The 203837-nt window shown below is 45.7% G+C and overlaps 5 protein-coding genes and 1 pseudogene across 11 annotated transcripts; 3 read left to right on the top strand and 3 right to left on the bottom strand.

The window, feature by feature from the left end:
* The first annotated feature begins 7876 nt into the window (after positions 1-7876).
* On the top strand, positions 7877-51797 carry TDRD5 (tudor domain containing 5). Of its 3 annotated transcripts, XM_045838819.1 has the most exons (19): positions 7877-8246; positions 8487-8724; positions 9313-9377; positions 9546-9720; positions 11360-11556; positions 21903-21986; positions 25964-26020; positions 30626-30779; positions 31834-32045; positions 33098-33318; positions 38676-38888; positions 39409-39475; positions 40420-40620; positions 41117-41275; positions 42878-43036; positions 44960-45142; positions 45953-46093; positions 47295-47508; positions 49346-51797. In XM_045838819.1, the coding sequence occupies exons 2-19, from the start codon at positions 8493-8495 to the stop codon at positions 49591-49593; spliced, it is 2982 nt and encodes a 993-aa protein (XP_045694775.1). In that variant the 5' UTR covers positions 7877-8246; positions 8487-8492; the 3' UTR covers positions 49594-51797. The 3 variants fall into 3 exon arrangements, with proteins under 3 accessions (XP_045694775.1, XP_045694773.1, XP_045694774.1); XM_045838817.1 differs by having other exon boundaries at positions 9313-9720; XM_045838818.1 differs by lacking the exon at positions 42878-43036 and having other exon boundaries at positions 9313-9720.
* Positions 51798-76685: 24888 nt separating this feature from the next.
* Positions 76686-125705, top strand: FAM163A (family with sequence similarity 163 member A). 2 transcript variants are annotated; one of them, XM_045838598.1, is made up of 4 exons: positions 76686-76716; positions 117546-117637; positions 122214-122328; positions 122863-125705. In XM_045838598.1, the coding sequence occupies exons 3-4, from the start codon at positions 122236-122238 to the stop codon at positions 123268-123270; spliced, it is 501 nt and encodes a 166-aa protein (XP_045694554.1). In that variant the 5' UTR covers positions 76686-76716; positions 117546-117637; positions 122214-122235; the 3' UTR covers positions 123271-125705. The 2 variants fall into 2 exon arrangements, with proteins under 2 accessions (XP_045694554.1, XP_045694553.1); XM_045838597.1 differs by lacking the exon at positions 76686-76716 and adding an exon at positions 117326-117434.
* A 4377-nt stretch (positions 125706-130082) lies between these two features.
* On the bottom strand, positions 130083-161038 carry TOR1AIP2 (torsin 1A interacting protein 2). Of its 2 annotated transcripts, none has more exons than XM_045838354.1 (5): positions 160906-161038; positions 141320-141498; positions 138614-139132; positions 135979-136116; positions 130083-135286 (listed from the first exon to the last, which is right to left on the bottom strand). In XM_045838354.1, the coding sequence occupies exons 2-5, from the start codon at positions 141351-141353 to the stop codon at positions 134529-134531; spliced, it is 1449 nt and encodes a 482-aa protein (XP_045694310.1). In that variant the 5' UTR covers positions 141354-141498; positions 160906-161038; the 3' UTR covers positions 130083-134528. The 2 variants fall into 2 exon arrangements, with proteins under 2 accessions (XP_045694310.1, XP_045694309.1); XM_045838353.1 differs by lacking the exon at positions 160906-161038 and adding an exon at positions 150979-151104.
* On the bottom strand, positions 148579-150981 carry LOC123818290 (torsin-1A-interacting protein 2). The gene has a single exon (XM_045838355.1). The coding sequence runs from the start codon at positions 150513-150515 to the stop codon at positions 150120-150122; it is 396 nt and encodes a 131-aa protein (XP_045694311.1). The 5' UTR covers positions 150516-150981; the 3' UTR covers positions 148579-150119.
* A 3190-nt stretch (positions 161039-164228) lies between the features above and the next one.
* On the top strand, positions 164229-197938 carry TOR1AIP1 (torsin 1A interacting protein 1). 3 transcript variants are annotated; one of them, XM_045838449.1, is made up of 12 exons: positions 164236-164956; positions 167659-167736; positions 171200-171259; positions 171991-172035; positions 180440-180481; positions 181511-181597; positions 183059-183112; positions 183806-183907; positions 186385-186426; positions 187013-187081; positions 193469-193525; positions 195481-197938. In XM_045838449.1, the coding sequence occupies exons 1-12, from the start codon at positions 164482-164484 to the stop codon at positions 196275-196277; spliced, it is 1908 nt and encodes a 635-aa protein (XP_045694405.1). In that variant the 5' UTR covers positions 164236-164481; the 3' UTR covers positions 196278-197938. The 3 variants fall into 3 exon arrangements, with proteins under 3 accessions (XP_045694406.1, XP_045694405.1, XP_045694407.1); XM_045838450.1 differs by lacking the exon at positions 180440-180481 and having other exon boundaries at positions 164229-164956; XM_045838451.1 differs by lacking the exon at positions 183806-183907 and having other exon boundaries at positions 164241-164956.
* On the bottom strand, positions 184333-186172 carry LOC123818291 (annotated as a pseudogene).
* Positions 197939-203837: the final 5899 nt, after the last annotated feature.

The following is a 203837-nucleotide window of genomic DNA, read 5'->3' on the forward strand; positions in this document are numbered from 1 at the left end:
TATTCACTTGGATAAACAGAGGAATAAATATGTATGAATTATTTAATGAAAACTCTGAAATTCATTGTCATGAGATGAAATTGCAAATCTTACTGTAGAGCTTTAAGAAACTATGGGGATTTAAATTTGACTGTTTCAATTTGACTTTCTTAAATTTGACTTTCTCAACTTGTAGCTGGCAGACCCCAACCAGGAGGACACAGCAGTGGACCGGGGATGCGAGGCTGATGAAAGCTGGATCCGAGGCTTTGGCCGTGGGGACAGCCCAGATTCAGGAGATACTTCTGAGGTGGAGAATATTCAGAACTCGGCGACTGCATGGGGTTATGGTGGGGTGGTGAGGACTTGAGAAAGGTGGAGGCTTTCACCTTCACAGGCTGGGGAGTCTTTTGCAGCTGCAGGCTGCTCTGGCAGAGCCGCTTCCCCAGCTGCGCTGACCCCAGGCAGCTGTGCTGACCCCAGGCACCTGCGCTGCCCAGTTGCTGAGAGAGACCGGAAAAGTCCTCATTACAGGAAAAAAATTTGATAATTGTGGGGGTACATGTTAACTAGATTTGTGTGGTGATCGTTGGCAACATACGCGAATATCATTATGTCGTGCACCTGAAACTAATGTTATATAGGTCAAGTACATCTCAATTACAAAAATTAAAGTACCCTTTAAATGAGAAAAAAAAGGAATCTTGAGCTTCCACGAAAATAAATTTTATGTTTGAAATGGCAACATGAAATTCCTTATCAAGGCTTCTTACTGATAAGCTCTTTAAATTTTTGCTACATGATAAACATGTTTACACAATTAAAAAAGTGTTTGTGTCTTTATCTTCCAGCTTTCTTCAGGGATAATTGACAAATAAAAGTTGTATATATTTAAGGTGTACAACATGATGATTTGATATACACAGTGAAATGACTTAAAAAATTTTAAAACCATTTTTACAACCACTTAAACTTTTCCGACAGTTGAACTTAAAGAATTGGCTATCTTTTCTATCATCAACAAATGCAATTTGGTACTTCTTGGGATGATGCAAATGGATTCCAAATCCAACTGAACTCTTTTTATAATGAGTAGTCCAAAATAATGACGGAACCTTTGGGAGCCCAGCCTGGGCATCACAGAGAGCAGACCTGGTGCGGCTAGAAGGGAGTGGGGGCTCCCTTCTGCCAGGGGACACGCACTAACCTCACCCTGCCCTCTGCCCCCTTCGCTGCCTGGCACCCCCACCACCCCTCTTGGTGCTAAGTTTGCTCCTTGCTCAGCCCGATGGTGAACTTCTGAGGATGCACAAGGGAGGCCCCGAGGCAGAAGTAGGTCCTTGGCAGAGCCTAGCTTCTTCTTTCTCTTTTTTCTTTTTTATTGAATTGATTGTGGTGACATGGGTTAATAAAGGTTTCAGGCATACAATTATGTAATACATCATCTATACATTGTATGGTGTGTTCACCACCTCAAGTCAAACCTTCCATCACCATTCATCCCCCCCATGTCTTCTTCTCCCTCCCCCACCCCCCTTCCCCTCTGGTAATCACCATACTGTTGTCTGTGCCTATGAGCTTTTTGTGTTTTTTTTGCATGATCCCCTCACCTTTTTCACCCAGCTGTGCAACTCTCCTCCCGTCTGACAGCTGTGAGTCTGTTCTCTGTGAGTCTGTTTCTACTTTGTTAGATATTTTGTTACTTAGATCCCACACAGTGAGTGAAATCATATGGCACTTGTCTTTCTTTGACTGGCTTATTTCACTGAGCACCACAATGCTCTCCAGGTCCATCCATGCTGTCAAAAAGGGTAAGATTTCCTTCTTTTTTACAGCCAAGTAGTGTTCCATTATATAAATGTACCACAGCTCTTTATCCACTCATCTACTGATGGGCACTTGAGCTGCTTCCAAATCTTGGCTACTGTGAATGATGCTGCAATGAACATAGGAGTGTACGTACAAGGAGGACTAAAAAAATCGGAATGTATTTATAAAAAATCGTGTATCTATCCTTACATGTTTAAACTTCAGTCACCTTCAAAGTACTCTCCATTTTATGCCATTCACCTATTGAGACAATTTTTCCACTGCTCAAAACAATTTTTGAACTTGTCAATTCTGATGCCTTTTAGTGCTTCTGCCATTTTTGTTTCACCTCTTCCACGTCAGCAAAATGTTTCCCTTTGAGGACTTCTTTCATCCACTAAATAATCAGTGCATTGTGGGCAGGTGTACTCATAAATCACCCATTGTGAAATGGGCAAATGCGTTGGTCTTCAAAAAAAAAATGCACCAAAGCTGAAGGCAGCCTCTCACAACACCACCAGCTGGTACCCTGATATCGATGAGCTCCCAGAACACTCATCTAGTGGGGAAAGCCTGTACTACAAGGGGCTCGGCCTGCAGAAGATAATTCCGTTTGTTTTTCTTGGGGGGGGGTCCCACCTCATGTTCTTTCGAATTAGTGTTTCAGTTTTCTTTGGATATAGTCCCAGAAGTGGAATCACTGGGTCATAAGGCAGTCCTATTTCAATTTTCGAGGTAACTCCTTGTTGCTTTTCACAGCGGCTGCACCAGTCTGCATTCCCACCAGCAATGCACAAGGGATCCCCGCTCTCCACATCCTCGCCAGCACTTGTTTGTTGATTTATTGGTGACAGCCAATCTGACAGGTGTGAGGTGATATCTCGTTGTGGTTTTAATTTGAGTTTCTCTGATGATTACTGATGTTGGGCATTTTTTTGTATGTCTACTGGCCGTCTGTATGTACTCTTTGGAAAAGTTCCTATTCAGGTCCTTTGCCCATTTTTTCATTGGATTGTTTGTGGGTGGGGGGTTGGTGTTGAGTTGTGTAAGTGATTTATAAGTTTTGGATATTAACCCCTTATCAGATGTATCATTGGGGAACATGTTCTCCCATTCAGTGGGTCGTCTCTTCATTTTGTTGATGGTTTCCTTTGTATGCAAACAACTTTTTAGTTTGATGTAGTCCGTTTATTTTTTTTCATTTCCCTTGCCCAAGAAGATATATCAGAAAAAAATATTGCTACAAGAAATGTCTGAGATTTTGCAGCTTATATTTTCTTATAGGATTTTCAGGGTTTCGTGCCTAACATGTATGTCTTTGATCTATTTTGAGTTTATTGTTGTGTATGGTGTAAGAAGTGTGGTCTAGTTTCACTTTTTTGTGCATGTCTGTCCAATTTTCCCAACACCATTTATTGAATACACTATCTTTGTCCCATTGAATGTTCTTGCCTCCTTTGCCAAGTATTAAGTTACCAGAAAGGCCTGGGTTTATTTCTGGCTCCTGCTTTTTGAACGTATCAGTGAGTGTTGATTGGCTCTTACCTTGCTACCTGCAGGCCTGTGGGCAAGCCTGCTAATCCCACTTCTGAAAAGTCTGGGTGGATGTTACCTTGGGCTGGAGGGCTCCCAGCCACACCCTTCCCCAGCCTTCACGCTGCCGGGTGGGCTGAGACTGTTGGTACTACACTGCCTGCAGGCCTGCAATCTATTCAAGGCGTGTCCAGCGGGAACCTGCTCCAGACCGGTGGTCCTCACCGTAGCACACGCCAGAGACACCTGCAGGGCTGATTAAAACACATTGCTGCACCCCACCCCCTCGCCTTCTGATTCAGCAGGTCTGGGGTGGGGCCTGAGAATGGGCATTTCTAACAAATGTCCAGGCTATGCTGCTGTTCTGGAACAATGTGTTGAGAAGCCAATGTCACAGAGGTTAAACAAAAGTGATTTTTACATCCTTCGCTTAAAGCAGCCCCTTCTCACTCCCTTACCCTGGGTTATTTTTCGTAAGAGCATTTACCCTTAATTGACATTATGCATGACATATTTATCTGCTTTGTTTTGCTCCCTGATGTAGTTCTGTGTTCTAGAACAGTGCCTGGCATGTACTTGGAGCTGAAGGATGTTTGCTACTTGAATGAACATGCCTTCTGGAAGGTGTTGGCCAAAGCTGAAATTAAGAGAGTGAAAAAGGTTGCCCAGGAAGAGGGGAAACATTGAAAAGGAGATTGGCCGAGGAAAACCCTGGGGCGCGTTGGAATAACAGTAATAAGTGACAGAGCGTCAGGCTGGGAGCCCGGGCAGCCGTATCACGGAAGCCCACAGAGGAGAGATTTTCAGAGAGGGAGAGGACACCAAGAATGAACGTCGGAGATCATCTAAGACGAAAAGGTTGAGAAGCCCTTAAGGTTTGTCCGCTGGAAGATTTGTCACTGATTTTGATAAAAGTAAAGTAAGAACCATGTTCAGAGCAGCAGGTTCATTGCTTTGGAGGGAGTATTGAACAGTGGATGTAAAACCGGGGGTAAGATACGCACAGACTGTTTATTCAAGGGTTCGGCCATGAGGGAATGGGTAGAGGGGTGTAGGTCAGAACAGTTTGTTCTCTGTCCCTTTCCCTCCCTGTGTGTCTGTGTTGTGTGTGTACAATAAAAAAAATTCAAGCATAGTTTTATGTTATTGGAAAGGAGTTTATAAAAAGACGTTGGATATACAGAACTGTGTAATAGTAACCAAAGGTCAAGGTCTTGGTCCTAAAGGAGTTGGGGGGATAGACTCGAGAGCAAAATGGGTAGGGAGAATGGATGGCTCCTTACCCTCCAAGACCGGGAGGAATGATGTGAGGGAGCTAGGCTGGAGCCTGGCGTGGAAGCTGAGGGGTTTCATGTATGAGAGCCTCCATTTTCTCTGGAAGCCGGAGCACACTCATTTCCTAGAGGTGAGGCAGGAGTGGGTAGGAGACGTGAAAGGGAAGGCCACGGCTCGGAGTCATTGCCATGGGGAGCAGAACTGGACAGTGGCATCAAATGCCCCTCCCCCCCAACCATGGGTCATGATGTTAAAAAAACTTTTTGAGAGACAAGAATGCTGTATTGGTTCTATCATGAGCTTCTAACTCACCCATCCCTAAATATTCTTCAAAAGATTCATTCTTGTCACGAGGCATATCTTAAAGCTTCAGAAGCTCAAAATACACACACACACACACACACACACACACACACACACACATTCCTTACTGGCTGTTTTCTAAGGCAAGAATGCTGGTAGGAGCAGATGCAATTAAAATACACTCCCAGATGCAAGCAGGGCTGGGAGGAGACCAGGTGGAGACTGGTAATTACCAGCAGGAAAAGGACCCTGGTCATCATAATAAGCAGCAGGGTGGAAAATACTTGGTCTTGACTCACAGAGCCCTCTGGTTGTGCTTAATTCATTGTAGGATCCGGGGAATGAACGCAACAACCCCAGTAAGTCTTTTTGATTTTTGTAACAACAAAAAGCAAAAGAACCGAGGAAACGCAATTCGAGGCCTGGGGAGATAGCTCATGAGTGAAGAGACCTGACTTGTCACCCTGTCCCCAGAACTGAATCAGATCCCAGACCCAGAATGAGCCCCAGATATCCTTAAAGCAGGCTGCTGTGAGACACTGGCCCTATGCACTGCAACCTTCACCCCAGCGTCTCCCCAAAGGCCTTGTGATCGCTTAAGGCTCTGGAGAAGAGAAACTACCCAAAATGTTCAGGGGCCATCACTAATTTCCGGGACTCAGAATGTCATGGTTTGCTGTCAACATTCTGAGCTTATGGAGGGGTTAGGTGATACATGAACTGAATTTTCACTCAAGTTCACCTTTGGCCAGGGCCGGGACTGACTGCATCGTATGGTTGCATACCCAACTTGCCAAGTGAATAGGGGAATAGGTCATCTTAGCAACCGACAGAATTTCTTCATTGGTGTGTTCACTCATTGAGTAAGGGCGATTCTGGTAGCAAATGCCAACTGGAATGTCGGAGTAGTACATGGAGAGCATTGCCAGGTATCTGGAGGACCGCAGAGGCGAATGTCTCCATGAAAAGTGTGAAAGAGGCAGGTGTGATCCTCCTCGTTCCCATGCATTTCCCAGGTGAGCTGCCACAGAAGACAGCCAGTCTGGGAGGATGACCGTGCATATTGTAACCTGAGCAAGTGAGGAGTCCAATCGTAGAGGCTCTTCTGAATGGGGTCTCCTTCCTGAAGCAGCCCAAACAGCCCCTGACACTTGGTTTATGGTTATTGATCTGGAATGTAGCTCCAGAATATCTTTTTACAAATCTTTTTTTTTACATTATATGCCAGTAACTTTCTAGATTTAATCAGAACTTTCATATTTTTATTGCCTATGACTTTTTAAATATCTTTGTCTATGTCTGTATATCAGTCTCTTCGCTTTCAAATGAGGATAATAATTGTAGCTTTCTCTGTGGAAAAGGAACGAAAATTAGATAATCTGTGTTATGATCATGTAGTAAATGCTCAACATGTGTTACCCATTAACTCAGATAACTGGGGATGAGAATCTGGGATAATGGGGCTTTCTTTATCTTTTTCCAATTCACTTTGCAAGAGTTGTTCCCCCGTGAGATGATAAACTTTCCGAATCCTTGCATGTCTGAAAATGTCTTTTTTCCTGCTTAAATGTTGAATTGGCTGCGTAAAGGATTTCACTTTGAGCTTGGAAAATATTGCTCCGCTGAGAAATCCAATGGCAATCTAATTTCCATTGCTTTATAGGTAACCTATTTCATCAGTTATTCTAAGGACTCAGGGGACCCTTGTAATCTAAGAGTTTGTGTTTTTCTTCAAATCCGGAACGGCTTCTTCTTTTTAAACCCCCAACCCTGACCACCATCCTTTGTGGTTTCCATAACACCTGTCACTCAGAGGCTGCAGTGTCTGTATCCATTCTTCACATCCAGTTTTCCTTTTTGTTGATTGGCTGTTTAGCCCTACCCATTCTGCTACATACCAGCTCATGTATTTCCCCCCCTTTTTTTTGTCATTAAGGGATTTAAAGGATTCCTCAACATTCCTGGCTCATTCGTGGAGCATTCTGTTCTCTAGGGGTCCCACCCCTCCCCCCAGAATTTTGGAATTTTAGATAGAAGGTAAAGTAGATGTGTGTGGTCAGGTCTCCTTCTTGATTCAAATTCCTTTGTTATCTTCTGGTTTGTCTTGCTCCTTTAAGTAGATTGTACATTTTAAGGTAATATATTATGCTTTGCTGGTCTACCTCTTAAACCACTGCTTTATGGTTTTATGATCTTATAGGATCTTATAAATCTGGCTCATTCCAGCCATTCAGTAAATACATCCTCGTCTTTAGCTTCCCGGCTTATTTTCCTCCAGTTGGCACCTGGAATGGTCTCCACTCGGACGCCTTCCTCACCCCCTGCATTCCTCTCTCCACAGTGATTCTCCCCAGGCACCAGAACTGCCTGTGCTTACCCCTAACAGACCTAGACCTACTGAATCAGAAATTCTTGCTGATCAGAGATTAACCCGGGCATTCTCCCCCGACCCCGTGTCCCTCTCAAATAAGCTCCACAGGCGATTCTGAGGCACACGCAGGTTAAGAATTTCTTGACCTCTTGGAGGGTCGTCCCTAGGGCAGGACGGCCCACCTGCCCACTTGCGAGAGGTGGTCGGAGAGAAACCAGGGGGAAGCCCCAACTCTCATCTTTCAACCCCGTCGAAGGAGGTAGGCCTCCTCCGACCCCTGTAGGCGGCCAGTGCGGCCTGAGAGCCCGTCCCAGGGGCCCTGCCCCTGGGATAGCGCCCAGATCAGACCCGGGCGGTCAGCCTGGCTCAACCGTCCCACGGGCCGCGCGCCCTCGGGCTCGAACGCGGCGCCGGGCCGCGGTGCGCAGGCGCGCTGGCCGCCCCTGCGCACTCTTCCGTAGTCGCCCTTCCCTGCGGGGCTCCGCTGACTCTCCCGGGCCCCGCAACGGCAGCGCCGCTGGCGTCGGGGCGACGTGGCTGAGGGGCGGCCGCCCGGGGCCGGGTGCAGAAGGGTGCCCCCCTCCCCCCTCCCGCCGGCTTCTACCAGGCCCGGTTGAGCGCAGACCCCGGGGGCAGGTGGAAGGCCCACTCCCCACGCCGCCGGGGTGGGGAGAGACGTTGGGGGCGGGGAAGGGGCCGCCTCCCCCGGGTGAATGGGGACGGGGCGGGCGTAGAGGCCCGAATTCAGTACGAGGACGCCGGCGGCCGCTCCTCGGCCCGGGCCGGAGGCCGTGTGCTGGGGCGAGCGTCCTTGCTGGGACGGAAGGCCGCGTTGGGTTCGCTTCCTTCCCAGCCCTGGTTCCCGGAGTCGATTGTGAGGAGGCAGACGAGTACGGCCCGGCCCGGTCCCGACCTAACGCTGCAGAACGTGGACGCCGCGCACCATCGCCCGTGGCGGCGATTTTTTGAGACACACGTAGGTTATCAACTCAGGCTGAGATTTAGAGTTGCGTGCGTGGGGGCTTTGCGAAACCCACGTTTCCGAGGATTCTTGTATGTTGCTTCGGCCTTTAACGCTTTTAAAACTCGCATCTCAGTTGTTTATATTTCACTATTGATCGTTTTAAATGTTGTTCTTTTTCTTTTTTTTTCCCTCGTCCATCTTGGGTTTGCTTGCTTCTCGTTATGGGCCGTGTTCCTGTCTTACATCCCGTAGGGCGCGATGTCTGATCAAGAGCGCATCCAGGAATGCCTGCGGAAAGAAATAAGGTCCCTCCTCATTTCCGCCAAAGATGGCTTGACCCCGCAGCAGTTGGAAAAGGAGTACCTTCTGATGGTTGGGAGCCATTTACCGCTCCGGATCCTTGGGTATCGGTCCACCATGGAGTTGGTGCTGGACATGCCTGATGTTGTCAGTATCTGCCCCGGTGGGGATGGAACTGTCATACTGAAAGGTAAGCTTTGCACTAATCACCACTTCGTAAGGGTTTAGCAGTTATCCTGCATCTTAGGCAGGGAATTTTAATTTTTTTTTTAAGGGGGGAGGAGGCAATACCTACCTTTGAAGTTGTGGGCTAAGTTACAGCTTTAGCAAAATGAAGGCCCCTTTCCCCCCAGAAAAAATGTGCATTTACAGAAACTGCATTTTGCATATGATTTCAGAGTATGGCACCTTAATTTGGGAGAAACATGACAATGCGACCTTTTAATTATAAAATCATTTTTAATTCCACAAAGTGCATCCACACAAAATCATAAGGAAGTTTTTTGTTCGTCTTGAGTTTCAAGTCTTTCAGGAGTCAATTAGCAGTAGTGATGAGATATTGGATTTTAACTTTCTTTGTCCTCTGGTGGAGGAGCTAATAGGCTGTTGTTCAAAATGCAAAAAAAAATGAGAGAACCAAGGCTTTATATTTTCATGCTACCTAGATACACAGCTCTTTGGAGAGTCAAAAAATGTCTCTATAGCTGCAGGTACAGAGGACAAAGAAGGGAGTAAGTTCTCACCTACATATGCTCTCTCTTTTTGCTCTTCTCTTCAGCCATTCCAGATGAATCCACCAAAGGAATAGCAAGTTTAGTTGCAAAACAGAGGAGCAGTCATAAGGTTCGGAGCTCCATGCAGAAGGGAAGGACCGGTGTTTGCTTGGGGCCAAGCTTTCATCGGCAAGTACCTTACCGAGGAAGGGTGCCCCCTATTCTTCCAGCTGTCGTGAAGAGTGAGTTGAAGGACCTCCTGGCGTTATCTCCTGTTCTCCTTTCTGATTTTGACAAGGCATTTGCCAAGCGATTCGGACGCTCATTCCAGTACATGCAGTATGGGTTCCTGTCTATGTTTGAAGTGCTGAATGCCGCTTCGGATGTCATTTCTGTAGAGCAGACCAGAGCAGGCTCCTTGCTGATGCTAAAGAAGAGCACGTCAGAGGAAAAGCCGAGAGGGTGGCCAGTGGGTAAGCACGTTAGCATTGGTGACTGTGTTGTGGGTGAGCCCATTTTGGAGCCCTTGTGACACGTGGAGGTATGTCATGGCTAAGCTCCGAAAGTTTGTTGAAGTTAAATGTCGGCTCTCCCACTTGCTGGCTGAGTGATGTCAGGCAATTTACTTAACCATGTCTAAGCATTAGCTTCCTCATCTCTAGATGGAAATAATAATACTTGCTTCCTGGAATTGTGCTAAGAATGCAATGAGATGAGGTCTGTAATGTGTCTGGCATTTAGTAAGCTCATAATAAATAGTATCTACTATAAGAACACGAGATCAGCTCTCTCTAGAGCACTGTAAATGAACGTAAGTTCTGTATGTTCCATGTAAAGGAGATTAAATGTGGAAAGTGAAGTTTTAAACCTGATCTTCATCATCGCTGATCTTTGGTGTGGCAGGTAGCAGGCACTGCATTAATTTATGTACTGAAATGATAAGCACCTTATTATTGTACAACATTTTACCTTGGGTTCTCATTGACATACCCTAGACAAATAGGATGAGTAACCCCATCTTATAGATAAGGGTACCAAAACTCAGGAGAGCTAAATGACTCTCCCAGAGTCCCTTGGTTGGAAACGTGGTACAGCCAGGATTAGACACCCAGCTCTTAATACTGCTGACCCATCCTTCCCAATCACTGTCCTCAAAGGCTCAGAAAGCCAGTATGATCATTTGTACTGTATAGTGTTTCTCTAGATCCTCAACAGTATAGAATCTGTATATGTACATTTTGGGGGATTCTATGCCTATTTCAGTGGTGTTTCTTTTTCTCAGAAACCTGTATTTAGATTACTCTAGGTGAACCATGAGAATACCATGCGTTTACAAGCCAGTATTTAAACAGGGGTGGGCAATGTAATTGGACGAGGACATGCCAGGGGGTTCGTGTGCTCTGGTCAGGGAAGTCTGTGGGGGCCACTGAGTGTTGAGTCCAGCCCTCAACTGGATCAGTTTTCTTGAGGTGCTCAAGCTTAGGGAGGCTAACTCATGCTTATTAAACTTACAAGAGGTAAGTTCCCAATCCATGGCTTTTCTTTTTATCATCAGGATATGTTGAAAGTAATTTTTTTTAACTTGATCTTAGGGTAAAGAGGTGAGGTCCAGGGCTGGATCATTTGTGCTGTACAACAGAAAACACCCCTCCAGTGCTATTTCTTGTCCTACCAGTCCTGAAGGAAGAAATCTATATTCTAGAATAGTATCCTTGTTCTGCAGCTGTTCCTTCCTCCCATCCCCCCACCTCCCTGCTGCATACCGAGTTTGAGGAGCATAATTCTAAGCAGACTCCTTGCTTGGAGACTTTTTGGTCTCCTAAAGAAGATGCAGCGTTTGGGTTTTGACTTACTGAATCCGATCTCTCTGTAATTATATTCAGAGCATGGAGTTTTAGATAGTCTCAACTTTTTCAGTAACACACTTACGATCTTGATTTTCTCCTGTAGATGATTAGTCACTTTCACCATATATAAATTTTATTGACTTAATATTGAAAATGTTGGCTTACTTTCCTTAATTTTTATTTCCAAGCTCTCAGTAGCCTTTGTAGATAACCTAAAATAAACTAGACGCTTCCAGTGACAACTTTTCTCCCCTTTTATTCGCAGAAGGTAAAATTTTCACCCAGCCTTTCAGGATGAAACAAGAAGGGTCAACCCCCCCAGGCTTCCCAGGAGCAAAGGCACGCTTTTCCCGACCCAGTGTAAACATGGAACCAGCGAAGCAAGTGCTGAACGTGAGGAAGACTCCTGAGGCCAGTGGCGCGGAGATGTCGAGGCTGAATGACACAGAAAAACTAAACCAGGTGAGATGTCCGAGTTTGGAGATAAAAATACACTGAAAATGTGTTTAGATTCAGTCGTTACTGCCCGATGGAAAAAGCTGATCTTTTAAAATTCAGGTCATTCACCAATTGGAGATTTAACTCCAGTGCTTCCTGTGGTTCTGTGGATTAGAAAGGAGTGAGAGGTGGCAGTGAGAAGAGGACGATTTTGTCAACTCCCTGGTTTCTACTGTTTTCCACAGATGGTTCCCAAATCTGTATCTCTAGTTCCAGCGTGTCACCAACGTCAGAGAAGCATGCTTGTGTTTGCAACTGACCTCGTGACTGTCTTCACCTGACTGGCTGGCCCTGAGCACTACCACCCTGGCCTTTTTCTGTGACTGTCATGGTGAAGGACTTTTAGGACATAACCAGCAAAGGCCTGGCTAACTTAGAAAAGTAACTTAAGCTGAGCCCAGAATAAGCACATGGAAACTTAAATTCAAGACGTAAAAGTGCCTTATTTCTCTAACTTAAAAGAATTAACTTATCACTTCTTGGCCTTTTAGCTGTGATCAAGTATAAAAACAAATAGCTTTAGTAACATAGTTCACACATCATAAAATTTACCCATTTTAGATGGACAGAGTTTTGACAAATGTATCTAATTATGGAATAACCATCTAAGTAAAAAAGAAAAATCAGGGGAATACTTCCATCAATCCCCAAAACGTTCCTTCATGCCACTTTGTAGTCCGTCTCTGTCCCCACCTGCAGCCACCGGCAACCACTGCTTTCTGTAATTTTCACTTGCCAAGAGTTCCATATAAATGGAATTAGATAACGTCTAGCCTTTTGTGTCTAGCTTCTTTAACTTAGCATGATGCTTTTGAGATTCGTCCAGCGTGTATCAGTAGTTTGTTCCTTTTTCTTGTCGAGTATTAGTCCACTGTATTGATATACTTCAGTTTGTTATCCATTCCCCGGTAGATGGTATTTGGGTTGTTTTTTGCTTGGGGCATCATCAGGAGTAAATGTGCTGTGAACATTGGTACACACTTTGTGTGAACATAGGCTTCATTTCTTTTGGGTAAATATCTAGGCATAGGATCGTTGGGTCACACACTAAATGCATGTTTAACTTTATCAGAAATTGCCAAACTGTTTTAGCAATTGACTGTACAATTTTACTCTCCCTAAAGCTATGTTACATCTTTGTTAATGTTTGATGATGTCCGTTTTTAAAATATTAGCCATTTTCATTGGGTGTATAGTGATATCTCATTATGCTTTTAGTTGAAATTTCTACAATGATAAATAATGTTGGGCATTTTTTTATACCCACATCTTCCATTTGCATATCTTCTTTAATGTGTCTATTCGTATCTTTGGCTCATTCATTCTTTAAAAATTGAGTTGTCTTTGTATTTGGTTAGAAGAATTATTTATACATTCTGGACACAAATCTTTCATCAGAAATACTTTCTCCTGATCTATACTTGTCTCTTCATTTCATTCATCTGTTTTTTTTTTTTTAATGTGGAGCAGAAGTCTTTACTTTTGATGAAATCTAATTTACATTTTCATTTTGATTCTTGCCTACGTAATAGATCAGTGACTCTTCTCCCTTAGATTGTCAAATTAAAAAAAAATGACAACAGCCAACACAACAATAGCTGTCTAGTGTGAATGAATCAAAATTATACCTATTTTTTTGTCAGATTGGCAAAAAGTATAACACATTTTTGGTGTGCTATAGAATTTTAGTAGTTTTTGGGTGCCATGAGATAAAAATAGAAGGTTGAAAGTCACTGTACTAGATCTTTACTTAACCCAGAGTTCCAAAGTGTTTTCCTATGTCTTCTTTTGGAAGTTTTTGATTTGTAGTTCTTAGGTCTTTGCTCCATTTCAGGTTAATTTTTATATAAGGTGCCTGGTATGGATCCAGTTTTAATCTAGCTGGGTTATAACTTGGGGGGTGAGTATGTATTTCTGTGTCAGGTCTGTTTTAATACTTTTTAAATTCACCATGTTGGTTAGGGCATAGAACTGCCCTGCCTGGTTTCAGAGGCTGTAACCCCCACCAAGGCTAAGGCTGAGGGAGTGACCTTGAACCGTAAGCCACCAAGGAGACAAAAGCTTATCTCCCTGGCAGAAGCACCGCCTCTGCTCCTTTTACTTCATCCATAACTGGCCCCCAATGCTTGGTCGGTTGGCCAATGATGAGTAAGATTCCCCAAGGGGGAAATGACCTAAGACAAGCCACGATCACATGGGTGGCCCCCAAGGAAGGACTTTGGGGGCTAGAGCAAAAGGGGGTGATGGACCCTCGCCCCTAGGCTTTGACAAAGCCTGAGTCCTGATTCTGTCTGAGAGAAGTCTCCTAATCTCTTGGCTACCTTACTTCCCTTGCTCCACCTAAGCCTGAAACAATGGCAGAGGGTGGTGCAGCCCTGTGCTGGAAAGGGCGAGTTCCCTAGGCAATCAGGCCTAAGAAAGAATATGTCAAATCCTGTGAAACCTGCTTTGTTTAGAATGCTCTCAATGAAATGATAAGGGTCCAAGGAAGAAGTAAGTTTGTTCCTCAAAGTTTTACAGCTCTTTAGCTATCTGACCTGACTCAAAATAGGCCCTCAGAGTTCTTTGTTATCTATTGTTTGATCCTTACTTCCTGGCAATGATTAATGAGCTTTACCTGAATTCTTGTGTAAATGAACCCAGTAAAAGCCCATTGAGGAACAGGGTCCTGGCCCTTCTCCTTTGAGAGACTGGCCACCTTTCCTCCCCAAGCAGATCATGTCTTGGTAGACTTACTCTCATCTGTGGTAGCCGGGGTGCGGGGGGGGCCTGCAGGAGGAGCCCCCCACCCCACAATTTTTGGTGTGCTGTAGAATTTTAGTAGTTTTTGTGTGCCATGAGATAAAAATAGAAGGTTGAAAGTCATTGTACTAGATCTTTACTTAACCCAGAGTTCCAAAGTGTTTTCCTGTGTCTTCTTTTAGAAGTTTTTGATTTGTAGTTCTTAGGTCTTTGCTCCATTTCAGGTTAATTTTTGTATAAGGTGCCTGGTATGGATCCAGTTTTAATCTAGCTGGGTTATAACTTAGGGGGTGAGTGTATATTTCTGTGTCAGGTCTGTTTTAATACTTTTTAAATTCACTTTCATGTTGGTTAGGGCATGTCTCCCCTAATTAGTCTGTTTTCAGACATTTTCCTATTATGTTTTTTCCTGGAAGTTTAGAATTATTTTTGTAAGTTATAAAATCTCAGTGAGATTTCTCTTAGAATTACATTTTTAAAAATTTTAAGACCTCACACATTACATTAAATATATTTATTCAATAACATATGCAGCTTTCTCTTTCTTCAGTGTTAAATACTGTTCAGGGCAGATGGATAGTTTTCTTTGTTAGAGTTTGGCAGGTCTCTTGTAAGTGTGGTCTTCAGTACTGTACCGTATGCTGCCTTTGTTGTGACTGAGAAGGGCGTTCTAACTGCTTATGGCTTATGAGGAAAGAAGTTGATTTTTTAAAATACTATTTTGAAACTGGCCACCTTACTGAACTTTGAACTTGTTTAACATTTTCTCATAGGTTTTCCAAATAGACCACAGTAATATTTATAAATAATTTTCCTTTGTCTTTTTCAATATGTAAAGTTGTCATTTCCATTTGCTAAATTTAGTGTACTCACTACAAATTCCAGAAAAATTAGACAGTAGAAGTGCACGTTTCCTTCTCAGAGACTTTAAACTCTAGAATCGTGAGGGAAGACGCTGCCTTTGACAGTCAGCACCGGGCTGCGGCAAATGCGAACTTCAGGACCTTGCCTCCCACACGGCTCCAAAGGGGGGTGAGGAGATGCAGATACACCATTTCTTCGATATGTTTATTTTTCTTTCGGTTTCATCCTGTGTTTTGGAAGCCCTAAGAATTCCTCAACCTAATAATAACTACATTTTACTCCCAGTTTTGAAGTATTTGCCATCAGAACTATCTAAATCTTGTTCTAAGGAGTGGGCTCTAATTCCTAAATTATATATTTTAATTCCCTAGCAGGACAGACTCTATAATCAGCAGATCCTACATAACTAACTCTATTTATAGAAAGTACAGCTTTCCTGGCCTGAGCGAAGGTGGTGGGGGGCAAGGGCTAGGTAGAGGCGGTCACAGGGGGAAAGGAAAAATGGGGCTATCTGTGATAATGTAAACAATAAATATAAAGCTACAAAAAAGTGCAACTTTCCATTTCTTCAAAATTGTAGATCTGTCAGTTTGCTAGATGTTTCCTCAAAACTCTGTGAGTATGCATGTGGTTTTTTTTTCATCTTCACCTGAGGATATGTTTATTGATTTTAGAGAGGGGGGAAGGGAAAGAAAAAGAGAGGGAGAAAGGTCTGTGTGAGAAACTTCAATCAGCTGCCTCTCCTACATGTCCCAACCAGGATCAAACCCATGTCCTAGGCATGTGCCCTGACCAGGAATCGAACCTGCAGCCTTTTGGTATACAGGATGGCGCTCCCATCAACTGAGCCTTCTGGCCAGGGCACAAGTATGTGTTTTTTTATGTGCATAGAAAAGGAATAAATATATAACCATATTACATTTAAATTGTAAATATAGACAGAACATTTTTTTATCTGTGTTTTATGTTTTACACAGTGAACATACGTTATTTGTCATTAGAAAAACATGTCATTAAAAAGAAAAAAATCAGTTCCTTCTTTGTAAAATGAGGATTAATGTTTCATCTTCTTACTTGCAAGAGGAACAGTCAGGATTGATCTTTAGTATCCTACCCTTGCCCGTCACCAGGCTTTGTTTCTCCTAGCAAATGGCCTAGAACAATTTAAAGCGTGTTTCACAAGACATGAATAATCTTTCTTTTAAACCACATTCTGTTCACTTCCCCTTATTTTGACCTCTTGAGAGGAAGTTTAGATAAGGAATGAAGATGTGAGTGGGCGAACATCGCTTAGCCGTCTTTTCTAGTGGATGCGCCTCAGACGCCCTGTCCGGCCCAGCCCAGCAGCCTTCTCTGCGTTAGTTAGTGCACGTGGTCCCAGAGCACAGCCGACAGTGGCATCACTGTGCTTCCCGTTGGTGGGTCCTCACCCACAGGAGTGTTTGGTCAGGGACGGGAGCCTGGCGTTTCTAGTGTCTCTAGCCCTAATAGCATCTTGTACCCCTTCCAGCCCTACCCCCATCTTACACATTAGATGTAAACTTGACTGTCACATTCAGCATGAGATTTTATGTAGGCAAACCGGGAACCATGAAAGAAAGAAGATCTGATCTTGAATGAATGAAAAATTAGGGCCAGGTCTTAGTTTGCACCTGACTTCTCATTTGTGCCCAAACAATTACGGTTTTTACGCGGATTAGATGCTTTGCTTTGTGTTACGTATGAGAAAAGAAGCTTTTGTATTTCACGTAATGACCTGGCTCCACTGTCTTTTGGGAGTGTTCTGGACACGCAGCTGGGTGTGTTGCACGGTCACTGTCAGCGGGAGTGATTCAGTGGGGTCATCATTAGTGCAGTTCTCCGGGAGCTGTGTTCTCTGGCCGGCTTGGAGTAGCTGTTCCCTCCCTGCTTCCCGGGGTTCAGTAGAATTTTTAGTACGGCAAGTCAAACTCCACGATGCCTAGCTTTTAGTTAAATGAGCTGCCTAGCAAGTACTACTTCTGCATGTGTGTCTGTGCCAGTTTTGTGATCTGCACCAGAAATCCATTACTGTTTCTACTGCATGGCCAAAGGTCTGTAGTACGGGCTTCTAAGATGTAGCTTCTGCTCCTTTCTGCTTTTAGCTTCATGCATCTTCCTTCCAAAAAACACCGAGGTGTGTGTCTGTTATTAAAGCCTTTTTCTTATCACAAAAGTAACACAGATTGATTGCAGATTTTTTTATTGCAGAAGTTTTAAAATACAGAAAAGCACAGCATAAAAAAATCACCTATAATTTTTTTGCCCAGAAAATTTGACATTTTCTTTTTCTGAAAAAAAAATTAAAATAATTCTGTTCCAGGTTTGTGACCTGCTTTTTTTAAATTGTACTTTGGCACTGTGACCAATCCCACATTGTTAAATATTGTTAATGCAACATATTTTTAATGGCAGTGTGGAGGTGCCGGAGTTTATTTTACTTGTGACCTAGGTGAGGCATTTAGGCAATTTCTAGTTTTTGCTATTAACAATAATAACCTTATGATGAAAATCGTGCTCAGATTTGCACATATTTCCATTACTCCACAGGATGAATTTCTGGAGAAGCAATCACAGCACCACAAGGAGTGCGTGCTCGTATGGCTCTCACATATGTATTAGGTGGCCCTCCCTAAAAGTCGTTTCAGGCAGCACTCTCATGGGTGTGTGACAGTGTGTTCTTCCCTTGCACGTTTGCCAATACTCGGGGTCAGTAGGCCCCGACCTTTTCTCCTGGCTAACCTCAGGCCGAGCTAAGTCTCTGTGGCTTCCCTAACACCTTCAGGCACATCGTCCCTTCATCACCCTCGGTGGGTTTTTCATTGATTGTGACTGTGAGCATATACTTATCCATAGGATTGTTTTGTGTCTGTGTCCCCACACTAGGCTGCAGGGTCCATGGGGGCAGGACCATATCCAGGCCGTGTGTCCTGTACATCCTGCTCTTTGCACCGTGTGAAGCACGTAGTGTGTGGTCAGTGCATGTTTGTTGAATGAATGAATGGATATTTTTCTAAAAATAATTTTCTAATTTGATTGACAAATAACTACTGCCGGCTTAACTCAGTTATTAGAGCTTAAACTTTATGCTTTTATTGGCTATTTAGTGTTAATTTTTATCAATCATCTGTGTGTTTTGTCCATTTTTCTGTATAGCTCTTTGATTCAGAGTTCTCTCTTCTCTGGTCCTATTGGCTCCTATCTGAATATGACTTTTTTGGGAGGGGAGGGACAATTTTCATCTTTATTTATGCCCTTACAATATTTTTAGAAAAGATTTATTTACTTATTTTTAGAGAGAGGGAAAAGGAGGGAGAAAGACAGGGAGAGAGACGTCATTGTGAGAGAGAAACATTGATTGGTTGCCTGCTATACGTGCCCTGGCCAGGGACTGAACCCACAACTCAGGCATGTGCCTTGACTGGGAATCAAACCGACGACCCTTCACTTTGTGGGATGATGCTCCAACTAACTGAGCCACACCAATCAGGGCCATGTTATAAACTTTTGTCCACTTGATTTATTGCCCATTCGTTGTATTTGGTATAAGGACATTTGAGACTAAAGCGTTGTTGAAATCAGGGACCTTCCTGATTACTTTCCTCGTGTCAGTCACTAATGGCTTCCTGCTCTTCCTTTTCCCCACCTTGTCACTTTTACCTTCTAATTATGGATATCCCTACGATTACCTGGACTTTAAAATAATCTCCCTCACCCCATTCAGTTTAAAGTCCACTTAATTTAGTCAGTTAACTTCAGGCAATCACCTTTTTCTTTCATCTTCTTGAGAAGCGTTCTTTTCCTATTCAGAACCCGTCATTTCGACATTGTAAGCCCAGACGTGGGAGATGTTCTCTCTGAGAGGCCACACCCACAGGACATAGCCAAGGCTTCGGGGGCCACGTGACCCCTGTTGTAATTACTCAGCTCTGCCCTCGTCATGCTAAAGCAAACCTGGGCAGTACGTGAATGGGTGAGGGTGGCTGCATTCCAATAAAACTCTATCAGTAGAGACTGAAATTTGAATTTTGCACCATTTTCATGTGTTGTAAAATAGTATTCTTTTTATTTTTCCCTCAACCATTTAAGAATGTTAACACCATTCTTAGGTTAGAAGACTGTGCAGGGACAGAGGGAAGGCCAGGTTTGACCCGGGGCCACAGTTTGCTGACCCTGCTTCATGCCGTTCTTCACAGAAATGGATCACATTTGCGTTCACCATCCTGCTGCTTACTTCCCAGCTTCCCAAACTCTTGGGATCCAGTGGAAGCCAGCAAAAACCTACATAAACCTACCCTAGACATAAACCTACCTTTATGCCTAAGGGCCGCTAGCTTTCTGCATAAAACGTGAGGTCTCTGAGTCTGTTTCCTTGGTCTCTTATTGTTGATCCTTATAGAACCAGCAGTTCCTCTTCTCCACTGTATTCTTTCCTGGTTTCTGTGGAGCCCACCCTTGTGTTATCTTTGGTTCCTGTTTGTACTCTCTTAGCACCCTAGTTAAAACTCTCTCCCAGAGCTGCACTGGTCTCCTAACTGGTGGTCCATCCCTCCAAATCAAATTTTCTGCCAGGCTAACATTCTGATAATGCCTCTCCCTAGCTAAGAATCTCTAGTGTCAGTTCTTGTTTGCATAACCAGGGAAAATGCCTGAGATTGGCATGTAAGGTATTCTGTAGCAGGACTTCAGCCTGCCTTTTCCAGTTTTCTCCTTCACTGCTCTCCTGATGCCTTCAGGCAAGTTACACTTTTTTCTTTATTTATGAAATTCCTTCTGCCTTCATTGCCCGCTTTACCATCCCCCTCTGCACTATTCTCCCCATCCTTTACGACCCTTCTAGAAGGAAGCCTCCCATGTACACGGACCTTAATGTGATGTATCCATCTGCACTTTTATGCTTGAATGGTGCTTAGAGGCAGCTTTAGGTTGTAGCTGTTCATGCAATTATCTCATTTGCCTACTTAATTGTCAGTGGGTTGAGAGAAATAGTACTTTCAAAAGTGACTACTTTTTTGTCGGCTGGAACACCTAGCACAGTGATAATTTAATAAATTGTTGTATCGAATCTTCAGATGGTGATAGCCTGTTGAGATGTGAAAAATCAGTTACTTTAGATTCTCTTAGGATTCACTGGGAGAGCTTTAGGGAATTATTTCATGACAGATACATAGAAATATAAAGAACAAGAGGCAAAAGCCTTTCGTGAAAGCTAGTGATACAGGCATAGGAATCTGATCTCCCCTCCCAGGTCCCACTTTCATGTCGACCTTATGAAATACTGAGATTGTCTTCATTTTTCAGATGAAGAAACAGACCTAAAAGGTCACAGTTTATAAGCAATGACAGGCCAAGTGACAATAAGAAGAAAGATCACAAGATAAAAATTTAGAAGGAAAAAATATTGATAGTGATTGTGTCTGTGTGGTGGCATCTTAGGTAATTTGTGTTTTTCTATATATCTTTGTAGCTTTTTTAATATATTGTATATTTTTATACAGTCAAACCTCGGTTGTCGAACATTTTGGTTCTTGAACAATATGGTTCTTGACCAAGTTCCCAGAAAAAATTTCTCAGTTGTCCAACAAAATTTTGGTTCTCAACTCTCAACCTGACAGCCCTTTCACGCTGATAACCTGTGTGATCAGTCACACATCTCTCGGTCAACAAACAAAGGAGAGTTGGTTTTCAAACAAATCGCCTCTCAAACAGTTTTCCAGAATGGGGTAAGTTTGAGGACCGAGGTTCCGCTGCATTTACTTGCACCTTTAAACAACTCCACCCTCTCTCAGCTACTTCAGGTCTCCCCTGTCCTGGCTGTTCCCTGGACCTTGGCTGTGTGCACATGCTCCATGCTGTTCTCCGGTCGTAATCTGTGCTTCCAGCTTGTATTTTCAGCTCATCCCATGCCCACCTTTTACCTTACTGGGGTCTCCGTTTGCCACTGGCTTCTCCCTTCCAAAATACTCAGACCCCTGCTACCGTAACTTGGGCCTCTCCCATCTTTACTCCCTACCTGTTGAATTCAGATAATTATCCGTAACTTCCTTATTTTTCCACTTCCTCAACTGGGTGAGCTCCCTCTCTTTTCCCTCTTTTCTTAGGAGTGGGCCTTGCGTCTGAACTCAGAATACTTCAGATAGTAACTGTCTCTACCTGCTGGCCCCACATTCGCAGAGCCTTCCTGCATCCTTGTGGTTCTTTCCTCCTTCATTTCCATTTCAGCAGAGGAGCTCTTCCTTTGGCCCCTTAGCACCAGTGGTTCCCGCAGTGCCCTGGCTCACACCAATCCGGCCCCCCAGGGGCCTCACACCATCCCGTCTCTTCCCTGCATTAGGTGTGCACTAAGTATGTGTGCAGTAAACCTCAAAAAGTTATAAAGAGAAGTAAATGAGTAACACAGTTTCTTTCTGGGTAGGAGTATGAGGTTGAGGAATTGAAGACTCAAGAATCTAATTGTTACAGAGAATATTAATTATCCTCGGAAATTTCAGTATTTAGTTTTATAAAGATTTTATCTGAATGTGTTTTATATGTATGAAATGTTACAGTGTCTTTTGAGAACAATTTTTTATCCATTTGATTTGAAATACATTTCCTTTGATAGATATTTCCTTTGCATAGAATTCAGATTTACCCTTGAGTTTTTTTTTTTTACTATAACTCAAACATTTTTTTCCTTTTCATAGTTGGAGAACACCTTCAAATCAGTTATTGCACAGATTGGACCTGGTGGCACTATCAATCCAGAACTAAAACATAAGATAAAATTTGTAAGTATTTTCTGTTTCTGGGAAATGGATAAGAATAATTGATTATACATGTAGATATCATTTGTGGTTGAGTTTAAGTTGCCTATGAGCATTTATTAGTTTTATATTTATGCCTGATCTTTTAAAATATATTGCAAATGGCATGACTGTTCCTTTAAGATCAGAAAAAAAACAGTATATAAATTACATACTCTTAAAGTTTTTTGAAAAAAATTTATAAAATGTAAGTTCCTTCATAAATGTGCTCACTTCCTTTTTTCCCCCTCTCACCCCAATAGATCATTGTCAAGATCTTTCTAGTACTGCTTTTATATATAGTATGTCAAATATTATTCTGAATTGTGTATGGTATCCCACAGTGTGGAGGTACAATATTTCACTTATGAGATTTGTTTTTGATTAACATTTGGGTTATTTCTAGCCTTGACTATTAAAAAATTCTGCAGTTAATATCCCTTAACATTTATCTAGAAGGGAAGTTTACAGAGGCATTGATTGAGATTTGATTAAATATTACTGCATTGCCCTCTAAAAGGTTTGAACAAATTTTCACTCTCATTGACAGTGAAATGTTACTATTTAGTTATGTTTTAATTTATACCTCTTGATTTTTATATTGAGCATCTTTTCATATGCAGAGTAGCCATTTATATTTCAGACATGAATTACTTTTGTCCTTGGCTTAATTTATTTTTTCTCATTAATTTGTACAGCGCTTTTGGCTATTATGTATAGGGCCAAAGGATGTGTACACTTAAAAAATTTTTAATATATTTTATTGATTATGCTATTACAGTTGTCCCATTATCCCCCTTCATTCCCCTCCACCCTGCACACCCTCTCCCACCCACATTCCCCCCTTTAGTTCATGTCCATGTGTCATAAGTTCTTTAGCTTCTACATTTCCCATACTATTCTTGCCCTCCTCCTGTCTATTTTCTACCTACTGTCTGTGCTACTTATTCTCCATAGCTTTTTCCCCCTCTCTCCTCCTCCCACTCCCCTGTTGCTAACCCTCCATGTGATCTCCATTTCTGTGGTTCTGTTCCTGTTCTAGTTGTTTGCTTAGTTTCTTTTTGTTTTGCTTTAGGTGTGGTTGTTAATAATTGTGAGTTTGCTGTCATTTTTCTATACATGTTTTTTATCTTCTTTTTCTTAGATAAGTCTCATTAACATTGCACAAAATAAGGGGTTGGTGATGATGAACTCCTTTAACTTGACCTTATCTGAGAAGTACTTGATCTGCCCTTCCATTCTAAATGAAAGCTTTGCTGGATAGAGCAGTCTGGGATGTAGGTCCTTGCCTTTCTGACTTGGAATACTTTCCAGCCCCTTGCCTGTAACATCTCTTTTGAGAAATCAGCTGACAATCTGATGGGAACTCCTTTTTACGTTACTGTCTCCTTATCTCTTGCTGCTTCTAGGATTCTCTCCTTCATTTTAATCTTGGCTAATGTAATTATGATGTGCCTTGGTGTGTTCCTCCTTGGATTCAACTTCTTTGGGACTCTGAGCTTCCTGGACTTCCTGGAAGTCTATTTCCTTTGCCAGATTGTGGAAGTTCTCCTTTATTATTTGTTCAAATAAGTTTTCAACTTGTTGCTCTTCTTCTTCTCCTTCTGGTACCCCTATGATTCAGATGTTGGAACGTTTAAAGATGTCCTGGAGGTTCCTAAGCCTCTCCTCATTTTTTTGAATTCTTATTTCTTCATTCTTTCCTGATTGGATGTTTCTTTCTTCCTTTTGGTCCACTCCATTGATTTGAGTCCCCATTTTCTTCCCATCACTATTGGTTCCCTGTGTACTTTCCTTCATTTCACTTAGCATAGCCTTCATTTTTTCATCTAATGTGCAACCAAATTCAACCAATTCTGTGAGCATCCTGATCACCGGTGCTTTGAACTGTGCATCTGATAGGTTGGCTGTCTCTTGGTCGCTTAAAAGTACTGATTGTGGAGCTTTCATTTGTTCTTCTGTTTGAGCCATCTTTATTTTTTCCTTTGATCCGGTCGCGCCCGTTCCGTATGAGGGGCGGAGCCTTAGATGTTCACCAGGGCGGGCCCCCCAGTCGCTGGGTTGTGATGCTATATGTGGGGGCGGGGTCTGAGAGGGAACAGTGGCGCTTGCTCCACTCTCCATTGGACCTCCGTCCCTTCCGCCACTGCCCCCAAGCAAACTCGACCCCTTTGGTGCCAATTCCCTTGTGGGTGGGCTTGTGCACACGGTGGGACTTTCCAAAGACCTCTCCTGTGAGGCTGGGACTCTCTCTCTGCGCCTCAACCCCCACAGGTGTTTTCAATCAGTGTCCCGAGGCTCTGTTTCCCAGCGCTGGGATCCTGGGCTGCACGCAGTGCCTTGCTTCGCAATCACTGCCTCGCTGGGTCTGCGGTTGCCACCCCTCAGCCGGGGTCTGCCAGCTGCCACTTGCGCACCCTGGATGCCTTATGCGCCCGGTCCCAACGCTCTCTGCTCTCTGTGCCTCGACCCGCACCCAGCTGCCCGACTCCACCCCTCCTACCTGTCTGGATGAACATATCTATTTTAACTCCTTGGTTGTCCGACTTCCACACAGTTCAATTTCCTGTCAGTTATGGTTGTTACTCTGTTTCTAAATTGTTGTCCCTATCTTGGTTGTTCGAGGAGGCACAGTGTGTCTCCCTATGCCTCCATCTTGGCCGGAAGTACACACTGAAAATTTTGGAGAGAGCTGTGAGTTGAAATTTGAGTAATCAGAGTGCCATTTTGACACTTACTGCCTTGTGTTACTCCAGCTGAGCCGCTGTGGTTTACGTGGGAGGAATGCGAAAACCTGTGTGCATTCAGGCCCGTGTTCGTGTTTGGGCATTTGTTCAATGTGACTTTTTGTGGTAACAGAATATTAGAGGGATATTAAGCATTCATTGATAAAGGATTGGTTAAATTATTTACCCAAACTAGGGAATATCGATGCATGTGGCTCATAAGAAAGTTTATGTATATTTCAGTTAATTTACATGGAGGAACTCCTTAACATATTGTTGAACTTTAAAAGCAGATTTTATACAATGACACGTTTAGTGTTATCCTTTCACATAAAACTATGAATAATGTGAGTATGTGTGTGCATAAATTGGTTTCTGAAAGGGTGTTTTCCAAAATGTGGCAACAACTCTATCTGGGGTATAGGATTTTGGAATATGTTTTACTTTATATTTTTCTGAAACTTGAATTAAAATTTTAAATACAATACATACTACCTTGAAAAAATGAGAAAAACACCAAGCTTTTTAAACTTTATTGGGGTAGACTGAATCCACTTCTGGGAATTTATCCTAAATGAGCAGCTGACAGGTGTCAGCTGTGCACGATGCAGGTGTGAGGATGATCACCGCAGTGTCTCTGGGTTTGAATGTGGTGAAAGCTCAGGCCGGTCAACGTGCTGCTCCATACTCATCGACACAACCGAGGTCTATGGTTTGATATTTAAAAACTGGTTGTAGAAATAAGGACCGTTTTTATATTAAATACAGGTACCTTTACATGCACTTGGACAACCATGGCTACTAGCTGGATATTTTCTCTTTGCTTAACTGGATTTTGCAGTTTTCTGTAATGTCCATTGGACTTTTCTACCACTTAAAATTGTTGAAATTATGCTATAGAATTTTTTTTAGGTTTTTCTCCTGTAGTGTGTGCTAAAGCTAAATGTGTTGGCTGAGCTAAAGAACTATAGGGATTCCTGGAGAGTTGCGTCATTCCAGTGTTGTGCAAGAATAATTTCTCAACTCTGGAAGTGTTGGAAGTCATAGAGGTCACTGCTTTTTTATTTTTTTTTTAAACTTGAAACTGATTTAAAAATATTGCCACTCTATTTCATTCACTCAGTAATGTATTTTTTATCTTTGTTACTATTTAAATTTATGCTGTCTTATTTTGACATTTTATCACATAGCATTCCAATGGTATCTATTTATATTGTTTCATTTTCTGTTTATTAGGTTGTGTCCAAGTTTCCAGAGGGATTGCTTATTTCTAAACTGCTTAGAGAGTTTGAGGTGAGTGTTTCCTTTTTCACCAACCTTGGTTTTTTATGGCTTATGTTTTTCTTGATAGATAGAAATGTTGTCGCTACTCCTGGACCCTCCAAGTCTGTGCTCTAGAACTGAAACATCTTATTTTGAATTTTGAAGTCCTTTGCTTTACTAAAAGAGTTCAGAATATTGTTCTTAATAAATACTTCATGATAAATAGGAAGGATATTTTTACCACTTATTATTCTGATATTGTTAGAGTAAGTTATTTTTAATGTCTGATAATACCAAGTGGCAGAGGGGAAGTGGAGAAACACGGTACCTCTCCCTGCTTACGGGACAAGACCCCTGTGGAGAGTGCTGTGGCGGGACAGCAGGGCTGAAGATATGCACCCCCTGGCCCAGCAGCTCCAAGTCCACACATGCGCTTCAGAGAAGCTCTTACGTACGTGCACATGGGGACATACGTAAGACGTGTGCACATTGCAGCATAGTGAGAAACTGGAAACAGATTACGTGGCCATCAGTAGGAGAGTGGATAAATGAATTGGGATTGACACTTAGGCAATGGAATGATACGTAGTAGATAAAATAAAGGATCTAGATTTGTTCCAGAACATGAAACATTTTGGGAACCATTGTGATTAGTGAAAAAAACATCAAATTGCTGAATGATAATTCAGATACTGCCATACAACCAATTTTTAAAAATGGTTAAGTCCTATACCTGCGTTAGCTGTGGGCCACACTGCGTTCTGAGTGGCTTTCGTATAGTGAGTATTCATTAGGTTTCAGGACACACTGAGGCACAGAGACCTTGCCTAAGGGTCGGATAGCTGGCGTGGGAGGAGTGGGGACTGGAGCCCCGGGCAGCCGGTCTTTTCAGAGTCCTGCCTTTAACCGCTGTGCCATAGAAGCCGTCGTGTATTTGCAGATATGAACACAGACATTGGGAGATACTGTAGCATAATGGTTAAGGTGCCTCGCTTCTGTACAACCATCTTACGGATGATATGTAAATCAGGATAATATTACCTAATTTTATAGAGTTTTGTGGAGTTTAGATGACTTAAACATAAAGCACTTAGAGCAGTGCCTGCCACATAGTAATTGTTCAATAAATGCTAAAAGAAGAAAACTTACAGAAAATACACGTCATCCCTCAGATAGTGATGAAGAAAATTTAAATTCACCTCTTTTAAAAGAAGTGTATCTTTTAGAGCCACAGTGTTTTTTAAGTAGGCACGTGGGAGAAGCTATAACAAAGGCTTTTGGTGTTTTTGTTTTTATTAATAAGTAAAGTTACTACTTATCTAATGAAATTACAGAATCATATTAAATAATTAAATCATTAAATTAATCTAACTAAATCTTATTAAATCACATAATTAAATCATATCACAAAATTTATGGGTAAAATCAACCTCCTGTGCCAGACTCACAGCTCAGAGTGAGCAGTTTTCTATCACAAATATTTCACCAAATGTAGCTTCCTATAATAAAAATTTAGGGTATTAAGGTTCCAAGTCAACAATCCTGGAGAAGTTAAAACAAACCTTTTAATGTTACAGGAAAGATCTTTGCCTCTCTTGGTAACCAGATGGGCAGATACTTAATTTCATGGTTATAAATGTCTACTAGGTTTAGATTTAATTTAACCTTTATTGTAACTTGTAGAAACACCTGCTAACCCTTTTTATTGAACAGGATATATAGCTACTTGTATGATTTGTCCTCTTGAAATATCTGGTCAACAGTCTGCCATTTTTCAAAATCCCTTATTAAATTGCTAACTGAAGGGAAGATAGTACATTAGCGGTATAGTTTTGGGGTCTTCCTGAAGCTCCCCATAAAGATGGGGAGAGGAACCGGGTAGCAAAACCAGAAATCCACAGACAGTGTTTACAGTGGAATTGGGACACGAGCCGCAGAAGAAACTGGCCAACGGGCACCTCCCGGGAGGCAGTCTCTTGGGTGACCGACAGGTCAGAGTGCGACAGAGCCTGTGTTTGCTGTGTACCTGTTTGAGACTTTTGAATATCACATTCAAAAATTAATAAATTATGTTTAAAATCCTTTCCAAAGTAGCCTTTGTTCAACTGAATTGATGTTCATAGTGCTTAAGGAGAAAGTAGAGAAACCACTGAAGTAACTAATGGGCATAAAAGGGAAAGAAACCGTCATGCACACGTCATGTACAAAGAAGCAGAGATACTGAGCCTAATTCACCAGCACCCTTCCCGTGTCCTCTGCCCAGTCTTTATCTCTCGGGATATTCCTGAATGGCTCTAGGTGTAGGATGTGAGTGACCCCTTTAAACCATGCCCCGACTGATGCTGGGCTCCCCTGGGAGAAGTCATCAGGAGTTGAGTGGGATCTCAGACCATCACACGAGCAGCGAGTACGCGTTGTATTAGAGTGCTTGCCTTCTGTGTTCTGTCCATAGTCCGCAAGGTAATAACGTGGGAGCGTGGATTTCCTACTAACACCTAGTCAGAGGAAGAGAGCAATAATTATGTAAACATGTATGTTTAGCTCATCTGCTTTAACCTCGGTCAGGGAGACGGAAGTTTCATTAAGAGTTTGAATTTTTAATGGGAGGGTTTATGAACAAGGTCCGAGTTAACAGTTCACCGTGCAGCTTAAACCCAGCCGGTGTATTGCCGTGAACGCCCCGCCCGCGGGCCTAGCCGTGACGCGCGCGCTCAGAGGCGTCACAAAGGTAGGTGGTCCAGCTTCAAGATTCCAAAAGGCAGCAACGTCTAGGAACGCGGTCGCCCTTGACTACGCGGACCCCGCTTCACTGCGATAATGGGTAGCTACCTGAGCAGCTACCTGGGCAGGTACCTGGGCAGGTGCGGAAGCACAGCCAATGCCACACTACAGCCCCCCACCCGAGCGCGCCGGACCCTCGAGTCCATGCCGTCCCTTCGCCAGCGGCGCCCGGACCAGATCCGAGACCCCTGCATCCACCCGAAGCGGCGGCGGCTCTGCTGCTGCTGCCGCGTCCCGGTCCAGCCGCAGCCCCAGCCCCAGGCCGCGCTGTCTAGCCGAGACTGCGCCGAAAGGCGGAGGGCGAGGATGTATGCGGTTTGGAGGCACTTTCCCGGCCACCCACCCGGCCTGACCCCCGTGGGGCTGGATATTTCCGGCACTCCGAAGAGTATGATGGGGCAGCTGCTCTGGTATCCTCGCCGCCCCCGACGCGTCCAGAGCCCGGTGACCATCAAAATTACTCCTCCTGGGAGCAAACCGAACTTCTACGTTTGTCCACCCCCGGAAGAGCCCCCGGACCCCTGTGCCAAGGAGACGGTGCTGAAGGCTCTCAGCCAGTGCAATAAGGGGAAAAGGAAGTTCGACGAGCCGCTCTGGTTTGAGGTCCCGGACCACAAGGGAAACCGGCCATCTGCCTTCAGGCCCGTAGCAAGGGACGGAGCGGCCCTTCCCCTTGTGCCCAGGCCCAGGCCTCTGCGCCCCGGGCCCTTGGTGTAGAGAGAGAGACACTGACCCCCCCACCCCCACCCCCACCCCCACCCCCACCCCAGCCCTCCTTGTCTGCCGCCCACCGCCTGCAAGGACACCACCAGCCCAGGCCACCCAGTCACAGCCTCGGTCCGAGTGCTGGCAGCCTCTGGTCGCCCTTGTGTCCTGTTAGTCAAGGCCTTGCGACCACCACCGCCTGCTGAGACGCGAACCCACAGTTCTTTTACCACGGTGAGCCCGGCCTTCCCCTTGAAGGAGTCATAGACGCCATGTTGCCTCCCACCACCCCGTCTGACAGGTCTGCCAGGCCCACCAGGCCCCAGACCCCGCCCCCCTTAACTGTCAGCACCCACATGCAGAATCACTGCTGTCTCCAACCTTGGCCTTCCTCCCTCGGCCTTCCTCCCGCCCACCCACCCCTCCTGGCTTTTCCCAGGAAGGCATCTTTCTTCCCTGTGTGCCCAGTTCGTACAGTGAAAATGTTGTGCTTGTTCTAAAAAACCATTGCAGGCAGCATTATTATCATGAAGGAAAGAACATGTATAGCATCTGTCCTGTCTATATTCTTTTCTGCTTATAATATACTTAATATAATTTTTCTCCCTTTCCACGGCAAGAAAATCAAACAGTGTAATGTAGGAAATGCACTGACACCTGGTTGTTTATCCCAGCTTCCAGGGTGAAACAGACACGGTTTTAGGGAAATATTTTTAAAATACTTTATTGCGTGTTGAAAGTGGTGTGGTAGTGAATACTCTTTTTCTGCAAATAAGCTGTCAACAGCTTTATTATGATTTTTATATCTTGTGCATTCCCCTCATTAGAAAAAAGATGTCTGCTTTATAGTCAGCCATTGTTAAAAATGAGAGGTAAAAGGGTCTCCTGATTTTCACTTCAGTTTACCACATGCCCTGAAGGGATTTGACGTTGGCTTACAAGTTCTAAAGTAAGGGACGATCGGTCTCTCGGTTTGTACTACACACGCACGGAAGCAAGCCTTTACTGCAGCACCTGAGTTACTGGTCCTACAGGTCTAGCTGGGCCAAGTCCAGATTAAAGCACTGTCCAAGCGTGTCTGTACAGATTATATTTCTGTTATCCAACATTGCTGTTCCATGTTGTTCCTTTTTCCTTTTTTTGTGACAGGTAGTTTTTAAAGAGCAACTTTCACCAAAAAAACTGGGCTTCCTAAATGTGATAGAGCTCGTTGGGGCTCTTAGTGACATTCTCTACGTGGAGTTCAGGGAAGCAGAGCAGGACTTACTGCTGTTCGATGCCGATCTGAGGCCTCTGCCACGGGGTGAGTTGAATTACGACGTGCAGCAAACCTGGTTTTTAGTTTTCCCTGTAAGGACAGGGAAGAAGAAAGCACTGGTTATGTGGGATTACTGGTTATGTTATAACCGACCAGGTCACACATTAGCCTGGAAAATGTTAAAATTTTTATATAGCCTTCCAGACTTTTTTCATTGTATGTGTAAGCATAGCTAGGTTTTTAAAAGTAGTATTTGCTTGTTTAAACAATTCTAGCAATGCAGAGGTGGCAACTAAAGATAGTAGTTTTAGTGGGTCTCTTCATGGACCTTTTCTGTGTATTATAGTTTTATAACATATGCAAACTTTCCTTACACAAAACTGTATTATACAAATATTGTATACATCCTTGCTTTCTATACTTCATACATGTGCATGTTTTTCCATATCAGCACATACAGGTCAACTTCATTCTTTTTAACTACATATAATTCTTCTACGTGACTACATAATAATTCACTGAACTTCCCATTGATGGACATGTGGACCGTACCCATTTTTCTTCATTACAAAAAAAATACAGTGATATTGTATCTGCCTCTTCGTGCACTTACTAGTTTACTTTTCAGGAGCCATTGGTTTTGGATGTATCTGGGTTGGTTTTAATGTGCCAAATTCTTGTACTCATATATGTATAAATTTAAACAAAATATGAGATTGATTTGGGAATTCCCTAAAAAATGAAGGCATCGTATTATGGACTGCTAAGTAGTCGCATATGCGCTACATTACACAACCGTGAATGGTCACTGCTAAATCTGGAGAATAAATAAATTGCTGTCAGAAGGTTGAAAAATAAACAACCGATCACCAAAGTTGAAGAAGCCTTCCTAGACTCTCCCTGTCCCCCCAGGGTAATTAATTTAAGATCTGTTCCCACCTGGAACTTCCCTTGTGCGTCTCCATACTGAAAGGCCCTGCAGAGACGGGTTTGTGTCTCTCATTTATCGCTGACTACTCAGTGCCTGGCACGGAGGCTGTGCTTATAAAGATACTTGAACCGATACATTGTACTTAGGCTGCTCTCTTGGTCATTTCAGATGGAGCGGTTTCTTCAGTGAGAAATACATGTTTAGTTCAGTCAGATAAGAAAATAGAAGCCAAAGCCTGTGTCTCTAGTCCCCCTAGAAATGCATCATCGTCTGCTGCTGCTCAGAGGGAGAACACGTGGGCCTGGTCCTTTAAACATCACAAAGAGCCGGAACAGAAGAGTTACAAGAAGCCTAACCTGGTGGTGAAGCCTTTACAGCTGGTGAGTAAGGTTGACGGGCGTGTGCGCTGGAGACCCAGCGCTATGGGGAGCAACCGAACGCATGGCTCCTGAAACCAAAATTCTGTCTCAGAAGAGTCTTGTTCCCGGGTGTTTGATTTCTTGGAAGAGACCAGAGCTTTGGTCTGAAGTCGCTGTATGTAGCATTTGTTCTGGCTTTCAATCTTTTTTCCCTCGAGTCTTGTTTTAAAGTTCCCACGTGGTTTTGAGAATAGACTTCTCCCAAGGTGACATCGCTGACTCTCTGTGCACGTTTTTTCAAAATGCAGGCTTGAAAACGCCGCACTGCTCAGAGGGAGGGATGGGGGGGCAGCGTTGTGTCAGCTGCGGGCCCAGCTGCGGCTGCAGGTTGCCCCGCCCTCTCCTCCAGCGTGGGAGCTTTGATTTTCCTCCAGTGTGACATCTCTGCACAAAGTCTCCCTCTCTGTATGTTCTCTGTTACTCACCTGGTTGTTCCTGAGGAATGAGTTGCTCACCCTCCTTCCCTCCTGCCCTCTGTACCTGCTTCTTTCGTGGAAGGAAAACATTTTGTTAGGAGAGGGCCTGCTGTGTTTTCTGGACAATTGGAAGGCCTAAAGGAAAATAATTTAGAGTGAGTGTTGAGAAACCCTATTTTTGATCATAAGACTAGTCTGAAATTTAATCCATTCTTTCCAGTTACCTTTTTCGGTAAGGTTGGGTATATTGAGAATCTGCCTTAGTTCAACCTGTTTGAAGGACTGTGTGATTAGTTTTGTGTGTGGCAGTTGTGCGACACATTTTTAACTCTTCACCTGTCTCAAGGTAGTAGTTTTCATATTTTGACCTAGTTAAGGATCACCTCGGGAATTTTCAAGTGCATTCTTATGGGCCCCGTTCCCAGGAGTTCTGAATTAGTAAGTGTGGGCTGAAGCCCAAGACTCCCCACATTTATAATTTCCTAGGTGATTCTGATACAGGGGACTCGTGAAATATACTCTGAGAAATGTCATAGAGTTTGAGACATCCACCCAAAGATTTATGGGGGCTTCTTGGATTGCTTTTTTAACTTACAGCAACTAGAAATGGACAAATCACAGCTCAACATGGCAGCGGCCAGTCACGACATCCCACCAGATTCTGTGCGGGACAGGAAGTTGTGCAGACTGCCACCGTTAGATACCAGCACCCTGGTGGGAGTCTTCGTGGAGTACGTCATCTCTCCCAGTCAGTTCTACATCCGCATCTACAGCAGGGACTCGTCGGAGTTACTTGAGGACATGATGATTGAAATGCGGTAGGAGTCTGCTGTTGTCGATGTATTTTTCACGCACTTCATTCTAAATCAGTAGTTCTCAAACATTTGGGCCTCTGGACTCTTAAAAATTAAGGGCCCTAGAGAGCTTTCATTTATTCATATTTATCATATAGAAATAAAACTGCAAAAATTTAAAAATATCTTCTGTTTAGCCCTGGCTGGTGTGGCTCAGTGGGTTGAGTGCTGGCCTGTGAACCAAAGGGTCACTGGTTCAATTCCCAGTCAGGGACATGCCCGGGTTGTGGGCCTGGTCCCCATTTGGGGATGTGTGAGAGGCAACCACACACTGTTTCTCTCCCTCTGTCTCCCTCCCATCCCCTCTCTCTAAAAATAAAATAAATAAAATCTTAAAAACAAATATCTTTTGCTTAAAAATAATGGTAAGTACATTTGAATATGAATAACATTTTTATGAAAATAACTTTTTTATAAATTAGAAGAGTGGCATTGGTTTACTTTTTGCAGATCTCTTTCTGATATCTGAATTAATAGAAGAAAGTTGGATTTCTTAATGTCTGCTTCTGTCTTTAGTATCTTGAGAATGTTGTTTTGTTTGAAGTATATGAATACACCGACCTCACCCAGACACATAGTTGGGAAAAGGAGTATTTTAATAACCTTTTCAAAACACTATGAATATTCTTTGATAATATACCAAAACTGGACAGGTAGGAGTTTCTCGAAGATTGGCTGCAGTATGGAACTTGAACTTTTCATACTCGGCTGTGGTCTGCCCTTGCATTTTGAATGGGTCCAGGACTGGCTGTGTGGTTACAGGCTCCAGTGCAAAATCACGCAAGGCTCCGTGTTTAAAAGTTACTAAGAAGTTCAAGACAGCAATAGCCGAGTACTGCAGCAGTCACAGGGCCCTTGTCAGTGTGGACTCAGTGAAACCGATCCTGAGTGGACCTTTGACCCCCATCTCTGATTCAAAACATCATGCCTTGGTCATTTGGGAAGTAACGGTTCGCTGAGTTATGTCCATCTTCCAAATGTTGACACGCTTTATCACATAATATTTTTAAAAATCACCTTCGTTAATATGTCATTGATCTCATCAGAAAAGTATTAGAAGCTGTTAAGCTGATGGTGGTGAATGCAACATTTCCAAAATTCTAATTTTCATTCATTCGAAAGCTTTGTATTTGACCACTGACAAAGATACCGTGGACGTTTTCCTTGAAGTGACAGGCTCACTTCATTTTTGAGAAAAATGTGTGAAATCCCCAGGTCCGAATAAGCATAGTTGGTTAGCGGTCCTTTCAAGTAAAAATGGTGTTCCATGAAAACAATGTCTAGTTTATCTTCCGAGTAAAGATAATGCTCCATTTTTGTCACGGAGAATATTGACAAGACAGCCACTCAATGGTTGAGATTTAGTAACTTTGACAATTTTTGTTGCTTTATCAAGGGCATTTTTAAGTGAAATGAGCCTCTTTTTTCTTTTTTTATTTAATGTGACGAATAAATGACCAGTAGGAAAGTGACAGATAAATGACCACCAGTAAAGTTTGGTGCCACTGCCTTGGCTCAGCTAAGCCACCTGGCGCGTACCCACCGCACCATTGATGCAAACCTTAGCTCAGAGCTTCTTAAAAAGGTATTATGGGGGCTTCAGGGGTTTGCGAACTACACTTGGAGAACCACTGCTCTAAATTATCCCTTTTCTCTACTGAAAAAATGGTGTCCTTTGTTAATAAACACCAGGTAAAATGTGTGCATTTTCAATAACTTTATATTTATTCATGAACAACATGTCTGATTTTTACACTGGTGTCCCATGTGGGAATATTTTTATTATTTATTTTGTGTCTTTCTAAAAGCCTTTCGTGGGTTTTTTTTTTTTTCTGTTTAAAACTTTACCACATTCTGTACTCAGCTCCCACCCGAGAACACCTGGCATGACGTTAGTCACATAATAATCATTCAGAAGAGTCTCAGATGTAAAAACATCTTGCATGTCCCACCCACCTCAGTATGCCTCTAAGGCTTGGTGTATGTCTCAAAGCTCACTTGCTGGCTCAGTGACCTCGACGTGACTTGACTTCTCTGGGCCTGGTCTTCTAATTTCCAAAACGGGGATGATGGAAATGTGCCTTTTTCATAGCGTTGTGAACGTGTAAGTGCTTAGGACAGAGTCTTGCGGAAATGCTGACCACTGTTACTATGAGCACTAGACTGCTGCTGCTTACTGTTGGGATGCGGAGGCGCTGGCAGTGTCGGGAGGAGGCGGGCACGCTCTTTGCCTCTGTGAACACTCTGATTGGCTGGGGAGATAGATGGGCGAGTGGTAATGCAGTCGTTTTGCACGGCAAGGCGGAGCAGAGCTTCACAAAGGAGATTCTTGAGCTGGGCCTCAAAAACAAGTGGCAGTTTGCCAGCCGAGGAGGTCTGAGTGGGTGTGCGCAGGTCTAATCAGGGGGATGGAGGCCAATGGTAACAAAGGCGTGAGCCGCACGCTCGGGGAACAGGAGGTAGGGAAGCAAGGTCATGGCTGGGTGAGGTTGTGGGGAAAGTCATGATGTGAAGCAGGGAGGGAGGGGAGAGCTAGAGTGTGAGCACTACAGGAGGGAATTTCAACTCACTCTGTAGACCAGCAGTCCCCAACCTTCATGGCATCAGGGGCCAGCCCTGTGGAAGACAGTTTTTCCACGGACCAGGGTAGGGAAATGGTTTCAGGATGATTCAGGCGCATTACGTTCAAGCTCACCTCCTGCTGTGAGGCCTGGTTCCTCGCAGGCTCAGACCGCTACCAGTCCATGGCCTGGAGGTTGGGGACCCCTGCTGTAGGCAGTTTTAAGAAAGAAAGAACATCCACAGGTTTGTATTTCAGAAGGAGAACTCTAGCGGCGATGTGGAGGATGGATGGAGTGAAGGGGAGGAGGGTCATTAATAGGCAGTGTTGGTGAGAGAGAGAGGAAAGGAAGAGAGAAATTAGGAAAGTATCCTTGTCAAGTACGAATGGCGTTGTGGTGGATAAGAGAGAAAAGGGGCATCTGAAAGCTGTGCTGATTTTGGAGATTAGGTAGGCTTGAGCTGAGGTTGGGGCTGAGCTGATTTACATGTAGCGCATCTAGGTGACCGTGACATAGCGAACTGGCGATGCTGAGTGGATAATATTAGGATTAGGTGCAGCCACTGTTACAGACACAAAACATAGCCATAGGAGCATGCAGATAAATGCTTATTCCTTCTTCCCACAGTAGTTCATGTGTAAGCAATGTAGTCTGATAGCGTAGCTCCAGCTGTTTGCTGTCTCACTGCCCCGGACAATGTATTGGCCCATCCATACGGTCCAGGGTGTAGCTCACCAGCAGGTCCACTTGGACTTCTTCATTCCAGCCAGTGGGAAAGGGGAAAAGGGGGAGGGGCAGGGCTTGGAGGCATCCCCCTTTTCTTTGAAAGACACAAAGTATATTTCCACACTTCACTTTTTTAAACAGGTGAATAAATAAAGATAATTTATTTATTTTTAGAGAGCGGGCAAAGGGTGGAGAAAGTGAGGGAGAGAAGCACAGATGTGTGAGAGAAACATCAATGTGTGGTTGCCTCTCATTCGCCCCCAACGGGGAACCTGGCCCGCATCCCAGGTGTGTGCCCTGACCGGGGATCGAACCAGCGACCCACAGTTCTCAGGTTGGGGCTCAATCCACTGAGCCACACCAGCCAGGGCTCTGCGCTTCACTGTTTAAAACATCGTGGAGAAATACACATTAATTCACCATCTTAATCATGCACACTTTACTTTTTCTTGCATCCTATTGGCCAGAATGTAGTATTTACCCAGCCACATCTATCAGATATAAGGGAGCTGGGGAATCTGAATGGCCACACTCTCAGTTAAAAATAGGGATTCTGTTACTACAGACGAAAGAGAGAAGAATGAAAATCGAGGGACAACTAGCATCTTTTCCATACAGTTGGAATTAAAGCCTTAAAGCACAGGAGGGATGCAGGGTCTAAATTAGAGATGATCCCACTTACATGTGGAATCTAAAGAAGTGAATACACAAACACACAAAATGGAAACGGACTCACAGATAACGGAGAACAGACTGACAGCTGCCAGAGGGGAGGAGGTTTGGTGGGCTTGGTGAAGAAGGTGAGGGGACTAAGAAGTAGGTACCAAATACTCATGGGGTTGTAAAGTACAGCGTGGGGAATGAAATCAACAATAGTAACTGTGTATGGTGCTACGTGTGCACTTAAAATATTGGGGGGGTCACTTTGTAACGTATATCACTGTTTAACCTCCAAGCTGTTCACCTGAAACTAAGAGTAAATAATATTAATTGTAAAAAAAAAAAAAAATCCTCCCACCCCCGCAAAAAAAAGAAGAAAGGGGAGAAATTTCAGACTGTCAGTGAGATTTGGGAAAATATGATGGGGCAGCTGATAGCAATTGGGAGAACTGTGTGAGGTCCCAAGGTGCCTGCTTTGAAAGGGACTGAGGTGTCACTGTCCTATATACAATGTTTCTTGTATCCTGTTCAATTAATGTTTGTTTTTCTTAACAAAAAAAGAGAATCATCAGTTTGACAGTAGCAATATAAGATAGAAAAATGGATGAGGGTGTACAGCAAGGGTAATAAGAAGCAGTTAACATTTGAGCGTTTACTATATTGGACTGTGTGCTAAACATGCACATACTGTAACTAAGGACTGGTTACCACAGCCTCCACCTTCAGCAAGGAAGCCGAAGCACAGAAGGACCAAGTCACAGCCAGTAAACGACGGAGTCGGGACGTGAGGCCAGGTTCCTGGTTTTACAGCCTGAGCTCCTCGCTTGTTGTGCCTCCTGAAGACGAGACCCCAGAGAACCAGACTTTTGAGGTGGTTACAGAGCCAGTAGAGGCATAGTTATGGGCAGGCAGTAATAGGAGAAAAGAGTGTCTTGGGATCCGAGGAGGACGGAATGGGAAAGAGGACAGGGCCTCCCCGGGGTCATCCTGCAGAGGGGGCGAGTGTACTGACAGCCGAGGAGACGGGCTGTTGGATTCGGGAATCAACAAACCATTGGCGTCTTTAAGTAAAACGTCCACTTCAGGAAGTTCTGGGGAATGAAGCCGGACTGCAGAGAATTTGAGATAAAATGAGTATGTAAGTGTCTATTTTAAAACAATTGTTGATGAAGAGAAGGGACTTGGATAAGAAAAGGGAAAATAAAATTAATTGGTACTAATAAGCATTAACAAATCAGAAAAAGTGAGGATTTTATTTTATTTATTTATTTATTTTTTTGCTTTTTGCCCAGACTTTCTTGCTTTTGATACATCAATAAAAACGATCTTTAATTTTTCCTCCCCTATGGCTTTCCATATTATGGAATCCCACAGGCGCTGCTACTCTAACCAGCTGGTGTCCGACCGCTACGTCATGCCAGAGCACTTCATCCGCCCCGGGCACCTCTGTTGTGTGAGGATCTCTGAGGACAAGTGGTGGTATCGGGTCGTTATCCATCGCGTCCTCGGGAAGCAGGAAGTGGAAGTGTTCTACCCCGACTTCGGCAACATTGGAACTGTCCAGAAGTCCTCCCTGAGGTTCCTCAAGTGAGTTCACAGAGTTAAGAAGGACAGCTTATGTCTTGAAGGATAATGCCGAAGCTCCGTGGGGTTAGGATCTCGTCCTCTCCTCTTGCCTGCCTCCCTCTGTCCTGCCCCCCTCACCACCCCTTGTTGTTCTCGGTGCAGACTCGGCGGACGGTCCTTGAGTTTCGCACGTGGGTTGTAATCGCTTCTGTCTCCTTTCACGTGACTGTGAGTCTGAAACGGACTGTGAGACTAAACTTCAGCCTCCCATTAAGAAAAGGTTTCTTTGGGTTATGCTACGAGTTGCATTGATATAGCATGAAGCTTACAGTCTTCCTGCCTATATTTTAACAGCATGGTTTTCAAAAACTACTCATTTTCTCTTTAGATGGCTTAAAGTGTTGAGACATTAATTTAAAATACATGACCAAAATATTCTGAAATGGTGTGAGTAGCTAAAATCAAGAAATGAGTTAGAAACTCCATAACATGCAGTTTAAAAATATGGCTGAATGTTCATGTATTCAATGATCTGTTGCAGGTGCTGCTACACAAAGCTTCCAGCTCAGGCTATCCCTTGCTCTTTGGCTTGGGTGAGACCAACAGAGGTGTGTGTGCTTCTTTTCCCTTAACCAGAAAACGCTCGATGCCCGGAACAGTTCAGGGTCCTCAGGGTACGAAAGTAGAACATGGGGTGGACCCTCCCAGAAATCACGGTAGACAACAGGGAGGGCAGACACGCAGACACTCGGACAGACGTGGTTGTGCCGTGGCGTACTTGTCTGGGTTGTGACACTGTGTGTGGTGGAGGTGAGCAAGAAAGAGCACTCCTCTCCGTTCGAGGTAATCACGGAAGGCCCCGTAGTGGAGGTGGTGTGTGAACGGAGCTTTGAGGGAAAATGATCACAACAACAGGGCACAAACGAGAAGACACTCTGGGCAAAAGGAGAGCAGCATGAGACACCTCCAGCCTGAGGAGCCTGAAGCGGCTCCGTTTGGCTCCGTGACATAAGATGAGCTGGAGCAGGACGGATGTCACCAGAGGGATAGACGGGAACCTGAGGGGGGATCCATGTTCGTGCTCAGGATGAAGGAAAATTTATTGAAAATGTGGTTGTAGAAAAAATTTATATTTTTACGTGGTGAAAAACTTGCATTTTCGGATAGGATTCAGTAGGATTACTAGACTAGTTCTCTTTCAGGAATAACTAAGAATTCTTGATAAAATATTTTTAAAGTGTGTCCAAAGGTATCAAAAAAACAATGAAGAGAGGAACAAATTACCAAGCCAGAATTAAAGGGAAAGGGGGAACTGTTTCTGCTCTGCAGGTGTCTGCTTGTCAGGGCAGATTTGAGCCTTGGCTCTGATGCCCTCCCAGATCAAAAAGAACAGAGATCATGAGTGTCCCCCAGTGTGGTGGTCTAGTATTTTTATGGTTTTGTTTTCCCACCACTATTTCCTCTAGTTCATCAGGAATTCATTTTTGCACATAGTTACTGTAGTTCATGTTTCAGTTCATCACGTGGCTCTCCTGTCTTGGTTATACTTCAGGGATATTGGACGTCCACCGCTGTTCTGCAGTTCCAGAAGTTGTGTGGTTTGAAGCCGTTGGTGGGGGTCGTGGACGAATACATCGATGGGATCCTGAACATCTTCCTGTGCGACACGTCCTCAAACGAAGACGTCTATTTCCACCATGTCCTGAGAGCAGAGGGCCATGCTATTGTGTGCCGAGAAAACGTCCCTTCTAAGGTGGGGCAGTCTGGGGGTCTTCTGCAATATGTTTTATTTAATCTCAGCTCTTCAGGAAGAGAACTGAACGCAGAATGTTATCCGATTCATTCTTTGATCCTAGAGGTACCTGCGAGAGTCCTGCCATCTTAACACTGAGCACTCCCCTCATTTTTAGTGACCTTAAAAAACTGTTTGGCTTACTGTCCTTTAGACCGTGAATACTTCTATTTTAAAGAATTGGTTGAGAATTCACCCCAAAGTATCGAATTCTCTCGGGTATTCTTAGAAAAGAAGACGACTCTCTTATTTTGCAATTATTGATAGCAGTGGCTGCATCACTGTTAATATTGATGCTGATAATTTTTGTGACTAGAAAGAACTTTTCAGTATCAAAATTTTTTTACTGTTAAATTTTAGAAGATAATACATTTCTTCAACATTTAAAAATTATGAAGTGCTAACTTTTTCACCTTTCTCTGAGAAATTAAACCCTCCCTTCTTTATTTTCTCCTAGGGTTTCAGCGAACTCAACCCTTTGGCTTTGTACACGAAGTCCAGCGGGGGGCCGGAGGATGCAGTCTTGACAGAACGGGTCTGCCCTTCCCAGCACCACTACTTTAAGGAAGTCCAGGAGATAAGTCCGCAGTCAAAAGAGAGCGATTTATACACTCTGGTAATAGGTTTTTGCAAATATGATTAGAATTCTTTTTATGGTTAACATTTAATTAGGGGTTACTATATGCCAAACACTGTAAATAGAACTTAAAGTATGATATATTATTTAATCTTCATAAAATCCCTGTGACATAGTTACCATAATTATCTTCATCTTATAGATGAGGAAACTGAGGCTTTCCCAACCTAGGAAGTGATTTTTGTAGTTACCGAGCTCTCCCGTTAACTGCTGGTTGGAACCTCCCTAGTCACGCTCCCTGCTGTACGAATTCCCATGCACCCAAGTCCATGGCCGCCTCTGTGCCGTTGTGACTTCCCCTGCGCCAGCCTAAATGCTCCCACTTGCAGCAATAAACACATCACCATCATCATTATTATTATCCCAGCAGCAATAATAAAAATAGATTCATGCTGTGTGGCAGGCACTGTCATAAGCACTCACATGTCCTACTTCATTTATCTGCACAGTCACTTTACCAGGTCGGTGCTTTCCTACCCCCACCTTAGGTGGAGCACATAGTAAGAAGTGGGTGATGTTGCTAACCAGTGACCGGATAATCATGTCCTTTGAATCTTATATTCCTTCGCGACAGCGAGTACTGGGCCGAGAACATAGGGCGTGTTCAGTAGGAGAGCCAAAAAAGTGGTTTCTTTGGACACGATAAGGATACAAAATATTATTTTGTTTAAGTGTGTTTTATGTGTGTGACTTTAAAAATTATTGATACGATTGCACTGTGTTAGTAGACGCTTACTAGTTATTAGAGAAGGAGAAGGAAGGCCATACTGACTGCTGGGAGACCACTGCAGCACGTTCAAAGCGGTGTAAGGGTTTTCGATGTCCCGTTTAGGTTACAATGGATTGGGCCTTGTTTGGCTTTCTGAAGCCTGATTTCCTCTTAGTCATTATCACTTGATTAGAACAGTTATATTTCCTGATTCGTAAACAGTGAATTGAATTCAACCTTTAAAATTTTTAGAATATCCTGTTGTCACTCTGTTGATGTCTTCAAACAACCATGGTTCAATCCTAGAAATGAAATAAGGCCATCTTTTTGCCAAAGAGACACATCTTAACACTCCCCTATTTTATGCAGCCTGCATTTTAACAACACACGAAGACTCGCATACGCTATACGCACACCCCGGCCTCTGCCCACCTCATTCCCTGGGCTTCCTGCTCTTCTTTTAAGCATCCCAGCCGTTGGCGTTAAATCCTCCATTGCGTCTTCTCAGAACGCCCCTCTCCCCTGGCGCTAGTTTGGTGCTGCTCTGTGAGGGCCCTGCACTGACGGTTGTGCTATGGTTACCTGGAGGTGTGTCTTCCTGCTACTCGTGTGAGTTCTGGAGCTGGGACCCGTTGCACTCGTATTTAAACTCCCAGCGCCACCCTGCACACCTTGCACAATATGTGCTCAGTAGATGCTTGTTGGTCTGAACTAGCCTAGCAGGAGAAGAAGACTGAGGGTCATGGATAAAGTTAGGAAATAAGGTAGCAATTGTCAAAAATCCACCCCCCCCCCCCAAATATTGGCTTATAGAGTTTGGCAACATCATTAGTATAAAAATACAATAACTTATTTTTCGTATCTACTGGCAGGATATTAATGATGAAAAGGCTGTCATTGACCTTAAGTATGAGTCAGAGAAGCCATTAAAGGACTCGGAATTCAGCTCTTTGAAAGCCCAAGATAAGAGCTGGAAGGAAGGTGCCAAGCGCTCCGTCCCAGAGCTAAAGGGTCTGAAGGGAGAGACTGAGGTGAGAGGAGGAAAGACGGTTCTTTAAAAATGTAATCAACACGGTCCAAATACTCTGTACGTGAAGGGGGCAGGGGTGGACGAGCCCGGTAACCGCTGCTGCCTTCAGTGCGGTCGGAGCACCGCCCGCAGGCGAGGCAGCGAGCAGGGGCAGCAGAGCCTCCGTCACAAAACACCGAGGGCGCCCTCTGGCCTTGGAGCGTTGGTCGCTGTCCCATCGCTCTGGGCCGTCTTCGAGAATCATGCAGTGATCAGAAGCTAGTTTTGAGAGACAGTGTGAGGAAAGTCCATCGGGAAAAATATTGACCACTTTTCTAGAGGACACGTTTTTATTTTAATTAAATGCTTATGTGCACGTAGCCTAGGACCCCCCATAACTCCTTCCCCTGCGTTTCCTGTCTCACAGAGCAGTCGTTTCCGTCTCTCTTAGCTACTACTGCTTTTGGAATTGACTTCTGTTTCTTTCATTAAAATAACAGCTTATGTTGCGACTTCTTCATTTTTCAGTTTTAAGTATGTATGTATGGACTCCCCCCCACCACACACAAACATCCTTTTTGTCACCCCCCCGACCCTGTCACCAGTTTGGTTTTTGGACTTCCCATTAGCTCACTGTTCAGTGTCGGTGTTATCGGGACTCTGAGTGCCCTTCACAGCGAAGCAGTATGTTACCGCGGCTTTTCCTTCCCTGCCTAACTTTTATTTCTTTAGTGTTAATGTTTCTTTTTAACTCAGCATACAGTATAGGTGACTTCCTTCTGGTGTACTGTCCTGTCAGCGGTAGCACATGGATCGTTTTGTGCTCCCCCTCGATTTTACCTCAAGAAGACCCCCTGGTCTTTCAAGAGAAGGAGGATGTACAGTTTCCTGGGTCCTTGCGATGGGGCAGCAGGGTGGGGAATCTGGTGATCTAGCTGCTGCTGCTGTTTTTTGTTTTTGTTTTGGGGGGTTTTTTTTGCATTTTTAATTTTTATTTTTCTTTTTACAAAGATTTTATTTATTCTATACAGAGGGGAAGCCAGGGAGAAAGAGAGGGAAAGAAACATCAATATGAGCCTCTCGCACGCCCCCTACTGGGGACCTGGCCCACAACCCAGGCATGTGCCCTGACTGGGAATCGAACCAGCAACCCTTTGGTTCACAGGCCGGCACTTAATCCACTGAGCCACACCAGCCAGGGCATTATTTTTCAATTACAGTTTACTTTCATTATTATTTTTTATTGATTTCAGGTGTAGAGCATAGTGATCAGGCAGTCATGCACTTTACAGTGTTTCCCCGGATACTTCCAGTACCCACCTGGCACCGCACATATTTACTGCCATAGCATTGCCTCTGTTCCCTACGCTGCCCTTGACATCTCCGTGACTGTTCTGTAACTTCCAGTCCATACGTCTTAATCCCTTCAGCTTTTCCACCCAGTTCACCCCATGCCCACCCCCTCTGGCAACCACTTGTCCACTCTGTGTCTGTGAGTCCATTTCAGTTTTGTTTGGATCTAACGGCTTCCTACTCAGACTTTCAATCAGTGCTTTTGTCTCAATTTCCACCTGACCCCTCATTCCAGAAACCTTGTGTACCAGTTTCTGCACTTCTGTGGTATCAGCGGTGTATATTTGGGTTCTTCTCATTTTTCCCACCACAAGCTTAGGATCCCACTTTCTCAGGACTGCTTGACCAGCCATCCCTTCTGCTTCCTGTGTCCAAAATGCAGATGGTGTTTTCTTATCCTCTGTTCTCTTTGACCACGAGTTTATACCTTAAATCTTTCTATTTTATTTTGGCGATCTTTCAGGAGAGGGGGAGTAAGAAATTGTGCATTCAAACTGCCATCTTTGCCTGGAGTCAAGAGAAAATGACAACCCTGAATTGTAAAATGTGCTCATTACAGGAACTAGAATGCTTGTGCTCTGATACCTTCTAGGACGAGATCCCCACCGGAATGCCGTGCTTGGAGTCGGTGACCATAGGCGATGATGTCTGGGATGAGAACTGGCTGCCCGTGCACGCTAAAATGGGACCAGGAGGTGACGCTGCCCCCCACTTACTTACCTCCAGCCGCGGTGGAGAGAAGCCATACCGGTCACGTGAAGAAACGCCAGAGAAGGTTAGATCCTGAGAAACAGAATGCAAATAAATCACTGCTAAAAAAAAGAAATGTAAACGAAATTGTCCACACCTCAAGAAAGCTACATATTCTGGAATTCCAAGTCATTTATCAGAAGATAATTCAGAAAAATGCATGTTTTCTTCCTGAGATAGTAGTGGCAGGGAGGGACAGGGTGAAGCAGGGATGAAGAAGTCGTGGGCTCTTGGTGCCCCTCCGACCCGCTCAGTCCGGTCATTACGGTTTGTGTTGCATCTTCAGTAGTTACTGTGTTGCATCTTCGGCACCTGGTCTGGGCCTCAGGGTCTATAGACAAACTGTTTTCCCTGATTGCATTTCTGTTGCTTTCATCTTGCAATATAACCTCTGGATCTCTGCAGTGAGGACATTTGCTAATATTGGTCCTAACTACATGAGTATATGTAAATTTTAATTAAGTAATATAAATTTTTTTAATAATCCCAGTGGTTATGAAAAAGACATGTCTGCAGTTAAGGTGCTCCTTATAATTTATGCCATTTCAATACTAGATGAGCAGGAAAATCATCTAGCCATGAAAACACTATTGAAGAAAATACTGCAAATAAGTCATATTTGTTTTTATGGGATGTGTTGTGTTCACAGGAATTTGGGGTGCCTCGGGAACGAGGGTATGGCTCGGGAACGTAAGGAGGAAGAGTCACACTGATACAGAAGGTTAATGAATACCTTTTCTGGTCTCACGTGCATCTCCTCCTTGCCTTCCCTTGCCCAGGTTATCCTCTGTGTGGCACTCTGTCTCCGCTTATTGTTGCCATGTTCTGTCTGTAGGATTGGTGTTTTTCTACACAAGATGTATGGGATGATTCATGTCAGCCTTTAGGCCTTGAGAATGGAACGCAAGTCAAAGTCCAAGAGCCGGAAGGACGGGGTGCTCAGGAAAAAAGTGCCGGGGCGCCCAGGGTTCCAAAGGTAAGTGCCGAAGGGATGTTATTTTCACAGATATGCGCGAGGAAGCGCTTTCATTGTTTCTAAAGTAAAAGTCTGGTTAAGACCTCTCCCTTGCCATTTCGTAGAATGCATGGACGTACAATGTATGTTGGTTTTAAAATTTCAGTGAACCTTATACAGTCATTCATCTCTTCAGAAGAAAATCTTGAGCCTAAAATGGAAAGATTGATTACACATCTGTGTTAGGGATAAACAGGTGTTTTGTATACCTTGGCTCTAAGTTTTAAGCTCTGCATCTGTCCCATCATCGAGGCCTGTTTTCTTCTCTTCTGTTGGTGGCGGCAGACGCACTAACTGGAACAGAATGCGTTTGTTCCTTGCTTCTCAGCTGCATCGTGAGCGACCTGCAAACAGCAGGACAGTTTGTGTGAACCGTGACACCTGACTGCCAGGCTCCTGCCCGTCCTTCCATGTGTTAAATTTGGCGCTCCTTTCGCTTCGCCCAGATTCAGCCTCTGTTTGGGACATTTGTCTTTTTCTCTCACGCCATGGCCTTTAATACTCCGTTGTGTCACCTCTGAGGAGCCTTCGTTCGCTCCTTTGTGTTGCAGCTAAGGCCTGGCCCAGTGGCCAGCTGCAGCGTGTCCCCTGCCTCCCTAACCGAGGCCTGTGAGCTCCTTAGGGACCCAGATCCTGTCTTCCTGGGGGGCCGAGAGCATAGGCTGGACCGAGTCCATATCTCTGCCTTGTCACTTATTGATTGACATTGAATGGCTTGCTCCATCTCTCTGTAAAAAGCACTTACTAAGGGAAAGAAGCAGTAATACAAAACCAGAACGCCTAACCAAAAAGTGGTCGTTCTGATGTCGAAATGCAGAAACACATGCAAGCAAGCTAGCCGTGAGCCTGAGGGAGTGCTGGGGGCAGGGGGTGGGCTCTCCTTCCCTGCCAGCCTCCCTTAGTCTGCCCGGCAACGCGTGGTAGGTACCGTGTTTGCCCGGGGTGTGTGTTCAGTAAGTGTTTTATGCATTGAATTGATCGTCACTAGATTAGTGGACTTGGTTATCTAGAGATTATTTCAGTTCCTAAAAGTGAGATTTATTTATGATATAAAAATATTTGTCTTTTGTTTCTAAGTAAGGGCAGGAAAAACAAGCTTCATTCTTCCGTTATAGTAACAGTTACTTTTCATGCTTTTGCCTCATTTTCCCCCGTTCTGCAGCAGTCACACTTGGAAGGTTCTTCCGATCCCTCCGCGTTGCCCGAGCTGGAGGAGTTCTACGTGTCTCTCGTCCAGTCCCAGCAGCCGGCCGCCGCCGGGAGCCAGGGCGAGCCTCCCGGGGCCCAGAGGCAGCCGGGGCCGGTTCCGCGCTCCGCAGCGGCCCTGGATGCAGCTCCCCCCGCGGTCGGTCCCCCAGAAAGGCGCTCCGGTTCAGGTAGGCTTTCATACAGGGGACACGCCCGGTGGCTCGCCGCCTGGCCGGAAACCTCCTCTCCTTCAGGACGCACTTCGGGAAATGCCGACTCAGGCGTTTGCCTCCAGTCCTAGGGGTCCGTGCTCCCTCTCACTCCGCCGCTCTTCTTTCTTTCCTGCAGTTTGGGCAGGTACCGGGCTTAAGAAGTCTGGCGAGTCTGGCAAGTCTGGCGAGAAGTCTGGCGAGTCTGGCAAGTCTGGCGAGTGCAGAAGAACTCGCCAGACTTGAGTGCACAGTGTTCCGCGAGTGCTGACAAACGCACGCGGGGCGCATAACCACCCCGCACGCACGGTGCACGGTGCAGGCCCGGTGCACGGTGCAGGCCGTTTCCGTCCCTCGCGCAGTCTTGTCGCGTTCCTGCGCGGTGGTCCCTCCGCCCGCTCGCTGGCCTCCGCGTGTTACTCTTCCTTTCCAGACTTGCGCATCGAGGGAGTCATGGAGTGTGTCGTTTTTATGTGTGAAGAAGACAGCGAAGTGTCTCACTTAGCACAATTATTTTAGAGATTCGTTCAAGTTGTAGCCAGTACCGAAAGTGCGTTCCCGTTCACCCCTGCCTGGTACCCAGGTGTGCGGAGACCCCGCAGTCGGTTTGATCCCCAGACGAGGGCCACCTGCGTGGTTTCGGGATTTCTGCCCTTATGAGTAAGCTGCTGTGAACATGCATTCACATACAGCTCTCTGAGTAGACATAATGTTTTTTATTTCTTTCCCATATATATTTAGGATAGAATTGGAGGGCCATAGGGTCGCTGCAAGTTTAACATTTTAAGAACTGCCCAGACGTTTTCCGAAGTGGCCGTACCATTTTGTGTTTATACCGGCAGCCAGTCGCCCCACACCCTTGCCAGCGCGTGATGTGGACCGTCTTTTTTTACATTTCTGGTGGGTGTTAGTGGTGTCTCACTGTGGTTTTAATTCACATTTCCCTATTCGCCAGTGATGTTGACCATCTTTTCATGTGCTGTCTCTGTATCTGCTGTAGTGAATCACCTGTTCAAGTACTGGCTCACTTCTATTGGACCGCCTTCTTTTTAGTGATTTGTAAAAAACTATGGACACAAATCCTTTGACAGATGCAATATTGCAAATATTTTACCCCAGTTCATGGCTTGCCTTTTCATTTCCTCATTAGCATCTTTTGGAGAGCAAACATGTTCATTTGGATGAAGTAGGATTTGTTGAATTTATTTTTTCTTTACAGTTTTGAGCTTTTTGTGTCCTGTGTTGAAATCTTCCCTAACCCAAGTAAGATTTGTCCTTACCTTTCTTAGAAAAGTTCTACAGTTTTAGGTCTTACATTTGGGTCTGTGATCCAGTTCGTTGCTTTTTGTAATATAGTGTGATATAAGGATCAATGTTTATTCAGCCTGCTTATAAATATTCATTTATTACACCTCCATTTGTTGAAAAGAATATCCTTTTTCCATGAAACTTCCTGTATCTGTGTCAGAATCAGTAGGCCACGTATGTGAGGACTGATCTCTGGGCGTTCAGCTCTGTTCTGCTGGCCTGCGTGTCTTCATCACACCACCGTGTCGGTCCCTGTGGCTGTGGGAGAAATCTTGAAATCATACCACTTGGTTCTTTTTTCACATTCTAGGTCATTTTCGTATGAATTTTAGATTTAACCTAACTTCTACACAAAGCCTGCTAAAATTTTTACTGGGGTTTTTAACAGTCCTCTGATCTATGAGTATGACCCGTCTCCCCATGCATTTTAGTCTTCTTCAGTTTCCGCAGTGTTGTAGTTTTCGTGTAGTTTCGAGCAACAGGCCTGTGCTCGCTCTCTCTCTTTCAGTGGAAAGCTCCCCCGAGAGCCTGAAGAACGAAGACCTCTCTAGCAGCCACGCCCTCACGGTGTTCACGGATAAGAGCCGTGGAGCCATGGACCAGCTCTCTCTGATTTTGTCTCCCGAGCACCAGATTCCTCAGAGGTTCTACATCCCTCGCAGCACGGCCACGGCCGCCTTAGGGGCGGCTGCCCGCCTGGCCACGTCCAGGAGCTTCCTGCACTGGTACCCCAGCGTGAAGGGGATGGAGGCCTGAGGGCGGGAAGCGGGGGCCTTCTCTCGCTGTGTGGCTGTGTGTCACCTTTGTTGTGCAAGTGCTGGGTTTTCTTGTTCATCTAAACTTTTTATTGACAGTGATTCTTATTCTGTATAGTTTTGTTCACCTTTAATGTAGTTAACAGAGCTCTTTTTGTTTTTTATGTTGCTATACATGTTTGTCTTGTGCCTATCATGACTGATAAATGAGAACTTAAAAAACCTATGTTTTGTGATCCATACTGAGTAAGATAAAAATGACCTCATATCCCTATTTCCAGAAAAAGGATGTCTGAATTTTTAAAGCTGCGTTTTCTATTTGAGATCTTGTATCTCAGAGAAAGAATTCAGGGCTTGAATTCTCACCATGATTATTTCTTGGAAGTTCTGGGATCAGCCAGGAAATCTACACCTGAAGTTTTGGGCATATACATACTTTTACAGTAAAAATAATAAAGCTGTCTCTCAGTATCAGGCAATTCCCGGGAGAATTTTTATTACTAAACAAAATAGAGACGGGTTGTTGAAACCCAGCTGCGCCGTCTCTGCGGTCCTCACCGGTCCCGGGAGCCTTCGCGCAGCCGCAGTTCGGCCGCACGTGTAAGCGTTTCTGTAACGTCCTGTTCTCTGCAGTCCAGTTGGGTGACATCTTATGTGACATTCTGTTCAGCTCATGGTGCAAACCATGTAGAGAAAAGAAAAACCTGCAAGGTGAAATTAAACAATGTAAGTGATATTAATTTATCTGTGGTAAAGTCCCAGACTTGCCCCCCAAATTTAAAAACCTAACACAGAAGCGCTTCTTAGGCACAGAGGCGGAGAAGGAAGTGCAAATTGCTGGCCGCCGCGTGTAACCAGGGCCTGGCCTTTCCTGCCGCTCTGCTGCGGCCGCCCGCTTCCGAGCTGAACGGGGGGCTGCCCCGAGCTCGTTCTCTCCTTCTACAGCGGGGAGTCTCGCTTCTTCCCTTCTCAACTACGTAACCAGCACAATGTCCATGAGGAAGGGAGCGAGATGAGAGTGGCCATCAGAGTGCATTTAAATTTCAAATCTTACTGGTGAGACATCTGTCTTAGAAGTAATCATGAAACAAAGTTAAACCCGGAGTCTAAATACTGATAGTTTTTGGTTTAAAACCCTTAGAGAAAACATGTAATGCAATAAAATTTAAAAATCTAGATTGACTTCTAATTCCAATTATCTCTAAGAATGATGATCTACCAACTGACCAAAAAAAAAATGTATCTAGAAACATCACTGATCGTTGACCCAAAAGAAAGGACAGGTTCTCATTTGGAGTTTTTGGTGATTTTATATCAGGTATTTTTACTGGAGAGGACATTGGATGAGTTCCATGGAGGGTCAATAAACGGTCAATTCTGACAGTTAAATAGTGCATGCGACACAGTGGACGAAGCTGGTAGAAGCAGTTTTATATATTTAGCAGGTCAAGTTGTGATCCGCCCGGTAATAGCGCTCAGCTGCCCATGGGCACTCTGCCGGTGTCCGGTCCCCTGACAGCGACGGAGTTCCCACCTTGCCAGTGAGAGGGCTTATGGGATCCCTGTGTGAGGCTCTGTCGTAGAGTCCTAGCCATTTGCAAAAGGCCCGATAGAGGAGACTCACTCAGGGAGTCAGACAGAGCCACCTCACGCTGAATATCTGTTAACACACTACTTAGTGATTGATAGTTAACCCCCCGTTTGAGTTAGCAGAGTAAGAACGGGCCTTTGGGAGATGTGTGTGCAGTTGACCACCTGGCTGCGACTAGGAGAGCCGGCCTGCCCATCTGTTTGCTCACCTTCCCCCCAAAGGCGGGCTTTGTGTGGTAGTTACAGCATCAAACGAATTCAGTAGGTTATTTGAAAACGAGTGATTAGATCTTTGTATATGGGCTGGAACAGCAAAAAGAAATGTTCAAAAGATAGGTAGATGCTGTGTGGTTTAGAGTTAAATTACACTTTATTCTTAGAAGATGGGCCGACATCTGCTGAACCTAGAACGCCCCCCTTCCTACACTTCCGGTGCTGAGACCCTGCTAGGAGTAACCGAGGTCCCCGGGAAGTGGTGGCTGGGAGCCGGAGCCTGAGGTGCGGCACAGGGAAGGGGGCTGAGAACACACAGGCAGTTCCTGGTTGTAAGCTCTCTTTTTTTTTTCATTGTTTTATTGTTGTTCAAGTACAGTTACTTGCATTTACCCCCCCACCCCAGCCATCCCTACCTCCTTCCCCTGATTCCACCCCGCCCTGGTTTTGTCCAGAGTCCTGAAACCCCCTCCCCTCCCCCACATCAGCCCCTCCCCCCTCCCCTCTGGTGACTGTCAGTTTGTTCTTAATTTCAGTGTCTGGATCTACTTTTCTTGCTTATTTGTTTGGGTGATTAGGTTCCACTTACAGGTGAGATCCGTGGTATTTGCTCTTCAGGGGTGGGAGAGGGAGTGGCTTGGAGCCAGCGCCCCCCTTCCTTCTGAACCCACCACGGGCTGTCCAAAGAGGGGCCGTCCCAGCTGCAGCCGCCACGCCACGGGCCTCCCCCAGCTCCCACACATTCGAGGCGCCCCTTGCGCACCCCAAGCCTGGGGATGAAAGAGGCTTCGGCTTCAGTCGGACTATGTCTAACCTAGAGACTTAGAATTACAGAGATTTGATCCAGAAGGGACCTTAGTCGAGGAAATGTGGAGCCTAGAAAGACTGACTTGCTTCCTGTCACACAGCTTAAATCCCCGTGTCTGCTGACTTCGAGCTCCCTGCCCTTTCCACGGGAAAGTACTGCAGCTGTCTCAGGGAGCTGAAATGGTGGGAAGCCAGAAGACATAGTGTGCGGTAGGCAGGTACGTGGAGAAGAAAAAGGTTCTGTTAGCAGAGCACACCCCTGGCTCTGCAGGGGGACTGAGTCACAGAGCTCGTCGTGTTGCACCTGGGTGGTTTAAATCACAGTGGGCCAGTTCCACTGAAGAACCCGAAAGGGGGGATTGTCAGGGATGAGGAACCAGCATCTTACAGAGCCATCTTCCCGAGGCTTCCTGTTAACATTCGTACTCTGTAGCAAGGCTTTTCCAGCAAACTTCCCATGTCTTTTCAGACTTAAATTCATCTCATTTATAGAGACGGCGCCACAGACTGCGTTATTCATAATCTGTGAAGCCATTACTAAGACATTTAAAAGATTTCATTTCTTATAGCCCATTCGGATCCTGTGTCCGATGTGGTTAGCCAGTCACCTGCCGACCCCCGAAGTTTCGGCTGTCACTGGCCTGTTGGAGCCGGGACCCGTAAACTCCGCTGGTTGTGCGCACGTGGACAGAAGTTGCTCTGACTCCTCGGTCAGGCACTGCTCCGACCCTTAGCCCCGTGACCGGCCTGTGTGCCGCTCTTCCCGGGGAATTCTTTGATCCACCCTAAACTGAGTAGAGGATTGATTCAGAGCTGATTTTTCTGGATATAAACATAGTTTTCAGGAAATGCTTTCAGCTTTCTGTTTTATTTTAAATTTTGTTTTATATTTCTGTCAATCTTTTTTATTTTTATTTTTTAGCCCTGGCTGATGTGGCTCAGTTGGTTGGAAGGCCATCCCAAAAGTTTCAGGTTCGCTCCCCAGTCGGGGCACGTACCTAGGGTGCGGGTTTGATCCCCAGTCCGGGCGTGTGCGGGAAGCAACCGATTGGTGCTTCTCTCTCGCATCCAAGTTTCTCTCTCTCCCTTCCTCTCTCTCTAAGAAAAGCAATGAAAAAAATGTCTTCAGCTGAGGATTAAAAAAAGTTTTTTTAATTTATGGAAAATGGTATGAGAGTGTTTACTTGACTCTTCTTGGTGCAATTTAGATAAGTAATTTGATGAGAAAGCCAAATTTGTGAATCACTACTCTGTCCTTTCGTTACAGCACTAATGGGTGGTTACTCAGACCAAGGGATTGTGATTAGCCTTGTTTTTGGAGTCTGTAACAGCATTTTGCTTAATGTATTTAAATATTTATGAAGATGGAATTTGCTTTGTCAAAAGTGTCTAGTTTTTTTTCATAATTAGTTTTTGTTGCAATGATTCTTTAGGAATGAAAATTTCACTTAAATATGTGACTAGAGTAAAAGAACTAGAGTAAAATACAAGATTTCCTAGTGTCGTTATAAAAACAAATTTGATGTTCCTCTTGACTAAAGTATTTGTCTTTGTTTTTGGCACAATCTCCTTATTCTTAAAGTACTGTGGCCTTTGTAAACCCTTGTTGTATTGTAGATAAACACATTTATTCTATGCAATTGGAAATTAATTTGCACTGGAGCTATTTCTTAAGTATCTGACAACACATTTCAAAGACTTGTTTTCTTTCTCGTGTCTATAGAAACATATCGAACCCTTATCAGCCACCTTCCAGTTTCTTAAACTCTCTGCCCCGCCTGCCCCCCACACTGAATACCACGCTAGTCCTGTCTTGTGGCTGCACTGGCCGGACTTCTGAAGCCACGTTCAGAGCCTGTGCTGCACTAGTTCTGCCCACAGCCCACTGTCTCCAGGGGGTTCTCAAACTCCTCTTGGGTGATGTTTGGTGCCAACTTTTCCTTCACCTGTCATTCCCCTGGGCTCTAAACCAAAGACAGCTCAGGTCATTTCTTGCTAGAGAAATGACTTCTGGACAAGGCATCCTGTTCATGTGGTGTCGTTCCTCGTGTTCGGAGGGACACCCTTTCCTTATACTGCACGTGTGGAAATGCCTGTCTGTTGAATAAGACTGTGTACCATTTGGGATACTCTTAGGCGAAGTATACCCCCCAGGAAGTTCCCTATTCCCTTCTCACGACACCTTCCTCTTAGTGGACGCCTGTTTCCGCTTTGCTGAGGAGGAGGAAACTCAAGCGAATGTACGTGATATGGGCCAGAGCCAAAGGTTTATCCTTCCTCTTCTGAGTTTTGAAAGTCACAGCGTTCCCGTACTGATCTGGACTAGGGCGGTGAAACAAACCGAGAGTGGAAGGGTGGAACATTTGGCTGTAATTACGCGGTAACATCCTTTTACCTCTCACGTGGTAGGCCGTGGATCAAGTAGACAGAATGGGTTTTTCACAACTTTTCCTGCAATTTGTGCAGATTTATATTTGCTAAACTTTTTAGATTCAGAAACATAAGTCCACCAAAACTTTTTGTTTTTTAATCTAGTTTCTACTTGGAATTGGTCCTACAGTTGACTTGACCAGGATTCATGAGGCTCAGTCAAGTTGCCTCAAAATCTTGATTTAAGAGAAAAATGGTGAATTTACAGTAAGAGCAAAATCAGTTGTAGCAAATGTCACACATGTATCAGTAAGCCTGCATTCTGTCCTGGCTTTGCTTAGCATCTTTTCAGACTTACAGAGCCATTCAGCATTTTGTAGAAATCAGTTTATGGTGTCCAACCTAGAGCTCTGTGGAGTTTTTATTAAGCCTCTCAGCTAGGTTGAAGGAAATTCACGCTCTCTGGTACTAACTACCTTGACCTTGGAGCAGATCATAAACACGGGCTACTCTGGAGACAGCCCCGTTAAAGACCGTGTGCTTGAGCAACGTGGCAGAACCATCTGTTTGACATGAATGGAATGTTTAAGGACTTCCAAGTTCTCTATGAATAAGTGATCCCTAACCTTTTGGGTGGTCACAATCTATTTTAAATAAATGTCAAACATTCATACAAATTGTTCCCTGATTTTAGGAGTCCTTGACTCCTGAAACCCACCCAGCACTTTCTTGAACAAAGATAGAAAAACCTCCCTCTTTCCCTCCCCCACCTTCACCTGCTGTGTTCCCTGCCCCGCCCACTGGTTGCCTCGGATACAAACCCAGGGTCAGAGTCATCCTTGGCTGCTCCCCACGTTCAAGGCCGGTCAGGTTCTGCTTCCTAAGTAGCTCATTAGTCCACCTACTTTTCTGTAGGCAGGCTGCCACCACCCTAGGCCAAGCCACCTTCATGTCTTTTTTGGCACGTGGTGGAACTTCAGTGAGTTTTATTGAGTGAATGCATGAGTACACAGGACAAAGAATAAGATACAATAAGGTCCATGGAATTCTCGATCTCTTTTCTGTAATGCTACATTCTGCATGTCTATAAAACAGAAGGCTTTATTGGGAAGAGTCTAGTCACACACAAGCAAACATACTGTTTAAACTTAGCATTTAGAATGAAATAAAGAATGTGTGCTCCAGATTAGCATTGAGTAGAAAGACTGGAAATATTTTGTCTAGGTTATTCTTCTGCACAAACCATATTTGGTTATTTTTCTGGTTTTGTTTGTAAAGAAAGTGCAAAAAAAAAAAAAAAGAAAAGCATTTGACATTTACAAGTTCTCAGTACCCAGCCTCTCAGCCTCCTTTCAGAAAAGTTGGATTTACCAGATTTGCTCCTTTTAGTTTATCCTGCTTTATTTGTGGAGGCACACTCCAGTTTATTTTCCAGAAAAATCCTTTCAGCACCACAGACCCCAGTTATGTGGACAAACAGAAGAAATTCATGGCAGAAAGGACTTCTCTATCATTTATACTTAACAAAAATGTAAATTCACTTTAAAGATTCATGTTGTGAGGTTTTTGTTCTGTTTTGAATTCAGTGTGGTGTGAGAAAAATGTAGTGTGTGTGTGTGTGTGTGTGTGTGTTTTAACCACTAATGTAACTGAAGGAGTGAGCAGGGAAACCACCAGCAGGTTTACATTTGTTAGACAGCAAAGGATGCGCTGCGGATTCGCACTGAAAAACGGAGCTGCTGACAGGCCGTTACCAGGCATTACTGCGGCAGCAGGTGGGGCAGCAGGTGGGGCAGTCGCTTGCGAGCCGGGCCTTGCATTTGAATCACCTGGACCAGCATTCAGACGCTTGGGCCACATCCTCCTCCAAGGCTTCTGCTGTAATTGGCCCCACGTGCTTCAACAAGCAGGGAGGGCCGAGAACCGTAGTGCGGGAGGAGCACCCCAACTGGGATACGTGCAGCCCCCACCCCCCACACACGTCCAGGCCCTTCTCCCTGTAAACTTCCAACGTCAGAGCGGTGATTCTCGGGGCAGGGCTTGGAGGAATGTACTGCCGGGCGAGCGGAGCGTGTTCAAAGTGCCCCCGCTGGCCCCTCGGGCCTGCCGGTTCCGAAAGAGCAGGCAGCCCAGGCCACCCTCCCATCTGCGCCGCCGCCAACATGAAACAGGCTTGTAATAGGCTATTGAAACTGATTTTTAAATTTTTATTTAATTGTGGTAAAATTTAACAAGAGATCTACCCTCTAAACATTTTCAAGTACACAATACAGTGTTGACTACAGGCGTACTGCTGTACTGTGGAGCTCTAGAACTCACGCATCCTGCATTATTTCCCCCAAACTGATCTTAATTTGATTAGTATCTAAATCACATGTTCTTTTCTCTCCTCTCATGGTGGCATTTTCCCACCAAACACTGTAAAGATTTATTGTGGGCGGTATCGTAGGCTTGAATCGTGCCCGCCCCCCCCCCATAATGACCGAATATTATGGCAACGACCTTCCCGCCGGGGAGTCAGTGCTAAGGCACTCTCTTCTTTGGCTGTTTATTTTAACCCCAGCAGTAACCAGTGTATCCTGATTTGGCACGGTACATTTGAAACCTTAATGCAAAACCTTAACAAAATTGAATTTCCGGAGCCTCGGGAGGGAGCCCGTAGGCCTGTCAGAGCGGTCGGTGTCCCAAAGGCGTCCGCTGAGGGTTCGCTGGCAACGCTCCCCAGGTTTCCCTGCGACACCCGAGCTTTCAGGAGCGCAAGAGCAGAAGCAGTGTGCGCAAACCTCGTGAGAGTTTCAGCTTGGGCTTTACAAACCCAGGATTTTCTCTACCTGAATTACTCCTTAGAATAGGTTTGGTGAGGGAAATATTTCACCAAAGCTGGGGTGGGGGGGGTGGGGGGGTGTGTTTTCTAAAAGTCAAATGAAAAGTCCTTTCTCTTTGGCGATTAGGTGTTGCCCTCTCCTCCCTGCTAGGGGGCGCTCCAGGACCGGAGTTCTGGTGCCAAGCCCTGGGCTAAAATTCCTTTCCTTGAAATACTTGGTTTCCTGGCCCTGTAGTTTCAGAGCTGAACATGGAGCTTGGAACTCACTTCATCCAACCTCCCTGCAAAAACAAGTTACATGACGTAAGTGAATTTTCTGGGAAGAAAGAGCCTCAGAGCAGTTCTCACAGGACGAGTATTGAATGTTTCTCCTGATTTGACCCTCCGGGAAGCTGCCACAGAGCTCTGGGTCTTTGCAGAACTTCGACTCTAGCACTGGGCGTCTGTCTGTATTACGGACGGCGGCGGGGAAGCGCCCGCAAGCCCCAATCACGTTGGGAAGCTACAGCGCTCCAACACTGTCTGGCTCCACTGAAAACGTTAGGAGAAAAAAGCCACGTTTCCTTCTGCCTTTTGGGCTCTCCAAGTAGCTATGTTTTTGCCTCCTTTATACATTTCTGCTGTGTACAAATTCACAATTCTTACAGTTTACACACATTTCGAGTCTTTAGAAGGATTTTCTTATCCCAAGGTGTTAAACTCCATGTGGTGGTATGTTCTCTGGAGGAAGTTCCTTAGCTTCCTCGGATTCTCAGAAACAATTAAGAATGCCCACAGGAGTTCTGCATCCTGAGTTAATAAAACCGTAAGCTCTCCAGGTTCTCCTGGGGGATGGAAAACAACCTCTAACCTTTGTGACTTCACCTTCAAGCGAAGACAAGCAGCTTCTGTGGTTTGGAGAGGGGGCTCTGCTGCCAACAAGACCTCGAGTCAGTTACAATAATCATCACCTGTGCGGGGGTGTTGACACATCGCGAAGCAGCAGAGACGCTGCCACCGAAAGTTGATGAGTTTACATCACAGTAACACGAGGACGGTATCTAAGACGGGAAGCTGTTTTGTAAGTTCAGCGCCCTGCTCATGTCTGGGCAGCACTGCATTCACAAAAGGGACTGCCTAGCATTTCCAAGAGACTTGCTTGGATAATAAGTACTTTAATGAGTTCAAATAATGTGCCACATGTGACTTGTTGCGAGTGCTTTCAGGTTATTTCATTTACTCTTCACAACAACACCATGGGGGAGGGGGAGTTCCTGTTATTACTCCCATTTTACAGCTAAGGAAACTGAGGCACAGCAAGGTTAAGTATCGTGCCCACACGGTGACAAATTCATATTGTGTCAATATTGTTAATAGTATCCACTTACTAAGTACTTATTACATGCCATACCCTTTACATATTTTACTTAATTCTCACAGCATCCCTATTACTCTTCCTTTTTTACAAGAGGAGGAACTTGAGGCTGAAAAGATTAAGTGATCTACCCAAAGCCACATCTAGTACGTGGCAGAAACTAAATGTGCCTGATTCCTTCAGAGGGTTTATATTTCCTCCCATTATGCTCCTGTTCCCTCTTAAAACCACCCCAATGTCACCGACTCCACTCCACCAAAGGCGCTCCCGTGGAGGCCTCTGATGACCTCCGTGTCGCCGAATCCAACGGTCAGCTCTCAGCCCTCATCCCCGCTGGCCTATGAGTCGCGTTTGACACCCTTTCTCTCCGTCAGGGACACGCCTCCTCCAGGGTTCCCTCCTACTAGTCGGTCAGCCCTTCCCATCTCCTTTTCTGGCTCCTCCCCTTTCCCCGCCCTCTTCGTGCTGGAGGGCGGCGGGTCTCTTGGCTTCGGCTGCGGTCGCTACGCTGAAGACGCCCACGTTTCCGTCGCCAGCGCAGACCTCGCTCCTGAACTCCACACTCAAATGCCTCTTTGCCCTCTTCACTCAGATGTCCGAATGCCATTTCAAACCGAGCAGGTCCAAAATGGAATTCGTTGTTCTCATCCCATCTGCACCCCCAAACGACACCGCCTCCAGAGTCTTCAGTCACCTTGTTGATTGCGACACCCTCCCTCTAACCACACAGCCAGGATCCCCAAGTCATCACCGACTCTTATTCTCCTGCCCCGCACCCCATCTGTCAAGCACCCCATCGGTCAAGAGAGCCTAGCCCTGTGAAGGAGAGCCTTCACAGTGGGTCTGGGACCTGCCCCCTTGCTACCACCCGCAACCCTGCCGCGTGGTCGGAATCCTCATATGTAGCCTGGGTGACCTCAACACCCTCATGCAGCTTTCCTGCTTCCTGCCTGCAAAGCGCCCAGCCCAGAGAGCCTGTCAATCCACGTGTCGGATGGAATGCCTCCTCTGCTCAAGACCCTCCCAGGGCTCCTGGTTTTACCCAGGTGGTGCTACCAGGAAAAATGCAAGATGCCCAGTAACGTTTGCATCTCAGATAAACAGCAAATAGTTTCTTTAGTATGTTTCACGCAACATTTGGGGTGTAGTTATACTTTCAAAACAGTCATTACCTGAAATTCACATTTAACTGGGAATTCCCATTTTCATTGGATACATCTGCTAGCCCTCCCCACGGGCCCTGCGCACTGTGTGCCCCCATTATCTGTCTGATCTCCCCTCCCCCGGCCTCCGCCCCTCCCCCCCCCTCAGTTCACGCCCACCTTGACCGTGGTTTTTTGGAGTCCAAACAGGCAGCTCCCGCCTTAGGGCTTTGCCTTGACGGTTCTCCCCCGTTTCTGCATCTTTTCAAAGATGTCATTTCGAAAATTACTACTCACCCTGATCCCTCTTACCCTCCCCCGCCATATTCCACAGCACCTACTTTCGAAGATACAATATAACTTTGTACTGTTTATGGCCTGACTCCAACCACCAGAATATAAATTCCACATGGCAGGTATTTTTGTTGAGTTATTGGTGAAGGAACAAGTGATTTCAAAAGCCTATGCTCGTTTTTCACTGCATCATATCCCCTCGGCTTTAACTTGTCTGATGACAAATACGTGAAGAACCTCAGGGCGTGTGGCCGGGAGAGAAGATTATTGGCTGCGGTGGGCAGTGCTCACTTACTGCCCGCTGTTACGGTCCTTCTGTCCTGGGACCTTCTGGGTCAAGGCACAGGACTGGCTGCCCACGTCTCCACTCTCTCAGCATTGCCCTCTAGCAAAACAACCTGTTTATTTTCTGTGTGCCAGGCCCTGAGCAAAACTCCAAGGACATGAGAATAAACAAGGTAATGCCCACCTCCCAGTGAGGTCGAGGTTCCTGCCCGTGTGACAGAATGAAAGGGAACTGCATCTCACTCAGCACATTCGCCCCCTTTCAGAGCAAGCACTACCGCTTCCAAGCCCCCTTTGTGTCCTGTCCTTTCCTCGAGGTTCTTCTCCCACCCTGGTAACCCCCAAGGGAAAAAACAAAGTGAATATTAGGCTGGAGCAGTGAGAAGACATCTGCTCTGACCTCCCCGTGACCCCGCTGCAGGAGCTCCGCAGAGATAAATTAAAGCGAGCCCAGGAAGCTTGGTGGCGTCAGTCTCGGATGATGACGCCAACAGGAAGGTGGAGCGGGAGAGGCAGGGTGCGTGTGTGCGTGCGTGCGCGCGTGCGCGTGCGCGCACGGGGAAGCAGGCCTGCTGCTGAACATCCTTCCCCGCCACCGTGGCCCAGGAGGGAAAAAAAGAAAAGTTATGCCTGGGCTAATAATGCGTGCTCTGTATCTTTGTGTCAATGTTCGACCCGCCTTATTTCTGCACTACGATGTTCCTGAATTCCTGACTGGAGAGATGACCATCTTCATATGCAAGTGCGAAGTAGAAGAATCTAGGGCAGGTGACAGAGGTGTAGAAGTGACGTGGCTAAAATGCAGAAACTGGAAGATGGAGAGAGAAGTATCTTTGGTGGTAGATGGCTTTCTCTTCTTCCTCTCCTCCTTCATCTAGATGGGCCTTCAGGTTGTACTAGTCGCTAAGTGAGAGGGCTGTCATCTTCTAATTCAGTGGACATTTACTACGGGGCTGTTTGACGCAGGTCGTGTAACTTCCTGTTGCCACGGTGTTAAATCTACTGAGAGCTCATCCTCACTGAAAGCAGACAGGGCCTGCTGCAACTGACTGGGCACAGAGGGGTAGAAAGTAGGCCTTGGGATCAACTCAGTGCCAGGAGCAAGAACTCGTTCTTTCGTCTTATAAGAACGACAAGATGCCTCAGGATGCCTTCGATCACAGCCCAGGGTCCCACAAAGAAGTCCTAGGCCTGGGAGACCTTGTAAGGGAGGGCTGGCCCGGCAAAACTGGGAGCGAGCCACGTCCATCCTCAGCATTCTCTGACTTTCATGTTCAGCTCTTCTCCCTCTGACCTGCGTTCACGGAACCCTGTGCCCGGCCACAACGTTCCCTGGGCCCGCATCTATGAGTTTATTTTGGTTTTGTTTGTTCGTTTGTTGCTTTCTTGTTTTCTATTCCATGAGTGAAATCACGGTTTTTGTCCTTTTCCATGTGTCTTATCCCACTTAGTGTAACACCCCCAAGATCTGTCTATGTTGTCGCAAATGGCAATTATTTCATCTTCTTTATGGCTGAGTAGTGTTTCTCATCTTCTTACTCATTCTTCCATTGATGAACACCTAGATTGTTTATATACTTTGGCCATTATAGATAATGCTTCAGAGAACATAGGGATACATATAGCTTTTCAAATTGTTACCATATTCTTTGGATAAATACCCAGAGGAGGAATTACTGGATTATGTAGTAGCTCTGAACGTTCTGAGGAAACTCCATACCGTTTTTCATAGTGGCTGTGCCCATTTAAATCCCACCAACAGGGTACAAGGGTTCTCTTTTCTCCACATCCTCCCTAGCACTTGTTATTTATTTTTTTTTATAATAGCCGTTTTGGCAGGTGTTGGTGATAGCTCATTGTGCTTTTGATTTGCATTTCCCTAATAATTAGTGATCCTGACCATTTTCCCATGTGCCTGTTGACTAAGTTTTCCTTAAAAATATTTATTCAGATCCCCTGACAATTTTTAAGTAGGTTTGTTTGATCTTTTGTTGTTGAACTGTATGAGTTCTTTATACATGTTGGTTATTAGCCCCTTTATCAGAAATACCATGTGCAAATATTACAGAGCAACAAGGACGGGCCTGGGATGATATACTGTTACCAAAAGGACTCCCCCAGGTTCATTATGTCCACCGCTTTATAAGAAAGACATCTCTCAATGCCAGAGATTCGTGAAAAGGAAAGGAAATGTTTATTTAATTCTATACAAACTTAAAGTAGTGACCTAATGTCTTCATCAAAATCCCAAAGTCCCTTAAAACACCCACAAACACATACAGTCCTTCCTTCCCCCTTTGCCCAGTCTGGGGTACCATATCTCAGGAAAAGATATAGAAGTCTGTGGCTCAGGCAGCCCCCAGTTCTTCCCAGTAATCAGTCTCAGCTGGTAGGCCTCCCTCAGTTCCCAGCACCATCAGCTGTGTCACTGGGATCTCTGCTAAAGCCGGGTGGTGGTTCCCCTTTCTAAGGCTGCAGGGGTCCCCACTCTGGCAAAGCTGCGTGGCTCTCCTTTCTATTGCTACAGCTGAGTGGTGCTGTGAGAGTCCCCACTCTGGCAAAGCTGCGTGGTTCTCCCCTGCACTGGCTGTGATCCTCTCTCTGGCAAAGCGGCATGGTTCTCTGCTCCAATGGCTGCCAAGTCTGGGTTTAAATCCCCACTCCAATCATCCTCTGCAGCCCCATTTCCGACTCCTCCCATAATTAGCTACACCTGCCAGCACTCTCCAACCCTTCCAGCTTTACTGGCTGCCATCCTGACTCTGGGCAGGTGTGGCCCCAGGTCATGGAGCCAATCTTCTCCAAGCTCCCACGCAGGCGCTGTAACTTGGGGACCTGCCCCCCAGTTACATCTTGGTTAGGAAGTTACTTCCATTCCCCTGGCTCTGAGCATGGCCACAGCTATTTAACATACCTATGTAACCAGTTAAAAGTTATAGATATGTTAAATGACCACACCAGGGGTTAGCTGCAAAGCCGTTGCTATGCAAAACGGCTCTCAATGGCCCTGCTCCATGTGTCCCTTCCCCCAACCCACACCTGTGGGGGTGGTGGTGAGGACATCTTAATATTTCCTGAACACCTTGAGTTCTGGGGCCCGTTCCAAATCCATATTTGGGGCCCCCCTCTTGGCTGCACCCTGTTACACAAATATCTTCTCCCGTTTGGTTGGTTGCCTTTTCATTTTGTTGATGGTTTCCTTTGCTGTGCAAAGCTTCATGTAGTCCCACTTGTTTATTTTTGTTTTTGTTTAACTTGCCTTTGGAGTCAAATTCACACACACACACACACACACAAAATACCGCTAAAACCAATGTGAAAAGACCCATCTTGGCCTGAGGAATAGGCTCTAACAGGAATATTTGTAGAATTAATGGCCAAAAACTTCCCATAGTTGATACAAAACAAAAACCAAATGGACTCTTATATAATAAACTCGAACATATCCACACCTAGACCCATGATAATCAAACCACCCAAAGACAAATAATATTGAAAGCAACAAGAGAGATGCAACCCATTATACACAAGGAACCCTCAAAAAGCTTATTTCTCATCAGAAACTATTGGGACCGGAAGGCAGTGAGATGATACATGGAGAGTGCCAAAAGAAAAAGACTTTCAACCAAAAAGTCTAGAGGTCGCAAAAATACCCTTCAAAAATGAGTGAGAAATTATGACATTCCAAAATAAATTAAAAACGAATTAAAAGACTTGCGCCGTAAGAAATGATACAGTGAGTGGTTGGTGCTGAAATGACAACAGGCAGTCATCACTCAAACCCCCATGAAGAAATCAAAACCACCAGTAATGGTATCTACATAGGTAAATGCATAAGAGTGTGAAATACACTTTTGTTTGTAAGTATTTTTCTTCTATCTGATTTAAAAGACAAATATATAAGGTAATAATTATAAATTTTTATGGATGGACAGAAAATGTATAAAAATGTCATTTATACAAAAACAGTAACACCAAGGGTGACACCACTGAGGAGCAGAGTTTGTATATACTGTTTATATTTGGTTTCTGCAGAGAAACCGAGCCAGTGGGATATCCATTCATTCACCCATCCATTCGTTATGAGTTGGTTTATGTGATTACGGAGTCTGACACATCCCAAGATCTGCAGAGTTAGTCAGCAAGCTGAAGACCCACGAGAGCCAATGGTATGATTTAAGACCAAAGGCCAGCAGGCTCAAGACCCAGGAAAAGCCAATGTTTCAGCTCGTCTGAAGGTAAGAAAAAGTCCATATCCCAGTTTAAAGACAGTTAGGCAAGAAGAACTCCCTGTTACTCAAGAGAGTCACTTCCTTTGTTCAATTTAGGCCTTCAACTGATTAAATGAGGCCCACCTACACCTAGAAGGGCAGTCTGCTTTATTCAGTCCACCGATTTAAATGTGAATCTCACCTTGAAAACACCCTTTAAGAGATACCCACCCAGAATAATGTTCGACCGAATTTCTAGGTACCACATGACCCAGTGAAGTTGATACACAAAATTAACCCTCCCATGATTGAAATTGAATTGAAAGTTGATATTAATCTGAAGTATTTGTTATATTTAAGATGTTAATCAAAATTCCTATACCAACCACGAAGACAATAACTCTAAATATGTAAAGAAACTACATGATCATCTCAATAGATGCAGAAAAGCATTTGACAAATCGAATACCCTTTCATTATTAAAACATTCAACAAACTAGGAATAGAAAGGAACGTTTTCAGCTTCTGGAGGGCCTTGATGAAAACCCACTGGTAACATTGTACTCAGTGGTGCAAGACCAAAAGCTTCCCCCAAAAGATCAGGAATGAGATGATGATGTGCGCTTGTGACACTTCTATTCAACATTATACTGGAGTTCAAGTGCAGACAATCAGGCATCTGAAACTAATGAAAGGCATTCAGATTGGAAAAGAGGAAGAAAATCTATCTCTAGTTGTAAATAACATGATCTCATGTAAATGAAAATCCTAATAAACACACACGCACACACATGTAACCTATTGGAGCTAAGAAACAAATTCAGCAAGGTCTCAGGATATAAAGTCCATATACAAAAATCAGTTGTCCTTCACACCAGGAATGAACAATCTGAAAATGAAATTAAGATAACAATTTCATTTACAATAGTGAAGAATACCTAGAAATAAATGTAGAAGAAGTCCAAAACTTCTAAAAACCATAAAGTGTTGCTGAAAGAAATTAAAGAAGACTTGAATAAGTGAAAAAATAGTCCATGTTCATGTATTGGAAGACTTAATATAGTTAAGATGTCAATAATCCTAAACTAATCAATGCAATCCTTATCAAAATCCCAGCTGGCTTTTTGTAGAAATTGATAAGCTGATCCTAAAATTCATATATTCAGGGGACTCAGAATAGCCAAAATAACTTGGTGGGGGGAGAAAACAAAGTTAGAGGGTTTACACTTTCAGATTTCAAAGCTCACTGTAAAGCTACAATAATCAAAACGGTGTGGTACTTGCATAAAGATAGACGTAAATCAATGGGATAGAATTTGATAGATAATAAACATACATTGTGGTCTGTTGATTTTGGGCAAGGTGCCAAGATAATTCACGGGAAAAGGATTATGTTCAACAGATGGTGCTGAGACAAATGGATAGCCACATGATAAGGAATGAAATTGGACCATAGCTTGCATCAAACACAAAGTTAACAAAAAATGTGTCAAACACCTAATTTAAGAGCTGCAACTGTAAAACTCGTAAAAGAAAATATAAGCATAAATCTTAGTGATCTTAAATTTAACAATGGTTTTGTGGCTATAGCACCAAAAACACAGGCAACAAAAGAAAAATAGATAAATTAGATTTCATCAAAATGAATAATTTTTATGCTTCAAAGGATACATCAGGGAATTGAAAAGGCAGCCCAACGAATGGGAGAGAATTTTTGCAAATATATATATGATAAGGCACTTACATCTAGAATATATAAAGAACTCTTACAGCTCAATAATAAAAAGACAGCCCAATTAAAGTGGGTAAAGAATCTTAAAATGTGATTTAAATTTTTTAAATTATAGTCAACACATTCATTTCAGGTACACAACACAGTGATTAGACATTTATATAACTTATGAAGTGATCACCCCAGTAAGTCCACTACCCTCTGAAACCATACAGTTATCACAATATTGTTGACTGTACTCCCTATGCTGTACTTTACACCCTCATCACTATCTTTATAACTGCCGATTCATACTTCTTCATCCCTTCACACTTTTATCCATTGAAAGGGGCAAAGGAGCCTCATAGGCATTTCTCCAAAGAAGAGAAATGACCAATAAACACCTTAAAAGGTGCTAAACATCATTAACAATCAAGGAAATGCAAAGAGAAACCATAACGTAACACTTGACACTCACTACCTTGACTATTAATAAAAAGACAGATAATAGCAATTACCGGTGAGAATGGGGAGCAACTGGAAACCTCATGTGCCCCAGCAATTCCACTCCCAACTTTCCCCATGAGGAATGAAAAGTTATATCCCCACAAACACTTGGACGTGAATGTTGATGAAGCATGATTCATAATAGCCAAAAAAAAGTGAAAACAACCCAAATGCTCCATGACTGGCGATGGACGGATAAACGGAATCTGGTATATTTATAAATGAAATATTCAGCCATTCGAGGGAATGGAGTACTGGCGATCCTTGACGACATTGTGGTAAGTGAGAAGCCAGACTCAAAAGGCTACATATTGTATGATTCCGTTCATATGAGATCTCTAGAATAGGCGAGTCCCTAGAGACAGGAAGTAGGTTAGTGGTTGCCAGGGACAGGGAGGAACCGCTAATGGGTATGGAGTTTCTTTCTGGATTGATGAAAATATTCTGGAGTTAGATCATGGCGGTGGTTTTGCAACTTGGTGAGCAAACTTAAATGAACTGAATGGTACACTTTAAGAGGATGAATTTTATGACATAAGTTGATTTTTCAAAAACAGCCTCCTGTCAGGAGCAACGCTTCTGTCTAACCGAGCAAGGTGCTGCAGGCCTCACAGACGCCAGGAGGGGGCGCAGGGCAAAGACAGCGCTACACTGGGCGGGTCTGCCCCGGAGGCAGGGGCTATTACAGCGCACAGAAAACAGGCCCCCTAGTGAGATTTCGATTTCGCGGGTCTGTGGTGGGAACATGCGTGTCCAGCCCCACCCTGTCCCTAAAGTGGGATTTTCCATATTCCTGGCTTAGATGGTGAAGACTGCCCAGTGCCGAGAGAACCGCGTCCGCGATCAGAACCAGGAAACCCCGGGGCCTCGCACTGTGAGTCCTTTGGTTCTACCCCGAGGTGTCTGTTCTGTGCTCTGAGAGCGATTGCTCTCCACCCCTCGTGTTTCATGAAGAATATTTACAAAACCTATCGGTCACTGATACTTCTTTTCCAAATTCATGCCAGTTCAGGCGTGTCAGAGATGCTCAGTAAGTGGCATTTATTTTCCCGTGTTTATGTCAACTTATCCCTGAGCTCCTAAATCTTTAGGAGTGAATACTTTCCCTCGTGGGATGTGGAATAGCAGCGTCTGTAGTAACACTTGGAGCATCTTTTGCATAAGGATTACTTTAGTTTCAAATAAATGTGAGTTCTAGGGGAAATTTGAGATCTCTATCACTGAGTGGCATTATGTATGTAAGTCTGTTGTTGCTCACAACCTCAGTCTTGGCAAGAGTCAGAAGCCAAATGCTCTGGGGTTGTCCCGAACACAGTGGGTCCCAGAAAAAGAAGAATGACCCATGCCAAGAGCCCTGCAGAGCGCCCCAATCTGTTTGCATGATTTATGACCCCGCGGTTTGGTCCAGACCTACGGGGGCCGCATCTGACATTTTGGCAGAGACAAGGGCATATACCACCTTGAATCTATCTTGGGCTCACAAATCACCTTTCTTCCCTGCAAAGGTATCGTCTGCCTAAATATAGATGAGAAGTTTGCATCTGTGGCCAGAAACCAGGGCCAGGTGGGATGAGCCCTGAACTGGCTCCCAGTTTCCAAGGACAATCAGCATCACGGAATCCCGAGACAAACTTTCCCAGGACGACGGGGTTGATGGGAAAAAATGCCAGTCTTCCCAAGTATAACGTTTTCTCAGCTTCGTAAATGGCTACTAACACTGGCTAATAAAACAAGCGCTAATGCAGCTGTGTTTGAGGGAGGTGACCAGGAAACCAAAATGACCTACAAAAAAATCACTCCCCATCTGTCTTCATTCCTCTTCCTCTGCAACAGTATATAGGGCAGCTTGGCAAGGCCCGGTGAAAGGTAGGGGAGAGGGGTGAACGGGTTCTCAAGATTCTTCACCTACCCCTAGTGTAAAAACCAGTGTTTGGGAAATTTTGTGCAGCTACTGTTTTGATAGCTATGAACACATACATTGTATAAAACTGAAAAGATTAGAAAGTATCTACCCAAAAATGTCCCCCTCCCATCCATGTCCCTTAATCCTCCTTTGTCTTACCCCAGGGCCATGTGCCACCTGCGATTCTAGGTCCTGGGTGGAAAGCAGCAACACAACAGAGTCCCTGTCCTCAGAGAGTGTACCTTGCAGGATGGAGAGACACAAAAGAGCTTCTGGTACTGATACATCCTGTAAGAAAGATTGAATAGTCTGAGAGGGACCAGCCTCTGAGGCTCTCGGGGAGACCACGGTCAGCTCTGTTAAATGCTGCCAAAAGGTTAAGTACGGGGTAAGATGTAGCGATGTGTCTACCAGGTTTCCCACATGAAGGTGGTTGCTACCCTGGGCAGTGGAGGGCAGGGAAAGGAGCTTGATTATAATGGGCAGAAGACAATAGGAAGTGAGGCAGTGGAGGCCGAGTTAGATCACTCACACCAGAGGTGTGCTGGGGTGCGCAGAGAAAAGGGGCCGCGGTTGGAAGGTCATTGCCCAGGTTAAAGGGAAGGGCCCGGGAAGCGCTGAGCCCAGAGGAGGCACTCGGCTATTCTTACTACTATGTCTCCAACCCCTGGTCCTTTCTATGTCCATGCAAAGTTCTTTTTTATTTCCTAAGAAGTGTTTCCCATCTGTGATTGTCTTATTTGAGTCCCGGGAATGCACGGTGGCTCCGAGAGTCATCCGGGGTTATGAATGACCGGATCTCTGGCCACTGCAGACAAAAGGTATTTTTCCAGACACTGTAAATGGAAGGCCTCAGTGTTTTAAGGGGCCTGCCGGAGCGCGTTTGATGCTGATAGGATGGGGGCGGCTTGAAATAGGGCCTTTGGAGGGTGCCGTGTAGTCCCAGCGATCTCTTCTCTCTCTGCTGCTCTGTCCCGCCATCAGCTCGACCACGGACAGATGCGAGAGCACCCGGGGAACTCATTGTCTCCAGACGGGTTTTTTGGCTTTTCCATATTCTCCTGTGACAGATTTCGGGGAGGGGTGTTGGCAGTTTGTGGTTTGATTTCGGTCTTTCATTTGCTAAATGCCTGCCAAGTAGACGTATTTCCTGGTTGTCACTATTTACGGTCACTTAAATGGCCAGCGACTGTCCTCAGGGATAATAAGACAAGGCAGCTTGCAGAAGGGGAAGAGGGCGACCAGAGCGCCTCTGTAAGCCACTGCAGCGCCGTCCTCCAAGGCGCCAGCTCACTTCCCAAGCAGCAGATCCAGATTTGTTTCAAAACCCAGGCCTCTGAGCACCATGTGAGTCCTGCTGAGGAATCACTTAATCCCAGATTCTCAATAATTGCGTCTATTTGCACCCAGCTGGGTGACTATTGTTCTGGGAAGAGAAGGACGTTCCCTCTCATCTTCCTGGTTGACAGGGTCAGAAGAGAGCCTTCCGTTTCTCCTCCTACCAGCGGAAAGGCAGCACCCTGAAGCTTCTCCTCTTGGAGGTGTTGCTTCTTAAAGCCCCGCCCCCCTGCTGTCTCTCCAACCCAGTCTCCGTCTCCCAAAGCAATATGGTGAATGTGCATTTTATCACCCCGAGTAGTTGTGACTTCAGCCAACCATCGCCTTGCATTGACATGTAGTTGTTTCGTGTGTGTCCTGTTTTTCCAGCTGTAACAGTGAGCTCCTTAAGCGTGTTAGAATTCCCTTCAGCTGAGTACAGAGTACGGACATTCCACAAATATCCTTGCATTGGTTTCAATGCATTGCTTTACCCTCAAGGATCTTAGAATTTCACCGTGGAGGCAAGGAATACCCGGATGAAATAGTTCAATAACGGGGCAAGGCAACAATTCCATGCCCGAGTAGAAGTGTGGACCCAGGAGGTTCCGGGCTGAGGATTTTGGGGGAGAAAAAGGCAAGAGGCTGGGCCAGTCTGAGGGGGTTCTTACTTGCCTGTAAGAGTGGTTGCTTCACCCCGAGAGAAGCAGCCAGCAGCTGCTTTCAGAGCTGGCCTGGTCTGACAAATGACTCTCGCAAGCATGACAGCATCGCCGCCACTGTCATGCCGCCCTCCGCACACCGGGCACCCTGCTTCCCAAAAGGAGTTTGTCCTACAATAGTTTCAGCTCCTGGCCCCCTGAAATCTCACAGCAAAGTTTACTTCTGTCCTCTTTTCCCACTAGCCAAAGCTCTTTCATCACTATCCTTTTTTTTTTTAAACCTCTGTTTCTATGAAAAGATTTATCTCATGGTTCAGCTGTCTAAAAGAAAGGGCCAGTAGCGGGAGAATGGGGGCAGGGTGGGTGCGTGTGCTTCCCTGCACTGCTTTCTGGGCGCTGCACTGGTGCTTTCAACCCTGCTGCTGTCAAGCTCCATTAGGGGATCTGGGCATCAGCCTCCTACCTTTGGGGCCCGGCCTCCCGCCAGCCCTGGCAGAAATGAGGACGGTGTTGGAGATTGGTAATCAGGAAGAAAGACGGGCGGGGCATCGCAAAGGGCCCTTTCCCACCAGCCTAACAGCCCAGACACCTTTCCTATTACACGGGGGCATTTATCTTCCCACCCGCCAGCACCGACTGCCTTGGGGAAGCCATCCAGCGGCTGGCCAGGCGCTGGCATCCATCAGATGATTTGAAAACAGTCATAGAGAAGCAAGGCGGAGCCTCTGCAGCCCTCGCACGCCTTTGAAAGGAATGCCTTTCCTCTTCTGGGGAACGGGGATCAGCGCTGAGGGAGCGCCCCCACTCCCTCCAGAGCAGGCAGAGTCACTCCAGAGGAGCCCGCTGATCACGGGTGACAGACGTCACGGCCAGACAGCCCTCACACCTGGTCTCTGGTGTGGCTTTGGTGGGTCAAAGCCACACGTGGGCTCTTACCTCAGAGGCCCGGCGGCGAGCTCCTGGGAAGGAAGAGGCCCCCAGGCATTCCCTTTCTCGGCTTTGATATAAAGTACGAACCAGTGCAATGAAAAGAAACTGACTTTTGGAGGTTTTTAAATTTCCAGTTGTGGAAAAGGGAGTGTAGGCCTGCAGAAGGAAATCCCACCGACCCAGACTTCGTAATCCGGTCCCTCCCTAGAGAAGTCTGCAGTCTTAATCACTGGCCGAACGGTACCTGACATCTTTAAAAAGGAAGACTTCCGTCCTCGCTCTGACTTAATACATGGCTTGAATGGCAGATGGCAGAGCTGGCCATGTGGAAGAAATTAAACTGCGTTCCTTTTTGACGTCTCAGGAAGCTTCCACCAGAAGAACCTGTCTTTAGATTGATCCCCCCCCTCTCCAATTATACAACAACACCCACCAAAACGGCTTTGGAAACCGAGGCACAGCCTCGTCAGATAAGGAAGGAGGAGACGCTGCCACCGGCCCAGGGGACTAGACTGAGGTCTGAGTATTATGTCACTCCTGTTAAGCGATGTGGCGCCTGTCTCAGTGGTCCTTTGGTTTTATAATGAAAGTCAACAGACAAATAGTATTGACTTGACAAGTTACTTTACTAGAATGCACCCAAGAGAGCGAGGGATTGTGGGTAATCCCTTTTTTCTTGCTGTAGTCCTGCACGTCTTTAGCAAAAGGCAGTTTTCACTCAGAATAAGTCCTCCCAGGTGAAAACAGCAACCCGTGACCACGCGGCTGGGGGACTTCTGCTTCTGACAGGGGCAGGTTAAGGGATTCACACCCATCCTCCTGAAGCATAAACTGAAGAGAACTAAAAGGTTGGCTAAAGTTGTTGTTGTTTTTAAACTAAAATAGGTTTAACCTCTTCTTAAAAACATCAAAGAGCTCACAAGTTAATCAAGAATTACTGGCTTTAAGCCCCAAGAGAAGATGGAAGTACGAAGAGATGAGCCTTCCTAGGGGGCCACTGGGGGGCATTTGTTGACCCTGGTTGGAGGTCTACAGTGGGGTCCATGGCTCCCCAAAGTGTGGGTGCTGCTACACCACCCCCTGCTCTGGGTTGGGATCCCCTACTCCAGGGTAGGGAGAATGGGAAGGGGAACTGCCCTTGTATTGTACCTGTAAACATCAGTCTCAAAAAGTAAGAAAGCGCCCTGGCTGGTGTGGCCCAGTTGGTCGGGCCTCGTCCACAACCTAAAAGGTCACGGATTTGATTCCCAGTCAGGGCGCATGCCTGGGTTGCGAGTTCAGTCCCTGGTCCAGGTCTGCACAGGAGTCAACCAGTCGTTTCTCTCTCGTATTGATGCTTCTCTCTCTTTGTTCCTCCCTTCTCCTCTCCCTCTCTCTCTCTCTCTCTAAAAAAAAAAAGAAGAAAAAGAAAGCTCTCAAATAAATTACCTAAAATTCCATCATAGAAAACTAGAAAAAAAGAACAAACTAAACCCAAAGCAAGAAGAAGGAAAGAAATAATAAAGATTATAGTGAAAATAAATACGACAGAAAATAGAAACCCAATAGACAATCAGTGAAACCAAAACTGCCTCTTGGAGAAGATCAACAAAATTGACAAACTTTTAGCTAGACCGACCGAGGAAATCAGAGAGGATTCAAATTACTAAACCCAAGTCCGAAAGAGGGGCAATCCCTGCCACTGTACAGAAGTAAAATGGATGATAAAAGAATACGTAAACAACTGCACACCGACAAATTAGACAGCCTGGATAAAAAGAACCAATTCTTACAAAGATGCAAACTACTGAAACTGACTCAAGAAGAAATAAAAAATCTGAATACACTTGTAGCAAGGGATTGACTTGATCATTTAAAAACTACTCACAAAGAAAAACCCAGTCCCAAATACCTAAGGAATTACACTGTTTAAAGATAAATCAACCCCAGTCCCTTGAAAATCCTTCCATCAATAGAAGAGAAGGGAACACTTCCCAATTCATTTTCTGTTGGTGTTACCCTGGTACCAGCACCAGACAAAAAGAAAACTCCAGACCAATGTGTCTCAGGAATACAAATGCAAAAAAAATTGCTTAAAAATATATTAGCAAATAATTCAAGCAATATGTAAAAATAATTATACACCGTGACCAAATAGGCTTTATTCCAGGAATGCAAGACTGGTTCAGTTTTCAATCGACATACCATATTAACGGGCTAAAAAAAAAATTACGTGACGCCCTGGCTGGTGTGGCTCGGTGGATTGAGCGCGGGCCTGTGAACCAAAGAGTCACGGTTTGATTCCCAGTCAGGGCACATGCCTGGATTGCAGGTTGGATCCCCAGTGCAGGGGGAACAGGAGAGGCAACTACACATGGATGTTTCTCTCCCTCTCTCCTTCCCTTCCCCTCTAAAAATAAATAAATAAAATCTAAAAAAAAAATTACATGATTATATAATCTAAAATAAAAGAATTCAACAAAATTTAACACCCATGTATGACAAAGACTTTCACAAAAATAGGAATAGAAGGAAAAATTTTTAACTTGATACCTATAGCTAAGTCTTTGGGATTTAGGCCAGGCTGAGAGTTCTTAGACTTGCACCAACAGCATGATTCAGTTTAGGAAAAAGTGAAAATTTGGACTATATTAAAATTAAAAACTTTCTCTGCAAAATCCATGTAAAAGGGATAAAAAGGCAAGTACAGACTGGGAGAAAATATTTTCAAACCACATATCTACAAAAGGATGAGGATCTGGAATAAAGAACTCTCAAAATTCAACAGTTAAAAAAAAACAAAAACAATCCAAAGCCCTGGCTAGTGTAGCTCAGTGGAGTGAGCGTGGGCTGCGAATCAAAGAGCCACCAGTTCGATTCCCAGTCAGGGCACATGCCTGGGTTGCAGGCCATGTCCCCAGTGGGGGCCATGTGAGAGGCAACCACAAATTGATGTTTCTCTCCTTCTCTTTCTCCCACTCTTCCCCTCTCTCTAAAAATAAGTAAGTAAAATTTAAAAAAAAACCTAGGGCAATAATTAAAAAAAATCCAATTAGAAAATATCCAAAAGCATAAACAGATCGTTCACCAAAGAGAACACATTGCATGGAAATATAGATGCCAGATAAGTAAGGGGAAAGGTGTTCAACATCATTAGCCTTTGGGGGAATGGAAACTAAAACCACAAGGAGGGACCACTGTACACCCATCAACATGGCTAACGCTTACAAAATAGTGACAACATCAAATGCTGGCGAGGATGTGGGGAAACTGGGTCACTTAGACATTGCTAGTGGGAATGCAAAATGGTCCAGCTACCTTGGAGAACAGGTTGGCAGTCCCTTTAAAAAAATCAAACAACTACCACATGATCCAGCAATTTTACTCCTGGGCATTCATCCCAGGGATATGAAACTCAGGTTTACACAAAAACTTGTACATGAGTGTTTATAACAGGTTTAGTAGTAATAGCTCAAAACTGGGGGGAGAAAACAACCAAGTGTCTTTTAATGGGTGAGTGAATGGTTAAACAAGCCATGAGATGTCCGTGCCATCATCCGAGAAATAAACCTGGATGAATCTCCAAAACATTGCACTGCGTGGGAAAAAATCAAAAAGGTTACATACTGCACATTCCAATTTTAGAAATGGCATACAGAGAGGTGGTTTCTAGGGGGGAGGGGGGGGAGGGGCATCACAGGGAAGTGGGTGGGAAGGCTTATTTCCCTAGCGCGGGATTCTGGTGGTGATGGAGATGCTCCGTATCTTGAGCGGATCAGTGTCGGTATCCTGGCTGCGATACTGGACTAAAGTTTTGCCCGATGTTAATGATGGGAGAAACTGGGCAAAGGGTACCCGGGATCTGCCTGTCCGATTTCTTCCCACGGCGTACGCATCTACAGCTCTCTCCAAATGGACATTTCGATGGAAAAAATTATCCTTGATCAAGTGATCGAGATTCACAAGGAGCAGCAGACACTCGCTGCCTATAGCTGATAAAGGCAAAGAGCCAGAATGTACCAAGAGCTTTTCTGAACCAAGAAAAAGTCAGACAACTCAGTGGAAAAATAGGTGAAGATTTGAACAGGCACTTCACGAAACAAAATCCAAGTAGTCTATACCCACATGTCACAGGGCACAACCTTATTAGAAATTGGGGACATGAAATGAGGATCACAATTTGATAACCGTTATACATCTTCAGACTGATAAAAAATGAAGAAGTCTAAAAATATTACATTTTGGCAAGGATGTGGAGCAACTGGAACTACCGCCTATCTTCGGTGGGACTGTAAATTTTGGCAGACAATTTGGTATTATCTAATAAAGTTATATAAGCATACCCTATAGCCCAGCAATTCTACTACCAGATACACACCCTAAAAAATTTGCACTTGCACACTGGGAGATAGATACAAGAACCTTATTAGCAGTGCTATTTGTAATGGCCCCAACTGTAGCTGCGTGCAACAAAATCGGATGACGTCACAGACATAACCGAGTGAAAGAAGAGGCCAGGAACACACACACACATACACACACACACACACACACACACTCGTACTAGATAGAAAGTGAAACTAAACTGTCCTGCTTAGGGATGCTCACCAATTTTATAAAACAACTGTAAGAGTGGTGATTACTATCAAGTGAGGAGAGCTGTTGCTTTAGAGGGAAGGGAAGGGCTGTTCAAGGAAATGGGGGGCAGGGGAGGCCCCGGGGTGGTGGCGATGACCTGGGTGCTGGTTGCACAGTTTTGGTCCCTGACGACTGACGAGGCGGGCTGTACAGGTCCCTTGTCTTCACTCTCTGTGCTTGACTGGTTATAACCAAATAACACACCTCTTCGCGTTTCAGTTTTGCCTTTGAGGAGAAATGAGGTGAAGGAGGAATTAGGTGTGAAGTCGGACTGTGTGAAGAAAGGCAGCACATGCAAATCCGAGGTCGCAGTTAAAAACCTGTGAGGACGGGGAGGAAAGAAGTGGAGCGTTGGAGCCGCGGTGAACCTGCTGCAGTGGCGATGAGGTGGGTACCTGGCCTTTCGGTGGTGGTTTTTTATAAACAAACAAACATACAAGCAAATCGTGCCTTAGGAATAATGCAGGTTGCTCCCAGTACTACATTTCTGACTTCCTCTACTTCACCAGTTGGGCCTGGGCTGAGGGACCACGGTTTGGTTTTGCTTTGTGTTGTTTTGTATTTATTGGCACACCATGCACCATTGACTTGCCTCCTCCCGACTCTCGGGGTATGCGGAGGTGTGCGCACAACCCTCTCTGTCTGGGCAGCAGCCGGGACACCCCGGTTCTCCCTCCCCTGCCCTCAGTCCAGCCGGGATCGGAGGGCAGCGCCGCCCGAGGAGGATGGGCCGGGCCGGGGAAGGTCCCACCTGGAGACGCCGGGGAAGTGCTGAACGGCGACGGCTCCCTTCCCCCTCGTCCGGTCCTGTTCCCGGAGCAGACTGAGGTCAGACATTGTCGTTAGGGGCGTAGAACAGACGCAACTGGTGGACTTTTGGAACATCATGAAAGGTGGGCTTTAGAGAAGCAACCTGAGCGCCGTTACCTGGCGGTGGGGGCGGGGGAGGGCTCCGATCGTCCTTTCCTGCCAGACCTCGCACCCCAGCGCTGACGACACACGGTCGGCCTCGCCACGAGGACGGGGTGCCCCTCCACGGCGGGGACAGCAGGTGTCATGGGGCTTCCAGGGACCCGCGCGGGCCGGAAACAGGAGAATATACGAGCCTTCGTAGACAAAGTCCAGGGGACGGCGACGCACCCCGGCCCTTCAGCCTCGTGCTCTCGGGGCTTCCCGTGCTGCACCCGACCCCCGTCCCAGGCGTTCGCGGGGAGCCTGACTCCGGAGTTGACATTTCTTGGGCAAAACGGCAGCGGAGCCAAAGGAAGGCTCTTTGGAAGGCACCGGCCCGCGCCGCTGTTCTCTCTCTCCTTCCGCCCTCATGCGAACAGCGTCTCTCGCGGGCAATTCTCCGAGGACCCGGGCCAGCGCCAATCAGGGCGCTCGGCCCTTGCCCCCCGCGCCGGCCACCTGGAGCGGCGATGCGGTTCTGGGGCCGCGCGCGGCCGGGACGGAGAGCGCCACCCCAGCCCCGGGCGCCCGGAAGGACGCGAGCGCGGACCCCGCGGGAGCCGCCGCCGGCGCAGTGCCGCTCAGCCTCGGTAACGGGTCGCGGGGCTCCTAGGCGCCCGGGTTCCGCAAAGGAAGCAAAGGAGGGAGGGGCGGGCCGAGGATGCCGTGGGGCATCGGGGTCCGCGCGCGCGTGGATGTGCCTGGCCAGGGCGTACTTTTGAGGGCGACTCTGCACCGGGTAAGCGCCTCCCGTGCCGCCTCCCACCGCGCGTTTTGATCCGGACCTCAGCGCCGGCGGGCTGGGGCGCTTCCGCGGTCGGCTGTCCCACTTCGCACCGGCAAGAGGTGGGCGACTCTGGCCTGGTGGCCAGGCTGCTGGTGGCGATGTCCCCGCCTCCTGGCCGGACTCTCTGGGTCCCTGCCCAGGAGCGCACGGTAATCCTTTGCCTTCACCCCGCCTCGCCGATCTGCTCCGCGGCACCTTCCTCTCGCCGGGCCCCACGCGGACGTGGCTGCTGCGCCTCGGTGCCCACGACCACCCGAGGACAATGCAGTGGCCGGAGCGCGATCTCCGGGCGCGCGTGAGTGAGGGGTGCGGGGACCCCCTTCAGTCTGGGCGGCCAGGTTGGTCCGAGCGTGTGGTTACTTCTGGGCCCACCTGGCCACCCCAACTCGATTTGCTGGTGATTTTCCTAAAGTTGTACAAAATAGGGAGGGAGGCGGTGCATTGGCGGGGTGAGGGTCAACATCCCTGCCTGTGTGTGTGGGTCCGGAGCAGAGACACCGGCACGTCCTCCTGAGGCTTCAGAGCTGGCGGCGCGCAACCCCATCCCGCGGGGCCGATTTGGTCAGCGGGGCTCGAGGCGCCGACCACAGCGAAGCCGCCGCTCAGTGGCCTTGGAGGAGGATTTGGCTCACTAGAGAGCCCAGGGAGCGAGCAGAAAGCATTGGGATCCGCCCCGCGTTCTGCTGCTCGCATCCCCTTCGCCCCGAGTCTGGCCCCGATGGGGCGAACTTAGTGAGGGGCTCTCGCGGGGTGGCTTCCCGCGTCCCCAAAGCGCGAGAGAGGCAGGGGTGGAGCTGTCTTCTCCACCAGCGCCCTTGGGCTGCACACACCACCGATGTTTCTCTGCCACATTCGGACCTTCCTTTTCCCTGGGTGGATTTGTGGGGACCTGGAAGTTTGCTTTTCTAGCAACTTCGGAGTACTGGGGCAGGTATCCAGCCCAGAGTCCGGGCCCGCCGGCTGGCAGTCAGCTGAGGCGCTTTCTTCGGCCCCCAGCCCTGGCCCACGCTCAGGGCCTGGCTGGGGAGCAGGGTCTGGAAGGAGCAGGGCCTCATCCGCAGGGCTCGGGGCTCGCGAAGAGGCAGCCAGCCGCAATGGGCAGGGGCTGACTTCGATGCAGTCAGATCCCTGTGCCCCGCTACCTCCCCCAGCGTCAAAACCAGACTCGCGGTTTGTACTGTGTGAGAGACACAGTGATGGGGGCCTTGAGACCCCACAGGTTCACGCTGCCGGAGATTCGCTGGGATTCGGTCTTCCGCGGGAAAGGTGCCTCCTTTGTGTGCTGGTCAAGTTCTCCCAAGTGCATTCAGATGCTGCCCCTTTCCTCCAAGGGGAACAGAGCAATGAGTATTCTCTGAAAACGGTTGTACGTTCTCAGATCTCTCTCCGGGTTCCAGCTCTCATCCCTGAGAGGACCTAACCCAGCATGTAGAGGCGGGGGTCACGTTGACACCCAGGCAGGAACTAAAATGTGATCCCCAAGGTTCAGCCGGGACCTGGGCCGGGTCAGCAGCATGGCTTCCTCACACCATTCGTACATCCTGGGGGAGGAAATGAGACAGGACCAGGTGTGAGTGGGAAAAGCCTCTGAAGTCCTTTGGGGTGGGGGTGGGGTGGGGGTGGGGGGGGCTACACGCATGCATCAAAACCTTAGTTTTGGGCATCACTGGCATTCCTGCCAGACTTAGAAATCTGCGTTTTGTGACCTCGTGGAAAATTGTGCTTGGGAAAGGCTCCAATGCTGGGGCTAATGAGAGCAAGTCCCTCTTGTTTTGCTCAAGGATCTCTGTTTTGTCTCCAGCTCGCCCAGCTGTAATTGCACATGAGCTCTGCTCAGTGCGGAGAGCGCCTCTGTCTGAGTCCAGCATCACCTGGTAACGGGAGAGCCTGGCACCGGCTCAGCCCGCACCCCAGGCACAGGGAGGGGTTTCCGTGAGAGCCCCTGCTAACTTGGGAAGGGTGCTGGGGCGGATCAAAGGAGGAGCTGGGAGTCCTCTGGGTAGCTTCTTACAAGAGAATGATTTGGCCCTGGCTTGGTCCCCCCCCAGGTCTTGCCTGTTGTGAAAAGTGCCCCGAGGTTTAGGGTCTGGCCTGATGGTTATTTACACCGAGGACAGGTGCTGCCACGTATGGTGTGCCTTCTGTGTGCCAGGCACAAGGCTTTGCGAGGTCAGCATTCTTATCCCCGTATGTCACACGAGGAGACTGAGTTTGGGGGAGGTTAAATAACTTGCTAAGATCGTGAAGCTGAGCTCGGAACGCAGGCCTCTCCGCTTCCGAAGTCCCAGCTCCTTCCACAGAGCCGCTCTCCTCCCATGAAAACAGACACACGTGTAGCAGCTGAAAACCCGGAGCCATTGTGAACGGGGGCTGGGACTCGTGGTCACAAGACGTCTCTGTGACCCCGGTCGACTTCAGGGATCGTGCTGGCCTGGGAAATGCACGCTCTTCATTCCCCTCGGACACAGGGGTTTAACCCACACACAGCGCTCAGCTCCCTCACGTGGAAAATGCAACGTGCAATGACGTCCTACTTCCTTAACACCCATTTGCCAAACTTTCCTATACTGGTGGTGGGAGAACAAATCGGTACAGCTTCTTTGGAGGGCATCGTGGGGACATCTCTCAAAATTTGAAATGCCTGTGCCATTGACACAGGGGTTCCGTTTCCAGGAATTTAACTTGCTGTTATGCTTGCCTCTGGGCACAGAGACATACGTACAGTCTAGCATTGTTTGAGCTGTGGAAGAACAACGGGCATGCTCAGCACAGGGGGCTGGCCAAATAGCTGGTGGTGCTTCCAGATAGTCACACACTGTCCTATTCACCCATAAAAAAAAAAAAAAAAAGAAGCAGGAGAAACTTACTCTGAAACTGGCATGGAACAATTTCCAAGATACATGGCTAAGTGGAAAACACGCTTAGAGCGTTTATAATATGCTCCTGTTCGTGGAGGAGGAAGGAGAGTTCCAGGCTATTTGCTTGTCAGTGCGAGTAGCTATATGCACAAAAACACAAAACCGAATAGTAGCTGTTGCCTCCAGGGAGAGTGGACCTGTAAACCCTTTGTATCTTTCCAATTTCAAGCCACGTGATTACATTAACTAGTTTAAAAAATCCTGTCCTTGCTCTGTGCCTGGCGGTTCTCTTGAGCTCCTCTCCAGCTGGGTGGTGTGGACTACCCCCACCCCAGATTGCTTGAGAGGCTGCCACTGGAATAAAAGCCAAATCGCTGTGCGACCACACTGGGCCCATAGTGTCTGGCCATCCAAAATTCCTTTCAATATGCAGGCTGCGCTTGGAAAGCTGGGGTGGAAGAGGTGTTCTTAGACCTCTCTGAGCTGGGTAGGCAAGATCTGTTCCTCCAGCTTTGAAAGCAAGATGGAGAAATAGAAACTGCCCCTGTTTTTACTACCCTAATGTTCCCTATGCAGGCTAAGCATCAGGGACTGGAGGGCGTTAGTGAGGGCACGGGAGGAGCACCGCGGTTGAGCATCTGACAGGGTGTCAGAAGGTTTATTTCTAGTGTCGTGTTTGGGGAGAAAGAGAGATACACTAGAAAGAAACGGTTTGGAAATTATTCTGGGGTTGAGGGCTCTATTGCCTCAGCAGAGGGGTGAAGGTTATTTATGTGAGTTGTCCTGCCATCAATCAGTGTGTCCCTGAATGCCCCTTTGGGTGCTTTTTATGAGCACAGATGCTGGGCTCAGCTGTCCGCACCCCCCACCCTGCCCCTCCTCAAGGATTCCCTTCTGTTGATCATTCACCCTGGAGGCCAGGGGGATGCACCAGGGGATGGAAGCAGGTATCGGGCACTGCCGTCCCGCCTTCAGGTAGGACAGGCTGTTGCAGAGCAGAAGCAGTGGAGGAAAGGCTTGCTTCCAGCCGTGGGACATGGGGCTCTCCCGCACCGTTAGGTGTTTAGCCTTTTTGGGGAATGTTCTGTGTTGCCCTTACTCTGCTAAGCGCTCTGCCCTACATTATGTCATTTAATCTCTAGATCAGGTAGGTGGGGGAGCCCAGGCTCATTGCCATCGAGCGCCAACGCCTTTCTGCTCTCCCTTCAGTGACTTTTCTGTTCCCTGCACAGTAACCTGCAGCAAGGCACGGTGGCATCACACAGGCGCTCACAGACTCGGGCTGGGGTATAACAGCAGGTGGCCGAGCATCCCGTGCTTTGGGGGATGATCTGGAACCTTGGCACTCCGGATAGGTTTGCACAAGGCACGGTTCGGGGACAGAGCAGTCAGCCTCCTTGGTTTGGATTTCTGTCTCTCTCCGTTTCTATCTCTGGGTGTGTGTTGAGGGCCGGGCTGAGCGGCCTGTGCGTGTGGGGATCCCCGGGGACGGAGGGAGGGAAGGAGCAGTTGCCTCTGTGCTGATGAGGCCCCGTGTCTGCACCCAAGGAGCAGGGTGAGCAGGGTGGTCCCCGAGCCCCCCGTCCGCGCTGGGAGTCACTCTGCTGTTTGGGAAAAACTGCCTGAGAGCTGAGCTCACTGCAAACCTTTCTCCTCCCACGCAGCTCCCCTGCTGGGGTTCACCTCTGACTCCCATTCCGCTTCAAAAAGAAACAACTTGGATTTCTCCCCAAATAAATTCTGGAGCACGCAAGACAGCCGCTTGTTCTGCTGCTGCTGCTGCTGCTGCTGTTGCCCACAGCAGTGAGAGCAAGACGCCGGGCCTGGCTCTCAGCTCCAGCTGCCAGAACCAGCCAGGAGGCCAGATGCCCCAACTATTTTTTGTTAAAGTCCCCTTATAACACAGAAAGTGTTTACATACCATACTAGTAGGGCGTGATCCGTGTAACCACTTCCATTTAGAAAATAATCTGTTGTTCAAAGCACTGGGTGGGCAGAAAGAAGTGCCCAGCACGGCCCCTGGGAGCGAGTTGCCCAGAGGCAGAGCAGGAGCGGACCCTTCCCGTTGCCCGCAGGGCTCTGCGGAGCTCAGGACACGCTGGGTGGAGGCACGAGCCACGTGCTGGCTCATGCGGAGGGGCTAAGACGAATCAAAGGCTGGCCCAGGTGGATTAGCAAGGTCCTTCTGGAGGAGGTGAGTTTGTTAATTGGGCCTTGAAAGCTAAGTAGGATTTTGATAGACAAACTCAGTAGAAGTGGCTAAGAGAACAGCTTGCGCAAAGGCACAGGATTGCAATAGAATAGAGAGTATTATACCAGAGTAATATAAAAGTAAATGAACATCAGTAATGTCATTCCTTACCCAGCTTCTGCCACAGACATAATACATGGTAATTTTTAGGTCCCGTGTTTTGCCATGTATAATGTGCTTCTGTGTAGAGTGCATACCCACGTTCTTGGCCCAGTCTTTCAGGAAAAAAAGTCTTTTAATTTTTAACTCAGTTTTTTAATCTATTTATATTTAGAAACAAAACCAATTATTGTATTCCAGGCAGGGTATTATTTTGCATATAGATATCGCTGTTGCTTTCTAGAGTTACACTTTTAATGCATAAGCATAAATAAAAGAATTAAAAACATTTATATAGACACAGAATTAGTACTACCCATGTATAATGCCCATCCTTATTTTTCCCTCAGAAATGTGGGCAAAGAGTGCACATTATACATGGCAAAATACGGTACTTACAGAATGAAACTTTATATCCCCATAGAATAGCCAATCACGATGATTGTTTGGGGCAATCATCAGGGCTTCCTCATAGACGAGATATTAGAAGCGAGGCCCACAAGTGTAAGACCCACAACTATAAGTTTATTGCAGATTCATTTTGCTTTAAAAAAAAACACAACAGATGGTATTTGCCAGATGTAAAATCAAGCATTGCTGTGTATGAAACCACTGTGTCACCGTGAGTGTTTCAGTGGGGCGGCAGCAGGGCACTGGGGACGGGGACTCAGTTCGCCTCACCACTCTATTCACGGTTGTTCACCCGTTCGTTCCTTCGTGCATTCAACACACATGACCCAAGCATCTGGGCCTAGTGCTGGGCTGCTCAGGGAGAGATGAAAGGAAAAGCCACGCCCCCTGCACCCTCCAGGACCTCGGGCGGACCTCGGAGACAGGGCAGGCTCCGTTCCAGACCACCGCAAAAAGTGAATGTTGCAATAAAGCCAGTCACGTACAAAAGTTATGTTTACACTGTAATGTAGTCTATTAAATGTGCAATACCATGCTATCTAAAAAGTTTACATACTTTAAGTAAAAACTAATGCTGCTGGAAAACTGGTGCCAATAGCCTCACTCAGCTCAGAGTTGTCACAAACCTTCCATTTGTAAAAGTCGCAGTATCTGTGAAGGCCCAGAAAACCGGTGTGCCTGCACCTGGAAGAGCTCATGAAGGGTGACAAATGCCACAGTGGAAACAGGGACAAAGGGCTGTGGGAAAATGTAGTACGTGTTCAATAAATGCTGGTTGCTAAAATAAAGAATCAATATGACAAACAGCACCAGGTACCCCCAAGAGAACAAAAAATTATTTCTTTGGGTCTGGCCAGTGAGTATTAACTACTTTTGTTCATGTCCCGAAATCCATGGAAATTGTGGCATTCTCTGGAAAACGCCATGAAATATTTACATATTAAAATGGATGAATACATGATGATTTTGAAATCAGAGAGCACCTTATGCTAGAGTCCAACCCAGGCACCAAGTTTCAAGAAAGAAAACTGTATGGAACAAAAGCTTTCAAGTGAGAACATTGTGTCGGCCCATTTTTCTATGAACTGGGGGAAGTCCGCCAAGATTCTGTTTTGGGGCAGGACACCCTCAGCCCAGCGGGGAGGCACCCGGGCTCCCCAGGAGGACGGTGCCGGCGGTCTGCAGGTGGCGATGATTCGGGCAAGGACGACTTCAGAGGAGCGAGGAGGCCAGAAGCAGCTAGCGTTGGGCTGAAACATGAGGGACACATTTTCAAGATGTCAACACATATTTATTGGGTGTCACGGGGGACACAAGGTTGAGGCGGGGGAAAACAAAACAGCCAAAGCCCCCGTTCTCATGGGGCTTGAAGTCATTCAGGGGAAAGGAATTTGTCACAAAGTAAATGCAAAGTGACACTGTGGGAGAAGCTATGACACAGAGGTGCACGGCATGGTAAGGGTAGGTAAGGAGAGGTCCGAGCGGTTTGGGAGGACTCGGGAAGCCGTCCTGAAGACCCGCCCGCTGAGCTGAAACCTGGGGAATGAGTGGGCGCTAAGGAGGCGAGGGGAGCTGGGAGCTGGGAGAGGAGAGTCCAGGCAAAGACCATGCTTAGAGAGAACGTGGCATGGTGAGGTACCCAAAGGCCAGTGGACTGGGGTGCAGAGAGAGAGAAAGGAGGAAATATCAGATGAGCGGGAAAGGTGGGCGGGAGTTAGAGCCTGCGACCTGATCAGCCACAGTAAGGATGAGGGTGCTGATTGTAAAGCCATATGGGGAGTCACGGAAGTGCAAAGCAGGAGCGTGAGGGTCAGATTTTCCCATTTCAGGAGGATCGCCCTGATTATACAGTGTGGACATTATATTTGAGGTGGTCAAGGGTACACCCAGGGAGACCTAGTAGGAGACTCCTGAAGTGGTCCATGTGACAGGTGACGGTGGTTTAGACAGGGATGTTTGTAGTGCACATAGAAAGAAGTAGATTTGACTGACAGGTTTAGAGTATAAAATGGACAGGAAGCGATGGTTTGGATGTGAGAGTTGAGTGTGAAAGTTTAAAAAAATTTTTTTTAATTTATTGATTTGAAAGAGAGAAACATCAATTTTGTTGTTCCACTTATTGACGCATTCATTGATTAATTCTCGTATGTGCCCTGACCAAGGATCAAACCTGCAACTTTGGTGTATTGGGACAACACTCTAACCGACTGAACTACTCAGCCAGGGCCTTGGGTGGGAGTTTTGAGGATGGGTCTAGGCTTCCAGCTTTGTAGCAGTGAGTGGCGGTACCGTTCCCTGAGACAGGAAGCAGTGAGAGAGGACCGGGCTCTGGGGTAAGCATCGCAAGTTTGACCTCAGCCGAGCTGTGCTTGAGGGGCCTTTGCACCATCGGAGTTGGGAGCTCAGCGGGCCAGGTGGACGGCTAAGCAGGGGTTTGGAGGAGAGGACTGGCAGAGGCAGGCCTCAGTAAGTCACCGACACCAGGCATGACGGAACCCACGGGAGGGATGGCGCTGCCCAGGGAGGAGCAGGGAGGGAGGCTTAGAAGAGAAGGCCTGGACAGACTTGCAGTAGGTGAGGATAGGCCTGAAAAGGGCACAGAGAAGGGCAGTCCTGAGAGAGAAAAAAAGACACACAGGAGGTAGAAATAGCGTGAAAACCAAGGGCGGAGTATTTCCTGAAAAGAAGAGAAAACATGGCTTCTGCTGAGAAGTCAGTTAAATGAGGATGGCTAGAAGCCCCTGGACTTCGGAAACGTGGAAGACAGGGGTGGTGCAGGCCAGCGCCTCGGTGATGCGGCGGGCACGGTCAGACTGCAGTTGGTGGGGCAGAGAGGGAAGTAGGAAGTGGATCTTGCACGTGTGAGTAAGCCCTGCTGAGGTTTGGCTGTGATGGTTGTAGTTAGGGTGGCTTCATTATGCTGCTTTTCTTTCTAATCCTCATCCGAGGACATTTTTTTCATTGCTTTTGGGGTTGGGGGAGAGAGAGAGAGGGAGGGAGAAATATCGATGTGAGAGAGAGTCATCGATCGGTTGCCTTCTCATACACACCCTGACTGGGGATCGAACCCGCAGCCAGGGTATATGCCCTGACTGGGAATTGAACCTGTGACCCCTTAGTCTACAGGATAATGCTCCCACCAACTGAGCCACAATGGCCAGGGCTGGTTTCATTATGTTTTAACGGGAAACGATTGAGCACACGTAAATACCAGTGGAAAAGATCCAGTTGAATGGAAAAGTTATAGGTTAAAGGAAGGATAATTCATCATGTAAGATGCCTAAGAAGATGTGTGAATAGCATGTAATGTGCAGGTGGAGGGGCTGGCTTCAAGACGGGGGGGAACCAGTCTTTGGGCCAGCTGGGGAGACGGAGGAGAGGACACGGCCAGGTGTCAGTGTGTTTGTATGGGGTGGTGGGAAGATGAGGGTGTTGCCATTGAAGGAAGGGCGGATGGCCGGGAGACAGGATGGAGGAAGGAGTTTGTTTGATAGGGGTGATGAGCACAGTGAGGAGAAAGAGTGAAGAAAGTGGAGAAAGGTGATGATATTGGACCACTTATTGGCTATGTGACACTGAGCCCATTTTCTTACCTGTAAAATGGGAGAAGTGACAACGTCGGTTACTCCCCAGAGTTGTGCCTGGCCCGTAGCGAGTGATCAGCAAACGCGGGCTGCCGTTTCATCTCCGTCCTCGCCGAGGGCGCAGCGCTACACGCAGAGTGGGTCTCAGTGTAACACAGTCGCCCGACCTCCCAGACTGCTAGTACCGACGAAGTAGATGGACATCGCCCCACCCACACTGGTCTCGCTTCCCATCACCGAAGCACCAATCTCTTTCTTCTCTAAGCGCTTGGAAGCTTTTCCGCTACTTAATGCTGAGGGATTTGTACGTGGTGCTTAGCCAGGGCGGATTCTATTAAGGAATTTAATCATACGGGCAGGGCACTGGGCCAGGGTGAAGAGAGAAGAGGTTCAATTAATTCAAGAGCCCAATCTCTTCTGACCTCATTCATATACAGGGGACATTCATGCCTTTATTCCTTTTGGTTGGAGCCATCTTCGGGCCAGGCCTGCCCGCAGGCTGAGACACAGCGATGAAGAGGAGTGGTTCCTGCCCTCCCCTCATACATTAATCTGATCGTATAAAAGTTGTAACGACTGTACCATGTGCTGGGAGCACAGGAGAAGGAGGCCCTAGGGTGCACAGACTAGGCAGGGAAGGCTCTCCAGAGCAGGTCGTGTTTGAGCTGGGCTATGAGGATGAACTTCTTTGCAGACAAGGGAAGCTTCCTGGGCATTCTAGGCAGGGGGAGGCCAGAGAGCTCAAGAGTTGGCGGGGGAACTGAAACTACACACAATCCAGTAATGTCAGAACGGGAAGTGTCCGGTTATGCAGACGAGACGAGAGGCTAGACCGCAGAGTGGAGGGCGAAGGACCTGGACTTGACCCCGTAGGAGATGTGGAGCCGCCGCAGAGTTTTGAAGAGAGCAGAGGGACTGGTCAGGAGACAGTGGTGCTAGCGCAGGTGAGGGCTGACCGGAGACCATTTCCAGCGATGTGGGTCCAAGGTGTGGCCGTGGGAGCGGGTGAGCGAAGGGAAACTGAAGCCACTGGCACTGAGGAGGGCATGGACATCGGAGGCTGCGGTGATAGAGAAGCCACCTTTGTGCGTATTGGAACTTTCTAGGGCGATGGCAGAACCTTAGGTGCAGGGGAGGTGATTGCTCGAGTCCTCGGTGAGGAAGAGAGAGTCAGCGATGGGGCAAAGGATAGAAAGAAGAATAATCAAGTAGCAAGGACTTCAAAGGAATAAGGATTTTCACAAGATAATGGAAATAAAACACCCCACCTCTGATTCTGGAAAGCAGAATAGATTCATGAAAGATTTGAACAGTTGCTTCTTATTGCCAAGGTCAGGCAGACACCACAAAACAGGTAGGACAGATTTCCAAGATTCCAGACCATCAGGTACTGCTTGAGGACACCATATGGCAGATGGATGCCACCAGATTCAAGAGCCCAGACATCAGCTGAGTCCCCGTGGTGACTCCACAATCCCTGGTGTTGTCCTGGGCGTAGTCCCTTCCCCAGGCCCCTCAGAGAACCACTTCCAACCTCTTTGCCAAGGTCTCAATGTTACTGAGCACGCCCTCTCGCCATGGCAAAGGAGTCAGACAAACGGCCCCTTCATCGCTCAGAGAGCTGCTGGTTCAGCACCACTCTTCTCTGAGCAGGCGGGTTTCTGCGTGGACCCACTCCTTTGTGGGGCATCTACTCTATACTCGGTGCTGTGCTGGGCACACTGGAGGATTCAGAAAAATACCGGACATGGCCATGCCCTCCAAGATCTCCTAGTCTGATTAGAAGAGCTAGAATAGAATACCTGGAACAGTCAGAGTGAGTAAATACCTTCCATAGTTTAAGGTAGGTGGTTGGGTACGGTCAGGGAAGCAGGTAAGTGCAGTGCCACGTCTGGACAGGAGTTAAGGGGGGTGGGAAAGAGAGAGTGAAGAGTCTAAGGCGACCTGCAGGGTTTTGGATGGGGGGAGGAGGCCCGAGAAGGGGCGGTGCCCTTGGGAGGGCCGGGGAGCACGTGGAGGAGAGTGTTGGGGCAGAGGCGCAGAGCTCAGAGTGGGAAATGGGCACTGGGGGAGAGTCTGCAGGCCTCTTCGGGTGGAGGTGGGCGTGGAGCTCGTCTGCTATGCTGAGATAAAGGGAAGTGCTGGGAGTGTGTTAAAGACACGTTTTCACGAAGGGAAAACAAGAGTTAACTAGGAGCCAAATGGAGACAGTGCGGGTACCAGGATGGAGAGGGCCATGCTCCAGAAATTGAAGACTGGGCGAGACTGGCGGTTGATTGGATATGAGGGGACACACAGAGGGAGACGACGGGGATGACTCACAGGTCACAGGGCATGGGGACTGGGTGGGTGGCGGTGCTGTCCATAAGGAGGAGGACGACTACAGCAGGAAAAGCACTCTGAGGGAAGAGCAGGTAAAACGATGCTTCCTGTCTGGGACCATTCGAATTGTAGAGTCCTGCAGGATAGCTTAGTATCCCGTGTCTGGGGCCACTGGGGAGTATAATCCTGAAACCCAGCGAGAGTTTGGCCCAGATATACAGCTCCAGGAATCATCCATAAGCAGGGGAATGCCTAAGGCAGGCGCGCTGGGCAAGGGTGGAGTCTTGGGAAGGACTTGGGTTTGTTAGGGGAGTGGCCTTGAAGAGACAAAGAGGGAAGAGTCAGGGTGGCCTGAGCCAGACCAGGACAAGCTTCACATAGGAGTGAATGGTCGACAGTAGATTGTTCCAGACAGGCAATCTGGGGTCATTGAAGACCCCGTTTGTCTCAGTTACAGAGTAATGGGTGGGAGTTGGAAATGAGATTTCAGTGAGCTACGAATGAATAAGCTGCGAAGGAATAGAGAAGCAAGTATACACAAACGTTCGAGAGGCTTTGCTGCCAAGGGGCCGAGAAATGCCGCCGTGGCCGGATGATTGTTGCGAGGGTGTGTGGACAGCAAGTGTGGACTTCTGGTCCTAGCAGCCTCGCTGGGAGAGAGGAGAGGGGCGGTGGAGTGGTAGCTACAGGGGCATGTGAGGAGAGATGGTGTGCAGAGAGATGTAAGATTTTTTTAAGGTTTTATTTATTTATTTTTACAGAGAGGGGAGGGAGGGAGAAAGAGATGGAGAGAAGCATGGATGTGTGAGAGAAACACTGACTGGTTGTCTCTTGCACGCCCCCAGCTGGGAGCCTGGCCCGCATCCGAGGCAAGTGCCCTGACCAGGAATTGAACCAGCGACGTTTCAGTTCATAGGCCGGCGCTCAGTCCACTCACCCACACCAGCCAGGCCAATAGGTTGTTTTTAGGAGTGGAAGAAACTTGATTGTGTCTGTGGGCTGATGGGGTAGAGCCACCAGCGGGAGGCACGGGCCGAGTGGAGCCTGGACCGGAAGCAGAAGGAGCAGGTGGGATCTAGGCCACAGGCTGGACTGACCAGGAGGAGGACTCTTTCTTTAGCCTTTAGACCCGGAGGGAAGAAGGTGAAGTTTGGGGTCATCCTAGATAAGATTTGGGGTTAGGCTAGGGATGGGGGCAAGAAGATCAAGTCATTCACCCCTGACTCCAGGGGTTGCCCCAGCCTCTCCCTTAGGGCACCCACAGTCCGTCACCCAAAGGTGTAATTATTGGTTCCAAGGGGCCTCCTCTCCCTAGCTGCAGTGCTGTGGTGGGCTTAGTTCCCATCGTCATGATGTGCCCGACCGGTTCTTCAACAGCTGCAAGCACACCCCTGCATCCGTCTACCTGTTTTTCCATGCAGCTACATATAAGGCTTACTGAGGGGTCCGACACTGGGCCGGGTGCTGAGACACGGCGGCGGAAAGGCAGGCCAGTGTTCCTCAGTCCAGTCCCTGCTGACATCCTGGGCCTGGTCATTCTTTGTTGTGGGGGGCCGTGCTGTATTTTCTAGAATGTTCCGCAACATCCCTGGCCTCTCTATTCATGAGATGCTAGCAGCAGCACCACCCCCGCCCCGATTGTGACAACCACAGATATGTCCCGTCATGGCCAAATGTCCCCTTGGTGGACAAAATCACCCCTCCCCAGGGAGAGGATTCAAAGTATTACCAAACAAGTGATCACGGAAATAAAAATAAAGTTCCCCAGTATAAAGATGCTCTGAATAAAAACAAGCAGGTCCCGTGATGGAGAATGGAAGGGGCCTGCCTTTGGGTTTGATCATGAAGCAAGGCCTCATGGGTAAAGGAACAGTAAAACTAAGGCCCGAGGTACGAGAAGGAACCAGTCCCAGGAGGAGCGCGGCGCTGAACCTCCTGGCCAGAGAAGTTCCCAGGGCCAGAAGGGGGGTCTGCAGTTGGAGGATCAGAAAGGAGGGCCGTTGGCTGGGGCCGAAGGGAAGAGTGGTGTAAGGTGAGATGGGAGAGGTAGGCGTTCTAAGGGTCGTCCAAATATTTGCGCCGTGCTCTCTGTAGGATCGAGATGTGCGTGGGTTGTGTGAAGAAGATCGTCCTCTGCGGAGAGGCGGCCGGTGGGGAAATGACTGTGGTGGTTCGGGCAAGAGACGGAGGGTGGCCCGCAGCGCGGCAGGGAAGCTGGAGGGATGCGGATGGACCGGGGCTTGCCTCCGTGTTCCTGAGGCCTCGCGTGTTTTGGTCATACCCGAGGGCTGGCAGTACTGACTCTGGGACCGCTCCTACTTTATTCAGTAGCATTTGTGGAGCTCCCAGTGTGTGCCTGGCATGGAAGGCACTGCCCCACGCAGCTCCAAGTCTGGGAGGGAGAGAGACCCGAACGGCATCGTGCGAAGGTGCGTGATTCTCCGAGCGAGAGATGTTGCGGAAGCCTGTGTGGAAGGGGCGCTGACCGGCCTGGGGGAAGGAGGAGAGTCCGTGAAGAGTGGAGGAGGTGGCACCTAGACTGAGTTATCACAAACTCAGTTAACCAGTGACGTGCAGCAGAATGGGCGTGCCAGGCCCGCCCATCCCCGTACAGACCCGGCGAGGGCCAACAGCACAGCAGGGCAGAAGCCTACCACCCGGGACAGGGGCAGGTGAGAGGGGGTCAGAGGGGCTGGCAAGGGCCAGAGGGGCTGGCAAGGGCCAGATCATGACAGCAGATGCAACCTTTGGGTCTCAAGGGGCAAGTGACAGTGTGGCAGAAACAGGGGCAGATGAGAAGTGTGGGGTCTCCAAGCTCCTAGTCCATTCTCTGCCAGTGCATCCTCCTCTGGCTACCACAGACTCTCTCTGAAGTCTGGGACTGCTCAGGACCTCTGAGTGTCCCCACAGTGGCTCCTGAGGGCCCTCACCCCATCCCACCCCTGGCGCACCAAGCATTTGCGATCACAAGCCTGGCCCTCGCTGCCCTGCGCTGTGCTGGGCTCTCGCTCGTGCTGCTCCCTAAGCCCTGAAAGGAAATCCCCAAAAGAGAAACCCCAAGACTGTTCTCACAGTCAAAATAACTACTCCCCACTGAAGTGCTGAGAAATAGGGGGTTTCTTTAGTCAACCAGCAGCTACTTCCAATGGTGTAGAAACACATTTCATGTGAAAAGATATTCGTGATCTGTTGTTAAATTATGAAGCAGCGTGTACACAGTATAACCCCTCTAAGTACGTGAATATATCTCAGAGTAAAACAAAATGTTAACAGTGCTCATCGGCAAGTGGACAGAGTTATGGGGGATTTTCATTTTATCCTCTGACTTCTGTACGTTCACAATTTTCTAATGCACAATCATTACTTCTACGACAAGAAACAAGCAGCAAACAAAGCCGCACTGGGCATCTATCTGGTTTCCCCGCCCCCCCCGCCCCCCCTCCCCAGTGACTGACCTCGGGCTCCTTGTAGACACAGCAGCGTTTCCTCCAGGACTGCAAGCGAGACTAATTCATTAAGTGCTTTCAGCCCCGAAGATGACAGGAGCCAGGAAGGCATCAAGTCTGGTTACTACGACAGCCGGTAGCCTTGATGTCTGTGTGTTTATTTATTAGCGGGACTTGGTGTACCATCCTCCCCCAGCTCCCGAACCTTCCCCGCGGACTTGGATAGAGATCACATTCTCAACCTGGCACAGCCCATCGGTCAGAATCAAGTCAGGGCCGGCTCACCGGGGGATGCAGACAACAGGAACTCTGGCCGAGGACGCAGAATGAGCTTGGGGTGGGCGAGGTGTTGGGTGAACAGAGGGCTCAGGGGCAAACTGGATTCTAGGGTCCCTTTCTTTAAGCTAACAATGATTGAATGCTTTTCCTGCCAAGCATTGAATATTGCTCTTTACACGCTTTTTCTCCATCTAAACTTCACAACAGTTCTGTCAGGGATTATTCCCATTGTAGAGCTGTGGAAACTGAGGCTCAGAGAGTGTGCATAACTAGTTAGTAGCAGTGCTTAGGTTTTCACTTGGCTGTTCCTTCACTGAACACCCCCTTCCCCACCCTACTGCCACCTCCCTATTTAATGGATACTGCTTTAAGTCGGGATTTTATTGGAGAATATTCTATTGATTTTGGCTTGGAAGTTGCACAGCATGGAGAAGATGCCATATGCCATTGTTAAGTGGGTGGATGGATGGGTGGATGGATGGGAATGAGTGGATGAATGAATGAACAAAATGATGACTTTTAAAGGGTCCCATAATCATATAAAGGCAGAGAGGTAATCGCATTAGTGACTGATCTCATAGGTAATTGCTATAGATGGATGTGACCAGGACTCAATAGCTCTGTCTGTTCCCCACCCAAGGTTAACAAGTATATGCCTTTAGTGGAAGTCAATACCAGGCGAATCATTTTCTTTAAATATTTTATTTGTTTTTAGAGAGAGGGGAAGAAAGGGAGAAAGAGAGGGAGAAAAACATCAGAGTGTGATCGGTTGACTCTTATGTGCCCCCTGCTGGGGGCCTGGCCTGCAACCCAGGCATGTGCCCTGACTGGGAATTGAACCAATGACCTTTTGGTTCACAGGCCAGTGCTCAATCCAATGAGCCACACCAGCCAGGGCTAGAGAGGCATGTTTTGAGTGCTGGAGAGAACTGGGACCATGTAGGTATGTGGCTCAGTCAGTCCTTGCAGATCAGATGGAGAAGCGGTATCAGTCCTTCCCATGCACAAAGCGAGATGGGTGTTCTTTTCATTTGCAAACTGGTTACCTCATGTCCTAGCACTTTGCCTGTAGGGCTCCATCCTCTGGGTCTAGGGACACAGAGCAGCAGGGACGCCCAAACAGTGTGCTTTCCTGGGCCATTTGTGAGGGAAATGCTTTGTTAATTTTTTTTTTTAAGTTTGTATCAAACCAGCAGCCATTTCTTGGCTCAAAAGAAGAGACGCTTTTCTCCATGTGTGCGCTGTCCGCTTTAGGAATGCTCAAGGTTGGTTATGGGGCCAGCAAGTACAAAGGGAGGGATGCTTTGGTGCTCATTTCTTACCGCCTTACCCACCTTCCTGGCTGAGCTTAGAGCTCACGTCATTCCTTTCCCCAGCTCTGAATTAGTCAGCCAGCAACAGGAATGAAGGCCGCTGCGTCAAGGCTGCCGAGGGAGCCTGGGAGAGAAATATCTGGGCCAGCATGCCGGCGCTCGTCCCCCAGGAGCTCACAGCTGCCTTGGAGAGAGACTGGGCATCAGTGTTAGATTACAGGGCAGTGCCGTGGCCATGACCGTGAAAAACTGAGGAGCAAAGGGGCCGCGGGACACTGGCCTGGCCAGTTTCTTCTTCTGAAAAATGAAGGCCGTTGGGTTGGTCTCTGCCTTTTCCTATTCGTCTTCTCCTCTAAGGACATGTAGTTCTTCCATCACTAGTCTAATGAAGTTCATGAGGGAAGGCTGGAAGGGCCTGATGTCTTCTGAGAAAGGGCACGGGACCCTTGGGAGAACTGCATCTCTGCCTGAGAGCAGATTCGTGGTCCCTGGCGGTAGGCTGTAGCAAGTCCCATTTTACAGATGTGGAAACCGAGGGCCAGGCCCCTCTCCCCGAATGGCAGGGGAATCCTAATGCGGCCTTCACTGCCTGAGAAGAGGTGCTTTCCTGGGGGGCCCTCAGCCAGGTGTGTGGAGGAGGCAGGCTCCCTCTCCTTGACCTTCCCCCAGACTTCGCCCTTGGTGCTTCCTTTGCCAGCCCATCCAATTTGGTTTGGGAAACTTCTTTTAAAAATTATTTCTAAGAGCCTTGGCCAGTAGCTCAGTTGGTTGGAGTGTCGTCCCCATACGCCAAGGTTGTGGGTTCAGTTCCCGGTCAGGACACATACGAGAACCAACCAATGAATGCATCAGTAAATGGAACAACAAATTGATGTTTCTTTCTTTCTCTTTTCTTTCCTCCCTCTCTAACACCAATAAATAAAGTTAAAAAATTATTTCTAAGAGATCACATGCATACACACTGAGTAAGCTCTTTGTATTTTATTTGGGAGATCATAAATGGCTCTCAGGCTAAATGAAACCTGAACCAATAGGAGAACTTCCCAAGGACCTCATAGGAAACAAGAGTCACAGAGCTGGTGGGAAACTGAGCTGATGCAAACGCCGTGTGGGTGCAGGGTAACCTTGACGAGGGAAACACTGGCCAGTGTTTTATCTGCCTCTGTGTGTGTTAGGACGTCGATGCTGTCGTGTGCACCATCCACAGGTTCCTGATTGTTCTCATAACATAAGGGCAGAAGGGGGAGAAGAGAGTTCGCACTGGAGGCGTAGGGGAACGCAGCCACACACGGAGAACGAGCATTATTGGTTTAAGTCCTGTGGACAGGCTCTGCGCTCCTCAAATAGAAGCAGTTGCCCACACTCTGATTCAGTCCTCCGACAGCTCAACTTCTATAAGCACAAAGACTCCCTGTTACATTTCATTCCCTTCCTTTCTGTTTCTCTTCTGTGCAAAGCAAGGTGTCAGGTATTGGTAGGGCAACAGACTGGCCCAAGATTCCCCCCAGCTCCAGCACCAAAAGTCACACCCAGGGAGCCCTCCGAGTTCTGGGCGGCCCAGGATGGTTGGTGACCCCGAAGGCATGCCATAGCTTCAAAAGAAACCCCTGTCGGGGGAGAGCGTTCCCTTCGGAGGTGGTCTCACATGGTAGTTGAGAGCGTGGGCTCCAGGTACCTGCCCAGGGTGCACGCAGATCCTGGCTCCGGTCCACATCCATGCCAGACCCCGGGGCAAGTCAGTTGGGCCTCTGGGCCTCAGTTGCGTCATCTGTACAATGGGGATAATGTTAATCTCTACCTCAAGAGCTTTCTATGTGAAATCATATGAATCAACACATGTAAAGCACTTTTATTTAGAACAGTGCCTGTCTCTTAGTGAGAGCTCAGTAAATGTTAGGTACAATTGTTATTTTGTCAGCATATGCCTGTTACAAGATCATAGACTTTCGGAATTGATGGGACGTCTTCATAGATGACATCTCAGTGCCCCCAGATTTAAAGCCCTTCACACGTCACAGTGACACCTCCTTCCGTGTCCGCCTCCTGCCCTCTTTTGGTTCCCCCAATGGTGGTAACTGTTGCAGCTGGTGGAGGTTTGTTGGAACAGCCTCAGAGGGGACGCCACTTCACCTGGCGGCAGGACAGGTCGGGTGTGATGTCTAAGTACCTCTCAGACTTGAATGCGCCCACAAATCACCTGGAGATCTTGTTCAATGTGGGACCTGATTCAGCAGGTCTGGGTGGGGCCCAGGATTCTGCATTTCTGACAAGCTCCTGGGTGGCATCGTGCTGCCGCTCCCGGGACTGCACATGCTCTGAGAGCAAGGCCACGCTGGGGATCAGCCTGTGTGAGTCTGAGCGAAGGCTCTGAAACCCACGTCCAGCTGGAGTTCCTCAGATGAGAGTGTCTGCCCTGGAGGCAGGGGCGGGAGCTACTCGGAGAGCTGGAGGGGAGCAGCCAGACCTGGACGCTGGGCAGAGCTGAGACCTTGCTGAGGCGTGTCACGGCTCGTTCCAGCGACCAGGGCTGGTCCAGGGCGAGTGCTTCTGACGTCCACTTCTCTCCCGCCTGGGTCCATGGATTTGCTCTCTTGCATGGTAGGCAGAGGAGCTAGTGCTCCCTCCACCAGGGCCCAGGGGTCACACACGGTGAGTGCAGGGCCCAGCAGGTGACTGCAGAAAGGTTCAGAACTGCTGGCCCGAAGAGGCAGAAGCCCTAGGGCTGGGCCCCCAGTCTCCCCACCCCAAACAGCCCCAGAGTGACCTGGCCTGGGAGAGATTACTTCCTCAGACACTCAGAACTCGGACTGTCTCCGCTTTGGGTGGATGGACCCAACTCTCCCAAACTGACAACCTGAGCCCCAAAATAAGCATAAACAGCGGAGCCCTCACACTCAAGGCGTCTTCAGTCCTCCGTAGAAGCCTTGGACTGTAGAGTCCTCTTGCCGCCCCTCACCCCGGCAGCAGAGTGATGCTACCCTCGGGCGCAGCCAGTGTGCTCTCCGCGCTCGGCCCGTACGAGTGCTGGAGAAGGCTTCCCGGGAGAGGTCAGACACGGAGCCGGACCACCGATTCTGCCCGCTGCTGCCTGCGTTCCCTCCCGCCAGGCTTGTGCTAATTCGAAAAACGGCTTTATGGTAAGGAGTGCCGAGAGCCCTCTGTGGACCCCGGCGCGGCCCGGGAAGAGCTCCGCGCACGCCGCCTCTCCAGTCGGCGCGCCTGCACATCCGCGCTCCGCAGCCGTACACTTCCAAGCCCCCACACGTCTGCGCGGCGCTCTGCACATTTGTAGCTGTCACTTCGGATTGCCCCCGCATGGCTGCTCCCCGCCAACTGGGCCTTCTCCTTTCTTCCCAGGACGTTCCCCAAGGACAGCCCGGCAGTGATAAAGCCTTCCACGTTCTTTTGTTCCTCTTACTTGGTGAACCCCAGCCCCAGCCCCCAACCCCTACCTTGCAGAGCCTGCCCAGGCCCCTGGCATCCCCCTCCCTGCGGCAGCCGCCCGGGACGCAGCCTCATGCTTCCCAGTGGATTCGGCAGACGCTGAGGTTCCAAATACAGCTGCCATCCCACCCCATTCCCCTGAAGGAAAGTAATGGCGTTCTGATGTGCCTCCCAGCAAGAATCAGAGTAGCTGCACCCCAGAACTGTGCCATGTCCCTGCCATTCCTACAGCCAGCATGGACCTCGGAGGCTGTTTGTCATTTATCTGATTGTGATGAAGAACAACGTAGCTACCATTAGCATACAGTTCAGTAGTTTTTGGCATATTCCCATTGCTGTGCCATAGCTCTCTTGAACTGTTCATCCCGCAGCAGTGAAGTTCCCACCCACTCACTATCATTTCCCCTCCCTCCCCCCGGCCCTTGGCAACAACCTTTCTGCTTTCCCCTTCTGTGATTTTGACTACTTTAGATACTTCGTCTGGGTGTTACCGTTCACTGTTTGTCCTTTAGCGGCTGGCCTATTGTGCCTGGCATATGTGATGTCCTCGAGGTCCCGTCATGTCATGGTACGTGACAAGATTCCCTTTTAAGGGCCGCGTAATATTCCACTGTGTGTGTATACCACCTTTTCTGTATTTGTTCATCTCTTGATGGGCATCTGGGTTGCTTCCTCAGTTTTTTTAACCCCTTATGTCGCAGCGGGTCACCCACTTTAACACAGTGGCTGGCCCCAGACCACAGAGCCAAGCACACCCCTGCTTGTTCAGGATTTTTACTGTTGTCACCTGGGCTCCAGCAGGAGCATTTTGGGGGCTCTGGTCTGACCTGAGGGCACTGGGATGGGCCCGCCGAGATTTCTGCTGGCGGAGAGGCGGGGCTGGCATCCAGGCAGGTACTGAGGACCGTCTGCCCGTGAAAACATCCCACTCCGGGTCGGGTGTGGTCGGGTGTCCTATGTGGATGCACACTGGATTTCTTATATTAGGGAATCATCGTTAGTTTGGGGTGTTTTTTTTGAGGCGTGCCAGTGGTATTATGTTATATGTTTTAAAAGGAACCGCTTTTAGAAATGCATACCAAAATGTTCATGAATTACATGTGTGACATCTAGAACGTGCTTCCAAGTCATCGCTAGAAAGCGTGGATGAAACGTGGCAGGAGGCTCATTATTGCATCGCCTCTACATCCTGTGTTTTATGTTTTCCGTAATAAAGGAGCTTTAACTAAAAAAACTTTCAAGCTTACATCTGGATAGGGCCACACTTTGTTTAGTTGGGATTAGGGTCAGTGGGATATAACAACTTTTAACAAGTGGCTTAAACAAGACAGAGATCTGTTTCTCTGTCACGTAAAAGAAGTCTGGCCGTGGGCAGTGCAGGGCAGTGCAGCAGCTCTGTGGCGTCGTCGGGAGCCCAAGGTTCCAGATTTCTGTTTTGACCCCTAGAGCACGGCTGTCTCAGTCATTGAGTTCACCTCGTGGTCCAGGATGGCTGCTGGAGCTCTAGCCATCACATCCTAATAGACCAGGAAGAAAAGCAGAGAAGCCAACGGGGACTCTTCCTTCTGAGTCAGCTCACTTTCAGCAGCCTTCCCAAGAGACCAAATGCTACTTCCACTTAAATCGAGTTGGTCAGAATTTGGTCACATGGCTACGTGAGATTTGAGGAAATCTGAGAAATAATAGGTTTTTTTTTTTGTTTGGGGTGGCAAAATGCCCAGCTAAAAACTGAGGTTCTCTCAAAACATCCCATCCCATATGATTCAATTTATGTAACATTCTTGAAGTGGCGGAATTAGAGAAATGGGTAACAGATGACTGGGTGCTGGGGTTGGTGGCGGGAGTGGGGGGGACAGCGGTGACAGTGGCTATCAGAGGGTAGCCCCAGGGTCCTCGGGAAGGGGCTGTTCTGTGTCTTGACTGGGGTGGTGCTCACGCAAGTCTCCCCCTGTGATACAGTTGCACAGAACTAATTACACGTATGCAAACATGCAGGTGCTCCTGTAAGACTGGTGAGTACTGAGCGTCACTGGATGCTGGGTCCTGGTGGGCTACTTCGGGGTAGTGCCACATGTTACCACTGGGGGAACCCAGGGGAAGGGTATGATGGGACTCTCTGTTGTTTCTTACGATCTGCATGTTAATCTACTGTCTCCTCAAAGGATTGAAGAGACAAAAACGAAACAGGGTCCTATCTCACTAATGAGGAAGGGGAGATGTTATAAGCAATCTGTGCCATAAACCTAACTCTCTGCTGTCAACCATCCAAGCCTGTCAGCATAAGCCAGACTCCAGCCTAGCAGTAAGGCGCCTCCCAGGCAGCCCATGCTTGCCCATGGAGGGGAGGAAAAACATCCTCCCGGAACTCCCAGGTCCGAGAGCCGGCTCTGTGAGATAAACTGTCAACAGGCAGATAAAGCCAGAGAAAAGGGATGCGCATTTATTCATTTTTCATATTATGGGCACCAGAGGGGGGAAGTAAATACCCCAAAAGACGGTGACATGTAAGAGTTTATATGTCATTTTAATAAGGGAAGGGGAGGAGGAATGCAGGAACTTAGGGGAAAGTGAGTGATTTTTAGGAACGAGGAATGGGCCCTTCAAGAGCAGTCAGGAGGTGTGATCGTTTGTGACAACGTTTGGCTGCATGTGACATCGACTTCCAGTCTCTCCTGCGATGGAATCGATCCTCCCTAGGTGATGGATGACGTTCTCGAGAAGGGACTTGTGACCCACTGAGTTCCCTCTGGCCCACAAGGGGAGTTCTGAGACAGCCCCTCCACGCATGTGCCGTCTTCAAGTGCCTTCAGCTCTAAGTAGTAAATATGCCAAAATGACATGTCTTGGGGGGACGTGTCCTGAACTCCTTCACCTGGATGACGGTGTCCCCATGAAAGCATAAGCCTCCAGAGGGCCTGGCCCCAAGGTGTGTCCTGCATTTAGGAAGCGTTTACGTCCTCACCTATATGGTCCTGAATGGAGCCAACAAAACGGATCATATTCCACCCCCCAGAAGCTTCAGTTCCGAGAAAGCGCCAACATCCTTAGCAGTGTTGTCAAACCACCAGAGAATGAAAACGGTCTTTGCCCAGTTGGAAGGGGCAGTGAGCACAAAGGGACTTTTTGGATCTGTAGAGAGCTGCAGTGACTACTCGAGAGGCAGAAGGACTGGAGCGCACTTTAAACCGACTGCTAAGGAATCTGGCCGTGTTCGGGTGCCCTTTCCTCCAGGCATTACCCAGCAGCAGCTGCTGTCTCTCAGCCCGGGGCTGCTTTGCTGAGAACTTGACTGTGCCCCCTCGGGGAGGAAGTGGCCTGCCTGAACAGAAGTTTCTGCTCCAGGAATCCTCCCAGAGGCTCTTCCCTGCGGCAGCGGCAGCGCAGCGTTCTGAGCGGCCCCAGGGACCCCAGAGCCCCCGGGCAAAGGCCCCTCAGTGGCAGAAAGACTCTGAAGAGAGAGAGGGGCAGGGAGAGGAAGAACAAGGGGTTCATGCTCAGACCTGGGAGAGTGAGCAGTGGCCCGGAGTCACAGAGAGCCAGCATAAAAGGGCCTGGAAAGAGAACGTGGGAGCCCCCTGGCAGGGGGCCACCAGCCAGGCCCACTGGACTGGGAGCAGCCTTCTGGGCTGCCGGTCAGGGCTCTCACCTCTGAGTCCGTGAACTCCCAGGGGTGTCCGGCATGGGCCCTGGGGGGTTCCATGACTCCCTGAACCACGGGCAGATTCGGTAAGGATGGGTTTATTTTTCAGGGAGAGTGTTCATGGCTTACATCTCAACAGGGTCCACAAACCCCTAAAAGCTGAGAATGATGCCTGATGATACAGAAAGGGGGCTCGGGGGAGGAGTGGGGAGGGACTCACAGGCAAAGGGCCAGAGCAGAAAAGCCTGTGGGAACGGACTTAGCTGTGGCTCATGGGCTGAGCTGGTACCAGTAGCACTGACTGTCCCAGTTCCCTGTGGGGTTGGATGTCCTGACCTGCCCACAGTCAGAGCAGAGGTCAAGGTGGAGGTCCAGGGTAGCCAGGGCAGCCCGTTTCCACTCCCAGGTCCTGGAGGAGCCCTGCTCCACACTGGCCCCTACTGATGTAATCCTTTACCTCATTTCCATGAATCCCTCAGGCTCAGAGCCCCCAGGCCTGTCTGCTCCATCGGCAGGGGCCTATGGAAAATACTCCCACAGGCCCCTGCACATCCCCATCAAAACAATGACATCAATGACAAGCCCCAGCACACTTGTCACTGTGGCTGAGGCTTCACACACTTCCCTCTTCAGGGACTCCTGCCTGGCTTTGCCACAGTTGCAGCCCCAGTAGAGGCTCACCCAGTGCTGGGCGCATGAGGGACACTTGATATTCAATAAATATCAACTGGATGGATGGATGGATGGATGGATGAATTGATGGAGGGATGGATGGATGAATTGATGGAGGGATGGATAGATGGATTAATTGATGGAGGGATGGAGGGATGGATGGGTAAGTGGGTGGGTAGGTGGGTGGGTAGACGGGGGGATGGATGGATGGATGGATGGATGGATAGATGCATGAATGGATGGGTGGGTGGATGGAGGGATGGATGGATGGATGGGTGGGTGGATGGAGGGATGGATGGATGGATGGATGGATGGATAGATGGATGGATGGAAGGAAATATGAAAGAGCATGTTGTCTTATGGGTGAGCACGTGACACCCAGGGAATATTTTGAGGCCCCTCAGAAAAGCAGCTGAGGCTGACCTTTAATCTAGCAGGAAGGAACAGGAGAAAGGGGAGTCTGACTTTGTATCTCCGTTGAGGTTAAGCCTAATTCCACCCACAAGATACATTCTGTGGGGTCCTTGGCAGGAAAGATGTATTCTCATTAATTCTTTGCTATAAATTCAAAAGCGGATGAGGCCCAGTGAATGGATGGGAATGAAGGGCAGTAGGAAAATAATTACACACGCAGGACAGTTAAAAAGGTGAGTCACAGACTGAAAATTACAGGCCCACACCACACGCATCTGGGGTCGAGTCGGCCAGTCAGCATTCCCAGAGTACTTACTGCGGGCCCGGCGCTGGAGGGAAGGGCAGTGTGGGTCCCAGGCAGGAACCACATGCGACGGAAGCAACCTGCCCCTTCCCTCCCGACATTCCCTTGTGGCCGCAGACCCCGAGCTGTGCCCCGTAAGGAGGAATGTGTGTGTCGGTGCAGACGGAGCTCCGTCGTTTTCAGGAGGGTGTCAGCTCTACCCTCTGCTCGGCTGACTGTCACACGGCGACATGGCCCGTGATCGACAGCATTGGTGATTTGCCCGCCAAGCGTTTCCGTTTAATGTATTGAACTGAAATAACATAAAATAACCATTTTAAAGTGTTCAGTTCGGCAGCATTTGGTATGTTCGCAGCGTGGTGCAATCTCTACCTCTCTCTAGTTCCACATTTCCGTCACTCCCAACAAAACCCCACGCCCGTTCCGTAGTTTCTCCCCAGTCTGCGTTCCGTCCCTGTGAAGTGGCCTGTTTCAGAGGTTTCACACAAATGGCATCGTGTAATACGTGAACTTTTGTGTCTCGCTTCTTTCACTTAACATAATGTTGTTGAAGTTCCTCCCTGGTGTAGCATGTTCCAGAATGTCATTCCTGTTTATGGTTGAAGAATATTCCAATGTGTGTATATGCCACAGTTTTCCATCCATTCATCCACGGATGAACGTTCGGTCTGTGTCCGCCTTCGGCTGTTGCGAACGGGACTTCCACGAACGCGTCTGCACGCGCACCTGTTTAAGGCCCTGTTTTCAGTTCCTCTGCGCGTGTTCTCAGTAGTGGAAACCTTCTCAGTTTTTGCCCCAAAATTTAAACACGAACTTAAATTCGGCTGGCAAATGCTTGTCAAAAGGTCAGTCAAGAGAAATATTACTCATGACAGGTTGTTAAGCTTCAGTTTTTTGATGGAAAACCCTTTTGTCACACAGCTGACCCCAAACCCTGATACGTGAAATGGAAAAGCAGAGACGCTCTGGGCGAGGTGCAGGAGGAGGCTCGACACCTGGGAAGTCAGCCCCCCCTCCCCCTCCCACCGCTCCACTCTGCCACGCCCTCCCCAGACTCGTCCACCCAGGAGCTGTGGGTGTGGACCCTCTGACCCTCTGGCACATGCCCCGTCGGAGAGTTGTACTTGGCCGTTAACTCCTCGGGCTGCCCAGGAGATACAATGAGAAGCTGCCTTTTTGTGTTGGTGACAACGCAGTAGCTAACAACCTTCCTCTGTAGATCTCAGCCTCTCTTTGAAGAGGGTCCTCAGGAGAATCCTCACGAGGCTTAGTAAAAAGCACACTGGAGCTCCTCCTAAACTGCAATTCGTTATAACGGACCGTACTCCCTGTTTGCCTTGGCTGCTGCGAAGCCCAGAGTTAGAGTTGGAGCCCAGGTGCTGCCATTCCATACCCCAACATTACGGCTGGCCCCCACTGCCGTGCTGCCCTCCTTGCCATCTTTGTCTATTTAATGTTTATTCTACCGAATGTTACATATTTCGGAAGCACCTAAAACCCTCTGTGGGTCGAGGTGACATACAAAGAACCATTTTCTCACCCTGGCAGCCGTGACTATACATGTCTGGACACCATGAACTCTGAGCACAGAACCCCAGCTGGCCCCTGGAAGGTCATGGGTGGCCAGGGCAGCTGCCTCATAGCTCACAGGCCGTGGCTACAAGAAGGAGATTCCCCCCAGGACAGGTCAGGTGGAGGGGGGTGGGCCCAAGGCCTTATATATCCATTATTAATGTCAGTGGAACCGACCCCAAGCACCTACTTGTGAACAGCACTTTATAAAAGTAAAAGGCAGAGTAAAGATGACCTCAGGCCTCCCGGAATTCTAGAGAGCGAGACAGCATGTGCCTAAAGTGGAGTGGATTGTCACGTGCCCCAGGAAGATGTTTCTCATACCATGAAATCTGAAAAAAAAAAAATGAGGACTTCATCCATGTTTTCTATCCAACCAGAAGGATGGTAGCATTCCAAAGAGGGTTGTACAGTTAACATAAAGTCATGTGTGTGTGTGTGTATGTGTGTGAGAGGTAGTAGGTACCAAGGGTCTTGTAGTAGAGTCTGGTACCACCCACCCCACCTGGTAGCACTGTCCTTTCAGACTCCGCAGGGACTAACAGACCAGCCAGCCAGACACACAGACACACGCTAGATGCCTGTGTGTCTCAGGCTCCACGCTAGAATTACAGAGCTCAGGAAAGAGATTCCTAGGCAGAGATAAGACTGAGCCAGGGAGGCAAGGAATGTTTAGTTTTCGTCTTTATCTCCGAGATAAAACCTAAATGTTTCCATAGAGACTCTTGTGTTGAAAAATGATAGAAAATATTAACAGTGACTATCCTGGAGTATGAATCTGGGTGGTTTTTCATTTCCTTAGACTTTTAAAGAAATCTTTATTAATGTTTATGTTATTAGAAATGAAGTCAATAAAAGTTATCTCAAAATAAACATTTAAAATATTTTATACTGTCGAGAGTCTGCCAGGGGTCCCTAGGCCCTGCCCCAGGTACTGGCGGCAGAAGGAGAAAGAAGAGGTTGGATCGGAGCCTTTTAGAGGAGGGAGCCAGGGGGATAGAGCAGCCCCAGGAGGGCCCAGGCGCCCCTGGCCTGACCACGTGCTGACCTCCCAGGGCTTTAATGAGAATGAGAGAACTTGGTTGACGGGGGGGAGGGGGGGCTCTTAGCTGACACAGGGAGCTGCTTCCTCCTGAGGCCTCAAAAGCCCCGGTGGGACCTGGTTAGTGGGTCTCACAGAGCAGGAGCCCAGGCGGTGACGAGATGATGTTTCGGCTAAATGAATAGACTGAAATGTTCCAGGGAACATGGTTTTGCGTTTTGGCAGTTGAGACTAAAAATGGAGTAGTAATAAGCATTCACATTTCCTGCTTATCTGCTCCGTTGGTTTTTGCTCTCCCGCTGTGGATGAACTGACAGATTTATGTTGTTTTCAAGCAGAGGTCCCAAGGCCTCCAAGGGGACCCATGTGAATGATAAAGTGGTGATGTGTGGCCGTGGCCTTGGTCAGAGGCCCGGCTTCCACCGGCTGGGGGACCTTGGGAGAATCGCCTCAATAAACGGAGCCTCAGCTGATGTATGTGTTAAATAGAATAACAGTACCGTCCCACCTCGAGTCACATCACAGCATTGCTTTGAACTTTATATTAGATGACATGAAAACACTGTATAAATGATAAAGGGGGTGTGTGTGTGGAGTTGCTGTGGTAAATATGATCGGTTCTTTTCAGAAGAGATATGGTTGTTTTTGCAAAGCGTGTGTGTCCTGAGGATTGCCTGGCCATGACCTCCAGTCTGGCCTTGGCTCCAACCCCCACACAGGTTCATGTGGATGTTATGAGACAAGCCAGGACATACATTTATTCAAAAGAGAGCCCTACAGATGATGGGCCAAAATGGCCAGGACTACGCAAACGCATTTTTATGTTATAGGCCAGGACCTCAAAGGCGACCGTAACTAGCAAGAGAATGTAATCTGTTAAACTTATAGTCACAGCTCTCTTCAGAATGAGAATTACTTACAATTTGATTATACCCTCTGCAAGCACATGAAGGAGTTGCTGAGCTTGACTGCCTCAAGCGAAATGGAAAATTTTGAATGTAAAACATACTAATGAAAATACAAGCAATGTTATTTACCAGTGACTATAATCAATTAGCTTGAAGGAGTGACGCATGAACAGAGCCAGATGCGTGAGATGGTGATTATTCTTGCGTGCGGTGGCCGTCAGCTGAGGCAGGGGCGGGAACCGTGCATGCACTGGTGGGTCTGCACTTCTTCACATGTGTGGTGCTGGGCCAGCAGCACGAATACCACCTGGGCCCCTGTTAGAAACCCACATTCCCCTGCCCACCCCAGACCTGCTGAATCCGAAATCCGGGGGCTGGGGCCAGCAGTGCATTGACACGAGCCCTCTGGGGGATTCTGAGGCTCCCTGAAGATTTCGTGATTCTTGTCCCACTACCTGCCCCAAAACAGTTTGCAGTGACTGTCTTTGTGGTTTCTCATGTTTGCTTAAAAGGCTTTATTCTTCATGCCAAAATAACTGAGGATTGAAGTTCTTCACCCTGGTTAAACGTCTGACAGCATCTGGTTGTATAAGCTAGACTAGAGCTGAGTTCCCAGATGTAAACCAAAGAACCGGGAGTGTGCTTCTGAGCATCGTGGTGATGCTGGGACAGAGGGCACCTGTCACTCACAATGAGTGGCGAGAAGCGGGGAACCTGTAGTTTTTAAGTGCTCTGAGATCTCGGAAGTAAACGCATCCAGTGTGCTTCATGCAAACGTCTCTCGGTACCGAGTTAGGGAAAGAGTGTAGAGATTGAAAGGGGGAAGCAGGTATACAGATGACCCTTAACCCCTGTGATTTCATAGAGACAGAAGGAAGGTTCATGGTTGCCCCGGGGGTGTGGGGTGGGGGGGAGGGAATGGGAAAATGGAGAGTAACTGCCTAATGAATACAGGGTTTCTTTGGAGGTGATGAAAATATTTTGTAATTAGGTGGTGATGGTACTAAAGTACCACTGAATTATACTTTTAAATGCTTAAAACTTGAATGGTATGTGAATTTCATCTCAACGAGTTTTTTAAAATGGTGTTTTGATGAGGAGGAGTGACTGGACGCCTGTGTTCCCGCTCCCACCTCCGGCCACAGGGCGTCCTGTCCAGGTCCGGTCCCAGAACAGCTGCTCAAGGAGCTCTCTGTTGGCTGGCCGGCTACCCTGAGGCCCGGGAAAGGGACTCAAGTGAGCAGGCACCCGGGAACTAGGACACGGTTGGACCGGGGTCCCTCGGGGTGGCTCCCTGAGGCAAGTGCACCTTTTGTGGGTGTAAACCGCCCCCCCCCCCAGTTCAAGATTCCACTGGGATTGTGGAGGGGCAGGTGAGAGAAAAAAAGACTGTGGCTGTGAGAGCGAGTTGGTTCCGGTCCCCTGTGATGAGCACAAATTGGTTTATGCTGTGAGAGGCAAAGCCTTGCGAGGCCAGCCGCTGCCCCTCGGGGTGGAGAAGGCGCCTCCCCGGGCCGACTCCCGCGGCCGCAGACAGCCCCAGGGGGCCAGTGGGTGATCTCACGGGCCCGCGGGGGGCATGCAAGCCTGGCCGAGGACCAGACCCCTCTGCTCACAGATGTAATCAGCGGTGATGGGCAGAGGTTGAGGCTGTTTTTCCAATTAGGGCTGTTAGAGGATTCTGGCAGGGCAGCAGTGGGCTTAATTTAACAGACCCGGGACTCATTGAATTAGCAGATGCAGAGGGGATGAGAAGGGCGCTAACGTGAGGAGGGGTGCTGGGGCAGAGAAGGGCGGGCCAAGGGGGCCCGGGAGGCATCTGTCAGCAGGGACGCAGTGAGGCCAGGCCACGTGGTGGGGGGGGCGGCTGCCTTTGACGGTCTTCTCATTGGTCGGAGGAGCTGCGCAAGTGGTCGCGGGGCAGAGCCCCGGCCCACCCTGTATGGCTGCCTGGGGGGCGTTGCTCACCAAGACCTGGATTCCTACGGGCCATTGCCCAGCTGCCGCACAGCGTCTCGTGTCCATCCGCCTCCCCGGGGAGGCTGCAGCTACTTCCACCTCCTCCCCTTCCTAGAACCCACCGTTCCAGGCCCCACCCCACCAGGCAGTGGGGGAGGGGGTCAGAGTGGGGAGCCCAGAGCCGTGTTGCTTCCGAGTGACCTGGGTAAGTCGCTTGAGTTTCTCTTGGCTGGTCCGAAAAACACGGACAGTTCTGTGCTGTGGACTTCGTTGTGAGGATGAACTAAGTGCGTGGTTAAGGCAGTGCCTGGCACGTGGTGGGGGGTGGGGGGGCACTCTTCTGCCGTGACCTCCTGCACTTCTCCTCCGACTGTGCCTCCGGCATCGGCCTAAGTACCGTCGGCACTGGAACAGCACGGGGGTTGGAAGCGCCACCCCCGCACGGTCAAAAATCCACGTATAACCTTTGATTCCCCCCCAAGACTTAAATTCTAGTAATCTGCTGTGGACCAGAAGCCTTAACAATAACGAAAAGTTGATTAGCACACAATTTGTATGTTATATGTCTTAGATACTGTATTCTAAGAATAGAGCAAGCTGGAGAAGAGAAAATGTTTTTAAGGAAATAAAGAAGAGAAAAATACAGCCCTGGCGGGTGTACCTCAGTGGATTGAGCACTGGCCTGTGAACCAAAGGGTCAGCTGTTCAATTCCCAGTCAGGGCACCTGCCTGGTTTGTGGGCCTGGTCCCCAGTCGGGGGTGTGAGACAACAGCCACACATTGATGTTTTTCTCCCTCTTTCTCCTTCCCTTCCCCTCTGGCTAAAAATAAATAAATAAAATATTTTAAAAAGAAGAAGAGAAAATACATTGGCAGTACTGTACGCATGCATTGAAAACCACCTGCGTAGGAGTGGACCTGCGCAGTTCACACTGTGCCGTTTGGGGGTCCACTGTGCCGACGTGGCCGAGCCCGGAGAAAATACCTCATGGCATCGGCCTTAGAGGGGCTGATCTTGTGAAGGCGAAAACCCCACGCTTGTGAAGCACAGGGTTAGAAGGACAAATAGACTAACGTTTGCTGGATTCCTCTTATGTGCCCGAGAAAGAAAGGAAGATGCTCCATCTCGGGGCTTTTACGTAGGAGGTGGCCCAGAACGGAGCCACGTGGCGGTGACAAAAGCTGGCTGCTGGGGGCCAGGGCATTCCTTCCACTCCCCTGCCTGTGATCCCTTTCTTTCTCTGACTTAACAAGTGACTTGCATCCGCCCCATCCCTGTCCCTTCAATGCTGCCAGGCAAGCTGGCCTCTTCTGTTGCCTGGCTACCGAGCAGGTGGTCCCCAAATATGGAAGAAAAAAGCTGCCTAACCTTCGAGATTGGCCACAGACGTCACTGCAGGAGGAGAAGTAAATATAGAACATCAAGGGGTCATTCGCTCAGAGCCCAGGCTCTCCGGCCCGTCCTTGCTGTGATTCACCAGATCAATTAAAGGCGCCGTAATTCAGCGTGTCAGGGAGGCTGTGAAGAGAACAGGTCCAACCTCTCCTGCTAGCTCCTGACCCCTGCCCCCAATCCCACCCCCAGCCCCGGTCCACCTGCCCTCCCCGTCCACCCCCAAGCCTCACCCAGGCCTCGCATGGATTTGCTCCTCCCTCGCCTGGGACATAAGTCACCACCGCCTGTTTCAAGAAAACCAATTAAGAAACCATAAATTGCTGTTGACTAGAAAGGTCGCTGCACAGGCTATAAATACAGGCGTTTCTAAAGCATGTGTGGGAGTCGGTAGCACATTCCCTCCCTCACGCCCTCGTCTTCCAGCTGAGGTTTTCCTCTCCGACACAATGAGAGGACGCCCCGTTGGGGACCCAGAAAGGCTCATCTTGCAGCCTGCTGTCCGTCCGGCCGTCCGGGGTGCTCCTGGGGACCCTGGGCCTCTGGTGGGACCGCAGGCTTTGGTTTGTTTCTCTTCACAGCAAGTGTTTCTTCACAATGTATCAAAGGTATGTGAGTTCAAGGTAAAAACTTGGAAAGCATTGAAAAGCGAAATGGAGAAATAATAACATACAGCCCGCCTTTTAAAAAACCAGTGAGCCTTCTTGGATGTATTATTCCCACCCCCAAGCTGTATGGATACAGAAATGTTTTTCTTTACAGAAACATGCGTGAAGAGCGTTAGTTAGTGATGCCGTTCTGCTTGCTCAGCAGTATTTATGTTAATGTGATTTTCCCAGGATACTCCACACGGACCTAACGTATTTAACTTTTCCCTTGCTGTGAAGTGTTTAGATTCCTTCCAGACTGTCACTCCTATATAAAGCTGCAGTGAATGGTATTGACTGACAGTTTGCAGATAGCCATAACTACTACTTTTTTAAAAAGAGTTTATTTATTTCTAGAGAGAGGGAAAGGGGGGAAGAAGGAAGAGAGAAACATCGATGTGTGAGAGATCCATCAATCAGCTGGCCTTGGCCTCTCTCATGCCTCCAGCTGGGGACCTGGCCCGCAACCCAGGCATGTGCCCTGACAGGGAATCGAACTGGCAACCCCTTGGTTTGTGGACCTGTGCTCAGTCTACGGAGCCACACCAGCCAGGGCAAGATGTCATGTTGTTTTAACCTAAAACTCCAATTAGCACCTTTTCACATGTCACGGAAGGCTCCAGAACAACCAGGAGCCTAATCTGGAGTGGATGCTCCTTCCCCCACCCTCAGCTAGGTCCTTCTGAGATCCTCCCCTTCAGATGGGTGCCAGAGACAGCACTGGGTCCCAGGTAGATCCAGAGCCAGGCACAGGGTGGCTGGAGGGTCCCGGTCCAGGGCTCTCTCTCCAGGGCCCAGTGGGTGGGCTGGCGGGGAGAGTGGGGTGCCTGCGCTCACCACTGGCACCCGGCCTCCAGCTCTGCCTGCACAGTGGCCACATGAGGCTGCTGCCAGGAAAAGGGAGCGAGGCCTCCCTAACCATCAGGAATATGGGAGGATGAATTAGATCAAGTCCATTAGGCGAACTTGACGTCCTTTGACTTACAAAACAGTCTTATTAATAATGTGGGAAATGAGATTATTTCAGAAACATCAAGTGGCCATGAAATAAGTGGTATCAAACCCAAAGCAGAGTCGTCCAGCTCCTAGCAATCTCTTTAGCCTCATTAGGCTCCTCTTAATTTGTGGTCAATAAAGTGAACTCTGCAGCTGCTCTCTGAGGCCTTGAAGCAAGGTGTGCTCGCCCTAAACACATCTGTTCTGGAGACTCGCTTGATCTGAAGTGGACATAAATGACAGCTCGCAAGGAACCTGCATACATGTGTCTATGCACTCATTCATTCACTCATTCATTCATTCGGTGTTTATAGAGCTCCTAGCACATGCTGGCCCCTGACCAGTCACGTGGGATACTGAAATGAACAAGACGCAGCCCCATGCCGGAGGGCTCCCTTCCCCACATTCTTTTGCAGTTGAATGGATCTGTAATCAAATAACTACAAACTCGGAGAGCAGTGCTAGTGGAAGACACACAGCACCTATTCCAGGCGGGGCGGGGGGGATGAAATGAGGAAACAGTTCCTTCCCAGAGGAGCTTTGCCCAGGGAGTGGGGTGGGGTAAGAGTGAGGGCTAAGTATTTCACTCTACAGAGCCCCCAAAGTGCCAGACTTTATCCTGGGGGAACCGGAGAGGCGGGCAGGGGAGACACCTGATGAGATGTGCTTTAGGGAACTTAGTCTGGTGGCAGGCTGAAGGGACAGGGCGGAGAAGGACTGGAGACCGGAGGGCACTGCAGGGGCCGGGAGAGAGCCCCCTGGAGGCCGTGCTTGCTGGCGCAGCTGAGACCAGCTGTGCCCAAACCCAGCTCCTGGTGGGAAGCCCGTGCGAGCACAGAGCTTCCTGCCTGCAGAGATTCTGACCCTCCCCCCTTCAGTCTGGATGGAATCTGGGCACCTGGGTGGTAACAAAATTCCCCAGGAGACACTGGTGCCAGCTTGGGACACCCTGGTCCAAGTGTCCTCCCTCCAGATCAGAGGTTCTAGAAGACAGTGAGTTAATCTATAGGCTTTGTAAATGGTAAAATGCTGTGCAAATGTGAGTGATGCGCTTCTCAGGATTCTCCCCTGTGATTTTGTCAGCTAGCACCCGATCGCTTCTCTTGATGGGTGTCCTCAGCGGCAGGTTTGACCTTCACTCTTTGACACTCCCGGGTCTGCTTCCCTGGTCCCCCGGCAAAGCGGAATTCTCCTCCAGCCAAGAGCAACAGAAGGGAGCCACCGTGAAACTGAGCAATCGCCCCTCCTTCCCGCTACCCACTCACTGGTTCCTCTAGTAGCAAACCCAAGGGATAGCCCTCCTGTTTTAAATGAGACAGTTACCCCCACGCTGCTGCTCTCTGGGCAGCATGTCCAGGGCTCAGCCCTTGCTGCGCTCCGAGATCCCTAAAGCAGCCTCCTCAGTTAACACGTGCCAGCCTCTGGCCCCATGCAGACACGGCACATTCTCCTTGTGCACGTGTCTGTCACCAGACCCCCTTCTGCGACCCCAACGATGGCTCTGGTTGGGCATCAGATCCATTACAATAAGGGGAACCATCTGGCCCCTCCCTCTGCATCTTCGAATGCATTCTCAGGAAAGAGGAGCACATTCTTTCCTCTCCTCCTCCACGGTCCTCTTTCTTCTTTCTCCCCCTTTTGCCCCTTTCAGAACATTGTCGAGTCCTCGATCTGACTATCCAACCGGAAAGAAGTTTGCCTCGAGGTGCCCCTTGAAAGGGAACGACAGAGGATGTCCTGGGCCAGCGCTGCTGTGACTGTGAACTCAATATTTGCAGGACTGAAGTCTACAAAGTGCTGCCGGCACATTACCTTGGTTGGTCCACCCACACAGCCACCTCAGGAGGGAGGTCAAGTCGTTCAGTGACGAAGTAGCATCACCGCCTGCATGTTGCAGGATGAGAACACACACTCAAAAAGCGATGAGGAGCCCTGCCCAGGGTCACACGACTCATCAATGGGAGTTTGAACAGACTGGGTTTGAGCCCAGGACGTTGGACTGCCGGGATCCACACAGAGACCAGTCTGTCCTGAATGGAAGGCTCGTATTTTGGATGGCGGGAAATAATGGTGCACAGATGGTAGCAACAGGCACAGACAGGAAGAAACAGATGATTAAGAAAATTCAGGAGACAAGGAAAAGGTGTCAAAGTTAACGCCAAGGTTCCAAGCCTTGGGGCAGAAGGAGCACCATCCACAGAGGGAGGAAGTGTTCGTGACTACAGCTGACGTGTTTTTGAGGGGCTGTTACGTGCTAGCCATTGCAAAATTAAGAGCTTTTTGTGGATTTTCTCAGTAGGCCCTCTTAATTGGTCCTATGACATAATTACTGTTATCCCCATTGTAGAGATGTTTGAGATGGAAAATTGAGGCCAAAGTGGTTGTGTGGTTTGTCCAAGGCTACAAAGCTGATAAGCAGTCAGTGGAGCCAGTAGTTCAGCTCCGGTCTGGCTGACAGTCTGCAGCATCCACACTCGTAACCCAGTTCCGAACAGCCCTTCTGGCCCACCTGCACGGATAAACTGGGGCGAAGGGCGAGTTAGTTGGGTGGGCAAGGCAGAGCTGGCCCCTGGGAAGATGGTGGCCTTTGGAACGCCAGAGAAGGAAGAGACAGAAGAGATAACGTGGACGAAAGTGGTGGAATACAAGAGGAAAATTCCCCAAAGCCCAGAAGAGGCATAAATCAGGGATGTTGTGTAGGCAGGCAGCCAGGGAGAAACGAGCAGAAAACAAAGCGAAACGAATTAGAATCCCCGCCAGTTATTTTGTCTGTCTGTCTTCCTTTTAAGGCCACTGCTCCCTAAATCGAACAGCCCAGCAAGGCTCCCCTAATGCCCCGCTCAGCCTGGATGTCTCTGTCCCAGACAGAGGATTTTGGTCTTTAAACCGGGGAATATATTATCTCTTGATGAGATGAACACCCAAAGAAAGGAAGACCCAAGGAACTTAACATCCTGGAACGTGCACATTGCAAGTAGCCCCTGGACCCCTGCCCGCAGGCTCCTCACTCAGGCCACGTCGTCACAGGGACCGCGAGTCTGCGCCCTCCCTTCTAGATTACACGCTTGCCCCGTGCGAACAGTCCTGAGCTGCTTCCAGGCCTGCGCAGCCGTCTTTCCCCGGTCTGTCCTTCCTCGGGGACGCCCACCCCTGCGCCTGGAGGGTGGCCGAGAGGCAGTCCCCTGGGGACAGGGAATGGAGCCTGGACATTCAGGGTGGAGCGGTCACTCTCAGATGCAGAAGGTCACGTTCATTGGACTCCTCAGCGTTGCATCCCAGACGCTCCACGTGATCATTCGTCATTAGTCTGTGCGAGTCCCCTCTCTCGTTTTATTTATTTCTTCTTCTATCCTCATTCTCGTTCTCCTCCTTTCACAGTCAGCCTTTCTAACACATTTAATGCGCATCCACTTTTTGGTCTTTGTGTTTGTTTTGCTTTATTCATTGAGGGCCATTGAGCACACAACATTATGTTAGTTTCAGGTGTGCAACCTGTTGACTTGCTGTGTGTCTGCTTTGTGAAGTGGTCGCCACGGTGAGTCTAGTTAGCATCCGGCACCTTATATAGTTACAAAAAATTTACTTTTCTTGTGATGAGAACTTTCAAAATCTCTCATAGCAACTTTCATATATATAATACAGTATTATTAACTGTGGTCACCAACTATGAGGGGGTATCCCCCCAAAAAATAGGAATAATCTTCTGGAGGGCGGGCTCCTTGTAGTACAGGCTTCCCCCACTAGATGAGCGTTCTAGAAACCCATCTGCATCACTGTGCCAACTGGCATCGTTGTGAGAGGCTGCCTTCAGCTTCAGTGAGTTTTTTTTTGAAGACTCTTTCAACATGCTTGCCCATTTCATGATGGGTGATTTACTAGTGCACCTGCCCACACCACGCTGAGTGTTCAGCAGTTTTTGACCAAAAAGACATGACCCCCCACTCCTTGCCCTCCCTATCCACTTTGCCCCAAGCAACTTTTTAATTGTTCCCCTGGATGAAAAAAGTCCTCAAAGGGAAACATTTTTCTGATGTGGAAGAGGTGAAACAGAAAACAACAGAAGAACTAAAATGCATCAAAATAGATGAGTTCAAGAACTGTTTTGAGTGGTGGAAAAAAATGTCCCAATAGGTATATTGCATTAAATAGAGAGTACTTTGTAGGTGACTAAAGTTTAAACATGTAAGAATAAATACACAATTTTTTATAAACAAATTCGGGTTTTTTCCAGTTCCCCTTCATATACATTACTTCCCCATGAATTATTTATACATGAAAGTTTGTAACTTTAGTCCCCCTTCACTTATTTCTCCCACCCCCACTCCCTGCCTCTGGCAACCAAAAATCTATTCTCTGTACCTATGAGCTTGGGGCTTTGTTTGGTTTTGCTTTTAGTATGTGTTCTTGAAAATATGAATTGATCTCTACGCTTATATATTTTTGAAGATTTTATTTATTTGTAGAGAGGGGGAAAGGGAGGGAGAAAGAGAGGGAGAGAAACATCAATGTGTGGTTGCCTCTCGCACGCCCCCTACTAGAGACCTGGTCTGCAACCCAGGCTTGTGCCCTGACTGGGAATCAAAGCAGCGACCCTTTGATTCTCAGCCTGCACTCAGTCCACTGAACCACACCAACCAGGACTGTATGCTTATATCTTAAGTTTATGTAAGCAGTATTACACCTCTCATTCTATTTTGCTGCTGTTGTTGTCATTTGTTTTTGTCTTTTTCACTGAGCACTGTGCTAAAGCTATGCTTGTTGCTGTGTGTCGCTGTGGCCCATCTGGTTCATCGCTTTAATCAGTTGTGGTCTCCTCCGAGGTGTGCACCTCCCTGGTGTTCCTCCTCCCTCCCAGTGAGGATCACTGAGCTTGCCTTCAGTCCCCTGCCCGCCCCTGGAAACACAGTGGTGAACGTCTCATGGATGACCCCTCATGGGTGCGTTGAAAAATTCGGGAGACAAAGGCGCTGCGCCTCAGACCTGCTGAACTCACAGGACCACCCGTCCTTGGGGCATGCTACCTCCTGTCCTCAGCTCTGTCCCCACAGAAGGTGGCTTTGCCGGTCCTGTTAATGGTTGGGCTCCTTCCCTGATCAGACACACGCCCAGTGGGGCCACCTTCCATATGATAGATGAGCTGGGGGAGTGTCAGCACCAGAGGGCACCCCTGTGCTCCCAACTCCCCAGTCCCAGTGTGAGGCTTACATGCGCCTCAATAATGTTGAGTGCATATTTAAAGGATTTTGGTCTGTAGGGACCCCACTAACTAGTCCACCCTGGGCTTCTGCATGGTTTGGTTGGGTCCTGCCTCCCCATTGCCACAAGCAGGTCAGCAGGATGATCTCGTCATCCCATAATGATCTTGTCAAACTTGTTCAACCGCCGTCCAGTGGCCTTGCTGGCCTGAGGGGGCTTGGGGTATAGGGGAAGGAGCGTGCAGCTCGGGGCACTGGGAATGGACAGGCCCAGGGGGAGCAGGGAAGGGAATGGGAAGGAGGGGTGCAGGGCCGCTGAGAGAGGTGTCAGCCATGCAGGTAACAAGGGCACGTCTCCAGAGGAAGGGTCAGAGTTCTCCAGTGGAGCACGAGAGAGGCAGCCGCCTCCCTCCCCCACTGCACCTCCCTTCCCAGAACAGACAGCAGCTCTTGCCCAGCCCCTTGCTGCTGCTCTGGGCCCAGGGTTCTGCACAGTGGCACCGAGAGAAGGGAACCAGGATGAGACAGGCTGTGGCCTCAGAGCCTGTCCTCGGGTTCTTGGGCGGGGGACCTCAGAAACCCAGGCAGCTGTGGAGGTCAGGAAAGAAGCCCTTCTGGGTATGTCTGCTCCAGAGGCTAGGGGCCACCACCTGGTGCCAACGTGAGCCTGTCTGTCCTCCCAGCCTCCCCTCCAGCTCTCTCTGACCTTCCCCTCTCTTCTCCCGGCAGGGACTGATGCCCTTGGCCATGACGCACCCCCAACTGCTGTCTGCTCAGGCTCGGCCTGTGTGACTGAGTCATTGCTGCCCCAGCTGTTTCACGTAAGTCATGTGAGGCTCAGGCCAGGCCCCTCTCCGCACAAAGGAAGGTGAGGGGTGTGGGCGGGGAGGGAGCTCCAGAGAGTCCTGGTCGCCGAGGGCAGGCCCTGGGAGTGCTTAGTGGGCAGCAGCTTTGTCCTCCTCAGCTACCATCAGTCCATGAGTTGGCCACCACCGAGTCCATTCTGCCCAGCTGTGCTCGGCCGTGGGAGGGCACACAGGGCCTCTTTCTCCTGTCCTCGGGGAGCTACTCAGGAGGAGGCTGCTGTGACGGGAACCCCACAGCAGCGGGCCCTGCGTCCTCACTCAGACTCTTGCTGTGCGGGACCAGGCAAGCCACCTAAGGGTCGGGCTTCCCGCCCCCCTGCCCCCCACCCCGTGTGTGGGGTTTTTGTACAGTGCAAAGAAGGTGTTAGTTCTCTTTTGCTGCATAACAAACTACCACAAACTGGGCAGCTTAAACGGTACACACTGATGATCTCACAGTCCCTGTGGGTCAGGACTCCAGGTGTGGCCAGCTGGGTCCACCACTCCAGGGTCTGACATGAGGCTGCAATCAGGGTGTCCCCTGGGCTTGCATTTGCACTTGAAAGCTTCACTGGGGAAGAATCCACTCCCACTCTCGCCTATGTGATTGTTCAGTTCCTTTTGGGCCATTCGATTAGAGGGGCTCCACCCCTGCTGTCCCGTGGACTGCAGGACGGGGGCCACCTTCAGTTCCTTGTCACATGGGCCTCCCCAACATGGCAACTGGCTGCATCAAGACCAGCGAAGGAGAACGTGGACCAGCAAGAGAGAAGCCAGACTCTTCTGTAATCCTATTCGCAGCGGTGACATGCCCTCACCTTTGCCGTGTTCTGGTGGGTGGTCGCAGGTCCCAGGCCCCATCCGGCCCTGAGGGGAGGGGAGTGCACAAGCCTGATCGCCCGGGCTCACCTGGGGCCGTCTTACAGCCGGCCCGTCGTAGGAGGGGATGCAGATGAAAGCATGCTGGAAACTGGAGAGTTATGTTTACGTGCTCTGAGCTACTGTTATCACATGCATCTCGTTGCAACGAGAACACGAGCCTACGTGAAATACTGGAGAGCCACGTAGGATGTGGGAATTCCAAGGCTAAATTGAGCCCTTGGCTCCGGGCCCTCAGGGACACGGGCGGGGGCCTGGCCAGCTCGCTGCAGGCCTCTGCCCGCACCTTCTTGGTTTCTGGTTGTAAGGCCAGACGTCAGCAGCCATAGAATGGCTGGGTCTGCCTTTTCCCCTCAAATAACTGTGTGTGAAGGACCTTTTAGCTTACAAGGGGCCCTTGCACGCATGAGTCTCACTTTTCACTCACAGCCGTACCTGTAAACTCAGTTTCTGGCTAATCTCTCTTACAAATGAGAAAGGTGGCCAGTTTCCAAGCTCGGGTGGCTGGTAAGTGGTACCACTGGGCCTCAAATGGGCCTCCAGACCCACGACTGCTGGCCTGCCCTGCCCCACCCCCACCCCCTGCCATTTCCAGGCTATTTCTGCTCTGCAGCCTCCAAGGTGCTGAAAGAGGGGAGGCTGGGCACCGAGGGCAGAAAGAGGGAGAGCACGGTTCCCACATGGCTTCATAGTTCCCTGTCTCCTAAACTGGCTGGGCACAGCCCGGGGGGCCAGACCAGGACTTCTAGCAGAGCGGGTCCCTGCTGCCTCCCCCACTTCCGGTCACTCCATGGGCTCTCATCAGTGAGCAGGGGAAGGTGGAGTAGTGTTTTAGTGAAGGTACACAGATCCTCCCAAGGCCACGCTTTACCCCCCACACCAAATGTTCAGCAAACCCCTGAAGTCTGGCCCACCACGTACCTGGGCAAAGTCTGCTCTTCAAGGATGGTGCTCCAGTCTGCAGAGAGGATGTGAGCTGAGACGTACAACTTGCTGCCCCCTGGTGGTGGGTCAGGGTCACAACCGCCAGGCCTATGGAAGCAATAGTGTACCGGCAGATGATTACCAAACTTGTGTCAAGTACCCGCTGCTGTGTGTCAGGCACTGTGTATAGCGCAGCAGGGAGATGAGTATAAAACAGAGCCCCTAATCCCAGAGGACTCATAGTTTAGCGGAGGAGTCAAGATGTTCGCACGTGAGTGTTGATAAGCGTCCTTCCAAGTCAGGGTTGGAAAAGTGGCACGTGGAAAGGCATTGCAGGAGGAGCAGAGAGAGGCAGAGACAGAGACAGAGACAGAGACAGAGACAGAAACAGAGACACCCTCCTAAAAGCCCTTCTGGAGCCCCCAGCGTCTCCAAGAGAGTTAAATCCCTTGCCTGGCTTGCAGCCTCTCTAGCGTCGTCCCTCCCTGACCTTGTCTGGGCCTTTCCAAACCCCTTACGGGCCCGGGACCCCCATGTCCTTTCACCCTCCTGCCCTGCCCACCCTGTCTACTGGACAAGCTCTGACCAGCTTTTAGGACTCTGCTCCCGCACAGCGTCCTTGCTGGTCTGTGTGTCTCTGGTTATGTGTCCTACGCCAGAGCTAAGGTGTGTTCAGTGTCTTTGCATCATGAGGCTATAAGCTCCTTGGGAACCGGGCCTACCTGAGGGGCAGAGGGTTCATGGGGCGGGGGGGCAGACAACAGAGGCTGAGGAGGGGAAACATGAACAGGGGTGAGCCTGCAGGGGAGTGGGGCGGGGCAAAGCTTTCGACGTTTGCTGTGCAAGTGCGCGCCCAGATCAACGTGTCCTGCAGGCAGTGTGATGCCAGGGAGGCTCTGGAGGAAGAGAGGGGCGTTGGGGACGATGAGAGGCTAAATGGTGGGTGGGGGGTGGTGCCCAGAGAGAAACCAGTGAGATCAATTCGGGAACCACTGCGAGGGGGCAGGCATGACACGCAAAGTGTCGTCGCTGATGCGTGGGGAACAGAATGCAGGGGGAGCCGGAGAAGAATCTGAGGATTTGAACTCCTGGGCAGTTAGAGGAACATCCTGTGGCCTTGTGAAACTCTGCTATGCAAACGAATCTTCTGGGACCTTGCTAAAATGCAGATTCTGACTCCTTAGGCCTGCGGTGGGGCCTGAGATGCTGCATTTCTAACCCACCCCCGGGGGCTGCCCGGGCTGTGGTGTGAAGCCCGCTCTGTGAGCAGGTCGAGCGCATTAGCAGCAGGGCCGGGGTGCATGCTGTGCTCTGGGACGCACGGTGAGGAGCAGGTGGTGCCTTTGGGTGAAGAGAAAGCGCCCCCTCTGCCAGGCGAACACAGCAGGGTGTGTGGCTCTGTGAGCAGAGTGCAGCCTGTGGTCCTGCGCCCACTTGCCCTTTAAGTAATGAACAACCTGCACAGCCCTTCACAGCAGCTCAGACGGAACCGCTAACAGAGGCTGGGGGTGGGGAGCCTGTGTGGAGTGTGGGCGATGACCTCACCTGAGTTTGAGCTGCCTGCCTGCCCACTAGCAGCCGGAGACAGAGCCGGAGCCCCAGCTCATGGGGGGCTTGTGGGCTTATTGCCGACGAAGCTTGCAGTGCGGGAAGCACAGTAGGTGAGGTGGAGCTCAGGGACCCATCGGACACGCGGGGCCTTTCCCAGGGGTAACACCCTTCTCCCAACGTCTCCGCCCCTTCTGTTGTCTTGCAGGGCACCAGTTCCCTGCTGAACGTAAGTGCTCATGGTCTTTCTTCCATCCTCAAGATGCCGAGGCCCCTCCCACCCTCCTGCTCTGTTGGCACCACCATCCCTGGTCCCCATGAGCCTGGGCCCCTGGGAGAGCCCTTTCGGTGGCCCGCAAAGGGAGTCAGCCTGAGGCCAGGCCGCCTGGCACCCAGAGCCGCCCTCTGTCCCGTTAGCCCACATTAGCCAGGACATGGGTCCCCAGACCCCCACAGCCTTCCCGGAGCCAGAATGCCACCTTCCTGCTCCCTGGGTGCTCACCTGGCCCCTGTTTTCCACAAGAGTTGGAAAGAGAAGAGACACCCCACCCCCACCCCCAAAGGAGTACGAGTTTGAGCCGGGGCAGAATTAGGTAGAACTTCTGAATTCAGACCATGTCCCCTCGCCTGGGTCAAGGTCAGGGACCCTGGTGTTTGCACTCTGGAGGGCAGTGATCGAGGGCATGGCGTCGGGGTGACCCAGGCTGGGTGGGATCGCAGCCAAGTCAATCAGAGGCGCATTCGGCTCGTGCCAAATGGGGGTGATTAAGAGCCAGCCCAGGGGTTGTTCGGAGGATTAACGGAGATAACCAGGGGCCTGCTTGGGGCGCGGCTTCACTCTGACTAAGCCGTCCAGAAGCAGAAGCCATTTTTCCTTGTGTCTTGGAGCCTCGGGGTGGTGGAAGGGGTGCAGTCTAAGCAGGGTGTGAGGAGAGGGGACAAGCAAGGGAGAGGAGAATTAAAGGAGAGAGAGAGAGAGCAAGAAGCCTTGAAGCTGGGCAGACACAGGAAGCAGAATTATGCCTTCAGCTAGCATCCTGCCTGCTTCCCATGCCCTCTGTGCCATGAGCCCCTGCGGGAGGCTGGCCCTGGCCACAGCCACCCCTGGTGTCCCAGTGCCCGGGACCCTCCAGGCCTCCAGCGGCGCGGACAGCTCCAGGAGGGCCTCCTGCCCCCGCCCAGTCCCTGCATCTCTCCGCAGAGTTGGATGGGGCATCGGGCGGATGACAGCGGGAACGGTTGTGATCACGGGCGGAATCCTGGCTGCGGTCATCCTCCTCTGCATCATCGCTGTCCTGTGCTACTGTAGGCTCCAGGTCAGTCCGGGGCCTCGGCCAGCAGCCACCAGCACAGGGCGTCCCCCTTGTGGGGACGGACGCTGCAGGCCATTTTGGGTGACAAAGTCCAAAGCCAGGGAGCGGGGGAGGTTTTGGTCAAGGGTGCTGGGGTGGGGGGCGGTCACAAGGGAACTCCGCAGACCCCACACAGCACACTCAGGGCACCCAGTGAGAGCTCACGGTGCTGTGTCTCCTGCGAGGCTGAGATTTCAGGGGTGCTGGGAAGGGCCCCATTCTGGGGAGACTCCGAAAGCTGCTCCCAGCTGCCCCTCACCCCAGCCCTGTGCTCAGTATGGTTGTCTGACCCTTCCTCCTGGCCTCCCGGCCTCCTTGCCTCACCCAGCCACCGCTGAGTGAGCACACTGGGAAGCAGGGAGAGAAAGAGGGAAAGTCTTGCGAGGCTGGGAATCCCTGTTCGTGGAGTGTGGCCTCTGGTGCTGAGTTTGCTCAGTGAGGGAGCAGGGTGGCGGGTGCGGTGCCACTGAAAGGGGGCCCTGTGCACTCTCCCCTCAGTATTACTGCTGCAAGAAGAGCAGAGAGGAGGATGCAGATGCGGAGGAGGAGGACCACGACCGGCCCACCTCCCCCGGGGCGCCCCCCTGCAATGCCTGCAGCTCCCAAGCCCTGGACGGCAGAGGCAGCCTGGCGCCTCTCCCCAGCGAGCCCTGCGGCCAGCCGTGCGGGGTGGCAGCCCGCCACTGCGCCACCTGCTCCCCGTACAGCTCCCCCTTTTACATACGGACAGCGGACATGGTGCCCAATGGGGGTGGAAGCGAGAGGCTGTCCTTCGCTCCCATGTACTACAAGGAGGGGGGTCCCTCGTCCCTCCAACTGGCAGCACCCCAGAGTTACCCGGTGACATGGCCGGGCTCTGGGCGTGAGGCCTTCACCAATCCAAGGGCTATTAGTACAGACGTGTGACCCTCTTCCCCTGACCCCCCACACCCACCAACGCTGACACCCCAGCCGGAGGCCTGGGGCCAGCGGCCCACCCCTCCGGCACGCCACAAGGACTGTCTCTGTTCCCTTGGCTTTCCTTGCCCTGCACGGGAAGGCTCACCAGGACTGAAGCCATCGAGTGCATTGAGAGCCAGGGCAGGGCCTGGTCCCCTGGCCCAGAGGCGGGCCTGACAGGTTTCTCTGTTGGGACGTTCCTCCGGCCAGCTCCAGCACCCCCGGCCTCCCGTGCTTCCCTCACGGCCCCGGCTTCTCCAGACGGCGAGAAGAGGGGAGGCTCTGCAGAGGTCTGGAGGCCCCCAGAGTCCTTAGGGGGTGAGAGGGGCCAGGTGACCACTAGCACACCGCAGAATTTGAGAAGGGAGAGGAGAGTGTTGAAGGGACCTCTCCAGGACTTGCGCGCTAACGTGAACCCAAAAGCCCGTTCACAATCTCGTTTTGTATATTTTGGTTGTCATAGAGACCGCAGAGCCCAAAGCTGCTCAAACCAGATGTAGATTCCTGAGCCCATCCCAGCTCTGCCCCTTCCTTGGTGGCGTGCGCTGGGTTGGCTTTAAAAGCATGAGGCGATTGCGCGGAATGCACCAAAAAGTGACTGTCTGGCCCTGTCTCCCCCCAGATCCTTGCTTTGCTATGGGAACCAGCTGCCCAGCTGAGAACCTTTATCAAGTTATGTTGCCAGGGTTCAAGTAGCTTCACGAGTGAGGTCCCGCTGATGGCCTCCAGGGCCAAGGTCCCCCACACCGAGTGACATGCATGGCTGCAATCCTGCGAGGGTGTGTGCGTTCTCAGGTGTGTGCACACACACCGGTCACCACCCGAACACGGGCTTTGTTGCCTTCGGGAACTGCAGAGAGGGAGTCTCGAATGTAGCAACTAGAAACCCACCACCCCCAGCCACCAGGAGCAAAAGGTGATTGAGGGGACCGACCCCCCACAGCACTCAGGTGGCTGGTACAGGATGGTGCTGCCATGTCAGCCCCTGTGGGCTGTGACACAGGAGAGCCAGACCAGCCCTCCCACCAGGGACAGCTGCCCTCACTCCTGAGGACAAGAGGGATCTGACTTAGCAATTGGATTCGGCTTGCCGCCCTCTCTCAACTCTCAACGGGCCCCCGCCCCGCCCCCCTCCCTCTCCCAGCAAGGGCCTGCTCATCGCTGTCCCTTCCTAGCCCCAAGTCCAGCTCCTTCTTCCACTGATATCTCAGCCACAGCTTTCTGCCTTTTGAGTGAATGCGCCCGATGAGTTTCCAGTTGCCTCTGCAGTAAGGGGTGGCAGCACCCCCTCTTAAGGCATAACTAACCCCCACCCACTCCTGAGTCACTGAACGCTGCAGAGGGCAGGGCGGGTTAGCAGCTGGCCCCTCTGCTGAAATCTCCGCTTTGCGCCTGAGAAAGCGCAGGGCGCAGTGGGGCAGGGGAAGGGAATCCGCCAGGCCTCTGCGCCACCCTGCCGCTCCGTCTGTAGTGAAGGCGTGCCGGGTTGAGACTCAAAGGACCGCGGTCTGGTCACTCTTGGGTCATCAGCTCTCGGACCAATCTTATCTTTTCTGAGACCCCGTTTTCTCCAGGGAGCTGAGACCGGGCCCGATGGACTCCGACGGCCGGAGAGTGCGCCGGGAAGCCAGGGCTAACTGGACCGGTCTGCCGGGTCCGGCCGACTGCCCAACCCTGGGTGCAGGCATGCGTGCTGGGGACGGAGGACCACACACACAGGATTAGCAGGCAAAAACCCCATTCTAACTGTCCGTGAAAAGCACACGTTTGTCTGACTCTCCTGTGAGTGGCCTCAAAGGGTAGCATTTCTCTTATCCCGGGAGGCAGCCCCAGGTGGGGGTGATGAGACCCATCCCCGAGTCCAGAGGGACCAGCCAAGGACAGCAGCTGTACCGTGCCCCTGCCACCACCTGCCCCCTGGCTGGGCCGAGTGCGCCCCAGCAGCCCTCGCCGCTGCTTCCTGACCACCCACCCCGGTGCCTTGCTGCCCTGGAGTCCCACGGCCGGTCCCCTCCAGCAAGGGCTGTCCCTCCTCCCCCTAAAACCACAGTGTCACGGTACCTCCTGCCTTTGCAGAAACCAAGACAACCTGGCCAAGTCACCCGCTTCTCACCCCTGACCTCTTGGGGGTCCCCACGTGAAAAGCACTTTGTGTGGCCCGGTCTCCTTAGCTTTCCCAGCCTAGCACCCCGTCCACCCACACATGAAAATCTGTCTGGGGGCAGCCAAGAAGTGGTGGGCCCTGGCTCTCCCGCACACAGGCCCATGTTGCTCAGGGCCTGGGCTGGAGATCGCCCGTCCCCCTCCCTGGAGCCGCGAGGGCTGCACCTGTGCAAGAGCCAGCTCACCCCACTCACCCGCGCCGTGCTTTCCAGCCGTGGGACACTGGACACTTTGCGAACTTCGCCCCCCACGGGAAGAGGGGAGGCTGGTCCCAGCCGGTCCCCCCCGCCCCCGCCAGCCTGTCCCCACCGGCCCTCCCCTGCTCCTGCCTCGGACTTCTCCTCCTGCATCTTTGATAGCTGGGAGTCACAACCAAGTCGACGCCAATAAATGAGGAGTTTGAAATAGAAATCCCACCGGGTCTTCCGTTCTTCACCTGGGGGGGCGGGGCAACTGGGCACAGATGTAGGCGTGGGAACTCTTTCTCGTCACCCAGAGTATCCATTTCCAACACCAAAGCTGTCTACCAGCCTCCTCTCCCTTCCTGCGTCCACACCAACTGAGTCCCTCCACCGTGCCGCCTGCTCTCCCCGTCCCCATCGCCTGGGTCTGAGCGCCCACCCAGGGGGGACGTGTGGTCCGTGGGAAAGGGCTCCTGGAGGTAGCAGTGGCCCTGCCAACAATGGGGCGGGCGCCTTGAGGGGGAGCAACTCAGGCATCAGCCCCTCCCTGCCCCCACTCCACCCTGGCTGTCCAGGCCTGTGGTGTCCCCACCTGCAGCTCTGGGTCCAGTCACCCAGTCTGAGGAGACCCAGAGTGTCACGTGACCAGCCCCTGCGTGTTGGGAAGGGAGGGAAGAGACTTTGGGGATGGATCCTCAGCCCTGATCCCCTGCAGAGACCACGGAAGCGGGAGCAGCGGGGGAGGACCGGGAACCAGGAATCAGCTTAGTGTGGAGAGGGAGGGGGAGTGGGCAGAGGGGGAGAGGCAGCATGGATCTGTGTGGGTGCCCGGGAGTGTGTGTGTGTGTGTGTGTGTGTGTGTGAGAGAGAGAGAGAGAAGGGGGGAGAGAAAGGGAGAGAGAGACGCTCTCCTTCTACCTCAAAGCCACCTGGAGCCCTGCCTACAGCTGGCCGGGCAGCAGGCAGCCCGGCCTCAGCAGTCCAGCACCCCTCTCTCCAGAGGACCGCCCCCCACAATCGCAGGTGAGCTACTTCCCCAGAAGGTCCTTTCCTAAGGGTGGCTGGTTCCTCAGGGAAGACTGGCCCAGGCCTCAAGGGGAGCATGTGGCTCCCATACTTCCTGTCTATCCTGTCATCTACTTTACCTACCCCTTACTCTGTTCACACTCACACACACACACACACACACACCACCACCACCACCACCAGCAAGGGACCCCAGCCACAGCTGGGAGCTAGGGCGTAGGTGATGCCCCCCTCTCCCCCAGACCCACGGCTCCCAGGCCGGCTCCACCCAGCAGGCAGGACAATCTGGGTCTTCGCCGGCGTCATCATCCAAAGGCTTGGTGGCTGGCTCACGCTGGGCATCGATCACCTTCCCTCCAGGTCTCCTCGGAAGATCACAGGCTCATCGGCCCTGGCCACAGACACCTGGTCACCAGGAGGAACCCAGGGCTCTGGTGCCGGCCTGCAGGTACAAGCCCGGTGCTGGCTCCACTGCATCCCACCCTGATACCAATGGATCCTCCCGGGCTGGGTGTTGCCTTGGGCCAGAGGTTTCCTGCCTTTGGGAATCACACCCTTTTCCCTAATGAAGCACCGCTCCCGAGAGGGGGTGGGTCCTGGGTCTAATTCAACGTCCCAAAGTGGAAGCAGAGGCCCGACCCTCCCCACAGCGTCCTCTGAATTCTGTCTCCAAACACAAAGGCCCCGACCAAAGGGATCCAGAGTGACTAGGAGACTCCAAACCCCAGGCCCCTGCGTCCTGAGGGTCTCACCAGCCCCTCCCCCTTCCCTCCTTTGCTTTGGCCTCCCTCCCCCCACCCAGCCCCCTGGGCCCCATCTGATGGGGAGTCATGAGCTGGTGACAATGAATGACGAGGAACCCAAAGGAGAAAAATTAAGGATTGAGAATTTTAATTAAGGGGAAAGGGGGTCATATAAAATATGTCTGAGATAGACATTGGAAGAATACACACAAAACTGACAAAAATGGCTTCCTCTTGGGAGGAAGTGGGCAGTCGATGAGATGGGAGCAGGAACAAAGCCTTTTGATGTCTCCCTTGTTATATTATTTTCAACCTCTAACTTTCAAAAGGGCACTTTTTTTCCTGAGTTAAATAACACCAAAAATGTGCCTGAGGACAGGGCGCATTCCAGACGGTCACAAGGCCACAAGGCGTCCAGGTGTCCGCCCGGGAGCAGGCCCTGGGGGGGATGCCTGCAGAGGCCTCCGCCCTGACCTGTGACTGTGAGTGGCGCCGCGTTGCTGGAGAAGCAGCCGGCTGGGCGTGTCGTGACCCCCTAACGTGCTGCCACATTTGAGTCCTTGTGGCTCTGAGGCTGGGACGCGGCTGCCAGGGGGCCCCTCCGGGGGCGCTCCGCAGGCGCAGGGTCCTCTAGGACACAAGCGCAGCGCGGGCTTTCTCCCCGAAACGCAGAAGTCTAGAGGGAAAGACAGTAATAATTTTTTGTTGTGGTAAGACATGGATAACGTAAAGTAACCACTAGGTTACTATTGTAACCACTTGGAGTTGGCATTACATGCCCAATGTCATGCAAACATCACTGCTGTTTCCAAAGCTTTTTCGTCACCCCAAACAGAAACTCTGTAAACACTTACGTTTGGATTCTTTTTCACAGCTCTATTTTAGTTTTATATTAAAACAGAGTTATAAGGGAGGCTGCTCCTGCCAGTCCTGCAGGAAGGAGGGGGCTCCTCCGTAGCGAGGTGGGGTGATAAGGAGTCCTCTCTTCCCCCCTCCCACGATGAAAGGCCTAAAGCACAAACTGGCTTCCGGGAAACTCCAAAAATAACAGCGTTGGAATGTAGCTTTGCAGCTTATTCTGAGGGAAAGGTGAGGGGAGGCCTGGGCAGGCAGCATCTTTTAAGGTGAAAAGGAACAGGATTTGGACCGCAGAGAGAATGAACCAGCCGGGAGGAGCAAGGCCCTCTGGGCGGGCAGCGCAGAGGCCAGGCCTCCTTGCGCCACAGCTGGCAGCACTCGCAGGGGCTAGGCCCTGCCAGTCGACAGGCCCGAGGTCTCAGGCCGACACTCACGCATCCCCAGGCAGAAGCCGTCCACCAGGGCAGCCCCGGGATTCATCTCTGCAGCAGGCCTCACTGCACTGGGCGTGCTTGCTCCACGGGGCAGCCACCTGTCCCCTCACGGTCCCTGGCTGCCACAGTGGTGGAGCACTGGCCACAGAGAAGGAAGTGGAAGGGAAAGGGGAAGGAGAGCCAACCAGTTGCACCCCAGATTCTGCACAGGAACTTCAACCAAACTGATGTTCTAACATACACAGGGTCTGCGAACCCAGCCCTCGGGGTTTGAGTATGAATGCCTGTGCATCAGGTGTCCAGAAAGGGTCCATGCCTGCCCCTAAAAAATAAAAAACCTAAAGAAAAAACAAACAGGAATTTTCCCAGTTCTGTTCACCCCACCTGGGATGACTTTTCAATTACAACTCTGACCCCACACACCAACCCAAAGTTGACATGTTCTTCACACCTTTTCCCTGATTTAGTAATGACTTCCTCCTGGGCCACCCCTAGAAGGTGGTACTCCCTCTTCTGGCCTCTCTGTGGCGTTGGAGGGTGGAACACTGGTATTTGGTGTACCCCTTATCTCCCGGGGTAGACAGGCTGTCCGTGGAGGGTGGTTTCACTGCTGGCTCCCACCAGCCCCCTGCACAGCGCTCTCTGCAGTTTGCGGTCAGCCTGTCTACAAAGGAAGGAGGCGGCCACCGCTGCAGCAACCGGAGGTGGGTGCTTGGAAAATCCTTTGTTCTTCATTCTCAGGTTCCTCTTATCCTTGGACTTGAGCTTATTCCACTGAAAGCTCATATTTTAAGATACGCAAGCTCCTGGAAATTCCTACTTTTCTAAACCAAAAAAAATCAGATTTTCAAAATTGAATTCAGGTCTGATAGAAAACTATTCTATGAGCTATATCAATCAGTTTGCTGTTTTGAGTTGAGCAGGGAATAGCAGGGACGGAAAGCCAAGGGAAGGGGGAAGAGGCTGAGACAGGTGTTCAGGCACTGCTGCTCGGATTCTTGTCTGGCGACATTCTATGGCAGAAACCGTTGACACACAACTGAGTGACAACCACCTTAGGAACACATTTCCTGTCAGCACACCCCAGGCTAGGAGCAGTTCCCAAGGCTTTACTCACAACCCCACTCTCCCTCTGACCCAAAAAGCCTCATGAAGTAGGACTAGTGCCCGAAGAACGTGCAAGAACAGCAGGTTCTAGGCTCAGCCTCTGCACTGTATGGCGTTACTTAGGGCCCCGAAGATGCCTGACCTATATACACAGCATTCCTAGGCTCCTGCATTTGCCAGACGAGGGCAGTTTTCTTTACCACAATAGATGACCACAGGCCCAACTCTATAAACTTGCCATTTTTGGAAATAGAACAAAGAATCAGTCGACGGAGAAAATTTAACATTTATTTTCGGTAAAACCAAACAACTGATTTGAATAAGGCACATTCTTCAACATCCATAAGAAACAAATGCAAAAGCAACCCCAGTTGGACAGCTGAGAACACCAAGAACTTGGACCCGGATACTGGCAAAAGTCCACTCATTTTTGTTCAATAGAGAAAAAAATGCAGTTGTATTTCAAAGTCAATATGCTGCTTCTTCCTCTGATGGCAGGGATGGCAAATAGATTTGCACTTCGAGTAATCTGATCAGCTGCAAGGAGCTGTGAGGAGCTTCCTGCTGCTGAGGCTGGGCGTGAGGGAAGGCAGGCTGGGCCTAACATCCTACCTACTCTGCCCCACCTTGGTGGTGTTCCTCAGCCTGCGGCTTCCCGAGTCCACAATGTCCCTTTTAATTCAGGTAAGTGCTCTTAGCCAAGGGCAAATTTCGTTTATGAGCCCCGATGAGAAAACAGGGGGGGAATCATTTCCCAAGGCAGGAACCAATCTCTGGATTTTTAAAGACATCGAAACAAGCTGAGATACAGACTATAGGTAATACTGGCTGGGAAGGCACCAAAGTCTCATTTATCTTTACAGATTGTTTGCAGGTTAGGGCATGCGGCTTGTGTTCTCAGGCCATTTGGGTAAGGCCAGTGCTCCTTCTTAGTCTACACATATATTTTTAAAGCCAGGTAGAGAAGCAAGTGGTGATAGGGCAGTTTATTAGTTAGAAATGAGTTTCAGTAGTCCAACCTCAGTCTCGGTGAGGCAAATTTAGGCCACAACCTAACACCGAAACTGTCAATAAGTAGGAAGAAGGTGTATTTTAAAGTCCTCTGGGAAAACTGTTTTACATGGATATCTTAGTTTAGTTCTCCCTAGGATTGGTAACATCTTTTCTGCAAACTTGTTATTTATTCATAAGTGTGTGGCTCTTAAGGCTCAGTATGTGATCATCGCATAGAAGCCTTTAGAAACAAATTTAAATAATAATTTTGTAGTTTCTTGGGTTGTGATTAAGGGCTTTGTAATCAATGGTATTCTACATTCTTATATAAAGATAAATATGAACAGTGGTACACAGTGTTGAAGGTGCTTTAATTTTGAAAAAAAACAACAAGAAAACCACTATAGCTTTTCAACAAATTTAAAAGTGAAATATAGTATGCTCAGACTGGCAAACAAAATATTAAAATGAACACTGATATTGACTACATATTTGACTTGAAAAACAGATTTAAAAACTGCTTTTATGAAATAATATATTGAGCACTTTACAAATATGTAATGGCTTATTTTTATAATTGTTTTATTTTACAAATGATAAAAAGTTTTCATGTTGCTATTTGAAAGTACTTCTTCACAAATAAGCTACATGGGTATAAAGTCATTCCCATTAAATGATAACCCTAATCAGATACAAAAATTACATTTCCTATTTAACATGAGTTTTGAAGTCCTAGATGCCTGCATATGCTGTGTAAACATTTTGGTCGGAGATATGCCAATACAGTCCTGGTGAAGATCACGTTGCTGAATCATCACATTCATGTGTTGTATTTGTTATTTTTTAATGTCAGTGCTCATTACACCACCTGTCTTTAGCAGATAAAAGTATAATTCAAACAATTAAAAACTGAAAATGTCAAAACCACCTCAGCATCTACCCCTGTTCACAGGGGTCCTCAGTTGGGTAGGGGCAGAGACCACAGCATGCTGAGCTTTACCACCGTAAGCTGGGAGGCTTTCAAATGAAATTCATTCAAATTATTTGATTAAAAAAATAGAGAAAATATCATTACTACCTCTAGTGATATGAATCCCCTGGAACTTCTTTGCCAACCCTTAGAAACTAAGTGGAAAACCTAAAATTTATCCCACAGGGGCAAAATTCAAGTCCAGAGACAATTTCTTATTCCACCAGTTGCTTCTAGGATACTGGTGTCAATCAAAAAGTGTTTATGTTAATATATGATGTAATGAGAGCTATTCTGTGATAGTAACTAAACAGTGGTGTCTGGGTGTCATATGCCCACAGGTTCTTGTTCTAAAGTCAAATAAAACAAAACCTGTATTATAGGAATGAAAGATGAACTACTGGACACACAAAAGAAAATTTGGAAACTTGAAAAATGTGAAAAATAGAATCAAGTAGAAATTAACCTAAGAGTCTATTAGATAATACATTTTATTTGTTCCTTTAAAAAATATAAAGTTTTATGCTTTAAAAATAATTTTTTTTTCATAAGAAGACCCAGAGCTAATATACTGCTTCTTTTCAGTGATTTCTGAAGTAGTTGACAGAGAACTGACAACGGTTTCAGATGACTGCCCTTATCCACGGAAGGAAAAAAGGTTTATCAAGAAAGACCGAATGGTAAAAAAGTTGTAATTTTTTTGGAAATTTCCTTTTCTAGATCATGTTTAAAGGAAATAATGAAAAACCATATTCCACTGAATGAAGAAAGAAGAGCCTCTGTTTCAACCCTGACCCGAGTCACTGACATTAGACACACACAGATCACATGGTTCCTGCGAGGTCCGAGGCAGCCAGGGCAGCTGGCCCACGAAACAGTTCTGCAAGGCACCGTCGGTTTGAGAGCAATGCTAGCATCTGAGAGCTAGAAGTACAGGAAAAAACTCGACTATGGTATATAGATCTTTCTTCAGTTTATTTCCTCTGAGAGTATATTGGACTGATATTCTATTTGCCATGCTTTAACTTTTTATTCAGGTAGGCCTTTCCTCAATTCTGTTAGAAGGTTCCTTCATAAAATCCCAAATGAAAATAGTTCCTTTAGGTGTGCCTCTACTTCCTGCAACAGATATTTTCAAACAGATTCTTCAATAAAGATACTGATATCTTCTGTTTCCAAAATTCCTTCCATTCTTTAATCACATGACTTCTCTGTTCTCATACAGCAGAGAGGCCAAAACCTAGTTGAAACATTCCAGGAGTAGTTGAAATGGCCCAGGAGCATGGTGGTAGTTCCCAGGACTGCCATGGAATGGGACAGACCCTTCATCAGGTCAAGATCATTTCCTGGAGTTCTGCTTTCAGAGTTGAAATTAAACAAACAAGAAAATCTACTGTCTTTGTAAACACTGTCTCAACCTAACAGTCACAGAACATAGGTCCAACAATTAATATTGACCATTAGAACCTCTTTGAAATTATCTACCATTTTTGCTTTCTCTCACTAAGTATACTTCTCTTGCATTTCTTTGTTAGCTGAATAGTACTTCTAACTAGCAGATAAATAAATGAGGTGCACTACATAATGTTCTATTACACCTTAACAAGCAAACAGTACAGTAAAGGTATGCTAATGTACCTATATAAATTTTACTATTCATTTGGTTATTAAATTTTGTTCCTCTTAAAGGACACTCACACTCTCATCCTAGACAATTATAAAATTCCATTCAAGGGAGAGAGAACTGATGACTAATAGAAATTAACAAAAGCATCAGAAATATCCTAGCAGATACAACTTTAAACATTCTGCTATTCATCTATAGGTCTTTGACTTCTATAAAAAACGTGTCTGTGCAATAAACATATATTGTATCTTCTTGTATCTACTATTGTATCTACTCATAATTTTAATACATTCATTTTTTTCCTACCCATTTCCTGTCTTCTAAGATGGTTTCTCGCTCAATCAGGGGTTTTCAAACTCCCTTATCAGTGGAACTCTCTGTTCCAGCGGAATCTTATGAAGAATCCCCGTGAAAGAGCTGAAGAACAGTTTGGATACAAAGGGGTGGGGGGCTGGTTGAACAGTAGACACAGCGTGAAAATCACTGCCCTGGACAATTCAGAAGAGCTGAGGTAACGGTGCAGCCAATTAGCATTCCTTCATTCCCAGTGATTATAAACAATCCCCCACCATTTCCCATTTAAAAAAAAAATTTTTTTTTGAGTACAGCTGCTTTTATCTCAGCTCATGAACAGAAGAAAAAGCACAGTGACTTACATACAGTATTTAGCTATTTGAATACAAATTTCCTTTTTTCATACCATTCAAAAAGTGCAAATTAGTATAAAATGTAATCCCAGCACTAGGCTATTAATATGAGCTTTTGAAACATTTCCCATACGATACAAAAATCACTCTGTAGTTACTCTGAGAAGATTGTTTTCCTGTGCAATAATTCTGCTGCTGTATTTTTAGATTAAAAAAAACCCCACAGTTATATATATCATGCTGTATTTCAAACCCGATTTGCTTGAAAGGCAAGGAAACAAAGTCAGGTCAGCTTTCAGCTTGGCCATGCTTAGCTTAGAAAAAACTGCAAGAAGTGAAAAATAAAAGATTTGTTTCCCTCAAAGCGGCTCCCCTGTGGCGATGTCCTCGCGTCCAACCCTCTCCTCCCGCGGCCACGCAAGGCCTCGGGGCCGCGGGTGCCGGGCCCACGGCCTCCCGCGCAGGCGCGCCGGGCTCACAGCCCGCAGCCCTGCTCCTCGATGAGCCGCACGGGCTGCACCGGCAGCACCAGGTGGGAGATGCGGCTCCACAGCCCGCTCAGCTTGTCCGAGTCCATGCGGTTGAAGGAGTGGGGCGTGTTCGAGTTGGTGAACCGGGCCCAGAGAAGATCCCTCACTTTTTCTTCCGTTTCCCTCGGGCCCACACTCGCTTCTAACGTCTCCTCCTCGAGGAGAACCGTCAGCACCAGGGCCACATCCTTGAAGGCGGCGTTCTCGTGGTCGCAGTACTTGTAGAAGATCAGGGTGGAGCCCGCGGGCAGGGACTCGAAGCGGTGCACCACGGCGGCCTTCCGGCCGTCCTCGAAGCCGGAGCTCAGCTCCATGTCCACCAGCAGCTTGACCGTGTCGCTGTCCTGCGAGGTCCGCCCGGCCCCGTCGATCTGGATGGCGGAGACTTTCTGGGAGGAGGTGTAGGCGTCGGCGACGCGATGGCTGAGGCACTTCAGAGTCTCTCTTCCCTCCCGAGCTGCCGTGAAGATGATGGTGGCCGGCTCCGTGGGGTTTGAGGCGTTGAGGTGCTTCTGGAGGAACTTCCGGCCCCGCTGCCACAGGAAGGAACTCTGGCCCGGAAACGTTTCCTTCAGCTGCCCGAACTGGGCCAGGAAGGCCTCCAGGGCCGGGTTCCGGGGCGCGTGCTGGGCCGGGGAGAAGTAGCTGTGAGCGGAGCTCAAGATCAGAGCCCCAGCCACCAGGACGCCAAGAATGTAGGGGCCTGCCAGGGAATGGACAGGATAGACAGAGAGAGAGATCGTGAGTCGGAAATCAAGCCCGCGCTGCGCTGACACGAGGTGCCTCCTGTCAGGTTCACTGGCCGTGGTGAGTGTCTTTGGCCGAAATCCTTTGAACTTTCTGCTCTTAGAACCTACCGGATATAGCTCCCCCCGCCCCCCATTTCTTATCTTTAATTATCTGAAGATACAACGTCTTGGTTCCAAAGTAAAAGCTAAGTTTAAGTATTTGTGGCTCTGAGATCTTTGTTGCTGCAATGCTGTATAGAGATATGATTCAGAAATGAACTATCCGGATCGTCTCCCTTCTCAAAGCGCCTAGACTACCTGCAACAGGACGTTTTTTGTTAAATGGTCGAGGTGTAACAACGGCGCTGGAGAGGTTCACTCGCACTGAACAGGCAGTTTGGGTTCTTGTTTACCCACCGCCTTTCCTCCCCCGTGGCACATGCCCATTTGGCTCAGGGTGGCGAACTACCGCCAGGACCCCCAAAGGGAAGCCCCCTAAAAAGCTCTACTGCTCTCTTATTGCCACCTACTTTCTAACTTAAACAAACAAACAAACAAACAAACAAACAACATGATTAAGCTGTTTAACTCTGCAGGTCGTCTAGTATGTTTTCTGAGGATTTCTGAGTGTGAATCAACACCATACTAAGACCAGCTTGGTTCTCACCATAGCTCAAAAACTCCTTGTTATTCATCTTCCTGATGGTGCCCTGTGCATTCTCTTTGTTTTCTTCTAATGTTTGTGTTTCTTCCAATGTTTGTGTTTCTTCCAATGTTTGTGTTTCTCGTTGATGACTTTCAGCTTCTGAGGGGAAAAAAAGAACATTATTTTTAGACAGTACACCAATGAGAGTGTGTATACCTTTACACTTCTTACCAAACCAAAGAATTATTCGACTGAGAGGATTTCTATCCTTCGTAAAATGTTCTTTTATACATGGCTAACTTTTTTCCTGTCTTTTCCTTAAAGTTCACTATTATTTTTATTCTACCTAGAAGAATAAAAGGCAGTGCTATAAAATTCCTTTAAGGATACTGTTGCTACTTTCATAATTCCTCACAGGCCCTTACTTCAGGGACAAAGAAGCAAGGATCCTAATATTGCAGCCAAACCTATCTATGTAAGTCAACCAAACATGTACAAAATTAAGAAGTGATTTAAGAACTTCCAGCTGTACACAACACTCAGCATTACACGACAGTGACGCTCGAATTCTGGTGCTCAAGTCTCACATGGCTCCTCGGGGCCCCAAGTACACAAAGGACAGAGGCACTAAGTTTAGAGCCAGGAGAGATTACTGTACAGTTGCAAAATAGCTCACAAAATCAAGTCTGAAACTCTTAGTGAAGGAGGTAGACAAAGCAAGGGCTACAAGGTTAAGAACGTTTATCAACTATATAAAACTGTAGTTTGGGTGAGACACCAATCTTAAAATGTGGGGTACAAAGGAGCACAGGATTTTGTAACACTCGAAGGTATTTCACTCTAGGGCAGGGGTGTCAGACTCATTTTCACCCGGGGCCACATCAGCCTCATAGTTGCCTTCAAAGGGCTGAATGTAATTTCAACTCCTTAACTGTTAGGGAGTAGTTACATTTATACAGTCCTGAAATTATTTTGGCCCTTTGAAGGCAACCTCGAGGCTGACGTGGCCCCTGGAGAAAATGAATTTGACACCCCTGCTCTAGAGTGTAGAGGTAGGTGTGCTTGACCCCAGCAAGGTACCTCACTCAACAGTGAAAGCTGAGTATTGCCCATAAACGTCCTGGAAAAATAACTCAAATATCATACTGTATTAAGAAAAGAAATAGAATCACCTTCACTTGCAAAGGATAGTTCATTTAGTCATATCACACCACAAAAAGTAGATTTTTAAAATATCCTATCACAGAATTTAAGGACTGAAAGGATCTTTTTTTTATATATATTTTCTTTCACATTTAAAAAAAAATGTTGTTCAACTACAGTTGTCTCCATTTCCCCCCCATCACTCCCCCAGCCTGAAAGGATCTTTAATGATCGTCCACTCTGGCCTCCCACCTTACCATTTATGGCCAAAGGTCCAAGGAGGTTAAGGGTTTTGCCCAAGGCCATATAGAGAAATGTGGCTGAGATTAGAACAAGGTTTCTCATCTCCTAGATTAGCTCATTCTATTATATTAAGTTGCTTCCCACAAATAAACTACATTTTAAAACAATATTTTCTTCCTCTACTCAGTGAACCTGCACACTGGTGAAATTCTGATGGCATTAATGGTCCATATAGCTCTCATTCATTTCTTCAATTAACAAATATTCACAGACTTGCTTCTCTGTGCCAGGTGCCACGAAACACAATGAATGAGAGAGACATAATCCTTGCCTTCGCTGAAGTTACAGACCATCCTAATGATTAATGAATGAAACATATATTTGAGATCAGTCATGGATTTATAGTGAAAGATGAATTTCTAGCCCTTAAGTCCCTGAGGAACAGAGTGTCTTATATTTTATACTCCTTTGCACTGGTAAATAGGCATTTCAGGCTGAGCTCTTCAGAGTACTTGGAAAATACAAACCCATACATACAATCACAGAAGGTGAGAGCTGCAAGAGACCAGCTGGATACCAACTTGTTCAACTTCTTCATTCTATAAATAGGAAACTCAAGTAACAGGAAGTGAAGAGATTTGCCGAAGGTCACCCAAGGGGGAAGGCCACAACTAGAATCCATGGCCCTTGACTTCCAGTAAGGACTTAGCACACTGCAACTATTATCTTCATAAGGGAAGATATGATGCTTGTTCTTAATATACAAGCTGGGGAGGGGACTAGGAATCAGATAGAGAGAAATTAACTGATTTGCTCAAAGTCCTATAAAACTGAAATGACTGCATTAATGGTACTTGCACCATAGATGTTGGTTTTTAAATTTCTCATCTCTTGATTTTTGTAGCATTGTTTCCCAAAACAAAAGATTTTAAAAATTGTAAGTGAAAACATGCTCATGAGAGATAAAGAAAAAGTCAGAGGTGAATTTTTTTAAAGTCATGCCCTTTTTTTTCCATCATACTACACTAATACAATTAGTAAATAAATGAAACCATTGTTTAAAAATGCAGTTTATTTAATGGAGTGGAATGAGCTAGTCTAGGAGAGAAGAAACCTCATTCTAATTCCAACTCAGCCATATCTTTTTATGTGACCTTGGACGAGGCCCAAGGAAAGAGATGTTCTCTGGAAAGGACCCTGACCTACGCTGTGTTGTCGGTAACAGAGCAATCAATACAACACGGGACAGAAGGTCAGTGGGGACTCTCACCTGGCTCCACCAGTCGCCTCCTCAGTGTCCCCTGGCTCTCCAGCCCTGCACTGGAAGGACCAAGACTCTGGGCTCCCAGGGAGTCTACAGCAGGTGGCCTCTGGGAAGCTCCAGGTCTGCTGCTCACTTCCTCAGGGAGGTCCAAGGAGCTGCTCCCTATTGGTGCACCTGCTCTTTCTGCCTCGTCACCTGGAGAACAGTTGGGTTCTGGATGCAAGGGTTCTTCACCCAGACTTTCTGAAGAGAGTTGATGCTCTTGTTCACCATCCTGAAAACTCTGGTTGGTCTCATGTTCTGTTTCATCCTTTGGGTATTGCCCACAATTTATTTCATCGGGACTTTCTGATGGATCAGCTGTACCTGTACTTCCTGAACCTATTGTTTCAACCTCTTGGGGGTCTTTGTTGAGGCCGGAGGCAGGGCTCAGGGCCTGAGCTTCTTCGGCAGTACTTGCTATGACTGTTGTTTCCTGTGCCTGAGAATTTATGGATGGGTCATTTTCCAAATCTGTTTGAGAGTCTATGGAGATAAAAATGTATCATTTTTTAAAGATTCCTTTTTTGTATTTTAACAAGGTCCCCAAATAATAAGTAATATTTATATAGACTTTTATGGTTTACAAGGCATTCTTCCTAAACATTGTTTCTCTTGACATCCACTAAAGGAGATTAAGACAAAACAAACAAATTTATTATGTTAATGAATTTAAGAAATAATACTAATGTAAAACTATTCTGAATAACAGAACCAATGTTTGGTTGCATTAAAATATCCTCTTCCCTAATGAAATAATGGATCTAGGCAATTATCATCAACAGCAACTAAAACCATTCCACAAAAAGCTAATGAGAAGTTTTGTAATGGATGACCAGAGTGACAACTGCTGAACCACCTAATCAATCTTATCACACAAAGAGGGAAAACCAGCCACCATTAGCCTCCTGATTCAGTGCAACAGGAAGTATACCACCTAGGAAGTCTTCCTGTACAACAGCTGAACCTGACTCTGATCATGCTTCTAGAGCTAACTACCAGGCTCCAAGAAGTACAGGGATAGAGGAATGCATTAAATTATGCCTTAGGAATGCAATCAGTAAAACCCAGAATGTGGGACATTCCAAGGAACAAAAGACTCTGTTTAGTAACAGCAAGAAATAAAAATAAATGTCAAGAAAAGGAAAAAAAGGATGGGTGGCCTGCTGATTAAGAGAGACATCAGAGACACATCAACCAAATGCAGTGTGGACACACTGTTCAGACCCAGTGTCAAAGAAATCAATTGTTAAAGGAATATTTATGAGACAATCAGGAAAATCCGAATGCCAGAAATTTGATGGTATTAAGAAATTTTTGTTCACCTTTCACAACAACAAAGGTATTGTGATGGTATTTTTTAAAAAGCATCCTTATCTTTTAGAGATAAGGATGCAAGTATTTATGGCTAAAATGACAGGTCTAGATAGAATTTGCGCCAGTTAAATGGTATGGGGGAAAGGAGAAGTGAGGGAGGCTAGATGAAACAGTATCAGCCATATGTTGACAGCAGATGAAGCCGTTTGATGGCTCCATGGGATTCATTTCATCCCTCTCTCTACTTTTATGTTTGAAATTTTCTATAATAAAACTTTAAAAAATTAAGCAATCTAAAAGATACATCAATTAAATGCAGTGTGTGACCCTACTGCAAAAAGAGGAAAAAATACAACCCAACTGTGATTGAGACAAGTGGGTAGAGGTGAGTAACTCACTGGATATGTGACGAGTTAAGGAATAACTATTAATTTTTTTATGTGTGATAATTCTATTTTGGTTATATATTTTTTTAAATATTTTTTTAAAGATTTTATTTATTTTAGAGAGGGAAGGGAGGGAGATAGAGAGAGAGAGAAAGAGAGAGAAACATCAATGTGTGGTTGCTAGGGGTTATGGCCTGCAACCCAGGCATGTGCCCTGGCTGGGAATCGAACCTGGGACACTTTGGTTCGCAGCCCGCGCTCAATCCACTGAGCTACGCCAGCCAGGGCTTTGGTTATATTTTTAAAAATATACTTTCAAGAGAAGAAAACTGTTCCCCAATAAAATAATGTAATGTCTAGGATTCACACTTAAATATTCCAAGGCAGGCCACAAGTTCCATATTATGTAGGTAATAATTGAAGTTAGATGTTGAATACATGGGGGTTCATGATACTGTTCTTTTATGTTTTTAAAAAACATCCTTAGCAAAAGATTTAAATAAATATGACATTCTTCTCTTCTGAAAATCTACTTTATATTTTGCCTATTTTGTATATATCCTCTGTATACACATAAGTCAGATGAATTTAAATTTCATCTTTCCCTATAACTGAAAAATCCCCTCTAAATATATAACACATCACTGTTTTCTTAATTTTTAAAACCATCTTGATTTTTTAGATAAATAAAGATTTGTCTACAATCTTTTTCTGAGTCATTGCATTTTTCCAATACTGTATAGGTCCCTACTAATGGGAGTTTCTGAAACATTAATTTTACTTACAATTAAGGTCTGGTATTATGGTAAATTCAATAAATGTGAAAGAATAACCATAACAAATTAATGAATTAAGTTAATTTCTGTTTTACTTCCAAGCTTCAGGCTTCAGTCAGTTGTCAGAGATTTTCTCTCAGCACAGCCCTAGTTTCCTACAGCACCAACCTCAGAGCTGCACAAACTCATCTTACCCTCTGCAGGATCCCCAAGTCCTCTGTCTGCCATGTTTGTCTTCTGTCTCTTCAGGCTTCGCGATATTTTTCGTTACTGTCTGGTTTTCCTTGTGAAGATGTCTTGTTTTCTCCTTGTCCCAAGTCCCAACAGACTCATGCTTCCCGTGGACCCAGGAAACAAGGCATATATACAGTCACTAAAATAAAATGAAACAAAAGAAAGTAAATGACTTTTTATTCATACATAGGAGAAATGCCAATTTCAACTTATCTTTTTAGTATGAGTAGTGTTTCCTGTCTCAAACGATTTCTAGTGAAGAAAAAATGTTTTCTGCCTTTCTTGAGGATCCCATTCCACATTCTAGACTACATACAGAAAAAAGCTTCATATAATTAACTTTGAATGCCATAATCTCCTAATATATTCCTGTGTGGCTGAAAGGATAAGACCAAGTGACCAGAATCTTACAAAGGACATCTATGAAACTGAAGTAAAAAGTAATTCTAAGAATAGAAATTTAAGTCACTGCTGAGTTACTCATTGCAGATGTCCTTTATGTCTTCAGTTTCTGTCCCATATAAATTCCTCAGACTTTGCCTGTCCAGAGTTTATCCTTAACAGGTAACCCTGCACAGGGGCCACCTGCAAACTAAGATAATTGCCTGGTATTTGGAGTAGGAAATACACATTTGGAGTTCCATTACTGCCTTCTTAGTGGTATTCTTTTGGAAAATATAGAGAAGTAACCCTTTATACAATGTCTTTTTAGGCAGTACTCAAAGAAGACTGATATATAAATTATGAGCTACATATAAGAGGAATCAAAAGCAGAGGAAATTTATAAGCAATAAAAATTATATCACTTTATAGTCAAAATCTTTTTTGTTAAAAACAGTATCTGAAGTTACCTAGCCTTCAATATCTGTAAAAATGATTAAAGACTGCCATGAGGATTAAATACAAAAATGTATGTTATCCTAAAAAAAATTAATAACCATCATATGATCCAGCAATTCCACTTCTGGGTGTTTGTCCAAAGAATATGAAAACACTAATTTGAAATGATGCACCCCTCTGTTCATTACAGAATTATTTACAATAGACAAGATATGGAAACAACCTATGTGTCCATCAATGGATGATTGGATAAAGATGTGGTACATATACACAATGGAATCCTACCCAGCCATAAAAAAGAATGAAATCCTGCCATTTGTGACAACATGGCTAGACCTAAGTGAAATAAGTCAGATAGGGAAAGACAAATACTGTATCATTTGACTCATATGTGGAATCTAAAAAAAATGAACAAATGAAAAACAAAACAAACATGCAAAGAACAGACTGGTGGTTACCAGAGGGTCATGGAGGCAACTGTAGGGTGAAGGATGGTAACAAGACTGTTAGTGGTGATCACTGTCGTGTATGCAGATGTTGAATCATAATGTATGTCTGGAGCTTATATAATGTTATACACCAAGTTTAACGCAATAAAAAATAAATATATGTGAAAGAGCTTTGTAAAGTGTTACATTTTGACAGGCTAGCCTTCTTTGTCTCTTTCTCAGCACAATTTTGTAAAATGTAATCTTAAAAATTAAAATATTGATCCCAAATGCCTAGCACAGTGCCTGGTATAGAGTAAGAACTCCACAGTTTAATTGAAAATAATATGAATAAGCGAGTGCATGAAGAGCAGTGCCAATTATCAATGGGAAGGCAAGGGAGGAGTTAGGGACAGGCCTCCTTTCTGCGAGTGTAGACCTATGGACTATGTGACAAAAATTGGATCAGTTTGTTCCTGGGGGAAGAACTGACTGGAAAAGGGCATGAGAAAACATTCTAAGGTCAAGAAAGTGTTTCGTATGTTTATTGAGGTGGTGGTTACAATTGTCATCAAATTTAAAATCTGCATTTTGTTGCATGTAGAATATCCTCAATAAGCTTTATAATGGAATGTTTTCAAAATATATTAATTGGCAACAAAATGTATCACTATAGGCTGCAGCCAATAAATAATCTGCAGGCTTCTGGCCATATCTAGATAGATATGCTTTACCTCCTCGCACAACCAAAAGGATAACAACCAATTTAAAAACAAGAAACAACCAGAACTGCTAGAAAATCTAACTGTATGGAAGTCTGACAGCCAAGGAGTTAAAGAAGAAATATTCATCCAGACTGGTAGGAAGGGCAGAGATGGGAAGCCAGGGGGAGAGAAACAAAGCAAGGCGGTGGCTGGTGGACTGGGAAGTCCACCATTCACGTGCAGATAAAAACTGGGAGGAGCAACTGGGGAGCCAGACAGGTGGCACAACCAAGGGTTCCAGCGCCAGGGAAATAAGGCATCAAAACCTCTGGCTATAAAAACCTGTGGAGGGTTGCCATAGTGGGAGAAACTGTCAGTCTCTCAGGAGAGTCTGTTGGAGGGTCCTATAGGGTCCTAGAATGTACATAAGCCCACCCACCCAGGAATCAGCCCCAAGGAAGCACCTGGAAGGGCCCCATTTCCTTGTGGGAAGTAGGGAAGTGACTGAAAGCAGGGCAAGAGCCATGCGAGCAGCACTGTTCTTTCTCTGACCCCTCCCCCACATACAGCGCCACAACGTGGTGAGGTGGGTTGCCCTGCCCTAGTGAATACCTAAGACTCTACCCCTTACAACATAACAGGTGAGCCAAGACAAAGAGATTTGGCCCAAATAAAAGGACAGATCAAAATTCTGGAAAAATTACTAAGCGATGAGGAGATAGCCAATCTATCAGATGCAGTGTTCAAAACACTGGTAATCAGGATACTCAGAGAAATGACTGAGTATGACTGCAAATAAAGGAAGAAGTGAAGGCTATACAAAATGAAATAAAGAAAAATATTCAGGGAACCGACAATGAAGGGAAGGTAACTGGGACTCAAATCAACTTGGAATAAAAGGAATAAACATTGAACTGGAACAAAATGAAGAAACAGGAATTCAAAAAAACAAGGGGAAGCTTAGGAACCTCTGGGACAACTTTAAATGTACAACATCCCAATCATAGGGGTGCCAGGAGGAGAAGAGGAAGAGCAAGAAATTGAAAACTTATTTGAAAAAATAATGAGAAAACTTCCGCAATCTGGCAAAGGAAATAGACATACAAGTCCAGGAAGTTCAGAGTCCCAAACAAGTTAGACCCAAAGAGAGCCACACCAAAACACATCAGAATTAAAACACCAAAGATGAAGGATAGAGAATCTTAAAAGCAGCAAGGCAGTTACCTACAAAGGAGTTTTCATAAGACTATCAACTGATTTCTCTAAAGAAAACTTGCAGGCAAGAAGGGGCTGGAAAGAAGTATTCCAAGTCATGAAAAGCAAGGATCTGCATCCAAGAGCAAAACTCGCATTTAGAATGGAAGGGAAGATAAAGGGTTTCCCAGATAAGGTCAAATTAAAGGAGTTCATCATCACCAAACCCTTATTATATGAAATGTTAAAGGGACTTATCCAAGAAAAAGATCAAAATTGTGAACAGTAAAATGACAACAAATTCAGCTATCAACAACAACCTAAAAAAAACCCTTAACAAACAACTAGAACAAAAACAGAATCACAGAAATAGAGATCACATGAAGGGTTATCAGTGGGGAGAGGGAAGGGGGAGAATGGGGGAAAAGGTACAGGGAATAAGGAGTATAACTGGTACGTACAAGATAGATGGGGGGGGGCGGGCGGCGGGTACAAATAGTATAGGGAGAAGCCAAAGAACTCTTATGTACTACCCACGGACATGAACTAAGTAGGGAGGAATGTTGGAGGGAATGAGGGTACTGGGCAGAGGGGGATACAGGGGAGAAAAACATGGGACAACTGTAATAGCATAATAAAATGTACTTAAAAAAACAATCTGCAAAGGAACTGCCACAGGTATTCCTATAATCTTGCAAATGCTTGAGATAACACCTCCCTCGCCTCAAGGCACAGGCCATTCCTGTAGCTCCTTGCATTCAGGCCCTTTGTAACATGTCACGTGTCATGCTGTGGTATCTGGGAGATCTGGAGGCCACTACTCCTGAAACACGTCAATCTTTTGAACATGTCCAATCCATACCAGGAAGCGTGCGCATTCAGAGCCTCCAAGCTGCGTAATGGAAGCGAGGAGGAGCCTCGTCCTAATGGAAATGGGGATGTCAGAGACTTTCTGCTGTGGTAGGAAAAACCACTCTATACTATGTCCATCAACAGATACCTTGGAAGGCATCTTTTGTAAAAATGAACTGATGAAGACGACCCTGTGTGCTTCTCGTGGCAGAAAAACATTTACGTTTAGGGAAATCCTTTCACGGTCAATGGTGAAATGTTGGTTTCCAGTAGGTGGAGGTGATGATTCATTTTTCTACTAGGGAATCTTAGGCTCATCACTGGCAGTCATCTCCACTTCCCCGTGACTCTGAACACTTATCGTTTTGCTTTAACTATCTCCAGGAGGGCCTGAGACAGGTCAGAGCCGTGAGGTTTCGATATCCTGGGACTGCCCTAAAGAGCTACGCATATTTGCCTCACTGCTTCCTCTGTAGATGCGGCTACGGTTTGTGCTCCATCTCCTCGGACCAATGGTGCCGTTGTGACAACCTGGCAGGTGTTCACTGTCGGGGGCAGACTGACTGGCCTTTGTACTGCAGGGATTCAAGCAAGTCTAGTGGGCTCCAACCTACATGTTGTAAGGGTGCTCTACAAACTGATGCGTATTACATATTGCTATACATATAAAAATGTTATGAATAAAAACTTGAAAGTATCCAATTCTCTTTATTGCCCTGTACAGTTTAATATATATATAAAATTAAACATGAATAGAAAGGATGACATAAACTTCCACTTAGTGCTTGCTTCAAGGATGGGATTCAACTACATCTATAAAGTATCTTAAAAGAAAGAACTGGTAAATGTGGCAAAATGTTCACGTGACCTGGATACATAGGTGAATGTTATTTTATGCCTTTTTCTATATGTTGGGTATAGTTATTTTTTTAAATGAGTAAAATAAAATATATTGGCTTCTGAGGGGAAAAGAATTGATAGAAAAGGCCTGCAATGGTCACTCTAGGAGCCCAAATGCAATGAACTTACATTCCTGAGTCACCATCCAACCACAGTCCCCCCTACATTTTGTCACAACCAGCCGCGGGGAGACAGGAAAAGAAAAGCTGCTGGGAAATGGCAGGACCTCCCCAACCTCTGCTCCATCCTGGCCAGGGGGAGCAGGCAGCAGGAGGGGAGGGGATGGAGAGCTGGAGGGGACCTGGAGAAGAGGGAAGAGGCAGGTATCAGGACGCAGTGGTACCCGCAACACTGAGATGCAAATATTTCTTTTGAAAAGGAGAGGGAAATGAGAAGTTCAGCAGCTGAGAAGAACGTGCGAGAATCGGTCCATCCAGGATGGTAGTTTAGACATAAATGCCATCAGGACAAAAAAACGTGTGGCAGTCCGGGTCCAACAAGCATATGTCTTTTCTTCTAGCTTTAAAAGTTTATTTTAATGAACAATGCCATTTTAGGCTCTAGAGCTAAAAAGCTGCAGATTACCTTGGCCCTCAAACAATTTACAATCCTGCTGTGGAAACAACCCCCATAAAACGTACACGACGACAATAACTGCTAATGTTTATTGAGCGCCCTCAAAGCACTGTATGTATTAACTCAGTTCCTCTTCACGAATATGACATATGGGCTGTGATGATGCCTTCTCTCTTCCGGATGAAGAAAGTGGATACAGAGGTTAACTCGCCCATGGTCATTCAACAGTCAGCACTCGAAGGTCAGCGGGCTGCAGGGCCACTGCGGTTCCTCTACAGCAAGCTGTTTTCAGGTGGTATGCCCGACAGTCCACGGAGAGCCAAGGGCTGCTACGGGAGACTGCAGAGCCGGAGGGGATATGACTCATCTCGCTTTACGGATAACTGCGACGTGCTGATGGCCACGTACTCTTTAGGTGCCACAGAGTGCTTTGTTTGCCTGGGCCTGCCTGCTCGCCTGGGATTCCTTCTCCTATGACTAAGAGATGAATCTTCCCACAGTCACCCACAACCCAGGACAGCTTTCCCTTGAGGAGACATTTTCTTCCCCGTCTGCCCCAGCATGTTTCCATTAACCTTCCACTCCCAGGTCTGCAATAAAGTATCACGAAGTAGTTATGAAAGTCATCTTGTAAATGTCCACCATCATGTGTAAGTGGTGTATCAACTCCTCCACAGTATGGAGGCACTGAGTGATGTGGCTCACATCATCCAAAAGAGTGGATAACCCTCCAGAGCATTGCCGTAAAAATTAATTTTAAGAACATTCTTATACTTTAAAACTCATTATTCATTAACTTGAGTATCCTAGAATAATCTACAATATTTTAAACCAAGTGTTGTCTTAACTGAAATGACTGCCACTAAAAAGCTGCAAAGCTTTCTAAATTTCCTCCCTTGCTCAATTTTATGAACTCTCTCACATGTTGTGTCTGGGAGCAAACCATATAGCAGGTATGTGGTAATTATATCTGAGGGCAAAGTACCCCTTTCAATGTAATTTTAAAATTATTTTTTTATTCTTTTGTGTATATACTCACATGGCATATACATACCTTCCAGAACTAGAACTGTGTGTAACGAGAGCTACATTAGTGCAATCATTTTAATTAATGAGAAAAAGTGTGACTGAGTTGTAACCTGAAATATCAAGTGACCCTCAGTCTGATGGGGAATCTGTCTGTGTCACCAGCAAGGCACAGTGACAGTCACCACCTCACAGCTTTATGAGCACTCAATTCCCATGCTTTTAAACCAGTGACGAAACGCCATGCCTATGCTGCTGCCATATGGCTCCAAGTAGGTGCCTGCAGAGCACCTACACAGGTCTCCTAAGGTGCTGTTTGTAAATGCAGATTCCTGGGCCCTGTGAGCAACCTAAGGATGTGTAATTTCTGTAAGGTCAAGAAACTCCCCATTTCTGACAAGCTCATCCAAGTACTGATTTGAAAATCAATGGCATAAATCTACTTATCTTTAGTACTAAAAGGAGAGACTGGTTGAAACAAAGACTTTTTCTCTATTTTGCTAATAACTATAATTCAACATACATGGAGTGTTTCTCAGCATATATCTGAAAATATTTAGGGGACAATCATGTTCAACTTCATACCATCCTCAAAAGCAATACCTCAAAGAACATGCTCACTTTTCAGAGCAAGCTTCAGGATAGTGAAGGAGTTCTTAACCAAGGGTTGGTGATAAACTACTAGTCTTCACTCGGTTCAGCAGTCCACACAGTTTATTCAGCAACATAGCAGGAGAGAACTTGCACCAGGACAGACATAGGGCAAACAGATACAGGTGGATCTCCAGGGTACATTCTTTATACAGACTAACAAATCACCTCAGGTTTCGCAACAGGTGGCAGGCAGAATTTCTTACATAGAAACGGCCATTCATTCTTCACCTCTTCGTCCCTCAAAGAGTGCTCATTTTCTTAGGGGAGACAGTGGGCCTTTATCCAGGCACTGCCAGCCCCATTCCCCTCTGCCTGGCTTCCCAGGCCCCTTTGTGAACCAGTACCTTCTAATGAGATGTATGAAGAAATCGGTGAGAGGCTTTTGAGAAAGATTTTCTTACCAAATAAGACAGGGTCTTGAAAGGAGGATCCTTTTTGCTCCCTAATTCCAGCCTCCGGGACTGAAATGCCTGAAGCGGCAACATGCCACATTCCAATCACAGAAGATACCAGGAGGACAAAAGCCAATGTGATAAGGATCCCAGAGGGGTAAACAGAAAGAACCTGGGACCTTGAGAACATTGCTGAGTTGCTACACAAGCACTGGGTTATCTAGCATCTTAAGTAGAATTTTAAACTTGCTCAGTGGCCTCGGAGATGTTTTCAACCATTTCTTCCTAAGTTTCTTAACCCGAACTCTGGTTCCGTGGTTCTCACAAACAAGTAAAGGCCAGAATGTGGCTGACGTCTAGCAAGACCGTCTTAGTTTTAAGAAAGATGCCTCCCTTAGACTGCGCCTAATGTATATGGAGCCAAGCTCAATAATTCCTTTAGTTACCTATCTCCTACAGACACTTTTCCGTTTCCTGGGTAGGACACTTGAAGTTCAGTCACCACAAAGACAGGACAGACTTTGTTTATGCAGAGCCAAGTCGGTGTACATAGTGGCACTTCTGTATGTCTTTGTGTGTCCCTGTGAGGTGCTGCCTGATAGAATGTGACTACTCTAAGTGACCAGGTATCGATAATGTCAACGTCACACTAAGGCCAAACTGAGGCAATGATGAATACATGGTTATATATGAATAAATTATATATATATACACACACATAAAATTGCTGATTAATATATAAGAGGCAGGGTTTAGAATAATGTAGTGTCTTACTAAAACGTATAGTTCTGTTATCAAAATAATCTAGAATCCAGCTACAATGAAGATGCTCTGCCACAGAAGTCATCATTAGAAATACCGTTCTGGTGGACATAATTAGGGGCATCTCCTCCAGAACTACCTTGTCATATGTCAGCAATTAGGCTGTGGAGCTTTTTAGGAAGGGTCAGCTAATTCCAAAACACAGGGAACATGAAACAATCTGGTTCTAGATGAACAGTCTGGCTGCAACACTGATTAAACTCAAGCTGAACAAAATAGGTGTAGACCATGGTAACAGACCCAACGATTTAAGCAGTTCCCCAAAGTAGTGACCATCTGGACCAGATTTAAAAGGACTAATTTTTTTCATCTTCCTTGGGTTACTAGTACAAAATCCTCTAGACTTGCCATGATTTTAACTGGTTTAAGAAGTTACTTGCTTTGGCCAAGTTTCTTGTTTAAGGTCGTGTCTGTTCTGGTCAAAATCAACTGTAATGCAGGGTTAAAACCAGCAATTCTAGAGTCATGTATCCTTTTTCTAACCAGCGGAGGACCCAGAAGAAATGGGTGGCAAGCTTTTTCAAAGGTCCACCTGGTAAGATTCTGGGGAGCCCACTCAAGTGGGAAAGACCAAGGAAGAACCAGGCTTCTATTAGCAGGATTATCGGGATAACACTCAGGGCAATAATCAGCCCTGTTAATACGGTCCAAGAATACCTGGTAACATTCATTTTCAATAAGCTCAGTTTGGTACAACCAATGGCCCAGTTCTAAACTAGGGAACCACTGTTGTCCACAGTCAGGGCAATGGGAGTTATCGGAGAACATCTCGGGCTCCAGTTGTAACAGAAAGTAATACAACACTAAGAGAAAACAGTGACAAAGACCCCCACACAACCAGTCCTATCACACGTGTGGTTTAGCAATTTCTCAGTCCAACTAATACTACTTGGAGAGAGTTAAATTTGGCTTGCACCTCCGTGCAATTCTTCAAGACTTCGTTGTCTATTTTTCACTCAATTGCCACTCAGTTTCTCAGCTCAGCGACTGATCCAGCCTCTAACGTTATCAGTCACTTGCTAGGAGCACAGATCTCAAAATAGCTCCTTCTAATCCCAGCTAAATTAGTAACTTTTTCTTGTGTGTTAATCAGCTGATGATCGCAGGCAGAGGCACTTGGCCCACGCTGCTTTGCCGGTCAGCTATTAGGTCTGCTTGGTCAGAGAGAGGAGCTGACGGGTCCAACGGATCTTTGTGGGCGCCGGCACTCCTGCCGCTGGGATACACGTACCCAAGTGTTAAGGTCTTGGCACTTTACAGTGATGTAGGGGGGTCAGGAAAAGCTGGGAGAGTCCTCTTGAGCGTGGATCCAGTGAAGTCTTTCTTGGGAGGACCTTACTCAGGACCCCGTCAGAGAAGGAGCTGACGCTGAGTTGGTTGGAGGGTCTGGGAGTGCTTCACACACCTGTAAATGATAACACTTCAGACGACTCATAATGGGTTTTGAGTTGCTCACAATATTATTACAAACATGCACTTGGAACGCATTTGGGTTCAAACCAGTTTATCTGTTGGGGGTTATTCTCGTGCTTATTTGGGCACACGAAAGGGTTTTGGTCATTTAAGATTTGTACTAGTGTAATTTTTTTTAAGGACTGTTTTCTTTTTCTACTCCTTTGTACTTCAGGAATAATCAGGTCTGTATAATCATGTTTAACCTGGTAGAACTCTGAGATTTCTTGTACACGTCTTTTGTGAAGTGGGTGCTAGCTCTGGTTCTCCTACCATGTAGGAGAACGGTAACAATGGTGACAGCCTTTCTATAAGAGACTTCCATCCACCCAGGAAAAAGCTTACAAAATTATCAAATAATATTCTTACTAAGCAACAACAGGAAATTAGATGGAATCCTTTTGAAGGCTGAAAAAGAAACGAGCAGGGGCCAGTCTCCTTGCCCACATCTATTCTAACAGGGCTGTGCACTTCGTAGGTTTCAGAGGGCAGGTAAAGGCACAGTCCCGAGCAATTCTCAGAAAACACGGAAAATCAGTTGGAATTTGCAGATGTTATCATCACCTTTGCAGTCCTTCATGGAATGGATGCAACAAGCAAACAAGGCGGGGTAGGGCGACCCATGGAACAACCAGAGAGCCACCTAGGGGTCCCACAGATCATCAGAGTACATGGCATACCTTGACTTTCTCCGATGTTGTTCTATGAATTTTGAGGCTTGACGCTGCGAGAGTGCTAAGGAACACAGGGAAGGCACGAGCGTTAAAACGGTACGAAGACGCGGCCTGTGTAGCAGAGGGAGTTACAGCCTTAGTTGTGGTAGTCAAAGCATTTTCCTTACAGGTTATCAACAGTAGCTGTGCCTCTCAGATTTTCCAACGGCAGGTTTAAACTGAAGGGCAGCCTCCGACAGGGCGGCAGCAGGGGGTCAGTATTCTGACAGAAGCCCCAGCTAAGGGGCAGACAGGGACGGTGCAGGGGTGCTGGTGTGTTTTCTGAGGTTAGGTAACAACGCATGGGTGAGAGCTACAGATTCACCTCCCCAGGCAGAATAACCGGATGGCGGGGTCCCTGACTCAAAGACCTCTGGGCTGACCAGAGGGCATATGGCTTTCCCTGAGGGTCTACTGGTAAGAGCCACCAGCAGCAGTTTTAGCTGTATTGGGAAATCTCGGCTGTCCAGTGCATGGAACTTGTACACGACGAATACACCCACATGATCATGGGGTTTAACTTAGAAATGAGCAGTAAAGTTACATGACTGAGTCTGACATTGAAGAGATGCAGAATTTTGGATTTTTAGAGTGAAAAAAAAAGGGGCAATTCAATTTAATACCACAAGATACTATTCACATTCACCAGACTGGCAATAATGAACAAGTGTGACAAGAGGGGCTCCATAGACTCTAGACAAAAGCACCCCTCCCCCCAGACATCTCCATTAGCAGGGTCAAGTGGAAACCCTAAATTTAGCCCCAAATGCTCAGAATAGATCCACCCTTACCCCAACCTTCATTTCTCCAGCTTCAAGAGTCAAGCGGGCACTAGAGCTCCAAGTGTTCCTTTATCAAGAGAACACTAGCATTCCATAGGCTCCAGACAAGACCGCCCGCTCCTGGTTCTTTAAGTCATTACCTCTGGGCAGGAGTCAAAGAGGGCCCGAAAGCACTAAGGGCTCAGAGTAAAAGCCCCAATGACCAGCCCCCTCACTCATTCCTTAGCCTTACCACTGCTGGATGAGTGAAGAGGGCCTCTAAAAATGCTCTTGGCAAGATTCACAAATTCCACACGTCCTCCCGCCCCAACAGGTCCACTACCAATACCTGCTTGAAAGCATCAGGACCAACCATCTCACCATACCTGTGTCTTTTTATGTCCTTATGACACGAAGCCCAGAGCTTCCTAGTCACAGTTCAGCTGTTTTTCCAATCTCCATAACTCTAACAGCAGTGAGATAACATCCCCTCCCCTTGTTTTGATAAATTTTTCCCGTAAAACATGCCCCATTGTGATGTATTAACTATTTCAGTTATTAGCCCCTACTAAAATATTAACTCCCTAAGATGAGCACTTTTGTCTATTTATTGCTGTGCATGCCCAATAAACATTTCCTGATTGAATAAATAGCATCCTGAATCCTCAAACCCTAACAACGAGAGCATAAACTGGTGTACCTACTTTGGAATTAATTTGATGTTAATCTAGCAAAGCCAAAGATGTCATTTCTTAGAATTCAGTAATTCTACTCTAGGCTTTTATACTCTAGAGAAATTTGCATATGTGCACTGAAAAACATGAATAAAAACATTTATTCATGGAAGTACTATGTATAAGCCCAAATGTCCATGAACAGCAGGATGGATAAATAAATGGAAGCACCACCATACAGTGGAATACTGTACACAGAGACATAGGTGAGACTCAAGAATATAATACCACGCTGAAAGATAGAAAGCAAGAATCCATACACATACATTTCATTTACGTAAAGTTTCAATACATTGTTTAGGAATAAAGTTAAAAAGAAAGAGATAAGCACAAGGATAATTATTACCTTTAATTGGAGAGGACAAATTTTGTTTCTCCACTGAATCATAAATCCTAATAGCTTACATAACCCCTATTCAATCTTTTACAATTTAAAAAGAAAGGGTAGAGTGAGAATAGCAAAGGGCTGGAAAAAGAGGTTAACAGGCAAACCAAACTCTCACCATGCGGACAAGGAGAGCAGCAGCAGTCCTCTGCCCTGAGGACAAGGGCGTGGTGGGGGAGTGACACAGTGAGGCAAAGAGGAGCCTTATGGGAGGATCTGGATCTTTGTTTTTCTCATAAAATTGTGAGCAACTGTCTTCATAGGAGTAAAGTAAAACAGGCCTACCCAAAGCTGTTATGGGAAAGACAGTTTATCTTGGCATCCTCCACTGAGGCAGAGAGGCACACGTCTGTTTGAAGAGGGGATGTTATCTCACAGGGGACCATCCAGGATGAGAACCTCACCTGGCCAGGTACCCAACAGTAATCCTGCCTGTGGCATAATACTTACTGACAACAGCTAACACTCACATGGAGTGCCACTATCTGTTCAAAACACGTTACAGGCATTACCTCACGTAATCCTTACAATATGAAGAAACAGAGAGGTTGAGCAACTTGCCCAAGATCACACAGGACATAAAGAAATCAGTATTTGACTCCAGGTAGATGCTTCTGGGGCCTGTACTCTAAGCCACTACACAAAATACCACCTTTCTGAAGCAGTGACTACTGAGCTTAGAAAGCCTTCCTAAACTCTTTGCAAAGTTAAAAGAATACTCTTCAATTGTGTATCTATACTGATTGAGGTGGATGTGGGGGAAATGATCTCTCCTAATTTTTCACTTCCACACAAAAAGGTTGAGGATAGATTTCAGGGAGTCCTGAACCTCCTGAAATTATGTATAACTTTTTTATGTACACATATGCATTTTCCCCCCCAGGAAAGAGAGTACTATGTACTTGTAGACTCCCAAAGGAATCTGAAATGGCTCAGAACCATCAGGTGGTGCTTCCTTCCTCAACTCTATTACCTTAGGTGGCAAGTATATGATTATGATCAGACTTGTAGAAATGCTGAAAACATCTTTAACTGCCATTACTCTACTGATTATTAAACACAATTGTTTAAATTATTAAAGAAACCACCATGTACCAGGCCTAATGTCACGTTCTATGGCTATAGAGAGAAAAATCTTACATGACTTTTAGATGACCAGGGAATCCAGACAAGCAGCAATTTTTGGTAAAAGCTGAGGGTTTTTACGTGGATATAAGAAGACTGGAGAGATCTTAGGAAATTCAGGAAGGCCCACACAAGCAGCTATGGGATGCCTTTATTTTCGAGCAAACCTAACCAACAACAGTGGGCAAAAATCAAAGTTTAAAGAGTTTCCCCACTGCACAAATACTACACAAAAGAAAAACTCAAATCAGATTTTTGTATGTGTGAGAACTAACGTAAATTTAAGATTCTTCCTGAAACTTTATTAGAAGATTAGAAAATAGTACTTTAATACCAAAATAGAAAATGTAGTTTTATTTAATCCATTGAAATTTACATACACTAACAATGGCAGCTTAATACATATTAAATAATTTACCTTCTCTAATATCCTGATTTTATTTCATTCTCTGCTACTTCTTGAATAGACAGTAAGCAAATTAAAATCTACCCTTGATAGACAAACACTAATCCCTTATTCTTTTTGGTGGTAGGGGAATGTAAGTTTTGGAATGAGTCAGGATTGGTGATTTTTCCAGGCAAATATATCCCTTACACTTCAGTTCAGCCCACTCCTCCTAAGCTATATAAAATCAAAGATAGGCACACAGAAAGAATTTAAGTGCTTTAAACATTCTTCAGTTCCCATTTTAAATATTTTCTTCGACAGGAAGGCTAATCAATAATCAAAACTTGATTTTTTTTGGGTACAAGACAGTTTCTTTAAGATTCAAAACATCTTAAGTGAAGCCTTTCAAGTTTCATATTTCACAACTAGTTTGGAAGTTAGATGATGGGGGATTAAGGAGTATGAAAAAAGGAATCACTCATCTTTTAAAATTCATATAAACTAAATTCTGTGTCAAAATGTATTATGAAAATGAATGCCCCTGAAAAGAAGCCTAAGTTTTGTGCAGCACCACTTCTAATCTGGCTGCGTCTTGCGGGTGGGAGAGGGCCCCAGATGACAATCTTCAGCAGCATCTAGTACACACACTGTTCCCTCTTACAAAAGGACAGATAAGCCAAACGAAAAATACGATCCTGGCTTAGGCAACAGCTGCAGAATGTTCTCCCCTCACCCCAAGAACTGACCAAACAGGTGTGTGCGCGCATTGCTAGCATACCATAAAGGGGAATGCTGGCTTCGAAATGCGTTCGTGCACTGCCATCTGCCTTGCCCTAAAGGACTAACAGTCCAGGGTTCAAATTCTGTCTACAGCTCCGATTTAAAACACGGGCTGCTAAACCTTGTGTTAATATGCAGTTTTACATAGGGAGACCTCGTGCCAAGTTTAGGTTTTTCTGTACATGTACCAGCTCTTTGTGTCTGTGTTTAAAACTAGTTTCTAAGTCTTGCCCGCTTCCTCTCACCATACCCACTGTTACACTATGCCAGTAGTATTATTTTCACAATTTTCCAGACACTGTACATATTTCCCGAGCACAGAAAGTCTTCTTTCCCTTCCTTCCCTTCTTACTCTCTCCCAGCTCCCCTGACTCGGATCTCAGGTCTAGGTCGACCAGCAGAGGCAAAAAGCAGCACACAAGGGATCAAAGAGTCTGCTAAGATTTTCCACAGTGGGAAGCCTAACTGATGCCCAGTTTCAGCTCAGCTCCCCCAACCACCTTTAGTGTCCACATCACGCCAACACACTTTTATTAAACGTTTTAGTTTGAACTACAGCCATGTGCCACGTGATGAGGTCAACGACGGACTGTGCATAGGACCACATATAGGCCTGTGGTCCCATAAGGCTGTAATAGAGCTGAAAAATCCCTATCACCCACTGGCCCTGTAGACACTGCAGCCCAAAACATTAGTCCTGTGTCTGTGGTGATGCTGGTGTAAACCGACTGCACTGCCACTTGTATAAAAGCAAAGCACAGAGTTATGTACAGTACATAATACTATGTTACTGGTTTGTGTTTACTATACTACCCTTTTGTATCTTCTTCTCAGAGTGCACTCTTTCTACTTATAAAGAAATGTTTGCTGTAAAACATCTCGTCTTTATCAAGACTCTTGACTGCATCATGATTTATTGTGTTTGATTTAATCTCAGGCTGTTTAGTGCAGAAACATGCTACACAGGCTTGCAGCCTAGAAGTAACAGGCTGTATACACCATGCAGCCTGGGTGTGCTGTGGGCTGCATCGTGTAAGTGTGCTCTGTGATGTCTGCACGACACAATCACCTAATGGCGTAACTGCTCAGAACATGTCCCTGTCGTTAAGTGGCACATGACTGTGATTTCAAAAGCTGCAAAAATATGCAGAGTTCCCCTATACCTTTATCCAGTTTCTCCTAAAGTCAACATTTCATTAAATTTCAGTACAATTATAAAAACACAAGAAAGTAACATTGATAGAATGGTACAACTAACTAAACTACAGACTGTTCAAATTTTACCTATTTCTCCACTAATGTCCCACTTTTGTTCCAGGGTCCAACCCCGCATTCCATTTAGTTGTTAATTCTCCTGAATCTGCAATGTGAGTTTCTCCAATTTTACTGTCTTTGGTGGCCTTCCCTGGGGTGTGTGACCTGGACACGTTTGAAAGCACTGGCCAGTTATTTTGTAGAACATCCCTCACTCTGGGTTTGTACAATGTTTCCTCATGTTCAGAAACAAGGTTATGCATTTTTGACAAGAATAACACCACAGAAATGATGACACGTCCTTCTAGCTGCATCTTCTCGCTGGGTTCCTGGCGCTCACTGGTGATGTGAGCCTCAATAGGTTGCTAACATGGTATCTCCAACTGTTAAGTTACATTTTTCCTTTCTACCTAATAATTATCTTGGGGGACATACTTTTGAGACTAAGCAAATATCCTGATTGTCCTCAAACTTTGACCCACTAGTCTCACAGGCATATTTGTCCCACAGTAATTACTACAGTATTGTTTGCCTAATGGTGAGTTTCTATTTCCTGCTTTCCATGTTTATTCATTGGGATTCTTTTGTAAGAAAGTGTTGTGCCTTCTCCGTTTAATCCACTATGTTAGCCTGGACTCATGGATACTTATTTTACTTTATTCTATGCATTAAAATCCCCCACTATCATTTTCATCTTGTCACTCAAATTGTTCCAGCAAGCCCCAAACTTTTTGTGAGCATTTTCTTAATTTCAAGCACCACAAGGTGCTCCAGTCTGATCTTGTGTTTTCTCTGCCTCAAGCCCTGGAATCAACTACTCCAGAAAACTCCTGCCTCCTTTCGTGGGAAGGTCGAGTTTAAAAACTACGAACACTGTGCTGTGTTCTTACCCTCGGGCCCAGAGCTTGGACAGCCACCACCAATATTTGCTTCCTTATTAAATCATTGGCTAGAAATCATGAGCATTACTTGGGAGCTGGTTAGAAATATAAGTTCTTGGGCCCCACCCCAGATCCACTAGACCAGAATCTCTGAAGGTCTGGTACAGGAGTTTGCATTTTAGCAGGTTAACAGACTCACCAGATGGTTTATGATGCGCTGTTTTAACGAGGGAAAGCTAGTTTTCCTTCACTATAAACCCTGTATTCACTTTGCTATGTATATCCCTCATAAAAAAGGGAAAAATTAGTCTTCATGACTTGGGTATAAATCATATTTTTACTGCCACAACTAATAAAACTATAGGTGAATGCCTCATTTGTTAAGATACTAAACACTTACCTGTTCTTATTTTCCTATTATGTTTTTAAATGTGGTGGCCACATGGTAGTTACAAAGTACAAATCCTGTCACTTTCACACGAAGGTTGTAAGTCAGTGCCCATCAACTCCTGCCTATACACGTGTGACCTAACAGCCACATGGTGGCTGCACACATCCAGCCCCTTGCAGCACTGGCCTCTGAAGTCGGGCTGCCTGGGCCGGACCGGCCTGCTCCAGCACGCGGCCTGCCGAGCTCTTCTCTCTGCCTCGGTTTTCTCCCTCCTCCCCGAGATGGAATGGCTGCCCGGGTGGGAGAGGCACTGTGAAGGTTACAGAAAGCGTGTGCAGGACTCACAGCTATGGGGCACAAAAGAAGTCCTCAGAAGCCTTATTATTGTTTGAATTATTAAATAAAAGTGCATCTAGAGGTTTTGTTTTTTGGAATGGGGAAAGCAGGGAAAATTGTGCCAAAGGAAAGTCCCACTCTATCTTCTCTGGCAGGTTAGAATAAAGTACAGGACCAGAGAGCTCTATTTATATAAATAGGACAAAACCCTCAGAAGTTAACAAACCAATGTTTTAAATTCCACTTTTTGTAAAATTGTTTTAAAAAAATGTTATGAGATTGATATCAGGTATTCCTATGGTCAAGGGCTAAGGAAAATATAAAAAATTAAAACAATTTGATCTGTTGAGGTAGTGGAATTATGGGTGCATTTTCTTCCATTCTGTTTTATCAAAATCATGCACCAACAACTCCTTTAATATAATAGTAGTAAAGAGCAAAGTAGCCCAATTAGTAATAATATCATCCATTTATTGAGTCTATGCTATCCCACTTAGTATTCCAAACAACCCTGCCTATCTCCACTTTACAGATGAGGAAATGGACTCAGTGATAAAGCAGCCTGCCCAGGTCACACAGTTGATAGAACAGGAATTCAACTCAGCTCTGACTCCAAAGTCTAAGCTCAGAAGCATGTTGGGGACATGCTTCTTTGTTTGCAAATGCTGGATTGGCTGTGCCAAAGTGAGGGTAAAGTATAATCACTATATGGAATTATCTCTTGTGGGACACAGCAGCAGTCATAAGATCTGGAATAGTAATAAAATTTTAATACAGTTACAATTCTACCTGAAAAATGAAAGACAGCATAAAGCAAACAAGACTTCTCTGAGCACACTTTCCTCCCAAAAACTCAGGTGGCTCAGAGAAATGTGAATTTCCAAAGAATACCATTTAAAATAACCTCTTAGGCAAAAAATAAATTTTATATACAAGACACATTATTAAAACATCCTGTAATCCTCAAATAATTACCTAAATTCTTACGTTACTTTATTTGTGAATTATAGAAACTCTTGGCCTAGTATTACCGTCTCTATGCTAGGAGGGAAACTAAGTGAAATAGAACTAGAATGAGTCACTCATGGTTTCGTGATATGCTATCAGCAAAACTGGTTATCAAGTTACGGACTCTGCATTCAGCGTAATAAACACTGCTGGGAAGAGGCGTTCAAAGTTTTCACAGCAAGTCAATTTCTAATCCACACAAGGTTTTTCAAGAACATTTTTAGTTCTACCATGAAGTTCTTCCACCATAAAGTTCTTTTTTAAATTAAACGATTTTCTAAATAAAATGTTTTAAAAACCTAAAGACAGTCAAAACGGAAAGCAAAACCAGTAGGTTGCATCAGGGTGAGATAACTCATTTCGGCGTTTCAGTGTGAAGTCTAGCAGTTACGCACTACTGATAGAATAGGAGGTGCTAAACACTTTCCTGAGGGAGAGAAAAAGAGGGTAAACTTTTTCATCGGCTATGAAAGACAAGTGGGAAGACAAATATGTAAACAAAATGGTAATTATAGGGTCTCACTAAAACGTCAAACTTTGCCCTTTTTAGTGCCATTAAGATTACAAAAAGTGAGTGGGGGTTACTATCTAACAGGAATTAAGACAAAAGATGGGCTCTTGTTAGGTACGAAAGTAAAGGGAGTAGCCGCCCGGCACAGGTAAATTTCCCGTTTACACTTTCAGCCTCATAGGAATTCTGCTCCTCGTCTCAAAGTCCAAACCAAACATTTAACCCCACCTTACCCTATGTAATATTTACACGATTCTTTCTCTTTCTTTGCTTCTCTCTTTTTACTCCAAAACAAAAATACCCCCTACCTGCTTCGTTTTAAGGTTTTTGCAGTAGGCAGGTGGGGGTGGGGAGAGATCGTTTCCGAAAGATTTTTCAAAAATATATCAGATCAAATATTAAAACATGGAAAAGTTGTATACAGATTTCATGTACTTACAAATTCCAGCAGAGTTTTAGATCAACCACGGTGAATGTCAGGGGAACACTTCCAGCGCTCTGGACCACGAAAGCAGGCAGTACCCCCTCGTACGCCGGCCGAAGAGAATGTCGCCTGTCCACGTGACGATGACCTCTGCGGGTAGGGGAGGCGCCCGCGGAATGCTGGGACTGGTAGTCGCTCTGCCCCGCCCCCTCAGTTTACCCCCCGCCCCCCCCCCGCCCCCCCCGCCCCCCCCGCCCCCCGCCCCCTCTTCTCCACTGCCCAGCGAGCCGCCAGCGCCAGGCTGTGGTGAGTGCGCGCAACAGAAGTACAGACGTCCCTGCCTTCTCGTGCTGCTGTATGACAGACAGGCAAGGCGGGCATCTCTGCAAGAGGACCCTAACTCTTGCAATGACCCCCTAATTCATAGGCTGCAAGAACCCATGGAACCAACACACTGAGAGGCTCCACCCAATGATAGGGGCCAGCACCAGTCAGAGGACTTGAACCTGGCCTCTACCGTTTCGAGGTGCGTGTGGCCAAGCTCGGTTTGCTCCCGTCCAGTGGGGTTGTTGTAAAAGAGCTTATGTAGTAACGGTGTCTGCTAAATGATAGTAGCAAATGATGAATAAAAACAGCTACTATATGGATCTATTAATTTTATAAATGTGAAACCTGAAAAATGGGAAGAACATATTAATGTGGTCATTTAATCTGAATTATAATTTTTGTATACCTGTCTTCCCTAATACCCTACGGATAAAGAATACACTCATTAATTTAATTAATGTTTAATAACTATATGAATTAATGAGTACAGGGGTGGGCAAGAGTAGGTTTGAATTCAACCACCCCAGGAGGCAGTAGGGCTAACCCCACTGAGCAGGTTTTGTCTACTGATTTTCAAAGACTACAAGAATATGTAAATAATGAGGGTGAGCAATTTGAGCACTCACAAGGTTGTACCTAAGTGCAGTGTGCCAGCATGACATTCTTTTGAGTTAATAAAGCTGTTGTAATAATCACAACCTAAATGTCTTCCCATACAAACAACAGAAAACCTACTTTTGCACACCCCTGTATATTGTTATAATCATTCTTTCCTTACCTGTCTTCTTCGATTCAGTGAATTACTCTACATATTTCAAATTCCCAAAGCAATTGCCCAACATCCAGAGCTCATGTCTCCTGTTGGTGGCCCAGCAATCCCCTTACAATATTGGCGATGAATCTACTGTCTCTGTGATGCCACCTGTTTTGGACACACCTGTAGTTTGGGAAACATCCCTGGCAGAATATGTGATTTGCCTAGCTTTCTCTCACAGTTACAATGAAAGGTAGTATTTGTAGGGGTTGCTAGGTGAGAGGGGCAGGTATGGCAGAGCTAGGGTTATGTATTCTTATTACTGAAGATGAAATGGGGAAAATCCTAAGCAAATATGTGTTAAAGTTACCATGCCTCTGATTTTACTTTTGATTCCCATGATTCGTTTCTTTGGGAAGCCATTCCTAAGCTTTACAAGCATTTTTTTTAATAAAGAACTTTTTTTTAAAGATTTTATTTATTTACTTATTTTTTAGAGAGGGAAGGGAGGAAGAAAGAGAGAGAGAAACATCAATGTGCGGTTGCTGGGGTCATGGCCTGAAACCGACTGGGAATCGAACCTGCGATAGTTTGGTTCGAAGCCCAAGCTCAATCCACTGAGCTATGCCAGCCAGGGCTTTTACAAGCATTTTTAATGATGAAATAACACATGTACTGATTAGTCGATAATATGTAGAACCTCTTGTCCCTTCTCTTTTCGATATTTCCCCAGACCTAAGTTTTATAAGCCTATACCCAGAAGTCACTGTCCTGGTAAATGTATTCAAGAGGTGTTTAATATATGCATTGATGTTCATAAAAGAATGTTGTATATTAACACCATAGTTTTATATCCTTTAATAGTTATATTACAGTGCTTATACTATATCATAATGAGTAATATAATAGGCACCTTATAGAGCATTACTTAAATAAAAAACAGGTATTAACTAAGTACCAACACTTTTCAGCATTTGTCAGAAAAAAAGCCCTACAAATTTTCCAAACATACTATCTAACCCAGCCTGAAGAGACTATGCTTTTAATTTTCCATTAAAAGGTTTCTTTTCCTCTTTTTTTTAAGTAGCCTTTCCGTGTGACTGTTCCTCCAGTTTCTTTGGCTATATTGTACACAGTAAACTAAACAAACAAAAACCTAGGTGACTCTGTAAAGCATGTAATTCCTTGTGTATGTGGCCAAATATATGGCCTATCAGTGAAAACACAAAACCTGTTAAGATTTCATTAAATTGAAATTTGTGCTGTTTGAACAAATGAGTTGCTTAGAAGCATTCTACAATGATTTAAAATACTTGAAATAACCAATACCTTCAAAACTTTGAAATCATTGTAATTTGTATCCTAATTACAATTTTAAAAATATCTTCATAAAAATCAATTACAAGACTAAGTGTATATTTTGAAGGTAACAATCTTTCAGTATTCAGACTTGACACTAAATTCCCCTTCCTTCAGTGTCTGTAAGCTATGTTAGATATTTGCAGGTTCTCTGCATCAGTAAGTATGGTGTACGGATATGAAACAAATCCATGCCTTCCTATTCAGCAAACTAAACGCAGGAAACCCTAACATCAAATGCAGCACATTAAGTCATGCCCAGAATCAAAGTAAAAATAACGGATCACAACGTAAAATTATGTCTTTAATTACGTATTTGTTCATTTCTCCTTGTCCATAATACAGCAATAATAAGGTTCCGGAAGAGTGACGATGGAATACAGCTTTCATACAAAAGCCAGGAAGGACCACTTTTGCTGTGCGTACGTTTCCCGAGTGTGAAGCCACCCGAGTGTGCCTGCAGTTTCGACTGTGTGCACTCTCAACAGGTGACTTGGAATTTAACTGCTCTCATGAGCAGCCTGAAACCCAAGTGTTCTCAAGAAAAGATGACACCTGCAAAAATACTGTTGTCAACATCGCTCTTGCTGGGAACATTTCCAGCCTTGGCTAAGGGAGCAGCCGGTCAAAAAGGTTTCAGGGAAACTGCGCCACAGTCTAGGGATGGAAACGTCTCCATCCCCGCCGCCCTCCGCCCTTCCAGACACTCGGCACTGGGAGCCGGGCACGGGCGTCTCCGGCGTGCGGGCAACAGTTGCCACGAGCAGCTGGGTTCAGGACACGCAATTTGCCCAGCCAGCTGTCCCTTCTCCGCCGTCCCCTCCCTCCCTCTCCCAAAGCCGAAGACAGCGACGCCTTCCTCCCTCTTCTCCTCCTCTTTGGTGCCTTCAGCCAGGAGGCGGGAGTGACCCTCAGCAGCTGACCCAGCGCAGACACAGCCTCTCCTACAGCCCTCGGACACACCATGGGCCCAGAGGCGGGTTTGCAGCACAGCAGCGACGACGGAGGCGGCAGCCCCAGCGACTCTCAACTGCCCCCCTGACCACCGCGACCACCGCCCAGAACCCCGAAAAGCCATCGCTACCAACGGTTAGTGACTCTAGGACCCTCCCAAATCACCTTCGTGATAAACTCAAGCTACGACAACAACTATGGCGGGCGAGGGGCGGAGGGCGGAGCCGGTGATAAGTTGGGCCGCGTACGTCACACCCAGGCCCCCCCTGCGGGAGGGAAGGCGCCGGCTCGCCCCTCAAAATGGCGGCGGCAGTGACGCGCCTGCGTACGAAATTACTTCGCCGTGGCGCCACGGCCGGCGGGAAGTGAGGTTTTCGGAAGAGCCGCCGGAAGTGTACGGTGGCTCGGAGCCCCAAGTGGCCAAAGTAAAGTCCCCGATGGGAAAACGAGTCCCGATGGAAGAGTTCCGGCCCCATTCTGTAAAAGAGGAAGTGAGAGAAAGCGCCTACAATCTTCGGTCTCGGCAGCGGAGGCAGTCGCGGCTCCAGGAAGCGGGTGAGATGAAGACGCGAAGAGCTGCTCTCCTTGAGCAGCAGTCCTCACAGCAACCTCTGCAACAGCCATCGCCGGTCATGGCCCGGAGAGGGTTACGGGACTCTCATTCCTCAGAAGGTGAGAATAACGGAGGTAACGCTCCCGCAATCCCCGTAGCGACCACATCATCCCTGCCGGGGTTCGGGTGGCTCCTACGCCCGGACAGTAGTACGACCCTTGGTCGGGTCCACCTGGACCGCAGGTGGGAGAGAGGCACAGGCGGGAGGACTGGAAAGGCAGCCGTGCGGAGCAATGAGCAGAGCCCGGGGGCTACGGGGGCTCTGCGCATCCCCGGGCTTCCGTTTAGGGGGTGTCAGGATTGCCTCTTCCTGCAGGGACGGCGAGTTAGGCGGCAGGCGGTTTCATTTCGGCTTCCTCTGTCCTGTAACACTTGCTGCTAAAGCCGCTTCCATTTCCTCCTTTGAGTCTCAGGCCAACGTTCCCCAGCTGTGAATTATGATCCTAATCCAGCCTTCCAGCCTTTTTCCATCACTATCCCACGTGGGGAGAGAGGGAGGAAATTTGTGAGTGGGTGTTTTGCGGGATAATGTAATTGGTGAACTGACTTGAGACTCCACCCAAATACATAACACTGAAATGAGGCGTCGGTTATCCTGAACTTGAAGCCCCCAGTGCCTGATAGACTTGGGCTGATTGATCTTTCTCAACTGTGGTGGTCTGTGCCAAGAATTCGCCACGTTGGGGGCCCGCGGTGTAATCCCAGGGGTTAAGTAGCCCTACAAAGCAAAATTCTTAATTAGTTTTCATCTAAATGGGCCAAAAGTATACTGACAAAGTGGGTGTATAGTTTTACGGGAGTCACAGGTGAATCAACTCCCTTAATCCGTCCTCTCCCACCTTGCACCCCCGAGTCCCCACCTAACCGTCACAGTGATGTTTCCCGTCAGCTGCCTGTAAAGCACCTATGAGGTAAGAACCAGGGGATTTGAATCACAATGGGATTGCAAAAACCATTGATGGATATGAACAGGACACGGATTTTCGGCTTAGAGCTGAGTAATACACTGCACATTTGCTGACACATTTGAAGATGCATTGACTTTGGAAACTTTATATTAAAGATATGTAAGTTACTATAGAGTGTAGTCACCCAAGACAGTTATTTGTGTGGAGAACAATACAGTAACTAATACATAATACAAGAATGAACTCTGGGTTTTGCATACTCACAACTGTAAATCTACTCTTGCCCCACCCTGTTTTTTAACATTATATTTTGTTGATTATGCTATTACAGTTGTCCTCATTTCCCCCCCCCCTTTGCCCCCCCCCCTTTCCCCCTGCACTTTCCCCCCACTCTTTCAGGAAATACCCCACCATTTTTCACATCTGTGGGTCATGGGTGTAGGTTACCACTTCCTCTACTGTACTTGACATCCCCCTGGCTATTCTCTAACTACCAATTTGTACTCCTTAATCCCCTCGCCTCTTCACCAGTTCCCCCCCCCCCCCTCCCATCTGGCAGCCATCAAAACGCTCTCTGCATCCATGATTCTGACTCTCTTTTTGTTTTCTTTAGTTTGCTTTTTAGATTCAGTTGTTGACAGATTTGTATTTTCTGCCATTGTTGTTCATAGTTTGATCTTCTTTTTCTTAAATAAGTCCAACATTTCATATAATAATGGTTTGGTGATGATGAACTCCTTTAGTTGTGGGGGGGTTTTTTTGTTTTGTTTTGTTTTGTTTGTCTGGGAAGGTCTTTATCTGCCCCTCGATTCTAAATGATAGTTTTGCTGGTTAGACCATTCTTAGTGGTAGGTCCCTGCTCTTCAGGGCTTTTAATATTTCTTGCCTATCCCTTCTAGCCTGCAACATTTCTTTTCAGAAATCAGCTGACAAGCTTATGGGAACTCCCCTGTAGGTAACTAACTGCTTTTCTCTTGCTGCTTTTAAGGTTCTTTCTTTAACCTTTGGCATTTTAATTATGATGTGTCTTGGAGACCCCACTCTGTAGTTTTATTTCTTAAGATTATAACATTTCTGACCTGTCATATGTATTTGAAGGAACATGTTATACTTGAGTACTTATGTTCTGTGTCTCCTTCAATATCTGGAAGAATGCTTTGCACATATTTTTAACAGTAAATATGTTAAATTGTACAGACTCTTTCACAGAGCCTACTGTAGTTCATGTAAGTTAATTTTTTATCACATAAAGGCTTTACTTCTATTTTAATATATCTAGAAGGATCTAAACATTTTTTACTCTTCTGCTTTCTTCCACATCATTTGTGACACTCTAGCCCAGTGATTTTCAACCTTTTTGATCTCATGGCACACATAAACTAATTACCAAAATTCTGCAGCACACCAAATAATAATATATTTTTTTGCCAGTCTGACAAAAAAATAGGTATAACTTTGATTCATTCACATCAGATGGCTGTTATTGTGTTGGCTGTTGTCATTTTTTATTTGACAATTTAAGGGAAAAGAGGTCAGTGCCCCTAATTAAATAGTCAGGTATTGCGTGTTTCAAAAATTCTTGTGGCACACCAGTTGAAAATTGCTGCTTTAGCCCATATTTTAAATTTTCTAAAGTAATATACCTTTGCTATAAAGCATGAGTGAGGAATAGTTTATTTTTTTTGTCTTAAGAGTAGTTCTGACTAGTTAAATTTGTAAGTTTGATAAACCTAATTTCACATTTCTAAAGAAATTAATTACTTGCATTTCTGCTCATGTATTGCTGTTAATGTGTGTAATCTTTACCCAGATCATGTATCTGAATTTTAACAACTGTCGTATCTATTCTATAGAGAATGAACCATCTCCGCAAACCATTCTAAGCCAAACAGTCTTAAAGAATAATGTGATGAGAACACGAGAGGCTACAGGTGAGATGAGTGATTTCATTTTTTTTTCCTTACCTGCCAGCTTTTTTTATGTACAGATATGGTATGATCTGGGACTCATCAGGAGTCCCAGATCATACCATAGTCAGAGTTTTAGTGAATGTTCATAATAAGTATTTTATTGAACTAAGCAGTGTGTCAAGAAAAGATAGTATGTATTTAAGTACCTAAGTATTAGCCCCTTCATATATGTTAAATCAGTCACAACTGTCACAAAGCCCTTTTCTTGTCCCCAAGTACCTCACTGTCACTCCCCCATGTAGTAATTAGCTACCCAGTGATTCGGTGGGGTAGACTACCTCATCTGCCTTTCCCATGGAGTGGATTAGATGGTCTCCGTGGTAAAATCATGACACGGTATGGTCAGTTTTGTGAGCTCGGTCCTGCATTCGTCGGATCTAAGATATCATCTTAAGACACACCGTCATTTGTTTTATGCACCACCGGGAAGGAAGGGATGCTGCCAGACTGTAACATACCATCGACTGTGCTACATCCCAGTGTCAGAGCTGTGAACGTGTTACCGAAAGTGTTTGCATCTCCTGGTATCAGTGTAACGCGGAAGTAGGCTGCATTTGATAGTCTAAGCTTTAAACACTCAACTGCTTGTAAAAGCAGGGGAAAGAATTCACTTCAGTTATTAATGCTTAGTATCTTTTGTTTTAGTTCCATTTATTTTGTTGGCTTTTTTTTGTTGTTGTTGATATTAGGACACTCCCATAACAAATGATTATAGCTTTTGAAAGTGATCATTCTAGGATTTTTTTTTAACCCAGATCCTGACTTATTTTCTTGCCCATTGCATCTAAGATTACACTTTAGAGTTTCAACTGTTCTGCTCTCAATTTAGAACAAAACCTATCTGGTTCAAGTTCGGTTCCCTTTATGTTTAATTCCTTGAATAGCCTAGACTGTGTTAGGATTATAAACTGTCACAGAAAATGCTTTGAGTAATCACTGCTGTACCCAGAGTTTCCAGACCATTTGGAAAAAATAGATTCTTGAAATTGTATTTACAGTAGATTTAATTGCATGTCCTTTATTCCCGGAGAAGCAATAATTTCTCGTTTGTTAAACTTATAAAAATGGTGGAGTTAAGTGAACTGATGTACCAAAGACCATTGAGCACCAGCCTATAGACCATTTAAAAAATACTATATAGTAGAATGCCTTGAATGGTCTTTTCAAGTTCACATTAGGCCTGTATTTAAGGATTGATACTGAGGTACATGGCTGCGTAATCTGTGGAAAGACCCCTGGATCTTGGTTGATTTGCCCACCCTTAGCCTCAGGCTTTATCTATGGAACTACTGTGCCTTACTCACAAGGCCACTGCAGCAATGATACAGTACATGCAGAATCACTTTGTGCACAATAAGACATAGAGATACAAGGGTTTGTTTGTTTTTTCCTTTTCATAGCACTTTACAAAAGATGTGAAGTTAATAAAATTTTGCTTAAACATATCTTTTCCTCGAGAAGCAAACATTTCTCAGTGTAGATGACACTTCGGTGGAACCCAAGCATAGATTCGCGGGACTATGTTGCTAGCACGCTGTGCGTACAATATAACTAGAAATCAGGTTAGTGCGTCTTTGGTAGATTGGAGGTACTCAGGGTTCTCTTACTCTAAAAGGTGCTTTACAATTTTTTTCTCCATCTAGCACTTGGCATGCTCCCATCTCATGCCTCTTCATGAAAGGAGAAAGAGTTTAAGGAATTGTTAAGTAAAGGCTTGTAAAGTCTGTCTAGCAGAGGAGTTACTAAACAGGAGCCACTCTTTGATAGAGGACTGTTTCAAGTACGAGATTAAGGATAGGCCCTTTCCCTTCCTTACAGAACCATAGACTTTCAGTGCAACTTAGTATTTGGAATACTGTATATTCTGATTGTATATGGGGCCACTGGGGTGCTCTGAGAGAAAGTTATCCAAAGATGCCCTTAAGAGTGAAGACCTAAACCAAGAGGACAGTTTCTAAAACAACCTAGTAAAACAGCGACATCATTGGTCTTCTGATACCTCCTGGTACTATCTTTTTCAAGTATCTTACATAAGGCTGTGTGTGCAGCAGCGTATACAGGAAATGCTTCTTAAATGAAAAGGATGGGGACTGAAATAGTAATTGATGACTATAGATAAGATTGAGTTTTAGCTTCCGATTAAACCCGAAAAGGGTGGGAATACAGAGCAGAAAAAGAGGATGGTAGTTGTAGTAGTGGGAATAACAGATTTCTTTTTAAGGCTAATTATTTATGTCCTAAATACCTGATGTATGAAGTGACAGCAACTGAGATGTTTCATAGAATCTTAGAGCTGGAAGATTGAGGGAAGTCATCCCTAAATCTTCAAAGCTTCTGTCAGTGTGGGTGTCCCTTTGTCCACACCCATTCAGGGACTGATCACCTTCAAGATATGGGAATTACTCCCTCACTGTCTGTTGTGTTTTGGAGATAAGACTGATAGTTTTATTTTTAATATTGAAATAAAAGGTGCTTTGCTGTAACTTTTTCTTTTTGGTATTAGTTCTGCCTTTTTTGAGCTACACAAAATCAATTCAGATGTTTTTCTGCATCTCTGTCTTTAAGATGTACAAAGACATGCTCAATGAGTGTTTTTTGAACAAATTGATGACGGTCCTTTCAGGACTTCTAGATGCTGTAAAGGGGAAATTGCACTAAATCGGTTTTGTAAAAACGTGGGCAGTCAGTGTAATGGAGGGGCCATGATAGCCAGGTCTGTGTGCTTTTTGCATTTCTCATGCAGAGCCAAACATAATGCTTTTTCATAGAGACAGCTGAAATCAACCCAAGTTTAGGTATATATTGGGGTTGAGATTGTTGTGTGAGGCTCTTTGACAAGGCACACCTTGGATTTCTAGGCTAACATTAGCATTCCATTTACTGAAATTGGCTTCCCCATTAACCCTGTGACATTGAACCATAGTCTGAAACAGGCCCTGGGCAACGTCAATGTCTTACCCTAAAATGAGAATTTACATTCTTGGAGGGAATGTATTAACTCTCAGGGAGTTAACCCTGAAATAAAGTATGGCGTAAATAGTCCACAATAAGGGTATACCTCAAATGGAATTGGTTCTTTTTTAATTAAAAAAAAATGTTCAATTACAATTGACATTCAGTATATTAATTTGAAGTGAGCAGTGTCAGATTTTCATTTTTAATTGAGAAATTTAGGGGAGTTTTGTTTGGTGTTCCTTTCCTTTTATACAAATATGGTCTGCCGAGAAAAACTACTAATTTTTCCCTCAAGTCAATACATTTTTTATGGCAGGAAACTTGTCTCTAGTTCACAAGTGTATCCTTATACTTAACATAATGGAAAGCTCAGAGAAACCTTTTTTTAATTAATAGATGATTGTATAATAAATCTAGTATATTGAGTATCTTATTTTATATGTTCTTGAATGTTTCCCCCCCACATTAGTGATGAGTGAAGATATTTCAATCAGCCTGCGCAGACCCTCTCTGAGAAGTGCAAGATCTGGTAAGAAGTTACTTTGTTGGTGGGTTTCATGTTGTTATAAATACAGTTTTGTTCTTCTGTACAGTAGTCCCTGTATTCCGGTAGTTCAGAATTCACCATGAAATGTACCATGAAAAGGCTCCCTGCGCCCTCTCTTCAATAATTTGTCAAAACCAGCCCTCTCTTCTGATGAGACCCAGCCTGTCTCATCAGAGGTGACATTTTCATATAAGTATAGAAAGGGCTGGCTTCCTCATCCTTTTTAAGAGGTGTTTCTTTGTTCGCATGATAATTTTAAACTAGGGTCAGGGACTTTTTATTCTTCCCAGTATAAGGCTAATAAAAAATTCAGTACTGAGGCTTTGTGGCTCAGCACATGAAATTTCTCTGCCTCAGTTACATTTGTTCTTGTCTAAAACCTTGAAAGGGTGTTACCCTTAAACTCATTTCATGACTACAAAAGAAAACTAGTAAAGTCATTCCAAATAGTCTACTTCTACTTCCCTTGCAGAGCTTTTTGGCCCCTAAGTATGCTTTATTATGGGAACTAACAAGGAAGCTTCTTTACCTCCACATTAGATTTCTACCTCTTAGTCATATTCTGTAAGAAAAAATTAGGTGATTTTTTTTATAACTATCAAGTATTATAATGATAAAGATCTGCTAAGGTTTTGATGATGAGCCTGTGGTAAAGAACCATATGATGCATTTCCTTTCAAGCTCTAATCTCTTTCTCACTATCTCTCTTGCAGATTCAGCATACAAAACAAATGGAAATACTGAAATGAGCGAATTAGGTTTGTTAATTTCTCATTTTTCTAGGTTCTTTCTGAGGATTCTGATAATCAGAATACAGGAGGACACGCTTTCGGTCACTGGTTTGAGAATGGCACTTTGTTCATTGTCTGGGCAGTGGAGCACTGTCCCAGCGACCCAGGCCTTATTTTGTAACGCTGGTGTTAAAATGCACGCAAGAACAAGCATATTTTAGTTTTATTTAGCCTTTGTTAAATTTACACTGTTGAGAGAAAGGAGATAACAACTTCCCAATTAAGGTTTTTCTTGAAATATGAAGTGAATTTGGGATGTTTTTCATAGTAAGTTGGGTGTCCTTTGTCTTGTTTGTTGACCTGGTTTAAATTCTTTTCAGTGGTGGGCGAGGTTTGTTTTGTTGTTTTTGTTTTTGTATAGGACATGAAATACCAAGATCTGTGGCTTTAAGTGAATCTACATTGATTGTGGTTGGACTAGGTTTTAAGTTAAAGTTCTTTTCTAAATTTGGAAATGGATCAGAAGGAGGGAAGCTTCATTTTTCTTTATAAATAGTTGCAGCTCTTTTTAAATTTATCTTTCACTTAAGCTCAGGCTAATTTCTATAGAGACTTCAGGATTTACAGTGTCTGGGTCCTGAAAGTGATTCGTGCAGCACGTAGCTACCCAGTGTACTTCTATCATCCCCAGGGTTTCTCAAGTGCTGTGTTTGCAAACTGGAAAAAAAGAGCTTATAAGTCAGACTCTTTTTTTAAGCTTTTATTTCTTTAACTAGAGATTTGTGGGGTGTGTTGGTATGAGGAATTTTTTTTCTTTTATGAATTTATTGGGATGATCAAGTCAGGCTCTTAATTGGAAGAGAACTTGGAGATAAAATAATTCTGCACTTTCACTTTCTATGCCAGAGTTAGAAATCATTTTTATTAGGATTTTAGAATAAAAGCTAACTTTAAGTCAAGCGTTTTCCAGTTTAAAGGAAATTTCTGTGAGATTAGTATAGAGAATAGAATATGTCAAAGGGCTGTTTGCGATGTTTGAGTACTAGTAATATCCCCCAAACTATTCTTTAATCTCTTCTGCCTGCTGTCTCACTCTGACTTTTCAGAAGCGTGGTTGGCATTAAATAATCTTGCAGGTACCATTCTTAAAGGTGTCAGTACCAGGAGTCAGCAAACTATTGATTCTGAGTAAAATCTGACCTGCAATCCTGTTTTTTTATACAGCCTATGAGCTAAAAAAAAAAAATCATTACATTTTGTGAAATATCTATTTCTCATATATATATATTTATAAAAACTGAAAAAAAGAGTTGTTATTTTTTTTTAATACAGAGAACTTACATGGCTCAGGAACCTAAAATATTTGCTGTGTGGCACTATATGGAAAAAGATTACCAACCCTTGACTGACGCCAATGGCAGGACTAAAAACAGCATATCACCCAAATTGTCATTTGTTTGTTCTAAGAGTAAATTCCGAGAGGTACATACTGGACATGGATTTACTGTGATACTCCACAGTAGGTTGTACTGGTGGCACAAGCAGACAGGAGGCACGGTGGCTCCTGTGTTCTACCTAGTCTCCTCCTTGAGAAAGGGTGACAACCTCGTTTACGAAATCTTGTATCTTTGCCCCCTAGAGAAAACACGTGGTAAGCAAAGTTTTATTTGCTCAGGTACCCTCCACTCCTCACATGAACACATCCCACAAATCTCTAGGAATAGGGAAGTTTATATAGTAGTAGAAATGTACCTGGAACTTTGTGTTTTCCTTAAAGACTGGGATCATACAAAAGAAGATGAACAAAGGGTTACAATTGGTGGTTTCACCAGAGGAGATGGTTGTAACTGATCTCTTCCAAAACCTTTTCCTGACTGGTTGAGGAGGTCGGAAAAGTGACAGCTTAGCAGCACATTTCGTTATTGCCCTGTGTCTACAGATTTGTCAAAGCCACAACTTTTATATTTCCTAAAATAAGGTTTTAAAATTAAGGCTATTACTGCCCCAGATGGGATTTTAATTTATCAAAGCTTCTGTATGAACACAGGGAAGAGTAATAATATCTATCTAACACACACACACACACACACAACGTGTGAGGCAAAAGTAGCTTTACAATAGTGAATGCATGAAATACAGATTTTATTCTTGTATTATTATTGTAGTATTTTCCATATGAGCAACCATGAAGCTACTTTTGCCCCACCCTGCATATATTTAGTGTGTGTGCATATATATTTTTTATTTAATGTTTTAAACTTGTGTACGTAACAGCCAAGAAGTTTAAAATAAAGGAAGTTGAATAACAAAAGAGGGAAATGAAATTAAAACTTAAGTAGTCATAGATGCTGCTGATTCATTATCAGATTGCATGGAAATATTTTGCAGCTTAGGTTAAAAAGGTGAAAACATGGAATTTTTAAAACTTTGTATGAAATCTAATTATTAAGCACTGATTTCAGATGATTTTTCTTAAGTTACTAAGTAATTTTTTTATTAGAGTCTGGGAAATATGACCTAAAGCCTTAACTTAAAAGCTTTTATTCACTGATCCTAAAATCTATTCATTCATTAAAACAAACTTTTTTTTTTAAGAGAGAGATGAAAGAGGAGAAAGAGAAACATCGATTGTTATTTCACTTATTTATGCATTCGTTGATTGATTTTTGTATGTGCCCGGACCAGGGATTGCAACCTTGGTGTATTGGGATGATGCTCTAGCCAACTGAGCCATCCAGCCAGGGCAATGTTTATTTTTAACCACCTGCTATGTCAGTGTCTGGCCCAAATGCTAGAACTAGAAATACTGAACCCAAAAGAAGTACAAAAATTATTAAAAATTAATTAATGTAATTAATCAACATCAGCAAGCTAAAGAAAAATTATATGGGTAATGGACAAATGCAGGGAAAGCATTTGACAGACTCCAACACCTGTCCATTATAAAAACTCTCAGTAAACTAGAAATAGAAGGGAATTCTCTCAGCTTGATTAAAACCACAAAAAAACCCTACCGCTAACAGACTTAGTGGTGAGAAACTGAAAGCTTTGTAACATCAGGTACAAGGCAAGGATGCCCTAACCACCCCTTTTCAGCATTGTGCTGGAAGTTCAAGCTAATGCAATAAGACATGAAAAGGAAATAGAAGGTATACAGATTGAGAAGGAAGAAGTAGTAAAACTGTCTCTATTCAGAGTCCATTTTTCTGGTGATCATCTATGTAGCAAATCCAAAAGAATGAACAAGGAACTGCTGAAACTAATAAGCAGTTATAGTAGGGTTGTAGAATAACAAGGTTAATATACAAAAGTAAATCATTTTTCCTATATACCAATAATGAGCAAAGGGAGTTTTTTAAATTTAATCTTTATTATATTTTTTCATTACCATTTAGTTCCCTTATACCTTTCTCCCCGCAGCAATCACTACATTGTTGTCTGTGTCCATGAGTCCTATTACCTTTTTGCTCAATCCCTCCACTCCCTCACCTTCCCGGCACTAGCTGTCAGCCTGCTCTCCACCTATGAGTCTGTCCCCATTTTCCTTGTTAGTTCAGTTTATTCATTAGATGCCACGTATGAGTGAAATCTTACGGTATTTGTCTTTCTCTGACTGGCTTCTTTCACTTAGCATAATGTTCTCCAGGTCCATCTACGCTGTCACAAAGGGTAAAGTTGTGTGTTTTTTGTGTGTGTGTTTTTTTTTGTTTTTTGTTGTTTTTTACTGCTGAGTAGTAGTCTATTGTGTAAATGTCCCATAGCTGCTTTATCCACTCATCTACTGATGGACACTTGGGCTGCTTCCATATCTTGGTGATAGTAAATAACCCTGCAAATGAACATGGGGTGCTTACGTTCTTTCAAATTAGTGTTTTGGATTCCTTCTGATATAGCCCCAGAAGGGGGATTGCTGAGTCAAAAGGCAGATCCATTTTTAATTTTTTGAGGTATCTCCATACTGCTTTCCACAGTGGCTACACCAGTATGCATTCCCACCAGTAGTGCAAAAGGGTACCCCTTTCTCCACATCCTCTCCAGCACTTGTTTGCCGATTTATTGATAGCCTTTCTGACAGGTGTGGGATGATATCTCTTCGTGGTTTTAATCTGCATTTCTCTGATGATTAGAGACATTGAGCATCTTTTCGTATGTCTGTTGACCATCTGTATGACCTCTTTGGTAAAGTGTCTATGTCCTTTGCCCATTTTTAATTGGGTTATTTGGTGTTGAGTTTTGTTAAGCTCTTTATAAATTTTGGATATTAACCCTTATCATATGTATTGGTGAATATGTTCTTCCATTCTGTACATTGTCTTTTCATTTTGTTGATGGCTTCCTTTGCTATGCAAAAACTTATGTAGTTGTTGTTTTTAAGATTTTATTTTATTCTTAGAGGGGAAGGGAGGGAGGAAGAGGGAGAGAAATACCTATGTGTGAGAGAGACACTGGTTACATCTCGCATGCCCCCAACTGGTGACCTAGCCTGCAACCTAGGCATATGCCCTGCCTGGAAATCGAACAGGTGATCTTTTGGTTCACAGACTGGCACTCAATCCACTGAGCCACACCAGCCAGGGCCAAAAACTTTTTAGTTCGATGTAGCCCATTTGTTAATTTTTTTCTCCCCTTGCCTGGGGAGACATATCTGATGAAATGTTGCTGCAAGCATTGTCCGAGATATTGCTGCCTGTGTCTTCCAGGATTTTTATGGTTTCAGGTCTGACATTAAGTCTTGATCCATTTTGAACTTATTCTTGTGTGTGGTATAAGAGTTGGTCTGGTTTCATTTTCCTGCACGTATCTCTCCAATTTTCCCCACACCATTTATTGAATAAAATATTTTTAGCCCATTTTATGTGCTTGTTTCCTCTTTTGTTTGTCACGGGTTTTTGTTACTGCTTCAATTTCACCATGTGTAATCTCTCTATTCTGCTTCTCTGAATCTTCCTGATTTGGTTTTGAAAGATTGTATGTTTTTAGGAATTTATCCTTTTGTCCAAGTTGTCCAGTTTGTTGGCATATAGTTATTCATAATATTTTCTTACAATCCTTTGTATTTCTTTGGTGTGAGTTGTTATTTCTCCTCTTTCATTTCTGGTTTTGTTTTTATCCTTTTTTCTTTTCTTGGTGAGTTTGGTTAAAGGTCTGTCCATCTTGTTTATTTTTCAAAGAATTAGCTCTTGGATTCATTGATCTTTTGTATTTTTTTAGACTCTATTTCATTTATTTCTGCTCCGATCTTTATTATGTCCTTCCTTTAACTCACTTTGGGTTTGTTTGTTGCTCTTTTTCAGGTTCCTTTTGAGTGTGAAGTGAGATTGTTTATTTGATCTTTTCTTGTTTTTTGAGATAGGCCCATAATCTGAATTTTCCTTTGAGGATTGCTTTCCTTGTGTCCCACAGATTTTAGATCTCTGTGTCCTCATTTTCATTTGTTTCAGCATCTTTTTATTTCTTCCTTGATCTTTTTGTTGACCCACTCGTTTAACAACATGTTAGTTTCCATGTCTCTGCATGTTTTTTCAGTGTTCTTGTGATTGATTTGTAGTTTCATAGCATTGCGATCAGAGAAAATAGTTGATATAATTTCAGTCTTCTTAAATTTATTGAGACTAGTTTTATGTCCTAACATGTGGTCTATCCTAGAAAATGTTCCATGTGCACTTGAAAAGTACGTATATTTTGCTGCTTCAGGGTGAAGTGCTCTGGAGATATCAATTAAATCCACTTGATCTAGTATGTCGTTTAAGGCCACTGTGGCAGCCCAGCCAGACCTCTTGTGCCTTCTCCACATGCTCTGCCAGTCTCCTTGCGGTGAAGTGGGTTTTTTTGTCTGTCCTTGGTTATAAGGCTTCTCTCCAGCTAGCATTCATTTGGTTATTCAGGATGATTTCTCTACAATTTAGTTGTAAGTCCAGGTTGGTCCTGGGAGGAGGTTAGTATAGCTTCCATGTACTCCTCCGCCATCTTGACTAATCCTCAAGAGAAATTTGAAATTGCAAACAAAATACAATTACTATCAGCATTCCCCTAATTGAAATATTTACATAAATCTAATAAAAGGTGTTCAAGATTTGAGAAAAACTACAGAACCAATTAATGAAATCAAAGAACTACTAAATAAATGGAGGAGATATTCCCTTTTCTTGGATAGAAAGACTCAATATTGTCAAGATGTCATTTCTTTCCAACTGAATCTATAGGCTCAATGCAATTCCATCAAAATCCTGGCAAGTTATTTTGTGACTGTTGACAATCTCATTCTGAAGTTTATGTGGAGAGACAAAAGACCTGAAACAGCCAGCACAATGTCGAATGTGAAGAGCAGAGTGGACGGACACTACTCAAGACTTACTGGGAAGCTACAGTGATCGAGACGGTGCGGTGTTGTCAAAAGAACAGACACAGAGATCAGTGGAGCAGAATAACGCGCCCATAAATAGACCCGCATGTAGTCAGCTGATTTTTTTGACAGAGGACTACAGACAATGTAATAGAGCAAGGAGTCCTTTTGACAAATGGTGCTGGCACAACAGGACATCCACATGCCGAAAGAATGAATCTAGACACAGACCTTACCCCCTTCACAGAAATTATCTCAGTGTGGGGAGGAGGGGTGGGAGAGGCAGCTAACTACTTGAACAATAAAAAAACAAATAAATAAAAATTAGATGACAGGCCTAAATGTAAGCCCAAAACTATAAAACTACAAGTTAACATAGGAAAAAACCTAGATGACCTTGGATATAATGGTGACTTCATTCTATAAACCAAAGGTACAAGTCATAAAAGAAACCATTGATAAGGTAAACTTTGTCAAAAACTCCTGCTCTGTAAAAGACATCTGATAAAGGACTATTATCGCAATATACAAAGACCTCTTACAGCTCAACAGTAGGAAAACACTTTGATTTTAAAGTGGGCCTAAGATCCTAGCCAGACACCTCACCAAAAAGATATACAGATGGCAAAAACCCATGTGAATATATGCATGTGAAAAGCTACTTCACATGACGTCAGGAAAATGCAATTTAAAACAAGAATTAGATACCACAATGCACGTGTTCAAGTGCCCGGGATGCAGAGCACTGACAAGGCTAAACCCCGGTGAGAATGTGGAAGAGCAAGCTCGTATTTATTGCTGGTGGGAGTGCCACCTGGTGCAACCACACTGAAGGAGGCTTTCCAGTTTCTTAGAAAACTAAGCGTATTCTTACTATATGGTCCAGCAGTCACATCCCCTGATACGTACCCAGAGAAGTTGAAAAGATGCCCTCACAAAAATCTGCACACAGATATTTATAGCAGCACAATTCATAATTGCCAAAACTTGGAAGTAGCCAAGATGTCCTTCAGCGGATGAATGGATAAACAAATCGCTGTGTCCACACAATGGCATATTATTCGATGCTGAAAAGAAATGAGCCATGAAAGGACTTGGAGGACCCTTAAATGCACATTACTAAGTAGAAGAAACTAATCTGGAAGGGATATAAACTTTTGATTTCAACTACATGATATTCCAGGAAAGGCTAAACTATTGAGATAGTATTTGAAAGATCAGTGGTTGCCAAAGGTTTCGGGCGTGGGGGAGGATGAAGAAGTGAAGTGCAGGATTTTCAGGGCAGTGGAAATAATGTGTGGTATCATAGTGAGGGAAACCTGTACTCACACATTTGTCTAAGTGCATACATAGATCAACACCAGCAAGAGTGAACCTGTGTAAATTCCGTTCTTTGGGAGACAGTGATTTGTTAATGTGTGTTCATAAGTTTTAACAAATGTGCCATTCTGGTGGGGACGTTGATAGTAGGGAGATCGCAGGTGTGGGAGCAGGGAGCGTATGGGACATCTCCACTCCATATTGCTGTGAACCTTAAATTGCTCTAAAAAATAGCCTTAATTAAAAAAATTTTTTTGAGTGCTTACAATGTGCAGCTATGAACAGGATGAATGGAGTAGTAAAAGGGTGGTAGACCAGAAATCAGAAGAGCCAGTATTTAAGTCCATCCTTATCACTTGTTAGTCCAGACACCCTTAGCCAATTCGTATGGTTGAGCCGTAATCTAAAAAGTATGTTTATTCTTGTACCAGTCTGGGAAGCAGATAACAGACGTGAAGCTTTCAGGGTTTTTTTAAACTAGCACCTGTAGGGACTGATATAGTTATCAGCATAGAACTCAGTGTTGCGCACACAGGTTACTTTGTAGAGTACAGATAGACCTGTGGTTGGAGGAAAAACCAACCTTCAGATTGTAGTGCCTATCAGCCTTATTTCCTAGAGTGTGGAGGGAAATATTAGACTCTTTTTGATTTAACTAAAATACAGTTTAGTGTGTCTTTATCTTCATGTTCCCTAATTTAGATGCTCTTAATTTATACCTAAGCTTTAGCGTTTGACGCCACATCCATGTATGCTTTTCTCTTCTAGAAGCCACTAGTGTCCAACAGAAGTCCAGTTTCTCTGAAGAAGGTATTTTCTTTTAAAATGTCATTCAGTACATTCTACTTTTTTGTTAATGTTATAAGCAATCTTGATGGATACTTAAGAGAACAGAAAATAGTGTCTTTTTTCTTCAGGGAAAAATATTCATGCTTATCTGAACTGTCACATGGACAGAGGAAATAGTATAGGATGAGCATTGATAGGCTTTATGTGCATTTTAAGTGTCTGTTGTCTGAGCTAATAATTTTAAGCAAAGCGAGTGTTTTCAGTTTCTGACGTGTGCTGGCTTTTGATTATTTTTATTAAACGTTTTCCAAATTCTCATAATGAGTCTGTGTTTGAATAGTACAGTACAATTTAGTCCGTTTTTAGGCCTACCGTAATCTGAAATTGGTCATTTGCAGGCTGAAATGTTTGTGTTTGGGCATCTGTATAACCTTCACAAACACACGCATGCGCAAATACAGACATGTATGCGTACATGCACTAATTTTTGAGTTTATGCACTAATAAGGTAAAATCAATAAAGATTTTTCACTACTTGATACTCATTTTTTTTTACTTTATTTCAAAGCCACAGAATATAATCTTATAAACCAAACAAATCTTATATAATTTGTTTGGAATATAATTATATGCCTTAGAAAACATAAAATAAATGAGCTTAATTTAGCTTATTTAAAACTTTATGACACAGAATGGTAAACATAATAAAGCACAATTGTATATATGATAATTAAAAGGATTGATTTTAGCCCTGGCTGGTGTGGCTTAGTGGATTGAGCACTGGCCTGGGAACCAAAGGGTTGCTGGTTTGATTCCTAGTCAGGGCACGTGCCTGGGTTGCAGGCCAGGTTCCCCAGTATGGGGTGCATGAGAGGCAGTGACACATTGATGTTTCTCTCCCTCTCTCCTCCTCTTTCCCAAAATAAATAATAAATACATTTTTTAAGATTTATTTTAATGTTGAATTGCTTGTTTTTCTTTTTTAATCCAGATCTTTAGAGCATTAGAATAAAGAGTTTACCGGCATATCCTTAATTGATTTCTTTTCAGGGGACACTGAAGAAAATGATCAAGACAGCTGTGACAGCACCCACACTACTGTTAAGGTCAGCTCCACGGACTCTGTTGCCTCTGGAGGTAATATTGCTTTATACACATGCAATGTTTGTCTTAGGAGCTGTCTTTTTAGTCGCAATATAAAGGTATTCTGTGAATTTGCTGCTTATTTTTTTAATGTTTCTTTTAATTCTTTTTTTTTTTTTTAGATTTTATTTATTTTTAGAGAGGGAAGGGAGGGAAAAAGAGAGATAGAGAGAGGGAGAGAGAGAAAGAAACATCAATGCGCGCTTGCTGGGGGCCGTGGCCTACAACGCAGGCATGTGCCCTGACTGGGAATCGAACCTGCAATGCTTTGGTTTGCAGCCCGAGTTCATTCCACTGAGCTACGCCAGCCAGGGCTTGAATTTGCTTCTTTAAAAAATTTTATTAAAACTTTTAAAGTTGTATACTTTTATTCTTTTCTTTTTTTTTTTTTTAAGATTTTATTTATTTATTTTTAGAGAGAGGGGAAGGGAAGGAGAAAGAGAGGGAGAGAAACATCAATGTGTGGTTGTTGTCTCGCACTCCTAACTGGGGACCAGGCCCACAAACCAGGCAGGTGCCCTGACTGGGATTCGAACTGGCCACCCTTTGGTTTGCAAGCCAGCACTCAATCCACTGAGCTACACCAGCCAAGGCTAAAGTTGTACACTTTTAAATATTTATTAAAATTACTGATTTCATTTGTATATCTGATTAGTAATATAATGTAATGTAATGCCTAAACAAATAAGTCACTTTTTAGCCTGATTTGATGTTTATGGGATACAATGTTTTTGTGCTCACAAGAAGAGTTCTTTTTAATTTTTTTTTTAAATTTGGAAATTGGCCTGTCCTTTTTTTTTTTTTTTTTTAAGATTTTATTTATTTATTTATTCATTTTTAGAGAGGGTAAGGGAGGGAGAAAGAGAGAGAAACATCAGTGTGTGGTTGCCTCTCACGTGGCTCCCACTGGGGATGTGGCCAGCAATGCAGGCATGTGCCCTGACTGGGAATCGAACCTGCGATGCTGTGGTTGGCAGCCCGCACTCAATCCACTGAGCTATGCCAGCCAGGGCTTCTTTGTAATTTTTAAAAATTTTGATAGGGAAACTGATCACATTGGCATTATTAGTACTCACTATACTATCAGGAGTGTTACTTAGATTTTTGGAATTTTTTTTTAAATTTTATTTTAATCATTGTTCAAGTACAGTTTTCTGTCCTTTACTCCCATTCCAGCCCACCCACCCATCCCTCCCCACCTCACCCTCAGAGGGGGTGAAATTTTTCCACCAGATTTTTGGAAATTTTAATATACTTAGATATTTTTACCTCTGGATTCAAGTTTTCAGTTAGAGTTTATCTGAATATTTTTACTCTTTTGATTACTCCTTTTTCTCTGGGAAAATGTGTATTTTTTAAACTTTTTTATTGTTGTTCAAGTACAGTTTTCTAAAATGTGTATTTAAAAGGTCAAATGTGCTCTGTATCACACTCCATGTATTTTTTATTTTTTAGATCAAACCAGCAGATCCGGTCAACATTCTGAATCGTTGTGGCAGCCACCACAGAGTAAGGCCATATTTTACACTCACTGAAGCCTGCCTGTGGGCTTGGTCGATGCGGTTCTCATTTTTAAAGATTCTGTTTTGCAAGTTTAATGTAAAATGTTGAAAAAGAGGTATGGTGAATGTTTTAAAAGCCTCATTCTGCATCTTAAATTTGCTTCTTGAGTTAATCATCTCTATATTCAATATTGAATTTGAATTTTAAAAAATTTAAAAAACTTTCAATGATTTGTTGAATATTCTTCCTTGCAATATAAATTTGTTGATTTTTTTAATTAACTAATGTAATAGTTTGAGTCTACTTATATAGATATATTCTAATAAGCATAAACAGTATAACTCTTGCAAAAGTTTGGAATGATGAATAAAGAAGGTATAAATAAGGTATAGTAAAAAGTTAGTGGTAAGCTACATAGTAGGTATATAAAAGTTTTATAGACTTGCTTACAACTTTGTAAATTTTCGTAATAAAATCAAGTACTGGGAAGTAATATGCTAAAAAGCTAATAATGATTTGTTTAGGATAGTAGAATCATTAGCGACATTTTTCTTTTGGTTTTTTTTCTGTGTTTTGCAGATTATCTGCAATTAATATGTATTTCCTTTAGGTTAAGCAAAAATGATACTGTCTTTTCACAATTTTATCCTTGATTTAATTTTTTATCCTCACCCATGGACATGTTTTCATTGCTTTTAGAGAGAGAGGAAGGGGGAGAGAAAAACATCGATGCAAGAGAGAAGCATCGATTGGTTGTACCCACACCTGGACTGGGGATCGGGGATCGAACCCGCAACCTATGTATGTGCCCTGGCCAGGAATCAAACCTGCAACCCTTCGGTTATAGAATGACACTCCAACCAGCTGAGCCACACCAGCCAGGGTCTTTTTTCACAGTTTTAAATCTAGTCCCAGAATTTGAGTTATTAATAGATAAAAAATATCCTTGTATATATAAAATCTTCAAAGACTGTTTTTCTTTTCACATCACCTTTTTAAAACTATGAGATATTTTAAGAGAAAAAGTGTTGAGAAATCTGTTCTCTTTTTTGTTTCATTTTGTTTGTTTATTGCTTTACTAATTTTATTAACATGACATAAAGCCCCTACACTTGATAGAATTGTTATGCTAAATACATAAATGAATCCTCTGTTCTTTTAATAATATAAAATAAATAAGCAAGACATGAAAATTTATTTATTTTTAGAGAGAGGGGAAAGGGATGAGAAAGAGCGATACATCCATCAGTTGCCTCTCATACACACCCCGCCACTGGGGTTGTGGCCAGCACCCCAGGCATGTGCCCTGGCTGGGAACTGAACCAGTGACCCTTTGGTTCACAGGCTGGCACTCAATCCACTGAGCCACACTAGCCAGGGCTAAATGGAAAAATTTTTTTTAAAGAAATTTTTGCTCTCCATATCACTTCAAGGGAAATTATCATTTGACCAATAGTCAGGTTTATTAAACAAATTTTAAATATTATAAAATATTTCACTTTTATCAGCTTCAAGGTTTATTTTGTCCCAAATTTTGTGTATAGCTCGACTTTCAAATCTGGTAACGCCTGTTGAATTGATTCCACTCTGAATCCTAAGGTGTCAGTTTCTTCTTAGAAATTTTTCTTTGCTTCTCCTAACATTGCTTGTGTTGCTTCTTGATCATGACTAATGAAGGCATCACCAATTTGGTAAGGTGTCATTAAGCCATCATCATCTGCAGGCATGGTGTCCTCGCAAGCATCTTTTAAAGTTTGGAGTTGTTTCTGTTTTATATCTGTTTCTTCCTTCAGCTCTGTGATTCTACTTGTATTCTGTGCAAATGCATTTATCATGTGTTGATTTTCGAAGTAACATTGACGTCTTCTGTAGCCACCTTCTTCGTGGTGGCTGCCAGCTGGGGGACTGTGGGAAATGTTTTATAATCACTGTGTTCATGGAATTCCACTTGATACGTACATTTCTGTCAGTTTTGAGTAGGCTCTGGGTTCCTGACTTAAAAACTTGAGAGGTAACAAAATGAATAAGCTGATGAAACAAAAATCATTTGTGAAAAAGATACTGTGAATCAACTTAAATATTTGCCCTTTGTTATTCTAAATCTTTGATTTTGGAAGTTGTTCAATGTATCTTCCTATTTAAATCATGCTACAGTCATGCATTGGAATACTGTTTAGCTATGAAAATGAATTAATTCTGTATACTAATGAACGTAGGTGATCAATGTGTATTTCCTTGAATCTAAGATACCACTGATTTTGTGCATCATGGAGCAAGAAAAAGCATCCAGTGAAATGGTGACATTTTGTTGATTACGTAGCCCTAAATCTGAGGTGCTTTTTTTAGAAAGAACTTTTTAGCACATTGTTTGCGGGTAGTTTTTATCACGCGCTCTGCTACCAGTCAACGTAAAACGTATAAATACGTTTCCTGCATACAATGGGTTAGAATCAATGAAAGGAAATATAAAAAGTTATGTGTCTTTTTTTTTTGAAAAAGCATTTTGTTAGTATAGACTGAAGATAAATGTGGAACAAATTATGTCTTTTGTTCACCATGATATTTATACATATAATGTTTTGCACAGAGTAAACACTTAATGGGATATTTATGAATTTTTAAGTTACGCCTTTCTTGAAAGGTACATTTCTTTTACAGCTAACATATATTGCATTTGTGTTCAGAAAAAAATTAACTTGAAAATAAACTTATATCCACAGATAGAAGTAACTCCTTTCTTCAGGACAGATTTGGAAATCTACCTGTTAGAACTGTAATTCCATTTTCTAGTTCCATTGTATCACTTTACAGTTGTCCTTAAAACCACCCCAGAACGTGTGTCTTTTATTTCATAACTCTGTAGTGTCCACAAATCTGCCTCTGTGGATTTCTACACAGTGTTACACATAGACGCCAAGGTTTATGTATCAGCATGCTACTTTGAGATGTATAATTTAAGTTTCCTTATTTGTACAATAGGAATAATAGTGGTATTCACCACATAAAGTGAGAGAATTAAGTAAAATTGCACTGACCTGGTAAACATTCGGCATAGTCCATCATCATTTTGATGGTATTGACCCTAAAGCTGACTTCTGCTTACTCAATTCTAAAAGTGTGAAGTTTAGAAAAAGGGGAACAATTATGTATTGTATATGTTTGGGACTGACGAAAGAAAGGGTTTTGGTTTCGTTTCTTTGATTTATAATATCCATACTAAACAAGCAAAGCATCTAGTTCCAAGTATTCTCTGACCTTATCTTGGTTTTCTGTTTCAGGTCGAGACTTCACAGCTCTGGATAAGCAATATTCAGTGCTAAGTAAGTGGTTGGTGGGTGGTTCTTTAACAGTCACCCAATTCAAACTTGTCTTACTCTGCCAACAAAAAGTACCAACAGGATTTTAATCATTTTATTCCCTTTTTGCCTTTTAACTCACCACACATTGGTACTGCATGTGGTAGTTAGCAATGTGGAAATATGTTCAGAACTATTTTACTGAAATTAATTTATTTGCAAGAGTAAATGGTCAATTTTTTCATCTTAAATAACATTGAAATCAAGTTCAAGTGTTCCTGAAGGCAGTCATTCTCACAGACCAGAGCAAAGGACTTGTACAGATTTGTTTCTCAGGTGATTTTACAGGGGTCGGTAAAAGTAGGTTTACAGTTGTGAGTACATGAAATAATTTATTCTTGTGTTATTAATTACTATTGTATTATTTACTATTATTATTACTAACCTACTTTTGCTCACCCTTGTATATTTGTTTGCTACCTATTTTGCTGGGAAATCTTTAATCCTCACAGATGTAAAGATTTAGTCCTTTGACATTATTTAACACTGGAGTGTGGTATACATTTTTAAAATATGTTAAATTATATTTTGATATATGTATTTCCTTCAGGCCCGAGATCTCACAAATTATCTCTGGAATGGGTTGAACCAACTCCCCACATAAGGTCAAGGATACAAAGTAAGTTGCTAAATCTCTGCTCATTATTAAAATAATTTTATTTGCTGTTTTTCTTGATTATTTAACATATAAAACGTGGAGTTCTTCAGATAAGCATATAGATTGTGATTTCATGAATAACAGGAAGCTGTGATCCCTAGTTCAGCTGTTTCTGTCCGCTTGGACTGGCAGGGGAGGAAGTAGGCGTGCAGTGCGGGAGCCGTGTGATCGAGGCATTGGGGGCGGGTCCAGGCCCGACAGGCTGTCCGTCCTCTGCACCAGCCTCACGGTCTGTGTATGCTGGTGAGCGTCTACTCTTCCAACAGTGCCAGGTTTTTATTTTTACTGGACTTTGTTTACTTTTATATAGGTAAACTTGGAACAGCTTTACATACCCATTATTTTAAGTAATAAAGGCTGAAATCCACAGATTGTATTTTCATGTTTAGGTTTAGGATGGATTAGAAGTCAACAAAATTTAAGAAATACCATAAATAGATGTGATAAAACAATCATACTTTGCATTCAGTGTCCATCATAATTTCTGTACCAGTGGGTTTATGTTAAACCTTGACTGTAAAAAAAAAAAAAAAAACACGCCTCAAGTGACTCTTAAGGTCTGTCCCTTCTTTACTCGTCTGATCACAGTAGGTCTCAAGGCATCAGGTATCCCTTTGTATTTATTTATTGATTTTTAGAGAGAGGGAAACATTGATTTGTTCTTCCACTCACTTTTGCATTCATTGGTTGACTCTTGTACTTGATCAGATCCGCAACCTTGGCATACTGGGGTGGCATTCCACCCAACCGAGCCACCCAGCCTGGGCCTCCCCTTTTATTTAGGTGATGTGAAAATCCCCATCGTGTATCTCTTCCTCATGAGACCGACTATAATTGGACAAGATAAGCTCTGTGGCTTTGCTCTCCATCAGTAAAGGAGTACTGGTCTCACTTCACTTTTCCCAGCAGTCAGATTTTACCCCCCTACACCTCAGTTCTTCAGCTGTCGAAGCTGGCTTAGCTTTTGCCCTTGCCTTATTGTCGGCTGTCATTTCTTACTGCTTTGTGTACCTGCTGCCAGAAGACCATTTTCTCTTATAATTTGCTCATTCTGTCCTACTAGAATCTAGAAAACAAATACTAATTATTCATCTTACCAGGATTATAAGAAGATAAAAAAATTAAAAGTAACTTTGAAGATCTGACAGATGCCCTTGGAAATAAAAATGCATGAGCTTGAGTGTATGCTCTATGAAAAGCTCAAAGACACATGTTATTTCTTAATAATTAACTATATATTCTGGGTAATTAACCCAGATTATTAATCTAGATTATTAACAGATAAGTGAAGTATAGTATACAGTATTATCAAAAATGTGTAAAGTTTTTTAAATAAAAAAAGTAAAACTAGGAGACTTTATAAAGTGGACATGTTGCTCAAAAGAAAGGTCTGTATAATTTTTATTTTGTCCAATAAAATACTGCAGATGCAGTGTAGAAGGGAGAAATAATTACATTGAAGATCTGATTGGAATGTAGAAATAGATCTTTTAGTTGCTAAATTGTTTTTAAATAGCTTTGTTTTGTATTTATCTGTTTATATTCTTCCTTTGTTTTAAGTTAGTATATTTATTATGGTTTAAGTTGTGTACTGATTGATAGCTATATATTTTATGTATGTATATATGGCTTTTGAGAGTTACGTGGAAATTATATGCCATTGTAAGCTTGCACATAGAGGTGCAGATAGCACCCTGGCCAGGTGGCTCAGTGGATTAGAGTGTCGTCCCAGTGCGCCAAGGCTGCAGGTTCAGTCCCCAGTGGAGGCACATGCAGATATCAGCCCATGGGTGCATGGATTGGTGGGACAGCAGGTCAATGCCCGCCCCCCTCTCTCTCTGTCTAAAATCAATTTTAAAAAATAATGCAGATGACAGAATATTTTAGCCCTTAACCACACGAGGACTCGAAGATCGCTGAAGAGGAAAACCATTCTTCAGTGATAGTAGAAGACTACTGTGATTTTTGAACAGCCTTATAGATTCCTCTTCAATCCGATACCATTTTTTAAACATTTTTCTTAGCATTCCAAATTTCATGTCTCATTGTCTTCGCTATACATTTTTGCCTATTTCACTGAGAAAAAAATTCATTATCAGATTAGGGTTCAAGAACCTGGGACTTCAGATCCTTATTGTCACCTCATGTTAGCACAGTTCCCCAGACAGACCGGTCCTAGGTCAGGTTTCAACCTGCATCCCAGCTTTGGGAAGAATAGAGCTGCTGTCTTGATTTTCCCTTTCTCCCAGGTGATAAAGCAGTGAGAACAGGGAAGGATGTCTGTGGAGAGGTCAGAATTCCGAGGCTTTGTCTCATTAATATGCGTGCTTCGTAACCTGCTAAAAAAACCTGCCTCTAAAAGCACTATAGAGAAACGAGGAAAGTTTGGGGTTAGAGCTCTTGAGTTCTAGTCCCAGCTGTCCTACAAGCTAATTGAATGATCCTGGTAAAGTCAATTAACTTTTGTAAACTTCAGTTTTCCTACCTTTTAAGTAGGGGCAATAGTGCCTATAACCAGTTTATTCTAATGGGCTTACCAAATATGTGAACACAATTTTTCAATTCTATATACCACATAAATAATTACTGTTTATTTATTGTTAAAAATATATTGTGTAATGATAATAATTATGAAAGATTTGTGCCCTCTGCTTTTTTGTAGAATGATTGATAGTTACCATACTCTTCAGACTGAAAAAGCTTGAGCTTTATCTTTTAAAAAGTTGTTTGGGATTTTGGGGGGAGTTTTGTGGGGTTTTTGGTTTTTTTTAGGAATTTTTGTGACTGTCCCTAATAATATTTTTAATAAGCAGGATAGAGATTGCCTTTTACACACTGCCCTGCCTCAGCAGTATATAGCTCGCTAAGTTTGTGTTCTAGGAATTATGTATTTACAGCTTACATAATATTTCATCTTACATAACTGTTATTTAGCTATTCTTCATTAAAATGATCACAGAGGAGCACTTAACAGCATTTTCATCTGTTCCTGATTTCATCTTTGCAGCCATGGAGTAAGGTAGTCAAGATAAACATTATCTTGATGGATATTTTCTTAATAAAAAAAATAAGACAATTATATTTTACTTAACGTGCTCTTTCATTATTGGTTCCTCTACTTATTCTCAAATTTTTTAACCATTTATTGCAGTATGATTGACATACACTTAATGCATACACCTTCATGAGTTTGGAAATTAAATATGTATACATCTGTGAAACAATTACCATAATCTATGCCATTAACATCTATCACTTCTAAAAGTTTCTTCCCAACTTCATTATTTTTTGTGTGTGATAAGAACAGACATAGTATCAACCCTCTTAAAAAAAAAAAAAAAGATCAACCCTCTTAGCAAATTTTTACATATCGAATACATTATTGTTAACTGTGCTGTACAGTAGATTTCCAGGAATTACTCATCTAGTGTAACTGAAACTTTGCAACCCAGATGACTAATACCCCTCCATTTCCTCCTTCCCCGGTCCCCAGAAACCACCTTTCTACTCTCTGCTTCTATGAATTAGATTGTATTTTAGATTCCTCATAGAAGGGGTATCCTGAAGTATTTGTCCGTGTGTCTGGCTTGTTTCACTTAGCCGAGTGTCCTCCATATTGTTGCAGGTGACAGCATTTCCTTTGTAAAGGTTGAATAGTGTTTCATTGTGTGTGTTTACTCTGTTCATCCATCTTGGCTATTGTGAATATTACTGCAGTGAACATGAGTGTGCAGTTACCGGTTCAAGATCTCGATTTCCTGTACCAAAAGTGGAATTGCTAGACCATATGAAGTTCCATTTTAAATTTTTGAGGGGCCTCCACACTAGTTTTCCTAATGGCTGCACTGATTTATATTCCCCCTAACAGTGTACAGAGTTTTCTTTTCTCCAGATCCTCTTCACATACCTCACTCTTGTGTTTTGTTGGTAAGAGCCATCCTAACAGGTGCGAGGTGACTTTGATCATGTAGCTGTGCTTTTTAGTTTGATGTAACCTCACGTTCCATCTCTGCTTTTGTTGCCTGTGCTTTTGGTGTCATATCCAAGAAATCATTGTCAAGGTCAGTAGCAGGAAGCTCTTTCTCTGTGTTTCTTCCGGGAGTTTTATGGTTTGGGTTCTTAAGTTTTTAACCCATTTTGAGTTGATTTTTGTGGACAGCATATGATAAGGGTCCAGTTTCACTCTTTTAACACGTGGGTATCCAGTTCTGTAAACACCGCTTATTAAGACCTTGCTTTGTCTGGCACCCTTGTCTAAGATCAGTTGGCCATGTCTGTGTGGGCTTATTTCTGGGCTCTCTTCTCCTCCATTGGTCTGTGTGTCTGTTTTTATGTCTGTACCATCCTGTTTTGATCACTTTAGCTTTGTGATATATTTTGAAATCAGGAAATGTGATGCCTCCAGCTTTGTCATTTTTACTCAAAATTGCTTTGGCTAGTTGGAGTCTTGATGGCACCATACGAATTTTAGAATTGTTTCTTATTTCTGTAAAAAAAAATGCCATTGGAATTCTTATAAGGACTGCACTGAATCTGTAGATTGCTTTGGGTAGTATGGACATTTTAAGAATATTCTTCAATTAGCCCTAAATGGTTTGGCTCAGTGGATTGAGTCCCAGCCTGCAAACTGAAGGGTCACCAGTTTGATTCCCAGTCAGGGCACACGCCTGGGTTGTGTTCCAGGTTTCCAGTAGGGGGCGCACGAGATACAACTACCCACTGATGTTTCCCTCTCTCCTTCTTTTCCCCTCTCTCTAAAAATAAATAAATAAAATCTTTCTTTAAAAAAAGAGTATTCTTCAATTTATGAACATGGGATGTATTTCCATTTACTTCTGTCTACTTTAAATTTCTTTCATTGGTGTTTTATAGTTTCCAGTATACAAGCTATCTCATTTGATCTTTGTAAACATGGTGTGAGATGTTCAAGCTAAACATCATCTGTTGGATTTTTTTAGTGCACTTTTAAGTTCGGTAACCTAATTTAGAAATGTCTAAAAGATGTAGCTTACTAGACTCAACTAATAATTGTAAAACAGTATGCCAATAGAGTTAAAGTTGATGTCATTTTGATACATTTGAGGTTTTTTTGTCATACGACCGAAAAGAAGGCTGTTTCTGAACCTCGGCAGTGCTGATTTTATTCACCCAGTTCTGTTCAGCATTTCCCAGATGAAGGCTGTTCAGAAACACCAGGAAGATTCACCAGAAAGATCATTCATCGGTGTAACAGTTGTAACTCCAGACAAGTGGTAGATGTTAGCATTGGTTAGTGCGGGTTATTCAAATGAGTGACTTCACCTGTCTGCCTTCTGAGCTGTCTCTCTTCTATGTTAAAACCTGTGGCACAGCCAAGAAGGATGGAGGGAGAAAGAAAAGAGCTATGATAGTTTTTAATTAGTTTCCTAAAGTAATGGTCAAAGCAGAGATTTGATGAAATTGTGAGAAAATTATTTTTGAAACCTATTGTTTAATCACAAACCTAAAATGGATTTACTTGCCTATTAACAGAAATGATGAAACATTTTTTAATGTAGTTTTTATTTTTGTCTTTTTTTTCCAGTTATAGGTAACATTTAATATTTTATTAGTTTCAGATCTACGAGCTAGTGGTTAGATGTCCATATAACTTACAAAGTGATCCCTCATGCGTTCAGTGCCCACCTGACACCACACACAGTTACTACAGCGTTACTGCTTATACTTCCTCAGCCGAACTTCACGTCCCCGACGGCGGGGCTGTCGTGTACCTGCCAACCTGCCCTTCTCAGTCCCTGCACTGTTTCCGCCCAGCCCCCACCAGTGTGATTTTTTAAAATTACTCATATTTGAAGTGGCCAGAAGCACCGGGAAACCTTCGAATCGGTCTTGAGGTAGAAAACAGGGTTGGGATGGAGCTTTCCAGCAGAGCCCCTCCCCTGGGCAGCTCCACGTCCACAGCCCGTGAGCCCTCTGTTCCCTCCCGGCAGCGTCGGCGCCAGGCAGGCGTCGTGCGTGTCGCTGTTTCAGAAAGTGTGCGTTTCCCATCATCACAGTTGTGCGTATTCCTTTGAGTTTGTTAATTTCACGACTCCCGTGCGGTAATTTGGGGCAGGCACTTCAAGGCGTCCCCACAACGCGGATGTGTTCGGTGTACTCGGTGCTGGACGGCTGCACGCAGTCGGGGGTTGTCAGGGAAACAGGGCTCTGTCTCAGGGAGCTGCCATCCTAACAGGAGCTTCTGCTTCTCTCTGTTTCCAGCTGAGCTGCACCTTTTTTTCTCTTGGTGGAATTTGTATTTTCTTTCTTTGTTGGAAATAACTTCAAGTCGTGAAACATACTGACAGTCTGTATCACTCTTATTCTTAGATAACAGCATTCAGAAATCAAAGCCTGCAAACCAGCCCCCATCACCCTTCAGCCAACGTAAGTTTGTTTACTTTTTATTGAGTCTCTAAAACTGGTGATGCATGATTGTTTTCCATTTTTTTTGGACAGCAAAATAACTTAATGCTGTTTGAAGAATTATATTTTAAGCACTTCAGCAGAACAAGTATATATGTATATATTTTACTAGCGGTGAAATTCTTTAAGGATAAACTATATGAAATGACATCTGGTTTTCCCCTTCATTTTATTGTCCATGAGACTGAAAGTAAAAGTTAATAACTAAAGTTACTAATACTATTAACTGAGTGGACTTCGCTGAGTCAAAAAAAAAAAAAAAGTCCTCACAGAGCATACGTAATGGAATTACCTTCAGTTTTAAAGTGCACAGCACTGTATTTGAATTAGATTGCACCACTTATCTTCTTTATAGCATTGGGGGAAAGTGTTACTTTCCAAGCCTGTTTATTACCCTGAGTGAGTACTAAGAAAATAATGTAACAGTGATTCTCAGACTTTTCGGTCTCAGTAACACTTTCCACTAGTGAAATTAATCTTGTTTAGAAAAAGTAATATGGAGTTATACATATCCATATTTACCTAAAATTAAAATTGAAACTTGAAAAAAGTTTTTGTAATACTTTATTTTTAAATAATTTAGTAAGAAAATTGATGGATCATTTTATATTTTTTCTAATCTCTTTAATGCCTGGCTTAATAAAATGGAGCTAGATTCTCATAACTGCTTCTGTATTTAGTCTGTTATAATACATTATTTTGATATAACTCCTTCTACAGGAAATACAGCTTTATAAAGAAACTTAGAATTTTAATAGTTTCAGATAATTGTGGATATTCTTATTTTGATACTCTCCCAAACTCAACAAGTGTCAGTTTCTAAATGTTGTTAGAAATTTGAAATCTGAAGCCACGTCAATGAACTTTTTGTGTTCTCTAAAATCCACTGGTCATCGTCATGCTTTGGATAGAGTATCATGCACTGGTCACTTGGAAAATACTGATTCACTAAGTTACGTAGTTCTTCCAAATGTTGAGACATTTGTAATAGAGTATAAAAAAGATTACATTTGTTAGTACCACCACCAAGCTCAAGACAAAAGTCTCTAAGAACTGGGAGCTTCCAAACTGATAGTGGCAGATTTCCACAACCCTGGGTTATTTCCACAACCCTGATTTTCACCGGAAACCTTGAATTTCATATTTGGCAACAAATGTTGTCAGTTGTCAGGATCACTTTATTTTCAAGAAAATGTCTATCAAATATGCAAGTCTGGCTAACCGTAGTTTGTCACTTGTTTCAATGAAAAACCTCACGAAAAGGCACTAGCTCGGCCCACGGCTCAGTCTCAGAGCGTTCTTCTCCTGAGACACCATCGTGCCGTGCTCTGCGTCAGAGGTGCTTCGCGTGCACTTCCCGTTTCTTCACACAGAGTGTTAAGATTTGTGCTCAAGGGTCGAGTTTTAATAAGTAATTTCAACTGCTTTATGAAGGACATGCTTAAGTGGAACTGATAACCTTGACTGCATGGCCGTAAAGGGCACAGGGACCATACCAGCACAGTGTGGCGCCCCTGCCCTGAGATTCCTTCTGAGGCATCACTGGTTTTTTCCACGGTGGTTTTTTCACTTTTCCCTCTAAGACCTTTTCAGCATTGAAGAGACATATGCATGTTTATACACGGAACTTAAAAACTGTAGGTATGAGATTTTTGAAAAAGCATAATAAATTGTTTTTTTCATTTTTTAATTTAAATGTTTTTATTTTTTAATTACAGTTAATACACAGTGTTATTAGTTTCAGGTGTTCCAAATAATTAGTTCCAAAATTATTTAAGAAAGTAAATTATCAGGTCCCTTCCTTAAATTCCTTTTTTGTCTAATGGTTATAAAGCTTACTATTGGTTTTACAAGTTACTTGCCCTTGAATCTAAGAAACTTATATTTGTATCTGTCATTTCTTTTTGCCCGAGCAGATGTGACTAGACAACCCAAAAATGCATCTGTCTGCGGGATGAAGTGGTGGTGGTGGCTGATACCACCTCTGGTTGTTCTTGCCCTTGTGGTGGGTCAGCAGTGGTACTCTGTCCCTCCTGAGGTAGAAACCGCTGCTGTTCAAGAGTTCCAGAACCAGATGAAACAACTTATGAGTAAGTACCAAGGTCAAGACGAGAAGCTGTGGAAGAGGAGCCTGACATTCCTGGAGAAGCATCTCAACAGCTCCCAGCCGCGGCCTCAGCCTGCCATCTTGCTGCTCACCGCTGCCCGCGATGCTGAAGAAGCGCTCAAGTGTCTGAGCGAGCAAATTGCTGACGCCTATTCATCCTACCGCAGTGTCCCTGCCATCCGGTTCGACGGGACAGGCAGAGCTGCCCAGGACAGCGATGCCGTGAAGCTGGAGATGGACAGGGAACTGAGCGACGGGTTCCAGAACGGCCACAAGGCCGCGGTGGTGCACCGCCTCGAGTCCCTGCCCGCGGGCTCCACACTGATCTTCTACAAGTACTGCGACCACGAGAACGCCGCCTTCAAGGACGTAGCCTTAGTCCTGACTGTCTTGTTGGAGGAGGAGACACTTAAAACCAGTCTAAGCCTAAAGGAAATTGAAGAAAAAGTGAGGGACTTCCTGAAAGTCAAGTTCACCAACTCGAACACACCCAATTCCTACAAACATATGGACCTAGACAAACTGAGTGGGCTCTGGAGCCGTATTTCCCACTTAGTCCTGCCTGTACAACCTGAAAATGACCTGAGAAGGGGCATCTGCTTTTAACGGTGACAGAGGAGAGATCGTGTCTCAAGTCCTGGGAGTTTTTCAGACTTTTTAACTGGAGACAGAATTCAGAGCTCTTCTTAAAAGAACTAGTTTCTTTTTAAAGGAAGTTAAGTTCTTATGTAAACATGGAACATCTAAATCATTTATCCAATCTATTACCTGTCATTTGAAAGAAACATTTCCCTAATTCCATTGACATTTGTATTACTGGTGTTTGAGAACTCTAAGTTATATGCAGTCTCTTAGAAGATTGATTTAGGTTCTAGGTTGAATCATCATTGCTATCGTATGCCCAGTAAGAAAGACTAGACAGTTCTTCCTGCATATCCTACCAGTTTTTAATCGACTTGATACAGTTCGTTGAGTTATTGTAAGGCAGTTCCCTAAATGCAACTGGGGGTTTTCCCATTTTTGCTTTCTTTTATGTCATTTAGGTGGGAGTTCCTTAGTTTCTGCTTATAGAAACAAAAGGAATGAAAGGTCATCTGAGTGTGTGTTCTGGGTTTTTTTTTCCCCCTTTGTTTTTGGAGGGTGGGGAGAAGGAAGCAAAGGAAAAGAGAATTTGTGGAATGGGGAAGGAAAGGGGGGAAAATAAGTCTTTAAGATGAAATGTTAAAATAAGCCTTGGAGACTTAGATTAGTCAAACACAGTTATCTGACCTCCACTCTCAGTGACTTCTGTTGGGATTTGTTTTTCACGTGTTCTTTTTTAACCTTTTAAGAAATGTTGGGGCCTCCCAAAGATTTCGAAGCATGTATTTCACAAGGTTAAGCATGCTTGTTCATTGAGTGTTAAGGGCAGATAAACGCAAAGCAGTTTATTTTGGATATGTTTTGAAGCTCTGTTTTGAATTAAGACATGTAGTTTCTGGGGAAGGGAGGTAGGGGAGGCATATAATTTCAGGAATTGGTAAACTGTTTGTTAACCAGCTTTCCTGGGCTATTGAAGGATTTAATCTTCCATGTGTCCATGTGTTGCCATCTAAACCCTTCAGTGACACCCTTGAACAAATACTGTGTAAAGGTTTTTCTATGCACTTGATATATTAAGAGTGCCTCAGCCAAAAAAGAAAGTGAACTTTACCATGTATGAAGAATGTTAAAATGTACTGTTGTATATTGCTGTGCTGTGGAATTTCAGTTGTAACTTTGCATCTGTAACAGCTTTCTCATCTAGCAACTGCTTTGGTTTTCTTAGAATCTTAAAATTCTAGAGTCACCTTTTTTCATTGATAATTTTTTTTTAATTATCAACAAACCCTTTAAATGCACATTGTTTTAGAAATCTAGAGCTAGTCATTGGCTTCACCATTTACTTTCTGAGCATCTCATGACTGTGGCAGTAGAGTATGGTCTAATTTCTTCCCGCTAGGACCACCTGTATTCATAAACTTACACCCCTTACTATAGTTTGTTCCGGTCAGAAGTCAGATCACCTGATTTCTAGAGGATTTGAAAATAGTTTTTGGAAAGGCTTATTTTATACCTATATATTATATGGAGAAACAAATGTTTTTAATAAATGTTTCACTGACCAAAATAATTTTAAAGTAATTAGTTTTACTTACCTTTCAGGAAAAATAATTAAGCAGCTGATCTGTAAATGACTTTAAAAGCTATTTTAGTAATTTAAATAAATTTACTTTTCTTAGTTTGTACTTTCTGTATGTTTTGTAAACTTAATGATTCATAAACTTTTTAAAATTAATCTGAGAGTTTTCTTTACACTTGGCCAGAAGAAACAAAGGCCACAGAATTGGACCCCTTCACAAGTACATTGGTTAGAAGTATGAGCACCATGATTTTCTGTTTTATCCAGGGATTTTGAATTGTCACTAAAATGGAATGAATTTAGGTATTCCTGATTTAACAAAAGAATCCATAGCAGTGTTTCTGAAATTTTTAATTCTCACCTCCCTAAAGAGCTCTTTTCAGTGTATTTTTTCTAATCGTCTGCCCCCATGAAAGTCATACCACATATATGCTGTATATCTGTTCTGGGATCATGTTTATTTTTGTGCTTCATACAGATGGAGAGAAATACTATTTTGCCCCCGTAGAGGATGCATTCTCAAGAACATCTGTGTTTTAGATCATTGCTACCTAACACATCCTATTTTCTGTTTATCACTCTTTTGCAAGGGAAAATTTAATGGCATCAGCTTGAAAATAGGGACTAGGGTCTCTAGAAATTAGTCACACTGTGACTTTGGGTGGCAATATTGGCCCAGGGAATCCCACAGTACATTACTGGTCATATGAATTTCTAGAAAACTTAATTCGGTTCCCTTTTAATGACTTCCTTGTACGTAAAGAAGTTTCGTAAACCACCAATCCTCAAAACAAAGATGGAAGTAACTTGCTTTTCTTTCTGCGAGGAGACGATAGAAGAAAGGGTTTGCATAGATCATGCCTGAGCTAGAGAGAAAACCCCGTTTCCCCGTGATCTCGCGTCTTCGGAAAGTGGCCTTGGTGTTGGCCGGGTAAGGAGGCGTTTCTCACCGAGTGCATGGAGGTAACCGACTGTTCTGCCCTGTTGCCCCCACCAAGGCCGCAAAGCAAAGTCTTACGGTATGACAATTCTGCTGTCATTAGCCTCCTGGAATGAAGACATGAGCCCTGAGTCTGGAAAACCAAAGTGAGCACGCTGTCATTGACTGGGAAGAGGAAACTTGAGTGAGATCTCTCTTTGGCCTAGATTCAGAAAAGAGTCCCCACGTGCTTGTGGGCTCCTCTCCGTGACGGGAAAAATACAGCCTCTCACCTGAGCATAAAAAGGAGAAACCCCTCACCATCTACAAATTGGACTCCTCCCTTTTGAACACACATACTTGGAACCTGGAGTGCTTCATTTCCTGCCTGCTGCCTTTCCCCAATGTCATGCTCTGCTAATTCATGTGTCTTAAGGCTTTTGTTCTTTAGACAATGTCACTGAAACCTTCCCTCTTTCCCCCTCCCGTGATACTGGTCTAGCTGCCTGGTCTCCACTCTCTCACCCAGCATCACCACGGAATGCAGGCAGCTCACTCCCACGTCCTTACGCCTCTCGAGGGCAGGAGTGTCGCTGAGACACGCACACTGACAGTCCCACCGAGTGCTCACGTGTTTCTTGAATACAAATTGCACACCCTACCTAGGGAGCTGGAGTAGGTCATTTGTAGCTCTCACGGTGTTTTACTTGCTGTTTTTCCTGTTATTCCTAAACCTTTCCCTAAAGCTTTTGTGACTTTCGTCCTGGAGTCAGAGTTGCTTCGCGTAATTTAAGATCAATCCTCGAGGCGCAAGGAAACGAGTCCTCCAGCAAAGCAAGTGAGAGGATCCTAAGTGAGAGGCCCCCAAGGGGAAGGGGAAGGTTAAGAGACAGAACTGGGAGGCCCTGAGTTTTCTCCACAGTGAAATTTGAATTTGAATTTTCTTAAATAAACGAAAGGGTTTCCTTACATCTTCCCATAGTGTAGTTAAGATAAAGAGGTGGTGTGGAGGGAAGATGAGTAAGATATCTGAGAAGTGGAATTATAAGGTTTGGTAGTTAAATGTGGTAACGGAGAAACTATTAGAATACTTCACAGGGGACTCTTCAAAATGCTGTATTACTAAACATCTTTCTATTTCTCAAGTATCTTCTCTCCCAAAAATACTAAGCACACAGTGGTAGACTAAATTCTTCTCTGTGTTTTTATGTAGACTTTCAGCAGTTTGAAGTAGAGATAGTCATGCATTTAGTCAAGGATTGTCTGAATATACAAATAAAAGCCCTGCGAACCAGCAAAAGAGAAAGGGAAGACTGGGGTGGGATTGTAAGGCTGTATGTCTCAGACCCCAAGACAGGCAAAGACAGGAACTGGAAGCCTGCTCCAGGTGGAGACCTCAGCAGCCATTCCTTCTCTCTCTTCTTAGGGTTCGCCACCCCCTAGCCACTTCCCCTTTGTGACTTGAACACACTGTGGATATGAATCTGATTGGATGATCCCTGGAAAAAAAAACCATACATACTTGGCTAGGTGACCCCTTTAACAGGGACCAGGGGTGGAATGGCAGTTTGCTGAGATCAGACCAGAGAGTAAATAAGCAGAGATAGTTAAAGAACAACTGAATACATCTCCAAACATATAGAGAAGTATACAATGTGATGCTACACTAGTTAATTCATTTTTTTTAATCAATGAAAGGAAATTAAAGGTAATGGGAATAATATTAATGTTTTAAAATTTGGGTCCTGGTCATGGCTCTGTCTAGATAAATTTGTATTCTGATTTCTTCCCACTGCTTCTGTGTTTTCTATGCTGAAAAAGGGAAATAGTTATCACAACTCCAGGTACTGTCTTGCCTTGGCTGGTGTGGCTCAGTGGATTGAATGTCAGCCTGCAAACCAAAGGGTCACCAGCTCAATTCCCAGTCAGGGCCCATGCCTGGGTTGTGGACCAGGTCCCAGTAGGGGGCGCACGAGAGGCAACCACACATTGATGTTTCTCTCCCTCTCTCTCCCTTCCCTTCTCTCTAAAAAATGATTTTTTTTTCAAAAATATAAATAAAATCTTAAAAAAAACCTCTCCAGGAACTATCTTGATAATAATGGCTACTATTTGTTGGTAAGATCCTCAAAAGAACAGAGCTTTCTTTAGTTTTCAGTCTGTGTCTTGGACAAGTGAGGCATGATAGGCAATCATGTCGGCCTGCTTCAAACCTAATGTTTGAGTGTTTTCCCACACTTGGCACCATTCTTAGGCTAAGTCAAGAAGAGAATCTGGTCAGTGCTCTGCTGCCCTCGATAGACAACTTTCACCCACAGTCGGTATGTGCGCTTCTTGATGGGCAAAATGTTTAAATCTCTTCTCAGTGTCTCGTAGTTTAAATGGACTCCCTCTTATTTTTTGTACAATGAAGATGGAAACGAGCTATATAAAGATCTTCATAGTTGAATAAGTATTGAGTTGTCCTTCACCCTTGTCCATATTTTGTTATTTACTGAGTACTTACTAAAGCTGTTCCAAGTGCTTCACAAGTATTAACTGATTGAATTCTCGCAGTAACCCAGTGAAGTGGCTCCGTTACCCCAGTTTAATAGGAGACTGAAGCACAGAAAGGTAGAAAGTGACATTCAAGAATACCCACGGAGCAAGTGGTGAAGCAGAGATGCCAGCCCAGGCAACCTGGCTTTAAAGTATCTATTCTGACCACCGTGAATATAACCTCAAGATCCCCATATATGGTCTTTCCCCCCCCCCCCAATCTCTCTGGTCTCTACGTAGGCTGGAGTACATTTCTGACCTGTGGGTTCTCATTTGTGGCTCTCTCTTAAACCCTCTTCTTTCCTCCTTGCTCAGCGTTGTGGCATCCAGCATTGCCCACACGGAGGGTGTGAAGACATCCAAGTAGAGAGAGACAGTCATCATGCAGTCCTATCTGCTGACTCATGTTTGCGTCATGCTGACATCATGCTTTTGGAACTAAAGGCCGGCAGTATTGGTTCACAGTGCATCTTTTTGCAAAATACCTACATGCAACCTGGGCGTTAGCTCTCCCTGCATGCCACACAGCCTCTGTTCGTGCCCTCTCTCAGCCCTGATGCAAAATGACACCTCTTTGAATTCCTGAGATAGAGCGCATTTGTATCCCAAGCCTTGGCAATTTCACAGAGACAGAGGGGAGAGGGTGGTAAGAGAACAGGCCCATGGTCTACATTCTTCCCTGCGGGCAAGTCCCAGTCCCCGCTCCGCACTGAATGACGCTGGCAAATTACTGCTCTCAGCCCCAGTTTCCTCATCTCTAAATGGAAGGAAATCGTGGTAACTTCTCTCCTACAATGTGAGGATTAAGTCAGGTAGTACATGCAAAGCACTTAGAAAGTGCAAAACACATCGAAGGTACGATGTTAGCCATTTTTGTTCCCCTAAATCCTTAGCAACAATTCTCCTTGCCCCTTCTGACTGGCATCAACTGTGACTGGCTGCTATTCCCACCTTCCTAGGTGACTCTTACTATGCAGAATACGCCAGATTTCTCCCAGGTTACACCTCCACTACAAACCCCAACCCATCACAATGTTCATTAAATAAAGGGTGTCCAGGTCCTAGAGTTCCTCCTCTCCAAAAATGTGGGGGATTAAGAATGAGAAAGCTTTCCATCATTCGTCTGTAGTTCTTTTTTCCTGTTCCCATGGCTTATTCTTACTCAGTGTCACGATCCTGCTTTTGTCCTTAAAGACCTCACTTTTATTCAGGCATCTGTAATTTGTCGATGTTCTTTTCCGAATGCTGCACAGAGCCCCCTGTGTTGAAGAGTGAAGGTGCATGCTACCTAGGCACCCTTAAAGGAAGAATCTGCTGCACCTGCCGCTGGGAGGGCAGTCAGTGGACAGCCTCCACTGTCAGTCACGTCTCGGATTGCCCCAGCTGCAGAGAGCCACTTTGCCTGAGGTCGTGCCCAGCGAGGGGGAGAGTGGTGCACAGCAATGCCTGGTGGAGGGAATATAAAGGCTCAGCTGTCTCAGCCCAACACAGTACAACTCGTATGGGCCATCTGCACTCGAGCTTCCCATGGCATGGGCGAGGCTATGGGACCTGTATTACACCGAGATTTCTCTTTCCCGGTCCTGTTTCCTTCCCTCTCTCCCACAGGTGTTCATACTAAGGGTACTGCCTGGTAGTGCAAAACAGAGTGCAAAAAACATTTATCATGCTGCAAACTAAATTTTGTCTCATAGTCTGCTTTACAGAGACCCCAACCTGGGCCACACCAAACTTAGTACGGCCTAAGCTAATGTTCATTGAGCACATAATATGTGCCAGGCACCATCACAAGCATTGTACACATAGTATCTCATTTAATTTTCATAATCCTTTGAAGTAGATACTGTAGATGAGGAAACAAAGACACAAAGCTATACTGTCAGTAACCGGTGGAGATAGGATTTCAACTCACTGACTTTAGAGCCTACCTTCTTAACCATCATGCTACATTCTATCCCATAATATCTACTTCTTAAGGAGCAAAAGCAATATTAAACCATGTCTTATAAACCACAAACATATAATGGCTATAAGGGAAATAGTGTTAAGCCCATAGTATTTTGTTTGATGTTTCTGATGCAAGTCTATCTCCTACAGCCCATAATCTGCCCATTGTGCCGCAAATGAGTCAAGCTTTGTTTGAATGGTGTAATACTTGCCACTTGAAACATAACATCTCTGTGGGCAGATTCCAATGACAGCTTTTCCTTTGGAAACAGTCCCAAGAATTAGATTTTCTGTTGTTACCTGGTGGATTCCAAAGAGCAGGTTGCTCCTCTGACGTATTTTTACCAGCCTTGGATCAGAAGGTTGACAGACAGAGGGAAAGAAGTGCTTTCACGTTCAGGAAGCGCAGCCGACTTCCTCCCTCTGACTTCATCTCCAAGTTTTAGTTGTTACTGAATCAGCAGCTCTGCTTTTTGAGTCATCTGGTTCCTGAAGTAGCCCTTTGGCCTTTGCCATCTTATCCGAGGGGATCAATATGTATCAGCTGGTTGGCTTAGAGGTTAAGCTCAGACCTAGTCCTTGGGGAATGATCTCTTGCCCT

This window comes from Phyllostomus hastatus, unplaced genomic scaffold (assembly GCF_019186645.2).
Source record: "Phyllostomus hastatus isolate PE091 unplaced genomic scaffold, TTU_PhHast_1.1 phas_contig_283, whole genome shotgun sequence".
Taxonomy (NCBI): Eukaryota; Metazoa; Chordata; class Mammalia; order Chiroptera; family Phyllostomidae; genus Phyllostomus; species Phyllostomus hastatus.

Excerpts from the sequence above, each read along its gene's own strand:
- TDRD5 (XM_045838817.1), top strand. The coding sequence starts at position 8,493 with ATGTCTGATCAAGAGCGCATCCAGGAATGCCTGCGGAAAGAAATAAGG. Across the intron at positions 21,987-25,963 it reads TAAAACATAAGATAAAATTT|GTTGTGTCCAAGTTTCCAGA; the intron begins GTAAGTATTTTC and ends TCTGTTTATTAG. Across the intron at positions 38,889-39,408 it reads TCCTCCCTGAGGTTCCTCAA|GTGCTGCTACACAAAGCTTC; the intron begins GTGAGTTCACAG and ends GATCTGTTGCAG.
- FAM163A (XM_045838598.1), top strand. The coding sequence starts at position 122,236 with ATGACAGCGGGAACGGTTGTGATCACGGGCGGAATCCTGGCTGCGGTC. Across the intron at positions 122,329-122,862 it reads TGTGCTACTGTAGGCTCCAG|TATTACTGCTGCAAGAAGAG; the intron begins GTCAGTCCGGGG and ends CTCTCCCCTCAG.
- TOR1AIP2 (XM_045838354.1), bottom strand. The coding sequence starts at position 141,353 with ATGGCAGACAGAGGACTTGGGGATCCTGCAGAGG. Across the intron at positions 139,133-141,319 it reads ACTTGGGGATCCTGCAGAGG|ACTCTCAAACAGATTTGGAA; the intron begins GTAAGATGAGTT and ends TTATCTCCATAG. Across the intron at positions 136,117-138,613 it reads GAGGCGACTGGTGGAGCCAG|AAGCTGAAAGTCATCAACGA; the intron begins GTGAGAGTCCCC and ends TTTTCCCCTCAG.
- LOC123818290 (XM_045838355.1), bottom strand. The coding sequence starts at position 150,515 with ATGTTCTCCGATAACTCCCATTGCCCTGACTGTGGACAACAGTGGTTC.
- TOR1AIP1 (XM_045838449.1), top strand. The coding sequence starts at position 164,482 with ATGGCGGGCGAGGGGCGGAGGGCGGAGCCGGTGATAAGTTGGGCCGCG. Across the intron at positions 171,260-171,990 it reads TCTGAGAAGTGCAAGATCTG|ATTCAGCATACAAAACAAAT; the intron begins GTAAGAAGTTAC and ends TCTCTCTTGCAG. Across the intron at positions 193,526-195,480 it reads CCCATCACCCTTCAGCCAAC|ATGTGACTAGACAACCCAAA; the intron begins GTAAGTTTGTTT and ends TTGCCCGAGCAG.